Source organism: Narcine bancroftii, chromosome 3, assembly GCF_036971445.1.
Source record: "Narcine bancroftii isolate sNarBan1 chromosome 3, sNarBan1.hap1, whole genome shotgun sequence".
Classification (NCBI taxonomy): Eukaryota; Metazoa; Chordata; class Chondrichthyes; order Torpediniformes; family Narcinidae; genus Narcine; species Narcine bancroftii.
In genome coordinates, this window is record NC_091471.1 from 352,663,463 (window position 1) to 352,913,193 (window position 249,731).

Here is a 249,731-nt window from a genome sequence, read left to right on the forward strand (position 1 = left end):
TTGATGCACAGCACTGTAAATAATTGAGGTGTCCCTGATGAAAGTTCAATTCATATGACCTTAAAGGTTAAATTCAATGTGGTCATGACATTCAGCATTAAATGTTATCACAATTATAGTAAACAGTAATGCAAGTCAGCATTATTAATTACTTGTATAATAAACAGAAATGCAAGTCAGGACAAGCTAGTCAAAAAACATTTTTGAACTTCATATGGCCTTAAAGGTTAAATTCAATGTGGTCATGACATTCAGCATCAAATGTTGCCCATACTGAACCTTCTTGGACATATCTAGGGTGCTACATATTGACTTGCATGGAGAACAGACAAATAGACATACTGCACAAATATATATTAGATTAGTATATTTACAAATGAATATGCCATATGAGTACTAATATTTATGAGACCTGACTATGAGCACATTAACTGCTGGGTTCCCTATATTGTTTCATTGGTCGAAGAACATCAAAGGACGTCCTGTGATTATAAACGGTCCTGATGAAAGATTTGTTGAAACAGCAGAAGAGAGTAGCAGAGAGTGGCGGGGAACACTTGCAGTTAACAATAAATACATCAGCTGCTGAATCTTATATACTGTATTGTGATGTAACACTATTGGCAGGACATCGAGTGGGCCAATGACGTCATGGAGCAGGACTTCCCCATCCGAGTGACTTATGCATCTGGCGGGCTTGAGAGCAGCAGGTGATGCCTGTGCATGTAAATATTCACCAAGGGTATATTAAAATAAAGCAAGTTATGAATGCAACTCCAGGCTCAGGGTAGTTTTTATTACAAGCATGTTTGAACCCAGCACAACATGGTGTCAGAAGTGGAACTTTGAGCCAATAGAGAGGAGGATAGGCTGCGAAAGAGTAAAATTGACAGAGATGAGCTAAGATGGAGAATGGGCCTGAACATGTGGAGGCACCCGAATGGGAGCAGCGGCACCTTCAATGGCGATTCATGTTAAAATCTCTTGAACCCTTCAACTTCTCAAAGCCACAGGAATGGGAGAAGTGGATAAGAAGATTTGAACACTTTAAACCAGCAAGTAATTTAAATAAGTCCTCTGAAGCTAACCAGGTGAATACGCTGGTATACTGCACAGGAGACGAGGCTTAGACTTAACAGGCACACAGCAGCAGCAGTACGATGCATAACAGAGAGGGTTCGATTATTATTTTGTGCCTAAAAAGAATCTCGTTTACGAACGGGCAAGAGAGTGCAGCAGCCTGCAGAAACAATAGAAGCATTCATTGCAACCTTTTATGCATTGACAGAATTGTGAATATGGGGGTCTGCACAACAAATTTTTATGGAACAGACTAGAAGTCAGTCTAAGAGATTCATCACTGTTGGCAAGGATATAATTCGTCAAAGACTTCACCCTCATGAAAGCAGTCACGATGGCTAGACAGTCAGAGGCGATAAAGCAGCAGTAAACTGACTTGTGAGAAATGAGTCCAAGCAAATTGGCAGTAGATGCAGGCAACTTAAGAGAGGAGGACATCAGAAGTTTAGAGGCAAAGGGCAAATGCCATGACAGCATGGTAGCACCAAAAAAGGACGACACCCTTGAATGGATCAATGTGCCAAGAAAAGTTTATACTTCCTTCAGTGAATCAAACCCTAGGCATGCTCACCAGTGCACAATATTTTACTAAGTTGGACGCAAACATGGGATTTTGGCAAATTCCTTTGTCCAAAGAATCAGCTCTCTACACAATATTTATCATGTCATTTGGTCGTTACTATTTAAACTGCCTACCCTTTGGTATCTCCTCTGCCCCTGAACACTTCAAAAACAGAATGTTGACCGAGGTTTTACTGCAGGCCTGCAAGGATTTGTCTGCCACATGGACGATATCATCATCTGGGGCGACCACGAAAGACCAACACGACACGAGGGTACAGGCAGTCCTAGAACGAGCAGAAAAGGTAGGAGTCACTCTCAACATGGCGAAGTGTGAGTTTGGATGAAGGTGAAATTTCTGGAGCACATCATCTCAGTAGACAGCATGAAACTAGACTCAGACAAGTCACGAACTGTGCAGGACATAAGGAGCCAACAAATATTAGTGAGCTCACAAGTTTCCTTGGAATGGCGAACCAACTAGGGAAGTTCATACCAATCATGACTGAAAAGGACAAACCACTGAGAGACCTGTTGTCCAAGAAAAACCAATGGAGCTAGGGACATGAGCAACAGAGGATGTTTAGCAGCCTCAAGCGAGAGCTATTATCCACACCGGTACTTCAGTTGTATGATCCAAATAGGCAACTGAGAATATCAGCTGACGTTTCATCATATGAACTGGGAGCAGTATTACCAGAGAAGAATGGAGACCATTGATCACCAGTCACTTATGTTTCCAGATCGCTAGCAGAAACAGAGCAATGTTACTTGCAGCTGGAAAAAGAGGCATGGGCACTGACTTGGGCTTGAGAGAGATTCAACCATTTTATTTTGGGACTACAGTTCAAGTTGGAGATGGACCACAAACCACGTGAGTCTGCTAGTTGGGCAAGCGCTGGATTAACTGCCGCCACGAATACAAAAGTTCAGGATGAGTTTGATGAGATACTCATACGTTATCTCACAAGAACCTGACAACTGCGGATATGCTCTCTTGCTCCCCACTACAAGATGGAACTATGAGCGCTGACAAAGACCTCATGGAGGACACCAATATTTACGTCAAGGCAATGGTGGAAAACCTTCCAACAAGCAATAGATACCTGATAGAGCTCCAAGAGTAACTATATGCTGACAGTGTGTGCATGCAGGTCATGAAATACTGCATTGAAGGCTGGCCAGACAGAAACCAGTTGTAAGGACTAGTCAAACACTACTAGCAAGAGAGGGCCATCCTGAGTGTACACAATGGACTACTCCTACGTGGTACAAGATCAGTTATTCCGGCTAAAATGCAGAACGAGGTACTTGAGAAAATACACGAGGGCCACCAGGGGGTTGTAAAGTGCCGGGAATGTGGTGGCCAGGTCTGAGTAATTAAATAAGGGAGATTGTCTTGAGATGCAGAGAGGGCATCCAGGAAAGGACAAATGTAAGAGAACCACTAATTCTGAGTCAATTCCCTGACAGGCCATGGCAAAAACTTGGTATGGACTTATTCCCTCTTGGTGGACTATTTCTTGAGATTTATAGAAATAGCACAACTCAGCCCAGCACGAGCTACCGATCTAATTGTTCACTTAAAATCGATGTTTGCACAGCATGGCATTCCAGAGACATTAGTAAGCGAAAACGGTCCACAATTCTCTGGACAAAACAAGAAAGCCTTCACAGTGGATTACGAGTTTGAGCATGTGACCAGTAGCCCTAAGTATCCACAAACCAATTGTGAGACAGAGCGAGCAGTACAAACAGTGAAGAACCTGCTCAAGAAGGCAAAAGACCCTTACCGTGCCAATCCTCACTTACTTGCGTTCTTGCTGTGTAGCTTTTCTTTTAGACATGGCAAGGAAATGGAGGATGATTTATACACAATCTTAAAAGATAAATAATGCAGAAATGGAGGCTGCTTCGCCATTCAGTATGACGACGAATTCTCTCGTGACTGATCAAGGCAATATTGGTGTTGTCAGCATGTAAAAGCTGGACTGAGAGATATTGATCAGGGAATTGTTGATTCAAAAATTGGCTGAAATGAAGGGATTAAAATCAGGGATAACTTGATAATGTTTCTGTTGGACTTGCAAAGAGAAGAAAATGAATCATTAATGTGACACAACAGAATTATTTGAATAATGTGGCTTGGCTGGAAAATTCTGAGCCACACCATTGAATAATGGCTCCAGCCTAGCCCAGTTGCTAATGGGACATCACCTTCACACAACTCTACTAACCCTTCCAGAGAGTTTGCAGCTGGAACTCCCAGACCTGCTACAATTCCAGAACAAGGAAAGGGAGAAGAGGTGTACGGATGTGAAGTGGTATTACAAGAGATACAGAACAGCGACCTGGAAAAACATGCATCAAGAGATGAAGTGTGGATCTCCGATCCAAGACAGCAAGGTACAGTAACTTCTGTGCACCACAGCCCATGGTCATACATGGTTAGCGGACCACAAGGGACACTGAGATGGAATTGCCAACATCTTGTGCCGATGCCAGAGTCTCAAGGTGAGAAATGACAAGAGCACTGGCCGGAAATGGACATTCCTGCAAAGGCAAGTCCAGAGACTCTGCTGACTGAAACACGGAGTTCACCTGGCAGAATAAGAATGAGATTAGGCCGAGAAGTAAAGAGGCCACAGAGAATGAATCAGTAGAGACTGTAAAACACCCAGAGTCAAGGATTTGTGTATTGTAAATGTTGTATGTGTATTTGTACCTGAATGCGTAAAGGTAACTGTAGCAGGCGAAGCCACTGGAAAGGGAGCTTCGAATGCAAAGTAAGGGGATGTGGTGTAACACTATTGGCGGGACATCGAGCAGGCTGATGATGTCATGGGCCAGGACTTCCACATCCAGGAGAGTTATGCTTCTGGTGTGCTCAGGAGCAGCAGGTGATGCCTGCGCATGTAGATATTCACCAAGGGTATGTTAAAATAAAGCAAGTTATGAAAGCAACTCTGGGTTCAAGGTAGTTTTTATTACAAGCTGTTTGAAGCCAACACAACTGATATTCCTGTTTGAAAGCAAATGTCTCTTTCATGTTTCATGTGGAATTTGCAAGAGTTCATTTTCTGATGAATGTCACCATGTTCTTTTGATGTTTTGTAAGACATTGCTGCCTTAGTTTTTTGGCCATGTATAGATGCAATTGCCATAGGATATTCCTTATGATCTTCATAAAAACAAAAATGCTGGAGAAATGGAGCAGTCAAACAGTGTTCTTTATGTAGCAAAGATAAAGATACATAACCAACTTTCTGGGCTTGAGCTCTTCATCATGTATGAACAAAACGTGGGCAAGCACCCGAACATAACATGTTTTGTATTATTACATGACAATAAATATCCCTTGAATCTTGAAATAAGCCAACAATAACAAAGTTAGCTTCAGTTGGGAAGCAAGAGACCTAGAGTCTTAAAAGCATTAAAATTCACAGCACAAGTTGGGTGTGTGCTAGCCAAAGACACTATGCTTTAATCAGCGTATTTCCACTTTACATCATGTTACATCATGTTTTGTAGGTTCAGGAGATCAAGTGCATATCCACAATGAGTGATTCTGCCAATGGCACAATGGTGCAGTTACTGCAACTACTACCTCACAACTCTATTGACCTGGGCTTGTTTCTGGCCTCTGTGTGACGTTTGTACATTCTCCTTATTACTTTGTGGTTTTCCCAATGTGCTCCAGTATCCTCTCAGGTAACAAAGACATGGGTTATTTGTAATAGGCCACTGTAAATTGTTCCTCATGTGGTATTGAGTGCTGGAATCTAGGGGGTGTTGATGGAAATGAGAGGGGAATAGAATAAGGTTAGTGTAAATGGGTTGTCATGTTCTCACTGGGCTGAAAGCCCTGTTTCCATTGCTTTAATTCCATAGTTCTGTAATAAGTTTGAGGCCCATACCACTCTCAGTATGAAGATATTTCACCTCAGTCGTCTCCAAATCTTCCACCAATTGCCTTCATTGTTAGCCCTCTGGTTATTAATCTTGTAGCTGAAGGAAATATCTCCTTATGCATTACAATTTTATTCACCTCAACTAAATGTTCTTCAAAGCTTCCTCTATTCCAAGGTAAGTCAAATCATTTATTGTTACTTGTATCAAAATGCAGTGAAAGAGGTTGTTTTGTGAGCAAAACAGTAGAGATCTCGTACATGGTTCAAGTAGACAGAGTACAAAAGTGCAGTTACAGAGAGCAATCTGTTGATATGGAGCAAAGGCAACATAATTTTACTCTTTTGAAGTTCATTCAGGAGTCTGATACAGTGGGAAAGAAACTGTCCTTAAATCTGGTCCTTGATATATTCGTGAATCTTCTTCCTGAAGGAGTCATGATTTGGATTCAACAACATTGTGCAAGAGAGTTTGGGAAATTAGTTTAAGAGGTTTGTCAATAGGTAAACAATCACAAACATTTTAAAAAATACTGCAATATTCTCAGGTATGTGCATTCTAATGAGAATAATCAACAGAAAGATTGATCCATTGGTTGTTATCTAACAAGGCTAATAACTGCATTAGTCTAAAGCACACAGGTCAAACTCAGGCCCGCGGGCCAAATTTGGCCTGTGATATAATTATATTTGGCCCGCAAGATCATATCAAATATGTATTAGAGCTGGCCCGCTGGCCGCCGCGCTAGTATAGCGCATGCACAGCTAATACTACAAATCCCAGAATGCTTTGCAAATGCGTTGGCGTCAGCCCGCTAATCGCCCCCACCTCCTCTCATTACTTTCATTAGCATCTGCGACCTGTCGCCTAACTCACATGTAATAAACCCCTTACGAAAAATGGCCAAACGAAAGACAGAAAACAGGACCTTTCAAGACAGGTGGGAGGCAAACTCTGACCCCAGAGTTTGATGAACTTGCATCTAAGAAGAGATGCCAAGTATCTGGTTTAGACCCAGGTGCATCAGAGTAAATCACGTGTAGCAAGCTAAGCTTGGATTAATATTTTCTTTGGTTAACTTTGGACTGTTCATAGTTGAAAGATTGGATTTTCATTGAAGCAAGTTGTTATTTTTTTGACTTGTTGGCTTGTGAAAATAAAATACATTTAAAAGGAGCTTAAAAGCTATAGAGAAATATTATTTATTGAATATTTTATTTCTCATTTGTTAATGCTTCTTCTGGAAAGAGTTTAACCAAAACTATTATTAAACATTTATTTTAATAAGAAAAAGTTTAACATTACATATGTGGAAAGAAGAGAAAACATGCAGATGTTGTTAAAAATTTTCAATAAATATTTAGTTTGGCCCACGACTTAGTCCAAGTTTTTAATTTTGGCCCTCTGTGAATTTGAGTTTGACACCCCTGGTCTAAAGGAAGAAGCTGTTGCCAGATAGGGTAGGAAAGTGTAAGTTTAGGAGAGTTTAAGGAAAAAACAACAAATAGCAAAAAATATAACATGATAATAAATTGGAAGGGAATATAAAGGAAAATGTTTGAGTTACTACAACATTGTAAAAAGGAAAGTAGCAAAAAAAGACATGATTCCAACGATGACCATGACTGGAGTTATAAGCAGGATTTAAGACATGACTGAGTCATGAAACAAACAGTAAACTCAAATAATCCAGAAACCAATTGTGATGAATTTCCAATGGTATAGCCTCTGGCTCACTCATTCAAACACTAAGCCTTCATTAGCTGTAGACCTACAATTTGCGGATCTGCAGATTCACAAAATGGGCTGTGTGTCTGGGTGGACATGCTGCTGGGGTTAGAGTAGGGAACATTGGGGAAGGGAAGAGTGTCAGCCCACACACAGGTTGGTTTGCAGCCAGATCCTGAGAATGGACTAAATCTGTAGCTGGCACCAAGACCCAGAGTACAGGCTGGGCTCTGGAGTGTTTGAACATGGCTTGACAAAGTAGAACTCATTTGTTTTTTTGCTTCCTGCAATCAGTTTAAATTTCTTTTAAATTTATGGGATTCGTCAGAAAAGTTATTAAAATACAGTGTAACATGTTAAAAAAAAAAAGAACACTGCAGAAACATGAATAACTTTTGATAATCCAGAAAGTCTTCTAATTTGGCACCACCAAAATCCAAAAAGCTAGATTGTTGGAGTTTTGTTCCAAATTTCATCGCAGAAGATCAAATAAATGTAAGAGAAATGGAAAGGAAAGCAGGTATATAGAGACTGAGGTACTTAAAATAAGCAAAATCATTAGCGATAAAAGTACTGGAACATTAAGGGGATTTAAAGCACTCTCGTTCCCTGGATCTTATAGCATGAACAGAGGATTGGTTAAATAAAAAAAGTAGAGAGAACAAATAAATGGTTTCAAAGGATGCCAGGAATCAATACTGGGCCCTCATCTATTCTTTTTCACAGAGATGACATCTGGATTACTTGAAATAATAATATGGACTATGGTTGTATTTCCTGCAAAGGTAGCATTCTTGGCTGGAAAATTTCCCAACAAGTAGATCTTTTTTGGCTGATATCCAAGTTTTTATTGGCCACTTCTGAGCTAGAGGCTGTCTTAAGTGCTACATCCAGTGTTACCTCGTCCATGCTTAATAATTTTTGTTTGGTATTGCGGTCAGCCAAACCCATTACTAAATAGTCTCATTATGCATTGGATAGGATTTGATCAAAATCACAGTGTTTTGTTAGTTTACATAATCCAGCCAAATTTCACTTACAGTTTCACCTTTTCTTTGTTTTCTCTCATAAAATCTCTGTCTTTCAGCCATAACCAGTAGTTTTGGACTTAGATGTGTGTGATCTATCACCAATGTACATAGTGTATATAGTTACTGTATCTAGACTGTGCTTACAGCGATTGGCTGAGAGCTAAACCACACCTATTGTCTGGGCCTTAAAGGGTTGTGTCCCAAGCCAGGTCGGATCATTCCGGACTGGTCGGCCACCTGTGAAGAGCTCCGGTCTTTTGCTAATAAAAGCCTTGGTTTGGATCAACAAGCCTTTGGTTCTTTCGACGAGTTCTACAATGTGCCCCTATAGTTGTACACAATTGTATGTACAATTTTGTTCCCGGATTCCCAGGTGACAGCAGGGACTTTAGTAAATCAAATTTTTCATTAGGCTCAAAAACAGCGATTGCTTTCAATTTATAGGCAGTGTCTCATCAATATTATGGGCTATTCAATAGTGATCGGTTCTTTCCACATAGTTGCAGTGCATTGGGATTCATTGGTAGTGTGTTGTGCTGATGGCTGGCTCCGCCTCCCTGCTCTGCCCCCATCTGCACACGTATACCTTTGGTTTCCCACCTAAACCAGCAACCCTTCTAAAGACTACTGTGAGACCCTACCCTCAGTTATAAGTTAAGAAAAGCGTATGTTCTCCCTCCAGTCGTGAGAGCTTTTATTCATGCTACAATTTTATTAGCTTATTTCCTAAATGATGGAAGCGCTACTCAAGCCTGGTTTGCTGCTGAGAGACCCTCTGTCCCCTGACGCGGATGAGGAATTCACGTACAGGCTAGACTGCTTCCAGGCCTACCTGAATGCGACCAGAGACGCCTTCCACACCGATGAACTCAGGAGGTCCGCACTTGTTTCGAAGGGAGGAATGAAAGGGTATGCAGTCATCAGGGGCTGCACTACATAGATGCTGTAATCAAGGCATTGAAGGCACGGTACCTAAAGTCACAAAACAAGGTCCTAGCAAGGCACCAACTCGCTCTATGTCACCAACCCCCTGGAGAGACCATCAGTGACTAACTGCTGGATTTGTGGACGCTTGCCAAGAAGTGCAGGTATGAAGCGGCTACGGGCCGCATTCCAGAAGAAGAGTAGATCTGGGACACTCTAGTCGTGGGGGTCAGCTTGAGGTACATGAGGCAGCGACTGCTCAAGTTGGGTAAGAAGGACCTGGCTAGTCACATTGAACTGGCTAAAACGTTGGAATAAGCCAAGATCAAGAACCACGACCTTAAAGCCAGTGAGCGAGCTCACCCAGATGACCCCTTCTAAGCACCGGCTACTCCCACTACCCTGCTGGCTCTTGCTGCTTCCTGTGCTAGGGAACGCTCCCATGCTAGAGAGTACTTTTTCTGCAGCAAGAGCCAGCATTTCGATCTTGTTGCCCGGCTAAAGACTCAGTGTGTTCCAGCTGTGGCAAGAAAGGACGTTGGGCAAGGGAAAGCCAAGGAAGTCCATGGCCTCCTGGACCTGATTCCAGCCTCAAGCTGTCTGCCCCGAATTCACTCAAACCCACTTGCTGCACTACATGCTGATGGAGGGTGGCAGTGAGGAAACGGCATCTTGCCTTGACTCAAATTCAAACTCTGTGCCATCATCGTCAGAGGAGGAAGGAGGGTGGCCATCTTCGAGTAAGGTGTATGGAGTCTCCAGGGTCCTAGCCTCAATGGTTCTAGACCAGATGGACCTCACCAGCTCAGCAACTCCATAGTGACTGTGAAGATAGACAGATATTCCTCTAGATGCCTAATCGACACAGGCTCTACTGAAAGCTTCATAGACTCACAAACTGTGCAGGAATACAACCTAAAGATCTACCCTTCCAATTATCGCATATTCCTTGCGTCTCATTCACATTCTTTGCGTATTCAACAACATTTTATAGTGTATTTGTCATTTGAAGGGGGGGAATTTTGTAAAATACACCTGTATGTGCTTGATAAATTATGTGGTCTTGTGCTGTTAGGTCTGGACTTCCTGTGTCACCTTAAAATCGTGACCTTGGAGTATAACAGTTCAGAATGGAGGACCTCTAAAATCAGAACCCACATGCAGCCTCTCCACACTTAATATTAACACCCTCACCTCTCTTACTGAGTCTGTCCCCGGACTGCAAGTCTATTGCTACCAAGAGCAGGAGGTACAGCACAGCAGACAGGGATTTCGTAAAATCTGAGACACAACGTCTGCTCGATTAAGGTATCATCGATACTAGCACCAGCCTGTGGAAAGCTCAAGTGGTAGTGGTAACAGGGGAAAACATGCCCAGGCTAGTAATTGACTATAACCAAACTATTAATTGGTATACACTCCTGGATGCATATCCCCTCCCTCAAATTTCAGACATGTGAATGATATTGCGCAGTATCTGGTCTATTCGACCATTGACCTGAAAGCTGCCAATCCATCCATATGCAGCATTTGAGGCTAATGGTCATCATCTCTATCAATTCTGGAGGGTCTCTTTTGGTATTTCTAACAGGGTTTCTATCTTCCAGAGACAGGTGGACAGAATGGTGGATGAGTACGGGTTGAAGGCTACCTTCCCCTACCTCGATAATGTGGCCATACCTTGGAAGACCATAACGCCAACCTCCAGAGCTTTCTCCACACAGCAAAAGCCCCGAACCTCACTTATAACTCTAGCAAATGCATGTTCAGGACTAAACATCTGGCTATCCTGGGCTACGTGGTGGAGAATGACATAACTGGCCCCCAACCCCAATAGGATGTGCCGCCTGTTAGAACTCCCCATTACTAGGACCACAAAGGCTTTGAGGAAATGCCTGGGGCTTTTCCTCATATTATGCCCAGTGGATCCCTCAAAACGCTGATAAGGTTCGTCCTTTCTTAAAAGCCACTACTTTTACCCTTTCGGCTGAAGCCCAAACAGCTTTTGACTACCTCCAAAATCGCATTGTGAAAGCCGCCATGCATGTAAGAATGTACCTTTCCAAGTGGAAAGTGACACTTCGGACATAGCCCTGGCCGTTACCCTCAACCAGGCGGGCAGGCAGGTTGCATGCTTCTCTCAGATATTGCAAGGCCACGAGCTCTGGAACCCCTCTGTGGAAAAGGAGGCTCAAGCCATTGTTGAAGCCATGAGGCACTGGAGACACTACTTGACTGGTAGGAAATTTACACTCCTCACTGACCAGCACTCTGTCGCATTCATGTTTAATAATGTCAAGAGGGGAAAAATCAAAAATGAAAAAAATTTCTAGGTGGAGGATCGAGCTTTCCACCTACAATTATTATATTCCCTATCGGCCAGGAATCCTTAATGACCCTCCAGATGCCTTATCCAGAGGAAGCTGTGCCTCTGCACACACCAGCTATCTGCGGTCTCTGCATAATGAGGTCTGCTATCTAGAGGTTACCCGCATGGCTCATTTTGTTAAGGCCCGCAATTTGCCCTACTCCATGGAAGATGTCAGGGAAATGACCAGGTCTTGCCGAATCTGTGTGGAGTGCAAGCCACACTTTCACTGCCCTGCAAAGGCGCACCTGATCAAGTCATCCAGGCCCTTTGATTTTAAGGGACCTTGCTCCTTCACAAACTGGAACACTTTCTTCCTCTCTAACATTGATGAGTACTCCCGCTTCCCATTGTCCATTCCATGTCCAGACACGTCCACTTCGTCAGTCATAAAGGCCCTAGATTCCATTTTCACCCTATTCAGGTATCCCAGCTATATTCATAGCGACCAGGGCTCATTCTTTATGAGTGATGAGCTACGTCACTACCTGCTGGCAAGGGGCATCGCATCCAGCAGGACTACTAGCTACAACTCCCGGGGGAAGGGGAAAATTAAAAAGAAAGGCTGTCAAACTGTCCCTGAAGTAAAAAGGCCTTCCAGACTCACGCTGGCAGGAAGTTCTTCCTATGGTGCTCCATTCCATCCGGTCACTACTATATACCATGACCAATGCTACTCCTCATGAGCTCCTATTCAATTTCAAAAGAAGGTCGACATTGGGAACTACACTCCCAACCTGGCTCACCGGTCCAGTCCTTCTCAAGAGCACATGAGAAGAAACAAGACCAACCTCCTGGTGGAAAGGGTGAAACTGCTCCATGCCAATCCCACGTATGCCTAGGTGGAGTACCCAGATGACAGAAAGGACACCACCTCCATCAGGGACCTGGAACCTGTTGGAACATAGGGTCCGTTGCTTCAAAAGCCCTGCAGGCCACGGAGCTCATTCTCATCACCCCCAGTCAGGGCCTCAGGGGATCCGGTTCAGGAGGAAAGTGCATCCCCAGGAGGAAAGTGCATCCCCCTCCACCATAGAGCTGGAGACCCAGCCCGCCTCTTCTCCCTCACAAGGGGACCAGGAGACCCAAGGAATCCAAGGTCCCCTGTTGCTAAGGCACTCCTCCAGGATCTCCAGACCTCCGGACCACTTAAATCCGTAAATTTGTAAATAACTGTATATTTTTCAACTTTTTTCTTTTCTGAATCCATGTTCTCTGTCTTCATTCACGCACCCTAAATTCTGAGGAAGGGGTGAATGCAGTGAACTGGGATTCACTAGCAGTGGGTTGTGCTGATGGCTGGCTCTGCCCCCATCTGCTCATATATAACCCTGGTTTCCCGCCGAAACCCAGAACTTTTCTGTGAGACCCTACCCTCAGTTATAAGCTAATAAAAGTATATGTTCTCCCTCCAGTCATGAGAGCTTTTATTCACACTACAATAGTTAATCCAGTTTACTTCTGACTCCATGAATTCTCCAAACTTTACCTCCGTATTTCCTGCCATTTTGTGACTTCTGACTTTTGTTCCTGGGGCTGTAGGGATCCACTGTGTTGAAAATCTGGCGTTTACCTTTTAAATTTTCCCTCCTCTGTTTGGAGGACAGGGGGGGAAAGGATGGTCAAGGGTGTCCATTTCTATTCTTGTTGACACTGTTATGTATTTGTGATTTAGCAATACATAAGTACACAAAGACGAGAAGCTTCCCTCATGGTTTAATACAAGTTAAAGATGGTTTTCTCGCGCCCCCCCCCCCCAAGTACACAGTATAGATGTGTGATGTCATCGTACTCAGCATGATGATGTCATACACGGAGGCATATATAAATAACAGGTGGTGGCGGGGAGGGGGAGGACGGATTGCAGAGAAGAAGAGGCGTGAAGGCTTTTGTGTGCTGGCTGTAAAAACATAGTCACGGTGCCTTTTTTATGTGCTCTCGCTCCCCCTAATGTCAACACCTGACTATGCCACTTGTGCTGATATCTGCCTGATGGCCTTGAGGTCAAAGGCACTAGACTGGAAAAACTTTTCCTTTTTTTTTGAATTTTTTCTTCTTCAAAAATATGCATAATAAAATATTCAATATTATAATATTTTATTACAAAAATATTACAACTTTTTCTTACAAACAACAAAAAACAAAACAGTCCCTCCCTCCCTCCTCCCTTCCATACATACGAATCTACACACTGTCAGAGCTTACATATCTTTTAAATATATATAATCAGTTGGGAAAAGTACATTTAAATGTATATAATAGTTGCATTTATAGTCATTTATCTTTATTACTGTATTTGGGCCCCTATGTGCTCCAGGTATGCTTGCCAGATCTTTACATAAATGTCATATTTATTCTTTAAATTATATGTGATTTTTACCTTGGGTATACAGCTGTTCACTTCTGCAGTCCATCGTGCTATAAGTAGAGAGGAGTTGGATTTCCAAATGATATTTTTGCCCTAGATAGTGCTATTTTTATAAATGAGATTTGATATTTATTCAATTTGTTGTTTATTTCCATAAAATTACCAAGCAGATATAGCTCCGGGTCACCCATGAAGGCCACTCCTGTTATCCTGGTTAATTTTTCTGTGATGTCTTGTCAACATGGCCTCACCTTCACTCATGACCACATTCATGTGTAGAAAAGTTCCTGTCTCAGTCCCTCATCTGAAACACATCTCTGATATATCTGTTTTTGTTCTGTGTAATTTCTGTGGGATAAGATATAATTGGTGTAAAAAATTATACTGAACCAATCCATATCTTGCATTTATAATTGATGTCATGCTGTCCTTAAACCAATCTACCAGCTATTTTCTGAAATCACCACACCCAAGTCCAACTCCCATCTTTCTCCTGACCTCTGTAAACCTGGTTTTTCACTTTTGCTCTGGAGAGAAGAGTACATTTTTGTTGTAAATTTGTGTATATTCATCATCTAGACCAGGGGTGTCAAACTCAAATTCACGGAGGGCCAAAATTAAAAACTTGGACTAAGTCGAGGGCCGAACTAAATATTTATTGAAAATTTTCAACAACATCTGCATGTTTTCTCTTCTTTCAACATATGTAATGTTAAACTTTTTCTTATTAAAATAAATGTTTAATAATAGTTTTGGATAAACTCTTTCATTGTCATTGTCATTGGCCCATTTCCTTTGGAGATCTGAAACCGTGCACATGACGAGTCAATGAGGGATGATTAAAGCAGTGGTCTTCAAACTTTTTCTTTCCACCCACAGACTACCTTAAGCAATCCCTTACTAATCACAGAGCACCAATGGCACAGGAATGCGAGTGGAAAGAAAAAGGTTGAGAACTGTTGTATTGTGGTAACTCCACATCTGATTAGGTTAATTGTTAGGCAAGTGGTCAGAGAAGGGACCCCCCCACCCCAAGAAAGGCTTAAATCACAGGAACAAAATAAGCTTCCGTCTCACTGCTCCCAATCTTACACACAGTCCTGATGTGGAATGTGGGGTTGCAGCTCCACGTTCACCCGAGTTCAGGTGCTGTCTGTGTGGAGTTTGTACGCTCTCCCCTTGTCTTGGACCAACAGGTCGGTCGCCTGACGAAGGCACCCGAACCCCCCGTTGAAGCGCCGGCGTCCGGGGCGGTGGAGGAATTGGCTGAGAAGAGCACGTTGCTCGCACCCCCCTCCCATGGTTGGAGAGGGATTAAACTGCGATCTCACGGCGCCGGGCTCATCTCCAACAAAAGGAGCGGGAGGCAGGGTCCGCCGTGCATGAAGTGAGGGGGAAGGCATCGCCAACGAGACGTTCGGTCCGGCGTCGCCGCTGAAGCGCAGACCCAGCGAGGATGGTCCCCAACTCCAGCCACGTCTGGGTGTCCGGGAGCCGTGTGGGCTGAATGCGGCGCTCCGATCCCCAGGATTCGGGACTCTGAGATCCCTCCACACCTCCGGCGTCTTCATTTTCACCTTCAGTGTGCATGCACTATACTGGCGCGGCGGCCAGCGGGCCAACTTTAATATATATTTAATATGATCTTGCGGGCCAAATATAATTATATCGAGGGCCAAATTTGGCCCACGGGCCAGAGTTTGACATGTGTGATCTAGACTGTTTGTTCCGTTTCACTAATTTCAGGTGGGGTCAATGTTGGTCCCTATCTTTCTCTTAAGAACGATCTAAGCTGGAGAAAACAGAAGAAGGTCCCATTGTCCACACCGTATTTGTATTTTAATTGTTTGAAGGACATGAGAATTCCTTCGGTAAGTAGTTAATGTTAGTGGTGAGTGGTCTGATAGAAGCCTTGCTAGGTATTCTGTTTTTATCATTCTACTTTTTAACTGGGTAGGAATTAAAAATAAATCAATCTCTTGTATGTGAATCATGCACCCTTGAGTAAAAGAAGTAGTCTCTCTATCTCTCTGTGGGATTTAATTGCCTCCATATATCGATAAGATTTAGATCCTTCATATGTGAAATTGTGATTTTGCTCCTTTCGCCCTCATAACTGTTCTTGTAGATTTATCTAATATTGAGTCCAAGCAAAAATTCTTCTCCAACCTATAGATTTTGTCTTCCCTCTGCTGTTTTTAAGAAGACATCCTTCATAAAGGCTTCATCATAATAATATGGAGCATAAATATTCATAAATGTCCATGTTTCTCCTTAAATTTTACAATGTGCAATTATATACCTTCTGGCTTGATTAATTAACACTGGTGTATTTTTATTAATTAAAATTGCTACCCCTCTTGCCTTTGAATCAATGGAAGATGATATTATTTGTCTTATCCATCCTCTTTTAATTTATCATGTTCCAATTTGGTAAGATATGTTTCCTGCAAAAAGATTATATCTGCTTTCAATTTCTTTAGGTATGCCAATATCCTTTTCCTCTTCACTGACCATTTATCCCATTAATATTAAGGCTAATAAATGTTTGTGTTTTATCTATACCATTTTTCAAACAAATATTGTATAACAATAAAATCTGTCCAATTTAAAAAAAATACTGTAACATTTCCCTTTTAAGAAACTTTTCCCTTTTAAAAAACATTTCCCTTTTCATTTCACTTGTAAGGAACATTTTAAGAAACATACACATTTCCCCTTTAAGAAACACACACACATCCCTAGCTCTCTTTTCTTTGGCTTGGCTTCGCGGACGAAGATTTATGGAGGGGGTAAAAAGTCCACGTCAGCTGCAGGCTCGTTTGTGGCTGACCAGTCCGATGCGGGACAGGCAGACACGATTGCAGCGGTTGCAAGGGAAAATTGGTTGGTTGGGGTTGGGTGTTGGGTTTTTCCTCCTTTGCCTTTTGTCAGTGAGGTGGGCTCTGCGGTCTTCTTCAAAGGAGGCTGCTGCCCGCCAAACTGTGAGGCGCCAAGATGCACGGTTTGAGGCGTTATCAGCCCACTGGCGGTGGTCAATGTGGCAGGCACCAAGAGATTTCTTTAGGCAGTCCTTGATGATACAACAGAACCTGGAAGCACAGGGCAAAGGCCCACAGAATCTTCCAAATAAGAACCCCTCTCTTTCGTGGCATCTTTTAAAAGCGCTCCTCTCCCAACACCATTTCCCCCTTAAATCGGAGTTCTCACCCTGCTACTCTTCACCATTTTCCTTTCTTTCCAGAACTCTCCATGTAAATTACAATGATTTTTATTTTTGCAGTAAAAACAAGATGGTTCAGTACTACCAAATATAAATTTAAAAAGATGCATCTTTCAATTAGTCCCGTTTTAAATGGACTTTTCAGTCTTTTCATCTGACGACTTTAATCTTTTCATAACTTTCTTAAAATTCTTCCACTTCTTTATTCTTGAAAATTCATCAAATACCTTCTGAGAAATCCACCCTCAATATCACTGGGTAAGTCATTGAATATTTAAAGTTTTTAGATCACATTTGACTCTTTACTTCATCAAATTCCTTTCTTTGTTTGATCATTAATGGGCCATTGTTATATTTTGAATATTCGTATGCTGCTTCCAAGATCGGATCCTTCACCTGGTAACTTAAAAGTCTTACCTGGACTGGTTCTGGTTGCATTTCATTGCTTCTTCTGGGTCCGAGGTCCTGGTGAGTCCTTTCAATTTTCAACTTTGCATTTAACTTGTTTTGTCCCAGCATTTGTAAGATCCATGTTTCAAAGAAGCTCACCGGGTCTTTCCCCTCGATTCCTTCTCTCAGTCCAATGACTCTTACATTGTTTACGTCTGCTGAAATTTTCCATCTTGTCCATCAATCTTTTTCTGTCTGTGTCCATGCTTTTGCTTTTCCTTCTAGAGCCTTTAGCCTGTCTTTTGTTTTGTCCAGCTCAGCATCTACTTGAGTCATTTGTTCCGTTAAATCTTCCATGATTTCCGATATGTCTCTTATTGGTGATTCAACAGTCGTGAGATGAGTGCACAAAATTTCCATCTTGTTCAGGATGTTGGCAATGTCTTGGGCCGACCCCTCAGCTCTGCTGAGCTCAGCTGGTCCCAAGACCCCTCCTGTGCCACTCCTCATCAGGCTTTCACTCGATGTTCCTGGCTGAACTGTTGCTCGTTCCAGACTTTGTTTTTTGATTGGCTTGGTAGTTTAGCTCTAGTTTTATCCATTTTTGATGATAAAATTCTGTTTTTTGATCTTTCAGACTGTATTTTTAATACTTTATATGGAGAGCTCTTTCAAAACATGTTTGCTCAGATCCTCAGCATGGCCACTTTTCCATGAATATTTGTAAGCTGCTTCCAAGCTGACTGAACTTTGCGCGGAAATGGGGCCAGGCCCATCTTTTGCAACACATGAGACAAGTAGGACCTCTGCACATAGCAGCACTGAGTGCTCTCGTACTTTGGTTCCATGCACAGTCTGATGTAGCCACACACAAAGGTGGTTGTCAGGGTGAGGGACACATTGGGTACATCCTTGCCTCCATTATCTGGTGACTTATACATTTCAACCTTTTGGACCTTTCCTTGAATCACCATATGAACTGGAAGACTGTTTTGGTGACGACCAGGGTGGAGATGCAGAGGATGGGCCACACCTGCCATCCCAAGAGTACCTCGCATCTGATGACTGTGTTCTTCCCCATTATTGAGAAGGAGCGCTGTGCCCACATCTCAATTTCTGGTGGATCTTTGTGATCTGCTTTGATCAATTCTTAATGCACACCTCGGCCCCTCCAAATCAGATCCACAACACCTTCAGGAATTCAGATCTGACTGGGAAGGGGATGATGGACCAGTCAGACCAGTTACCTAAGAGCCGTGCTGATGCCAAGTCAAAATTGCCGCAGATGCTGATCGATCTGCAGACTGATTGTGTATCTGAACAAAAGACGGCAAAATCATCCATGTATAGGGAGGCTTATCTGCCCAATGACCTCCTCACCTGCTTCCACTTATTCATTTGTCAGCTCCTCCCGGAGCCCTTATCTCTTTAAACTGGTGAACTCCCCTTTACACCCTCATTTCATGATGTCTTGACCTGATATACCAGCCATGCTTTTTCCCTCCACATTTGCTGCCTGATGGAAAGAGATATAGGTGCCTCAAGACTTGCACCACCGGGTTCAGAACCAACAACTGTGGCAGAGTATATAGAAATATTTTTGGGAGATAAATTGGGAAAGATTAGAGTAGGTTACATACAAATACTTTAAAACAGATCTTATTTGAAATACTGGAGACATCCAGTATTAGAAACTTTGAAGAATGCCTTTGGAGACTTCACAATTAGGTGTCAATTGGACTGATGTTGTGGAGTAAATGGACTATTGTCTTTTAAAGCAACAGAGGAGACTATAGGCTTCTTCAGGTGTATTCTCCGCTAAGAATGCGCCTGAAGAAGAGAAAGCGGCCCTTTGATTTGTTGTTCAGGTGGCAGTGCTAAAAGCGCAGCACTGGCCACCTGAAGGGACAGCTGCACCGGGATGCGCATCTGAGTGCACTCCAGCTCCTGTCCCTTGAGCTGTCAAGATAGGATGGTTGGCTGTCAGCTGGGACAGCCAGTGCGGGCTATCAACGCGAAGACATCCCCCGTGGAATGTCCCCACACTGATCGTTCTTCCCCCCCGGCGGGGGAGAACGAGGCTGGAGCGGCCGGCGGGTGAGTATGGCGCTCGTCGGGTACCGGCATTGTTTCGGCCAGCCCCTTCTCCCCTGCCGGCCACTCCACCCCCCGTTCTACCCCATCAGCCACTCTAGCCCCGCAGTCCCTGCACTGACAGCCCAGCCAGCTGCCTCTGCCCCGACATCCTGCGCCGGGATAAGGAGCAGCTGGGAGAAGAGCTGTCAGGTGCTCTCCAGCTGACTGTCATCCCGAATGCAGCTGATTCAGATGGCTGGGGAGGCCACAGTGCTGCGGCGATTATCTCTCTCAGAGGAGGGTTACAAAGTTCACCTTGCAAGCGCCTCCTGCACATTCACGTGGCCTCCAAACAGCCGCATATTGCCAAAATATGCGGCTTTACAAGCGGGGCAAATTGGCCACCTGAAAGTGCCTATAGTGACTTCTCACACCTTTTTGCAGGAGCTTTGAAGAGTGCTTAGTGAGGTCACTGATGGGTTCTTGTTTACCCAAAAGCAACAGTTGAAAGAGCAGACTGGTGCCCTATTGTCTACAGAAGACTTGCTGTTGTAAGAGGGTCATGTGGTTTTGCAAGTAGAGAGAGAGTCAAACAGGCTGTCTCAGTCTCAGTGTGTGTGTGTGTGTGTGTGTGTGTAAGAGAGAGAGATTGGATTTCAGCCAGCAAGAGCAGCAAGAATTGAAACAGAAGCTCCAGCATGGAAGATAGCCTAGTCAGCTCTTGTGGTTCATGCAAGAGTAGAGGACTGGCTGTCTAATGTTTCACTTGGAATAAGAATCATCTGGAGGGAGAACCCTGATGGGGCAAGTCTCTGAGGTGACTGATGGAAGTACCTCAGTTGTGGAAATCCTGGAACAACAAATCTCTCTTTGAAAACCTACAAGAATCTTCCTGAGCAGTAACCATTTACCTTTCGAGCACCAAAGCCTGGTGAACTTTATACATGTTAAATTCTGTGCACAGTACAAGAATTGCCTGCAACCAGTGAACTTGGAGGAATAAGAAGTGAGATTGGACTGTGAACCAAATAACTTTTCTGAACTTACACACACATTACATCTATGTGTGCTTAGAATTAGTAGGGGGTTAGGTTAAGTGAAGTAAGTTAATAATAGATAAGTTAAAGCTTGTTTCTATTTTTATGTTTAAAGATAATTAAAAGCAACTTTTGTTTAAGTAACCAAGTGTCTTGGTGAATATCTATTGCTGCTGGGTTTTGGTGTCCTTTGACCTTGTAACACAACAAACTCAATCAGGTATCAGGTACTCATTTAAAGACTCTTTGCACTTTATTGATTTTTTTCTCTTTGTATTGCCCGGTCATGTGTTTACATTTATTTGTTTACACATGTAAGTTGCATACAGTTTTTTGTTTGGTTACTCCAGATTCATTATCTGCAGCCCCTTGTAACTCCATTACATTACCAAGTTGATAACACTGCCAACTGATCGAGAAAAGCAATATTCATCGAGCAACTACGTGAAATAAGACAATTTGTACATCCGGAAGCATTCTGGATTGCAGGCACTGGTTAATCCTGCACCACCAGAGCATGCAACATCATCCATTAATCACCCTGGCCTGTGCCCTCGTTCGGCATCCATTGGTCACGTCTGAGAAGAAAGGCCGGGGAAAGGCTGCTGTGCGCATGCGTGGTGCCACAGCAGGAGCAGCAGGGGGAGGGGTTGCCGGTGTCAACAGGCTGTGGCTCGGGCGCCGTTGTCCAGTGAGTGCCATGAAAGTGTTCGGGTAAGGTGAGTGGTCGCCTTGCCCATTGATACCCCCTTCTCACGTTGCTCATTGCCTACCACCCACCCCCACCCCTCCTGGGGGGCGAGGCTCGCTGCCCACGTTGAGGGAGGACAGTGGGCTGAATCCCATTGGAGTCCGCAAGAGCGAGGCCCGAGCCCCGCACCACCCTTGCCCCGGGGCCGATTCCCTCTCTCGGGCCCCTCCACCCGCCGCTTCTCTCTTCCTTCCATAATTATAGTGGAGAATTCAGTATCATATTCCTGGTGCATCCACAATATTTAGTAGGAATTACTGTTACCCGCGTGCCAAAAATGTGGAAGGGTCATGTGTGTCGAAAGAACTTTAAATGGCGCAGGTTTGTAAAGCGACAGTTTTTTATTTTAAATGGAAATTATTAGAAAGCACATAGTACACATTTGGACTATGGAGCTTGTTTGCTCTGCCGTTGAATACAGCATCCCTTAGAAAATACTGTAATATTTGCTCTTGGATTGCAACATTTCAACGACTTCTGCCGACCTGTATATTCCTACCCCAAAAAAGTACTAAACACTTCCTACCCTGTAACCTCTTTCTATCAAAGAGCCTCTTGAAAGCCCCTAATGTTTCAACCTCCACCACCACATCGGCAAGACATTCCAGGCACCCACAACTCTGTTTTTTTAAAAAAAACTGCTACTGATGTCTCCCCTCAACTTGTCTCTCTTCACTTTTTAGCGATGTAAAGATTCCATTATTGTCACATAATTCTCCATTTAGAATGTAACATACATAAAATTCTTCCTCTGATGTTTGCTGTTCTAGCTCAGGTGAAACAGTTGGATGTGAATAATAAAGATTGCAGTCCAGGACTTTAGTCCATAGATTGAAGTGTTTTTTTTTTGAAGATGTTAAAGTTTGATGCTTTTGCTACACTCTTACTATTTAATCATGAGTTTTTAATGTGTTTTAAAAGTCAACTGAACTGCAGAAGAGTTGTCAGTGCAAAATAAAGGTTTGAACAATGAAGGTAGTGAGTGGTACAGATGTTTTTTGGTGGGCTGGCAGATTAGAATTTGAGTATTGGCCCTTTTTTTCTGAACTCAGTATCTATTCATTCATTTTAATATGAATCTACAAATTAGGAGCAAGTATAGGCCACTTGGTCCCTTGTGCTTATTCTTTGGTCTAAAACAAGAATGCAACACAGTGCAAAGTTCCTGGCTGCTTCAATTGTAAAGTCAAATAGCTATTCCATTTCTGAAAGTTTTATGTTACTGTCTTTTCAAGAATCTATTCACTCTGGCCTTTGAATTGCTTCCACTGCTCTTTGAGGAAGAGAATTCCAAAGACAAATGATTCTGAGTCGTGTTTTGCCACCTCCATGAGCTGAGTATCCCTGTGCTTTTTAAAATGTGGCCACTGGTTCTAGGGTCTCCTGCAAGAGGAAAAATCCTTTCATACCTTAATGAAGGGCTCAAGCCCCTATGTATCTTTGCTACATAAAGTACACTATTTGACCTGCTGAATTTTTCCAGCATTGTGTCTGCAGACTTCCAATAATCCTTTCTACATCCATGCTGTCAAGACGACAGAATCAAATATGTTTCAATAGGGCATTGTTGTTGTTCTCAACTCCATTGAATGTAAGCTAACCCTGAACAACATTTCCTTGTAAACACCTAACCATTCTAGGTATTCTTCTAGTTGACCTTCTCGGAATTGCTTCCCAAACAGTAACTTCTTAAAGTTCAACACGATACCTATTGCTCCAGTTGAGAATGGCAGGAATAACTCCTTAAATCCTTTTAGCATTACATTTGTATTCATGTTCTTTACAATAAACCTAGCTAAATTATGATAATGTGTTCATATTACATTAGCCCTTACAAATTTCTTTAAATTTGAAATGAAACGTCTTCTACTTCAATATCCAGTTTGTTAGTCCAGTTGGCCTCCTGAGCTGCTTGTTGTATTAATGAGGTACCTCCCAATGATCAGTAATAACTAGTAGAAGTCCCTGGCTTCAACCTCCATTGCTGCCATCCCCAATAAAATCTTAAAATTTGCTTCATTTTTAAAGTTGCTCACAAACTTTGAATCAACTTGCAGGCTTCTTTATAATTTGTAGCCTGCAGATTCTCCCTGTAGTAGAGACCGTGACAAGATTTGTGGTATTGGATATGTCTCACAGTTCCTTCTATCTGGGTGATCGATTTGTATCCAAATTACAGATGTTGATTTTTTTTTTTCTTTCTTCCCGCCCCTCAACCACACAGAAATGTATTTCATTGCTTTTCCTGTTTCTAGTTTTAGGTACTCTGGCTTTAATTCTATTTATTAAAAAATATAACTCCCAACATTAAACTACTATGGAAAGGGATAATAAATATAAAATATAGATAATATTTACAATTGCAGTAGCACACAAAAAAGTGGCATTTCAAAAATGCAGACAAGTGTTGAAGTTTATGATAGGGCTAGGTTCAAGAGCCTGATAGTGGGACAAAAAAGATTCTTGAACCTTGAGGTGCTGGACCTTAACTCCTTTTTCAAGGTAGCAGTGAGAAGAGGTTGTGACCAGGTTGACTGAAGTCCTTTGTGATGTTGCTGCCATTTTGAGGCACTGACTCACAAATGTCTTCGCTGGATGGGAGGTTGGAGATCATGATCCATTAGAATGGAAAAATTGGGGTAATAAAATTGCAGGTAAATGGAACAGAAACTACTGTTTGGAAAATAAGCACTGGATCATAATTATTAAACTGCTCCTTGGTTATGGCTGACTTTGTCATTGTGTTGGCAGTTTAACATTACATTATAGGTCATTATATCTGTTTTTGTATTTTCTTGGTTTTGTATCAGGAAAGTTAGCACATTTGTCCATATGTTTATGTTAACAAAGGGGATTATTTTATGTAATTTCTAGATAAATCCATTTTTAAGAATGCCTGGATATTAGAAAAATAATGTTGTGCTCTTTCAGTTAAGTGAATAACTGGGTGTTTTTTTCCTCAAATGAGGTACATATGGGAATCTTAAATATTTTAATTTATATTAATTCCATAGTGTTCAAATGAAATATTGGCATTTTGGAACTCCTGGACTCTTTGGAAGCATTATTTTAATTTAGTCATCAAGGATACAGCACTGAAACTGGCCCTTCAGTTCATTAAATCTGCACTAAATCATTAACCCATTTACACAAACCCTATGTTATTATTATATTTTGTTTCTTTCCCATTGTCCTCAATTGTTTAGATTCTGCCCTTGTGCGGAGTAAAATGATATCCTGAAGGTTTAGATGGAAAGGATCTATGACAATGAAGACATGATTTGGGGGGAAAAAAAACTTGAACATGCCTTCTTGCATGGCGATAGTGTTACCATCGGAGGAGGTTTTGTTTATTACTAAGCAGACTATTCTGAAAGCACTTCTCCATATCCATGATCCCCTCCATCAAGGAGGACAAGGGCAGCAGGTTCTCCCCCAAGTTGCATACCTTCCTGACTTGGAAATAAATTGTTGTGCGTTCCTCACCACTGACTTTAAATGCTGGAACTCCTTCCCCAGCAGCACTGGGTATGTCCTCACCAGAAGGACTTAAGTTCATGGCAGAGGTTTGCCATTTTTCCAATTAAGGATGGCTAATAAATTCCCTGGCAGCAATACCTAGATCTTTCAAAATGAATGATATATGATATCTGAATGGTATAGATTGACTGTGTCCCATCAAGCGTGGATAGTTTATAATCTGAGCATCTCATCAGCTTTCATTTGTCTTACTGTTCTTGTTTTAATTGTGGTTGAAGAGTGAAATATGATTGAGCAGATCGACTGAGGAGAATCCCTCTGCTTTTAAGAATCGTATCAAGACATCTCTTGCATTATCTGCCCTCAAATGGAATTGTGGGTTGACATTTCATCAGAAAGATTAGGCTGTCGTGTAGATACAGTAGTTAAAAAAAAATCAACTTTAATTGTTATAAAGACTTTTCAATCTCTTGAGTGTTCATCTTTTTCCACAGGTGTCTTGAATTTTATGGAGAAGCATTGAGCTCTGTTGATCGAAAGTTATTTCATATTATAATTTTCATAACTTGAAGAAAATGGCATTTGTGTTGTGATGTTTCTTAACTGTAAGGGATGTTTTTTTTCAATATGTATTTGGAAAATGTGCATGATTTATTATCACTTGTATTTATGGCATTGAATTTCTGTGACTTCCTGGGTTTGCTGAAGAAATCACAAGGTACTGTGGTTAAGTATGAAATAGGAACATAAAATTGCTCAATTTTCAGCAAACATAATTGCTTTACCAGCTCCTACTGTTCCTCTGGCAAGATCCATGACAAGATTATTCATGCCCTGAATTTTGACAATGTAACATGTATTCTTGTAAGTATATGGGGGTGGTGGTGAGAACATAATTGATTGGAGGGGATTTCAATTCTTGTCTGGATCTGGTCATGGATAAGTCAGCCAAGAAGGTGACGAGGACCAAGGCGGCTAAGTCCACCCTGGCCTTCATGAAAGATTTAAATCTCATAGGCACTTGGAGAAGGTTGAATTTGAGAGAAAGGGGTGACTCCTTTTACTCGAGGCAACATGATTCCTACACTAGAATTTTTTTTTTCTCTGGCATCAGCCCAGTTGGAATGTAGGATAGTGGAGACAGAGTACATGGTCTGGCTGCTGTCAGACCATTCATCCCTGACCTTGTCCATCATAACGCCAGATAAGCAGGCTACTGCGTATAGATGGCACCTATATCCATTGCGGTTGGGAAAACTGGAATTGTGTAGCTTTGTCAGAACTCCGATAGAACTTTTCTGCGAAATGAACTTCCTCTCTACTGATAACAATATTTTTTGATTTGGGATACGTTGAAGGCTTATTTTAAAGTTCAAATAATTGGATGCATTAAAGGAATAAAATGGGACTATATGAGGGAAATTAATAATTTGGAGCAGGACATAGTGCAATTGGAAAAAAGATGTGGGGTCAGAGGAAAAATATAGGGATTTAGTTAATAAAAAAGCTCAAATACAATATGTTGCAGACATGCAAAGCAGAGAAATTGATCTTACAATCGAGGCAGCAGTATTATGAGCTGGGGGAAAGGGCCCATAAAGTCTCATCCTGGCAGGTGACGGCGGAAGAAGTCTTGAAAACAATTAATGCAATTCAAACAGGGGAAGGCAAGAATTCATACAAGCCAAAAGAAATAAATGATGCATTTAGTAAGTTCTATAAAGAACAATATAAATTAGAATCGGGGTGGTGGGGTGGAAGGAGAATCGGGGTGGAACACTCTGCCAAAATAGATAATTTCTTGCTTTCATGGAACTACCAAATTTGGATCAGGAGGATCAAGAGAAGTTAGACACTCCTTCCTCTAGAGAGGAAATCGAATTTACTCTGAAGGCAGGCAAATTGCCAGGAGGATGGTTTTCCCTGTCAAATTTTATAGAAAATTAAGACCTTTTAATGCCCCTCATTAGGAAGGTGGTGGATAAGGCAGCGGAGACACATACCCTCCCGGAGTCATTACGGTGATTCCAAAAAAAGGCAGGGACCTATTATTGAATGTTGATTATAAAATTATAGATAAAACATTGACCAGTAGATTGGCAAAACATTTGCGGAAATTAACAAACCTGGGTCAGGCTGGATTTGTTTAAAGGAGGCAATCAGCAGATAATGTAACCAGATTGCTCAATATAATACACCTGGCACAGTCAGGGGAGGACCTGAGAATGGCTGTATACCTGAATGCGGAGGAGGCCTTTAATAGATTGGAGTGGGATTTTCTGTTTAAGACACTGGACAAATTTGGTCTGGGTCAAACATTGCATCATAAATCCCAGGCTAAAATCATCACAAACGGGCAAGTGTCTCCAGTGTTCCCGCTGAGTAGATCTAGTAGGCAGACCTGCCCATTGTCCATACATAGCTCTGTTCATACTAGCTATTGAATCACTGGCAGGTCATTTGGCAAGATCCAGACATAAAGGGGTCAAGATAGGCCAGATGGAACACAAAATCAATCTGTTTGCTTTCTATGTATTAGAGCAGTGGCTCTCAACCTTTTTCTTTCCACTCACTTACCACTTTGCCATTGATGCTCTGTGATTAATAAAGGATTGCTTAAGGTGGTATGTGAGTGGGAAGAAAAAGGTCAAGAACCATTGCACTAACACATTGTCAGCAAACAGACATGGGAAGACTGAGAATCACTGCTCTAGACCCAATTGTTACTGAGATATTTTGCTTCAGAAAAATTGTCATTGGCCCTTTTCCTTTGGAGTTATGAAACCATGCACATAACGAGTCAATTAGGTACAATTAAGAGTGGTTTTCAAACTTTTTCTTTCTACCCACATACCACTTTAAAGCAATCCCTTACTAATCACAGAGCACCTATGGCATAGGGAATACTTAAAATGGTACGTGAGTGGAAAGAAAAATGTTCAGAACCACTTCCTAATCCAAAGTGAAAGCTCAAAGCTGGGCTTCAGATGAGAGAAAGGTGTGAGTTGGACCTGATGAACAACAATGGAAAGATTTGTGTTTGAATAGCCTGATGGGAATTGTTAATGCCAGACACATGCTGGTGCAATATAATTTCTTGTACCTGCTATACCTCACACCGATTTTTAAAAATTGCACAATTCAAAACCTGAAATTTCAGAATTGTGCTTTAGGTGTGGCGTGGAGGTAGGAACCTTTGTCCACTCCACCTGACTGTATTCAAAGGTGAGATCCTTCTAGGAAGACCTGGGGATCACTGAAAAAAATTACAAAGCTGTATTTTCCACAGGATCCAAAGTTGTACATTGTAGGGGGACATTAGACAGTTTGTACAGTTTAGACTGTCCAAACACCAAATTCAGTTTGTGAAGGTTGTCTTGTCAGTAGCCAGGAAGTGTACAGCAGTTATGTGGAAGTCTGACTCCCAGCTATTGCACAATGGAATATGGAAATACAGAGTTGCATTCCCCTTAGAAAATCACCTATAATTTACAGAAGAGATAGGACACATTCATTGAAGTGTGGCAACTGTATCTGAGGCACAAATATAATTCACACCCCCTCCCTCCCTCCCTCCCTGAATAAAAGAAACAATCTGTCCCAGTAGATAAAGGATTAAGAGTATGAAATGGGGAATGTGGCACAGACAACGTGTTTTTTTGACCCTACATGTCTACTTAATATCCGAGTTCTCTAGTTTCAAGGAGGATAGCTTTCTTTGTCTGTATTTAGGTGGTTTTTGTATTTTTATATTATGGTATTTATAGTTCAAGGGATAGGGAGGGGAAGACTCTGTAAATCATGTTACGTGGATAGAAAATGTAAAATTCTGTTCATTGGAATTGCATGAGACTTTGAAAAATCAAAAATAAAATATTTAAAAAAAAAAAATTCATGACAAGATCCTGATCCGCATTCCTTGGGATCCATCTCTCATGAGTGTTCCCACTGTGTCACACAGTCTTTGCATATCTGGAAAAGTTTTCAAAGATCAAGATCTTGGCACAGAACTCATCATTATAAAGCTCCAATTGTCTCTGCTCTCTTGCATACATTATTGTAGTAGGTCGAAATTGTAATGCCTTTAGCCAAGTTATATAATCTAATGGTGTGGAAAATTGCTCAACTGTGCCCTGTTGCATTATACTTGGGAAATACAGTCTAGCTAATCATTACCTATTTGTTTATTAGCTCAAGAATTAGTTTGTCTTATTAAGACTAATTGTTTTCTGACTTCTGTGCAGTTTTAGGCCAAATATGGCCATAGGACTGAATGCCAGAGAAGTGAAGGTGAATGCATTGATACCAAGATAGCATTTCAAAGTTAAATGAGGAGGAGGCCAGGTATCTCAGTCAGAAAGAATTATTTTGCAAATTCTTCGGGGCAGTGTCCAAAGCTAGTCATTTCCAGTTGCTTTGTCAGTGGGTTTCCTTTTTTAATAAGGTTAGAAGCTGGTAGCCTGTTTATTGCACAATGTTCAACTCCATCAGCATTCATTAAGACAATGAAGCAGTCTAAATTTTAATTTGAAAAGACTTGGATTGCTCACTTATTTTTTTTCTATATTTATAGTTTAAGATGAGCACTAGATTTTGTCATTGAATTTGACAACTTACTACTAAGATAGTATTGAATCATTTTCTATTGTAAATCCTTGCCTGTTGGTCAATTTTATTTTATTATTTTAAGTTGTGGGAGTAATAATTTAAATTTCAAAATATGCATATATTATATATGTGTGTGGTTTATTTTCTCCATATTAGTCTCTTGTATGCAATTTACTTTTTTAGGTTACCATTTGGCATGGTGGTGCGTGTTGATGACCATTCAAAACGTACTGGAAGTTGTAGGGTAATTGGGCAGCATGGGCTTGTGGACCGAAAGGGCCTATTACCATGCTGTATGTCTAAGTTTAAAATTTACATTTATACCTTTATACCCTGACACATCTGATACATGTGGGAATAAGAAGGATCATTCTATTTTTAAGTTATTTAAAGAAGTATTTTAAAACTCTGCTTTGTTTTTTAAAATTTATAGGTTCTTAGCAATAATTTTTTTTGAGAAATAAATGTTCAATATATAACATTACTACAGGCAGAAACCATAGAGGCCCTGGCTTTGTAAACCAGGGGTTGCGAGTTTGTTCCTCGCTGGGGCCTCATTTCTGTGAGTGGCGCTTGACAAAGTGACGACTCTCTGTCTTACTTACGGTAGACAAAAGTAAAAGAATTTCATGTATGTTGCATTTTAAATGTATTATGTGACAATAATGGAACCTCAACCTTTTTAAGAATATAATGGAACGTGTAAAACTAAGTCCTTGATTCATAGCTGTTTAACTTTATTGTGGTTTTCTGACAAGTTGATGTGAATATATTGCCTACTATAACCATATCTAATAATAATGATAAAATGACAAGGGAATAAAGGACAATGCGTTATGTTGTCCAGTGAGGTAATGGGAGTTAGCCATATAACCATTTACAGCACAGAAACAGGCCATTTCGGCCCTACTAGTCCGTACCAAACATCTTCTCCCACCTAGTCCACTGACCCACACCTCTCCCATCCATATACCTATCCATCTTTTCCTTGAATATTAACATTGATCTCGCTTCCACCACCTGTTAGAAGTTCATTCTACACCCCCACCACCCTCTGTGTGTCAGATCTTGTTCACAATAAAAGTCACTTTACTTGACACTCTATTTTGCCTTAATTCATTATTGAAGAATAGGGAAAGGGAAAATGAGGAAAGGCTTTATTTGTGCACACACTTAATTTGTGGACTTTTTAAAGATAATACTTGAATTTCAGTTCTGTAAAACTCATAGTGTGCTATCCACTTATGTGAAAATCCCACTGGTTTGGCATCTGGCTTTGAGACCCCAGTTCCGGTGGTTCCATGGAGATGTGCAGAATGTGCGGTCTGAAAATTGCTGGAGAAACTCATCTGTAGGGTGTAAAGGGTGTTTCGAGCCTGAGCCCTTCATCAAGAATGTTGAAAGTCCAGCAGAAATTTCGGGGGTGAAGGACCTACTGTGCTGTTATGTTCCATGTTCTAAATGGGGGGGAGAGAGTAACCTGGAATTGAAGAAGAAGATGCTGTGTGGTTGGAGACTGTCAAGATTTTGCATGTTTTACTGTACTCTGTAACTCTTTGCACTTCTACTTTGTTCAGCAGTATGTTGGAGTTGGCTGCTTTCAGAAGCTTTGTGTACGAGGATGACATGACAAATTTGGGATTATAGAAAACTTTAGTTTAACTGAAGGCTCAAATTGGTTTGGCTGTGTAACTTTCAGGCAACAGAAACTTGACTCCTGTACATTGTCCTCATTATTAAAAGATCACTATTCTACTTTGTAATTATAAAGAGCTGTAATGTATCCCATTAAAAGATTATGAGCAAATGAGAATAATAAGAAACCTGAGACTTAGTTACAGTAGAGCTGTGAAGCCCTAATATTACATGCATAAATCAGGTATGAAGACTTGCTATTCCAAGCAGTACTGCAATTGATATTGTCTTGCTTAAGAACATGAGAAGCAGCAGCAAAAATGAGGTCATGTAGTTCTTCAAGACTACCTCGTAATTCAAATAACCTTTGATTTTTCTTTACCAATATTTTGTAGTTAATTGAACTTTTTTGAAGATGCGACCAAGCAGATTCATGAGAAAATGGTTGACATCTACTTGGACTTCAAGACTTTTTGATGCAGTCCCTTGTCCTTACCTATCCCAGAAACCTGGATCACATGGGGCCTGGGGTTAGCGGTTCATTTGCATTCAAAATCAGCTTTGTGAAAGGAGTTGGAAGTTGAGAGTGGAGGGATGTTTTTCAGATTGGAGGCCTGTAACCAATAGTGTGCTGCAGGGATTGCTGTTGAATCCACTATTGTTTGTTCACGATGTCACCTATTTTGAATTTATTAATCCAGGTGACAATGAAAGTTATCAAACATTGCAACTGTGGATAATGGGCCAAGGAATGGCAGATGGAATTTAACTCTGACAAGTACAAGTTGTTGCATTTTTGTGAAGTTAAATTAGGGTAGGATCTGCGTAATAAATAGCAGGCTCCAGGAAGGTATTGTAAAAAGACACAAGGATACCTACATAGTTCCTTGAAAGTGGCAATGTAAAGAAATGGGGTAGTGAAGAAAATGTTTGGCATGCTGCCCTCATCGGTGAGGTCATTGAGTACAAGAGTTGGGATATCATGCTATATGTCAACACTTGGAATATTGTGTGTAATCTCTCACCTAGCAATTGGAAGGATGGCATTAAGTTGGAAAAGATTCATGAGGGTGTTTTTGGGACAGGAGAGCTTGAATTATAAGGAGAGACTGGATAGGCTGTGACTTTTTTTTCCCTTGGTCTCCAGGAGGCTGATCTTAAAGGGATATATTAGATTATGGAGAATGTATAACAAGAGGGCATAGAGCAGGGGTGGCAAAACTTGCTTAATGTAAGAGCTACATACGATACACTTCAGATGTTTGAGAGCTGCAGGACATGAAAAAGTATTACATACATGTTTTCTATGTGCATATTTTGTTATAAAAGTTTTGAATAAATATTAAAATATATATATATACATAATATTCATATGTAATTTTTACTCTGCTAATTTGTATTCGATTCAATAATCAAAGTACCCACACAGTGTCGTCCATAATGTTTTAGGACAAAGACACTTTTTTTCCTTTATTTGCCCCTGTGTTCCACAGTTTTAAATTAGTAATCAAACAATTCACATACAATTAAAGTGCACATTCCAGAGGTTATTTAAGGTATATATCTTGGTTTGACCGTGTAGAAACTACAACACTTTTTATACATAGTTCTCTTATTTGGGAACTTGTATTGTTTGGGATATTTGGCTTCACAGGTGTTTGTGAGTACTCGGTCGTTTGTGAGAACTCAGGTATGTTTAATTGCTTCATTGATGCAGGTATAAGACATTTAGGCTTGCCTCTAAGCTTTTGATCAACTTTGGAGTATATAGTTGCCATTTTTCAACATGAGAACCAGAGTTGTGCCAATGAAAGTCAAAGAAGCCGTTTTGAGGCTGAAAAAAATAAAACCTTTGGATTATTAAAGTCAACGGTTTGGAACAACATTAACAAGAAAGAGCGTACCGGTGAACTCAGTATTTGCAAAGGGACTGGTATTCCAAGGAAGACTTCCACTGGTGATGACAGAAGAATTCTCATTATAATGAAGAAAAATCCCCAAAGATATGCTCGACAGATCAGAAACACTCTTCAGGAGGCAGGTGAGGATATGACAATAACTCCTATCCGCCGAAGAAATCATGAACAGAAATACAGAGGCTACGCTGTAAGATGCAAACCACGGCAAATGTGGTATGCTTTGTATCTTGGGCAGTTCCTTTACGCTTTCACACTTTGCTCTTGCCATCTCTCTGATACAGGTTAATCTTGGTCTCATCTTTCTACAAAACTTTACAGAATTCTTCAAGCTGTTCTTTAATGATTAAAAACAAAATGCAGGAAACTGGGGAAGTTAGGCAGGGAATCTCTGGACAGAGAGGTAGAGTTAAACTGCATCAGAACTAGGAAAAATTAAAATGCGGCCCACTTCTAATTGCAGTGAAAGGGGAAGGGTGAAGAGAATTGATGTATGTGATACATTGAAGAGCAAGTGGTTTGATTTACACAAAAGGTACTGGTGGCTGAAGATAAGATAATAGCACCAGAATTGTCTAAAGGAAATGCAGTAACAGATAAGAGGATAAAAGTGAAAATAAAAGAATGTTGTGATACAGATCATTGTAATAGTTTGAAAAAAGCTTTTTTTAAAAAAACTCTGGAAATACCCAGTAGGTAGACAATAGGCACTTTCAAGCAAGGAAAACATCAGTCTGTAAAAGTGGAAGTTCTTTGCCCTCGCACCTAAAGATGTACCTTTCTGAATGCGCAGAGCGTTGTACTCCATTGCCTGACCTGAATGTACAGCCGCTGTAAGATCGGCTCCAGAGGACACTATGAGGCGCCTCTCGATATGAATGGGATGCTGGAGCAACCTTTTAGGGCTGCTGTCTGAAAGAAGTGATTGGGAAGGTGGCCAAGATTAAAAGAAACATTCCCACATTGGTAATGCTTGTCTTATCCCCACTCCCATCAGACAGAAGATGCATATTTTTGAAGGTACATATCACCAGATATAAAGACAGTGTCTTTCTCACTGTATTAGAATCTTGAACGGACTTCTCGTAAGTAAAAGATGCTCTCTTAATCTCACAAACCTATCTCATTGTGGCCCTTTCACTGTTTATTAACTATTTTCTCTGAAGCTAGTCCTGCATTTTGTTTTTGTACTTTTGTATGTTGCTGGATAGCACACAAAACAAAGTTTTTCCACTGTATCTCAATATGTGTGCAAACAATTCAATTTAAAATTCTTACTGATTGATTTCCTGCATTATTCTTTGGTAAGTTTTAGATCCGCTATCATAGCTGACCTCCAGACGGAGGCCTGACATGAAATGGCCTAATATCTGTGAAGAGAGAAAAACTTGACCCTTAACTTTAATCTTTCATCAGAGCTGCCCTGATCTGATACAAACTGGAAAATCTAGTTATCTGAAATTGTTGAGTTCAGTGTTGAGTGTTGCGAACTGTAACGTGAGAATTTGGAAGATAAACATTTGCTCTTGAACTTGTTTTGGACTTTAGAGCAATATAAAGCAGAGAAGTTAGTAGGTGTAAATGGAGAATTAAAACGAAGGGCAACTGGGAGAACAACAAGTAAACTGAACAAAGTCATCATCCTGTAATCAATATCTCCAAGCATGAATATTAAATTGGAAATGTGAAATGCTGCTTCATCTGGTGAGGGGAGTTTGGGTTATTGAATGGTGGGAAGAGAAGCAGAAGGACTGGTTTATCCTGTGATGGTACAGGAACATGAAGTAAGTGACTATTGGTAGAGATGTATGGTATTTTTTTATACCTATCAAACCCATAAATTTCTCAATTGCACACTATTTTTAACAAGATAAGGTTTATTTTTTAAAAAAAAGCTTTTAAAATCATGACAGAATTAAAATCCTGCTTAACTCTGAAGCCTGTCTTCAATCTATTTAATTGATTCCCTTTCCAAAGCTTGTTAATGTGTAACATGAGGATATCATCTATACAATGGGCGATTGACACCTCTGGGGAAAGTTGAATGGGTGTAAATCAGGGCTGATTAACCATGGCAGATAGTGGGACTAAGGAATTTCCCAAGTAAATGCAAATTGCTCTTGTGAGTTGGAATGTAGAAAACTACACCTGCTCGCTCGGTATATATGTATGCATGCTATATGAAAACATTTTTACTCAGTGTGGATGTTATGTAAGTGAAAATATGGTAATAGTGAGTGAATGAACAGCCTATTTGGAAAGCTATGAGTGGCGTGGTGTTACATTGTAGATGGTAGAAAATGTGAATCTGTTCAGTGGAGGCTTATGGGGTATAATATGAGGACAATTGGAGTATGTTGCTCTATGAGAGAAGGGGTAAGGACAGGAATGCAGAAGTGATTGGGAAGGTGGCCAAGATTAAAAGAACCATTCCCACATTGGTATTGCTTGTCTTATCCCCACTCCCATCAGACAGAAGATGCATATTTTTGAAGGTACATATCACCAGATATAAAGACAGTGTCTTTTCCACTGTATTAGAATCTTGAACGGACTTCTCGTAAGTAAAAGATGCTCTCTTAATCTCACAAACCTATCTCATTGTGGCCCTTTCACTATTTATTAACTATTTTCTCTCTGAAGCTAGTCCTGCATTTTGTTTTTGTACTTTTGTATGTTGCTGGATAGCACACAAAACAAAGTTTTCCACTGTATCTCAATATGTGTGCAGACAATTCAATTTAAAATTCTTACTGATTGATTTCTTGCATTATTCTTTGGTAGTGAGCGAGGATGGCTGTCAGTTATGTGGCATCTGCAAATTTACTTGTCAAATTACCTACATTTTTATCTAAAGGTCCTAGCATTGACTTTTTTTTGGAAACCCCTGGTCTCCACCAATGCCTTTTAGTCTTCTATGACCAAGCCAATTTTTTAATCCAACCCATCAGCTCACGGTGGATCCCATGTGACTAAATTTTCTAAATCATATTGTCTGGAGGGACCTCATCATTTGTTTTACTTAAGTCCTTGTAGGCAAAATCTGCTGCCCACCCCTTGTTAGTCATCTTTATCACTGCCAGAAAAACTCAGTCAAATTTGTCAGACAGCCATGCTGACTCTTCCTACTGAATCCATCCCTTTCAAGTTTGTAGAAAACAAACGTAATGGAGTGTATTGGAAATTGTACAAAGACATCACCCTAGGTTGAGCTAAGTAGCGGCAGTACCTACAGTTGTACTACCATGCTACCTGTTCTTAATGAAGTCCTATGACTATAATAGTTTTGTCATGTTAAATTGAAGGAGTATACTTTCCTGTAAGATCTATTTTGTCCAATATGAAAATAGGTTAGCTCCAATTCTTTGGCTTTGCAATCCCTTTTTCTGGTAATGCACTGTACTTGTGGCTGTTGAAGAAACCATTCACAAGTAAGACCTTTTGTACAAGAAAATAGAATGTGATACTGTAGACTATGTAATACTGACTATTAACATTGTAGCTTTGTGCTTCTCAAAATTTTGCATAGTAGAATAGTTAGCATATTTGGTCTTAATATCATCACCCTCTGGAAAATAGAAGCAATTGCCTCATATATTGAATGCAGATGCAGAAAACTACCTCTAGATTCCACAAATTGAGCAATATTTGAATGTTTTAAAAAAAATTATCATTTTTAAAAATCATGGTGTCATTGATGTTGAATAAAGACAAATCCGGAATGGCAACAGCCTTGTCATGCCGAGGGCAGACACGTATCTTGCAGATCATTAGAGATAGATTGTAAAATGTAAAAGAACAAGGTTCAGAGATGGTTGGGATGGATTCGGGGGGTCTTATTACCTTTCGTGATAGAATTTAATGTATCAAGGGATGCTGTCCAGTCCATAATGCTTGTCTATGTGGAATTAATTTCTCCTTTAGTATTCTTGAATTACATTTTTAAAGTACTCATTTATTTTAGTACTGTAACAGTTTGTTTTGCTAGTCAATTGTAATAAAAGCTTTTAAAAGAAAAGCATTTAGTCCTGAGTTTCTACCTTGTTTCTGTTAGTTTTTACTGCTTATTCTTTTTATGGCTCATATAATTCAGAGTAAAAATGACTGTATAAGAATATAGATACATAAAATTATGAAAGGCATTGGTAAGATAGAGGTAGCTAAGTTGTTCCCATTGGTGGGGGAGACCAGAACTAGGGGACATAACCCCAAGATTCAGGGTAGTAGGGGTCATGGCCATGGAGGATCTGAGCAGTCATGTTCTGAAAGAACACTCCAGGAAAAGTATTAAAAAGACAGTTTGAATGTTCAAAAATCAGAATTTCATCATTAAAAATGGATAAAACTAGTATTAAATGACCAAGGCAACCAAAAAAAAACTGAAGAAACGGCAGCTCAGCCAGGAATATTGAGTGAACGCCTAATGAGGAGTGGCACAGAAGGGGCCTTGGGATCAGCTGAACCCAGCAGAGCTAAGGGGGTCAGCCCAAGATATAGCCGATAGCCGGAAGGAGGGACGGCCGATAGCCGGAAGGAGGGACGGCCGGTAGCCGGAAGGAGGGACGGCCGGTAGCCGGAAGGAGGGACGGCCGGTAGCCGGAAGGAGGGACGGCCGGTAGCCGGAAGGAGGGACGGCCGGTAGCCGGAAGGAGGGACGGCCGGTAGCCGGAAGGAGGGACGGCCGGTAGCCGGAAGGAGGGACGGCCGGTAGCCGGAAGGAGGGACGGCCGGTAGCCGGAAGGAGGGACGGCCGGTAGCCGGAAGGAGGGACGGCCGGTAGCCGGAAGGAGGGACGGCCGGTAGCCGGAAGGAGGGACGGCCGGTAGCCGGAAGGAGGGACGGCCGGTAGCCGGAAGGAGGGACGGCCGGTAGCCGGAAGGAGGGACGGCCGGTAGCCGGAAGGAGGGACGGCCGGTAGCCGGAAGGAGGGACGGCCGGTAGCCGGAAGGAGGGACGGCCGGTAGCCGGAAGGAGGGACGGCCGGTAGCCGGAAGGAGGGACGGCCGGTAGCCGGAAGGAGGGACGGCCGGTAGCCGGAAGGAGGGACGGCCGGTAGCCGGAAGGAGGGACGGCCGGTAGCCGGAAGGAGGGACGGCCGGTAGCCGGAAGGAGGGACGGCCGGTAGCCGGAAGGAGGGACGGCCGGTAGCCGGAAGGAGGGACGGCCGGTAGCCGGAAGGAGGGACGGCCGGTAGCCGGAAGGAGGGACGGCCGGTAGCCGGAAGGAGGGACGGCCGGTAGCCGGAAGGAGGGACGGCCGGTAGCCGGAAGGAGGGACGGCCGGTAGCCGGAAGGAGGGACGGCCGGTAGCCGGAAGGAGGGACGGCCGGTAGCCGGAAGGAGGGACGGCCGGTAGCCGGAAGGAGGGACGGCCGGTAGCCGGAAGGAGGGACGGCCGGTAGCCGGAAGGAGGGACGGCCGGTAGCCGGAAGGAGGGACGGCCGGTAGCCGGAAGGAGGGACGGCCGGTAGCCGGAAGGAGGGACGGCCGGTAGCCGGAAGGAGGGACGGCCGGTAGCCGGAAGGAGGGACGGCCGGTAGCCGGAAGGAGGGACGGCCGGTAGCCGGAAGGAGGGACGGCCGGTAGCCGGAAGGAGGGACGGCCGGTAGCCGGAAGGAGGGACGGCCGGTAGCCGGAAGGAGGGACGGCCGGTAGCCGGAAGGAGGGACGGCCGGTAGCCGGAAGGAGGGACGGCCGGTAGCCGGAAGGAGGGACGGCCGGTAGCCGGAAGGAGGGACGGCCGGTAGCCGGAAGGAGGGACGGCCGGTAGCCGGAAGGAGGGACGGCCGGTAGCCGGAAGGAGGGACGGCCGGTAGCCGGAAGGAGGGACGGCCGGTAGCCGGAAGGAGGGACGGCCGGTAGCCGGAAGGAGGGACGGCCGGTAGCCGGAAGGAGGGACGGCCGGTAGCCGGAAGGAGGGACGGCCGGTAGCCGGAAGGAGGGACGGCCGGTAGCCGGAAGGAGGGACGGCCGGTAGCCGGAAGGAGGGACGGCCGGTAGCCGGAAGGAGGGACGGCCGGTAGCCGGAAGGAGGGACGGCCGGTAGCCGGAAGGAGGGACGGCCGGTAGCCGGAAGGTGGGACGGCCGGTAGCCGGAAGGAGGGACGGCCGGTAGCCGGAAGGAGGGACGGCCGGTAGCCGGAAGGAGGGACGGCCGGTAGCCGGAAGGTGGGACGGCCGGTAGCCGGAAGGTGGGACGGCCGGTAGCCGGAAGGTGGGACGGCCGGTAGCCGGAAGGTGGGACGGCCGGTAGCCGGAAGGTGGGACGGCCGGTAGCCGGAAGGTGGGAAGGCCGGTAGCCGGAAGGTGGGACGGCCGGTAGCCGGAAGGTGGGACGGCCGGTAGCCGGAAGGTGGGACGGCCGGTAGCCGGAAGGTGGGACGGCCGGTAGCCGGAAGGAGGGACGGCCGGTAGCCGGAAGGAGGGACGGCCGGTAGCCGGAAGGAGGGACGGCCGGTAGCCGGAAGGAGGGACGGCCGGTAGCCGGAAGGAGGGACGGCCGGTAGCCGGAAGGAGGGACGGCCGGTAGCCGGAAGGAGGGACGGCCGGTAGCCGGAAGGAGGGACGGCCGGTAGCCGGAAGGAGGGACGGCCGGTAGCCGGAAGGAGGGACGGCCGGTAGCCGGAAGGAGGGACGGCCGGTAGCCGGAAGGAGGGACGGCCGGTAGCCGGAAGGAGGGAGAAACTTTATGCACTCGCTTTACGAGCGTTGAATCAGCGATAAGACACATATTGGTAATGATATCGGAAATTAAAGTGTGGAAGACTTAATGGAATGAATGAAGCAAGTGGAAGCTGAGCTGGAAAAAAACAAAAGACAGGCTAAAGACTCTGGAAGATCAAGCAAATACATGGGGCACAGTCAGAAAAGGAATGATGGACAAGATCGACCATATGGAAAATTTCAGCAGATGTGATAATGTAAGAATTATTGGACTGAAAAGAAATCGAGGGGAAAGACCCGGTGAGCTCTTTTTGAAACCTGTTTTGCCTCAGCATTTGTGGGAGCCAAGCTAAATGCAAAGCTCAAATTGAAAGGGCACACCTATCAGAACCATAAGTGCCGGCGATCAACAACCATGACAAGTCCTAGTAAGACTTTTAAGTCACTGGGTGAGGGATGCGATCTTGGGAGCAGCATACAAATATTTTTTAAAAATGGCCCATTAGTGGTGGACAATGAAAAAGTAATGTTTTTTCAGGACTTCACCCTTACCTTAGTCAAACAAATAAAAGAATTTGACGAGGAAAAGAGACAGCTGCGACCCAAAACTTAAAATACTCAATGACCTACCCAGTGACGCTGAGGGTCGATGTCTCAGAAGATGATCAAAAGAAATTTCAAGAATAAGGAAGAAGTGAAAGAATTTTTATGAAAGCTGTGAAAAGATTAAAGCTGCCAGATAAGAAGATTGAAAATACTGTTTTAAAATGGAACTAAGTGAAAAATGTATCTTTTTTTCATTCTTGTAGTATTGAACTGTCTAATTTTACTGCTAAAATGAAAAAAAAAATCACTAACATACATGGAGAGCTCTGGAGAGAAGGGAAAATGGCAGGGTGTGGACTCCACTCTAAGGGGGAAAATGGCACCGGGAGAGGAGCCGTTTTTAAAAAATGGCGCTAAAGGGAGGGGTTGTACTTTGGAAGATTTCATGGGCTTCTGGGTTTTATTGCTTACGTCACCGTCAGAGCTAGGGATGTGGGTGTTTTTTAAAGGGGAAATATGTATGTTTCTTTTTTAAATTTTTAAAAAATTTTTAAAATTTTTTATTTTTCACACCATAAATCACATTAGCCATGATACACACTTTTTTCTTTTCACACATATACAGTGACTTTTTCTCCCCCCTCCCTCCTCCCAACCCACCCCCCCCACACCCCCTCTCCCATCCATTTAAGGTATACAATCTAGGATACATTAAACCAGTCAGACAATGTTGTCACTCAACAAAAATACACCAGAAATTCTACTGAGTCCATTCTTTTCTTTCCTTCTCCTTCCATCAACTTAGGTAATGATTGTCCCCGGTAGGTTTTCGCTATTGTATTTAATGTAAGGCTCCCATATTTGTTCAAATATTTCAATATTATTTCTTAAACTATATGTTATTTTTTCTAATGGAATACATTTATTCATTTCTATATACCATTGTTGTATTTTCAAATTATCTTCCAATTTCCAGGTTGACATAATACATTTTTTTGCTACGGCTGCAGCTATCTTAACAAATCTTTTTAGTGCATCCTCCAAATCAATTCCAAATTCTTTGTTTTTTATGTTACTTAGGAGAAAGATCTCTGGATTCTTTGGTATATTGTTTTCTGTTATTTTATTTAATATCTGATTGAGATCTTCCCAAAATTTTTCTACTTTCTCACATGTCCAGATTGCATGAATTGTTGTTCCCATTTCTTTTTTACATCGAAAACATCTATCAGATACTGTTGGGTCCCATTTATTTAACTTTTGAGGTGTAATGTATAGTCTGTGTATCCAATTATATTGTATCATACATAGCCTCGTATTTATTGTATTTCTCATTGTTCCAGAACATAATTTCTCCCATGTTTCCTTTTTTATCTTTATATTTAAATCTTGTTCCCATTTTTGTTTAGTTTTACCATTTGTTTCCTCATTCTCCTTTTCTTGCAGTTTAATATACATATTTGTTATAAATCTTTTGATTATCATTGTATCTGTAATCACATATTCAAGGTTACTTGCCTCTGGCAAACTCAAACTGCTTCCTAATTTATCCTTCAAGTAGGATCTCAATTGGTAATATGCCAGCGCTGTATCTTGAGTTATATTGTACTTATCTTTCATTTGTTCAAAGGATAAGAATCTATTTCCTGAAAAATAATTTTCTATTCTTTTAATCCCTTTTTTTACCCATTCTCTAAAGGAAAGGTTATCTATTGTAAAAGGGAGTAACTTGTTTTGCGTCAATATTAGTTTTGGTAATTGATAATTTGTTTTATTTCTTTCTACATGAATCTTCTTCCAAATATTGAGGAAATGATGTAATACTGGAGAACTTCTATGTTGTACCAATTTTTCATCCCATTTATATAATATGTGTTCAGGTATCTTTTCCCCTATTTTATCTAATTCTAATCTCGTCCAGTCTGGTTTTTCCCTTGTTTGATAAAAATCTGATAGGTATCTTAATTGTGCGGCTCTATAATAATTTTTAAAGTTTGGCAGTTGTAAGCCTCCTTGTTTATACCATTCTGTTAATTTATCTAGTGCTATCCTCGGTTTCCCCCCTCTCCATAAAAATTTCCTTATTATTTTCTTCAACTCCTTGAAGAATTTTTCTGTCAGTTGTATTGGCAATGCCTGAAATAAGTGTAATATCCTTGGAAAAATGTTCATTTTAATGCAGTTTATCCTTCCTATTAGTGTTAGTGGCAAATCTTTCCAATGCTCTAAATCGTCCTGTAATTTTTTCATTAGTGGATAATAATTGAGTTTATATAGTTGGCCGAGATTTTTGTTTATTTGTACACCTAGGTATCTTATTGCCTGCATTTGCCATCTAAATGGAGATTCCTTCTTAAATTTTGAGAAATCCGCGTTATTCATAGGCATTGCTTCACTTTTATGTACGTTTATCTTGTAACCCGACACTTCTCCATATTCCTTCAATTTCTTATATAATTCTTTTATTGATAGTTCTGGTTCTGTTAAGTACACTATAACATCATCCGCAAATAGACTGATTTTATATTCCTTGTCTTTTATTTTTATTCCTTTTATATTATTATCTATTCTTATCAATTCTGCTAGTGGTTCTATAGCTAACGCAAACAATAAAGGTGATAGTGGGCATCCCTGCCTCGTTGACCTGCTTAAGTTAAATTGCTTTGATACATGTCCATTTACTGTCACTTTCGCTAACGGTCCCTTATATAATGCTTTAATCCAATTAATATACTTCTCCGATAAACTGAATTTTTGCAATACTTTGAACAAATAATTCCATTCTACTCTGTCAAAGGCCTTCTCTGCGTCTAAAGCAACTGCTACTGTAGGTGCTTTATTTCCTTCTACTGCATGAATTAAGTTAATAAATTTACAAATATTGTCTGTTGTGCGTCTTTTTTTGATAAATCCAGTTTGGTCTAAATTTACCATTTTCGGTACATGCTCTGCTAATCTGTTTGCTAATAGTTTAGCTATTATCTTATAATCTGTGTTTAGTAAAGATATTGGTCTATATGACGCTGGTGAGAGTGGATCTTTCCCTTGTTTTAGTATTACTGTAATTATTGCTTTTTTAAATGAATCTGGTAAGCTTTGTGTTTCATCAATCTGGTTGATTACATCCAGGAGGGGCGGAATTAATAAGTCTTTAAATGTTTTGTAGAATTCTATTGGGAATCCATCCTCTCCTGGTGTCTTATTATTTGGTAATTTTTTTATTATCTCTTGTATTTCTACTATTCCAAATGGTTCTGTTAATTTATTTTGTTCCTCTATTTGTAGTTTTGGTAATTCAATTTTAGTCAGAAATTCATCTATTTTCCCTTCTTTCCCTTCGTTTTCAGTTCGGTATAATTGTTCATAGAATTCTCTAAAGTTTTCCTTAATTTCTTTTGGATTATATGTAATTTGTTTGTCTTTTTTCCTTGATGCCAATACCATTTTCTTAGCTTGTTCTGTCTTAAGCTGCCATGCTAGGATTTTGTGCATTTTTTCACCTAGTTCATAATATTTCTGTTTTGTCTTCATTATATTCTTCTCCACCTTATATGTTTGTAGTGTTTCATATTTTATTTTTTTATCTGCCAATTCGCTTCTTTTAGTTGTATCTTCCTTCATTGCTAATTTTTTTTCTATATTTACTATTTCCCTTTCCAACTGCTCTGTTTCCTGATTATAGTCCTTCTTCATCTTGGTTACATAACTTATTATTTGCCCTCTAATGAATGCTTTCATTGCATCCCATAATATAAACTTATCTTCCACTGATTCCGTATTTATTTCAAAATACATTTTTATTTGTTTTTCAATAAATTCTCTAAAATCCTGCCTTTTAAGTAACATGGGGTTTAATCTCCATCTATACATTCTTGGAGGGATGTCCTCTAGCTTTACTGTCAATATTAAGAGTGAATGGTCCGATAGTATTCTAGCTTTATATTCTGTTTTTCTTACTCTATCTTGCATACTAGCTGATAACAAAAATAGGTCTATTCTTGAGTATGTTTTATGTCTAGCCGAGTAATATGAATATTCCTTTTCTTTTGGGTGTTGTTTCCTCCATATATCCAAAAGTTGCATTTCTTCCATTGATAATTATAAATTTGGTTACTTTGTTCTTTCTGTTAATTTTGAAAATATGTATGTTTCTTAAAAGGGAAATGCTGAGCTATTATTTAAAAAGGCGAAGATTTTTATTGTTGTACAATATTTGTTTGAAAAATGGTATGGATAAAACACTAAAGTGTTAGTCTTAATTTTAATTGATTAGGGGTGAAGAGGAAAATGGTCTTGACATACTGTGGTAAACCACAGTATGCTGTGATTGGCTACTGCTGGCTGGACATGCAGAGTTCAAGCCCTTGCATGTTCCCCATTCATTCTGCCAGGATCAGTCAATGAGGCTGGCTGCTGCTCCAGTCTATAGTCAATAAAAGCTTATTGGTTTCACAACCTCAGTTTTTTTCCAGTAATTGTCAAGAAAATCAATTTTCTTGACTATAATTTTTCGAGAAAGATGGAGCAGTACCTGAAGCCCAATTTTAAATTCAACATAGACCCTTGATGTCTGACGCTCTGAACATGGCGGTGACTGTGAATGTTGTTAACATGACGAAGACAGACTTCTCACACGTCGGACCCCTGGTCTTCCCAATGATCCACAATGCAGAATTGTATATGGAGGCCATGAATACCCTGAAGGGCCAGTACTGCAGAAGGGTGAATGAGGTCTACGAAAGGTACCTCCTAGAGATCTGGTGAGTCAGTGCCAAGTACCTGCAGGCCCTCCAGGTGCTTTGCAGGGCATACAATTGCACCCAGAGGACTTCCTCTGGGATGCCTATGTGGCTGGTATCTGCTCCGGATACATAAGGCAGAGACTCCTGGAGCAGATGGTACTTGACCTGCAAGGAAGGTTGAACTAACAGACGCTGGAGGTGGCCCTTCAAAACTCGGACAACTACTCGGCCACTCGTGGATGCTGCCATCTTGAGACTGATGATTGTCTTGCACAGCGAGCGACTAGTTGCAGGCATCCTCGCACTCCTCTAATGACCCGACCTCCGCCACTGTGGCGGATGATTGACCAAATGCTACTTCTGCGGGTAGAGCAAGCACCTGAGGCAGGGCAGCGTTTCCAAGGAGGCAGTATGCTCTAGGTGCGGGAAAAGAGGACATTATGCAAAGTCTGCCAGTCTAAACAGCCCGCGAAACCTATCAGTGCTGTGTGCAGCCAGTCACCACCCCATACAGAGCAATTGATAACACCTCTGCGGACCAATGACGCCACGGGGGCCGGCATCTTGGACTGTGCAGTCGATTTCACCTTCACAGGCATCACCAACAGGGTCTCCATTTTCCAGTGGGATATGAACCGCATGGTGGACCACTATAAACTGCAGGCTACTTTTCCATACCTTGATAATGTGACCATCTGCAGCCAAACCTAAGACTATGATGTGAACCTTCGAAAATTTCTCTGGTGCATAAAGCTCCTGAACCTTACTTATAACAAGGAGAAATGTGTGTTCCGGATAACCCGACAAGTCATTCTTGGCTGCGTGGTTGAAAATGGCATCATTAACCCTGACCCCACCCTCATGTGCCCTCTACTGGAGCTGCCCCTCCTACGCACTCTCAGAGCCTTGAAGAGATGCTTTCTCATGCTACGCTCAATGGGCCCCCAACTATGCAGACAAGGCTTGCCCATTGGTCAAAGCCACCTCTTTTTCCCTGTTGGCAGAGGCCCGCTCAACTTTCTCCTATATCAAGGATAACCTCTCCAAGGTGGCGATGCATGCTATAGATGAGTCCTCCAGTTGGAGACTGATGTGTCTGACTTTGCCCTGACTACCTCACTCAACCAAGTGGGCAGACCTGTCACCTTCAAAGGCCATGAAATCTGCCACTCCTCAGTTGAAAAGGAGGCCCAGGCCATCGTGGAGGCAGTACATCACTGGAGGCATTACCTCACTGGCAAACGATTCACCCTTCTTACAGACTAGCAGGCAATTGCCTTCATGTTCAGATGTGGGATTTAAATAGGAACTTTTCTACATGCTACGTGGTCGTGCGTAAAGGTGGGGCCATTTTGGCAAGATATCGCAGAAGAATCAACCAGGATAACAGTAGTGACCGGATCTTTATCTACTAGCTAGTTTTATTGAAATAAGCAACAAGTTGACTAAATATCAAATCTCATTTATAAAAATAGCACTGCTGGTTGCAAAAAAAAATATATTGGGATTATTTGCACAGTGGACTGTGGAAATGGACAGCTGTATACCTACAGTAAAAATCACATAATTTAAAGAATTTTTAAGTATGACATTTTTGTAAAGATCTGGCAGTCATACCTGGATCACATAAAAGCCCAAATACAATAATAGAAAGGAATACAAATGCTGATGTTATACAGACCCAAAAATGATTTCCCCAACTATAATCTATATATTTAGATGATATGTAACCTCTGATGGTGTTCTGATCTGTATGAAAAGGAGGAGGAAGGGAGGGAATGTATTGTTTTTGTTGTTGATTGTAAGAAAATTTAATATATAATTGAATATTTATTATGCATATTTTTGAAAAAAATAAAAAAATATTTAAAAAAAATTCAGGGTTGTAGATTTAGGACGATGAGGAAGAGGAACTGCTTTTCCCAGAGTGTGGTGAATCTATGGAAGCAATGGAGGCAACCTCAGTAAATAAAGATGAGGTTGGATAAATTTTTACATAGTAGGGGAATTAAGGGATGTGGGGAAAAGGCAGGTAGGTGGATATGAGCCTATTATCAAATCAACCATGATCTAATTGAATGGCGGAGCAGGCTCGACGGACAGAATGGCCGACCCCTGCTCCTTTTTTTTAATGTCACGCTCTTCAAGAACAACATAAAATTGTAACAAATCCTCCATCTTCTCTGTTCTTGTGCAAATCCTTTCTGAACTATTCTTGCCTACTGTTAAGTCAGAGGCTCTCAGTATATAGTACCTTGTGTAACAATACTGAAAGTAAAGCAGAAATGGCAGATCGGATTCATTCCATCCTGAGGAAATGGGGGAAATGCTGGAACACAAGAAAATATATCCTGATTTGACAGGGTGGGATTGTGATTTGGCAGGGAGGGAATGAAAATATTTGTAATTAATGTTAAATTCTTTATAAATATTTGAATTTAGTGCCTCTGTATACATGCTGGTAAAGTTGTGGGTTGGAATTGGTATCTGTGTGAGTTGGAGGCAAGGGAGAGTGAGAGATTGGGGTATTCATTGCTAATGTTTATCTTGAAAGTTAAAGCTAGAACAATATGCTGATAGAAGGGATGGGGAAAACAGCAGATTACTACTGGCAAATACAGCTGTTGTATTGCCTGTTTACCATCGACTTCCGAATAGTGGAGAAAATCTGCAGGGAATTCTCGGAGAAAAAAATAGCAGAGTAATGGATTAGGCTGTTTAATTTACCAATACAGACTGAAGAAAGAATGCAAGTACAGAGAAATAACCGACTGAAATGTGTGTACAGGGAACTTGATTGTTGATTTCTTGTTCAAGGAAAAAGGAATAATTTCCAGATATTATTCTCAGTAATTAGGCTGGACACATTGATTGTGTGCAGGGGTAAATTCTTGAGTAATGGTGATGACCATGTAATTAAATTTAAAATATATTTTGAAAAGAAATAAATTTGAGAATCACCTGTTGGAAGAGAATCACAGTTAGTGATTTGAGAGATCTAGAACTGGAAAAGTGGAAACCAAAACTAGTCAGGAAATTGGAAATTAGAAATTAATCTTGCAGTACTCTGCTCAAACCCATTATGTGACCATGAAGTGGGGTGGGGAGAGAGAGAAAAGAATAACTGAAGTGAATGTTGCACTTGAAGAAAGGCCTTGGATGTGGTTCATAGGAGCTTGACCATAATGAAATGAGTATTTATTAAATATTTTATTTTGATAAGTAGACTGGTAGTCAGAGGTCATGGATATAGATAATTAAAATAGAATTGAGGAGTTTTGTTGTAGAACCCATTACTCTGGGGTGGGAGAGTGGTGAAAAGGATAGGGATGATAGAATTGGAATTGAATTTCATAAGGTTTTAAGAAACAATTTATTTTACTTTGGTCATGCATTTAAAGAGACATTGCAGTCACTTTGGACTAAATGGCTCTCTTCTGGAAAATTCCAAACTGGGTCCATCTTTTTGACTCGTCGAGAAGCAGCCATTAAATAATCTTTTTGGATATAAGTGAAAGGAAGTTACCAGTGTTCAAATTAATTCAATTCTTGAGTGGTATCTTCTATATTGGCTGTGGTGGTTTATTGAAGATTTCATTGAACGTGATGGAAATCAATGTTTCCATTAATTTGTTTTGTTTCCATTTTTATCAATTGCCATTGACTTTGTTATTCTTTCCTTTTATTTGTATTTTTGCATTTATCTATGTTAACTTTAATCTGACATTGTTTTTGTCTATTTGCTTTGGAATTTCCATTAGCCTCCCTTGTTTTATTTACCCTTCTGGCAAAATAAAGGAGCTAGTTAAGTGGAAGATGGAAGCATACATTAGATTTAGGATGCAAAAAATTGGAAGGGCTAATGAGAATTATATGGTAGCCAGGAAGAACAAAGGACTTGGGAGAGCTCAAAGGGAGCATGAGAAGGCCTTGGCAAGTAGGATTAAGAAGAATCCCAAGGAGTTCCATTCATACGTGAAGAACAGGATGACGAGGCCCACTTAAGGATAAAGGAAGCAACATGTGCTTGGAGGCAGAGGAGGTTGGGAAGGTCCTAAATGAATACTTTGCATTAGTATTCATTAGAAAAAAGGACCTTGGACAAAGCGAGGTTAGAATAGAACAAGCTTGTGTGCTGCTGGACTTTGTTGAGATTGGGAAAGGGGAGGTGCTGGATCTTCTTAAATCCATCGTTCTTTAAAAGTGGATTCTCATGTAGATAGAGTGGTAAAGAAGGCTTTTGGTATACTGGCCTTTATAAATCAAAGCATAGAATATAGGTGCTGGGAGGTGATTTTGAGACTGTTCAAGGCGCTGGTGAGGGCAAATTTGGAATGCTATGTGCAGTTCTGGTCCCCAAATTATAGGAATGGTATCAGTAAGGTACCAGAGAAGATTATTAAAATGTTGCCTAGATTGCAATATCTTAGTAGACTGGGTCTTTATTCATTGGAGCGTAGAAGGTTAGGGGGGTGGGATTTGATAGAGGTATTTAAAATTATGAGGAGGTAGAGAGAGTAGATGTGAATAGGCTCTTCCCCTTGAGGGCAAGTGAAATTGGAATGAGGGGTCATGTTAAGGGTCAGGGGGCAAAAGTTTACAAGTAATATAAGAGAAAATTTCTTCACTCGGAGTGGTGGCTGTGTGGAATGACCTTCTGGAAGAGGTGTTTGCAGTAGGGTCAATTTTGTTATTTAAGAGAAGGATGGATGTGAGAGGATTGGAGGACTATGGACAGGGAGCGGGTAGGTGGGACTAGAGGAGTTCACTTAAATCGGTGCAGACTAGCGGGGCCGAGATGGCCTGTTTCCATACTGTAATTGTTATATGGTTATAAGTCCCTGGGGCCAGATGAGATGTACCTCAGGTTGCTGTGGGAAGGGAGGAAAGAGATAGCAGGGGCATTGGCAATGATCTTTGGATCCTTCTTGGCTAGGGGAGGTGCCAGAGGTTTGTAGAATGGCAAATGTGGTCCCCTTTTTAAAAAAAAATGTAATAGGAAAATCCTGGTGTGCCTTGTATGAGTGGTGCAAACTATTGGGGAGGATTCTTAAGAATAGGATTTATGAGCATTGGAGAAGTACAGTCTAGACCTGTTAAATTTCATTCTTTGCTTTCTGCCTGTTAACCAATTCTCAGCCCATGTTAATATATTATCCCAATTCCATGCGATCTATAACTTATTGATCAATTGCTGATGTGGCAGCTCAATTAAAAAAAAAATTGAAGTTGTAGCTTTGGTTTTAATGATTGCTAATTGAGGTTCAAGAAGTACCATGAGAGAACTGAAAAAAAAACTTAAAGGAAGAACGCAGGGTTTTTAAAATAATTTTTCACAAGAATCGTATGTACTGATGACCGTAAATTCAGTTGTCTGTAAAAGTGTCTTCCAATAATGGATGAAAATTTTGAGTTGGCTAGTTTAGTCACCTGTTTCATTAACTTTATTTGAGATAAAATTGTATATTGTACCACACTGTGTCCCTTTAACAGTATACATAATTCAAGAGGATATAGTAAGCAACTCATTCAGTGCAGAATGGTTAAAGATCTCCAATTTGTTTACCAAGAAATTTTCCAGTGCACAAAGTATTTACTAGGTAGCAAATTTCAGTGGCTTTGCTTCCATTGAATTATTTTTTTGAAGTGCTCTCACTATTGATGAGGTACATATCCACTGGACACCCACTGAGATCCAGTTTGGATGCTGCATATTCCTGTAGATGTTTCTTCTTTCTTTCTTTTCTTTGGCTTGGCTTCGCGGACGAAGATTTATGGAGGGGGTAAAAAGTCCACGTCAGCTGCAGGCTCGTTTGTGGCTGACCAGTCCGATGCGGGACAGGCAGACACGATTGCAGCGGTTGCAAGGGAAAATTGGTTGGTTGGGGTTGGGTGTTGGGTTTTTCCTCCTTTGCCTTTTGTCAGTGAGGTGGGCTCTGCGATCTTCTTCAAAGGAGGCTGCTGCCCGCCAAACTGTGAGGCGCCAAGATGCACGGTTTGAGGCGTTATCAGCCCACTGGCGGTGGTCAATGTGGCAGGCACCAAGAGATTTCTTTAGGCAGTCCTTGTACCTTTTCTTTGGTGCACCTCTGTCACGGTGGCCAGTGGAGAGCTCGCCATATAATATGATCTTGGGAAGGCGATGGTCCTCCATTCTGGAGACGTGACCCATCCAGCGCAGCTGGATCTTCAGCAGCGTGGACTCGATGCTGTCGACCTCTGCCATCTCGAGTACCTCGACGTTAGGGGTGTGAGCGCTCCAATGGATGTTGAGGATGGAGCGGAGACAACGCTGGTGGAAGCGTTCTAGGAGCCGTAGGTGGTGCCGGTAGAGGACCCATGATTCGGAGCCGAACAGGAGTGTGGGTATGACAACGGCTCTGTATACGCTTATCTTTGTGAGGTTTTTCAGTTGGTTGTTTTTCCAGACTCTTTTGTGTAGTCTTCCAAAGGCGCTATTTGCCTTGGCGAGTCTGTTGTCTATCTCATTGTCGATCCTTGCATCTGATGAAATGGTGCAGCCGAGATAGGTAAACTGGTTGACCGTTTTGAGTTTTGTGTGCCCGATGGAGATGTGGGGGGGCTGGTAGTCATGAACTACTCTTTGCAGATGATGCCGCTTTAGTTGCCCATTCAGAGCCAGCTCTTCAGCGCTTGACGTCCTGCTTTGCGGAAACTGCCAAAATGTTTGGCCTGGAAGTCAGCCTGAAGAAAACTGAGGTCCTCCTGTAGATGTACAATGCAATGAAACTACTTGATCTGTTTCTCAAGCTGCTGGTACAGGTATGAGAACTCTACTTTTTAGATGATCCCAGTTTCAACTGTGTTCAAAATGGTTTTTGAATCTACAAGTCTCTTTCTGTCATGTAGCTTTCCAGCTAAGGCAAAGTATCAGAATAAATACTGGTAAGTATTGTGCCAAGTAAGTAATTATCTTGTGGTAATTAGACAACTGGTAGATTTCCAGTTCCTTCAAATGGGCACAAATGTTATTTTTAAAGCTTTAAATAAGACATTTGTAAGTAAATTTAGTGTTTAAAGGAAAGTGATTTTTTTTCAACAGATACATTTAAAGAAATCTAAGTATACAGAACATAATTTACTTTTGACTATTTACAGGATGATAGTGCCCTTGATCAGACTAGTTAATTTCTGATGAGGAATCTTCTGGTGCTGTTGAGCATAGAATTTTGGAATTTAGACTTGACAGAAGTGAAGAAAGAAAATGCACTGGAATGTGGTGTCACTTTGCGAGCTACTCCTAGCGGATCTTCTCCTTTCACAACTTTTGTACTGTGTCTAACTTGTACTACATATGAGAAGTTCAAGTTTATTATCATCTGAATGTACATGTACAACCTGACAAAACAGTGTTTATCCAGATCACTGTGCACACACAATACACAGCACATTGTATCCCATATCTACCTAAAGATGTAATTTATTAAAAAAATGTATAAATGTTTTGGAATGATTAATTCGGTTACAGCATACTGTTCATCAATCTCATAGCCTGTGGGGGAAAAAGTTATTTCTCAGCCTATTAATACTGATTTTGCTGCTCCCGTAGTGGGTCAAAGATACTGTGCTGGATGGAAAGGGTTGACTATAATTCCGTAAGTCCTATTTAAGTAACACTCCTGGTAAATGTTGTCACTAGAGGGAGACCTCAGTGATCCTCTGTATTGACTTCTGGTCTGATGCTTTGCAGCTGCCATTCCACACAATGATACAGCCAGATAGGACACTCTCAATTGTCTCCTTGCAATGTAAACTCCATCACTGCATCTCAGTACAAGTAATAATAAATTTGAACAATATTGTTTCCAAGTAAGGATGGTCATTAATTCCCATTCCACCCAATTAACCTATCAACCCTGTACATTTTGGGGGAGGGGGTTAAAAAACCCAGAGAGAACGCTCATAGGTTACGGGGAGAATGTACAAACTCTTTATAGACAGTATAAAATTTGAACCTGGTCACTGGCACTGAGCTAACTGAGCCGAATGTTGTGTTATGAGCACAAAGGACCCCAAAACGCAGCAGCAATAGACATTCAACAAGATAAGTGGTTATTTAAACAAAAGTTGTTTTTAATTATCTTTAAACATGAAAACAGAATCAAACATGAACTTATCTCTATACTTAACTAACCCAAATTAGCCCCCTTCTAATCCTAAGCATACGTGTATGATGTATGTAAATTTAAGAAAAGTTCTTTGGTTCACAGTTCAATCTCACTTCTCCTTCTTCCAAATTCTCTGGTTGGAGGCAATTTTTATACTGTGCACAGAATTTAACATGTACAAAGTTCACCAGGCTTTGGTACACGAAAGGTAAAATGTTTACCGCGCAGGAAGGTTCACATAGGGTTTGCAGAGAGAAATTTGTTGTTCCAGGATTTCCACAACTGAGGTACCACCATTAGTCACCTCAATGTCTCGCTGATGAAACTTGCCCCCATCAGGGTCCTCCCGATAATATCCTCTTTCTTTCAGGCTAGCACAGAGTTCCTTTCTGTTCCCCTTATTCCGAGAGAAACATCAGACAGATAGCACTTTCAGCCATCTGCCACTCTGGAACTTTGTTTCCTACCAGCTTTTCCTGGCTTGTTTCAGCTGTGACTGTTCAGTCTCTTTCAGTGTCACTCATACACTGGCTGATAGAGCTTGTTGAACTCGTCTTCTCTTTCCCCAACTGCCAGGAAGCCCATGTGACTCTCTCACTTGCAAAAAACCCCACCTTCTTCAGAAAACAACAGGAGTTATCCTTCTGCTCCCATTTGTTGTCTTAGATAAACAAAACCCAGGAGTGACCTTTCTGTGAGCACTCTGTAGGTACTTGCAAACAGCCAATTTGTCACCTCTTCCAAACAATGGTCTATTCATTTCATGACGTCATTTCAATTAGCACCTACTTGTGAAATGTGCATAATATTCTCCATAGATCCTGAAATGCTACTGAATATGAATTCTTCAGTATTTCAAATAAGATCTGTTTTAAAATGTGTGTATGTATGTAACCCACTAGTCTTACCAAATTCTTCCCAATGTTTATCCATTACAGTTGATGGTAATGTTTTTCAATGTCACAGGAAAGTGGTTGAACAGTTTTGTTGGGGACATTCATTTTCTGGAATGCTTAATACTTACCCATGCATTAATATTGACCAGGTCTGACTGGAGATGGGCAGTGTTGCAAATGGATATCACCACCACTACTTATTTCATTGATGGTGATTGACAAAGCAGCTGTAAGCATTGCACTGTGGAGTTCCTGCAGTTCATGTGATGGGCTTCCTAACAATCAGATACCTCCCTATGTGCTAAATATTATTCTAGTAATTAGCCCTTTCATTACTTTTGATTTCAATTTTTTTGTTATTGCTCATTGATTCGGTGCTTGTTAACTTCCACTTCAAAGGCAGTCACTTTCACTCTGCAAGTGAAAACTGGCTTTTTTCTTCATGTTTGGACCAGGTAGTGTACAAACAGCATTTCTACAAAGACTATTAGTAAGTCCCAACTGATAAGAAATCTGAAGTAATAACATGAAGAGAACACATCAGTGCCTCTACTTCCTCCAGAGACTGCAGAGGTTTGGTATAACATTGGAAACCCTGGCAAATATCCACAGATGTGTGGAGGAAAATGTGCTGACCAGCTGCATCACTGTCTGGTGTTGGGAAACTAATCTCCTTGAATGTAAAGCCCTGCAAAAGCTAATGGACACAGCCTAGAACATCAAGGGCAAAACTCTCCCTTCGATTGAGAACATCTACAGCAGTGGTTCTCAACCTTTTTTCTCTCCACTCACATACCACTTTTAAGTATTCCCTATGCCATAGATGCTCTGTGATTAGTAAGGGATCACTTAAGGAGGTATGTGGGTGAAAATAAAAAGTTTGAAAACCACTGTGTTAATTATACCTAATTGACATGTGCACGGTTTCATAACTCCAAAGGAAATGGGGCAATGACAATTTTTCTCAAGCAAAATATTTCAGTAACAATTGGTCTTAGAGCAGTGGTTCTCAACCTTCCCTTCCCACTCGCATACCATCTTAAGCAATCCCTTACAAAACACACCACTGATAGCATAGGGATTGCTTAAAGTGGTATGTGAGTGGAAAGAAAAATGGTGAGAACGCTGCCATTGGAGAGCAGCAGCAGCCATCAAGGATCCAGCACTCGCTATGTTCTCACTGTAACCATTAGGAATCAGGATTTATTGTCATGAACAAGTCATGAAATTCAGTGTTTTGCTGCAGCATCTTGGTGCAAACATACATACAACTGTCTTACAACATTACTATAAAAAATAAAATATAATAATAGTGCATGAAAAGTAAGGGAGTGTCTTTAGTTCATTGATTATTCAGGAATCAGATGGCAGTGGGGAAGAAGCTGTGCTCGTCTTTAATCTCTTGTACCTTTTCCCTGATGAAGAGGGCATGGTCTGGATGGTGGAGGTCTTTGAGGATGGAGGCTGCTTTTTTTTAAGACATTGCCTCATGTAAATGTCCTCGATGGAGTGAAGTCTGGTGCCTGTGATGTTGCAGGCCAAGGTAACAACTCTGGAGTTTATTTTTGTCCTGATAGTTGGTGCCTCCATACCAGGCAGTAATGCAACCAGCCATAATGCTCTCCATGATACACCTGTAGAAGTTTTGAGAGTCTTCAGTGACACACCGAATCTCCTCAAACACCTCACAAAGTATAGCTGCTGGCGAGCCTTCTTTGTGAGTGCATCAACGTGGAGGCTCCAGGACAGATTTTTGGAGATGTTGACAGCCAGGAATTTGAAGTTCTTGACTCTCTCCACTAGTAGCCTTCAATGAAGACTGGGTCATGTTCTCCTGACTTCCTCCTGAAGTCCACACTCATCTCTGGTTTTGCTGATGTTGAGCGCAAGTTTGTTGTCAATACACCATTCAATGAGCTGATATATCTCCCTCCTGTACGCTTCCTCATTGCCGTTTGTGATTCTTATGATAACTGTGGTGTCATCGGCAAACTTGTAGATAGCATCAGAATTGTGGTAGATAGCATCGGAATTATGCCTGGCCACACAATTGTAGGTGCATAGCAAGTAGAGCAGTGGGCTAAGCAGTCATCCTTGGGGTGCGCCTGTGTTCCAATTCATACTGATGGTGGTCTTCCAATGAGTAAATCAAGGATCCATTTGCAGAGGCCTAGAGTTTGTGGCTTCTTGACTAGCACTGAGGGAATAATGGTATTGAAGGCTATGAGGAGCAGCCGTATGTATGAATTGCTGTTTTCAAGGTGATCTAGAGCTGAGTGGAGAAGCTGCCTGTCAAGCGAATGTGATGATAGGTGAATTGCAAGGGGTCCAGATCTTAGGTACATGTTAATTCTGGCCATGACCAGCCTCTCAAAGCATATCATCTCAGTAGAAGTTGGTGGCTACTGGGAGGTAATCTTTGAGGCAGCCCACACTACTCTTCTTGGGTACTGGGATGATTGATGCCTTTTTGAATCTGGTGAGAACGTCGATATAGGTACCACTAGACTTGTACCACTAGGTTCTGGAACAGCTGCTACCCCTTAACCATCAGACTCCTCAACAACAAACTCAATTAGGGACTCATTTAAGGACTCTTACTTTTGCACTTCATTGATCTTTTCTCTCTGTATTGCACAGGTTATTTACATGTGAATGTTAAGTGCAGTATTTTTGTTGCACTACCAATAAGTGGTAATTCTAACTCACCCATAGGAAAAATAATCTCAGGATTGTATGTGATGTCATGTAAATCTGAAATCTAAAAGTAGATTTGATAAAAATAGTTGATTTTAGTGTGGAGCTAAATTTTGCATCTAGCAGCAAGCAAATTGGAATTGCCAATTCAAAATTTAAGATTCCAAAATTTTTGAATTGCATCATGCAGATTGCCTTTAATCTTTAAATTGATAATTGTTCCAAAATTGTTTGCAACATTTGGCAACTCTGATAATGGGCATTCATTTTGAAAGTAATTTCTTGGGAAAACTTAAGATATCAATTCTGCAAACTAGCTTGGTTTTTCAATAAGTAATTTGCATTATCGATTCTCAAAAATGTATTTTATTCATGTGTTTCTTTATTTTTTTAGGTTGTGATAATTAATGCAAGACTGCAATGACAAATCAGAGCAGTAGCCATGCAGAAAGAGCAATTTCTATGTCATCAACGCCAAAAGTGCAGGTTCAGCGCTCTGTTTCCAAAGAGACCATCACCATACACTTCTCTGCCTTTGGTAGGGAAGAGGAGGAGGAAGAGGAAGAAGAATTTGAAGATTCCTCAACAATACTTCCCGGAGAGGTGAAAGACGAAGGTTTTGTGCCAGAAACTGTAGAAAAAGAGAGTGGATGTAAACATGGTGGCCAACTTTTATCAGAGCCTGCTACCTCATCAAATTTATCAGCTCTATCACCTACAGTTACGTTTACCATTCCATCTTCAACGTCGACAGTTACTTCAGAATCATTAGAAACATTGGCGTCTGCATCAATTACTGCTACTGTGTTGCCATTGTCCTCATTATTGGACCAATCATTGGATTCTGGTTTGTCTTCAGAGGTGAGGACTGCAATTTCGGCCTCAGCAGCTGATTCCCCATCTAAGTCCGTTGTGTTATCTCCTCTCCCTACATCTTCCACGACAAGCACAAAACCATTTGTAAACTTGGCAAAATCTCTTTCAACCGAAGTTGAGCCAAAAGAATCCATTACACCTTTAAGGACAAGGGACTTGATGAAAACACTAGTTAAATCTCTGTCAACGGACACATCAAAGCAAGAGTCTGAATCTGTTCCCATTAAGACCTCAGATTCTCGGATAAACTTGCATCTATTCAAACAGTTTACTCAACCTCGAGTCACTGGAGGAGATTCCAAGACTGCGCCTTCTTCTCCAATCACCTCTCCATCAGAAGGTAGGTCATTTTTTAAAGTAACTGAAGTGGAGGCAAAAATTGAAGACACTAAAAGACGTCTTTCAGAGGTTATTTATGAACCTTTACAACTTTTAAGCAAGATAATTGGTGATGAGAGTAGTAGTTTTAGACACAAGGCCTTGTCATCCAGCGCAACAGAACTTTCCACTCTCGCCAGTTTAAATGGACATTATGAAAGCAACAACAACTACAGCATTAAAGAGGAAGAATGTGATTCTGATGAGGATTACTCAACAAAATATTCAATTCCAAATAAGAGTAGTTCCAAACTCGTGGATGAGCCATTAAAGGAAGGGGACGTGAAAAGCTCATCACTGGGGTGCACAAAGGAAATATTTTTGAAGGGATCTCCCCTAAGCTTCGATAAGTGCTCTCTATCTGTACTCGCTAGTAAAGAAGAAAATGACTACTGTGACTTGTATCTTGAAGAATTTGAAATAGAAACTGAAGAAGAGGTTGTGGATAAACCTGTTGAACCTTTAACTGGCGAAGAAGAAAGCGAGATATTAGTGCAAGATGAAAAATATTCTGAAGTTCCGTCAGCTGAAGTTCCATTTAAAACTTTATTATTTTTTGCCTTTCTTGTATATTCCTATTTAGTATTGCCTCTTCCGAGTTATTTAAATGGATTATTTCTAGGTATTGCCTTTGGATTCATGTTAGCAATTGGCATTGTTTGGTTGTTAGTACCAAGAATGTCAAGGGACTATCTACTGTCATCAAGAAGGATATATTTTGAACATTTAACTGCAGAACCCTTGGATATAAAGGAGCCAGAAATATTTAAGGTGAGATTACATTAATGTTTTGAATTATTGGTTTGTATGTAAATATTTTGGATTGTGTGACTAGTTCAAAACCTTCAAGGTGTTTTTTTTTGTTTCATTTATTTTGTTAAATAGATACTTGTTCATGTTGGGTAAACTGCAGTGTTAAAGCTGTTCTTGAAAGAGCATGCCACCTGAAGATCGGAAGAACAAAACATAATATTCCATCTGAGCATTCTCCAATTAGATGGCATTAATGTCAATTTCTCTGGTTCATGCTAGACCTGCCCACGTTCTACCTCTCTTACCTATCCCTCTGTCTCCTTTCCTCCAGCTCTCGACTCCATTCCCTCTCCATTCACAGAGCTATCCCCCCCCTCCCCGTTTTCTATTGTGCCCTCCCTCCCTTATCCTCCTGCCTGTGCTCCTCCCCGACCCCCACCACCACCATTTCAGCATCTGTGCTTACATTTTGTTTATAAATTAAAGGGCTTAAACCAGAGTAGTTGATAAAGTATCTTTATCTTTGCTACATAAAGTATGCTGTTTGATCTATTTGATTGATTACTTCAATTACTGTGTCCCTAGACTTTCGTGTTTTACTCCACTCTTTAAATATCATAGGCATAGAGTGTAGAAAAGGTCCTTTGGCCTCTACCATAGAAGATCCTCCCATCACATTATTAGCCATCCTAATGTTATCTGCAAAATTACTAATTATTCCTTCTACCCTCACATCATAATCATGAATGTAAGGTTCCAGCATTGGTCCGGTGGGTGCCACAGGGTCTCGAGTATGTCCTGAACAGTGGTAACTGTTACAATTTGAACCTATAAATAGCGTGTAGCAAGTACTATTCTATTCCAATCACTGATTACAGTTTTAAAAAAAAATTGGTGGTGCTTCCCGAGCTGCTGTAATGGTAGCACTGCCGCTGGTGTGGATCTGCAGGGAGTGGAGACACAGTGCTCCTCCGCAGGTTCCAACTACCAAGTCCGACTTCTGTCGGCTCCATACGTGCTTTAAATGGCCTGTTAAAGGAGCTGACAGTGCTTTATTTTAAAATCGTGATCACTGGTCTGAGCCCAAGATGGCCGCACCTATGTACGGCAGGAGCCACGAGAGGTTCAGACTCTGGGGAAGCAGAGGACTAGCACAGGGAACCAAAAAACTTGGATAGATTAAAATTGGCAAAGAGGTAGCAGATGAAAATGTATAGTCATACACTTGATCAGAAGAAATGGAGGGGCTGAATATTATTTAGATGGGGAGAACATTCAAAATTTGGAGGTGTAAAAGGACTTGAATCATTGTGCAGGATTCCCTAAAGGTTAACCTCCAGGTTGGGTCAGTGGTGAAGAAGGCGAATGCAATGTTGACATTCATATCTAGAAGAACAGGGATGTATAATCGAGACTATAGGGCATTGGTGAGACCTCACATGGAATATGTTTATGGTTTTGGGTGCCTTATTTGAGAAAAGATGCTGGCGTTGGAGAGGGTTCAGAGAAGATTTATTAGAAAGATACTTGGAGTAAAAAAGTATGAGGGTGGTGGGGTGGGGGGGAATTGTCAGAGACATTTTGAATGCTAAAAGGTCTGGATAGAGTCAATGTGGCATGGTTGTTTCCCATGGTGGGGGAGTCTAGGACTAAGAGGGCACAACTTCAGTATAAAAGGGCTTCAATGTAAAATGGAGATGCAGAAACATTTCTTGTCAGAAGGTCATGAGTCTGTGGAATTTTTTTTGTCACAGGTGGCTGTGTGGTCATTGGGTGCATTTGATTAGTCAGGGCATCAAGGATTATGGGGAGAAAGCCAGGGAGTGGAACTGAATGGGGAGATGATGATAGAATGGCAAAGCAACTCAATGGGGGTACTTCTGCTCATATGTCTGGCGATCTTGTAAAAACGAGGAAACCACCCCCTTTTGAGAAGAAACAGAGGAGACGACCAACGAGATGGTGAACCAGCGAGGAACCCTCTCAAGCTTCGGGCTGCTGGCAACTGCGGTCAAGTGACTCACCATGCTGTGGACTGCTGGAGACTGACTCAAGGGGTTCTGAAATGCAAGAGGGTTTTGAGGGCTTCCTGACGATGTTGGAGGTTTGGATCTGGTGCTTGGGTTGCTGATGGTTTGGATTGAAGGCTGTGTGGCTGCAGGAGGCGAATCCATGGACATTCAATGACTCGGGGTGGTGGGAGAATTCTGCTTCTCTTCTTGGCTTAGGGTCGACAGGAAATTTCTGCTGAAGGCAAATCTTCATCTGCTTAGCAGTAGACTAAATGAAATTTTGTGTAATACATTTTCTGTTTTACTACATGATAAAAAGAATTTTGAATAAACCGTCTTTGATAATGGTGGGGTGGGTGGGGGGGGGGGGGGCAAAAGTTCCAGCACTGATCTCAGTTGTACATCACTGGTTAAGGTGTCCAAACAGAAAGCAGCCAACCACCCTCTGTCTTCTGTTACTAAGCCAATTTTGGATTAAATTTACTAAACTTTTGGACTAGCTGTAAATACACAAACCTACTGGAGAAACTTTGCAGGTCACACAGCATCCATAGGAAGTACAGGATAATGAATGTTTCAAGGCATTGATGAGGCCAAATTTGGAGTACTGTGTACAGTTTTACCAAATTATAGGAAAGATATAAACAAAATAGAGAGAGTGCAGAGAAGGTTCACGAGAATGTTGACAGGATTTCAGGGTCTGAGTTACAGGGAAAGGTTGTGCAGACTGGGGCTTTTTTCTCTGGAGCGTAGAAGATTGAGAGGGGACTTGATAGAGGTGTTTAAGATTTTAAAAGGGACAGACAGAGTAAATGTGGATAGGCTTTTTCAATTAAGAAAGGGGGAGATTCAAACTAGAGGACATGGTTTAAGATTGAAGGGGGAAAATTATAAGGGGAACATGAGGGGAAATTTCTTTACGCAGAGGGTGGTGGGGATGTGGAATGAGCTTCCGGCAGACGTGGTCGAGGCGGGATCATTGGTTATATTTAAGGAAAGACTGGATCGTTACATGGATAGGAGGGGACTAGAGGGGTATGGACTGGGTGCTGGTCAGTGGGACTAGGAGGGTGGGGATTTGCTACGGCATGGACTAGTAGGGCCAAACTGGCCTGTTCTGTGCTGTAAGTGGTTATATGGTTAGGTAATGTTGGTTACCTTTTACTTCCTGTGGACACTGCATGACCTGCTGAATTTCCCCAGCATGTTTGTGTATTGTACCCGACCCAGTATCTGCAGACTCATTTAACTTTTGGACTAGTTGGTTTTGTATTGAATTTTAAATTTTAACTCCTATGTGCACTGAAGCTGCTTTAAAATTTTTATTTTATCTAACAACATCTTGACAAAACATTTCTCGGACTAGTTGACCTTGTATTGAATGTGCCCAGAAGTATTGAACTGCACGTTTCACAAACATTTCTACAACTGATTCCACCTGCATTGAATTCGCCCATCGTTATTGAATGAAGATCTACCGGGACCAATGCCTGAAGAGGGCGCACAAAATCAGTGAACCGGTGCGGACTCGAAAGGCCAACATGGCCTGTTTCTGCTCCATAAATGGTTATATGGTTATAAGAGGCCATTTTGTATATTTAGTAATCCATCAAGTACTTTTGAATTGTAGGCCCTGTCATAATATAGCTCAGGAGTTTGCATTAGCATTATTTGTTGCTATTGACACTTAATTAACTTAGCTGTTAACTAAATTTCCCTTCCACCATAGTTGCTGATAATTGGTAGAAAAATGTATTCATTTTTAACTGTCAAGTGAAGGTATTACCTTTTTGTATTACTTTATTTTGTCAATCTTTTCAAATAAAACTGTTTGTTCCAGTCCAATAACAGCTGATTCTATGCACCCCCCCCCCCCCCCACTCCTTGAAAATAACTTGATGAAGATGAATCCTAATGGAAAACTGACTAAGCATTGGGGCATAATCATGTATCCAAATTAAATTTCTAAAATTTTTATCTTTAAATGGCACTATATCAATTTATAAATATCCAATCAAGTTAGAATTTTAAAAAATGTAGCAAGGTTAAGATCAAACTATTTCTTCCTCCGAACTAGTTTTCAGTTCATGGCAAGCTTTAGTTTATTCACAATTCACCATGCCCAACAAAATCGAGATTTCTAATCATTCTTGTCCTTCCCTATTGTACAGGCTCCTTCAATATTTTAAATGTTCTAATCAAATATTCCATTTAATGAAAATAATTACCTTTTCACCTTTGATATCTGGCACCTATGAGGATTGGTAGATGGTGTGCAAGTGTATTTTCCAGTCACTTGAGACTCACTCTTACAATGCCTAACTAATACACCTGCATTAAGAATAAACTGTTTCAAAGACAAAATACTGTACTTACGCTGAATATATCACTTACATGAATATATAAACCTTGGAGCATTTTACTTTATTTTCAGTCACATTCTTTGAAAACATTTAACTGTCACTGAATCTGCAGGTTCCTCCCCCTCCATAGAGCTGCCTGAGAGATGAACAATAACATTAAAGATAATTAAACTCCCTCCCCCAGATAAAGTCTCTGACCGGGGTGACTCTTACTAAGCAGGGATAAGGAGACATTTTAAGAGAGTCACCCCAACGGCGAGCAACATCAACCAGCTCTTCATCCTGGGCGTGGCCATTGCTATTTCATACAACTTTATTCAAACAGCTGCTACGAGCAAAGCACAACCAAGGCACTCTGCTGGCTGAATATTTGTTCCATCTTCACCAAAGGTTTGTGTTAAATTTAAATTAAATTTAAACGTATAGCATGGTAATTGGCCATTTCGGCCCACAAGTCCAATTTACATTCAATTAACCTACACTCCCTGATACGTTTTGAACAGTGGGAGGAAGCTGGAGCCCCGGGGAAAATCCATACAGACACGGGAGAATGTACAAACTCGTTATAGACAGTGCGGGATTGAAACCCTGGTCCCGATTGCTTGGCGCTGTAAAGGCGTTGCACTAACCGCGCCACCGTAACTTCAGGGAGCATTTACTTTTACAATTTTAAACTTGCATATTTTTTACCTGTTATTTTATTCTTATTTTAATTTTTTAAATTTAATTTCTTCTGCTTGAATTCCAGATACCAGGGGTTTACAGAACTTGAATAATTTTGAACTAACTAATGAGGTGCTTTTGTAACTTATAGTTGAAAATCTAGCAATAATTAACTTGCTCTGCGCAATGCTATTAATCTCATTCATTGGATGTCAATTGTAGGAATGAAAATTTTGCTTTATCAAATCAGGTGTGTTCATGTGAATGAAAGTAAAGCTTTGTATTTCATTGAAATAATGGAATTTTTTTCAGCAATTCCATTTAATTAGTAAACAGTGGCATAATTTAATTTATGACATTTGAGATTTAACGTTCATTTTATTAAAACCCTTAAGACATCAGTAATTAAAAAATTTTAAATATTTTGTAAAGCAAGTTTATTTTCTGGCATTGTTCATCATTTTGTTCACACAGCTTCCAGTTGCAAAACAGGTATGTGAATTTCTACAGTTGGTGTTCTATGACATCTGAAAAGCTTCACAGTTAATGAACTGGAATCGTAGACATGTACAGCACAGGAACAGATCCACCTTGTCCATGCTTATCTGTGCTAATCCCATTTAACTGCATTAGTCCCATATTTTAACTTTTAAGTTAATTTGTACTGTACCTTGTACAGTGAGGAGGGTTCCCCTCTAAACAATGTGCAAATGCCTTTTAAATGTTATGGTTTCTGCCCCACTACCTCCTCTAGCAATTCATTTCAAAGGAAATTTGATTCTTGCCCTGAGCAAATCAATTCTCACATTTTGTACCAAACAGATGATATGTTCACGTGTTCCAATGTATCTATGGGACCTTGTTTAAACTGGGTCACATTTTCCTGCATTCCAAAATAAATTACTGAGAACATGACAGCACAGAAAACAGGCCATTTGGCACTTCTAGTCTGTCCCAAAGCATCATTCTACTAGTCTCACTGACCTGCACCCATTCCATAACCTTCCAGACCTCTCCCACTCATGTATCTACCCAATTTATTCTTAAAACATAAGAGTGAACCCACATTTACTACGTAATATAGCAGCTCGTTCCACACTCCCACAAACTCTGGATAAAAGTTTCCCCTAAACCTTTCCCTGTTAACCCTAAAGCCATGTCCTCTCATTTTTAGGTCTCCTAATCTTAAGTGGAAAGAGCCTACTCACATTTACTCTGTCTATACTCCTCATAATTTTGTAAACCTCTTATCAAATCACCCTTCATTCTTTTACGTTCCAAGGAATAAAGCCCTAATCTGTTCAGTGTTTCCCTATTACTCAACTCCTGAAGACCTGGCAGCATCCTAGTAAATCTGCACTCTTTCAATCTTACTGATATCCTTTCTGTAGTTTGGCGACCAGAACAGCACAAAATACTCCAAATTTAGCCTCACCGATGTCTTGTACAACCTCACCATAACATCCCAACTCTTGTACTTAGTATTTTGATTTATGATGGCCAAGATGCCAAAAGCTTTCTTTACAACCTTGTCGACCTGTGATGCCACTTTCAGGGAATTATGTATCTATATTTCCAGATCCCTTTGTTCTTCTGCACTCCTCCATGCCCTACCATTTACTATGTATGTCGGACCTTAGATTGTCCTTCCAAAATGCAACACCTCATATTTGTTTGCATTAAATTCCACTTGCCATTTTCTGTCCCATTTTTCCAGATGGTCCAGATCCCTCTGCAAACTTTGAAAGCCTTCCTTGATATCCATAATGCCTCCAATCTTAGTGTCATCAGCAAATTTGCTGATCCAATTTTCCACTTTATTATCCAGATCATCGATATAGACAATAAACAACAATGGTCCCAATACTGATCCTTGAGGCATACTACTAATCACAGGCCTCCAGTGTGAGAAGCAATCATCCACTACCACTCTCTGTCTTCTCACATTCAGCCAATTTTGAATCCAGTTTACAACCTTTCCATGGATACCTAGTGTCTGAACCTTCTGAACTAACCTCCCATGTGGGACATTGAGGTAGCAAAAGGTATTTTGAAGTCATAAAGAGCTCTGTTCATTTTCTTCGGCATATGGATGCAGAGCGGACAATTTCTGTTTCAAGGGCCACATTCATTGAAATGACCAAGTATTTTGGTGATAGTTGAGAAACAGATTTTACAGAACTGCACTGGGGATCCACGGGGAAGATTTTTTTTAATATAGTAATACAACTTGAAACTTTCTCATTTTCACTGGTAATGTTTGAACAAGCTCTAATGTTGGATTTTAAAAATTTCTATAAATCAAAGACATGGTAATGAGTTAGAAGTAAATCATAAAGATAATTTTAATTTCACCAATATTTTAATTCTGGTCTGGACAGATGCCACCCAGCTCAACCTCACATTTATCCACATTGTTCTGACAGCCTGTACAAATCAGCTGGAGAAGTACTCGCTGACTTTAATATTTCCCTGCTGCAAGCTGAAGTTCCCACCTGCATTAGGTAGTCTACCATTAGCCTAGTATCCAAAAAATGTGCCTCTGATTATCACCCTATGGCTACAGCATCCATCATTATGAAGTGCTTTAAGAGGGCCTGTCCCTGCTGTGCTTTCTAAGGCACATTAGCCACCCACCAGTCTTCCTGCTTATGAGGAAACACATCTCTGACAGGGATTCAGCAATTACTTCCCTGGCTTGCAACATCATCCCAACATATTCTTGGTCAGTTCTCCATTTTTGTGCTTAAAAACACAATGTTAGAGAAACTCAGCAGGTCAAGCAGCCTATTTTATAAAGCAACATTTCAGGACCAAGCTGTTCATCAGGTTGCAAACAAAATGTAGGTAGTCACCTGAATAAAGTGGTTAGGGGAGGGGGAAGGGGAGGAGAATAGACCCACAGGCAAGAGGTCATAGGTGGATGAGGGAGAAGGGAACAGCAGCAAACAGGGGGGGGGGGAATGGCTCTGTGAATGGAGAGGGAAGGAGATCGAGACCTGGAGGAAAAGAGACAGATGGATGGGGAAGAGGGGGAGAATGGGGAGTGGCCTAGCAGAAACAGAGAAGTCGATGTTAATACCATCCAGTTGGACAATACCCAGACTCCCTCTCCAGTTTCAGGCAATCTTTTTTTTTAAATTTTTTTTCACACTGTAAACCATACTGACCAAAATACATAGACATTTTTCTCTTGAATATATAGTGTCATTTTCTCCCCGTTTCCCCCCTCCCTTCACTCCCTCCCTCTCCCCCCTTCCCATTTATTCAAAGTTCAATCTATAAGATAAATTAAACCTGTTAAACAATGTCGTCACTTAATAAAAGTAAATAAGAAATTTTTGTCTTTTACTTTTATATACTGAGTAGAGCCTGTACCAAGTTGTGATGTATCCAGATAGGTTATTTTCTGTGATGCATCCATAAAAGTTGGAAAGAGATCTTGGGACATACTGAATTTCCTCAAAGTCCTGAGGAAGTAGAGACTCTGATGTGCATTCTTGGTTTAACATCTTGGTGATAGGTACTCCTAAGAACTTGAAGCTCTCCTCCTCAGCACTGTTGATATATACTGGGATATGCACTCTTTTCCATTTCCTGAAATCAATGACTAGCTCCTTTGTTTTGTTGACGTTGATTGTTATCCTGACATCATGCCAGACTATCTCCATTCCATAATCCATCATGGTTTGAGATCTGGTCTACCACAGTGGCGTTACCTGCAAACTTGAAGACAGTGTTTAGCCACACAGTCAGGAATGTATAAGGAGTAAGGGGTTGGGAAGGAGGCATTGTCACTAATCCTCATGAGAAAAATGAGATGCAGTTGTCTAGGTCTCGGAGTTTTGCAATGAGTTTGTTTGGGACAATGGTGTTAAAGGCAGAGTTGTAATCAATAAATAGGAGACATTTCCCAGATGTTCCAGGATAGAGTGGAGGGTCAGAGACATGGCAAATTGCAATGGTTGGAAAATTATAGTGGGTTGAGGCTGGTGATAATGTGGTCCTCAATCAACCTCTTAAAGCACTTCATAATGATGGATGCCGTAGCCACAGGGTGATAATCACAGGCACATTTTTTTGGATACTAGGCTAATGGTAGACTACCTAATGCAGGTGGGAACTTCAGAAAGATACTGGAGAGGATTGAAAGACGGAATCTTCCTGTTCATGAAAAGTCAAGGATAGATTGGGGATAGTCAGTATAGCATTATTTCTGGGAAATTGTCTCATGAATTGATTTTTTTTTTTGAAGAAGGGACCAAGAACTTTGAGGGGGAGCAATAAATGTCTATGTGGACTCAGCAAGGCCTATGACAAGGTCCTGTAAGGTTGGCTGGTCCAAAAGATTATATGTGGGATCCAAGGTGATCTGGCTGGCTAATTACAAAAATGCTTGGTGGTAGGAGTCAGAGTGAGAGGGAAAGGTGGTTTTTTCCAGTTTGGAGGCCTGTGTCCAGAGGTGTGCAGCAGGGATCGATGCTGTTTTTCTGACATTTTTTTTTAAGATATGGATGAGATTGGTGGTGCGGCTAGTAAATTTGTGGGTAATACAAAAATGGATAGTAATGTATACAAGAAAGAAAATAATCTCAGATTACAACAGGATTCAGTTTAACTGGGAAAGAGGGACAAGATGGAATTTAAATCAGACATTGATGACTTTACAAAGTGAAACCAGGATAGAATTTGCAAAGTAAATGGCAGGGTCTGGGAAAGGACTGTAGAAAAATCTTGGGATAGAGGTTCATAACTCTGAAAGAGTGACATGGATAGACTCGGTGGTAAAGGTGGTGTTTTGGCATCCTTTCCTTTATTGATTAAGGCATAGAGTACAAAAGTTGGAATGTCATGTTGTAGCTGTACATGATGTGGGTGAGACAGCACTTGAAGCATTGTGTAAAGTTCTGGTCATCTAGTGATAAGTATGTGATCAAGAAGGAATGTCTGCAGAAAAGATTCAAAGGAATGCTACCAAGGTGGAAAGGATCGAGTTGTGTAAAAAGACTGGAAGTTTGAAGTGTACGAGGCTGAGTTGTGACCCCAGAGGTGAAGAAAATCATGAGGGGCATAGATAATATGAATGGTTACAGTCATTTTCCCAGGGTATAATGCCTAAAACTTGAAGAAATAAATTTAAGGTAAGAGGGGAACGATTTAAAGGGGTTCCAAGGAGTAGCTATTTCTCATGGGATTGTGGATGTATGAGATGAGCGGCTGTAGGATGTAATAGGGTGGGCACAATTATAATGACAGGGAAGTTTTAGAAGGATTTGGGCTAAATACAGGAAAATGTGATAGCTTTTAGTTGTCCCTTGATCGCCATGAATGAGTTGGGTTGAAGGACCTGTTTCTGCACTGTGTAACTCTATGGTTGAAGGGGCCTGTTTCTGTACTGTATAACTCTATATGGAAACACTCAACTAATGAGACAGCACTTGTGGAAAGAGAAGCAATTAATGTTTTAGATCCAAGGTCCTTCAGAATGGAGAGGGAGGAGGATTTAATTTAATATAAGCTTGATCTTGTGAGTCTGTTGGATTGGTTGTGATGTGACAGAACTTTTTTTACATAACTAGTTTGTAATATTCCAGGTTTTTATTGGAGTGTGAGGCAAGGCAAAAACGATTTACAGTTGTGTTATATAATAGGTTTGAAGAGACTGGCTTTATTTTTATTTAAATATTTTTTCTAAATAAATGGTGCATATTACTTGAATCCTATTATTATACAACTTCCTATATTTTTCTTTGTGGCAGGGATGGATGAATGAAATCTACAATTATGATCCTGAAACATATCACGCAACACTGACCCATTCTATCTTCATTCGCCTTGAAGGAACTGTACTGAGACTTTCAAAACCAAATAAAAATATATCTCGAAGAGCTTCTTTCAATGAGGCTAAAACTGAAGTCACATATATCAGTCAGAAGATTTATGATTTATCAGACAGCAAGGTGAGTGGGCATGGAAATTCTGGAGCTTACTTTTTAAAGGAAGCATTTTGAAATCTTTTGTTTTATTTCATGAAAGGTATGCAAAAACAGTTATTTGTAAACCTATAGATGGAGTGTATTGCTTCAACTCGCACACCATATTCCTAACACTAGTAACTTTTAGACAATTTTGATCTGCAAAATAAATGGACTTCACACTTAAATTGTTGAGTTTCATTGAAAGATTGAAGTCGGGATTTAAAAAAAAATTCTAATCAACATTTCTTTCATGAGTGGTTATGTAGAATGTGTTTCAGAAGTTCTGCAGCTAAAGCATCTTTAATGAGAGAATGCGATTGATCACTTGCTATTTCAAATGTGATGCTGTTCTTACAGAATTGTACTTGAAATGTAAATTTTGATAAGAAGAAACCCCAGCTGGTTATGGTTCAACATATAAAAAAAACTTCAATAAAATTGCATATATGGTCGACCTTCAATATTTTCCCTGATTACTGCCAGCTTCCCATATTTAAAAAAAAGTTCTACGGCACCGGTCTAGGCAAAGATGAGGAACAATAAAGAAAAGAAGAAAATTATAAAAACTGACGAATAATAATTTTAGATCCTCAAGTGCATTTAAAAATTTCTTCATTTCCTTTGGCCGGCACCCTATTTGAAAAAGAATATAAAGCTAGATGCAGCAGGAAACTATTGTTGGAAGACAGTGGCCATGTTGATGGGTTAGAAAGACTACATTGTGAGAATTGGCAAAATGTTGAAGGGTGCCTCTGTTGCAAGGTTCAGGAACCTTGAGACGAGCACCCAGCGGCACAAGGACAGCTTCTTCCCCTCTGCCATCAAATTTCTGAATGGGCAATGAACCACAGACACCACCTCACTTTCTCCTATTTTATTGCACTAATTATTTATTTTTGAAATGTAATTATAGCAATATTTGGACTGCAATGCTTTCGCAAAGCAATGAATTTCATGACATGTACATGACAATAAATTCTGTTTCTGAACTTTGTTAAATGACGTGGAACTGAGTATTTTTTATTTTCCCTTTCAGAGTAATATTTTATCTACTCTCTCATATCTTCTTTTTCTGAATGTCTATTGCTTAATTCCTCCAGCCAGGCTCATTCTTTCTTGAAACATAAAACTGCAGAAGCTGAAAAACAAAAACAAAAACAAAAGCCAAAAGTCATCAGTAGGTTTGGCAGTATCTATGGAGAGAAAAAGAAAGTCATTGTTTCAGTCATTGAGTCATTCAGCCTTCAACAGAAAACAAGTGTATTATAAATTGTGGAGGGAACAGGGAATCTCTCCAACATGGAATGATTATTCCACATGAATATGAGTGAAAAAAACACTGAATTAGAAATTTACTGCTCAAAATGTGCTCACTTACATTAGGAGGAAGTGGGCCAAATTAGATGACCGCTTTGGGAAAAAAAAATTTCTATTTGATCTGAAAATTGAGGCCTGAGTTTCCAATTGCCTGTCAGTTTAATTCTACAACCTACTTCCATTCTTGCCTGTCTGTCTTTGACTTACTACACTGTTCCAGTAAGGCCAAACTTGGGCTCAAGAACAGCACCTAGTCTTCCATTTAGGCAAATTGCAGCCCTCAAGATTTAATCATAAATTCAACAGATTTAGGTAACTAGACTCCTTTTCATCCCTATTTCATTTCTTCATCCATGTTATAGTGCTTCATGTTTTGAGTTATACCTATACATTCAATATTCTCACTGTCCGGGGAAGAAGCTGTTCCTCACCCTGGTGGTGCTGGCTCTGATGCTCCTGTATCTCTTTCCCAACAGGAGTAGCTGAAAGATGCTCTGTGCAGGGTGGAAGTGGTCCTCAGTAATTTTGTATGCCCTCTTCAGATAATGATCCTGGTAGATCACGCCGATGGGGTGGCGGAAGGATCCCGTGATCTCTCTGCCGCTCTTATGGTCCTGTGGATTGACCTCTGATCCATTCCTCTGCAGCAATTGTACCACACTAATGCAGGCAACCAGGATGCTCTCGATAGAGCTCCTATAGAAGGCTGATATAATAGTGTCTGATAGCCTTGTCCACTTCAGTATTTTCAGGAAGTGCAGTCGCTGTTGTGCCTTTTTGACAAGTGAGGAGATGTTGAGTGTCCACGATAGGACACTAGTTAAATGAACTCCAATGAACTTGGTGCTTTCCACTCTCTCAACAGAGTTATTGATGTGTGGTTGTTCCTGGTTCTCCTGAAGTTCACAATCATCTCCTTCATCTTGTTCATGTTGAGACTCGGGTTGCTTCTCTCGCACCACTTCACAAGATTGTCCACCTCTTCTCAGTAATTTGAGTCATTGTTGTTGCTGAAGAGGCCAACTACTGTTGTGTCATCTGCAAATTTGGAGCCAGATCTGGTGATGCAGTTGTAGGTCAGTAGAATGAACCATAGTGGACTGAGGACACAGCCATGAGTTCAAGTCAAGTTTATCGTCACCTGATTGTACAAGTACAACCTAATGAAACTGTGTTCTCTGGTCCTCAGTGTAAAAACATAACACTCATATAGACAAACAATACATATGCAGGACAAGTATTTTATCAGTGCAAATAAAAAAAATATTGTTTTGTGCAAATGAGAGCCTCGCATGGTTAGTCTGAGCAGGAGTTGCCCCAGTAACGTTCCACTGCTGACCCAGACAGACTGTGGTCTTTCTATTAGGTCCAGGATCCAGTTACAGAGAGGGGTGTTGAGTCCCAACAGAATAGTTTCTTGATGATGGGAAGAAAGTAAAATATCAAAGGAATTAGTGTTGGAGACATAGATTATGCAAGGTCATTCAAAAGATTTGATTGTTGGTGACTGAAGAAAAATAATTAAAAAGAATCTTGGAAAAAGGGAATGGAGTTGGATAAATAACAAAGTAGTTGGTAATTGTATTGGAGAACAACAGAGGAAAAAATCTAGAAAACGAGGGTTCACATTTTGATCATGAACAGCATCACAGGGACTTGCAAAGAGAAACAAAGCACAAGACCTAACTTTTCTAAAAGGGAGAGTGATGGAATACAGCGTGTTGTGATCATGTACTTTGGGTATTCTGAATTCCAGTGTTTCCACGTATTATGGCTTGTATAACTAAGATTTTGAAGAAATCAGTTCAGGTCTAATTTCAACATTTATGCTAAAGGCTTATTAACCTATAACCAGATAAGCCAGCAATTGGTGTACTTCATCCATAGATGAGCAGTCTAACCACCCTCTCACCACTAGCAATCACCCTCTCCTACCATAGTTGGCATCTTTTTTTAATATGACCAGAAAATTTTTAAATTTTTTATCGGGCATTGTAACCAATAGTATAACCAAAACTTAGTGAAGATAGAAAATAATTTTTCAGAAGCACGAATGGGAGATTGTAATGTAAAAGTCTGATCTTTGTTTTGACAGGTGAACTTAGTTCCAAAGGATCTAGCCAGAAAAAGAATATGGAATAAAAAATATCCAATTTGCATTGAACTTGCCCAACAAGATGATTTTATGTCAAAGGCCCATACAGAAAGAGAAAATACAGGAGAAAAATTATCTGCTGATAAAGTTGAAACTGTACTTGATGAAGCAAAGAAATCTTCTGGTTTACAAGATTCTGTGAAGTCGATTTACCCAAAAGACCAAGTTCTGTACCTCTTTGGGAGGACTGGAAGAGAAAAAGAGGAATGGTTCAGGAGATTCATTTTGGCCTCAAAATCAAAAATTGATACTAAACGACCAGCCAATCCAGGAGCAAGCAGCATGCAAGGTGAAATGTTTCTAAGTTACTGAAAGGATATTTTCTTAGAATATATATCTATATGATGTTGATGGATTTTATTGCAGGCAGCTTATTAGATGAACAATCTCTTCCCTTAGAATTATGGAAGTATAAAGACTGATGGCAACTATTTGTTTCATCGTGCCTGTGCTGTCATTGCAATCTATTCTTATCAGAATTGAGTACTTGGGGTGGCACTGGGAAATTTCTATGCCTTTACTAATGGCCTGCATTCACAGTGGAAAGAGCATATGACCTCAAGTTATTGTTGCATTTTTCCTTCAGACACCTGTATCAAAAAGACATGCAAGGATGATCTTTGTAACTACTGGCCTGTTAATCAAACATTAGTGGTGTAGTAGGAAGCAGCTGGAGAGGATTCTGAAAGCAAAAGATTCTATGCACATTTGGATGGCGAGGGGAAATTTGAGGAGAGGCAGCATGGATTTGTGTCAGAATCATGAGTCATGAACCTGTTAGAACTTTTTGAAGAGGTGACAAAAAGGGTAGTTGAGGGTAAGGCAGTTGTTGCTCTATTTGTATTGATTTTGATGAAATGTTAGATAAAGTCTCCCATGGTAGATTAGGGCACTTAGGATAGGAGACCAGGTAGTCAATTGGATTTTTAAAAAATGGCTTAGTGATGAGTCAGTGGTTGGAGAGAGTAGTTTTCAGACTGGAGAACCATAACTAGTGGAGTGCCTCAGTGATGCATGCAGTTCAAATTAAAAAAAAACACTTATTAACAGGGTCATAAAGAGTATTGTATGAAGCAGAGGGGCCTAGGGATGCAGGTGCATAGCTCTTTACAATATGGCAACATAGGTAGAGTAGTGAAGAGAGTGTTTAGGATTCTTGCCTTCACCTTTTGGGGCATTGAATACAAGAATAGGGATGTCAAGTTGAAGTTAGACAAGATGTTGTATAGGCCACACTTGAAATATTGTGAACTTTTAGCCATAGGAAGGATATTAAAGTTGGAAGGTGTACAGAAGACATTTACAAAGTTGTTGCCAATTGTTGAAATTATCAATAACTTTAATAATAAAGGAAGATGAGTTATTGTGAAGACTGGGGTAAAAAAACAGCCCGTTTTCCTTGGTGTTGAAGATTAAGAGAGGATCTTATTGAGGCCAAAAAATGATGATAGGAATAAACAAGATGAATAGTGACAGCTGCTTCCTAGAAGAGGAGAATCTATGACCATCTTCATTCAGAATTTGTTTGTCTTGCCCACATCTGCTCCCAGGAGTGGGCTTTACCTTCCAGGACATCAGTGATGTCCTCCTTCAGCAAAAGAGACGATCTGCTGCACCCCATATTTCCCCCACCCCAACCTTTTCCTAGTCTTTCCCATTCCTGATGAAAGGCACAAGCCAACTTGTTAACTGCCTATTACTTTCCATGAATTCTGCATGACCTGCTGAGTTGTTCCACTTCACAGGGTGCTACAAGGGTTAGTGCTAGGCCCACTATATACATTAACGAGCTGGAAGAGGAGACAGAGTATAGTGTATCTGTTTGCTGATGACACGAAATTGAGTGAAAAACAGCTTTGCAGAGGATATGTAGAGTCTGCAGGGAGATTGTAGATAGGTTAAGTGAGTGGGCAAGGGACTGGCAGATGGAGTATAATGTTGGTAAATGTGAGGCTATCCACTTTGGAAAGAAAAATGGAAGATCAGATTATTACTTAAATGGAAAGCATGGTGCTGTGCAGAAGGACTTGGGAATGCTTCTCCATGAATTACAAAAGGTTGGTTTGTTGGTGCAAGAGGCCATCAAGAAGGCAAATGGAGTGTTGGCCTTCATTGCCAGAGAGATTGAATTTAAGAGCAGGGAGGTTGACTGCTGTTGTATTCCTTACAAGGGCTTATTACGTCATTGGACAAGTTCCATTTTGAGAGGCAGGAATAAACACAACTTGTGCATACTCTTGAGTACCCCCTCTCTGTGGCTGGAAAAAAGGGACAAATATATGACATTAAAAAACATTATATCATGTGAAACCTTTATTTTAATATCAATGTTCCAAAGTCCTTAAAGCATGATCAATAATAGATGTGGGGTTATGGATCCCTAATGTCTCGTATTTGTGTGCAAACCAAGTTTTCTTCTTTTCTACGTGTTCAATAAGAATGATTTCCTATTCCTCCTTCTGAAATCACAATGCGCTGTTGCATTCAGAGTAAAAACCTTGTTTTCTTTTCACCTTGCATAACATTTTTTAATTAGTTGGTAGGAGAGAAGTTTGAAAGAAACCAACTAAACTTGACTGCTTCACGGGGAAGGGGGCCTACAAACTTTGAGCAGAGTCCTAATGGGGCCTTAACAAAAAAAAGGTTGAGAATGGTTGTATTAGATAATTAAAAGCTTGATTTTATTTTTTTTTTTTTAAATGCTCTTCAGTAACTATTAGAATGGGGAGAGGTGATTTAGGGAGGTAAATCCAGATGATGGGCCTTGTCACCAGTAGGGTAATGTAAGAAAGGGAGTCGATGGCCAATTTGTCATTTCTATATTGTAAGTGGATTTATTCAATTGATATTCTCCACATTAATCTCCACAATACTGCACTTCATTATGTTACCTGTTCATTTCATTAAATCAACAGAAATTTTAATTTAAACTGAGCAATCCCATTTCAAGTAATTGACAACTGATAATGGAAACGTAATCATGCTCGGGTTTGCTTTAGTTTTCCCTTCTGCTTCAGAAACCAGAGACATGTTGAACATTTTTAAGATTACATGTTAAACGTGAGGGGTATAGAATAATTTAGTTGTTCCCTTGATTGATCACTTATGCTTCATTTTAGGTTTTGTACCATCACACGGCAGAAACAATAGCCAATCTGGAATTTTGACACACAGTCGGGACAGCAGTAAAGGAAGTGTTGAAGAAATTATGTTACATTCCAAACAGAAAGATCTCCTAGCCAGTGTGCGTCAGAAAATGCTTCTAGACTATGCTGTATATATGGCAAAATATGTTCCTGAAGAAATCTCCAGTCCCAGCTGTAGCCCTATCCATAATGGTGATGGTAGTCCCACTCCTCAGGTAAGAAAAAGAATTGCCATTTATTATAAATTTATTTCCTTTTATTGCAGCAATTTTGATCCAATGTTGTAAAAAAAAATTGGACATATCATCTTGGTGTATTTATAACAATGCATGCGGATTAACATTTTGAATCATTTAATACTCCCTGTACATATAGTTACCAACCAGTCAGAATGAGGACAAAGAACAGCGAGTGGCTTGGGTCAATGCATTACTTGGGCGAATCTTCTGGGACTTCTTGGGTGAAAAATACTGGTCTAACTTGGTATCTCGGAAGATCCAGATGAAACTCAGCAAAATTAGGGTATGTGCTAATCATGTTACAGTTTACCTGTATCAAAGTTTATTTGTAACTTTATTCAAAGGCAGTGATGCAGATTTTGAGATGGATTTTTGTTTATTCTGCATATTGAAATGGAAACATTTGCACTTTTTAAAATCAGTTTGTTTCTCATCATTGGGACCTTCTGGCTGTTAACACTCTGCAAGTTTGCGCAGCTCAAGTTATTCAGTAATGCAGGCATTTTTAGTCTACTTTGTGTGGATGCAAAGTTGCAACGAACATTTGAGTTATGAAATATAGTGGCAATCACATTGAAAGAAGAACTTCAAAAGGTAATACACTTTAGTATGCCTGAAAAGTAATAATTGTGTTAATTGAGTACATGTCTTGGAGCCAAACTTCAAGATTGTGTGCTAGATTCTGTTAAGCTTCAGCAGCTTTCATATTTTCACCTCAACAAGGTTGTTTCTGAATATTTTTTAATACTTGGAAGGACCACAAACAAATGCAGATGCTGGAATCTTGAGCAAACGAAGAGAAGCTTGAGGGACTCAGCAGGTCAGACAGCATCCATGGAGGGGAATGGACAGTCAATGTTTTGGTTGGGATCCTTTATCAAAACTAAGGTGGAAAGGAGAGATAGCAACATAAAAAGGACAGTGGGAGTACTGGGGAGTGACTAAGATGTAAAAGGATACTGAAATGAAAGTGGAAAGATAGAGTAAAGCGATTGTATGAGAAGACTTTGGGTGGAGGTGAATACTAAAAGACAGGAATGGATAAAGAACAGATGAAATAGTGGAACTAGATAACGGTGGAGGTAAATTAGAAAATTCAATGTTTATGCAATTGAGTTACAGGCAATCTAGGTGCAATATAATGTGCTGCTCCTCAACTTGTGTGGGGCCACACAATTTTTTTTCAGAGAGAATTTAAACCAATAGATTGATAACTAGTCATTTTTGGGGACCGTGAACTCAGATGGCCATTGCAACTGATGCTATGCCCATGCTGCCTGGATAATGTATATTGTAATTTATTTTACTTATTCTTTTCATTCCAAAACTTTTCAAACCATATCAGATATATTTTCAGTGTTGTAATGTATGTATCTGTAATGGAAGATTTAAACCGTGTTTCTTACTTTTGCAGCCTTTGCTTCTGCAAGGCTGAGAACCTGCTTGTTGCATATGAATTAGTAGACATTATCTAAATTTACACTATGGGGCCCAGGGATGCATATGAATCGTAGACATTATCCAACTTCCACCATGAGGCCCAGAGATGCAGTTGTCTTTTGTTGGTCGCAGACTGTCAGGAGACCTTGAAGATAATTAAATCATTTGTTCAAAGAGATAAGATCTGAAGTAAACAACTTTTGGGTAATATAAGCCATGGTCTCACTGCTCAAGTTTGAGACTCTCCAAGAGGTGGCAACATCTCTCAGCAAGAAGAACTTCAAGATTCCAACCAACGTCCGGGGAGGTGGAGAAGCTGCTACCGGCACCCAGACAACCTACTACAAGTGTGCAGTCGTCGCCTCGCTTTGGCAGTGGGACCAGTCCAGGTATTGATAAGTATAATTGGGAAGGGCTTGCATATTGTAGTGTGAATTCAGCTAGCTATTTAGTAATAAAGACTTGTATAAACTGAACTGCTCTCGGTGTGTGGGTGTGTGTGGGTGTGTGTGTGTGTGTGTGTGTGTGTGTGTGTGTGTGTGTGTATTTTCTTTCGGTAGCTCAAACACTGTGACCAATCTAAAACGAACAAAATGAGAGGTATAAGTTTACCCAAGACAATTGGCGCTGTGAGCAGGATTGGTCTCAAGATGTTTCGCCAAAAGAAAGAGGTGAGCCCTGAACAGTTCTTGATTCTGGGATGGACTCCCAAAGACGATGGGTTTGGCATGTTGGCCAATACCCTGTCTTTGTTGGGACCACCCATTAGCTGGGATGAGAAGTTAGACCCATCAAGTGCACCTCTGGGAGAGCGGGTTGCCACTCTCCTTCGAGAAAGTAAATTTCCTGGTAAAAAGGAGACGCTGACGGATGGTTTTTAGCTGCTGGCCACAGCCTTACGCCACTCTGTTCAACGTGAAACAATCAGTTCAGTGAGAAGTAGAATCTCAGCGTAAGAGAGAGCAACTAGAGGAGGAGGTAGAAGCCCTGTGACAACGCTGTTCCATGATGAGTGAGATTGTTTGCACCAGTCAGGACCAAGTCAAAGAATGGGAGGATAAGCATGTCCAAACGATCTGCCGTAATATTAAACTCCGGCAGCAGCTCTGTGCAGATAAAGATAGGCATGGAATAGAACCCGATCCACATCGTATTCATGCCATGATGAGGAATGGTGATGATCCTGATGTAATTGATGAATGGGATGGGAATATCTGGAATGATGACCATGGTAATAATGCAGGTACTCCTCAGCATGTGCCTAACATACTGCCTGCTCCACCTGCTGTTCACGCCCGCCCAATAAGGCAGCAGACTTCCCAAACAGACGGAAGGGGGGATGATGCAAGGGTAGAGATTGAAGGGATAGATAGCCAGATCTCCCAAGCGGACCCAGGGGAAAATACCCGAACCCCTGCTTATACTCTATGGGATGGCCTAGGCCTCGTCCCGTCCACTGGGCAAAGGACCCTGTGGGCCAAAGTGGGAGCAGGGGTCAAGAGCCGTCAATGATCCGTGACTTCTCTATAAAAGAGCTGGCTGCCATTGGAGATCGATTTAGGCAAAAGGTGGGAGAAACTCTGGCAGCCTGGCTCCTGCATGTTTGGGAGCAAGGAGGGGGTAATGTATATTTAACCCCTGAGGAATTGTTGGGATTAGGAACATTGACTACTGATATCCTGGTCACTGCTGAGCTGCGGGGTAGAGGAAGAGAGGTGGATTACTTACTTGCCACTCTAAGGGATGCCCTGCTACGAGTATACCCATCACCAGTAGATTGGGATTTACATTTGCAGAACAATTGGGGCACCCCAGAGGAGGGCATAGCAGTAATTTGTCAGCAGGCCCTGGCCTCTGCCTTGTATGCAGGGCGTTTGAGGCTGTGGGTACATGGGGGGAGCCCTGATGAAGAGATATTCACGGCCGGAATGCATACCAGATTGGTTCGTTCCGCCCAACCCACTGTGCGGGGACTGGTTCCGTCCGTAACTAGTCCGCTAATTGGGCACCCTGTGTCTGAGGCGGTGCATGCCTTATCTGGGCTTAGAGAATTAGAGTTGGGAGGTAAAATCCACTCACGTACAGCCCAGGTTAAATCAGACAAGCAGGATGAAAGAGAGGGTCTGCTGCTAATAACGGACTGACAAGAAAGGACTTTTTTCTAACCTTGTTAAAGTTAGGCGTACCTAAAAGTGATATTGATGGGAAACCTACTACGGTCCTTTATGCCCTTTATAAGAGGAAGGCAGGGGAACATCGTCCCCAGCGGTTGAGTCTTCCTGGCCCAACTGTGCCTTCTGCTCCCACTGCTGCTCCTATCAAGCTAGCTTCTCTTGCTCCAGTTATCCGTGATGAGATACAACAAATGGTTAAAAAGACTATTATGGATAATAGGGGCATGTGGGCCTGGAAGCCCCCGAACCCTACTAAAGCATGAGGGTGTGGGCAGGGCCCCCGTGTCTACTCCATTGAGATATGGTGGATACATGGGGACCCACGGCCCTACATACCGTTAACAGTCCATTGGGGTGGGGGTAATGACCGCCAATATTTGGCCTTGGTCGATACCGGTGCGGAGCACTCGGTGATTCCGGGTAACCAACATTTTGAATAGAGGGGATGGGAAGAGCGATCACCCTGGCGAAGGAAATAAAAGTCCGTGCCATGGTGGGTGATGGCACTTCCCCTATATGGTTACATGCCCTGGTGACTGCCACTGACGAGTGTATCCTGGGTATTAATATGTTGGCCGGTACGGCCCTTAATACTAGCCAAGGGGCATTTGCATTTGGAATTCGGACTATTACTAAAAGATTAATGGTGGGTCGGGCTAAGTGGGATCCTGTGATGGTGCCCCCCCCCCCCCCAAACCAGTGTGCATTCCACAATATTGCCTCCCTGGGGGGCAGGAAGAGATTACTGCCACCTTCGATGCTCTGCAAGAAGGGGTAGTGAGGCCCGCAACGTCGCCCTTTAATAGCCCTGTTTGCCCAGTCCCGAAGCCGGATGGCTCCTGGAGAATGACAATTGACTATCGTTTTTTGAACAAACATGCCCCACCACTTGCTTCGGCAGTTCCGGACATTGTTACCCTTATTGAAAACATTGCTACTGGGAACTCAGGAACATGGTATGCTGTCATTGATCTCGCTAATGCCTTCTTCAGTATTCTTACAGGATCAGTTCGCCTTTACCTGGAAGGGGTGCCAGCATACCTTCACCCTCCTCCCTCAGGGCTATGTACACTCTCCCACTATTTGCCACAGCCTAATTGCCCGTGATTTGGAGACGGTGCCAGTATCGCCTTCCCTCTCAATTCACCATTATATTGATGATGCGATGATCCAAGGGGCCACGGAAGAGATGGTACAGAAACCAGAACAAGAGGACGCCTGGTTTACTGTTGGGCAAGGAAAGCAGAAGTGGAAGGCAGTGGCTTACCATCCCAGGTCAGGAACTCACTTATTGGAGGAGGAGGATGGTGGCTCCGGTCATGCTGAGTTGAAGGCGGTCACTTTACCACTAGACCCCCATGATCACCCCCATGTTTACTGACTCCTGGGCTGTGGCAAATGGACTAATGGTATGGATGCCTGATTAGCAAAAGAATGACTGGCTGGTATATGACTGCACAGTATGGGGCAAACAGTTGTGGCAGCTGTTGTGGGATGCTTCCCATCATTGTGAGATAACCGTATATCACGTTGACGCCCATACCAATGCGATGACGAACATGGCACAACATAATGCAGTAGCAGATCAGCTTGCCACTATCAGCCGCGCCGATACTGTCCCCCTGGCTCGATGGGCACATGAACAGAGTGGCCATTTGGGGGAGAAAGAATCAGCTACGTGGGCCCGTACACATGCCTTACCCATCCATCAGAACAATGTCTGCATGGTCGTGTGGACACGCCCACTATGCCAGCTTGTGAAGTCCTGGCCGAATAAGATGGGGTGCTTGCTCAGCTTCAGTCTGGCAAATTGATTACATAGGCTCTATGCCAGACTGTATGGGTAAACGTTACGTCCTAGTAATGGCTAACACCTTTTCGGGCCTGGTTTTTGCTTTTCCCACCAAGACAGCTGATCAAGCTAGCACTATCCAAGGACTAAACCATTTAATTTCTCGTTATGATGTACCAGAGAAAATTCATTTTGATAATGGCTCGCACTTCTCCGGGAAGGCAATCTGTGATTGGGCAACTGACAACAGTATCTTATGGGTCCACCATATTCCTTATTACCCGCAGGCTGCCAGGTTAGTTGAACGAATGAATGGCTTACTGAAGGAACAAATTCGTTTGTTAACATCATTGGGGACCTTGAAGGGGTGGTGCCATGTGCTGCAGCAGGCAGTCGACAATTTGAATCATCGCCCTTTGAAGGGAGGTACACCTTTCCACCGACTTCTTCATGCTTTTGAACTACAGCCTATTCCAGAGGAAAAACAGTAATTTCCCCCCATTCCCGAGCTAGAGAATGTCGGACAAAAGGTATAGGTGGCACCAACAGGTAGTGGCCCTCCTGTAAAAGGGGAAATAGTGACACCTGCCCAGGGTAATACTCGGTGGGTAGCTATTGAGGGTCAGGATGGTTTAGTTTGTTTAAATACTGAAAGCTTACGGCATCGTGAGTGACATATGTCAGGCTTCTTTGTTCCAGGTCCTCTATCTTGTGCTCTTGGTGATCTGGCTTAACCGCTGCTTTGATGCCAGCAATTGGATTTGTAATGTTGAGGGAGTTGCCCGTGGGGGACACGGCCCGATGTATCCATTAATATATCTGATATTGTTAAGCATGTTTCAAAATCTGTTCGTGAGCTTCAGTGTCTAGGTATTGTGGCCCACAAGGATAGTCTGAGCCTTGATTGGAATCCTTTTTCATGGTAAATGGTACATTTGGGGGATTGGGCCACAATATTCTCCGTTGGTTGCTCGCATTATCGCTTATTTTTGTGTTTATTATAGTTTTAGTTTCTCTTTTTCACTCCTTCTGTACTCAAATGCTTGTAAGGTCTCATAAGTGACAGGCTGCGACCAAGGGGTGGAATGTAATGGAAGATTTAAACCGTGTTTCTTACTTTTGCAGCCTTTGCTTCTGCAAGGCTGAGAACCTGCTTGTTGCATATGAATTAGTAGACATTATCTAAATTTACACTATGGGGCCCAGGGATGCATATGAATCAGTAGACATTATCCAACTTCCACCATGAGGCCCAGAGATGCAGTTATCTTTTGTTGGTAAGTAAACAACTTTTGGGTAATATAAGCCATGGTCCTACTGCTGAAGTTTGAGACTCTCCGAGAGGTGGCAACATCTCTCAGCAAGAAGAAGAACTTCAAGATTCCAACCAACGTCCCGGTCCGGGGAGGTGGAGAAGCTGCTACCGACGCCCAGACAACCTACTACAAGTGTGCAGTCGTCGCCTCGCTTTGGCAGTGGGACCAGTCCAGGCATTGATAAGTATAATTGGGAAGGGCTTGCATATTGTAGTGTGAATTCAGCTAGCTATTTAGTAATAAAGACTTGTATAAACTGAACTGGTCTCGGTGTGTGTGTGTGTGTCTATTTTCTTTCGGTAGCTCAAACACTGTGACCAATCTAAAATGAACAAAATGAGAGGTATAAGTTTACCCAAGACCGTAGCCAACTGCTGTCTTTGTGGTTTTGAAATTCATAGTTTTTAATGATTCAGATTATTAAATAAATGCAAATTTTAAAAAAATTATTGCATTTTATTCATTCAGAAGCAGTTAATTGCCACAACTATTTTGTTTTTTGGAATTTTCTACAAATAAAATGAGGTGTAAACAATTTTTGAAGCTCTTTGCACTATTGCAAAGTTCAGAATTTTGGTTATTAATTGCAATCTATTGTGAATATTGCCAATGAAGTGTCTTCAATGCCATTTTATTTTTGTTTGCCAACTGTAAGCATGCAAGAAGAGTACCGAGCATTTATTTTTCCAAAAGCTGGAAAATGGTGTCCTTTTTAATCTATTGCCTGACCCCTCTGTTCCATTTAGTTATATCATTTGGCATCTAACTTTGCATGTCTGTGTAATGATCTTTGAGCCTGATTTTTTTAATAGATCCACAGTAGCTTGCCTTTTCCCATATACCTTAAGCCCTCTGTAGAGGTTGTTGTGTTGGTTTAGATTTCTAATCGCCAAAGTTTCCTCCATTGAACCCATATAGTGTAATTGATGACCAGCGCTATTTGCTCATCATTGACTCAAAATGGAGTCCATTTCCAATTACTTGATTGTTTTCAAGTCCAGATATGTTCAAAGTTGCTTTGTAGAACTAATTAGATTCAAATTTGTTTTTAAAATGAGTGAACAGAAATGGCTAATTTAAAATATAGGCATGACAATCATTTTGCAAAGCAAGCAGTACATTGGCCTTTTTTGGAAAAGTATGCAAGTACAAAGGTGCCTTTCTAAAATTGTGCAAAAACCCTGGTGAACCCTTACCTGGAATATTGTGTGTGGGGCTGAATCTCCCTGCCTAAGAAAGGTTTGTGATTGAAGCAGGGCCATTGAGGTTCACCAGATAGCTTCCTAGGATGAAGAATTGTCCTCTGAGTAGAGAAGAGATTAAGCAGAATGGGTCTGTACCTTCCAGAGTTGAAAAGAATGGGGGGTGATCTCCTTGAAACATACTAAATTATTCTGGCAAGATGGGGATGATGTTTCCATTGGTTCAATATCAAGAACAAAGGTTCACAGACTCCAAGTAAAGAATTACACTCTAATGCAGAGATGAGAAATGTCTTCACCTAGAGGATATCAAATCATTGGGATACATTACCTTGGAGACCTCTATAGGATCAGTCTTTGATATGTTCTAGTCAGAGAAAGATGTGTAATTAGAACAGAAAGTGATGCTAAAAAGTGAAAGATCAGTCATAATCTTAATGAAAGGCAGAACAGGTACAAGGGGCCGAATGTTTTTCAATTTGTTTCTTGGGTATTAAATGGGGAAAGACAACGATTTATGATGGATTTTTTTTTCCATGTGGTGTTGCATTTCAGCAACTGGCTGGTATTCCAGTGTGCATTTTCCTTGAATATTTGTTATCTTTAGCTTGGAAGAAAAAGTTGTGTCTCTGGATATGTTACAAATGTCTATATGGATGGTGAAGATATGCTGGGATTATAGAACTTCTGAAAATCTGTCTGTATTTGTATGTTACATTTTACAGCTGCCATATTTTATGAATGAGCTGACTTTGACTGAACTTGATATGGGAGTTTCTATGCCAAGAATATGTCAAGCTTCAAAACCTTGTGTCAATTACCAGGGTAAGTGCAGATAATGGGTTTCATGAGTGGTCTTTGGCATTTATTCTACATTCATAATTGTACTGACCTATGCATTGACGCAAATGGAGAAGTCAGTTACAGTAAATTGTTTTGGCATCAGATGTTTTTCTGCCTTGGCTTTTGTAATAATCTGAGAGTCTTTCACGGGCCTTGTCAGTCACATCAGAATCCACAGAGTTGGCATAGAAGCAAAGAACCCTTGATCATATTTCAAAATTAAAGATGGTTAATTACATAATGACTATTGACCTGCAGGAATACAATTTAACCATTAAGAGTTTTAATTTTTTTTCCCCTAATTAACAGAAACAAATTTAAGATTGGCTCAAAATTACAGGCTTTGATCAACATTTGTTCCTGTTGCTATTCCCGTTGTCAACCTTTGTGGAGATCATTTCAATATATCGCATTCTTAATTATTATACAGGTAGTTCTCAACTTACAACCTATGGGAGTTGCGTCCACCCACACATACGATCAACATTAAAAAAAAATACTCTACCTTTGCTGAGATTTTTCATGAAAAGTTCATTTGATGAAATTTTTTTTGAAAAATTGCTTTAATAATTCGTTAAGACTTGCGAATTCGACTTATGACCAATCCTTCGGTCCTAATTATAGTCGTAAGTTGAGGACTACCTGTACTTGTCTGAAGAAATAATTGTTTTAAGTTTGTCACATTATACCTAGTACAGTGAGAAGTTTTTCTGTAAACTGTCTGCCATGTTCTAGTTTTTATACAGCTGTTTAAAGTAGAAGAGGGCAATTTAGAGCAACCATTCTCACTGGGGGCCCACAACACATTTAAATAAAAGCCTTGTTTTCTATTTACCTCATGTAACATAAATATACATTTTTTATGTAGTCAGTGGGAGAGAAGTACAGAAGAAACCAAAACCTCACTGCTTCAGGGGGATGGGGGCCCATAAACTTTGAGCATAGTCTCAGGGGACGATAGCTGAAAAAAAGTTATGACTATTTTAGAGTTGCAATGGGGGAAAAATCAATTAGTACCAGGCAAAGACAGCATGGATTCAGTCAGGAGACTAATGACTGCAGGGAAGAAGTTGTCTTTAAGCATGTTGATGCATGCTTTCACACTTGTGTGATGTGTTCTTCAGTATATTGGCTGCCTTTCCTAGGCTGTGGGATGAGTTGATGGCATTCATGGAGGGGAAGTTTGAGTGTTGTTCTGAGTCGCATTTGCTACTTTCTGCAGCTGCTTCTAATCTTGAGCTCTCATTCCACTTTTTAGTGCATCCAGAAGTTTGCCTTTGGTGGTGCTCCAGTACACGTTGTTGAGGGACAAGGAAGACATATAGAATTTATATAGTCTTCTAAGAAAGTAGAGGTATTGGTGTGCTTTCTTGACTGTCATATCAATGTGATTGGTCCAGGTCAGGATCTTCATTCATCCCGGAATGCCTGAGAAATTAGGATTTTTTTTTGAGCAGTGTTAGTTGAGAGGTGATTTGATTTGTTAAAAATCTTAGAGTGGAGGCAGTGAATTTGCAAACTTCATGCAACAGAGGAGGCAGGTTTAAGACAATAGGCAAAAAACCCAAAGGACAAACTGCTTCATGCTCAGCTATGGTGGCCTGACTTGCTGTATATTTTCAGTGTTTTTTTATTTTTAATTTGGTTATGATCTCAAATGCACCACTTGAATGGCAGTGAGAAATGGATTCAGTTGTGGTTCTCAAAAGAAAAATTGAGAACCACAACTGAATGGGGGAAAAAAATCCAAAGGAAGTCTCCAAGGAAAGAAGAAAAGGAGCACGAAAAAACCAATTTATTAACATTTTTCTCTGACTCAATGGCTCAGATATGTATCCTCTGTGCTGAAATGATCTTGAGAGTTTTATTTCTGTTAACTTGTTATCTAATTCCAAGTTGTAGGTTTTACATATAATGTTTTCTTTATTTTTCTGTATTGCAGTTTGTTTACATTTGTTATCTGTTTGCAGTTCTTTATTTGTTTACATGTATACACTGTGTACAGTTTTTTTTATTGCACTACCAATAATGGTAATTCTGCCTTACTGCAGAAAAAAGAATCTCAGGGTTGTATGTGATGTCACTCTGACAATAAATCTGAAACCTGAGGTTTGCATTTCGCTGGAGAGTTAACAGAGTTAACTGTTTATTTTCTACAGGATTGTGGATTGATCTGGAGATTTCCTACAATGGTTCATTTTTAATGACCCTGGAAACTAAAATGAATCTGACTAAATTGGGAAAGGAATCTTTGGGAGAAGGATATAAAGTAGGCGATATTGGCAAAGAAGGGTAAGTTTTATTTTTGTATAAAATGTGATTTTTATTACTACATAACCATTGACGAAGTCTTTCGTGCGACAAGCAGTACATTAGTTTCTTATTACATGACAATATAAAGGTACTTGATGTGGTAAGATACGGAATTACCTATCTCTACGCTGAATAGGGGTACGTATTTTTAACTTTATTCCCAAGTGCTGTCAGCAAGGGCAAATATTGGCTCAAGTTTTTATGATCAGTGCTGAGTTTGTTTCCAACCTTAATTTGAATATCACTTGTACTATAACATTCACTCAGTTGTGTGTGGAGGAAACGTGGCCTCCCTGCCTTTCTGGAATGTGTGTATTGTGGGCAGTCACGTGCCCTCCCTGTCTGAAACTTAATTCAGAAGTTACATCACCCGTCAATCAAGGTTGGAGACCAGCCGCCTATCAGTGCACACCTTGCTGTTGGCTAATTTAAATCACCTAGGGACTTTATTGGCTAGAAGCACAGATTAGCACTGTATAAAACATCGATGCATAGCACATTTCTTTCTCTGACTTGTGGTCCAAGCCCCAGACATTGTTCCACATCAGGTCACACTGGAAGCATTGTTTCCATTACACTGAAGCTGAGCCGTAGTACTGTAATAGACCAGTTTCTGCAGAGTGTTGCACCCCTGATGGTACAGGGAACTGGGTGGGGGGGGGGGGGGCGGGTTATGTGTGTGGGTGGGTGGAGTAGGGTGTGTGTAGGGGAGGAAGGGGGTGTGTGTGTGTGAAAGTCCCAGTCTGTAGAGTGTGTACTCAAGTGTGTGAGTGTGTCGAGGATAGGTTAACTATTGTCTGAGTCCAACCTAGGTCTGAGGTGGATGTCTATATCATTGCTTAAGTGAAATAGTAATCGAGTACTTTTTCACGTTCTCCCATTGGTCTCCTGTGTGCTAATTAAAGATATGAATGAATGTGTCTGGACTTGTTGCTCTGTGAACCCACTGAATCTGATGCTCTTCCCACCATGACAATTGGTGTACAGGAAAAGAGAGGGAAAAAAAAGTATTAAAACAAAATGAGCCAATCAAGTGGATCAGGATATACGCAAGTGCCTTCTGTATGCTGGACAAGGCACATAATCAAATTTAATGAAAGGCCTCACCATCTCCCCCCCGCCCCCCCCCCCCCCCCCCCCCCAACCTCTGACCAAACAGGGTTGCTGGAGGAGAGTGCTGTGGGAGATGCTCCTCAGTGTGAGAGGAGAGGGTAGAAAAAGTAATTTGTCTGGTCACCGACTCGCATGCCTGGTTTCTTCAGCTTGGCTGGCACCTTTACCACCAACGTCTGGGAGCAGACAGTGTAAGGTCATCCATCAGGTGCCAGAGCCCTCTCTTGGCTTGCTCATCCTGCGCCTTTGTCTCACGCTTGGGCACTCCCTAAGCACAGTGCACAGAAGGCCATCACCGTACTATCTCATGGTAAGTTATATATCCAGGATGTACCTGATGTGTCCTGTTCTGTCGTCTGACACCAGGATGCCATTCCTGCTCACGTTCTCTTTAAACTAGTGCCACAGGTGCCCGTGTTGGATCCCTGTAATGATAGCCAGGAGTCAGGACCGAAAGTTAGCCAATTTGTGATTTTAAATAAAAGCTCCTGAAGCACCTAGCCCATGAAGTATTTGGAGGGAGGGCTGGGGCAATGCTGTCATTGTCAAGCGAAACAAAATATATACAAAGTTACTTTCTAGTGTTTGATCAGTTTCCAATTTCTTGAATGTGCTAAAGACATTAATAACTGAGAGGAGTCACGTGATGGAGTAGTGGCCGGACGGTGAACTCCAGCCCTCTCCAAAAAAGTCGGGAAAAACAAGAGAAAATACAAAGGCACAGAAATACAAGTTAAAGAAAAGTGAGTATAAAGGTGGAAAGAAGATGGAGACAAAAGGAGAAAAATCAAAATCAATGGAAAGAAGAGAGGAAGAGAAGACAACGGAGGAAAAAGGTGAAGGCCTTACCTGTCCGAAGAGGCCCGCTGTGGAGAGAGGAGCCCGCTACCTCAGGTCGGTAGAAAAAGAACTACAACAATGGCTCACAGAGCCGAGTAAAAGTGCGCAACCGCGCATGAAAAAAAAACACACCGACGGGAGGGGGGACCAGCTGGGGAGTCGATCTCCACAGCCGGCAACGACAGCTGCAGAACACCTGAAGCAAGAAGAGACCACAGAAGACAATGGAAACAAGAAAGAAGAGGAGGAAAGGGCATCAAAGAAACAACAGATGGCCAACCCAGAGGAAGAAGAAGAGGAAGAATACAGTGAAATAGATAAAGGGAAAGGCAAGGTAAAGGATATACTTGCTCTTGTTAGAGGATACATGGAGTCATTTAAAGAATGGCAAACACAGGAATTCAATGATTTAAGAAGAAGAATAAACAACACAGAAAAGAAAATAAATAAAATGGATATGACCTTAACAGAAATGGGGAAAAAAATGGACAAGATGGAAGAACGGGCAATAGCAGCAGAAATGGAGGTAGAAGACTTAAAAAAGAAATTGGAGGAATCTAATAAAAAAACTAAAGAGACACAAGAATTACTAGCCCAAAAAATAGATATAATGGAAAATTATAACAGAAGAAATAACATAAAGATAGTGGGCCTTAAGGAAGATGAAGAAGGCAAGAATATGAGGGAGTTTATAAAAGAATGAATCCCTAAGGCCCTAGGATGTCCAGAACTACAGCAAGAAATGGAAATAGAAAGGGCACATAGAGCATTGGCCCCTAAACCACAACCACAACAAAAACCAAGATCTATTGTAGTAAAATTCCTAAGATATACTACAAGAGAAAAAGTACTGGAGAAGACAATGGAAAAAGTAAGAGAGGGCAACAAACCACTGGAGTATAAAGGGCAAAAAATCTTCATTTATCCAGATATAAGCTTTGAACTCCTAAAGAAGAGAAAAGAGTTCAATACAGCAAAAGCGATTTTATGGAAGAAAGGATATAAATTTACACTGAAGCATCCTGCGGTATTGAAAATATTTATTCCAGGACAACAAAACAGACTGTTCTCGGATCCAGAAGAAGCACGAAAATTTGCAGAACAATTACAAAAATAGACTGAGGGATGAAGACGGGTAATGAGAGTAAAAATGATCACGATTGATATGTATGTGGGTAAAGACAAAAATAGACTGAGGGATGAAGACGGGTAATGAGGGTAAAAATGACCACGATTGATATGTATGCGGGTAAAGAGGTATAAGAGTGAATAGAGACAATGGGCATACGTGAAAGTATCTGTAATTAGAGGAAAACATAGATAGTATAGACAAGAATTAATAAGGGAAGGTAATGGAATAGAGAGAATAAGGAGGGAATTAAAAGAGTGACCTTTGTGACATATGAAAAGTGAAATCTTTTCTGGGGGGGGCTGGGTGGGGGAAAAGAGCGGTCACTGCGAAATCAGTTGACGCTTGCGAGTGGATTCGCAAATCTAAATGGAGAGGGGAGATGTGGTTGTCCGACAAGGGATAAAGGACAACTCAGGAGGGGAAGGGGAGATTGGGGATAAAGAAGATAGAAATAGGAGAATAAGGAAAATGTTGGATGTTGTAGGAATGTTGTCTGGTAAAGAGTTGAAAATAAGAAAACAGAAATGGAAAAGGAGGAAAGGTAATGATGGAAAAATGGAAAGAGAAGATAAACAAAATATAAAATGGCTACGCTGAACAATATGACTCTAAATATTAATGGAATACATAACCAAATTAAAAGGAAGAAACTACTAAATTTACTGAAAAAGGAAAAAAATAGATATAGCATTTGTCCAAGAAACACACTTAACTGAATTGGAGCACAAGAAATTAAAGAGAGATTGGGTAGGACATGTAACAGCAGCATCGTATAATTCAAAAGCAAGAGGAGTGGCTATATTAATTAGCAAAAATGTGCCATTTAAAATAGAAGAGGAAATAATAGATCCAGCAGGGAGATATGTTATGATAAAATGTCAGATATATTCGGAGCTTTGGAATCTACTTAACATATATTCACCTAATGAAGAAGATCAAAAGTTTATGCAAGATATCTTTTTGAAGGTAGCTAATACGCAAGGGAACATACTAATAGGAGGGGATTTCAATCTGAATTTGGATCCAAATATGGATAAAACGGGGAAAAAAATTAACAGGAAGAACAAAGTAACCAAATTTATAATTAAATCAATGCAAGAAATGAAACTTGTGGACATATGGAGGAAACAAAACCCAAAAGAAAAGGAATACTCATACTACTCGACTAGACATAAAACATACTCAAGAATAGACCTATTTTTGTTATCAGCTAGTATGCAAGATAGAGTAAGAAAAACAGAATATAAAGCGAGAATGCTATCGGACCATTCACCCTTAATACTGACAGTAAAGCTAGAGGACATCCCTCCAAGAATGTATAGATGGAGATTAAACCACATGCTACTTAAAAGACAGGATTTTAGAGAATTTATTGAAAAACAATTAAAAATGTACTTTGAAGTAAATACGGAATCAGTGGAAGATAAGTTTATACTATGGGACGCAATGAAAGCATTCATTAGAGGACAAATAATAAGTTATGCAACCAAGATGAAGAAGGACTATAATCAGGAAACAGAGCAGTTGGAAAGGGAAATAATAAACATAGAAAAAAAATTAGCAATAAAGGAAGATACAACCAAAAGAAGAGAATTGGCGGATAAAAAAATAAAATATGAAACATTACAAACATATAAGGTGGAGAAGAATATAATGAAGACAAAACAGAAATATTATGAACTAGGTGAAAAAACACACAAAATCTTAGCATGGCAGCTTAAGACAGAGCAAACTAAGAAAATGGTATTGGCAACAAGGAAAAAAGACAAACAAATTACATATAATCCAAAAGAAATTAAGGAAAACTTCAGAGAATTCTATGAACAATTATACCGAACTGAAAACGAAGGGAAAGAAGGGAAAATAGATGAATTTTTGACTAAAATTGAACTACCAAAACTACAAATAGAGGAACAAAATAAATTAACAGAACCATTTGGAACAGTAGAAATACAAGAGATAATAAAAAATTTACCAAATAATAAGACACCAGGAGAGGATGGACTCCCAATAGAATTCTATAAAACATTTAAAGATCTAATAATACCGCCCCTCCTGGATGTAATCAACCAGATTGATGAGACACAAAACTTACCAGATTCATGTAAAACAGCAATAATTACAATGATACTAAAACAAGGGAAAGATCCACTCTCACCAGCGTCATATAGACCAATATCTCTGCTAAACACAGATTATAAGATAATAGCTAAACTATTAGCAAACAGATTAGCAGAACAGGTACCGAAAATGGTAAATTTAGACCAAACTGGATTTATCAAAAAAAGACGCACAACAGACAATATTTGTAAATTTATTAACTTAATTCATGCAGTAGAAGGAAATAAAGCACCGGCAGTAGCAGTTGCTTTAGACGCAGAGAAGGCCTTCGACAGAGTAGAATGGAATTACTTGTTCAAAGTATTGCAAAAATTCAGTTTACCGGAGAAGTATATTAATTGGATTAAAGCATTATATAAGGGACCGTTAGCGAAAGTGACAGCAAATGGACATGTATCAAAGCAATTTAACTTAAGCAGGTCAACGCGGCAGGGATGCCCACTATCACCATTATTGTTTGCGCTAGCTATAGAACCACTAGCAGAATCGATAAGAAGAGATAATAATATAAAAGGAATAAAAATAAAAGACAGGGAATATAAAATCAGTCTATTTGCGGATGATGTGATAGTGTACTTAACAGAACCAGAACAATCAATAAAAGAACTATATAAGAAATTGAAGGAATATGGAGAAGTGTCGGGATACAAGATAAACGTAAATAAAAGTGAAGCAATGCCTATGAATAACGCGGATTTCTCAAAATTTAAGGAGGAATCCCCATTCAGATGGAAAATGCAGGCAATAAGATACCTAGGTGTGCAAATAAACAAAAATCTAGGCCAATTATATAAACTCAATTACAATCCACTAATGAAAAAATTACAGGACGATTTAGAGCATTGGAAAGAGCTACCACTAACACTGATAGGAAGGATAAACTGTATTAAAATGAACATTTTTCCAAGGATACTATACTTATTTCAGGCATTGCCAATACAACTGACAGAAAAATTCTTCAAAGAGTTAAAGAAAATAATAAGGAGATTTTTATGGAGAGGGGGGAAACCGAGGATAGCACTAGATAAATTAACAGAATGGTATAAACAAGGAGGCTTACAATTGCCAAACTTCAAAAATTATTATAGAGCCGCACAATTAAGGTACCTATCAGATTTTTATCAAACAAGGGAAAAACCAGACTGGACGAGACTAGAATTAGATAAAATAGGGGAAAAGATACCTGAACACATATTATATAAATGGGACGAAAAATTGGTACAACATAGAACTTCTCCAGTATTACACCATCTCCTCAATATATGGAAGAAGATTCATGTAGAAAGAAATAAAACAAATTATCAAATACCAAAACTAATATTGACGCAAAATAAGCTACTCCCTTTTACAATAGACAACCTTTCCTTTAGAAAATGGGAAAAAAAAGGGATTAAAAGAATAGAAAATTGTTTTTCAGGAAGTAGATTCTTATCCTTTGAACAAATGAGAGATAAGTACAATATAACTGGAGATACAGCGCTGGCATATTACCAACTGAGATCCTACTTGAAAGATAAATTAGGAAGAAATTTGAGTTTACCAGAGGGAAGTAACCTTGAATATGTGATTACAGATACAATGTTAATCAAAAGATTTATAACAAATATGTATATTAAACTGCAAGAAAAGGAGAATGAGGAAACAAATGGTAAAACTAAACAAAAATGGGAACAAGATTTAAATATAAAGATAAAAAAGGAAACATGGGAGAAATTATGTTCTGGAACAATGAGAAATACAATAAATACGAGGCTGCGTATGATACAATATAATTGGTTACACAGACTATACATTACACCGCAAAAGTTAAATAAATGGGACCCAACAGTATCTGATAGATGTTTTCGATGTAAAAAAAGAAAGGGGAACAACAATTCATGCAATCTGGACATGTGAGAGAGTAGAAAAATTTTGGGATGATCTCAATCAGATATTAAATAAAATAACAGAAAACAATATACCAAAGAATCCAGAGATCTTTCTCCTAAGTAACATAAAAAATAAAGAATTTGGAATTGACTTGGAAGATGCACAAAAAAGATTTATTAAGATAGCCCTAGCCGTAGCAGAAAAATGTATTATGTCAACCTGGAAATTGGAAGATAATTTGAAAATACAACAATGGTATATAGAAATGAATAAATGTATTCCATTAGAAAAAATAACATATAGTTTAAGAAATAATATTGAAATATTCGAACAAGTATGGGAGCCTTACATTAAATACAATAGCGAAAACCTACCGGGAACAAACATTACCTAAGTTGATGGAAGGAGAAGAAAAGAAAAGAATGGACTCAGTAGAATTTCTGGTGTATTTTTGTTGAATGACAACATTGTCTGACTGAATTAATGCAACCTAGATTGTATACCTAAAATGGATGAGAGGGGGGGTGGTGGGGGGGTGGCTTGGGAGGAGGGAGGGGGGGGAGAAAAAGTCACTGTAAATGTGTGAAAAAGAAAAAGTGTATATCATGGCTATTGTGATTTATGGTGTGAAAAATAAAAAATTAAAAAAAAAGACATTAATAACTACAGCTCAGGGTGATTTAAAAAAAACAAGAAAAACAAAAGGTCCATTACAAAATCTGTACCTGGAATGCGCATAACAAAAGATGTGATCGAATGTCCAATGTTGAGGTTTAGATCTTGCCAGTCTTGCTGAGAGTTCTTTGCTTAATAAGCAACAAATATTTCTTACTGGTTGCTGGTGTAGTGACTGAAATCAGTGATGAGATCGCAGTAATTTGTTTTGATGAGCATTTTGTAGAACCTCACTTTGAGAAGAGGAATAGCTTAAAGGGTAGTCTTTTCAGAGGAAGGGGGGGGGGGGGTGTTGGGAGAGTTCCAAAGATGGTGCTATGCTATGGAAAAAAATCTCAGACGCAGAGGAATGCCTCTTGTAGAAAGCCTTTATTTTAAAACGCGATACCACAGAGAGAGTCTGTCTTATAAAAGCGCACAACAGCCCCACCTCCCAACTGGCAGCAATAGCCTCACATTTTATCCCAGTCAGCCTGAGGCTACGACTACCTGAGCTGACACATCCCTCAGCTATTTAAGAAAAGATTGTGAACACATCCTGTAACCATCCTTCCAGGAAAAATGTTTTAAATATCAGCAATCTATGCTGGAAGATATGGAAGGCATGATTTTTCCTCCACAAATGGGTTAGTCAGGGGCCACCTCTGGTGGGGGGGGATCCAGAGGGAAAGCTGGTCCAGTTGGAGTAGGTGGCGTACACAGGCAACTGCCCCCCCTGTAATGCTCTCTTCAGAGAGCATGCATGTCTCTGTGAATCACTGGCAGGGTGTCCTCGCCGAGCTTATCCTCAGCCCTGCTAACTTGAGCAGGGTTTCCCTACTCTGATCCCTCCAAGAGGTTAACGGCTTCCCAGACTGTTTTCCCGGTTGCCACTCCCATGAGGGGAAAATCCAGCCCTCTAAGGTTGGGGTGTGTGGTGGTGACTAAATAGCCTACCAAACCTCCAGTCCCCTGGGAAGTGGAACTTTGGGCACCCCTGTAGATGCTCACAATCAGTGACCACTCCCTAACAACCCGTGTCCCTACACCAATGGAGTGCCTCTGTGGCTGCTCGTATAGGCTCTACTCTGAGAGCAGATAACCTGTCCCAGACCACAGTCACCACCAGCTCCCACAGGGTCATGCCATCATTGACCCCTTCTAGCAGCGCCTACAAGGCATGGTCAATCGTCTGTTGTTCAGACACATTGCCGAGGGTGCTCACTTCCTGATGAGAGAGACAGACTTTGGGGTCCACCTCATCCCATAGCTGTGGCAACAGCATTGGTAGGTGTTTGCCTGGCTACTGGTAGTATGGGTCTCCTCGCCCGGTTAGCTCCTTGGTGAAGAGGTCCCAGAACTCTGTCATTTCACAGTGACTCCATTCAGTTATTTTTTTAATACTTTATTTCTGATTTTTTTTCAAAAATCTACATAAAAACTTCCAATAACACAATATATTACACTGTGCTTACAAACATCAAAACATTCCCTCCCTCTCTCCCCCCCCCCCCCCCCCCTTCTATTAGTACAGATAAGCACACCGTCAGAGCTTACATATCTTTTAAATCCATCTTCCACCTGGTGATTTAATAGTCTGTAGGATACCCAGGGCTTTCTTCTCTTGTGAAGGTGGTGTCTAGTTCAATCTTTTTTCTCTCTCTTAGTTTTGGAAGTTCAGCATTTGACCAAAATTCTTCTATTTCATTCTTGTCTCCTAGTAATTCTGATTTGCATAATTTTGTGTAATATTGTCTAAAGATATCATTAATTTCCTTTTGTTTATGTTAAAGTATCTGCCTCTGTTTTTATAGCATTTATGCCAAGATAAGACTTCATGTGCCCGTTCCCCTAACTCATAATAGAGACCTGGCGTGAAGCAATAGCCAAGGCTTGGACAAGGCAGAGAGAAAGAAATGTGCTATGCATCAATGTTTTACACAGTGCTAATCTGTGTTTCTAGCCAGTAGTGAACCTAGATGATTTAAATTAGCCAACAGTAAGGTATGCACCTTGATTGACAGGTGCTGTGACTTCCAAATAAGTTTCAGATAGGGAGGACACGTGACCACCTGTATGTAATACACACATTCCAACCAGGCAGGGAGGCCATATTTCCTCCACATTCAACAAACTCACCCCTCCTTGCCTCCCCAGCAAGAATGGAAATGAAATGTTGCAAGATTCTTCCACAGCATCCATGTTGCTCTTGTGTAGTCCTATAAGCAATAATACACAGGGTAATCAAAACTGGATACCCTGTAAAATAAAAAATTAAAAGGAGGAATTCATCTGAATTGCTAAGGCAAAGAGAAGCAATATTTAAATATTCTCAATATTTTAGAATAATTTAGAGGCTTGGCAAGGTTAAAATAAAGATAAGTAAGAACTTGATAACATAAACATTTGAACAATTCTGAAAAAACTACCTAACATTTACTCAAATCTTCTGAAATTTTTGTTTTGTTTGGGGAAAAATACTCTTGCAAAATCTCAAACCTTTTTAAGCAAATGACTATATTGATTTCTGTGTCAGACATGAGTATAGCATATGGAAACACTGAATCACTCATGCCAGCTTGCTAAAACACAAGTGTGGAGATCCCAAAGCTACCATTCATTTCACAGAACAATGATATCAATTGGGTAGTTTCATTGTCATTCCAACTACAAGGCTATGCCTTTTATTTTTGTTTACTCATCTGTAAAAAATCTTCATTGGTCCAAACATTTAACTTGGAAGGAATAATGGCTAGAAATTTTCATTGACTTTTGTGGTCAATTTCTAGCTTGCTCTTACTTTCATATTCAATTTCTGACCCTTCTCTTTCCTGACATTTTATTACCCAGACTGATTACAAACCCATGGGTTCTCTTGGTTATTTTGACAACATGGTGTCCTGTCCATTTTCCTCCTCTGTACCAACTATGCCAGTTGCCATACAAATACTTCAAATTATGTCTTCCTTTTACACCATCTTTGTTCTTTTACCTAGTGCCTGGATGGGGTGCTCCTTTTCTTTATATCCAGTTTCATAGAATTACATCTCAAAGGAGGCCATTCAACCCATATCAATGCCAGATTTCTACCAGAGCAATTCTTAATTCGTCCCCTTTCTATGTGGCCTTGAAAGATTTTCCTCACTATGTATTTGACTGATTCCCTTTTTGTGGCACTTGCCTCCACTGCATTTGCTGGTAGTAGGTTCCAGATTTCAATCGAATGTTGCATATAAAATTTTATTCGTCTTTTCTGCCACTCATAATTCTCCCCTTTTGTCTGTGGATAATGTGATTCTATAAAATCACCCCTCCTCCTTCTCTTCAAAGAAATCAACCTCTCTAAACTATCGTTCTAACTATTATTCTTTCATACCAGGAGCCATTCTTATAGTTTTTTTAGACCCTCTCTAATGCTTTCATGTAATTCCTATAATAGAACACAGTACTTCTGTTGTGGCTAGACCGATGTGTTATGAAGATTTAGCCTGACATCCCTGCATTAATACTCTAAGCTCCCCATAAATAAAGTTTACCACTTCTTCAACCTGCTCTATCACTTTTACAATCATACCCCTTTATTCCTTCAGTCATTTCAGAACAATATCTTTTTCCTATTTTATCCCTCATTCATGCTACCAAAATGCTGCATCTCACAGTTCTCTCTATTAGGCTTCACATGCCATTCTATTTAGCTTCTCTGTACCTGATATAATTTATCACTATCATCTTTGCAGTTCACGAAGCTGCCAGGCATTAGCATCTGCAAATTGAGAAATCATAATTTGCTCTCCTACATACAGTATATTAATATAATTTTTTAAAAAATCAACACCAATCCGTAGTGAAACCCACAATTTGCTTTCTACCATTCTGATAAAACACTGTTGTACCTGTGAAATCATGTCTATATCATGTGCTTCATGATAGAAACTTGATATGTGACATCTTATCAAAATCCATTGTATCTTATCTGACACTCCTTGTAAAACACAGCAATGTACTCTATTTGCTCTCTTGTCATAAAATCTTGTCAAATTGATCAAACTCAATTTGCCCTGTGCTGGCTTTCCTTCATCCCATTTTCCTCCAGGTGACTCTTAATCCTTTAAGTCTAAAAAGGTTCCCATAAATGAGGGTAAATTGGCTGGCCAGTAGCTGCCGGGCTTGGTCCTTATTTATTTAATTTTCAATCAACATGAAGTTACAAAACAAAATCAAAGAAACATTACAGAGATATATAATAAAATACCAAAACTGAACTACATGTTGATATACAAGAAGGAAGAATCGACACATGTATCACAATTATTAAATTCTGCACTTTCTTTAAATAAATACAATATTACACATCATGCCAATCCTTAAAAGAAGGAAATGGAAAATAGAAAAAAGAGAAGACCCCTCCCCAAAAGGAAAAGGGAGGAGGAGGCAATTCTCCCATATAATGTGATGAAATCATCTGTTTTCCAAAGCAATAATTACATACAGATGAAATATGATGTGATTCATCCAGAGCTTACTTCCTCCCTTAAGAGATAAATGACTTGATATAGACGTCATCAGGGATAGTGGTACTGGAGACCAGAGGGCGGAATCTCCTGGAACAAATTGACACCATTCGATACCCTCAGGTGGCAGAATTGTTTTTATTGTGGAAATTAGCAGATATAAGACCTAAAATGAGGCTGTCAAAATAGAAATTGAAATATGTGGCCAGGAAAAGCATAGCTATTACTTTTGGGGCTTATTCTTCCTCTTATTTGACCAGAAGACTAATATTTACCTTTTTTCAATTCTCTGGCACAATTCCTCTGTCAAACAAGCATTGAAAGGTTATGGTCAGAACCACTACAATTTCCTCCCATAATTCCCTTGGAATCTTAAAATGTGTCCCATCTCATTTTTAAGAATTGCATACATTCGTGTATCAAATGTCTCAACAGTCTCCACTTTCACTATTTTGCAAGCACTCTCTCGCTTTGAATTCCTTCTCTGTCAATACCCACGTCTTCCATCTCTCCCGACTACAATCTGAAGTTCTCAATCACTTCAAAAAGACCACTGCTTTGGTGAAACCAGACAGTTTAGGTAACTGATGTGAAGAAAATCTTCATTCATTCAGCAAAGATCCTGAAACTTACAGTTGTCTTTTGCTTTAATTTATCGAACTCCAACTCTAGACTTTTTTCTGGCATTAAATTTTTTTCAAACTAAATTTAGACATTCAACAAGTAACAGGCCCTTTCATCACACGAGCCTGTGCTGCTCAATTACATCCAGTTGACCTACAACTTTCCAAGTTAAGTGCTTGCTTTGAATGGTGGGAGGTAACCAGAGCCCTTTGGGGAAAACCCACGCAGACACGGGGAGAACGTACAAATTCCTTGCAGACAGTGCGGGATTCGAATCCCAATTGCTTGACCTGTAACAACATTGTGCAAACCACTATACTAACTGTGACGCCCCTCCAATGCAACTCACTGTAAACCAGAGAACAGTTACCACATTTTCCATCTGCGCATGTGGCAGACTTTTAGATGCAATATTGATTTCAGTCAATTTGAATTGAATTAACCTTGTCTTGTAATTTCATTTAATTTTTCTTCATCGTGTAACTTCAGATTGTATTTATCATTTATTTATATATATCCCACACAGTGCCCTCCATAATGTTTGGGACAAAGACACGTTTTTCCTTTATTTTCCCCTGTGCTCCACAGTTTTAAATTTGTAATCAAACAATTCACATTTAATTAAAGTGCACATTCCAGATTTCATTCAAGGTTATTTGTATATATTTTGGTTTGACCATGTAGAAATTATAGCACTTTTTGTACTTAGTCTCATAATTTCAGGACACCATAATGTTTGGGACATTTGGCTTCACAGGTGTTTGTTAGTACTCAGGTATGTTTAATTGCTTAATTTGTGCAGGTATAAGAGAGTTAGACTTTCTTCTAAGCCTTTGATCACCTTTGGAATCTAGTTGCCATTTTTCAACATTAGGACCAGAGTTGTGCCAGTGAAAATCAAAGAAGCCATTATGAGGCAAAGAAACAAGAATAAAACACAAGACACATCGCCCAAACCTTAAAATTACTGAAATCAACATTTTGGAACATCATTAAGAGGAAAGAGCATTCTGGTAAGCTCAGTAATTGCAAATGGTCTAGTATACCAAGGAAGACCTCCAGTACTGATAACAGAAGAATTCAGATATATTGTCAGTGTACATGTATGACATCACATACAACCCTGAGATTCCTTTTCCCTGCGGTGCTGCAGAATTACCATTAATTGGTAGTGCAAAAAATAAACAATGTAAAACATTTAAACAAAGAACTATAAACAAACTGTGCAATACAGAGAGAACAAAAAGAAAATCAATAAAGTTCACAAGTAAGAGTCCTTAAATGAGTCTCTGACTGAATTTGTAGTTGAGGATTCTGATGGTCGAGGGGTAGCAGCTGGTCCTGAACATGATGGCGTGAGACTTGTGGCACCTATACCTCTTTCCTCATGGCAGCAGCGAGAACAGAAGTGTGATGGGTGGTGAGAGTCTGATGATTGATACTGCTCTCTGATGGCAGTGCTCCCTGTAGATGTGCTCAATAGTAGGGAGGGTTTGGTCTGTGATGTCCTGGGGTTTGTAAACTAATTTTAGAGGGCTTTATGCTCAAGGTTATTGGTGTTTCGATATGCAGCCGGTCAGCACACTTTCTACCACACCTCTAGATATTTGCCAGGGTTTCTGATGTCATACCAAACTTCTGCAAACTCCTGAGGAAGTAGAGGCGCTGGCGTGTTTTCAACACTATGCCATTGGTGTATTGGGACCAGGAAAGATCCTCTGAGATAGTGACTGTTATGAGCCCAGAGGACCCCAAAACTCAGCAGGAATAGATATTCACCAAGACAAATGGTTACTTAACCAAAAGTTGCTTTTAATTATCTTAAACATGAAAACAGGATCACACTTTTTAACATATCACTATTAACTAAGCTAACTTAGTTACCTTCTAATTCTAAGCTCACATGTATGTAAGTTCAGAAAAGATCTTTGATTCACAGTCCAATCTCACTTCTCATTCCTCCAAGTACACTGGTTGCAGGCAATTCTTATACTGTGCACAGAATTTAACATTTATGAAGTTCACCAGGCTTTGGTGCTTGAAAGGTAAATGATTATCGCTCAGGAAGGTTCTTGTTGGTGTTCAGAGAGAGATTTGTTGTTCCTGGACACAAACTGATCCCTTTTAATCAGCCACGTCAGTGTCTTGCTGAAGAAACTTGCCCCATCAGGGTTTACCAGATAATAACCTCTTCCTTTTTGTTTCTCTTCTTATTTCAAGTGAAACATTAGGCAGCCAGTCCTCTCCTCTTGTATGAACCACAAGGGCTTTGACTAGGCTGAACTAAACACTCATAACCCATCTTCCAAATGGGATTTTTCTACAAGCTTGCCAGCTTGTTCCAATCCCACTTGCTGCTGCTGAACTGATATATCTCTCTCTCTCTCACACACAACAAACAGCTGTTCAACTCTCTGCTTGCAAAAACCACATGGCTCTCTTAGAACAGCAAGCTGCACTCCAAGACAGCCTGCGGCTCTGAACAGCAGCGCATTAGTGAAGTCTCTTGGGCCCTCTCCAAAGCCTTTGCAAAGGCTCTTGGAGCCGGACTGTCTAGCTTGAGTAGAGCTCCAGTATTGTAAATGAGGTCTGTTTTGAAGTGTATGTGACCTACACTAAAAAAAAACCAGCCCCAATTTATCTCCCAAAAACATATCTATATGCAATGCAAACACAACATAATCTATCACAGTGACTCGCAAGAACTTAAATTTGTTCACCCTCTCTACCTCTGATTCCCCAAAGATCACTGGATTATATACCCCTGGCTTTCCTTTCCTGAAGTCCACAATCAGCGCCTTAGTTTTGGTAACATTGAGTGCAGGGTTATTGTTGTTGCTGCACCATCCAGCCATGTTTTTCATCTCCATCCTGTATACTGACTCATTCCCTTCCTTTATACAACCCAATACCAAAGTATTGTCAGCAAATTTGTAGATGGTGTTATTGTCATACAGAGCCAGGGGGCTAAGAACACAGCCCTGTTGTGCTCCAGTACTGATTGAGATTATGGAGAAATTCTTACCAATCTTCACTGATTGTGGTCTGGAGGTGAGGAAATCTATAATGTATGCTTGACAGATCAGAAACACTCTTCAGAAGGCAGGTGTGGATGTGTCTATAGAAAACTTTATGAAAAGAAATACAGAGGCTACACTGCAAGATGCAAAAGGTGTTGTGCTTTGGATCTTGGGCGGTTCCTTTATGCCTCCATACTTTGCTCTTGCCATCTCTCTGATGCAGGTTAATCTTGGTCTCATCTGTCCACAAGACCCTTTTCCAGAATTCTGCAGGATCTTTTAAATACTTCTTGGCAAACAGTAACCTGGCTGTCCTTTCTGTGGCTAACTGGTGATTTGCATCTTGCAGAGTAGCCTCTGTTTTTCGGTATTTCTTTTTACATAGTCTTCTGCAGACAGTAGTCATTGCACATCCATACCTGCCTCCTGAAGAGTGTTTCTGAACTGTCGAGCATAAGTTTGGGGATTTTTCTTCATTATGCTGAGAATTTTCTGTCATCAGCAATAAAGGTCTTCTGATTACTGAGTTCACCACCAACATGCTCTTTCTTTTTTTTTTAAAAATTTTTTTATTTTTCACACCATAAATCACAATAGCCATGATATACACTTTTTCTTTTCCACACATTTACAGTGACTTTTTCTCCCACCCCCCTCCCTCCTCCCAAGCCACCCCCCCATCCCCCCCCCTCTCATCCATTTTAGTTATACAATCTAGGTTGCATTAATTCAGTTAGACAATGTTGTCATTCAACAAAAATACACCAGAAATTCTACTGAGTCCATTCTTTTCTTTTCTTCTCCTTCCATCAACTTAGGTAATGTTTGTTCCCGGTAGGTTTTCGCTATTGTATTTAATGTAAGGCTCCCATACTTGTTCGAATATTTCAATATTATTTCTTAAACTATATGTTATTTTTTCTAATGGAATACATTTATTCATTTCTATATACCATTGTTGTATTTTCAAATTATCTTCCAATTTCCAGGTTGACATAATACATTTTTTTGCTACAGCTAGGGCTATCTTAACAAATCTTTTTTGTGCATCCTCCAAGTCAATTCCAAATTCTTTATTTTTTATGTTACTTAGGAGAAAGATCTCTGGATTCTTTGGTATATTGTTTTCTGTTATTTTATTTAATATCTGATTGAGATCATCCCAAAATTTTTCTACTCTCTCACATGTCCAGATTGCATGAATTGTTGTTCCCCTTTCTTTTTTACATCGAAAACATCTATCAGATACTGTTGGGTCCCATTTATTTAACTTTTGCGGTGTAATGTATAGTCTGTGTAACCAATTATATTGTATCATACGCAGCCTCGTATTTATTGTATTTCTCATCGTTCCAGAGCATAACTTCTCCCATGTTTCCTTTTTTATCTTTATATTTAAATCTTGTTCCCATTTTTGTTTAGTTTTACCATTTGTTTCCTCATTTTCCTTTTCTTGCAGTTTAATATACATATTTTTTATAAATCTTTTGATTAACATTGTATCTGTAATCACATATTCAAGGTTACTTCCCTCTGGTAAACTCAAGTTGCTTCCTAATTTATCTTTCAAGTAGGATCTCAGTTGGTAATATGCCAGCGCTGTATCTCCCGTTATATTGTACTTATCTCTCATTTGTTCAAAGGATAAGAATCTACTTCCTGAAAAACAATTTTCTATTCTTTTAATCCCTTTTTTTTCCCATTTTCTAAAGGCAAGGTTGTCTATTGTAAAAGGGAGTAGCTTATTTTGCGTCAATATTAGTTTTGGTATTTGGTAATTTATTTTATTTCTTTCTACATGAATCTTCTTCCATATATTGAGGAGATGGTGTAATACTGGAGAAGTTCTATGTTGTACCAATTTTTCGTCCCATTTATATAATATGTGTTCAGGTATCTTTTCCCCTATTTTATCTAATTCTAGTCTAGTCCAGTCTGGTTTTTCCCTTGTTTGATAAAAATCTGATCGGTATCTTAATTGTGCGGCTCTATAATAATTTTTGAAGTTTGGCAATTGTAAGCCTCCTTGTTTATACCATTCTGTTAATTTGTCTACTGCTATCCTCGGTTTCCCCCCTCTCCATAAAAATCTCCTTATTATTTTCTTTAACTCTTTGAAGAATTTTTCTGTCAGTTGTATTGGCAATGCCTGAAATAAGTATAGTATCCTTGGAAAAATGTTCATTTTAATACAGTTTATCCTTCCTATCAGTGTTAGTGGTAGCTCTTTCCAATGCTCTAAATCGTCCTGTAATTTTTTCATTAGTGGATTGTAATTGAGTTTATATAACTGGCCTAGATTTTTGTTTATTTGCACACCTAGGTATCTTATTGCCTGCGTTTGCCATCTGAATGGGGATTCCTCCTTAAATTTTGAGAAATCCGCGTTATTCATAGGCATTGCTTCACTTTTATTTACGTTTATCTTGTATCCCGACACTTCTCCATATTCCTTCAATTTCTTATATAGTTCTTTTATTGATAGTTCTGGTTCTGTTAAGTACACTATCACATCATCCGCAAACAGACTGATTTTATATTCCCTGTCTTTTATTTTTATTCCTTTTATATTATTATCTCTTCTTATCGATTCTGCTAGTGGTTCTATAGCTAGCGCAAACAATAATGGTGATAGTGGGCATCCCTGCCGCGTTGACCTGCTTAAGTTAAATTGCTTTGATACATGTCCATTTACTGTCACTTTCGCTAACGGTCCCTTATATAATGCTTTAATCCAATTAATATACTTCTCCGGTAAACTGAATTTTTGCAATACTTTGAACAAGTAATTCCATTCTACTCTGTCGAAGGCCTTCTCTGCGTCTAAAGCAACTGCTACTGCCGGTGCTTTATTTCCTTCTACTGCATGAATTAAGTTAATAAATTTACAAATATTGTCTGTTGTGCGTCTTTTTTTGATAAATCCAGTTTGGTCTAAATTTACCATTTTCGGTACCTGTTCTGCTAATCTGTTCGCTAATAGTTTAGCTATTATCTTATAATCTGTGTTTAGCAGAGATATTGGTCTATATGACGCTGGTGAGAGTGGATCTTTCCCTTGTTTTAGTATCACTGTAATTATTGCTGTTTTACATGAATCTGGTAAGTTTTGTGTCTCATCAATCTGGTTGATTACATCCAGGAGGGGCGGTATTATTAGGTCTTTAAATGTTTTGTAGAATTCTATTGGGAGTCCATCCTCTCCTGGTGTCTTATTATTTGGTAAATTTTTTATTATCTCTTGTATTTCTACTGTTCCAAATGGTTCTGTTAATTTATTTTGTTCCTCTATTTGTAGTTTTGGTAGTTCAATTTTAGTCAAAAATTCATCTATTTTCCCTTCTTTCCCTTCGTTTTCGGTTCGGTATAATTGTTCATAGAATTCTCTGAAGTTTTCCTTAATTTCTTTTGGATTATATGTAATTTGTTTGTCTTTTTTCCTTGTTGCCAATACCATTTTCTTAGTTTGCTCTGTCTTAAGCTGCCATGCTAGGATTTTGTGTGTTTTTTCCCCTAGTTCATAATATTTCTGTTTTGTCTTCATTATATTCTTCTCCACCTTATATGTTTGTAATGTTTCATATTTTATTTTTTTATCCGCCAATTCTCTTCTTTTGGTTGTATCTTCCTTTATTGCTAATTTTTTTTCTATGTTTATTATTTCCCTTTCCAACTGCTCTGTTTCCTGATTATAGTCCTTCTTCATCTTGGTTGCATAACTTATTATTTGCCCTCTAATGAATGCTTTCATTGCGTCCCATAGTATAAACTTATCTTCCACTGATTCCGTATTTACTTCAAAGTACATTTTTAATTGTTTTTCAATAAATTCTCTAAAATCCTGTCTTTTAAGTAGCATGGGGTTTAATCTCCATCTATACATTCTTGGAGGGATGTCTTCTAGCTCTATTGCCAATAACAGGGGTGAGTGGTCCGATAATAGTCTAGCTTTATATTCCGTTTTCCTAACTCTCCCTTGTATGTGGGCTGATAACAGGAATAGGTCTATCCTTGAGTTGTTTTATGTCTAGTCGAGTAGTATGAGTATTCCTTTTCTTTTGGGTTTTGTTTCCTCCATATGTCCACAAGTTTCATTTCTTGCATTGATTTAATTATAAATTTGGTTACTTTGTTCTTCCTGTTAATTTTTTTCCCCGTTTTATCCATATTTGGATCCAAATTCAGATTGAAATCCCCTCCTATTAGTATGTTCCCTTGCGTATTAGCTACCTTCAAAAAGATATCTTGCATAAACTTTTGATCTTCTTCGTTAGGTGAATATATATTAAGTAGATTCCAAAGCTCTGAATATATCTGACATTTTATCATAACATATCTCCCTGCTGGATCTATTATTTCCTCTTCTATTTTAAATGGCACATTTTTGCTAATTAATATAGCCACTCCTCTTGCTTTTGAATTATACGATGCTGCTGTTACATGTCCTACCCAATCTCTCTTTAATTTCTTGTGCTCCAATTCAGTTAAATGTGTTTCTTGGACAAATGCTATATCTATTTTTTCCTTTTACAGTAAATTTAGTAGTTTCTTCCTTTTAATTTGGTTATGTATTCCATTAATATTTAGAGTCATATAGTTCAGCGTAGCCATTTTATATTTTGTTTATCTTCTCTTTCCGTTTTTCCATCATTACCTTTCCTCCTTTTCCATTTCTGTTTTCTTATTTTCAACTCTTTACCAGACAACATTCCTACAACATCCAACATTTTCCTTATTCTCCTATTTCTATCTTCTTTATCCCCAATCTCCCCTTCCCCTCCTGAGTTGCCCTTTATCCCTTGTCGGACAACCACATCTCCCCTCTCCATTTGGATTTGCGAATCCACTCGCAAGCGTCAACTGATTTTGCAGTGACCGCTCTTTTCCCCCCACCCAGCCCCCCCCAGAAAAGATTTCGTTTTTTATACGTCACAAAGGTCACTCTTTTAGTTCCCTCCTTATTCTCTCTATTCCATTACCTTCCCTTATTAATTCTTGTCTATACTCTCTATGTTTTCCTCTAATTACAGATACTTTCACATATGCCCATTGTCTCTATTCACTCTTATACCTCTTTACCCGCATACATATCAATCGTGGTCATTTTTACACTCCTTACCCGTCTTCATCCCTCAGTCTATTTTTGTCTTTACCCACATACATATCAATCGTGATAATTTTTGCTCTCATTACCCGTCTTCATCCCTCAGTCTATTTTTGTAATTGTTCTGCAAATTTTCGTGCTTCTTCTGGATCCGAGAATAGTCTGTTTTGTTGTCCTGGAATAAATATTTTCAATACCGCAGGATGCTTCAGTGTAAATTTATATCCTTTCTTCCATAAAATCGCTTTTGCTGCATTGAACTCTTTTCTCTTCTTTAGGAGTTCAAAGCTTATATCTGGATAAATGAAGATTTTTTGCCCTTTATACTCCAGTGGTTTGTTGCCCTCTCTTACTTTTTCCATTGTCTTCTCCAGTACCTTTTCTCTTGTAGTATATCTTAGGAATTTTACTACAATAGATCTTGGTTTTTGTTGTGGTTGTGGTTTAGGGGCCAATGCTCTATGTGCCCTTTCTATTTCCATTTCTTGCTGTAGTTCTGGACATCCTAGGGCCTTAGGGATCCATTCTTTTATAAACTCCCTCATATTCTTGCCTTCTACATCTTCCTTAAGGCCCACTATCTTTATGTTATTTCTTCTGTTATAATTTTCCATTATATCTATTTTTTGGGCTAGTAATTCTTGTGTCTCTTTAGTTTTTTTATTAGATTCCTCCAATTTCTTTTTTAAGTCTTCTACCTCCATTTCTGCTGCTATTGCCCGTTCTTCCATCTTGTCCATTTTTTTCCCCATTTCTGTTAAGGTCATATCCATTTTATTTATTTTCTTTTCTGTGTTGTTTATTCTTCTTCTTAAATCATTGAATTCCTGTGTTTGCCATTCTTTAAATGACTCCATGTATCCTCTAACAAGAGCAAGTACCTCCTTTACCTTGCCTTTCTTTTCTTCTTCTATTTCCCTGTACTCTTCCTCTTCCTCTTCTTCTTCCTCTAGGTTGACCATCTGTTGTTTCTTTGCTGCCCTTTCCTCCTCTTCTTTCTTGTTTCCATTGTCTTCTGTGGTCTCTTCTTGCTGCAGGTGTTCTGCAGCTGTCGTTGCCGGCTGTGGAGATCGACTCCCCAGCTGGTCCCCCCTCCCGTCGGTGTGTTTTTTTTCATGCGCGGTTGCGCACTTTTACTCGGCTCTGTGAGCCATTGTTGTAGTTCTCTTTCTACCGACCTGAGGTAGTGGGGTCTTCTCTCCACAGCGGGCCTCTTCGGACAGGTAAGGCCTTCACCTTTTTCCTCCGTTGTCTTCTCTTCCTCTCTTCTTTCCGTTGATTTTGATTTTTCTCCTTTTGTCTCCATCTTCTTTCCACCTTTATATTCACTTTTCTTTAACTTGTATTTCTGTGCCTTTGTATTTTCTCTTGTTTTTCCCAACTTTTCTGGAGAGGGCTGGAGTTCACCGTCCGGCCACTACTCCATCACGTGACTCCTCCCATGCTCTTTCTTCTTAATGATGTTCTCAACTGTTGATTTTGGTAATCTTAAAGTTTGGGTGATGTTGCTTACTGTTTTATTCCTGTTTTTCAGCCTCATAATGGCTTCTTTGATTTTCACTGGCACAACTCTGGTCCTAATGTTGAAAAATGGAACTACAGACTCCAAAGGTGATCAAAAGCTTAGAAGAAAGTCTAACTCTCTTATACCTGCACCAATTAAGCAATTAAACATACCTGAGTACTAACAGACACCTGTGAATCAAATGTCCCCAACATTATGGTGCCCGGAAATGAGGGGTCTATGCATAAAAGGTGCTGCAATTTCTTCATAGTCAAACCAAAATATAAACAAATAACATTGAATAAAATCTGGATTGTGCATGTGAATTGTTTGATTACAAATTTGAAACTTTGGAGCACATGGGCAAAGAAAGGGGAAAAAAATTGTATTTGTCCAAGATATTATAGAGGGCACTGTAGCTTTGGCTGCTCACAAGCCTTTAACAGTTTCTCTTGATTCGTACTCACTGTCCCTTGCCAATTTCTCTGCAATTTAAACTAGTCATTTCTACCCTCTTAAAACTGAAAGGTCATCAACCTGAAATATTGACTTTCTTTTCATATAGATCATAGAGTAGAACTTTTCAATATTTACAGCATTTTCTATTTTTATTTCAGATTCCAGCATCTGTACTCTTTATGTAGAATAAGCACCTTGAGGCAGTATCCTGAATTTGTTTACTTGTTTCAAAGGAGCATGAGCCAACAATCCACCCTCTCTCCAAGTTAAATAAACCTCACACCTTTTCTCATGATTTCAGCCATGTCGGGGATAGTTGTGTTTCATCTGTTTTTTTTTCTTATCATGATTAATAATCTGGAATCTGCAATGTAGTTTGGAAACTTTTTGCTGGCGAAGTGTCATTTCACTCTCTTACCACAGGATGTGTTAGTGAAAAATAATCTCTCAAGAAGAAAATTGGAGGTACATTTACATGTCATATCTAGTCAACTCAATACTATCTTTTCAAATGTTTAATCTCTTCTAAAATAATTTTCCATTCTTTGGTATGAATGTTTTTTGGAACATTAACACTCTGTAGGAAATCTGTATGCTAAATTCATTTATTTCCTTTTGAGGTTGAATGCAGTTTTTACAGCATGGGAACAACCCTTCAGTACTATCCTTTTTCTCTTGCAACATCTAGACTTACTGACTTGAATAGTATGACAATTCATTGTTCCTTAGGAAATGACGCAAACCATAGCGTTAACATTCCTATAGTGAAGGAAATTTCCCCATTGTGTACATTCCCATGTTACATAATATGATTTGTGAGAAAGTAATGTCTGGATAAACAGTTGGAGAAGTCTGGTATCAGAATGTTCATTTGAACGAGCTGGCCAACTTTATACCAAACTTGCTTTAATAATGTTACGCTGGTTAACCTGCAAGCCGCTTGTTAAGCGGGTAGACCAGTTCAAAATATATAGATTGCTATGTCTGTATTTTGGGTTGGTTGAAAGAAGCAATTAGCGCATTTCCACTAATGGACCCTTCATGGATTTTCTATTTTCAATGGCAGTGGCCAATCTACAAAGCGAGTATAATCTTCTACATTGCACCTCAAAAAAAAAAAGTATCCCTTGTGAATTTGGACACTTTTGCTAATTGATGGGATTTTTGCATATGCAGAGGAACTTGGTTATAAAAGAGCCCCATTGTATAGGTTGTGATCCACCCAGAGGCAAAAGGGTCACTTTTATTGTTTAGGATTATAGGACAAAATACTAACAGCAATTCTTTTCCATTTCCCAAAACGTGCTGTACCTAACTTTTGTATAAATGTACACTTTCTTGAATATTATGTAACTTGGGAGGTTGGATTGTGTTCTGCTGGAAATATCTCCCCATTCTTAGTTTTGCTCGATGTATTAATAGGTAATATCTGCCTTCATAGGGGCAGAAAGATGATAGTATCATTCTGGTTTTAAGCCTGGGTTAATGTGCTTACAGTAATGTTATCATGTCTGTGTTACAAGATGAGTTTATTAAAACATTTGCTTAAAGCTAAAGTATTAGACCGTTGCACAATTGTGCATATTTCATTGGAAAAATAGTCTTTATTCACTAACTTCTGTTTATACTTTTTTTTTCTTCATTTCTCCATTTATAATGTGTTTGATCGGAATCATCTGTGGATTTGTGTGATTCTGGTGAGTGGTAATTGTAATATACGATCCATGTGCCGTTTGTATCCTGTGGGAATGTAGATATATCAACATTCCATTCAGGAAATATTGTTCCTTTACCAAAAGGAAAACCAGTGTGGCTTCATCCTTGCTTGTGCATGGAAATTGTCTATAATGCAGTGTCTATAAAGGGGCATCATCATTACAAATTACTTGACAAGATTTCCCAAATATGCATTTATATAATTTTCATTGAAAAGAGTTGTCTTTTGTGATATACTGGTTGCTTGTAATGTGGATTTATCTGGTTCTCTCCCCCCCCCCACCTCCCCGCCCACCAACTATGACGATTCCCCTTTACATTCTTGCATTTTGGTAAGCATGCAGTTTTTTTCTAATGCTTGTACTAATTTTTCCTAAGGGAGTTTACTGTATTTTCATCCGTAAGCAGTTGACTATGACTAAACGGGTAGATTTCTCTATTAGCAATCAAGGTATCTGGCATGGATTAGTATTATTAAAATCTTTTCCATTTGAACTGTCCTTAATGTGCCACTGACAGTAAATTAAATAATAAAGAAGTTTGTAGATAGTTTGTGGTTTTTAAAAAATTTTCACACTATGAACTATATTAATCAAAATACATACAAACATTTCACTCTTGAATATACACAGTGTCATTTTCTCCCCTTTTTCCTCCTCCCACCCCCCTCCAAACCCATTAAACGTTCAACATATACAATGCGATTAAACCCATTAAACAATGTCATCACACAATGAAAATAAACAAGAAAATTGTGTCATCTACTTTTACACACTGAATCAGTTCATTTTGTTATCTTCTCATTCTATCATTTTAGGGGGGGTCAGTATGGTTGAGAGCGAGAAGGAGAGATTGGTACAACAGGATAGAGATGACAGATATTGTCAGTTAGACAAAAATTTGATGTCAATGTGTGACCTGCATTTGGGAAAGTGCAAAAAGGCAAGGAATGTATAATAAATGAGAAGATGGTGGGATATGAAAGAATAAGGGTATCTCAGGGTGTGTCTATAAATAAATTGTTAAATGTATAAACCACTCTAGTGGTGCAAGTGCAAAGCTCCTTTAAAGGGATAATGCAGGTAGGATATTGAGTATGAAAGTCAGGTAGTCATGTGCAGCTGTAGAAAACATAGGTCACATTTGGAGAACTGTGTGTAGTTCCAGTCACAGCTTTACAGGAAGGATGTGGAGGATTTTCTCTGGAGCAAGAACACACTGAAATGCTGGAGGAGCTCAACCAGTCTTTTCAGGATCTGAAAAGACCAACTGAGTTCCTCCAGCATTTTGATGTGCTTTTACTGCAACCACAGCATCTGTCGACTTTTGCGTTTCATTCTTGTTTTCTCTGGATCATTTGAGGCTGAGAGGCGAACTGATAGAAGTTTATAAAATTATAGTATATGTAATTGTACTCTGTATAATTATGATGTTCTATTTCTAAACAGGAGAAATTGTACTGAGGAACAAGGAGGTAGGGGAAAATTTAACTGATATTTTCTTTTGTCTTCCCAGAAGACATGGAAAATTTCCCCAGAGTTGAAGGGTTGCTGGTCTTGAGTATATGAGAACTGAAAAGAGAATATTTAAATTTAATTTAGACATACAGCATGGTTACAGCCTTCCAACATTTATTTTGACTACCTGTTTTCTGTCCATTACCCGATCCACAAAATATGTCAGCAAATATCCTCCAATTTTTTTTAAGGCATACAGCACAGTAACAGGCCATTTCAGCCCACGAGTCCATGCCACCCAATTTACACCCCATTAATCTACATCCCCAGTACGGTGGGAGGAAACTGGAGCCCCTGGAGAAAACCTATACAGACACAGGGAGAACGTACAAACTCCTTACAGACAGAGCGGGATACGAACCCTGGTCCAGTTCCAATCACTAGTGCTGTAAAGGTGTTGCAGTAACTGTTTAATACCTGTTTAAATAATAATGATATTGGATTAAACAGCAGTATAGAAAAGTGGTGTATTTCCAGAGTCTAATAACTTCAAATGATTTGAAGATGGTGTGCAGATAAGGGAGTGGACGGATTATTATTTTCCAGAAATCCACTGATTGAAAGGTAGTAAATATAACCCATTGTTGGATAGAAAAGAGATAGAGAGAATGCAGGGAACTATCGACAGGTAGCCTGACATCAGTAGTCGGGAAAATACTACAATCTGTTATAAAGGAAGTGATAGCAGCTCATTTGGGCACAGTCAACATAGATTCATGAAAGTCAAGTCTTATTTGGCAAGTTTATTGAAATATTTTTGAAGTCTTGACTAATGATAGATAAGAGAAAACTAGTTGATCTTTTAAAGTGGGTCTTGAGAGGTTATTAAACACATTACATTAAGGATTGATTATTGGATAGAAAACACAGTAGTAAACTTTGAGGTCAGATGGTGGCTACCAGAGGGATTAGATCTGAATGTGGAGACCATGTTTTTCCATGTTTTATGTTGATGCAAAGCTAGGAGGCAGTGTGGGTAGGCTGTAAGGAGGATGCTGGGGTGCTTCACCATAATAATAGATATTTGGAGGATGCTGGGGTGCTTCACCATAATAATAGATATTCCATGTGAGTGGACAAAGGCGTGGAGATGCAATATAACGTGAAAAAAATTGAGAGCATCTATGAGAATATAGAATGGCACAATAAATGGATTCTCACAGTGGATCCTGGAAAGTAGGTGTCACAATAGATGGACACCACATGGCCAATTCTTGCCACTGATTAAACTTGCATTACCATGGTATTTTAAAAAGCAGCCCTAATTATACTTGGAATTTTACTCTGACACCTACTGGCTTTGGTGAATGACTGGGCTTAAGTGGGGAAGGGATTGGTAAGACACAACAGTTGTGTATTTCCACTTTTTTTTTGCTATTCCCATTCACTGAAGTAAAGGTACGGATGAACCTGTAGTTGGATGTGCTTAAAGAGGAGTAAAATTCCAAGTATAATTAGGGCTGCTTTTTAAAGTACCATGGTAATGCAAGTTTAATCAGTGGCAAGAAATGGCCCTGTGGTGACAATCTATTGTGGTTTGTGGGAGAACAGTGTCCATGGCAACTGTGTTGCAGGAAGAGCATCCTAATTGATCTTTTTATGCAACTGAAGTTGAGGATGAACTCTCTATGGGGCATCCACAATGCTGAGGACCTCACTAATCACATGATAGGTGAACTCGTTATCCCAAAATTATTGGCTGCAGAGGCAAAAAAGTGATGGGTGGCTACTAGGCAGAGCAGTGGGGACCGGCAGGTAGTCCAGGTGTCCCCTGTAGCCTTCTCTTTTTGTCCATTTACCATACTGTTAGGGGATGGCCAAGTTTGTGCAATCTCTGGTTGGTGGGGAGATTAAGACAGCTACAATGATGGGAAATTTAATATAGAAAGTGCAGATGAGTTGTAGGTTCAAACTAAATTCTTGAATGGAATATTTCCTCCCTGGTCTTGAGGCAGTTCCAGAACATTCTAAAACTGCCAAAGATTGTGGTTTACATTCGTATTAACAAAAAAGGTAAAAGAGATTACATACTGCAACATACTGAGAGATACAAGTCATAGATTAAAGATTAGGATATTAATCTCTGGATTACTTTGGGTCCCACGTGCTAGTAAATGTAGGATCAAGGATACACCAGATGAATGCATGTCTGAAGGGATGGTACAGGAGAGAGAGTACAGGAGTGATTCTTGTTAATTTTGAAATTTTTGGACCATTTCCTTGTAAAGTGGGATTGTAAAAGCAAATCAAATTGCCACTAAACCAGAGCAGGACCACTATCGATGCAGGAGGATTCATTTTATCAGGGGAAATGAGACTTCAAAGTGTGTGTGGCATTTGTGTGATAATATAAAAATAAAGATCAAGTCCAGTACACACAGCAGACATGGACATGTAAAGGCACGGAGAAGCATTGGAGCTTAAAATGCATCTATATCAATGAAAGGATCAATTTAATGCAGATAAGAGACCATTGGTCAGCATAGAAATATGGTATTCTTGTAATTGGAAGGATATGGTTAGGGGCAGGACTGGCAATATTTCAGGGTATGCAAGCTTCATTCATGAACAGGGAGGAAATAAGAGGACCATCAAATGCATTGTTGGTTAAGGAGACCATCACTGCCATAATGAAGGAGGTTGTCCTAGATCAATGGTTCTCAACCTTTTTCTTTCCACTCACATTCCACTTTATCAACCTTTTTCTTTCCACTCACATTCCACTTTAAGTAATCCCTGTGCCATCAGTGCTCTGTGATTAGTAAGGGATTACTTGAAGTTGTATATGAGTGGGAAGGGAAGGTTGAGAACCACTGCTCTAGACCCAATTGTTACTGAAATATTTTGCTTGAGAAATATTGTCATTGGCCCATTGCCTTTGTACATAACAAGTCAATTAAAACAGGTACAATTCAAACAGCAATCCCTCAGAACACCTATGGCATAGGGAATACTTAAAGTGGTATGTGAGTGGAAAGAAAAGGTTGAGAAACACTGTCCTAGGTAGAAGATGTGTTACATTTTAGAAATATTAAGAAGCAACCACTTTGAAGTATATACAGTTCTTCAGTCAGAGGGGATAGAGAAGCAGGTATGTAGGCAAATCACAGAGATGCAAGAGAAATAGGATTATTGAGGTAGGGGACTTCAACTTCTCCAGCGTTACCAAGAATAATTTTGGTGTGAAAAGCCTAGAAGGTGTGGAATTTTTAAAGTGCAACCACTGTTGTAGCCATTTAGCCACTACAGTATGAAGATAGTTTGTAGGAGGAACGCTGGACAAGATCCTGAGGAATGAAGCCAGGCAAGTCTATGAATTGTTTGTGAGTGAGAATTTGGGGATGGAAGGTAGTTATGAAAAATGAAAGATGGTCCGGAAATGATGTGGGAATTGGAGAAGGCTGGCAAAAGTAGAATTTTTCACAACCGTTTGTGGGAAATCTCACTAAACTGAAATGTAGCCGCGATAAATGACAATAAAATAGTTCCTAATCCAGTAGCCTCTTTGAAAAATGAGAAGAGGCCTTACTGAAATTTTTTTAAAAAAATGCTTAATGGATTTGATTGGATAGATGTAGATGTAGTAATTCTCTAACTACAGGGATCAGCCTCAAAATAGGAGGTTGGCTTTTCAGGACAGGTGAAAAGATTTTTTTCACCCCGATAAGTGAATCTTTAGAACTCTACCTGAGAGATGGGAACAGATAAATTTTTATCAAGGGTAGTGGATTTGTGCAATTTAGCTGATCATCCATGATCTCTATTGACGGCATTTTGAAGGGGTCTTTTCCCTGCTCTTATGAAAGATTTGTAGATGATCTGAGTAGAATAATGTGCACTAACCATAATTTCTTGTAATTTGTGAGGTGAAATTAATATTTGTATTAACCTTTAAGATGAAATGTAGATAAAACAAAATACAGAACTATAAGAATGTTGATAAAGTTAGTCTACAAAAATGAACTCAAATGCCCTTCATGAAATAGATTGCCAATTTGAGTATACCTGGGAATGATTCAAAGGTTGAAATATTAAGATACAAAACTAAATTTTCAAACTTTTTAAGCAATTTGAATCTATCTATTAAGCTGCTACTTTGTTATCAATCTTGGACATTATCCAGTGGCACAACTTGAAATTTCAAGTCTCACTTCAGCAGCTGGAGAAATTAAAGGAATTTAACGCAACTGGAATAAAATGGTAGAGCAGTTCATGGCCATGGAATCACTAGATGGTTGTAAAATCCTCACAGATACCCTTATGTAAGGAATTTTTTTGACTGGGTGTGTGACTCCAGCTGTTAACAATGAGGTTGACTTGTAACTATCACTTTTACTCAACCATTTGGTTAATAAATTTACTATGAAATTTCTTGAATGACTACAAAATATCATTCCAAAGAGATATTGGGCTTAATTCCGGAAATGTATATGTGAATGCTAATTCAGTAGAATTAAGCTCAACTCGGATGCATCCTGACGTTTATAGAACATTACAGGAAAGAAGCAGGCTCCTTTGGCCCTTCTAGTCTGTGCTGAACTATTTTTTTGCCTATTCCCACTGACCTGCACCCAGTCCATAACCTCTCCCATCCATGTATGTCCAAATTCTTAAATGTTTAACATTTACCACTCTTTGAAGTTCCCCCTAAACTTTTCACCCTTAACCCCAAGTCCTCTGGTTTGTATCTCACCTACCCTCAGTGGAAAAAGCCTACCATATTTACTCTATCCCCCTCATAATTTTAAATACCTCACTGGTTTCATTAAGAGTGCCATTTTGATAACTTGCTGAAACAATGCTGCTCATGTAATTGGCTGTGCTGTACTAACAAGGACGATTATGGTAATGAGAAAAAGTTGGAGACAGGAGGAGGAGGAGCAGAAATCTTGAAAGCCTGCCTTTCTTTCCTGAATTATTTAGATTTTGAAAGGGTAGTATACAGGAAGCTTTATCTGATTCTGTCAACTTCTGTAAATTTTCACCTGCTCTTGCAGATGATTTAATTTGCAGGTGCATTTTGGGTTGAAAATAATGTTCTGGTTTGGAAGGAATACATCTTAAACTGCATAATACTAATACTAATGATTTGTATTTTAATAAAAATATACGGTTCAAGCTGATTGTTAGGTTTGTTTTCCTTTCTCCAATGCCCTTGAAAAAGGAGCAGACCAAAAGCCTACTGCCTCGCTGACAGTGATGAGGAATCCTCAAGTGCTGGATCATCAGATGAAGAAGATGCGCAAGATATGATAGGAGGGGATAAAGTGCTTCCAGCCGCAGTAGAAGGGTAGGAATATGACCTGCAACATTTGGAATCCGTATATTTTTAACTTGATTTAACTCTGTTTCAATTGGTCTTTGATTAGTGTTAGCACATGATTTTGAGCATTCTGGATTTGAGCTTTTATAGTAATTGCCACATCTCATTTACTTCCCAACATTTGTTCTTCACCTATATATTATTCCTAACTGAGGAATAGTTAGGCAGCCTGATCTGCACACAGTGCTATTTATCTAGCTAACGGTTAATTCACTGCACTCCTCCTTTCCCTCCCACCTTGTGCATAGCTGGATGGAGAAGAGCTTCACACCTGAAAAGCTGTTGAGGTGGGGGAGTATTTGCAATTTTATCTTCACTGTTTGCAGGAATTTACTGCAGTTTGCAATAGAATAGGATCCTTGGGTTTCTGATTACAATTATCCCTGTATAATTAAGTTTTTAATGTCACCAAAAAGCTCTAAAAACTACACCTGCCTTTGTAACAACACAAATTATTTCTTGTAATGGTTTCCACTTTGAATAACAAACAGACTTGTATTTGCAGATCAAGTTCAATTTTGTTATCTGATTGTACAAGTACAATCTGATGAAAGTGTTCTCCCATGCCTGGTGCTAAAACATGCAAACACGCATTCTGACAAATGCAGTACATATATTCATATATAAAAATAAATATTGTCTAACGCTTGGAGGGTTTGTATGAGCAGTTCATATAAACCAATGTTGACTTGGGCACACGTGAATCTGGCTGTACTTTGTGTAGCAAAGTAATGATGTACAGTTGAGCACTCCAATTTGAAGACGCCTAGGAGCATTGGCAGTTGGATGTATCCACAATTTCTACACTTGGTGACTGCATTTGCCCTCCAAACATGTACTACTGTCACTGAGGGTGAGGTATTGAATGAATGTAAAGTTTTTTTTAGCATAAACTAATAATTCAGTAAAATGGAAGACCTGCTGCTTGGAAATATTTGTTGCCATTGGAAGTAAACAAAATGTTCATATGTAAAATGTTCAGTGACAAAAAATTAAAATAATTTTCCACATGTGCAGATACATGGGGGGACATCGACCAAGCAAAATTATGAGACTTGTGGATAAAATTACAAAGTCAAAATATTTTCAGAAAGCCACTGAAACAGAATTTATTAAGAAGAAAATTGAAGAGGTCTCAAATACTCCATTACTGTTAACAGTAGAAGTTCAAGAGTGCAAAGGAACACTAGCTGTGAATATTCCACCACCACCGACTGACAGAATATGGTATGGGAAAATGTTATTCCAACTTTAATGAAGCTGATTGATTCTGCAGGGTTTTGTTATCATACAGTTAAGAGCCAAGAATGACATAATTTTATCATGAAAAGTATTGATGATCCATCAAAATTTATAACATATGGGCTAAATTTTTGTTTTGTTCACAAATCTTGATGGGAATTTGATTGTCACAAAATCTAATGCTATTTTTGTGAGACAGACCAATTCTACATTGGCTGAAGATTTGGATGTTATACATGCATTACTGGTACTTAATGCGAGGAGAAAAGGAATGAGACTATCAAGGACATTTGTGGTGGAAAGCTATAACGTCACTTTTATCCATGGCAGAGATCATTATAAGCATCATTAGTTATGGTTTAGGTAATAGAAGACTGCTTTTATTCAAGAAAGGTGACAAGGAGAAGCCAGGGAACAAGCTAGTCAGCCTTGCATCTATGGTGGGAATGTCACTGGAGGAGATTCAAAGCGATAGGATCTGCCTTCATTTGCAAAGGAGAGGAACTAATTATGGACATTTAGCATAGTTTGCAGTACCTCATGAGCTTTTCTTTTGTTGAAGCAGCGGAATCAGGATTAGCCCGCCGTTAAGATAGCATGTTGCTGGAAGTATTGTGTGAAGTTCTGGATGTTATCTATAGGAAGAATGTCATTAACCTAGGAGTATGGAGGAGGTTTATAGAAATATTGTGAGAACTATAGGGCTTGACTTATAAGGAGAGACGAGAGAGGTTGTATTTTTCCCTCTGGAGTGGAAGGGATGGCCAGTTTCCAAGATCATGAGAAGCAGAGATGACATGAGTGATGTGTATTTTTCTCTGGGTAAGGAAATCTAAACCTAAAGGCCACAGATTTAAAGTGTGAAAGAAAAAGATTTACAGGGGACTGGAGAGTGAACATTTTCCACAGATGTAGTGAATATTTGGAACAAGCTGACAGAGGAAATTGTAGAGGTGGGTACAATTATAACATTGAAAGACATTTGTACAGGTACATGGATAGGAAAGCTTTATCGATTATGGGTAGACAAGTGGGAGGTATGTAATGGCCAGCATGTATGAGTTGGTCTGAATATCCTTATTTTTTGTGCTGTACAGCTCTAATTCTTTATTGAGGCTAAGACAAAACTATGCTAGTTTTGAATCTAAAAAAGCAAGCCACAAAAGAGCAATATACAGATATTTATGGATGTGGTTCTTATACTAGGTGTAGAAAATTTGCTGATAATTGAAGATAGCCATTAGTGCTCGACTGTGTGATAAAAGCATGGTTTCCTGCCATACACTTCCCCTATAAATTACAGCATGGCTGTTATCATAAATATTACAGGACTCTGCAAACTCTTGCTTCCTTTTGCTAGTTCTTCCTGCCCTTGGGCAAGAATCAAGAATTGTTATAGAACTGCCATCCATTTGCCTGCTTTTAGAAGATCAATTTCATAACAAATTTTCCTTCCATCTTTCCCCATACATTAAATATTCCTAATTATAAATCCTGTTTACTTTTGAACGTACTGATTGTTTCTCCCACTCTTGCAGACAATAATTCCAGATCCAAAATTATAAATGTCTTCCAAGTATTGTGTGCAATACAATTATTTGTATTTTACAATTTAGTTATGAATTGTTTATAATGTTGTTGACCATCCTGCTTGAATCCAGCATTAATATTTTGGATGAAGTTCATTGGATTTTAAAATAATAAATTGATGAACACCAACTGATTTGTAATTTTGTTTCAAAGTTGTAGTAGTTGCTTAATATTTATGTTTGTTTAAAGGTATGGCTTCCGAATGCCTCCACACTTAGAGTTAAAAGCGCGTCCCAAGTTGGGTGAACGTGAAGTTACTATAGCGCATGTGACGGACTGGATTGAGAAGAAACTTGAACAAGAATTCCAGGTGAAAAAATTGCTGAGTGCAATAATGGTTTGGTTGCAAATCACACATTTCTTTTTCTGTTCTTTCCCTTTTATAACTGTTAACAGTTTAAATAAACATCATTATTAGTAAATATACACAATGTAAATCACCTAATAAACAATTCTATTGTTTTTAACATGATACATTTAAAGTTCATTATAGACAATGGGCAAAGCACTGGAAAGAATTGTGCAAAATGGGAGGAGAAAATGAATACCTTAAATTTGTAAACGGTTTTCATAAATCTAAATTACTTTGTTTTAATTTATTAAAATTACCCCATATTTTTTCCCTTTGTCTATATGGGAAATAATGATCTCAAACCTTTCAAATCTAATCAGCATATTCTTAGCTGAGAACTCATTGATTTTAGTAACTGAGTTGCTCTGTCGACTTCCATAGTTGACCATTCAAAGGTTAGGCATTAGAATTGATTTTTTGGGGTTTTTTTGTAGCATTTTTGACAGATTATAATGTTCATTTTCTAAAAATTATTCCTCAAATGAGAGCTCAGTTCAAGACCAATTTTTCTTGTATTTCACAACTTCATGCAGTCTTTAAATGCCTCATTTAAATATAAAAAATCTTTTTGCTGGATTTGCAGCTCCCCACAGGGTTGTTTGAACAGAATCTAAAACTGCCAGCTCTGTACATTTCAAACAAGCTAAATGACCAAAGTTTTATGCATTTAATTTTTTGTTTCATTTTACAGAAAATTTTTGTTATGCCAAATATGGATGATGTATATGTTCCAATAATGCATTCAGCTATGGATCCACGTTCATCCACAGTGTGGCCTTCAAGGGAGTCACAGACAGAATTTGCTGAGCGACTGTAATGTATGGAAGTTTTATGTTTACAGTATTATGAAGTTTCTGTTCATGTGCTTTCAGCTGTGCTGTCTGTCTTTTGGAACCCTTTGTGCCACCATAATTTCAGGAATTTCTTGCGATTCTTTTGTACTCAGTATGTGCAGTTTGCTAAGTGTGCAAAATTTTCGATGTGGTCAACAGCTAATATTGTTTATTTCTTGGCCATTCCAAGAAAATAAAAGCCTTGACATGTGTATATATAGAGAGACTATATGTAACTGTACTTGTAAATGACTTTTTGGCATGAAATGCTTCAGTTTACTGAGATTCTCAGAGACCTGAGAGATTTCCAGACATGTGATTGTATGGTTGCCTGAGGTAACCTTGAAGCAACTGCAGAAATGATGCATGATTTGAGATTGAGTATTTATTAAGTACGGTTTCATGCATTCACTAAAATGACAAAGCCAATCTGTAATTGCTAATTTTATGTGATTTTTTGATGCTTTGTGGTGATTTATCATTAGAATTGTATTTGCAAATGCATCCCCTATTATTGAAAGAATCTGCAGTCTCTGTATACCACTGTGAGAATGATCAATATATTCCCCATTTTATCGGGATGTCAGTTTATCGATTGTTGGGAAATTCCTTCAAAATGTTTAAATGCTAATCAGATGCAGATTTTGAATTGATTACCCCGATTACCCAATTCAGCACAACTTTTTCAATTCTTGATCTCCGTTTGGTCATGTAGTCAAGAATTGGTGACCGGCTTCTGAAATATTTCACTTTGGTGTGCAAATCTGTGGGGAAAATACTGTGTGAAAGGCACTGTGATAAAAGTTTATTTTTTAAGTTTTAAATTTATGAATTAAAAAAAAAACAAGTTCTTAGAATATCATGATTCTCAAAGCAGAAATAATCTTTGTAACCCTGTAGTGATTTTGCAAATATAATCCTTAAGTGATGTAGTAAGTGAACTGTATATTAATAGTTGGTGGATGCACAAGAAGTGATGGGTTTTTTGAGAATTTTATTCCTGACAAATATTCAAGTGCATGGCAGATAATTCTTCGATCAGAGTCCAGCCACTCCCAAATATAAATTGGTGATTAACAAATCTACCAAGTGTGAATTTTTAATTTTTTTAATAGACAAGAAAAACTTCAGTCATTTTCTTAGCATTATATTGGCAGAAAGAGGTTAAGGTGCACATGCTTGGACATTGGCCACTTATAGTTGCACCACTATTTATTGTTAGAGAAGTGGTGTTGTTTGTCAAATGGGCAAATGATTAAAAAAAAAAGCTCCTGTTGCCTTTGTACTGATTGAAAGAAAAGGCTTTCAATTTAAATCTTCCAACATTTTTCCCAGGAAACTACAAGATGTTTAAAGAGAGAAATGCAATTAAGATGCCAATCAATTTTAAAACCAGTTTTTATAACACCCATGTGAACAAATATTTTCTCATTGTTTTACATGAGCCTCTGGTTACATTTCTGCACAAGGCCTTCCAAAATTTCAATATTAATTGTACTTCAGTGCCATTATACCAATGATTATCATTTTACATGATACCACATTGTTGCTTTATGAATTTTTGAGCTGTCTGTTGTCCCAATAGCAGATGTTCAATGTGTGCAAAGTGCTATTCAATACATGAAGTGCAAATGGATAATGAAGAATCCACCACATAGAGCATTTGACAAATCGTCTTTCAAGATGTAGTTACTTTGAGAAACTTGACTATTTGCAGAATGTTTAATTAAAACCAAGTAATATATTTTAAGATGTGTATAAAATTGTATTTTTAATTTTGTATATTTTTAATTTAGGCCTGTGGGTAAAATATTGCTTTGTTTCTAATACAGGGGATAGAATAACTACACACTTTACTGTATTTGTCTTAACCTACATTTTTCCTTTACCGTTTGTAGGCAATATTTGCCTGCCAAAAGAAAATTTCTGCATGTCTTGTAGTTGGGCCATTTGTATGGTCTGAATTCAGTGTGCAATAATGAATTAAGAGTCTATGGACTAAATGCACTATGCATAATCAAAATTAAATAAAGATTCTTAAAATGTCATTGTACTTCACATAATCAAATTAACATTGTGAAGGAACTGCTTGCTATGTTTTATTTAATAAATTCTTCATTCTAGCAAACTGATTTGTTTCTGCTGCAACCCAATCGCATTACATTGGAATAACTTGATCAAAAAACTCTATAATACTCTTCCAATTATTCATCCCAAATTATACACGAGTTCATTTTATATACAATACTTGTCAGTGTTGATGCTTTTTAAACATGTCAAATATAAACATAATAGCAATTTAGCTACATTTTTGAAGTTTGCTATTTTGCATAACAAAGAGGCCAAGTCAGAACATTTCAAGTTTAAACAGCCCTTTTCCCCCCAGCCTTTGTTCATCAGGTAGAACTCCCCCTTGTGATGTTCAAAGTGGAAGTCTTCTAGAGATTTTGGGCAATCATCCAACATATGGAATAACAGTTCAGAATCAGGATTTATTGTCATGAACAAGACATGAAATTCAGTGTTACGCAGCAGCGTCCTCGTCCAAACATACAAATTAGAACCATCTTAAGACATTACTCATAAAAAAATAAAATAGTAAGTGGCACAAAAGTAAGGCCGTCTCTTTGGTTCATTGATCATTCAGGAATCTGATGGCAGTGGGGGGAAAAAAGCTGTCCTTGTGCTCTTGATTACTATAGACTCTTTAGACTCCTGTACCCTTTCCCCAATGGTAGCAGAGAGGAGGGAATGTGGGAGCCTTTGAGGAGAGAGGCTGCTTTTTTTTTAAGACACCTCTTCATGTAGATGTTCTTGAAGTCTGGTGCCTGTGATATCGCAGGATAGGTTAACAACTCTCCATAGCTTGTCCTGAGAGTTGGCATCTCTATACCAGGCAGCAATGCAACCAGCCAGAATGCTCTCCACCTGTAGAAGTTTACAAGAGTCTTCAGTGGCACACCAAATCTCCTCAGATACCTCACAAAATATAGCCACTGGTGAGTCTTTGTGATTGCATCAATGTGGAGGCTCCAGGAGATGTTGACACCCAGGAATTTGAAGTTCTTTACCATCTCCACAACTGAGCCGTTTATGAGAACTGGATCGTGTTCCCCTGACTTCCTCCTGAAATCAACCATCATCTTGTTTTGCTGACGGTGAGCGCAAGGTTACCATTTCACAAGCTGATACAAATGAGTTGTACAGATGATAGCCTAGTTTGAAGATGATTATCAATTATTGAGACATGTTTGCCAGTGAAATGAGTCACTTGCTGGTTTCTTGTTGATGCACTACAAACTGACTTTTTTGGGTTCTGGATAACTGAATAGCAAGAAGCTTAGAAATGCTAGGAAGGAACAGGATTTCAGTGGGAGTTCAGTTGTTGGGAAAGGAGAACTGTGTTGTACTTTTCGTTTCATGTTTGGGGCAGAAAGAATATTAGTGTGTTGAGGGTAAAGCTGGTTTTCACTTCTCTAAACCTACCCTTTTCAGATGATTGACATGAAGACTTTGGTGTTCTTGAGCAGTGTCCTGATTTGGAATGGGAGGGTGTATCAGACAACTCCCAACCTCAAGAGAATGCAGCTGAGAAGCAGCATCCAAAGTTTCCCTGCCACAGCAATCCTGCTATCATGTGTAAGAGCCATTCAAGGACTCTCCTACACACCAATGACCGTTCCACAGAAGCCCAACTTACCAAACTTAGGTCTATTGATATGCAGCAAGGTGGATCTGCAAAATTAGTGAGTCAGATGATCTGGCCTATCTGTGCATTAATCAACAGTACTTCGAAATTATTGTCCAACCAGAACACTGGAATTTCCTATAAAATGCAAGGAATTAAAATCTAAAACTTGCATGCTCAAAAATTTCAAAGTTGACCTTGTGCTCGAGAACCACAGTACTACCCATGATGTTCCTTAGTGGAGCTCGATCTTTCATTCAGCAGAATTTAAATTGAGTGATGAGTAACCGGTCAACCACTTCTGGTTCTAATGGAGATTGTTTCATTAGAGAGGGCACGTTCCCTTTTCATCGCTTTTCATGTTTGCTTTGAAAGAATTTACTTAATTCTTCACCTAGTAAACCTCTACAGATGAGTGTTAAATTTTTTGGGAAGATGGTGCTGAACTTGAGCTACTGAAATTTGACATACTTAACTTCCTTCAGCTTGGGAGTTATCATAAATAAATTTGTAGGCAGCGAGCCCAAGCCAGTAGAACTGCCCAGACCACACTGAAATATGTAAAAGTTGTTTGTCGTTGGCCCCTTGGCTGTTTCATGGTTCACACACATTGTGAAAGTTCACGAATTGGCATTCTTCAAATTCTCAAAACAATCAGAAATCCCATGTCTGAAAGCACCTGGATACACAGGAACAATTATATATTCCGAATGCCAATTAGTTGGGCAAGTTTTCATTTGCTATTATTTTACCCATATCCTTGAATCCCTCTACTATCCATTCCAATTACACAACAGCTGCTCTTAACTGAAGACCACTCCAAGTCTTCAATTGTAACTAAACTCCACTATTCTAATAGTGTGCAAAAACTTTAAAATTAGGGCAGATGGCAAAAACAATATTTGAAAATCTTCAAATGGAAGAGTTAGGACTCGCATTCTTAATCTTTCTCTAATTACATCAGATTTAGAAATATTACTAATTAAGTTAAATACGATGAACATTCATCATAACTATTATAACAGGTAAAAATTATTAATAACTGTCAAACAGGGTAAATCTAACCAGTCAATAATCTCATGCTAAGGAAATTTAGACCAAAGAACTGGACATCTAAAATCAGCTTTATTCATAGTATTTACAGCTGAAGTTGCATGGGTTCACAAATCCAACAACATTACAAGAAAAATTAAATTGTTCGAAGTTGCAGACAGGATAATTGAAAATCAAGTCATTTTTGTATAGGCTGGCAACTTCAGCGTAATTGCTGCCACAATTCATTGTTGCTCCTATAAAATTCAAGAAAAAAAAAATGGGTACAAAACAGTAACACTTAATAGTAACACTATTAATCATAAAACAATGGAATAAGCCCCTGGCCTTGTGCTTAATGTCATAAAGTGGCACATCTGCATGACCCTAATATGCCAATTGAAAGTAGGAATTTCTTCTGTGGTGAAAGCATATACAGTAAAATCTCCAGTATCAGGAATTCAAACTGGCAAAATAAATTTAAATAAATGTTTAAAATTGTAAATGTTCTCCAAAGCACCACACAACCCCTTGATGAAGATGAGAGCAAACATTCAGCCAGCGGTGTGCCCTGGTTATTCAGCAGTTATTTAAATAAAGTTGCATTTGAATAAAATGGCAGCGCCCAGGATGAAGAGCCAGTTGATGCTGCTGGTGCTACCATCTCAAAGTGTCTCCCTATCCCTGCGTAATAAGAGTCCTTACCTTTATTAGCATGAAGATATTAGCAAGGCTTTATCTGCAGCAAGGTTAGCATAGCGGCTAGTGCAACACTTACAGATTTTGTAAGTTACAGAAATTATCTGATTAAAGTAAAATTTACATAATTAAGGACTACAATGCTTCCCCCCCCCACCCATTACTTTAATTTTGCACTGTCCTTTGTCTTTTAAACTGTTTATTCTTCATGCAGGTGTATTAGTTAGGCACTGAGAGTATATCTCAGCAGATCTTGGCATCTGCAATCCCCATAGGTGCTGGATAGAGGGGATTTTACTATATTTCAATTGCTGTCTATGAAATTTTAATGCAGTTTGACGAGTTAAAGGAGCCGATGATGTTTGTAAGTAAAATCCTGCAACCTCAAGGTCTGTGCCCAAGATGGCAGTGCATGTACTTGGTAGTGGCAGCAGGCTGGTGCAGGGCACCAGAAACAGGGAGAACACCCCCTCCCCATTAAGAAGCAGAGGAGTCGAACATTCAGGACGGTGACCACAGCAACAAATTTTGCTTCTCTTGCTCATACTATAAGGAATGCCGGGCCATATTAATGATGATTCTTTGTCTGCCTTATGATAATTTTAGAGACTTGAAGAACTTCCATATCATCCAACCTTGAGAAATGTGAACATTTAAATTTACCTGCAGTCAGTTTCCATTCTTTTCCCCCAAATCTAGAAGGAAAGTTAAAATTTATCAGTAGGAATGTTCATCTAAATTGAAAGACTCGTGATGCAGGTTTAGACTGGAATCAGATAATATTCTCTTCATCTGCATCAGAAGTCTAACACGTAAAAAAAAATCATTATTCCAATGATCATGGGTAATCCACAAAGGGATGTTTGTACATAGATTATAGCACAGTACAGACCCATCAGCCCACAATGTTGTGCTGACCTACTCCACAACCATCTAATCCATCCCTACCTCCCACCCATAACCTTCTATTTTTCATACATCCATGTGCCCAAGAATCCTTTGAATGTCCCTATTGTACCTGCCTGCACCACCATTCCAGATATCTACCATTCAGTAAACCTACTTCTGACATCTTCCCTACACTTTCCTCCATTCACCTTAAATTGATGTCCTCTGGTATTTGCTATTGTCACCCCAGGAAAAAGGTGCTGGTTGTCCACCCCCAATGCCCTCTTATATACATTCCATTGTAAATGTAAAGCTTTAGCTGGAGCTTGCAGCCTCAGTCGAAATAAACAAGACACCTTGGAAAAAGCCCGTCTTAATGAAAAGCCTGTTGTCAAGGTAATCCTTTCAATTGAAATGCAAGCTGACTCATCTATTGCTACTTGAGATGTTAAAAAGAGGCCCAGAAACCAGTGCAATTTGTACATCTTAAGAGTGAATATGAAAGTTTGGTGCAAGATTGATGATGCTGACCAGAGGTTCAACGCTAGATTCTGGTTTACCAGTTTGACACTGGCGCAAGTAGTCAATAGTCATTTTTTTTTGACACTCCATTTCTGGATCCAGAAAAGATCTTAAAAAATGATTCACAGGATGAGGGTCAACTGTTACAAATACAGATCAGGGTGAGACAGTTTTTATTAGAGATGGCCAAGGGGAGATTTAATAGTTCATAAACTAATTAGGGCTCAGGACATAGTTGTTCCTTCAGGCAGTTAGAAGACAAAAGGTAACTGGTACAAGAGGGGAAGAGAATTAACAACATAAGGTGTGGTTGGCTTCTGGATGGACTGCCTATAGGTTCCAATGCAATTTAAGTTTGCATGGAAGTAGCAAGCTTTTCCTGATAGAAAAACACAATGGACTGATTGACCTTGGTATAACTATTCTACATTGTTAAGAATACCTGTATATGCCATCATAGAGGACAATCCAGAACTTAAAAATGTCTCAAAATTGGGGCCGCCACACACCAGGTCTAAGCAAAGTTTCAACACCACAGCAAGTGTCCCAGTCAGACCCTAAATGCCTGACAACCCAGCTCACCTCCACGCAAATGGTGACAACGAAAAGAATGCATAAACATTGAGGGGCATTGCTAGTTCAGTGGGGCAAACCTGCATGTGTCCATCAAAGTCTCAGTGCTTCCCCACAGGGTTCATTCACCCAGTCTGACAGCTGTCGGCTAATACAAGCTTTAAACTGCCTGTTACAGGAACCAATGATGGTTTATTTTAAAATACACTAATTAAATTTTTTTACAGGGTAATTTGGTATTTAACATATTGTTACAGCGTCACTGGTTAAATGCCAGACTTTTGGGTCGTCCTATATAAAGGCCACATTGCTCAAAAGGTGGAAAATCTAAGATGGCGTATACAGTACTTCTAACAGTGCTATTTTGTAAAACAACATCAGCCACAATTGCAGAATTTGGCTTTTGGGGAAATAGAAAATGAAACCACCTCTGACCCATCAAATGTTTTTCTTAATACCTTCTGTCCAATCTACTGGAATTTACAATATTACCAGTGCTTTGCATTTGTTATCATGGTTTCTCTTTCAGCTGGTAATTCTGAGGGTGCAACAATAGGCCTCAATGAAAATTAAACTCCTGCTCTTCACATCACCTTACCACTAAAATAACTCATGGACCATTTCCACCTCTGTCCAATGGTTTGAGACACAGCAAGGTTGGTAATGGGTGGCACAATTGGTGTAGCAGTTAGCACAATGCCTTTACAGAACCAGCAATTGGGCCTGGACTGGGTTAAAATCCCACACTGTCTGTAAAGAGTTTGTATGTTTTCCCCACGTCTGCGAGGGTTTTCTCCAGGGGCTGTTTTCCTCCATGGGTATAGGTTACTTGGGGGTTAAATTTGGCAGCACGGACTCGTGGGCTGAAATGGCCTGTTATCATGCTGTATAAAATTTAAAAATAAAAAAATACAAATAATTTACCTATTTTAAAGTTTTTTCTCTTCCCACAGTTGCAGCAACAAGCTTCAAAGGATTTAAATCCATAACCTGAAGAGAATTTAAAAATTAGCACATATAAAGAGATCAATAATACAAAGAATGACTACAGGTTCCCTGACTGGAATCAGACCTCAGTATCTTCATGTGCATCAGAAGTCTAACACGTAAAGAATCATCACGTCCAGTCAATGAATGGAGACAGATCAGAAAACAATCTACAAGTGTCCCAAAACCTGATCACATTTACCAGACACCCATGGGTCTCAGAAGTCATGCTGGGAGGGAGCCTTTTCTCTTTCCTGTAAGGAAAGCAGGTCCAATGTGGCCCAAATTTCACTGGGCAATGATGTTCTCTGCCCTACCAGCTATTTTTAATAATATTTTGTTTTGTATCAGGGTCTCTTTTGGAAAAACGAGTTCAGACCCAAATCTCAAACTCAAGAAGAAAATAAACATACTTTCTGCTCCAACAGCTTACTCACCATTGGGAAGCAATTTTTAATCTCACCCAGACTTTATATATAGAGCAGTCACTGAATATTCTAATGTACCTGGTTTCTTCTCCTCCCGCAGTTTTCGTAATCGCTGTCAGATTCACAGATGATCTGGAAGAAAGTTAATACGTTGAACACTGGGAGATATAATAGTGAATACCAGCGTGGGTTGACTAACTGGGATCAGACGTTGTCTGTCTTCAGCGGCATCAGAAGTCTAACACGTGTTAAGAATCATCACCCCCAGTCAACGACAATAAATGAGGACAGAGCAAATGGAACCAAATCCAAGTGCAGGTTGTTCCTCAAAATTCACCCCTCTTCAGTCACTCACCGGCAGGAGTCGATGCTCAGCCTGGGGACAGGGCCCCTGCTTCTCCCTGCAGGCGCATCACCAGCCCGTGCTCAGGCCTAGGCCTCGGCCACCCACTCTGCAAATCCAAGCCACAAACACACTTCAATATCATCAACAAAACACGAGCAGAATTACTTCTTCCGTTACAGTTTCTACAATGAGGTATTAGAGCCCAAAGAGGGGTTAAAAAATCAGTAACTTACGAAGCCGATGCAAGCGGATTCATTTCATTCACCCACCCCGCAGCCTCACCCGTTCCTCAGACTAGGACGCGTTCTCAATGACGTACTTCCGCTCCCAGCTGGCAGTCAAACCGGATGTAGAAGCGCCGGAGGAACTCAGCCAGTCTCGCAGAGTCCTGAGCCCTTCTTCAAAGAAGGCAACAAAGAAAGACCGGGGAATCTCAGAATTCAGACAGCGGGAGGACTCCAGACCTACAAAAATGTTAATTGGATATGATAAGGAGAGGGATCAGACAGAATTGGGGGAAGGCGATGGAGGAAGATGGAAAATGAGGTGGTGTTCCTCCAGTTTGCGGGTGGACTCAGTCTAGCAGTGCATTAGACCATGGACGCTCATGTCAGCAAGGGAATTGAAATGGGTTGCCACTAGGAATTGCATACTATTCCAGCCGACAGAGCTGAGGTGGTCAGCAAAGCGAGCTCCCAATCTGCGCCCAGTCTCTCCAAAGTAGAGGAGACTACAAATGGAACACCTGCAGGTCACAAAGTGAAATGTTGCTTCACTTGGGAGGAGGTGTGAACACGTGGAGCATTAGTAGATTCTCGCAGGGATTGTTTGAGCCGTTTATCAGTCATTCACCATTCTCGCTGCCCGTGGGAAGAAGCTGCTCCTCAGCCTGGTGGTGCTGACTCTGATCCTCCTGTATCTCTTCCCTGACGGGAGAAGCTGAGTGATGCTATGTGCCGGGTGGAAGGGGTCCTCAGTGATTTTGTGTGCTCTCTTCAGTTTGCGATCTCAGTAGATCACATTGATGGAGACTCCAGAGATCCTCTCTGCTACTCTTATGGTCTTATGGATGGACCTCCGATCCATTGCTTTGCAGCTACCGTACCTCACTGTGATGCAACCAGCCAGGACTTTCTTGATAAAGCCCCTGTCAAAAGTTGGCAGAATGATGGCTGGTAGCCTTTCCCGCTTCCCTCAGTCTTCTCAGGAAGTGCAATCGATGTTGCACCTTCCTGACAAGTGAGGAGATATATGTCCATGATAGGTCACTAGTTAAGTGAACTCAGGCAACTTGATGCTCTCTTCCCTCTCAACCACTGTGTGAAATACAAAAGTCTGCAGATGCTCTGATTGTAGTAAAAGCACACTGAAATGCTGGAGGAACAGCTGGTTTTACTGTGTCCACAAGTGACCAATATATATTGCCAAAATGTCAACAATATCTTTATCTCCTATGGATGTTGCAAGACTGGCTGTGTTCCTCCACTGTTTTGATGTGTTTTTTCTCTGCACTATTGAGTTATTATTTCCAATTAACATCTTTTGTTTGTTGGTCTGGGCCTGTCTTTATTCAGATGCCTGCTGGCTTTTTGCTTATACCTGGAAGAAGGGCTGATGCCCGAAACGTCGGTGATATATCTTTTCCTCCTGTGGACGCTGCAAGACTGGCTGAGTTCCTACCGTGTTTTTACTACAATCACAGTGTCTGCAGACTTTCGAGTTTCACCTGCTCAACTGGACGAACTCCAAATTCCTGCGAGACCACATCAGACAACTGTCTCCTACGCCACCCTGGCAGGGTGCCAGTGCCACTGCCACCATGCCTTGATGAAGGGCTCAAGCCCGAAATGTTGGTTACGTATTTTTATCTTTGTTATAGTTTGGGCGCCTGCCACATTTTGCTCACCATGATAAAAGACTCAAGCCCGAAACGTTGGTTCTGTATCTTTATCTTTGCTCTATAATGTTTGACCTGCTGAGTTTCTCCAGCAGAGTGTTTTTACTTCAGCCACTCTGTCTACAGATTTTTGTGGTTTACTCCAGTCAACACTGGCAGGGCCCACCCTCTCCTCTGATTGGTTTTGTTGCTCCAAGTGACGTATAGCTCCTCCCTCTTCTCACGTCCATCAATCTCTCTGATCGACGAGCGCGAATCCCACCCGCGCTCCGTGATGGACGTGCGCCTCATCCAATGGCGGCCGGCCGGTGGTGATGATTGATGGTAGAGCGCCCGAAATCCCACCCCCACCATTGCCGGCCGCTGAGTGACGGGAGGTGGCGGTGGAGAGGGTCTGTGTTCCATTGAGGAGAAGCGGCGCGGCCATGTCCGGGTGGCGGGTGCCCGCGGACTCGCTGCTGGCCGTTGGGCTCCTGTTGATGGTGGGGCTTTGCGGCTCGCCGGGGAAGGTGAGTGTGAGCAGGGGCCGAGGCAGGTACCGCGGGGTCAGAGGGTAAGGCTTTCGCTGGGCCCAGTACCTGCAGCCGACCGGGGCAGGAGGCTGGGCCGGGTCCCCGGTCTGTGGTGCAATCAGCGAGGGGCCAGAGCCTGTCTTATTATTTAAATACACGTAGCCTCCATCAGGAAAGTAACCGACAACGTTTGCGTAAAAGGCTTCTGTCAGTCTGATCAGGCGTGATAAACCGCGTCCGCACTTGGAGTGAGGTTAACTTATCGTTTCTTTAGCATAAAACAACATTTTGGCACCTGGTTTTGCAATTTCAAGCTAATCTTTGTAATGCTGGTGGCAGAAGCATTTCTTCCCACCGCTGGGTGGCTGGGCTATCTTGGACTACAACAGGATTTTGCAAGTCGTTGTTAAGATCAGATCTTCAACATGCTGATCCGGTAATGGGTTGGTGTTTCAGTGATACCTTAGTGCTTGCAGGGGACTGTATTGCTGGAACAATATTGGTTGGTTGCTAATGCATGTAAACTACCTGCACATTGGAGACCCAACACCTTGGCTCTGTCCACTGCAATAGCATGGATCTCCCAATGGCCAGCCATTTCAATTCCCCGTCCCATTCCCTTGCTGACATATCAGTCCGTACATTGCCAATCTGAGACCACTTGCAAATTGGAGGAACAACACCTTGTATTCCACCTGATAGCATTAACATCAGCCTCTCCAATTTCCATTTAAACCCCCGCTTTCTTCCCCTTGTCACCTTTGGTTTGTCACCTTCACACTCTCTCTCTCTTCCCCCCCCCCCCCTTTCCCCTCTGTCTCCTTTCACAGAGCTAAAATCAATTCTCACCTTTCCCCTCATCCTGTGGTCTGGACCCCTCCTCCCATTCTTCAGTCTTCACTCTGACACCATCCTGTTTTTTGCTTATACCTTGAAGGGGTTAGGCATGAAATGTCGGTAATACATATTTATCTCCTATGGTCGCTGCGAGATTGGCTGAGTTCTTCCATCATTTCTGTGTGTTTGTAAATCACCTAATGCAGAGTTCATGGTATGAGAATTTGTTGTCTATGGCAACAAATTCGACAGATTTGTTACCCTCTTTGCAGGTTAGACAGCATCGATGGAGAGTCAATGGTTTGGATCAAAACCTTTATTTTTGAGAGTGTTGGCATGTGTTTTGAAAGGACCAGAAATTGAAAGCAAAAATGTAATACCGAGGATCTATAAGGTGTTGATTAGACCATATTTGGAGTATTGTAAGCAGTTTTCAGCCCCATGTCTAACCCTAATATTGCTGCTGGAGAGCATCCAGAGGAGATTTATGAGAATGATCCCATGGATGAGTGGGAGAAGCACTTGATGGCTCAGTGCTTGTTTAGAAAGATGAGAGGGGGCCTCATTGACACCTACTGAGTATTGAAAGGGCTGGATAGAGTGGATGTGGAGACGATGTTTCCAGTAGTGGGGGAGTTTTGGACTGTGGTGGTACACAGTGTAAAGGGACAGGACAACACCTGGCTGGCTGTCAATCAGTCGGCCTGATGGGATCAAGCCCCACCTGGTCAGGTGTCAATCACCCTCCGGGATATAAGCCTGCGCCCGAAGCTCACTCAGAGTTACTGCAGCTAAGGCCATCCTGGCCCTGTGGAAGTCTTTGTGGATTAAAGCGTGTTGTACAGTCTTTATATTGTGTGTGTCTGATTCTGGCTAACAAGCGCACTACATGGATTAGAGGGCATAACCTCAGAATAAAAGGACATTTCCATAGGAAGAAATGAGGAGAAATTTGTTCAGCCAGAATTTGTTGCCACATATAGCTGTGGAGGCCAAGTCATTGGATATATTTAAAGCTGGATTGATAGATTTCTGATTAGTAAGGTTATGGGGAGAAGGCAGGAGAATGAGGTTGAGAGGAAAAATGCATCAGCAGTGGTTTGAATTTCAGAATAGTCTTTGGGCTGTATGGCTGTATTTTGCTCCTATGTCTTAAGGAATTGTTTCTCCAATTAAATCTTGAAGCTCTAGGTGATACAAAGCTGGTTGGAAAGTATGAACCATGAAACCATGATCGTATTTGGGATGTGCGCAAGGAGAAATTTGGGTCAATTAGGGCTTGAAATTTGGAAGAATGAGGAGGGACACCATTGAAAATTGTACCAGTACATGGTACTAGACCGATGTGAAGCAGGATGATCCGCATTGTGAAGGCATTCAGGACCAAGTAGTCACAGTTAAAGGATAAGGGTTAAGGTTCAAGATTCCCTTAGTATCATGTACATAAATACGCAAAATTAGTTTACTTTGCCCTTACGGGTACACCAGTACAGTTCCACCACATTACAAGAAGGAAAAGATAGTCCCTTCAGAGATATCGAATTTCCTTGGATCCTGCTACCTCCTCCATGCAACTACCTCTGCGCTCCAATGATCTATGTAACTGCATGGTCTCGTGTCTGTTCCAGTGGTGAATCTGAGCCTCAGGCATCCTGAGTCACCCTCCTCCTCGGCCACTGAATTCCCAATACCCAAGCTGCATTGAGAAGAAAGTTATTCAACCAGAGAGTGGTGGAATTCTCTATCCCACAATGCAGTTGAAACCAAATCATTACTTGTACTGAAGGAGTTGAATACAGTTCTTTGGCTAAAGAGATTAAGGATATAATTAAAGAAGAAAGTAGGAACAGCATACTGAATTTGGTTCGTGCATGCCTTGATGAAGGGCAAAAGGCTAAAATGTTGGTTTTTCGATATAAAGTTCATTGTTTGATCTGAGTTTCTCCATTCTTTTACTGCCATGATTATATTGTTTGGTGGAGAAGGCTAGAAGGGCTGAATAGTCATCTTCTGCACCTGTTTGCAATGTTTAATAGAAACATGAATGTAATTGACTGCAGGATTTTGAATATTTAGAGTTATTTATGAAATTGCCAACAAAGTAATATAGTAAGTTTAATATATTTACTTCAATTTGTTCCAATGATTGACTAGCAATTCTATTAGTGTCTTTGAGATTTGTTGTTTTTTCCTGCTTGAACTTGTTTCCTCCAGTCTTGGGCAGATTAGTTCCGCACCACTTGGTCATGCATCCTCAACTATAACAAGTTTTTACACTTGCTTGAACCAAAAAGAGACTGCATAAATTGTAGCCTATTTTGCTGTTTACATCTCATTTTGTTGATCCAAGGATCAATTACTCATTTAGGCCTTTTTTAAAATCATGACTGTTTGTTAAATAGATATCGGCCTGATGGATGATCAGGATACAAAATTGGGTTCTTTGGACAAGAAAACTCCAGGGTCAACTCTAATCTAACTTTGTTTGGTGCTCCTAGCTGGAATGATATTGGTGATAATCTGAATGAGTTTCCCTTGCAGAAGGAAAAACAAACTATCCTGTGAATCCTTCTGGGAATATGAGCAGCAAAATAGAGTTGAATACCTTTTGCTATTTATTATACCACATATGATGAATGGTCTCTTAATGTGTTAATGACACTAATTGGTCAATCCTACTATCCACCAAAGAAAGAGCAGAGAAAGTTAGTAGAAAGGGGAAAATTATTTCAAGAGTGACTTGTGATTTTGTTCCCTAGCAAACATCTACACCTGTGAACATTGCATTTCTCATGGTGGAAGGGATCTGTTTGATTCCATCAATATCTTTTGAGAAGGCAGCAGGTCTGCTGTGCATATGAATGGCGAGAAGTGAGCAAGATTTGTATTCGGTAACTGAGTGCTCAGTTTGTTCCCCTTATCAGTGGGAAGAGCTTTGGTCCACTTCCTGATCAAACAACCAAAACTTACCTGCACTGGCTGTTGGTTTTTGGTGTGAGAAGTGATGTATTTTGCATTAGAGTCCGAACTATTAAAGATGCTGAGTTCAAGTTTTCACATGTACCAAAGTATAGTGAAAGTGAGAGCAGACTAGCTAGTCAACCCATATGTTGTACAACAATATCAACAGTGTAGAATGCAGAGTTACAGATGGAGAACAGTTAGTACAGAACTCATTAATAATATTTCATTAGTGTATCATTATTTTGTGAACTCAGAAGTCTGATATCGGGAGGAAAGAAGCTGTCCTTGAATCTGGTGGGCTTGATCTTGCATGTGAATCTTCTCAATCAGAGAAAGATGAAGGGAGTGGCTTTTGGGATGGGATAAGTCTTTTTTTTTTGAAGACTTTATTTAAAATTTTATAACATGAATACAATAGAGAATTACATTTAAACAAAAATTTAAAAAAATTAAAATGGTATGATTACAATATTACATCAGAAAACTACACAAAATAACCCCCCCCCCCCGTTAATTGTAACACAATATTAGTAATCTAACTTAAAATTAGTCCAACCCTTCCCCCCCCCCAAAATAAAGAGTGAAGAGTTAATAAAATTAACAATATTATATATGGAAAAAAAAATACCCACTTACAAAAAAAGAGATAAAACTTAACCTAAAAAAAATTCTAACAAAAATTTTTTTTTATCAATACTAAAATATCACGCTTAAACATATATTTAAATCAAACTTAAATGCATATAATTAGCAAACGGAGTCCACTTTAACTTATAAAAAGACATCTTATCCTGAATTGAAAAAGATATCCTTTCCATAGTCAAACAAAATTTCATCTCCAAATACCACTTATCTAAAGTTAGTATATTTTTATCTTTCCAAGTAAGTGCTATACATTTCTTAGCCACAACTAAAGCTAAATAGATAAAGGAAATCTGATAATCCTCTAAACCTAAATCAATTAATGATTGCATGTTCCCTAATAAAAATATATCAGGGATGGGATAAGTCTTTAATGTATTGGCACCTTTCCTGAGGCACGGGGAATTGTAGCTTGAGTCAATAAGATATGTCCGGTGGCCTGAGCTATGTTTTCATCTCTCTCCTGTTTCCTCCAGTCTTGGGCAGATTAGTTCCGCACCACTTGGTCATGCATCCTCAACTATAACAAGTTGGTGAGGGATGCAGGTGACATACCAAATTTCCTCAGGCTGCAGAAAGTAAGAATTTTGCTGCAATGTACTTCATAGTTATGTATATGACAGTAAATACTCCTATCAAGATTGGGTTGAGGAAGAATTCCTTGTTTCTATAGGATTATGAAGTAATTGAATTCTCTACCACAAATAACTGTGGAGGCTCTCAGCAAATGTATTCAAGACTGAGGGTCAAGAATTTTGGGCAGGAAGGTGAAGGCAGGGCCATGATTATTAGTCATGATTTTAATGACGACCATGTGCCCTACCTCTCCAATTATTTTTCTTCCATGTTCATTTATCTTGTCAAATCTAACATCAACTGCAAAGTGAAAAATTGATTGAAGGCCCAGTTTATTCAGAAGTAAATTTTGCCTTTTGCTGGTAACTTTACATCAGTCGAATACTTTAAAGGAAGTCTGTAGTCTGACTTCTGTTGTAAAATGGGCACACAGTCCTGCTAATGGCAGAAAAGGCACAGTATGCTGATTATGTGCTAAAGTCAATGCATTCCTGACCAGGCATAACACTCTCCAGAAGAGAGCTCCAGAAGTGAAGTTAGATTCTTTGGCCTAGTACTGCAATTTGATACAAAATCTTGGCCTAACCATAAAGTAATGATCTTTTTAAATTTATACTATTATTAATTATCCATCACCATGTCATCAAAGTCTATTGATCTTGTCTTTTTTCTTTGGCTTGGCTTCGCGGACGAAGATTTATGGAGATCCAAATATAGCATTTCTTGGAAAATTAGAACATTTTGTTGGGATTGAATTTGAGAAACATTTCAAAATATGGTGCTTACGTAGATTCCTGCATCTTGAACAAATTTGCAGGTTTTGAAGCTAAACTGAAATGAGGAACAAAACTCATAATGGAGATTTTGAGTTTAATCAACATACATATGCACATCCTTTCTATAAAGGAAGATTTATTTTCTTCTAATATTCTCCTTGTTTTTGCAGTGTTGTTTCCATTAGCATTCTGACCTTTCTGCAAAAAGTTCTTGATTGAAATTGGAACTACAGTAAAATCCCCACTATCTGACACCTCTGGGGATTGTGGGTGCTGGATATGCGAATTTTCCAGTTGTCTGACATGTAAAGTTTACTTTAATCAGGTAATTCCCGCAACTTACAAAATTTAAATTTGAACCCAATCACTGGGGCTGTGATAGCATTCCTCTAACCACTACGCCAACCATTCCACCATCATAATGAATCCCCCATCCTATAAAGATAAAGACTCTTACTAGGGCAGAGATAGCAAGCGGCATCAGCTGGTTCTTCATCCTGGGTGGTGCCATTTTATTCAAACACAACTTTATTGAAACTTTATTCGAACAGCTGCTATGGATGGGGCACGACCGGGATGCTCCGCTGGCTGAATGTTTGCTCCCATCTTCACCAAGGGGTTGTGTGTTCCTTCAGAGAACATGTACTTTTACAGTTTTAAACTTTTATTTGCATTTTCATTTATTCTTATTTATTTTCATTTTTAGTTTTGTTTATTTCCTCTTTTTTTTTGCTGGTTGTTTGAATTCCAGATACTGGGAATTTTACTATGGTATGTTCCGAGGTCAGATCATGATCGCGCCACCTGGCCGAGGTATTCTGAATGTGTTCCAATATGCTATGTGTGTTGCCTAACCAATTTTGCATTGCAGTACTTCATGACCAGGCTCTTCTGCACTTAATAGTGCAGTTTGTGGCAGAGGCGCATGGATTATAGACACAGAAATTTTGAAACACAGCAGGTCATTTGTGTCTATGTTACTTGAAAAAGATGTCTGAGCACAATTTCCAGCATTTGATCTGTGTCCTGCAGGCTTCCCTTCATACATTATGGGATACTGAGGCTAGTCGTAAAGACACCCCAGCTGACATATTAACTTTTACAAGACAGGGATCTAGTCAGTAATCTGTAATGTTCAGCGTCACACCTGGTTACATATTTTTCCAGATATCCCTCTCTCTTAGACAGTACTGCAAAAGATTGACCCTGTATAAAATTCACCTGAGCCTACATAAACAGATTGCTCACAGCCATTTGGATGTCATCTGTATTACATAGATTTGGGAAATTACCCTATATTTCAGAGTATAAGTTGAGTCTGGAAATCCAAAAAATGGGGGTCGATTTGTACACCGTATATACTTTTTAGACCTTAAAATCCAATCTGTGCTGATCCGGCATACAAGTCGATGCTTGAAAAACCAATTCGGCATACGTTGACACTTGAAAAGCGAAACAAAACCCAACTGTGACAGACTTTTATTGAAAACAACAACACATTTAGAACCCTTCAAAATCAGTCTCATTATCATTGTCTGAAGCAAAGATGGCGGCCAGCGCAAGTATACTTTCACTGTTTAAAGTCATCATAGGGGTCCCCGTCTGTATCTGATGAGGTGGTTTCAGCTTCGTCATCAATGTCCCACAATAAATCATCTTCCGTGCCATCAATTGTACAAGAGATACCACACTTTTTAAATGATTTTATCACAGTCTCTAACTTTGCCCATGCCTTGAGCACGAAGTTATACTGCACATCAAGTGATGCAGAACTCATTGCCCCGTCTTTTTAAACGACTTTTCTGCACTCCACATCCATCTATTCCATTCCTTGAGCACATGGTCTTTCAATGGCTTGTCAAGCAGACTTCGAGAGGTTGAAATATAGACATCAAGCCACCGGGATAACCGTGTATGTAGTGCTAATCTACTTTTAGTGTTCTCCATTAAGTAGCTATGAAACATTTCCCAGAGCAGCAATCTTCGTTCTTTGCATAAACTACCTGGCTGCCTGTTCCACACGTTATATATTCATAGTTTTATATCATTTTCATCCATCCATCCTTTTTCATGAAAATGTACAAAAATACCTGCAGGAAATTTTATTTTATGTTTTATTTTGCGTTTGAAGATTACCGTGTGTCTTAACTTTGTCCTGTCAGCTATGCACAATTCTTTTCTTTCTCTTTCTTTGGCTTGGCTTCGCGGACGAAGATTTATGGAGGGGGTAAAAAGTCTACGTCAGCTGCAGGCTCGTTTGTGGCTGACAAGTCCGATGCGGGACAGGCAGACACAGGCAATAACACCACAGTAAACCTGGTCCTTTCGTCACCTGTACTTCTAGTTCGCACAGTTTTAACACTTTTCCATTCCACTGTTCTATAGCCTATCATGTCAAAATTCATGGGAGTTTCATCCATGTTTTTGATATTTGCCAATGCAAACTGATGTTTCTTCTGGTTCCGTACAATAAACTGGTGAAAACGTACAACTTTAAGATTAAGATCTTTGGTAGTTTCTGTGCAATTTTTGTTTTTTGGTGTAATACCAGATTTTTCCTGTTCATGAAACAATTGCACCAGTCTTGATTTTGTGCAATCTCTGAGTCAAACAAGGATGCCACCATTTGAGTTAACGCAAGAAGTAAGTGTTTCAGTCCTTTGGGTCATCCAGGGCTCTTTATGGTTTTATGCATAGAAATGTGTTTTGAATAAATGCTGCAAATAAGCCTCAATATCAATCCAAGTAGAGAATTCCTAAGATTCACTACCATATGAAGAAATTTCTCAGTCAGAGGAATGTTCCTCCTTGCATCTAGCTTGACTTTTAAAGAATTTTCAAAACTCATTATCCTAAAGGCCAAATTATGCAATTGTGGTCTATTTAACCTCTCCTTGTTTGGCAAACCTGCCATCCCAGCGTCTGATCTAGTGAATCTCTTCTGCACTTTCTCTATGGCATGTGAATTCTTTCTTGTGTTAGGAGCCACCAACTGTAAACAGCATTATCATAGAGGGCTTGCACAATTGCAATAAGACTTCCTTAATCCTATAATGAAGCCTTGAATAATAGAATAATAATCAGTGCTGGTGAATGGTTCTGGCCAGCGAAATCGGTTATTGTTGATGCTGCTCAGCCTGTTGAGTTCCTCCACCACACGGTGTGTTGCTTCAGATTCCAGCAGCTGCAGTTTCTCGCACATCTTGCAAAATAAATGTGACATTACCATTTTCCCTCCTAATTGAATGAATTCAATGAATTGTGCACACGTACGCTTAATCTTTCAAAATGTAACATACTTTGCTTTTCAGATATGAACAGTTCCCTCTGCCAACCTGAGAACGATCAGCACAGTGATGTAGCAAGAAGAGCTATCGCCTCTTGGCTCCAGCGACCCACATGCAATCCTTGCTTCCCAATGCTGTCTGTGTAGAATTTGCAGCTTCTCCCTGTGATTGGTTTTCCCCCAGGTCCAATGGCTTTTCCCCCCCTACATCATAAAGATGCCAAGTTGTCTGGTTAATTGGCTGCTGGAAATTGTCCCTTGTAATAGCAGAATCTTGTGGGGGGGAAATATGATGGGAATCTGTTGATATCACTAGACCAGCCATTCTCAATGGAGCAACACAGCCCCCTTCGGGGGCTATAGCACATGGGGGGCCATGGACTGAAATCATAAAATATTTTTTGTATTTTATGTAGTCGGTAGGAGAGAAGTACAGAAGTAACCAAGCTTGACTGTTTCATAGGGAAGGAGGCCCATAGACAAAAAAAAAATTGAGAATGGCTGCACTAGACAATATCTTGGCCTCCTATGCTTTAAGGAAATACAAGTGTGATGCCTATTCCTATTTGTTTTCTGTGCAATAACCATTTCTAATCCTTGTCATGACTTGCCCCTGTGCACTAAACATGTTAACCAACCTGTGGAGGACCTTGTCATTTGTCTTGCGGGAATCCAAATGTCCATTGGTTCCTCTTTATTCTACTGCTCACATCCTAAAAGAAACCCTAGCAGGTTGTCAAACATGATTTTCCCTTCATAGCTTTGTGCTGACTGTTTGATCCTAATATCCTTTTCAAGATATTATGTTATAGATTTCTCTAATTTCCCAACTGGCAGGGAACAGGACCATAGTTCCCCACTTCCTCCTCTTCCTCGTTTGTTAAATACAGGATTACATTGGCCATCCTGCAATCTGATGGATTGATTTCAGAATCTACAAAAATCTTGGAAGATTATAGCCACACCTACCTCTAAAGCCACCTCTTCAAAACTCTGGGGTGTTGATCATCAAATCTTTGAGATTTATAGCTTTTTTGATTCACTGGTTCTTTCTCTCTTCATTCTCTCATATATTTAGCAGATTTTGTATGTTATCTGAGAAGACAATTCCCCTGTTATTATTATAAATTCTGTCTTTAATTCCTGTGATTATGAAAGACAATGATCCTGTTTTGAATTTGAAATAACCTTAAAAGGATATGGTTTGCCTTTGATAATGACTTTATCCTGTAACTCAATTTATGGAGATGCAAATGGATTTTGAATGGGAGGGACAAGCTCATTTCCAGCTATCCTGGTTTGCATAGACTTTGATCACTTTTAGCAGGTGAGGTTTCATGATAATGCCCTTCACTTAAAAAATAAATGAAATTGCTTGGGTTTATTCTGCTACTTGCCTTGCTGTGCAACCTTTTGGACTTCTAGAATTCAGTATCTTGCCCAATATTTATATATCTGGTTATTATCGCACTGCTGTTTGTGGAACCTTGTTGCACCTCTGAATTTCCTTCTTTAGATTTCAGATTTATTATCAGGGTGCATACATGACATCACATATAACCCTGAGATTCTTTTTGCTGCGGGCGCAGCAGAACCACCACCAATTGGTAGTGCAAAAAAAATTCATACACAGTATACACATGTAAACAAATAGAGAACAGATAATTAATGTAAACAAACTCCAATACAGAAAGAAAATCAATAAAGTGCACAAATAAGAGTCCCTTAATGAGTCTCTGATTGAGTTTGTTATTGAAGAGTCTGATGATGGAGGGGTTAGCAGCTGTTCCTGAACCTGGTGATACGAGTCTTGTAGCACCTATTCTCTTTCCTGATGGCAATAGTGAGAACAGAGCATGTGCTGGATCATGCTTGTTTGATGATTGCTGTACTCCGAGAGCAGGATTCCTTTTTTTTTACAAGACTTGCTACTTAAAAAGTGCTTCATTGGCTGTATAAAAAAACCTTGGATGAACCTTAGTTGGTGAAAGGCTCTTTAGAAATGCAGGTTTGTAATTTCTGTAAGGATAATTTCCTTGCATGGAGTGTACAGCTAGTTATGCTGAGGGATCTACCACCATCTCATTTTCATCTACGTATTTTGATGTAGATCAATTTTATACATCATAGAAGTAAACTCACAATGCTGAAGAAATCCATCTCCAGTGATACACTCCCTTTCTTAATCTCTCTGTCCCTATCCTGAAAGCCAAATTTTGTACAGACATTTTTTTTTTTACAAACCTATCAATTCCCACAACTGCCTCGACTACATTTCTTCACACCCAGTCTCCTTTTCTCTCAGTTTCTCCACCTCTGTCACATCTGTTCTTCCAGGTTTTCCAGTCCAGATCATCCAAGATGTTCTCCTTCAAAAAAATGTAGCTTCGCCTCTACCACCATCGACAGAGGCTTTGCCAGCATTTCCTCCATTTCCCGCACATATGCCCTGGTCCCTTCTGCTCTGAGAGGCAACAAAAACTGGATTTCCCTTGTCCTTGCCTACCACCTAACCTGCTTCCACATCTATCATATTATCATCCACAATTTCTGCCACCTACAACGTGATCCCACCACCAGACACGTCTTCCCTTCTCCTCTCCATCTTCCATGGGAACCACAGGAAGTGCCACTCTTGCACCCACATCTCCTCCCTCACCACCATTTGAGGCCCCTATACAATCCTTCCAAGTGGTGCAACTGCAGCAGTCATTGACTGCATCCGGAGCTCCTAGTGTGGCCTTCTCTACATCGGAGGGACTGGAATCAGACTGGAGATCGCTTTGCTGAGCACCTTCGCTCTGTCTGCATCAATGACAGAGATCTCCCAGTGGCCAACCATTTAATTCTGCCCTCTACTCCTGTGCGGGCATGTCTGTCCGTGGCCTTGTGTACTTCCAAACAAAGGCCATTTGTAAAGTGGAGGAGCAATACCTAATATTCTGTCTGGGCACCCTCCTACTGGATGGCATTAACATCAATTTTTGCTCTCATCCCTATCACTCTGTCTTCTTTCCTCCAGCTCTCCACCCCCTTCCCTCTGCACTCACAGAGCCATCCTCCCTCCCCCTGTTTGCTGGCGTGCCCTCCCTTATCCTCTTGACTGTGGTGGGTCTGTGCTCCTTCCTCTGCCCCTCACCTCCCCCACCATTTTATTGAGGCACCTGCCTACATTTTTCCATACCTTGATGAGGGGCTCAAGCCCGAAACATTGGTTGTGCATCTTTATCTTTGCAACATAAAATACACTGTTTGACCTGCTGAGTTTATTCAGCATTGTGTTTTTACTTCAACCACGCTGCATGCAAGCTTTTGTGTTCTACTCTCTCTCCTTTCTTGATGCATCATTGAGCCAGAGTAAGATTTTGAACATGGTGGTTGTGTCAGGAATTTGCTTGTTTTACCAAAATCATAGTTAGTTAACTGAAAATCTACCTCTTTGATCAAGCTTTTGTTTCACAATCCAGCAACCCCAGAGAAGGCATCTGTCAAATTTTGATATTGCTCGGGTGAAGAACCTAGGGATATTTTTAGTCAAAGCTTGTGTTAAGAAACTGCACTTATTGCTAACAGTTTCAGTGGTTTGACTGGTTTAGGCTATTAATGAGATTTTATTGTAAATATGAATACCATATGTGTTATATTTACTTTTGGGTCAGCACACATCATACTGATTTATACTGACTGAACTTGTAAAGTTGTTTGATTTTTTTTAAATTCTGATGTGAAGGCAACATTTTGGCATTAGTGGGAATTAGACCATAGACAATGAAGCAGAAATGTTATTCATCCCATCAAGTCTGCCCTGCCATTCAGTCATGAGATGATCCGTTTTCTCACAGCCCCACTGCCCGGCCTTCTCTCCATGACCTTGATCCCCCAGTTAATCAAGAGCTTATCAATCTCTGTCTTAAACTGTATCTAGTGACTAGTTGTTTCAAATACAAGACACAAAAGGAAGTTTTAAATGCATTGTTTGCACTGATGTCCATCCTTTTTGAAATGAGCAGAATAATTTAGATGGTTCAAGTTAAATTTCCCAAGGATAATTTTGTTTCACCTGCACTGTGCAATTCTGTGAGTAAGTTACATCAGTGTCTCAGTCAACAGGTCTGACTGCAGCTCTCCAGGATGCCTCTGGGCTGAGTTGTCCTTCTTCTGTTCCCCCTTCCCTGCCAAGATGGTTGAGATTTCACTGCATACGGATTGTGAACACAAGATGTATATTCTGCAGATGTCCTTGCTGTTTGAGAGACTGAGCTGCTTTATTGCCTTAGGTTTATTGAAGATGTGAAAGGTGCCAGTTGTGACCAGGGACTGGACTTGCACAAGGATTGCAACATATTTGTTGTTGGTTCCTTCAGAAACTGCTGGCAAGTCCCCCTTGCAGAGCAGCTTGTCACAGATGTCCAACTGTTAAGTGCAGATGTCCAAGAGTAGGGGAAGAGGATAAACACCCAAGCTATGGGACTGGGTGACCATGGCAGGTGTATATAACACAATCCAATTCATTTCACTTGGTTCACTGAAGAAGCTTTTATTTTCATTATATGTAATCTTTTATTAATTTTGAGCACCTTTGAGTATTTTCTGTTTATTATTTTTGATGTTAAATTATTTGAGCAAGCTATAAATGTCATTGTTAGGCTTTTTTTTAAAAAAAGTTGTTCAAATGTCTGACTGGATTCAGTCAACCCACCAGGTCCATGTGACAGCTGTGCCTATCTACACGAAACCGTCTCTCCCTTTGACTCTTTTATACTTAACCTGTTCAAGTACCTGTCCACATGTCTCTTAAATGTTGTGTCAGTATGTGCCTCCACCATCTCCTCTGGCAGTGCATTCTGAATATTATCCACTCTGTGTGAGGATGAACCTCCCCCCCTCAGATCCCTTTAAATTTACTTCACCCTTGACTTGAGCTCTCTTGTTTATGATGCTTCTACCATGGGGATAAAAGGATTTTGGCTACCTTATCTCTGCATCTCATTCTAAATGTTCACCTCACTTCTTAGCCACCTTGGCTCCAAGGAAAATAATGCCAGCCTAACCAATCCCTTTGGAACAAAGTCCTTCAAACCAAGTAACGTCCTGGTCAATCACTTCTGCTCTCTCACCAGCACAATAACATTCTTCCTATCGTTTGTTGACCAGAGCTGCACACAATAACCTATACAGCTTTTAAAAAAAATTTGCAACATGACCTTCCGATTATTGTATGATGTGCCCGGGTGAATTTAGATTTTTTTGCATTTTAAATTGAGACAATCAGCATAGTTAATGGGCCCTTTCGGTCTACGAGCCCGTGCTGCCCAATAACACCCAATTGATTTAAACGCCCAGTACATTTTGAATGGTGGGAGGAAACTGGAGCACCTAGAGGAAACCCACACAGACATGGGGAGAACGTACAAACTCATTACAGACAGCGCTGGATTCAAACCTCAGTCACTGATGTTGTAACAGCGTTGTGCTAATCACTACGTTAACCATCACCCTAATGGAGACAAGCATTCCATATCCTTTCTTTATCTATCTATCATTTATATTTAATTTCAGTCTATTCTGAGTAAATTTAATATATACATTTTTTAAAACAATGACATGTTTGGCTGCAACAAGTAAAAATTTTGTTGAATGTGTTCTTCAATTGGGTGGGATGGAAATACTGCAAAACATATGTGCTCTTAAGAGGCACTTTAGGAAAAAAAATGATTGCATGAATGCCTCAAATTTCACCTCTACTTGTATGTCTAATTCTGTTACACAGGTTAAGATGTATTATTACTATTGCTTTAGTGAGATTATCCTCATGCTGCCATGGTAGGTATGTTTTCTTGGTGTTCCACCTTAATTGAATTTACATTAATAAAAGTGCCTGCTTAGAAAATGTGCCTTTAATCGCCAGTCCCATTGATTACATTTTTAAAACATTTCATTAGCTGTAAACAACAATATTCAAGAAAGGGGCAATGCAGTACTGTCATTGCCGACTGAGAGTTTGTCTTCCCTTCTTTGAGGTGATGTCACTGAGCTGCTATCTTGACTTGATTACATTGGGTCTTCGAGGATGTGAAAGGTGCTAGTTGTGACCAGAAATTTGACTTGCGCAAGGACTGTAACATTTTTGCCATTGATTCCTTTGAAAACTACTGGTAAGCTTCCTCCATGCAGAGCAGCTTGTCATAGATTACCAGTGTAACTCTATCTCGTGTCTCTGTGGACACGGGTTTGATCCCACCTGTGTGGTGTTTGCACATTCTGTAGCATGCTCTGATTTCTATCCACATCCCAAAATTGTGATAGTAAGTGAATTGATATTTTAAGTTGCCCCTTAGCACAATCAACAGAATCGAAAGGAAGTTGATGGTCTCAGGAGAATGATTTGCATTCCTGCAGTGAAATAAGAAGAGTGCATAGAAGTGATGAAATTGCTCTGAGCGCCAGCATGGGCCTGATAGGCAAAATGGCCGCTTTCTATTACTGTAATAAATAAGTTACAGAGTGGAATATACAATTGTGTCCTACCCTTTGGGCCAAATCTTCATTCAACCTGGCATCCAATCTTTCAGAATTTCTTTGAGATGTGTTAGAGGCATCAGAAAAGTATTGTTAATGTGTATTGAAGTATTTTTTTAAAATACAGTAAAGCCCCTGGTATTGAGCACCAATGGGGATTGGTAGATGCCAGATAAGTGTATTTTCTGGTTGCTTGAGATTTACTCTTACAATGCCTAACTAAAACAACTGCATTAAGAGCAATTTAAAAGACAAAAATACTATACTGTACTTATACTGAACAAACTTCACTTGCATGTGTAAACCTTAAAGCATTTTACTTTCATTTGTATATTCTTTGAAATTTTTAGTCCCATTCTTTGAAAACCTGCATCTGCAGGTTCCTCCCCTGAATCGAGCCGCCCGAAAGATGAACAATAACATTATAGATAATTAACCCCCCCCCCCCAAAGTTTACAGATAAAACCTCTGACCGTGGCAACTCTTACTATTGCAGAGATAAGGAGACACTTTAAGAGAGCCACGCCAACAGTGAGCAGGCATCTGACAGCTCTTCAACCTGGACGACACCATTGTTATTTCACACAATTCTATTCAAACAGCTGCTACCAGCAAAGCACGACCAAGGCACTCTACTGACTGAATATTTGCTCCCATCTTCATCAAAAGTTGGTGTTACTTCAGAGTACATTTATTTTTACAATTTTAAATTTGCGTATCTTTTAACCTTTTATTTTATTTTTATATATTTTAATTTTTAAAAAATTTCCTGAATTTTTTTGCTGGTTGCTTGGGGCTGCCAGTTGCTTGAATTTCAGAACCCTTGGGTTTCACTGTATATTCACTATTGTGGTACTGGAGATATGGTGGCCAGTTTATACGTGCCAAGGTCAAAGGCTTAGTTTATGAATGAGCTTTATCTACACCTGACAGGCTTGTGTCCAACAGGATGAACATTCGTGTCATGTAAGTGAATAAAAAAAAAGGAACAGGCCATTTAACTTTTATATTTCCTATTTACATTATATTGGAGGGTGGGAGTAGTTCTGATGGAGTGGAAATTGTTAGAGACCAATTAGAATGGATGGGATAATGAATTCCAGAAACCAGGTGGTGATGATTGAAAGAGATTATATTCAGAAAAATAGTGTAGGAGGTTGTTAATCATTTGCACAATACTTGCTGGGTGTATGGTCTGGAAGTATTTGTATTTCAATGTTTGGTTTTGCATTGCAACACAGTGTGGTTCGCCTACCTACTGATGAATATCAGGAGGTCTTGCTTACTGAAATATTAATGCCCTACATACTGTTAACACCATTATCACATGCAGCCAACTTTCACCTTGGGCAGTCCTTAAGGGTGAATCAATTCATCACCAGATGTGTGGTTTCTGAGACGGCTGATTAGACAGATGTAGCAACGCTTGCTGTGGAAATGGGTCAGATGACTCAGTGTAAGCTAGAACGTGCTCCCAACTAAGAGCTTCATGCTTCACGCTGACATCGTCTATGCTTCTTCTCCTATATATTTTATCATAAGCTAGCAATTGAGAATATTAACCTTTCTTCAAAGATCAAAATTCAAAGTTCATATTTATTTTCACAAAAGAGTCTGGAAAAACAACCAACTGAAAAACCTCACAAAGATTAACGTATACAGAGCAGTTGTCATACCCACACTCCTGTTCAGCTCCGAATCATGGGTCCTCTACCGGCATCACCTACGGCTCCTAGAACGCTTCCACCAGCGTTGTCTCCGCTCCATCCTCAACATTCATTGGAGCTACTTCATCTCCAACATCGAAGTACTCGAGATGGCAGAGGCCGACAGCATCGAATCCACGCTGCTGAAGATCCAACTGCGCTGGGTAGGTCACATCTCCAGAATGGTGGACCATCGCCTTCCCAAGATCGTGTTATATGGCGAGCTCTCCACTGGCCACCGAGACAGAGGTGCACCAAAGAAGAGGTACAAGGACTGCCTAAAGAAATTGCTTGGTGCCTGCCACATTGACCACCGCCAGTGGGTTGATCTCGCCTCAAACCGTGCATCTTGATGCCTCACAGTTTGGCGGGCAGCATCCTCCTTTGAAGAAGACCGCAGAGCCCACCTCACTGACAAAAGACAAAGGAGGAAAAACCCAACCCCAACCAACCAATTTTCCCTTGCAACCGTGTCTGCCTGTCCCGCACCGGACTTGTCAGCCACAAACGAGCCTGCAGTTGACGTGGACATTACCCCTCCATAAATCTTCGTCCGCGAAGCCAAGCCAAAGAGGACATATATGACATCATATACAACCCTGAGATTCTTTTTTTTCTGCTGGCCAGACAATTGCTACTTATCAGTACTTGTAGATTGTACTCAAGAAAAGATACCTATACAGAAAAATTGTGAACAAACTGTGCAAATGCAGAAATATACATATTCAATAATAAATAATATGCAATATAAGAGTTCTTAATGAGTCTGTCTGTTTTGTAAGAGTCTGATGGTGCAGGAATAGCAACTGTTCCTGAATCTGGTGGTGTGAGTTTTGTGGCATCTATGCCTCTTTCTTGATGGCAGCAGTGAAAAAAGAGCATGTCCTGGATGGAGTGGATCCTTGATGATTGTTGCTGCTTTCTGAAGGCAGGGTTCCCTATAGATTTTCTCGATGTGATGTTTGTGACGTAGTGGACTGTGTCAACTGTCTTTTGCAGGGCTTTCTGCTCAGAGGTATTGGGTGCTCTCATATCAAGCCATGATGCAGCTGGTCAGCACACTTTCCAGTATAAATCTATAGAATTTCTTTTGAGGAAGTTTTGAGAGCATGTTAACCTCCTGAAAATGACAGTTTTGGGTGCTTCCTGTCAGGTTTCTGAACATTGGATCTGGGTGAGCGTTAGGTAAGTGTGCAAACAAATGTTCTATGTTCTCTCATCCTCCCACTGGATCTGAAAGACATTGTGGAGACAGTGTTGTGATACCTCTTCAGAGTTTGAAAGTCCTCCTGTTTGTACCCCGTGCCTCTGAGAGATTCAGGAGAATCCCTGTATTTGGTGCTGCTTGATGTCTTTGAGAACACTTTTCCTCATTTGGACAAAAGTGCATGTGCACTGGAGACAATGGTGAATTTCCTTATCAATATCAACTTTGCTGGCAGATAGTTTCCAAGATTATGGATAGTGAACTCTATTTTCAGAATCTTGTTATGGATCCTTGTAGTTGAGGGGAGGGGCGTGTGCAATGTGTTCAAATGAGGGCAAGTCTATTCTCTTGTGGACTTCAGTGGATGAGGAACAGTGACTTGGAGCATTATCTTCAGGTGTGCATGTACAATGTGCTGCAACTGAGATGCAGTGGAGTGACACTTGTAGGAGGCTGAGGGAGCTGAATAATCTCACATTCACCGTAGCTTTGTTCCAAAAAGCAGCCTTTTGGCAGCAGGATGCAAAATTGCACAAGAATGATTATTATTCTGCTCAGAACTCCAGTTCTGGCGGAGAGGGGGTGGTGTGTGCTTTTTTAGTTAATACTGCATGGATATTGGGTCATGTTGACTTCCTGTTCCATTGCCTTAGAGCAAAATTCGATTAAATACAGACCCTTTATCTACCCCGAGTTATCAGTGATTCTCATCAGAGTTTATATCTCTCCCAGCAACAATTACAAACAGGCACTTGTGGAGCTGTATAATGTGGTCAGGAAACAAGAGAGGGTCCACCCCAATATACTGCAAACCTTAGTTGGTGACTTTAATCAGATCAATCTCAAGAAAACCCTGACAATTATCACCAGCACATAACCTGCTGTACTAGAGGTCCTAGCGCACTTGATCACTGCTTCACCAGGATAAGGAATTATCCCTGAGGCCGCATTTTGTAAATCAGATTACCTAGTTATGCTCCTTCTGCCTTTATAGAGACAGACCCTAAAAAGAGATCCAGACAGCCAGACGATGGTGGCAGGAGGCTGAAGAATGGTTACAGGACTGCATCGACTTAATTGGTTAGGATCTGAATGATGACACGAGTGTCTTGCAGACTTTAGACGAGTGTGTCCAAATTGTTTATGGTTTTTCCCAACCAGAAGCCCTGGATGAACAATGAAATCCAGAACCCAGTGAGAGCCAGATCACAGACATTTAAGTCACAGAAAACTACACAAGAAGCAGGTACAACCTACAAAAAGCCATCTTCCAGGTGCAGTGGAGATACTGGATTAGAAAACAAACAACAAAGGATACCCAACAGCTTTGGCAGAGTCTAAATGACATAACCTGCTACAAAACCAAATCTGGTGCAGTAGAAGACAGCAAGGCCTCACTCCCAGATGAACTCAATAACTTCTATGCCCGATTTGACCAACAGAATAATGAAGAGCTACTGTGTGCCCCCATGCCCCCTGATGATCCTCTACTGTCAGTATCCAAGGATGACGTGCAGGCTGCCTTCAGGAGAAGGAATCGAAGAGAAAGCATCGAGTCCGCTCATTCTTGGCTAAGCACTGAAAATCTGTTCTGACCATCTTACCAACATATTTATGACTATCTTCAACATCTTGTTCTGGTAGGGCATGGTACCCATCTATTTCAAACAGGTTTCAATTGTACTGGTGCCCAAGAAGAGCATGGCAACCTGGCTAAATGACTCAACCAGTGGCTCTCACATTCACGGTGATGAAGTGTTTTGAGAGGCTAGTGTTGAAGCACATCAACACCTGTCTGAGTGGTGACATGGATCCATTCTAATTTGCCTACCTCAGCAACAAGTCGACAGCAGATGCCATTTCACTGGCTCTACACAAAGCCCTGGAACATCTGGACAGCACCAATGCATACATCAAGATGCTCTTTATTGACACAGTTCGGTATTCAACACCATCATCCTCTCAAAACTGATCAGCGAACTCCAAAATCTGGGTGTCAATACACCAGTGTGTAGTTGGATCCTGGATTTCCTCCCCTCCAGATTACCATCAATGAAGATTTGTTACAAACATCCCCTCTACAATCTCTATTAGTACTGGAGTACCACAGGGTTCCATCCTTAGTCTCCTGCTCTACTCACTTTACACTAATGAAAGCGTGGCTCAGTACAACAATAGTACCATCTAAAAATTTGCATGGATCAGTGAGCAGATGGGTGATTCTTGATGTGACTTACTAAATCATATTCCATCAACATCTGTAGGACTGGATGAAACATATGTGATGTAGTATGTGGTCAGATCCTAGATGAACCCAAGTTTACCAAGTGGATGATCTGGGCTGGGGAAGGGGGAGGCTGAAGAATTCCATTCAAGATCAACTAAGGCAAATTTGGAGATAAGTGGGCTGTATAAAAAGGGGTGATAAATCAGCATACTGGAGGGAGATTGAAAACTTGGCTGAATGGTGGTGCACTCAATGTCACCGAAACCAAGGAGCTGATTCTGGATATTGGAAGGCAAAAACCAGAGGTGCACAATCCAGTGATCAATGGGGGTGGGGAATCAGAGTTGGAGAGGATGAACAAATTTAAATTCCTGGAAATCACTATTTCGGAGGACCTTTCCGGAACTCAACACACAAATGTCATCACAATGAAAATACATCAGCACCTCTACTTTCTCAGGAGTTTATGGAGGTTTGACATGACACTGAAAACTTTTCCACCCTTTCTTTCCTCTCCCTTTAATTAAGAGATGTCTATCTTCACTTGCCCATGAAGGAAGGGCTCAGGCCTGATCCATCGGTAATGTATCTTTACCTCCTATAGACGCTGCAAAAGTGGCCGAGTTCTTCCAGCATTTCTGTACAAACAAAGTAAGACAGCCTTGCCATCCTGCAAAATGCTTTATCTGTGTTTTTTATGTGAAGAAATTCTCATCGGCTGTGCAATTATACCATACAATTAGTGGTGTTCAGTGAATTTTATTTTGAAGATTTTCCCATTTTTCTGGGTTTTTTTTAATTAATAAAATTGCTATTAATGATGGGGAAGGTAGGCTGGAACATTGATGTAGGTTCGAGAGTTGCTGGCTCATGATTTGTGTAAACCTTGTGCACGTAGGGGTGTTTCTTTTTCTTGTTAGCGGCTAATTTGTGGTGTGAACAGGCTGGTGTTTCATTTGTAGAAAGCATGATTACCATTGAGGAAATGAAGTGCTTGGCTTTGTATAGTGAGTGGTAAGTTCCAAGTGCACTAAATATAAGCTGAGAAATCTATTTTAGTTTAGTTGGAGGGAACAGCTGCAGAGATCTTGCTTATCTTGAGCTGTTTTTTTCTGAACTGTACTATCTACCTTTTATTCACAGTAACAGAAAACAGTAGTTTTGGATGTTTTCAGCATATTTTACATCAGACAATTGTAGTTTGCTTAGTTATTGCAACTCATTGGAGGTAATGTATTTTAAAAGACTTTTTTTTAGGTATTTAGGATAAAAGTGCTAAAGCACATAATATATTTGGTCAAATTGACTACACTCCTCAGTAGTTAAGACTGCTGGTATATTTCCAACAGCATTAACTAGTTAGAATGAGTGTTACTCTTAGATGGCTCCTCAATAGGTCCTTTCAAACTGCAATGTAAAATGGGGTTAACTAGGCAATAAGCACAGTTCGTGACCCTGTTATATGGTGATTTGAAAGGGTCCTACCTCAGAGGTAGTCAGGAAACCCAGTAAAACTTACCCGGGCATCCTGGTCTGATGGTTTGAAAGGGGAAATGGCCGACCCCATTACTCTTGCATCACAGGGGAACCCCCCTGGCTGAGGTGCCGCTGCTGCGATCAGAGGGGAGAGTGGGGGCTGCAATCAGGGGGGAGAGGGGGGGATGGCGATCAGGGGGAAAGGGGAGAGTGGAAACCATGATTGGGGGGTAAGTGGGGGGGGGGACACCCGCGATGTGCCACTGTTGCAAATGCCAGAGCGGTTCCAGCAGTGTAGGGGATCATGGGTAAGGAAGATGGCCATTATTCCCAGACTCCTGCATTGAGCTGTAACTACGAACTGGAGCGGCACGTTGAACCACCTCCCCCTCCGTTCGCAGCAGCGGCACATCGCCAAAGGCAGGGTGTGGGTGGCAGCAATTGATGATGAGGGTAGTTACTGACGGCCAGTGGGGGGGGGGGGGGGGGGGGGGAAGACTGACGGCTGATAGTTCCCATGAGTGTGTAGCATGTCACTTACCATGTCATCGCAGGGGCGATTTAACAGGCAAGTTCATCTTCAATTTGAAAGGTGCATCCTGCATCCATGATCCAGTAATCGCACCTGGGTCCCAGGAGAGTTACCCAGGTGTTGCAGTTTGAAAGGGCCTAGATTTCTGCTTTTGACGTAAGTACATCATATAGCAAAGATAAAGATACATAACCAATGTTTTGGGCTTGAGCCCTGATGAATCACAGCATCTGCAGGCTTTCATGCTTTACTCCTCTTGCCTGTTTCTATTTGAGATTGTAATCCTCCATTTCATTTTGCTTTTGAGTTTCAAAATTTGATTTTAATATTTTGACTTGATCAGTCTAGATGGTTCCCAAGGAAGGCAGCAACTGTGTGGGATTGATCCACCTTTATTTACTGCTGAACTGATGGCAATATTACCCAATCATTGACTGTTAAAATGACTGGGGGCATTTATTTCTCACAGTGCCAAACACGAGCATGCAGTAAAGTGCTGGTCAAATGTAGCTTGCAGAGAAGTGGGATAGGGTTATGAGATCATGGATCCAGCTTCCTTTAACTTACTGACTGTTCGCAGAACTGAACTGAAGTCTTCAGATGTGTGTGCATTGTCAAGCAGAAGCAAATGGTGAAGTTTTGTGTGCCTGAATTTTGAACCAGGTAGTTAGCTATGGAAACTCCTATGATCCTAAAGGAAGCAAAATTGCTGGTCCCAATTCAAAAGCACAAAATTGATAATAGAAGAGCTGTGTGTAGGTACTGTACTTTGAACAACAATTTACAAAATCTTCAGGGAGTGCCTTTAGTTTTCTGATGTGATATATGTACTCAGATAATAAATCTGAACTTTGAACTAAAAACATTTTCTATTTGCTTATCAAAGAATGGGCAGACTGGCATTTAGATGGCATAATACATCCCAAAATGCTTCTCTTCCATGAAATCTATGAAAATCTGCTAATCAGTATTGTATGGATTAAAATCCCACAGTTAAATTGAATGAGATTGATCAGATAATCAGATTTTGGCATTACTGTCTGAATAAACCAAATAGAGCGTTACAGCACAGTACCGGCCCTTCAGCCCTTGATGTTGTGCCGACATTCCTACCAAAAAAAAACTAAACCCTTCCTTCCTTAAAACCCTCTATTTCAGGCATCCACAACTTGTGTATTTTTATATTAAAAAAAACTTACCCCTGATATCTCCTCTAAACTTTCCTTCCTTCACTTTGTACAGATGTCTTCTTTTGTTTGCTGTTCCTGCCTTGGAAAAATGTGTTGGCTGTCTACCTGATCTACGCCTCTCAGAATCTTATAGACCTTTATTAAGTAATCTCTCATCCTTCTTTGCTCCAGAGAGAAAAGTCCCAGTCTGCTAACCTTGCCTCATAAGACTTATTTTCCAGTCCAGGCAAACATCCTGGTAAATCTTCTCTGTACCCTCTCCATAGCTTCCATGTCCTTCCTATAATGAAGCTACTAAAACTGAACACAATATTCCAATTACTATCTTCATATTGGAAAAGGCTGACTAATGTGGGGAGGATATTTCAGATGTTGCTTCAAGAACGGAGGTAAATATATAATTTGAACATAATGCAGAAAAAGGCATTGCAAGATTCTTTGCATATAATACTCTGAATTTAAATGTTTAATTAAAGAAGCTATATAATGAAATGGAATTCACTGAAACAAGTGGACACTAAACTGGGGTGATTCTATGACTGGTTTCAGTAAAGAAAGACATGGACTCAATATATCAACACATTTGTCTGCCTTTTATGGCATTTTGCTCTTCAGTGAGAATCTGTTGAGCTAAATTACAGTATTAAGTGTTGGTAGTCTTAAACTTTGTATTGGGTAACTTAGTTGTGACTAGAAATCAAAGTAAGAATAGATGGATTCTGTTTAAGACTACTTTGAAGCATTTCCTGAGGTTATTGCTGAATAGATCTCTCACCCTGATGGCTGGATTTGGCACCTTTCCCAAATTTCAGTCAACATTGTTAATTAACAATTTTTTTGGAGGAAGAATGGTATATCAGAGGTTTATAAAAGAACTACATGTGCTTATAGTCTACTACTAATTGGAACTCATCCCTGAGGATCCATTTACAATTGAAACTGAGTTGTAGATTTCATAAATATTGGATTAAATCCAAGTTGTGCGATGGCTTTCATGTTTGAAACTATATTCCCAGATCCAATCTCCTCATGCCAAACAGCTTTTAAAATACTTTAGTAAATGACATCTTTCGTGCTATGCATCTCATTTGAAGATGGGACTGCAGTACTTGAATAACAATCACTACATATAGTGCAGGTACACAATTCAGCAAGTGGGGAGAGAGACAGGCAGCGCGAGTCGGGTGGGTGGTGGGGGGGGGAGGTGAGACGGCAGCGCGACTGAAAGGGGGTGGGGGTGGATATGGCAGCACAATTCGGGTCGGCTTAAATCTGGCTTTCCGAAATCCAGAAAAATTCAGAACACACTGTCCCCCAAGGGTTCTGGAAAAAGGATCGTGTACCTGTAGTGTAATTGTCAATCCTGTGTCATAGTTAACCCCCGTTTTTTTAATTTTTTGGCCCAAAAATTGGGTTTATATGAACCATGTGATAGTCTACCCCACCCTCCTCCGTATTTTTGGCCCCGGCCGCCTGCCCATCCGAGCTTCCGATGCCTCGACAACGGATCCTAGCCCCAGCTGCCCAGTCATCGGAGCTCCCGATGCCCCAATCATGGACTATCGTCCTGGCTGCCCGCTCATTCATTTTCCTGATACCCTGACTGCAGATCCTTACCCTGGCCACCTACCCAGCTGGCTCCCGACACCCCATCAGTGGACCCTTGCCCTGGCCGCCCACCCACCAAAGCTCCCCAAGCCCTTGTCTCAGCTGCCCACTCACCAGAACTCCTAACACCAGGAGAGCGGACCCTCGCCCTGATCGCCCGCTTATCCAAGCTCCCAGGCGCAGATCCTCTTCCTGGCCATCCAAGCTCCAGACACCTTAAATGATACACTTACCACTGTCAAAAGGATGACCCATGTAAAAGTCAACCCACCCCCCCCCCCCTTACTTTATTTGGTCTGAAAAAGTAGTCCAAAAAATTTGATTATAATATATAGTAATATTCATGTGAGGAAGTCATCCCATTTTGGTTCAGTTATGGCTCTAAAAGCACCAGAAGCAAATGTCTACTGATCCTTTGGGTTTTCCAGTGAGTGGAATTGCAGCGGATACTATGCTCTACAGCCACTTTGGGAATTATTCTTATTTTTATGCTTGTATCTTGCAGTGCTATGGAAGTTCAGGTACAGTGCTGCCCGAGACACTACTATTTATCTCTACCCTGGATGGAAGTCTACACGCTGTCAGCAAACAAACAGGTTCAATCAAGTGGACCCTGAAAGAAGGCAAGTATCGCATTCATCCTTTCAATGTACAATAAAAACCCCCGTTATCCGATACCTATGGGGTTGGTAGATGCCAGGTAAGTGAATTTTCTGGTTGCTTGAGATTGCATGTTACGTAGATTGGCGAACTGATGGGTGTGACTATAAATTGGGAGGACCTAGACTTCCAAACTTTAAGACATACTATTTATCAGCTTGAGCAAGATTTTTATCATTCTTTTTTGAAGAAGACATTCCCCGTTCTTGGATCTGAATGGGATTGAATTCAGTAGAAGAAACAGTGAAGGACTTTATTTATAAGTGGAATGTTAAGTTAATAACAAAAGACAGATAACCCTATATTAATACATATGATTAGAATATGGCAATAAATAAATAAAGTGTATTGGGGGAGAAAAAAGCAGGTATATCATTAAGAATACCATTATGTAAAAATGTATGGCTGCCTATGAATCTGGGTAACAAAATATTGAATTCAAGGCATGATAACAGAATAGGATATATTAATGATTGTTATATGGAGGGATCTCTTGTGTCTCTTGAATAATTAAGAAATAAATATGGAGTAGCTAATGGGACTTTTTATTTTTTCCAGTTAAGCTTGTTCCTAAGAGAAAGATGTGTGCCAAGTTTGGCCCTGCTTGAAATTAGTGAAATGGAACAAACGATTTGGCTGGGGAATACACCGAATTTTATAACTAAGGTGTACTATGCTCTCCAGAATGAAAGTGCGAAACCAGGTTTACAGAGATCAAGAGAGAGATGGAAGTCAGATCTAGGTGTTGCAATAATGGAAAGATGTTGGTGTGATTGGTGTTTGGATAGAATGACATTAATTATAAATGCAAGATATGGATTAGTGCAATAGAATTTTCTGCACAATTAATATTTCATACCATGGAAGTTGCATAAATCAAAATCTGAAATATCAGAAATGAGTTTTAGGTGTGGGATAGAAATAGGAATATTTTTGCATTCTGTGTGATCTTGTGTGAAGGTGAGACCTTTCTGGCAGGATATTACTGAAATATTAACAAAGATAACAGGGGTGGCCTTCACGAGTGACCTGGAACTTTATCTTTTAGGCAACTTCATTGAATTAAGTAATAAACTAACTAAATTCCAAATTTCATTTGTTAAAATAGTCTTAGCAGGGGCTAAGAAATGTTCTGCAATTACTTGAAAATCTGATTCCCCTCTATACATAGTACGATGGACTGCTGAGATAAATAGTTGATTACCTTTGGAAAAAAAATTACATATAAAAAAGAATAAATATGAGATTCATTAATATATGGAAAACATGTTTGGATGATATAGGGGCCCAATTATAATTATAAATGCTGCTATAGTATAATTGCAAGTGACTTCCCCATATAGAATTTTTGATGGTCATCGTAAATATGAGTCCTGATGGTGTGTGGATTTATACGGTGAAAAAGAGGAGGGAGGGAGGGGTTGTTTATTTGTAATGTAAAAATATTAGAGAGTTTTTCTATATGTATTTATTAGGGAAAAAAAACAAAAATAAAATCTTTTTAAAAAGTATGGAAGTTGACCTGTATGTGACTTTCAAGTTGGAGTGATGAGTATATTCAATGGGCAACCTTATTTGAGAGTAACTATTCAGAAAGCAGGCATCACATTGTGGTTAAGTTCTGAATTTGTTTCTGCTGTGAGTGGCTGTGGGGGTGGGGGTGGGGGGGGCGCCACGCTGGGGTGTGGCTGAGATGAGGATAGTGGGATACAAATACTGGAGTTCAAATCTCACCATAGCAGGTGTGGAATTTAAATTCAGTTAACAATCTGCTATTTGGGGAAAATAGAGGCAACTACTTTTAGCAAAGATTGCCACATCCGGTTCATGAATGATCCTCAAGGAGGAAATCTCCCATAGTCACTTTTACCCAGACTGCCCCATGTGTAACTCGGGCCCTTCCACTCCTCCCATATTCCACCACTTGCAAGGTGTTGACCGTTAAAATATTCCCGAAAATGGCCCAGCAAGACGCTTTATTGTAGCTGCCTTCTCAAGAGGCAGGTGGGGTGGGCAATTACAGCAAGCCTTGCTAGTGATGCCTAGATTCCAAAAAAATGTCTAGTTTAAAAAAAAAACACTTGAGAAGCAGAATTGAAACTGAAATGGCAGAAGAATTTAGCTTAGTCGAGCAGATCTGCAGAAAGAGAATGTTATTGATAATGACCTTCCTAGTTCCCTGCTCCATCAAGCTTTTTCTCTTTCCTCAGCTTCTGCTCAACTAGCTGAGAGTCCAGCATCTGTAATTTTGTTTGTTTCCACCAGAGGAGCAGAAGTTGGGATGCAGTTATGGGCAAGTTGTAATGCTGGTTTCATGTTCCAAGCTGCTGTCAGTGAACCACAGTTACCCTGCTTGGGTATGGTGCAGAAGGGATTTATTGGTATTGCAGTTTATTTCCTTAGTGCTTTTGGAATGGGTAAGGTTTGGGAGATGAAACTATTATTTGTTACTTTGATTAAAAATATCTATTATCTTCTTCACATATGACAGTCTGGTAGTAAAATGTACAATTTTAAGACTTTGCAAAATGATGCCAGAATAAAGTGAAAGTGTGTCAGACAGTGAGTGTATATAGGTGCTCGAGTACAAGCTGACTGAGTAATCAGGACAGCCATCGGTAACCATAGAATGACGCTTGTTTGTTATCCAATCGTAAATGTTGGAACAGTGCCAATGTACATTTCATGTGTTTGAGCAGGTTTTTTTTCATCTGATACGTATGAACTTCATGGAACAAGGTATTCTGGAAAATGGAAGTCACAAGTTCATTTCACTTAAAATTGCGTTTATCAAAACAAATTTGACCTTCAACTGCCCACAGCCAACATCTATTTAAAGCTGCCAGTTTAAACATTGAATTGTTTCTTGACATTCATTGCATTTAATCTTCAACTGTTTGTTGAAACTTTTGACTGTTTTCCCTTGTCCATTGCTAAAATCATCGATTGTTACAATTACATTCTGTGGGTACTAGCTGTTCCCATTTCTGTGGTTTGTATTTATATCATCAGTAGACCATTGGAAATGGAAAGGAGCACAGTTGTTACAGACTTGGTGCACCATGCCTCATGGCTCTACAGTTAAATAATTATGTTGTCTTTGTATTTCCTTGGAGCCAATCTTCCCACCAGCATTGCTAGTAAAACAAGAGTGAACTGAAGATGTTGGAATCTGAGGAACTCAACGGATCGAGCAGCATTGGAGGGAGATGTCTTGAATTGGAACTCTTCAAGACTGAAAGTGCAAAAGGAAATGGCTAGTACAATGAGGACAAGAGTGAGAGGGGTCTGACAAGGGCTTGTAGAAGAGCGGTGAACCAGGGAGGAGTGAGAATGATGGACAGATAGGGTGAGGGGGGGGAGTTGGGAAAGGCAGTTGATTGGTATGTGTTAGAAATAGGGAGTGAACTGAAATTAAAGAGATCGAGGTAGATACAATTACAACATTTAAGACATTGTACAGGTACATGGATGGAAAGGCCAACTACAGGTAAATTAAATTAATGTAGATGGGGAAACTTGGTTGACATGCATGAATTAAGCAGAACCAGATTTCCATGCAGTATAACTCTATGAATCCAAGAATTGTGTCCCTGCATTCAGAAGGGTAATGCTGGCATTTCCACAGAGCCAAACTCCAGAGTGGGTTTTTTACAACAAACCAAAATATGAATTGCCTATCCCTTTAATTGTATCAACTGCATGTACACTATACCATGCATTACAGTACTGAGGGAGATTTCAGTTTGAAGCAAAGGTTTGAATTAAAACCTTAGATCTGAAAGATACAGTAATATTTGAGCTTTGGATTCAGAAATGCTTATGAAGGTTGATTTGGAAAATAAAATAATGGATCATAATTATCCCTTTTTGATGGATTCATTTGGTGGTGAAAAATAATGACTGGCTTTTCCCTCCTCCTTGATCCTTTAACAAGTACCTTAAAACTATGTCTCTGCTTGTGTTTTGATTGATATTGGCTATATTTAAGCCTGAATCAATGCTATTTCAATTTTCAAAACATTTAACAATCCTAGTGCAAATAAAAACAACTCTAGTGTGTTAAATTGATCACTCTGACCATTTATACACCTGTCTGATGGCTGCTGTATATTGATAGAGCCCCATCCACTCACTAAATCACAGCCCACATTTCCCTTCAGATCCAGCTGCTAAGTGGTCCACCCAATAGTGCCAAGTCTGTATGCTGCCAACGGCCTTCTGTTGATGTTAGTGTTCTTCATCCAATCTAGTACATAGTATAAATCTAGTACAGTGTATATCATATTGTTCCAATAGGTATGATTATATCTTGGTTATTACTGCACAGCTTCTGATTTCTAATAAAACTGAATTTATTCATTAATTATTGATTTAAAACAAATTTGTCTCTTCACCGTTGTCTACTTTGAATTGTTTCACGTGCTTCTATTTCCTTACCTGGTTCTGTTTCCTTACCTGCTTCTCTATCCACACCAGACTTTATCCTAGCTCTGAGCAGCAGTTATAATAATACTTGTGTTTACAAAGCATCTATTATGGAAGCATGTCTATATCTGAACAAAATGTCCAAAGGAAGTATGGACAGCAGATAATCCTGACTTGACCAGAGAAAAATCATGGATGTGTAATTGACAATAATAGCAAGATGAATGAATAAGTAGTCTGCCCTGAGTAAGGGGGAGGATTTTGGTTGGAATGATAGTGGAATTTTATAATGGGATCCTTGGCTTTTGTCTGAATTACATGACTTGAACGTGTACCCTTCTTCTCTGGTATTGCAACCATTCTGGCATAGAATTGGAGCAGGATTTGAACCTAAAAATTGTCCTGCATGCAAAGATGCAAGGAAAATGAACTAAACAAACTTGTGGCCTACATCCTACTGAGTAATTAGTTACCACGTTGAATGATTTTTGTTCAGTAATTATTTTCACTAAATGGGTACCTGTTTGCTGGCTTGTACTCCATTCTGATTGAGATCTTGGTTTGGAGAGGGGGTCTATGGCTTTGTAACTTCTATGAATTTTTTTTAAAAAAAAGGACCTGCTTCAACATCAGGAATGTTATGGATTTTCCTTTGAATCTGTTTTTTTATGGGGTGTGATTTTTAAACTTGCTCCCTTTTCTCCTTGTCCTTTGCAGATCCTGTGCTTCAAGTGCCGATGCACTTAACCGAGTAAGTTGTGTGTTATCTGTTCATATCTAATATGCAAGGTATTGACTGATATATGTGTTCAAGATTCAGGGCTATACTTCTGAACCATTGCTCTTCCATATCTTGGTGCAAACTGTCATGCTTCACGTTTGTGTAAAATTTTGGATTGTGCTTTGATTTGTTGATGTATTTCTACCACCCAGAAACAGTCTCTTCAGTCTTCATTGTCCATGCTACCCATTACGTACTTACCTGTACTCATCTTATTTGCTAGCACTTGATCTGTAGTCTGCTATTCTTTGGTGTTTCAAGTGCTTCTTCAATTACCTCTTCAATTACTTCCAAAATGTTGAAATATGCAGCTGGTCTCACAGCACCAAGGACCCAGTTCAGTCTTGAATCTAGTGCTGCCTAGGTGGAGTCTGCAGATTCTCTCTGTGACCAGGTGGCTTTCCTCGGGGTACTCCAGTTTTCTCTTAGATTGCAAAGACAGCTGGTGGGTTAATTGGCCACTGTAAATGGCCTCTCGTGTAGGTGAATGTTAGAATATACATGGTTGTTGATGAATATGTTTGGAGAATAAAATGTGGTGGACAGTTAGTATAATGAAAACATTAATTGAGTGGGTCAAAGGGCCTCTTTTTCAGGCCATTGACTCTGAATAGAACCTTTCTCCACCACCACTTCAATGTTCCAAATTGCAAACACTCTGGGTGACAAAACATCTTTCTCTGATCCCCTCTAAACTTCTCACTTTTTAACGTATGGTTTTGGACACATCTGTCATGGTAAAAGTTTTATTTTATCATCTGTGCTATAGATGGATCATCATTTTGTGTATCTCTATTGGGTCTCTCTTTGGCTCCAAGTGAGCCAACCCAGCCTATCCAGTTTCACCTCATAACTGAAACTTTCTATCCCAGACAACATCCTGGTGACTGTTTCTAAATCCGCTCCAGTGCAAGTATTGTCTTTCATATATTGTGACGACCAGAATGGCACACTTTATTCCAGCTGTTGGTCTTTACAACTTATTGTAAAGCACAACACCTTACACATATACTCAATGTCCTCACTAATGAGGGCTAAGATCCCACAAGCTTTCTTCACCTCCCTTTCAACCTGAATGTCCATTCCCTGTCCTACCTTCTAATGCACTCCAAAATACTTCTCCTCATTCTTGTCCATCTGGAGGAGTCACGTGATGGAGTAGTGGCCGGTCGGGAAAACCAGCCCTCTCCAGGAAAATAGGAAAAAAGTTACAAAAAAGCAAAGCATAACAAAAATAAAATATAAGAAACAGAAGATAAAGATACAGAGAAGAGAAAGAAGATGGCTTCCAAGAAGGAGAAAGTAAAAGCAACTGGAAAAAAAGTAGAAAAGTCACCGGAGAAGATAGAAGAAGGCCTTACCTGCACGAAGGAACAGGATGCTGTGGAGACAAGGAGCGCCCGACCCTCAAGGTCAATACCTGCCCTGCGGAGTCACGACCCACCAGCAGGTGCACTACAAAAATTTACTCTCGGAGTCAAACAAAAGTGCACAACTGCGCATGTATGAGGAGTCGCGCATGAGCAGTGCGCAATCAAAGGAGAAAGAGGAAACCGGTGGGAGGGGAGCTCAGCAGAGGAGTGGGCTGTCACAGAGCAAACAGCTGAGGGACGCCCGACACCAGGGCGCTCAGCTGGAGGACGAGGAAGCCAGCAGAAGAGGGAGCGATGAAATAGACAAGGGAGACAGACGGAAGGATGACCGACAAGAAGATCAACGTCAGGAAGCACAACAGACGAGCAGCCCAGGAGGGGAGGACCAGCAGCAAGAGACCCAGCAAGAAGAGGCCTGACAAAGAGATACAAGCAGCTCATCAGGAAAAACAGAAGAGACGCAGACACAAAAATGAGGGCTCAAAAAAAGAGAAGAAGAAGACATGAACACAGATACAGACACAGAAGAAGAGGAAGAAGAAGACCCAGATCTTCACAGAGAAGAGAAATAAAAGGTAAAACTGATGAACAGAATATAGATAAAGTATTTTTTGAAGAACAAATGAGATCACTAAAAGAATGGTTGTCATTAGAGTTTAATGCAATTAAAATGAAAATGAAAAGAACAGAAGATAAAATGCAAAGGTTAGAACTGGTAATGACAGAAATAGGGAAAAGAGTAGAGTGTGGAAGAGCGGGAAACGGCTGTAGAAATGGAAGTGAATGACTTAGAAAAATTGGAAGAAAGTGACAAAAAAATTAAACAGACACAAGAGTTGTTATCTCAAAAAATTGATATGTTGGAAAATTATAGTAGGCGAAACAACATAAAAATAGTGGGCCTGAAGGAGGTTGAAGAAGGCGCAGGCATGAAGGAATTTATAAAAGGATGGGTCCCGAAGGTCCTGGAAATGACAGAAATGCAGGAAGAAATGGAAATAGAAAGGGCACACAGAGCATTAGCTCCAAAACCACAGGCACATCAAAAACCAAGATCCATCTTAGAAAAATTTTTGAGCTACACAACAAGAGAAAATATACTGGAACGGGCAAGGAATAAAGTTAGAGAAGATAATAAACCATTGGAATACAAGGGTCATAAAATATTTTTTTACCCAGACATAAGTTTTAAACTCATAAAGAGGAGGAAGGAGTTTAATGCAGCGAAATCGACTTTACGGAAAAAAGGTTACAAATTCATATTAAAACATCCAGCCGTGATTAAAATATTTATATCCGGGGAGCAAAACAGACTGTTCTCGGATCCAGAGAAAGCGCAAGAATTCGCAGAACATTTGCAGGACACGAGAAGAGATGAAGAGATGTAACAAGATTGAAGAATGGCAATAAAGTATATATAAAGATGTAAAAATAATGTATTTGTAAAGAACTAAAGAGGGAAAAGAGAAGGGAAGGAAGGGAGTAAGGGGGGGGAGAGAGAGAGAGCTTTGTTATATGTGTTTTTAAAAAAAAAAGACTTTCTGGCAAGGGCTGGGTAGAGGGGGAATAACCGTCACTAAAAAATCAGTTGATGCTGTGAACATGTTTGCAATCCAAATGAAAAGGGGAGTTGTGGTTGCCCTGCAAGGGATATGGAGCAACTCAGAGAGGGGGGGAACTTTTGGGGTTAAGGTATTAGTGGATGTGGAAACTGCAGGGATACTTTGTTTTAAATACATTAAGTGTAATAAGAGAAAACTAAGAGATGAAAATGGGAAAAAGGGGGATGGAAAAAGAGGTGTACGCAAGATATAAGATGGCCATGTTGAACTATATGACTATAAACATTAATGGAATACATAACCAAATTAAAAGGAAGAGGCTATTAAATTTATTGAAGAAGGAAAAATAGATATAGCATTTGTGCAGGAAATGCAGCTAACTGAAGCGGAACATAAAAAATTAAAGAGAGACTGGGTAGGACACGTAACGGCAGCATCCTATAATTCAAAAGCTAGAGGTGTAGCCATACTAGTTAACAAAAATGTACCAATCAAATTATAGGAGGAAATAATAGATCCGGCAGGGAGGTATGCAATGATAAAGTGTCAGATATACTCAGAATTTTGGAATTTGCTCAATATATATGCTCCTAATGAGGAGGATCAAAAGTTTATGCAGGATATTTTTTTGAAGATTGCAGACACACAAGGAAATATATTGATAGGAGGGGATTTTAACCTTAATTTGGACCCAATGTTGAATAAAACTGGACAAAAGACATAAAAAGAATAAAGTAACCAACTTTATGGTTTAATCGATGCAGGAAATGAAACTTATGGATATATGGAGGAGGCGACATCCAAGAGAGAAGGAATTTTCATATTATTCGAGTAGGCACAAAACTTACTCAAGGATTGATATGGTTTTGTTGTCAGCCCATATTCAAGGGAGAGTCAGGAAAACTGAGTATAAAGCTAGACTACTATCAGATCATTCACTCCTGTTATTAGCAATAGAACTGGAGGACATCCCACCAAGAACATATAGATGGAGGTTAAACACCATGCTACTTAAAAGACAGGAATTTAGGGAGTTTATTGAACGTCAAATTAAAACATATTTTGAAATAAACGCAGGATCAGTGAAAGACAAATTTATATTATGGGACGCAATGAAATCCTTCATTAGAGGGCAGATAATAAGTTACGAGATTAAGATGAAAAAGGATTACAATCGCGAAATAGAGCAGTTGGAAAGGGAGATAGTACAGAAAAGGAATTAGTAAAAAGGGATGATGTAATGAAATTGAGAAAATTAGCAGACAAAAAAATAAAATACGAAACATTACAAACGTACAAGGTGGAGAAGAACATAATGAAAACAAAGCAAAAGTATTATGAACTGGGAGAAAAAAAACACATAAACTATTAGCCTGGCAATTTAAAACAGAACAAGCTAAAAGAACGATACTGGCATCAAGGAAAAAGAACAAACAAATTACATATAATCCAACAGAGATTTATGAAAATATTAAGGAATTTTATGAACAATTGTATCAAACTGAGAATGAGGGGAAAGTAGATAAAATGGAGGAATTTTTAGCTAAATTTGAATTGCTGAAATTGCAAGAAAGGAACAAAACAAACTAATAAAACCATTTGAAATAGAGGAAATACAGGATATATTAAAAAAGCTGCCGAACAATAAAACACCAGGAGAGGATGGATTTCCAATAGAATTCTATAAAACATTTAAAGAGTTATTAATTCCTCCTCTCCTGGAAGTAATGAACCAGATAGAAAAAACACAAAACTTGCCAGATTCACGTAAGACAGCAATAATTACAGTAATACCAAAGACAGGGAAGGATCCATTAACTCCAGCATCATATAGACCAATATCTCTACTTAACTCAGACTATAAGATAATAGCAAAATTATTAGCAAACAGATTGGCCGATTGTGTACCTAAAATAGTAAAACAAGATCAAACTGGATTTATTAAGAAAAGACGAACAGCGGACAATGTCTGCAAACTTATTAATCTAATCCACACAGTTCAAGGAAATAAGAAATCAACAGTAGTTGTTGCTTTAGATGCAGAACAAGATTTTGACAGAGTAGAGTGGAATTACTTATTTAAAGTATTACAGAAGTTCAATCTACCAGAAAAATATATAAATTGGATTAAAGCATTATATAATGGACCGTTGGTGAAGGTAACAGTAAATGGATATGTATCGAGTCACTTTAAATTAAGTAGGTAAACTAGACAGGGATGTCCACTATCCCCCTCATTGTTCGCCTTAGGAATAGAACCTTTGGCAGAACTGATAAGAATAGAACATAAAATAAAAGGGATAAAAATAAAGGAGAAGGAGTATAAAATCAGCTTATTTGCAGATGACATCATAATATACCTAACAGAACCAGAGGTATCAGTAAAAGAATTACATAAGAAATTGAAGGAATATGGAGAAATATCGGGGTACAAGATCAACACAAACAAAATTGAAGTGATGCCAATGAATAATGCGGATTATACAGAATTTTAAAAAGAATCACCATTTAAATGGCAAGAACAAGCAATCCAATACCTAGGTATCAGGTTAGATAATAACTTAAGCCACTTGTACAAACTAAATTATCAGCCACTAATAAAGAAGTTGTAGGAAGACTTAGAACATTGGAAAGAATTACCACTAACGTTGCTAGGGAGGGTAAACTGCATTAAAATGAACGTGTCCCCAAGGATACAATACTTATTTCAAACATTACCAATTCCCTTAACAGAAAAATTCTTTAAGGAACTAAAGAGAATAATAATGAAATTCTTGTGGAAAGGAAGGAATCCAAGGGTAGCGTTAGATAAATTAGCAGAGAGTTATAATCAAGGTGATTTGCAGTTGCCAAATTTTAGAAATTATTATAGAGCCGCACAATTAAGGTATTTATCAGATTTTTACCAGACAAGGGAAAAACCAGACTTGTCTAAGATATAACTAGATAAAATAGGGGAAAAGGTAACAGAACATATACTTTATAAGAGGGATGAAAAGCTGATGCAATATAAAAACTCACCAGTACTGCATCATTTACTTAATACATGGAAGAAGATCCACTTAGAAAGGAAAAAAAACGAATTATCAAATACCAAAATTACTATTGGCGCAAAATTCGCTAATCCCTTTTACAATAGACAACCTTTCCTTTAGAGAATGGGAGAGAAAAGGAATCAAAAGAATAGAAAATTGTTTTTTGGGAAATAATTTATTAACATTTGAACAGTTGAAGTACAAATATGGAATAACTCATGGTACAATGTTGGCATATCATCAACTGAAAGCTTATTTAAAGGATAAATTGGAAAACAGCTTGAAATTACCTGAAGGAAGCAGCTTTGAATACGTGATTACAGACACAATGATAATTAAAAGATTCATAACCAACATGTACATCAAGCTGCAAGATAAGGAAAATAAAATAAACTATAAACCTAAGCAGAAGTGGGAAAAGGATCTAAATATAAAGATAAAAAATGAAGTATGGGAAAAGTTATGTTCTGGAACTATGAAGAATACAGTAAACACAAGGTTACACATGATACAGTATAATTGGTTACACAGGGTATATATCACTCCTCAAAAATAAAAAAAATGGGATTCAACATTATCGGATAGATGTTTTCACTGTAAGAAGGAAATGGGAACAACACTACATGCAATTTGGGCATGTACGAAAGTAAATACATTTTGGGAAGAATTGAATCAGATACTAAATAAAATCACAAAAAAAAATACACCAAATAAACCAGAGATATTTCTTTTAAGTAACATAAGAAATAGAGAATTAGGCCTCAAATTGAATAAAGTGCAAAAAAAATTAATTGAGATAGCCTTTGCGATAGCAAATATGTATAATGTCAACTTGGTAAATGGAAGAGAGCATGAGTATACAGCAATGGTACATGGAAATGAATAAATGTATTCCATTGGAAAAAATAACATATAATTTAAAAAAATAAAGTTACAATGTTTGAACAAATTTGGGAACCACACATGGAACATATCAGAGAGAGCTTGCCTACGACCTCCATCCCCTAAAATGAGAATGAAAATGAATAGAAGACAAAACGACTAGATTTAGTTTGTAATAAATAGGTGACACATTTTTCTTGTTTATTTTCCTTTGTGTGAAGATATTGTTTTATGGTTTTATTGTATTGTAAATGTTGAATTTTTATGGGTTTTGGAGGGGGGTGGATAGAGGGGAGGGAGGGAGGGAAAGGGGAAAAAAAGGGGAGAAAAGACCACTGTGTACATATTTGTACATATTTTGGTTGATATGGATCATAGAGTGAAAATAAAAAAATATATAAAAAAAAAATACTTGTCCATCTGTAATTACTCTGCCCAGTTTATCAATATTATTCTGTAGCCTGACTACTCTTCTATCAAATGCACCATTTCATCTCATCAGCTGCAAATGTACTAATCATATATCCTACATGATGTCCAAGTCATTTATTGTTGTGTCTGCCACTTCCCCTGATCTGTTTCTCACACTGAATTACTACCTCCCCTCGTCTCGAGACAAGTAGTTCTGCCAACTGCAGCCTCCTTCTTTATCCTCTATTCTTTTCTGAAATTCATTCCAGTGCTCCTTTATTTTTGTGATGTGGCTATGACTAGGAACACTGAGAAGGTGATAACCACACTCCTGTTTTTTGCTGCAGTTTGCAGACATTCCAAATCGTTTGAGTAGTTTACAAGACTACTTAAGATAGCTGTGTATTTTTAGAGGCCACAATGATGTTTTAATTCTCTCCCTAAGGAACAGCAGTGAACCAATTAGGTTTTTGCAAAATTCCAGCAGTTTTATCTTTAAATTCTCTGGATTATAGTTAATAACATGACCACCATGCTAATACTATCTTATTAAATCGAATCCTCTGTCATTTTAAAAACCTATCCCTTTGAACTTCAGATCTTGTTTAATCCTCATTGTCTCCTGTGTTCTTTGTTGTGCAAATAATTGAACAGCATTGTTCCATTCATTGTAGTTTCTGGAAGTAACATATTAATCCATGACATGGTTCAATAAATTTCAAAGTTGCTGCCATCATATTTTAATTGAACATGGTCCCTAACAAGGGCAACAGTATGTTTACTAAATCCGATAACTGCAAATTGCACAGCCTAACAAAATGTTTTAATCTCGACCTGTGTCCTTGAAAAGTTGGGTGGTTGAATTTTTCCAGTCTGAGTACATTACTAGTGCCAGAGGATGTAGGCCTAATAAATTGGCTGAGTCAAGGTTTCAGTGGCCTCCAGTTGCATGTAGGGAGTTTAACTATCTCAAATTGAGCCTCAGATTGCTTGTGCAAATTGTGGTGTTTTGCAGATCATTATGGATTAATCTGACACAGAAATTTGCTTTAATTTCAAATAGTCATTTAACTCCCAAGTTGTCCATTTAAAAGAAAATTGCCATGTTTTACTGCTGCATGTACCATAGTTACCCCATTCCAAATTATGGAATCTTTTGACACCCGTGTTGCTGTATTGTCGCATTTTTTTTTGTGCTTAATTCCTTCAAAATTAATGGGTGGAAGTATAGGCATTCTTTAGTTGCAATAAGCCTTCCCTCAACACTACATGTTCTGTACTGTTGGCTTTATATTTACAACACTTGGATCTTGTCATGTGTCTGTGTGTGCTTTGCAGTTAAATGACCCATTTGAGGCTGGTATTTAATTATTCTTCATATTTTGAAACCCATTTGAAGTTGTTTATTTTCTTTGTGTAGACCAGCATTTCTTCCTGATCCTAATGATGGCAGCCTTTATACACTGGGAGGGAAAAACAATGAAGGACTCACCGTAAGTTAACACTTTCTTCATCCTCTGATTCTGTGTTTGTTCGAATTAAAAATGTTTCTATAGAGTGTAATTGTCTCTTTGAATCCCTGTAACAATGATATACCATGAACCCTTTATTAGCTTTTTACATAGCAAAGTGAGTGATAGAAAATTGGATACTTTTTGTTTCATGTGACCAACATTGCCTTAGCCTATTAGATATAGCTCTCATATATAGTTAATAATGTTCCGAGATTGTACTTTCTCTGAGCTGAACCAGGAAGGTGGGATGATACTTCATAAACCAGCAAAATGCATTGAACTGTGAGGTTCATGGTTGATATTCCAATTTTAGCATGAGTGTGATCTGCTGCCTGGTTTCATTGGATTTTTTTTCTATGATTTATTTCCTTTTGTTTTGACACTTTTGAACACTGCATCTTTACTGAAATTTCTCTTCCACAGAAACTCCCTTTCACAATTCCAGAATTGGTCCAGGCATCACCTTGCCGAAGTTCTGATGGTATTCTGTACATGGGTGAGTGAGCTACCAGTGGTCTGTAACATTCTATCTATCAAATGTAACTCTCCCTATCCACATTGTAATTAGTTAAAGCCTGCGGCTATCTTGAATAGAAAGAAGCATTTCCCTTGTGAAATCTTCCAACAATCTTTGTTTTGCTGGAAGAACAGTGTTTGATATTTGCTAAAGGTTTCTTAGTAACTTCAGCTGAGTTTAAATGCAATTGAATTCAGTTTGATTCCTACTGATTGAGAAAAGAACTTGATGACGACATTACTGGAGCTGCTGCAACAACAGTGCTGGTGCAAACCCAAGAGTGGAGACACAATGCTACTCTATTGGGTTCAACCGCTCGGTCCTAATGCCGGTGGCTCCATACAGGCTTTAAGTGGCCTGTTAAAGGAGCCAACAGTTTGTAAGTAAAATCTTGCAAATGTGTGGATTGTACCCAAGATGATGGCGTCTGTACTCGGCAGCAGCCACAAGGGGTTGTGGACTCCAGGCGAGCAGCAGATTGGTGCAGGGCACCAGAAACTGGGAAAACAACACCCTTTGAGAGGGAGAAACAGAGGAGGTGAACCTATAAAACGGTGATCACGGCAGTGGACCGGTGAGGGCTCAGTACCTGAAGGACCCTACAGGAGGGTGACTACGGCAGCAGACCGGCAAGGGCCTCAGAGACTGAGGGACCAGCACAGGCTGCTAAGGCACTGGCTCATTGGAAATGGGTATCGGAGCCAGGATTAGAGTGGGTGCTGAAGGTAAGAAGGGCTCCAGAGGGGCCTCATGCACTGAAGACTTCCTAATCGTGTTGGAGTTTGGATCTGCAGCTCAGATTGCTGATGAATCAAACAGGACCTCTGTGCAGCTGCAGGAGGGCTGGAGATGAATCTGTCGGGACTTTATTTTGCTTCCCTTTCTCTCGTACTGTAAGGGGCGCTTGGCAATGCTAATAATACATTTTTAATGTATTATGATGTGACAATAAAAGAAACCTTGAACCTTGCTTAATGGTGTTGCTCTTTAACGTGCATCAACACATTGTGTATTTGTCCTCTCTTAGCTGGGAAAGTTGGAGCCACACTTGTGTTTAGGAGTAGAAGAGAGGTCATTTGTGATGGGCATGAAACAGGGTCAACATCTTTGACAGCAGATTTGGGATCCATCCTGGAGATGGATGGGGCAACACTGTAGTAGAGGCTACACCAATTGTTGACACTGATGCATTGCGATGGATGACTATAAACTACCATTTGGAAGTTGGCTTTATTCTACCTGTGCAGAGAACTGACATTCGAAGAGACTGGTAGAATAGAAAAGTCAAAACCAAGAAGGGAAGATAGGTGCCACTTCATAACTGTGAGGGATAAAATACTTGCTTTATCAGTGAGTTGTATACTGCTCCAAAAATGCCCATGTATCATGTTTGCAGAAGTTAACTAGTGTTTGTTTGCCTGGTTGCCATCAATTAGTCATTGAGGTTATCGAGATATCTGGCTTTCAAACTCTTCTAGTCCAGTTGCACTGTATTTGTAGAAAGTACTTGACAAGAGATGGCTTGGATAATGACTGTTAAATAGATAAACATGTAATTAGACCAGGTACAGTAAGTTCTTTATAAACTCATTAAAGTGATTTATAGATGTTAAGATTGTGTTCAAAACCAGACTGGGAGTCGTATTTCTGCTGAACATGCAAACTGAACTAGATCTTAAATGTCGTGGTTTGCTGTCGGTGTTTTTAATGAATAAATAAGTTGGTGAGGAATACCTTTTGTACTCAGTACCATTCCATAAATAATCATTTCTGTTTTAGCAGGATTGGTTGAAAGTGCCCTCTCATCTTGTGACTTGCCTGAAATTGGAAAAATGGAAAGAGTTAGTAGAATCATGAGGTCACCATTTGTTATACCTTGTCCTTTTAGATCAGTGGTTTTCAAACTTTTTCTTTCCATTCACATACTACCTTAAGTAATCCCTATGCCATAGGTGCTCAGTAAGGGATTACTTAAGGTGGTAAGTGAGTGGGGGTGGGGGGTGGGAAAAAGAGGTTGAGAACCACTGCTCTTGACCCAATTGTTTCTGAAATATTTACTTGAGAATAATTGCCTTTGGCCCATTTCCTTTGGAGTTCTGAAACCGTGCACATAACGAGTCAATTAGGGACGATGAAAACAAGGGTTTTCAAACGTTTTCTTTCCACTCACGTAGCACTTGAAGTAATCCCTTACTAATCACAGATTACTTCAAGTGCTACGTGAGTGGAAAGAAAACGTTTGAAAATGCACGGTTTTAGATGAATCTCACTTTCCAGCACAGTTCCCAATCCTGCACATGGGTTCATTTCAAGGGCTGTGAGTTTCAGACTACTCTACTGTAATCTCTTCTACTGTAATCACTTCTGCTGTAATCTCTTCTGCTGTAATCTCTTTCTCAATTTATATCTAATTCTTCTACCAAATAATAAATCTATTCCCCTAGATATTGACCTCTCTGCTCAGGACCATAGGCCTTGAAGTTTCTCCTAACTTTATTCACTTTGTTCTAAAGAACACAAATCCAGTATGGTTTGGCTCTACATACAACTGTAATTCTCCAACACTAGCATTTAGTCTCTTTTGCAATATTTAGTCCAATCATATTCTTTAATTATATCCTCTTTGTAGTATAGTTAACAGATTTATACATGTGGCTTTGGATGTAGTCAAACTAATACAGGTCAAGTATGACCTCTCTACCAGGCCAAATGACTTCTTAACAACTTTATTTACTGCCCTGATACTTTCAGGGATTTAAGCCCAGATCAAATTTATTGTCAGAGTACATACATGACATCATCTACAACCCTGAGATTTCTTTTTACTGCAGGCGAAGCAGAATCACCACTTGTAAGTAGTGCAAAACAAAAACTGTCCTCAATTTACACATGTAAAGAAATAAAGAAATATAAATAAACTGTGCAATTCAGAGAAGAAAAGAAATCAATAAACTGCACAAGAGTCCTTAAATGAATCCCTGATTGAGCTTGTCGTTGAGGAGTCCAATGATGGGAGAGTTAGCAGCTGTTCCTGAATCTGATGATGTGAGTCTTGTGGCACCTATACCTCTTTCCTAATGGCAGCAGCGAGAAAAGAGAGTATGCTGGGTGGTGTGGATCCTTGATGATTGCTGCTGCTCTCTGGGGCTGGGACATTATCTACCATCAGATTCCTCAGCAATGAACTTAATCAGGGACTCATTTAAGGACTCTCACACTTTGGGTTTTTTTTCTTCTCTGTATTGCACTGTCAGTTTCTTTACATTTCTTTATTTGTTTACATATGTTATGTACAGTTTTAGTTTTGCTCTACCATTGAGAGGTACTTCTGCCTCGCCCACAGGAAAAAGAATCTCCGGGTTGCATGTGATGTCATGTATGTAAACTGTGGGCTGAAGGGCCTATATGGTGCCGTTATGTTCTATTATTGAAACCTTTCTGCAGCTCAGAGCTTCCTTCCTCACCACCAATCACACTTGCAGTGTGGGTATTGTCAAGCTTCAAGATGTACACCATGAAATGTGAAGACCCAAGTGCTGACCCCAGAGCCCATCATGACTGAGGAAATTTTTATTGAAACTTCTTGCTTTCCCTTGAATCCAATGGGCTTTCACTTTCTTGATCAATCTGCGATATGGAGCTTGGCCAATACTGACTTGCGTCCTCGAATACCACAGGGGGCAGTGCACACATTGCAGCTGTCTCACAGGTCAGTGGCCCAGGGCTGATTGCAACTTTCTGTGCTGAGGGTGTGTAGTTCTGTTTCTTCTGTGACCACATGTGTGTTCCTTCCACATCCCAAAAACCTGTGGGTCTTTGGGTTAATTAGATACTGTAAATCATTCCTGGTACTTGTGGATAGAAGTGAATCCAATGGGGTGTAGATTGGAAACCATGGGAGAAAATGTTACTGGGAAGCGAGTAGGTAAATGGGAATGCTCTGAAAGGTGGCATGGGCTTGAGGGGCCAAATGGCCTCATTTATTGTATGGAAAGTATAGGGAGAGTGTATAGATTTTCCACTCACACTGTCATTCAATATGACTTTTTAAAAAAAATTGTTGGTCAGGAAAAATTTCCATTAACAAATCTGTGCTGACTGTCCTTGTTTAATTATTTCCTATAAATACTGAAACAAGACATGAAAGACCTCAACAATGAAGACGCTGTTTACATCTGGTACCGCACGGATGGCAGTCTCTTCAATCTGAGGCGCCTGCAAGCTCACACCAAGACACAAGAGAAACTTGTCCGTGAACTACTCTTTGCAGACGATGCCGCTTTAGTTGCCCATTCAGAGCCAGGTCTTCAGCGCTTGACGTCCTGTTTTGCGGAAGCTGCCAAAATGTTCGGCCTGGAAGTCAGCCTGAAGAAAACTGAGGTCCTCCATCAGCCAGCTCCCCACCATGACTACCAGCCCCCCCACATCTCCATCGGGCACACAAAACTCAAAACGGTCAACCAGTTTACCTATCTCGGCTGCACCATTTCATCAGATGCAAGGATCGACAACGAAATAGACAACAGACTCGCCAAGGCAAATAGCGCCTTTGGAAGACTACACAAAAGAGTCTGGAAAAACAACCACCTGAAGAAACACACAAAGATCAGCGTGTACAGAGCCGTTATCATACCCACGCTCCTGTTCGGCTCCGAATCATGGGTTCTCTACCGGCATCACCTACGGCTCCTAGAACGCTTCCATCAGCGCTGTCCCCGCTCCATCCTCAACATTCATTGGAGTGACTTCATCACCAACATCGAAGTACTTGAGCTGGCAGAGTCCACAAGCATCGAATCCACGCTGCTGAAGACCAAACTGCGCTGGGTGGGTCACATCTCCAGAATGGAGGACCATCGCCTTCCCAAGATCGTGTTATATGGCGAGCTCTCCACTGGCCACCAAGACAGAGGTGCACCAAATAAGAGGTACAAGGACTGTTTAAAGAAATCTCTTGGTGCCTGCCACATTGACCACTGCCAGTGGGCTGATATCGCCTCCAACCGTGCATCTTGGCGCCTCACAGTTCGGTGGGCAGCAACCTCCTTTGAAGAAAACCGCGGAGCCCACCTCACTGACAAAAGACAAAGGAGGAAGAACCCAACACTCAACCCCAACCAACCAATTTTCCCTTGCAACCGCTGCAACCGTGCCTGCCTGTCCCGCATCGGACTTGTCAGTCACCAACGAGCCTGCAGCAGACGTGGACATACCCCTCCATAAATCTTCGTCCACGAAGCCAAGCCAAAGAAGAAAAAAATACTGATGCATGCAACCCTTCAAACTGGTAGATCCCTACTTACGATAGGGTTCAATTCTGCGACTCACATTGTAAAGCGAAATTATCATAAGTTGGGGTCTAGCTGTACAGGTATTTTACCTGCGCTTCTCCTGGAGGGAGCCTCCCAGCAGCAACAGGCACATCGGCCTCCCGGCATGCTATGGTGGGATTCATTCAGGAGCTTGATGGCTGTGGGGAAGAAACTGTCTTTAAGGCTTTCACACTCTTGAGCCTTCTTTCTGAAGGGGGTGGGGGGGGGCTGGAAGGGAGATGTCTAGGGTATGATGGATCCTTTAGTACATTGGCTGCCTTTCAATACGAGACAGAACTCTAGTAACATCATCTAGTCCAGATAAACTGCATTCCGGCTGACATCACCGGTCCTGCAGGGAGCCTGTGATTGTGCCTGGTAATTAGGGGCAGTGGCATCACTTCACAACCTAACTTGTGATTTGGAACGCATGCACAGATTGCCATCGTGCTCTCTCCTTCTTCAATCTCTCTCTCCCTCCCCAGCGATGGCAATCTGCGCATGTTTTCCAAATCACCTTTTTTTTTTAAAAAAGGAACACCGAAATGATGATGTTTCAGTGGGGTGGTAGTGCTGGGAAGTGATCTGCATGCGCTGATTAGACAGAAGCATTTCCTTCAGAGAAGAAAAAGCAACCACGTTGATACAGGTAGACCCCAACTTTACCTATATTCAAAACGGATTCTGATCGTCGTAATTTGGAAATATCGTAAGTCCGAGCATAGTAAGTTGGCATCTATCTGTACTGATGTTAGACTGACTACCCTGTAATTATTTGGTCTTTCTTTTTCTCCCATTTTAACCAATGGTTCCACATCAGCAACCTCCCAATTCTCCGATGCCATATCTATACCCAAAGAGTATTGAAAAATTGGTGTCGGGGCCTCCGCTGTATGCTCATTTGTGCATTTAAGAACTCAGAATGAAGTTTATCTGGACTAGATGATGTTACTCGAGTTCTCTATGGAGTTGAAAGGCAGCCAATATACTGAAGGATCCATCACACCCTAGATATCTCCCTTCTCCACCACCCCCCCACCCCCATCAGGAAGAAGGCTCAAGCATGTGAAAAGCTTAAAGACAGTTTATTCCCCATAGCCATCAAGCTCCTGAATGAACTTCACCACAGCTCTCTTATTTATACTGCCCTTGCTTGGAGCTCATTAATCTTTCTTTTCATTGAAAGAGTGTACACTGTAAACTGTGCTCTTTACAGAGTTGTATGAATGTTTGAGCTAACTTGCTCACAGAGGAACCCTCTCAATGTACTAGGTGTAATGTGACAAATAAATTTAAAACTAAACCAAAGATCCTTGCAATGACTCATGAAAAGGAGGTTGGCGATTTCCAAAGAAGCTGGAATTATTGTTTTATTTTGTGTCCTCAGGAAAGAAGCAGGATATCTGGTATGTTGTGGACCCGATGACTGGTATAAAGCAGCAGACTTTAACAGCATCTTTTGCAGAGAGCATGTGTCCGTCAACACCTCTGCTGTATCTGGGACGTACAGGTAAAATCTTGTTGGCATCTTGTTTTTCTGAATGTTTTCTGGCGACCAGTGACTGAAGGTAAATTATAAGCATGGATTCAGACGATGCTAGTCTCCTGGAGGAACTCAGCAGGCCAAACAGCATCAGCTGGAGAAAGAGAGTGGTCAATGCTTCAATCTGAAGCCCTTCATCGAATTTCAATAAATGGCATTGCCTCAAAATGTCGGCCATTCTTTTTCTCTGACTGTTGCTGCTCAACCCACTGAGTTACTCGGGCAGATTTTAGTGTAGCTTCAGTTCCAGCATCTGCAGTCTCCTGTGTGTCGCCACATAATTACAACACAGAGTGTATTCAGACCCTGAAATCATTTTCCATTGTCTGTGAGTGTTTATTTTATTACTTGCTCTTATCACTGTTGGAATAAAATGATTTGATAAGATTAAATTTGGCAAAGTTCTAACTTCTTTCCCTCAAGTGAAGCTGGGCAAGTAATGCATGTCCTGTAATTTTTGCTGTTAGCATTTTTTTCTGTAAAAACTCAATGCTGGAGAAACTCAGCAAGTTAAATTGTATACTTTATATAACAAAGATAAAGAGATACAGTACAACTCTAATTATACGAATAAATTTTAAAATTTTGGATAAATGAGGATATCCAAAACAAATCAGAAATCTTAATTTATCCAAAATTTTTTCAGAGCTGAACTGACCTCACAGGTTGGAAAGAAATTCACTCAACATGAAATTAGACTGATGATTGTCCTTGTTTCAGGTAACTCCCTCCCCTTTCTCGCTCCATTTCTTCTTTACTTTCTATTGACTTTTTTCTCCAACTTTCCCTCTCAAACTGCATGCCACTGTCTCCCAGCTGCAAGCGGTCGAAAGAATCCCCTCTCCCGGCATCATCAAGAAGAGCAGCCTCCCAGGCAGCAGTGGGACCTCAGGCTCAGTGGCGTTCCCTCCCTCCCTCCTCGGCAACTTGAACCCTCCCCTCTGCCTACTACCGCACCTGCACACCCGACTCCCAGAGGATTTGGAGTCGGAACTCCGGTGTTGGAAGCTTCATTTACCAGAGAGACAGGAGCCCACTGACTCGCCAGTGAGTGTTCCACCGGCCCGGAAAGCCTCCCTGAGGATCAGCGGCAGCACTAGGTTCGTGTCAGGGATCGGCCACGGTTGGGAGGTCTCGGTGATTGGCAGAGGACAATGTTTTTGTTTTTGGTGAGAAATAAACATTATTTTAATGCTTGAAAAGCCTTCCCTTGTTGTTTAAACATTGATACAAGTGATTTTCTGCTTCCACCGGACTGTTTTTAAAAAAGACCAGTTCTCCAAAAAAATCGTTGATTCCACATAATCCAGGTCCCGATCATTTTGGATAATCGGAGTTATACTATACATAACCAACATTTCAGGCTTGAGCCCTTCATTGAGGTATGGAAAAATATTGGTAGGTGTGCAAATAAAAGGTAAGGGGAGGTTAGGGGGAGGGGCACTGTCCCAAAGACAGGAGGCAATAAGTGGATAAGGGAGAGAGAGCCAGCAGCAAGCAGAGGGAGGAGGGATGGCCCTGTGAATGGGGAGGGAAGAGAGTGGAGAGCAAAGGTAAAGAAGAGAGAATGGAGAGTAGGTTAGCAGAAACCGGAGAAGTGATGTTAATGCTATCCAGTTGGAGAGTGCCGATGGAATATCAAGTGTACGCCTGCGGACATTTTTCAATGCTTTGATGAAGGGCTCAAGCCTGAAACTTTGGTTTTGTATCTTTGTCATAGAAAGTCCATTGTTTGACCTGCTGAGTTTCTCCAGCATTGTGTTTTTACTTCAACCGCGGTGTATGCTCGTTGTTTTCTGTTGGGTTAATCGCAAATCAGCATTAAACAAAGCACAGCCTGATCGTTGGTGCCAACAAAGCTACTTTAGATAAATCAACCGTGAGTGGCATGGTTAGTGTACCGGTTAGTGCAACGCTATTACAGCGCCAGCGACAAGGATTCAAATCCTGGTCTGTCTGTAGGTTCTCCCTGTATCTGCATGGGTTTCCTCCGTGGGTTGTAGGTTAATTGGGGTAAGAGCGCTACAGCACAATACAGGCCTTTGGCCCTCGATGTTATATATTCCGAACTATATATTCCTCCCGAAAAAAAAACTTAAGCTCTTCCTACCTTGTAATTCTCTATTTTTCTTTTATCCGTGTCTAAACCCCCCCTATTGTTTCTGCCTCCACCACAACCCTGGCAAGGCATTGTAGGCTCCCATAAGAGATCCAGGACAAGAGGCCACAATTTCAGGATAAAAGGACGTCAACTTAAAACAGAAATGCGAAGAAATTTCTTTAGCCGGAGGATCGTGAGTCTGTGGAACTTGTTGTCGCAGGCAGCAGTGGTCGTTGGGTGTATTTAAGACAGAAATTGGCTGGTATCAAAGGTTACAGGGTGAAGACCGGGGAGTGGGGCTGATCGATAAAAAATCGGCTCATGATTAAATGGCAGAGTAGACCGGATGGGCTGATTGGTCTACTTATGCTCTTGTATCTTATGAACTTTCTGTGTAATTTTAAAAAATAAACACACCCCTGATGTCTTCCTTACTTTCCTCCCTCGGTTGTGGGCCTGTTACCATGCCGTATGTCTAATTTTTGTTTAAATTAAAATTGCAGATACTAGAAATATGAGGAAAAATAAATTGATAATACAGAAGGTCAGGAAGCAGCTGTAGAGAGAGAAGCAGCTGAACCTGAAACATTAAATGTTTCCCTCTAAAGATACTGTCTGACCTGAGTGTTTCCATCATTTTCTGTTTTTATTTAAGCTACTTTAAATTCGGTTACTCTTAAATGTTTAACTACATGTGTTTGGTTAATCTTGGGAGTATCAGAGAAAATTGTTTTGGGTGAGGATTTCTCACTGATTTTTCAGCATAATGTGAACTAATCCAGGTCATAGCGCATTTACCAAGGCTGTCCTCAAGTTGCTAGTCATCTCCACAGAACGAGAAGTATTATCTTCATATTTTGTGATGCCTTACTCCCCACCCCCCCCACCCACCCTTTTTCCTTCATTGTATCAGGAGGAACAGATCCATCTGGGATAAATCGAATGTACTGTATTTAATGGCATATAAGACCCCTTTCTTCCCCCAAATTGGCTCAAAAATATCCCCCGGGTCTTGTATCCAAAGTTAAAATTTCTTTACCATGTCACGGCTCCTGTTCGCTGGCTGCAGTTTACCAGAAGACCCTGTACACAACAGGCACTGGGAGCTGAACATTGCTAGGAAGAAATGGCGGCCTGACCCAGCCTGGTTGCAGAGAGCCGGTTGCTATGCCGAGCTCTCCACTGGCCACCGTGACAGAGGTGCACCAAAGAAAAGGTACAAGGACTGCCTAAAGAAATCTCTTGGTGCCTGCCACATTGACCACCGCCAGTGGGCTGATAACGCCTCAAACCGTGCATCTTGGCGCCTCACAGTTTGGCGGGCAGCAGCCTCCTTTGAAGAAGACCGCAGAGCCCACCTCACTGACAAAAGGCAAAGGAGGAAAAACCCAACACCCAACCCCAACCAACCAATTTTCCCTTGCAACCGCTGCAATCGTGTCTGCCTGTCCCGCATCGGACTGGTCAGCCACAAACGAGCCTGCAGCTGACGTGGACTTTTTACCCCCTCCATAAATCTTCGTCCGCGAAGCCAAGCCAAAGAGAAGAACTCCCCACCCCCCCCACCCACCCTTTTTCCTTAATTGTATCAGGAGGAACAGATCCATCTGGGATAAATCGAATGTACTGTATTTAATGGCATATAAGACCCCTTTCTTCCCCCAAATTGGCTCAAAAATATCCCCCGGGTCTTGTATCCAAAGTTAAAATTTCTTTACCATGTCACGGCTCCTGTTCGCTGGCTGCAGTTTACCAGAAGACCCTGTACACAACAGGCACTGGGAGCTGAACATTGCTAGGAAGAAATGGCGGCCTGACCCAGCCTGGTTGCAGAGAGCCGGTTGCTATGCCAGGTGGTGTGCGCCAGGTCCAGCAGTGTGTATAGCGCTGCTTTGGTAGAGAGGTAAGGAGCCGTGGGTGGCCAAAGAAAGTGGTCGCTGCAAGGGTGCAGATAGAGTGTGGTGTTTGTTGCTTGGAGAGACCTCGTGGGTGAAAACTACAATTCTGATCTGTTGTGTGAAATTAAACTATTTTGAAGTGTTTTACAGTGGCTTGTGCAGGTGGGTCAAGGAATTGAGAGAGATTAACCCGTAATTACCATAAATGCACTAAAAAAAAATTCTTAATATTCCCTGTTGAAATGGGGGTGGTGGGGAGTCTTATATGCCCGTGGGTCTTGTATGCCATCAAATACGGTATGTCATAGATGACAAGTAATCCTGGCCAGAAGTAGCGGGGGATTGGGGGGGGTGACCATCTGACACCTGATGTCAAAAAGACATTAAATAGACAAATCCCAGACCACAACTTCAAGCCTGATTTTGTTGACCTGGTATCAATTTTGAGTTCAGGCAGAGGGACACTTGAAATTGCAAATTTGTATGAAAGGAGAAAATCAGAGGAAATTAGCAACTTTTATTTGTTTAGTGTTTTATATTTTCATATTTTGGGGTGTTGGATCCCTATAAAATGTCAGCATTCAATGTCCATTGGTAATTGCCCTTGAGAAGGTTGGTGTGAGCCATGACCTTAAACCATTGCAGTTCTTCTGTTGAAATTGTCACTTTACTGTTAGGGAGGGAGTTCTAGGATTTGGACCCAGTGACAACAAAAGAGCAAAAACATACTTGCAAGTCAGGATGGTGTGTCCTAGAGGTCAAGCACGAGATAGTGGAATTTCTGTGTACTTGCTGCCCTTGTTCTTTGTGGTGGTAGAGACCATGGGTTTGGAGATGTGATGGAACTGTCCAATGTATGCTGGAGGTGGAAGAATTGGGTGGCTTTGTCCAGGATGGTTATGAGTGCAGCAATCTGGGTAAAACTTGCAATCTTCTGAAGGAAAATGCATGAAACTGCAGTTGCTGTTCTGTGAAAGGAGAACACAAAAGCTGGAAGAACTGCCAGTCAGACTGTGGAAAGAGAAATTGTCTTCACTGCATTTATGGGTCTGAACTTGAGATTCCTGCAGCCAACCATTTTAACACTTCCCCACCACCCCCCACCCTCCCCCCAACAATTCCTGGAACCACAGAACACTACAGCACAGAAACAGTTCCGCCCATCTAGTCTGTGCCAAACTATGTTTCCATCCAATCCCTTCAACCTGCACCTGACCATTACTCTCCCCACTCCTCCCATCCATGTACCTATGCAAATTTCTTTTAAATGTTGACATTGAACTTGTATCTACACCTCTGCTGGCAGCTTATTCTACACTCTCACCACATTCTAAGTCCCTCTAATGTTCCCCCTAAACATTTCCTCTTTCAACCTTGACCTGTGTCATTGTTCTTGTCTCACCCACCCAAAGCCTGCTTGCGTACACCTTGTCTCTGCTCGTCATAATTTTCAATTTCCAGTTTATTATCATCAGATTCTACAAATATAACCCACCAAACATCCTATGAAACGACGTTCTCCAGTCCTCGGTGCAAAATCATGCAATCACACGTCCAGGCATGACACACACAGACAAACGCTATATATATATATATATATATATATATATAAATATATATCTTTGGCTTGGCTTCGCGGACGAAGATTTATGGAGGGGGTAAAAAGTCCACGTCAGCTGCAGGCTCGTTTGTGGCTGACAAGTCCGATGCGGGACATATATATATATATATATATACGTGTTTGTGTGTGTGTGTATATATATATAAATGAAACCATACCAAACTTTGATGCAGCCACCCAGCTGTACACCCAGGTGTACTTTGATGTGTTCTGTCATCAGGCGCTCAAAGCATTTCATAATGGTGAAGGTTGGTGGTATGGACTGGTGGTGATTGAGGCCTGTCACTGTCATCCTCTTTGATAGCAGGATGATGGTAGCTGCCTTGAAACCCGTGGGGACAATGGATTGCTGCAGTTTCAAGTTGAAGATGTCCATAAGGATTTCTGTTAGTTGGTCTGTGCAGTCTTTCAGTACCCTCTATCAAATCTACCCTCATTCTCCTATGCTCAAGGAAATAAATTCTTAACCTATTCAACCTTTCCCTATAGCTCAGCACTTTGAGTCCTAGCAACATCCTTGTAAGTTTTCTCAGCACTCTTTCAATCTTATCGATATCTTTCTTGTAAGTAGGTAACTAAAAGTGTACTCATTGCTCCAAATTTGACCTGATCAAGTTCAATAATATGTCTATCCTTAGTCTTGTCCATTGTCAGGGTGAGGCCAAACGTAAACTTGAGGAACAACACATTATATTCCTCCTGGACTCTTTGGCTTGGCTTCGCGGACGAAAATTTATGGAGGGGTAATGTCCACGTCAGCTGCAGGCTCGTTTGTGGCTGACAAGTCCGATGTGGGACAGGCAGACACGGCTGCAGCGGCCGCAAGGGAAAACCGGTTGGTTGGGGTTGGGTGCTGGGCCCCTCCTCCCCTGTCTTTTGTCAGTGAGGCAACCTTAAACCTAACAGCATGAGCATTGACTTATCTAATTTTAGTTAACTCCCCATCTGATTCTACTCTTTCCATGTCTTATTTACCTATTCCTTTATTTTTTTCTCCTCTCTCTAACTTATCTCCTGCCACCCACCCTCCTAGAGGTACTTTCCCTCTACCTGTCTCTGAGCCTCTTACACCTTCTGTGTTATGTTCTATAACTTGGAGAAGACATTTCTTCATACATGGTGAATATTTGGAGTTCTCTCCCCAAAAAAGCTAAGGAAGTTTGTTCACCCAATATATTCAAGGCAGATCAGTCGATTTCTTGGGTATAAAGGGAATCAAATGATATGGGATTTGTGCAGGAAATTGTTACTGAGATAAAAGACCAGCCATGCTGACTCACTTTTCAAATATTGCGCAAGGTTTAGAGCTTTTTTGGTCCATCTGTGTGTCAAGTGAATGACTTGCGCCCTCCAGTGGCTAACGTCTGCAACTGCAAAGTTCCATGAACAGGAATTTGCCAAGAGTCTACAGAATCTCAGACTGGGGCACTAGAGAGTGCAAGTTGGATAGTTCCACTATTTGGCTGATTCGGGGAAGAGGAAAGTAAGTAGGATTCCTATTTCTAATAAAAACAAATAGAAATGATGAAGGAACTCAGGAGGTTTCGCAGTGTCCATAGGAGGTAAAGATATATTACTGATATTTTCGAGCCTGAACCCTTCTTCAAGGTATAAGCAAAGAACAGGAAGGATTCAGAATAAAGACTGAAAATGGGAGGGGGAGGAAACCAGACCAACAAAATTGGATATGATGAGAGAAAAAGTGAGAATTGATTTTGGCTTCTTATTTCTAATGCTGCTGGGAAATAAAGCCCTGTGTGGCCAGGATGATTGCCAGCTGTGAGGTGACTAGATCACAGACCATATACCCAGAGTGGAATAAGGGATAAAACCTCATTAGATCTCCCATGGGACAGGTGCTAAAGGTAAGATGCAACTAATGGTGCTGAGGAATCAGTGTTAGTCCAGTGAGAAGGAAAATGATGTGCCTGGAAAAGAAAGATGTTGTATTTAATAGAGAATGTCATCAAGTGAGAATGCTGAGAAAATGAGATACATTGATAAACATCTTAATCTGAACATGACCCTTGTTCATTTGGATGGAGGAAGTGTTATATTTAATGGAGAATGTCATCAAGTGAGAATGCTGAGAAAATGAAATACATTGATAAACATCTTAATCTGAACATGACCCTTGTTCATTTGGATGGAGGAAGTGTATCAGTGAAGTCATCCACAACCTAGATATCGATATTTAGGCAAGTGCATGGATGGATTAAATGCAGGCAACTGGGATTAGCTTGAGTAAGTAATTTGACCGGCATGGATCGGTCTTTTCTGTGCTATACAACTCCATGAGTCTCTCGTTTAGTTTAATGTCTAACAACTGCCTGCTCTGGGTCGCACCAACCTCCTTTTTGAGGTCAGTTTTCTTTTGTTCCTGTGTAAAAGCTGTTACACACTGACACACAATTCTATTTTTCAGAATACACCATCACTATGTATGACACCAAGAACCGGGAGCTGCGATGGAATGCCACCTACTTCGATTACTCTGCCACCCTACCGGATGAAGATCCTGAATACAGTAAGAGTGGTTTCAGTTGTGTTGTTCCAGCACCTCTGAACTGTGAATCACTGGTGCTTTTGAAAGTTTTTTACAGCGGACTGTTTACTTGTGGCAATTCTGTTCTATGGTTTGACATGGTGGTGGTTTTGAGGTTTTTAGTTTGTTTGACATTGGCCAATTAACATGACCAATGCTGCATTTATTGTCCATCAATGAAGTCACTGTATGGGATTGGACTGGAAGTGCAGGTGGTGGGTCACCTTCTTTGGGGGATGTTACTCATCTTGTTGGGTTTTATGACAAGCATAAGATTTGTTATTTTTCTGATGCCAGCCAGTGATCACCAGACTTATCTTCTATTTCACACTTTACCATTCTGGGATCTGTACATTCCTGTCAGTTGCCTGTCCAGTGTTGGAACTGGAGGCAGCAACAGGTTGTGTTGCCAATTGACATCGTGGACATGCCTGAAGTTTCAGTAATTCTTACTTTGGGAAATGTCTCGCTTGATAACGCCACACAGCATCCTTCCCTCATCTGGAGAAGCAACACCTTGTATACACAAGATTTATTAGCTAGCATGTATTTACTGTCTCTTAATTTAATTAATTTAATTTTATAGTTTTTCTTTACAAGTACCTGTTTGGCTGCAGCCAGTAAGAATTTCAGTCCATATGTACACTGTACAGTGTGTACAAGAATAAACTCAGTATCATGACCATCTCCAACCAGATGGCATCAATATTGACCTCCAATTTCCAGTAGCTCTCTTCTCTACTCTTTTTCACGCACCACCCCCCCCCCCCCCCAACCCGCTCTCCCCTAGCCTTCACAGATTTTCCTTCGGCTTCTTGACTTCTCCAGTTTCTGTTAGCCTACTCTCCCTTCTCTTTCCCTTTGTCTTCTTCCTCCAGCTCTCCACCCCCTTCCTTCTCCATTCACAGAGCCATCCCTCCTCCCTCTACTTGTCAGTATTCCATCCCACCCTTATCCTGCCTTTGGAACTGTGTTCTTCCCCCTTCCCCTCCACCCCTACTATTTTGTTTGGATATCTGCCTTCATTTTTTTCATACCTTAATGCCCGAAACTTTGGTTATGTATCTTTATCTTTGCTACATAAAGTACACTGCCTGATGCCTGCAGACTTTCAAGTTTTACTACACTTTCCTCCTTTCAGCTTCCCAGCCACTAACCTTCCTTTCTCCTATCAGAAAGCAGCTCTCTCAGCCTTCTGATCCCTCCCACATGATCTCTTTGCTCCTTTCTTTTCATCTCCACCCCCTTCTTATTTGCGTTTGCCCAATCTTTGGCATTCCTGATGAACGTCGACTACCTATTTCTTTCTATGGATGTTTCGTGACCTGCTGAGTTCCTCCAGCATTTTTCTGTATTGTTCCTTCCCTCAGTATCGGCGCTGATGCAGCATTGCTCAGTACTTCCTAAAGTGGAATAGAAGGTGAAGGGTGGAGTCAGGGTTTTTGGCTGGGGCCCAGAATAGTTCAGTAACACTGCTCATCTATCAGATGCCTATCAATCTTTGGTACAAACCTGCTCACTGGCAATTTGCTCAAAATTAGCAAACCCAGCACAAAATATGAGTGAAGTTTGTGGTATATTGTGCTAGTTTGAGAAATTTGACTGCAACACCCCAGACTCCTAATCTTGTCACATAAGGTTCTGTTAATTGGCTAGTTTGGCTGTCTTGGAGAAAGTTTTGGCAATTGAGCCATATAAAAGACTCTTGAGCAGGCACGTGGATGCAAGAAAAGTAGAGGGTTAATAGGTATGGGAAGGGGAAGATTGAGTAGGTTTGTATAAGTCAGCACAACATCATATGATGAAGAGCCTGTACTGTCCTATAATGTTCTATTTTCTATGTTCTAAAATTCAGCTGGATTTCTTGCTGTTTCAAAGTACATTTTAATTTGTCTTTTGATGAATTCTCTAAAATCCTGCCTTTTAAGTAGCATGGAGTTTAATCTCCATCTATACATTCTTGGAGGGATGTCCTCTAACTTTATTGTCAATATCAGGGGTGAGTGGTCCGATAATATTCTAGCTTTATATTCTGTTTTTCTAACTCTGTCTTGCATGCGAGCTGATAACAGGAATAGGTCTATTCTTGAGTATGCTTTATGTCTACCCGAATAATATGAATATTCCTTTTCCTTTGGGTGTTATTTCCTCCATATATCCAAAAGTTGCATTTCTTGCATCGATTTAATTATAAATTTGGTTATTTTGTTCTTTCTGTTAATTCTTTTCCCAGTTTTATCCATGTTTGAATCCAAATTAAGGTTGAAATCCCCACCTATTAGTATGTTCCCTTGCGTGTCTGCTATCTTCAAAAAAAATTTTGCATAAATTTTTGATCTTCTTCGTTAGCTGAATATACATTGAGTAAATTCCAATAAAACCTGTTTGATCAGTATATATCAACTTAGGTAAGTATGTAGCAAGTCTATTAGCTAATACTTTGGCTATAATTTTATAATCTACATTTAATAAAGAAATAGGTCTATATGAAGACCTATGGAACTCTATCTTTTTTTGGAATAACAGTTATTAAAGCACCTGAACAAGATTCCAGCAACTTCTGTTCTTCAGTAACACATCTCCAAATACATTAGATAAATCATCATAAAAAAACATAAAATTCCACCGGAAATCCATCATCTCCTGAGGACTTTCCATTTGGCATTTCCTGTATAGCTTCTTTGATTTCAAAATCTGTAAATGGAGATTCCAATTCCTGAATATCTTTCTCATCTAATACCGGTAACCTTAATTTAGATAAATAAGATCCAATTGAACCATTACCCTGCTTCCCCTCAGAAGTATATATTTTATGATAGAATGAATAAAACTGATCATTAATTTCCTGAGGCTTATAGGTAATTATTGAATTCATTTTAATGGCATTAATAGTCTGAGATGCCTGTTCAGCTTTCGATTGCCAAGCAAGTACCTTGTGAGCTCTTTCACCCAACTCATAATAACGTTATTTAGTTTGATTAATTAAACACTCAAATTGATAAGTTTGTAAAGTATTATAGCGTAATTTCAATTTCACTAATGCGGCTTTTTTGTCTTCAGTCACATCCTTCTGAAAATCTTTCTCTAACTCAGCAATCTGATTTTCCAGCATTAAACTTTCTGCCATATATTGTTTCTTAACCTTCGTAGAATAACTAATAACCTGTCCCCTCAAATAAGCTTTTAATGCGTCCCATACTACAAAATGACTATCCACAGAATTAATATTCTCAGTCAAAAATAAAGAGATATGCTCTTTAACAAAAGTAACAAAGTCTGTTTTTTTCAATAACATTGCATTAAACCTCCATCTATACGATGAATGTACCACTTCTGAACTTTCACAGGAAAAAAGTAATAATGAATGGCCTGATAGAACTCTACTTTTATATTCAGCTTGCAATGTTCTACCCTGTAGCTGTGCTGATACCAAAAAAAATCAATCCTAGAAAACGAATCATGTCATGATGAATAAAAAGAGAAATCTTTCTCTATAGGATTAGCCTTTCTCCAAATATCTACCAGATTTAAATCTTTCATCAACGCATCGTCTTTGATTTCCTTATACTCTTCGGGTTTCTGTCCAATAAAGGTTCCAAAACGCAATTAAAATCTCCACCATGCAGCCTCCTAGTTGGGCTAAAATTGAGATGGCAAGTATTTCTGAATTTGAAATACATCCATTTTTGTTTAGGTGGAATATGAATTTGTTACAACAATATAATGTGCCTATACTAAAACATTTAATGAAGTTAAGGATAAAGAAAAATAAAATGATAGGTTCTAGGGGTAAATTATTGGCTTTGACTCCATTGTATAATAATCAACTTATTTATTTTTCAATACATAATCAAAGTTTATTGCCGGAGATTTAAAGGTGTGAAAAATTTGGGAGATTGTTTTAAAGAGGGTAAGTTTTTATTTTTTAATCAGATGAGGGAAGATTTTGGTATTGATAAGAATTCTTTATTTCTTTACTATCAGATTCGATCTTTGGTAAAATGTATGTTTGGTAGAGATATGATTTTACCTAAAATGACTAAATTTGAGACTTATGAAGGTACCAGAGAAGGGTTTTATTTCATTTATGTATCAAATATTACAGGATGGTATGGATAAAAAGGGTTGGGATAGATCTAAAATTAAATGGGAAGTGGATATTAGTTTAACTTTTTCTGAAGAGGATTGGTTAGATATCTGTTATGATAGTGTAACTAGATTGATAAATGCACCTTATGCAATGATTAATTACAATTTTTTACATCAATTATATTTGACACCTGAAAAATTTTTTAAAATATGGTTTGAATGAATCAGATTTGTGTTTTACAGTTGGAACTTTTTTTCATGGTGTTTGGTCATGTATACATATACAATCTTTTTGGAAGAAAATTCAATCGTTTTTAGAATATCTGTATAAGATTAAAATAGTTTTAGATCCAAAAGTATTTTTATTGGGTAGTTTGCAACCTCTGAAAGGCTTGGGATTAGATGTTTCAGCTTGCTTTTGTATATTTAGCTTTATCCGTAGCAAAAAAATATATTGCTAGTACGTGGAAAGATACAAATATGATTGATATTAATAGATGGCATAATGAGATGAAATATTGTTTAATAATGGAAAAAATTACATATGTTTTGTATGATAATTATAAATTTTTATTAATAAGTGGCTGTTATACTCAGAATATTTACATGTCAATTTATATTGATTAGATTTTAATATGTATATTTAACTTTTTTTAATATTCTTTTTTCTTTTTTTATGGCTCTCCTTAGGAGAGTTGGCTGAAGGGGGGTGGTTCTTTCCTTTTTTTCTCTTTATATATAAAAAATTTTCATGTTTAATTGCTGTATATGTCATATATTATTTGAATTTTGAATGAATAAATGAGTTAACAATAAAAAAGCTTCTGAAATAAACCGCTCATCATCTATATTAGGTGCATAAAGATTAAGCAAAGTCCAAGATTCAGCAAAAATTTTACAATTCACCCGTAAAACTCTACTGAAGATTCCAATTCAAATGGTAAATTTTTATGAATCAAAATCACCACCCCTCTTGCCTTAGAATTAAAAGAAGAAAAAAACACAAGTCTAACCCAATCTCTTTTTAATTTCAAATGTTCCTTTTCGGTCAAAAATTTTCATTTTTTTTATATAAGCCAATACCCTCTTTCGCTTAATTGGATTATTTAATCCCTGAACATTAAAAGTTGCAAAATTCAAAGTGGACATTTTTACTAACTACTAGTATATTTACACTCTATAAAATAATGCTCCCCTTTATAATTCTTAAAAAACCAAAAAAAAACCCACCCCTCAATAAACAAAATTTTTTTAAAAACCCAAAAGATAAAAAAAACACCCAAAGTTAGTAGTAGATGACAGTCAAAGCTTTCAGTGTCATCCACCGCCCCCCCCCCCCCCCAGCCAGCCAGATGCATATTCATTATGTAATTAAGAACAATCAAATATAGTAAATATATTCATCCCAATGATTCCAAGCCCAATGATTGTTCCGGATCTTCAATGTCAAGAAGACTTTGTCTCAACTCTTCTTTCCTTCCATTCTTACCATTCTTTCCATACTCATTCCCATTTCATTTCCATTTACCCTCCTCTTAGGAGACGATGATGAAGACTGCCCATTTCTTCGCAATTCTGGCAATGAATTAGCAAAAGCCAAGGCATCGTGATCGTTCTCAAAAAATTGAGATTGAAAGTTTCCGAAAAAATCTTCAAAATTGCAGGATAACAAAAAGCAAACTTATAGCCCTTTCGCCATAAGACATCTTTAGCCGAATTAATTTCCTGTCGTCTTCTAATAACCTCTTGACTCAAATCGGCATTAATAAAAACTATTATTTTGGGGATTGACTCTGCCGTGCTTTTTGTACCGCCATTCGTAAAATCATTTCTATATCCTGATATTTCAAACAACGAATCAAGACCGCCCTCGGTGTTTGTCCTGGAAGTTGTTTTTTCCTCAACGATCTATGGGCCCAATCCAGTTCCAAACCTTCAGGAAAAAGCTCTTTACCCAGTACCTCTAGGATCCAATGCTTAAAAAATTTTATTGGATCAGAACCTTCAATGTCCTCTGGAAGACCAACTATTTTCACATTATTTCTCCAGCTTTGATTTTCCAATGAATCAATCTCTTCAATAAATCCCTTCTTTGAATCCCCCAATCTATAAAAGAACTTTCCACTTTTTCCATTTTTTCTCTATTGTGTTCCATCTGATTTTGACATTCAGAAAAGGTTGTTTCAATTTTTAAAAAATTATCTTGTACAATATCAACAGATTTTATACAGCTGTTAATATCACTCTTAACTACAGTCATTTCTTACTTCATAGTTGACATTTCACCATACAAAATATTCATTTTTGTTTTTACCTCCATAAATCCTTGGGTGATTTGAATTGACATTTGTTTTGACATATTATCCATTTGAGAAGCAATCCCTTCCAAAACAGTGAACACTGAGTCCAATCCAGATTCCATAGCCACTTTTTGAGGTTTACCTTCTTTAACTGCAGGCTCCTCCTCCTGGGCAATAAGGTAAGTTCCTCTTCTTCTTCAGTCGCCATAGGTCCTTTGACTGTGCGGCTGTGGGCTTGGACACCCAATGGCGACACCCCCACAGCCCAAACTTTCTCCGAAAGGTCACGGACCCGGGATGCCCCGCGCATGCCTGGTAGAACCACCGGACACGCAGGAGCGTCCTCCGACGCTACACTGCGGGTCCCCGGGCCACCCAGCAATGTCATGGGCTCACGGACCCCTTTGTCGTTCGGGCCACCTGCATGCACGGCTTCACGTGCACGCGGATCAGCTACGACCGAATTCACCAGAGTTCTGGCACCATCTTGCGACTGCAGGATCGGCGCCGAAGTCGAGTTTGAACAGGCAGGAGTCTTCAATGACTCCGTGAATTCAGCTGTACAGATTGGCCTCAGTTCATTTACAGTTTTATATGGTAATTTCTTCTGAAGTTGAGTTTTAGATTGCTTACATTAATAGCTATGGTGAATCACCATTATTCAAAAAGCTATAAATAATATTTTTAACCACTTTTATACTTTTTAAAATCGGATATTTAATAATCTAGCTGGGGAAAGGTGAAACACACGTCTTTCTACGCCATTTGCCACCCCCCCCCCCACCTTTGTAGTAGCTTGTGTGGATGATGATTTATTACTTGCTTTCAGAAATGCTGCACTTTGTCTCAAACGGAGATGGCCTGGTCGTGACTGTAGACAGCGAATCAGGTGATGTTCTGTGGATTCAGAATTATGCCTCACCCGTGGTGGCTGTGTACATCTGGCAGCGGGAAGGACTGAGGAAGGTGATGCACACAAATGTTGGCATTGAAACCCTTCGCTACCTCACGTTCATGTCCGGGGAGGTGGGCCGTATGACAAAGTGGAAGTACCCCTTCCTGAAAGAGGCGGAAACCAAACAAAAGCTGATGTGAGTGCACGTTTTGTTTCACTGGCATGTGAGTTGCTACACATTAGAGATTGTCACATACCTTTCAATGTAACAATGTAGACTGGATGAACTGGCTGATCCAAACCACATTCAAATAGGGAAAACTCACCAGCAAAATTTGCAACTATGTCATGTCTTCAATATAGCTTTTCAACAATATAAAATGATGACCAAACAGAGAATTGCTGGAGGAACTCAGCAGGTTAGACAGCATTCATGGGTAAAATGGTCAGACAATGTTTTGAGTTGAAACTCTTCATCGAGTCTTGATGAAGGGTTCAGACCCAAAACTACTCATGGATGTTATCTGACCTGCAGAGTTCCTCCAACAATTATTTGTCTCCTAAAGATTCCAGCATCTTCAGCTCTATTGTTTTTCTAAAGTAAAATTATTTGATTATCAAAAAATATTAGCGCAGGTGACCAAGAGATTATTCAAGGAGGTAGGCTTTATAGAATGTCTCAAAAGAGAAAGGTGAGGCACAGAGATTTGGGGAGTTGAAGACTTCAAAATGGATACTAATGATAACCATTGAGTTGCCACTGGGCCGACTGAAAGCACTGCCATGGCGGATGGGCGTCAGTATACGGCTATTCGGAGGCACTTATAAAGTAGTGGAATGACACAGGATATTCCAACGTGAGTTAATCGAGGGTCATGCTCGACAGGTAGGGTACTTGTAAAGTAATGATACCACTAATTAGACATGCAAAATGCAATGGGAGTTGAGAATGGTTGCCTCGGGTCATGTTTGGCGCCCAACTCCATCTTTGATGAGCAGATGTCATCTACTAAATAAAGTGTCGGTTTTTGGAGGTTGCTGTTTTTATGGAATCCCAGATAAAATGTTAGGCGCCTGTACTAGCGGAACCTGATGGCAGCAGCGAGAACAGGGCACGTCCTGGGTGGTGTGGATCCTTGATGATTGTTGCTGTTCTCCAACGGCAGCACTCCATGTAGATTTCCACGCCGATGGTGGGGAGAGTTATGTCTGTGGGCTGCGTCCATGACCTTTTTCAGGGCTTCCTGCTCAGAGGTATTGGTACCACCATACCAAGCAGTGGTAGTGCTTTGCAGTCGGTTAGCGCACTTTTCACTACGCATCTGTAGAAGTTTGGCAAGGTTTCCAACATCTTATCAAATCTCTGCAAACTCCTGAAGAAATCAAGGTGCTGACGTGTTTTCTTCACGATAATATTAGTATGTTGAGTCCAGGAAAGGTCTTCAGAGATGATGACTTCCATGAATTTAAATTTCCTCTGCCTCTCAACCTCTAATCCAGATTACTGGATCATGCACCTCTGGTTTTCCCTTCCTAAGGTCTACAATCAGCTCCTTGGTTTTGTTTATTGTTAATACACCATTCAGCCAAGTTTTCAATCTCCCTACTGTCTGCTGGCTCTCACTGCCACTTTTTTTTTTTAACAACCAACTAAGGTGGTATCATCAATGAATTTGTAAATAGAGTTGTCATACTAGGCCACAAAGTAGTAGGTGTAAAGCAAGGGGGCTAAGTACGTAACCCTTTGGTGTTCTGATGGAGATTGTGGAGAATGTGTTCTTATCAATGCTCCAATAACACAGTCGGGTATTGAGGCCAAGATTTGCTGATCAGTTTTGAGGGGACAATGGTTTTAAATGCCGAACTGTAGTCAATAAAGAGCATCTTGATGTATGCACCTTTGCTGTCCAGGTATTCTAGGGTTTTGTGTAGACCTGTATTGGAAATCCATTGATAGTTTTGATGTTTATAGTATTATAGGAAATTGTGGAGATTGGCAAGGCAAAAAATATGAAAATGCCGCTTTCAAGGTACTCTTGCTTCCCGTAGTGATGATGATCTTGCACTGCAAATGGAACATTGATCTGGTGTCAGTGTTGGTGGTGTTCATGCTCACAGTGAGGCAAGAACAAGTACTTTAGACCTATATATATATAAAACACAGCACAGTAACAGGCCCTTTTGGTCAGCGAGCCCATGTTTCCCAATTAACCTACAGCCCGTTACATTTTGAAGGGTGGGATGAAACTGGAGCACCCGGAAGAAACCCACGCAGAAGCTGGTAGAACGTACAAAGTCCTTACAGACCGCGCAGGATTCGAACCCCTGTTGCTGGCACTGTAACAGTGTTGCGTTAATCTCTATGCTAACTGTGCCACCCTTTTGTATTTCATCTTTCGTTTATGACACTACACTGCTTCTGCGAAGCAGTTTAGGGGACCCTGCTGAGGCCTGGCCCCATTAACCAGATGGTAGCAGTTACCTCTGGGTCATGATCAGGATTAACCATGCCATAGAATCACAGAACAAAATTGATTGTCATAGAAAATGAATTTTAGTATTGTAATGAATTTCTTAATTAAATCTTAAAAGTTGGATGTGCAAGACATTTTTGAGGAGAAATTCCATGACTGAAAAAGGATGAGGTTTGACAGGGGAACAATGGTGAGCAGTAGAGTGCCTGTGGGTTGAATGATCTGTTTTTGTTGAACTGATCTCTGGATTACTGAATTCCTCAAAGCAGACTATGTGCATTCTTTATAAAACGCCTGAGAATTTGGATGGTTTGCTGAATTTTCAAATTTAAATTTCACATTTTCTTCCAACTTAGGCCGACTCTGTATGTGGGAAAATATTCCACCAGTTTGTATGCCTCATCGTCATTGGTCCATGAAGGAGTGGCTGTTGTGGTAGGAAACCAGAGTTTAATTTACCTGTGAAATGTGCATCTTAGGTTAAGACTTTCTGTAAAAAAGCCATTATTTATTAATATAGCATCATCCACCAGGTTTTTTCCTCAATGGATTCTCTTCACTGCTCTGGGTCAAATACTCTTTCTTGACTGACAGCCAGTGCGTAAGACAAAATAACTGAGACTCATCCCATATTCACCAACTGATCCTATCACTCTTTTGGAATCTGGGCTGATTTTATTTTGCCAGATTTACCAGGTGAAAAGCAACACAAGCTGACAAGTGCCAGACCACATCAGTTTACTTATCAGGTCCACATTAATTTAACTCACTGAACAGCATTTATTTCACTACTCAATACAATGTGTGAATAGGGAGACAATTTTAACATCTGCATTTGAAGTGAGACTTTATTAAATTTTTAAGATAGAGCACGGTAACAGACCCTTCCACCCTATGAACCCTTGGCGCCCAAATACCCCAGTTAACCTACAAACTCCTTATGTTTTTTGAAGGGTGGTAGAACATACAAACTCCTTTCAGACAGCGCCAGATTCAAACCAGGTCACTGGCACTGTAATAAACTAGCTGTGCGCCCGAAGAATAACCTAATTTTGGAACACCTCTTTTATCCCTCATTTACTCTCTCTTTCCCTTTTTCCCCCCAGAACAGATCCCCTGTGCTAGATCTGATCCTTTTATTATGTATTGCTCCCTCCTCAGCATTGCTGCTGCCAGAGAGACTGCTGTGAAGTAGTGCAGAGGATTGGCACATTCTGTGACCTACTGAGAATATTTTTTCTCCCCTTTGATCCTGGAATAAAAACGTATATGGTCTCACAAGCTTGGTGTGGTTGTGTGGGTGAAGTAATCCAAGCTGACACAAACTATGGTTGGGTCCCCTCATGTGCCAACACTCCTGGTTTACAAATTTGCTGATAGTAGAATGCCATAACTCATCCCAATCATTTCATCCATTAATTTCTCTTGGTAAATCTGACTCTAATAAAACTGGAGAACCCAACAACACACCAACAGTATGTCATGTCAAATTCCACTGTAGCTTTATTTTAAAAATGCAACACTGCTTGTGAATGTTGTCTACATTTTAATTCCATTTGGCCTATATTTAAATGTTTGTGCAGTTCCAATGTAGTGTGCTACCTATTGTACATTGAAAGGAGATCAGGTTGGTTCTACTGATACACAGCAGACCAACAAATACTTCCTGCATTGAGATGAACCTTTTTTCCTTGTACTTATTTTTGAAAGTTGGAATTGAGGGTGAATGTGAAGCTGAGGTCATCTTGGTTCTTAGGTGAAAGATCAAGGAACTTCCTGGGCATTGTTAGTGAAGAATTTTATTTTGAATCTTTAGGGATTTAAACGAGAATATTTTCTCACTTAGAGCATTTTAACTTAGAAAGGAGACACAGACAAAATTTGCCAAGACCCAAAAGCTTAGATGGATAAGAATATAACAAATGGGAGCAAGTGTAGGACATCCGGCCTGTCAAGTCTGCTCCACCATTCATTGAGATCCAGCTGAGAGAGGCCTGACAGCGGGGCTCCCAGCTGGAAAATAAAGAAAGCAACGGGAACGGGAGGGGTGATAAAGAAAAAAGGAAACTAGAGACACAACAGATAACCAGCCTAGGAGAAGAGGACCAACATCAAGACACCATGGGGAAAAAAAAACCAACAAACAGAGACAAGCAGCTCAACAAGAAAGTCAGAAGAGACACAGATACAAGGAAGAGAAATAAAAGACACAAACCCAAGAGCAGACACAAACCCAAGAACACCAAGCTCTGCACAGAGGAATAGGAGGTAAAATGAATGGACAGTACATAGATTTTAAAAATTTTCAAGAACAAATGAAAGCATTAAAAGAATGGCTGACACTAGAATTCAGTGAAATGAAAAGAAAAATGAAAAGTACAGAAGAAAAAGTGAGTAGAATAGAACTGGTCATAGCAGATGTAGGGAAAAGATTAGAAAATGTGGAAGAACATGTAATGGCGGTAGAAATGAAAGTGAACGACTTAAAAAGAAAATTGGAAGAAAGTGACAAAAAAGTTAAAGAAACACAGTAGTTGTTAGCTCAGAAGATGGATATAATGGAAAACTGTAGTAGGCAAAACAATATAAAGATAGTGGGCTTTAAGGAAGATGAAGAAGGCAAAGATATGAAAGAATTTATAAAAGAATAGATCCCAAAAGTCCTGGGAATGCTAGAAAAGCAGGAAGGAATGGAAATAGAAAGGGCACACAGAACATTAGCCCCCGAAACCACAGTCACAACAAAAACCAAGATCCGTTTTAGTAAAATTCCTGAGATACACAACAAGAGAAAATATATTGGAGAAGCCAATTAATAAAATGAGAGAAGACAAAAAAAACCACTGGAATACAAAGGTCAAAAAAAATTTTCTACCATTCATTGAGATCATGGCCACCTACCTGCCTTTTCCCCAGATCCCTTAATTCCCCTACTTCGTAAAGAATCTATCAAACAGTGGGATGTAGGGGGAAGTGTGGGAGGGGGGGTGAGTAGTAGGGGGAATATTATGTATTTTGTAGGGTTTACTGAGGTTGTCTCCACTGCTTCAATGGGCAGTGAATTCCATAGATTCACTTCCCTCTGGGAAACCAATTCCTCCTCATCTCTGTCCTTAATCTACTTCCCTGAATTTTGAGACTATGTCCCCTAGTTCTAGTCTCCCCACCGTGGGTACAACTTGCCTACCTTTATCTAATCTATGCCTTTCGTAATTTTATTTTTCTAACTTCCAGTAAATTGCTATGTTTTAAGGAACCTCTTAAAGATAGAAAGAAGTTTAGGGAGGAATTTCCAGAGATTGGGACTTTTCCAGCTGAAGGCATCACCACCAAGTGATGATTAGATTCCAGGTACCTCGGAGGATGAAGAGGCTGATTGCAGAGATGAGAAAAAATGAGACCCACTCTGAGAGCCATTGTAGGTTGGTGAGCACACAGGCAATGAGTGGATGAGACTTGATGTGAATTAGAACCCATCAAGTAGCTTGAGATACCAGCTAGAAAGGGAGAAATCAGCCAAGGGATCTGCCAGAGAGGTTCAGATGAGAGATAATAAAAATTTAAGTTAAAGTTTTCATTAGAAGATGAACAAAGGTAGGGAGCGGAAAGGGTCAATGTTGTTGAGGTAGAAATAGGTGCTCTATGGGGCAGTGTGGATGTATGATATGCCATTAACAATTATAGCATACTTCTGCTATCTTTAATGCTGCTTCTGTTTTCACAGCCACGAGGCAGTGCATTCCCGTTGCTTGAAGGTCCTAAAACCGAGCATGTCACCATTGCAAGTCACGGAGAATGTGATACCACCCCTAGTATTGATGTCAAGTTCACGCCAGATGTCAAAAACACAATAGATTATCTGAGGAACCAGTGGTTTCTGATAGGTAAGAATAATTGTGGTTGCAGGGCCTTCTGGTGGTCCGCATGAGACAGTACCATTATAATCGCTTGGCATTAACAGCTCCTCAGGAACATGTCAGCCTGGAGCCCCTGGGAAAGGCAGGCTCCATGCAAATTCCCCACGGGTGGCTGAAGGTTCTTAGTTATACAGCAGAGCACCAGTGCCGGGCAGCAGCGCAGCCACATAGTCAGTAGAGCTGCTGCCTTGGCGTTAAAGACCCAGGTTGAATTCTGGCCTTGGATGCTGATTGTATGGTTTACATATTCTCCCTGTGACCACTTGAGTTTTGCCAAGTTCACCAGTATCCTCCCACATCCTAAAGATGATCTGCAAGATTGACTGCTATAAATTTGTCCATGAGAGAATATGGTGGGGGGATTTGCTGAAAATATAAGGAGATTTTTTTTTAATGGAATTAATGTAGAATTAGTGTAAATGGGTAGAGGATGGCCAGCATAGATAGTGTGGGCTAAAGGGCCTGCTTCTCTGCTGTATCTTGAAGACAATCGGTTCTGAGGTGAGATCTCAATCAGCAGTCTACTCTTCTGAGGAATGAAGGACTCGGTCTCATCTTCTTCAGCCAATTCCCTTCATTTAATGCACAAGGTTGTGGGAGGTCCATCACTTCCACAGAACATACAAATCCATGGGTTTACAGGCTTCCAACACTATGTGACGTTAACCAATCTCCTGCCCTATTACAAACATTATCCTATCAGCATTAGGCCATATAATGTCCGTCTACATGTTGCATCATTCTGTGGATCGATCAGAGACGTGACCCCTTCCCCTCGGGTACTTTTACAGTTTCTGTTCCCCTAATTCTTGTCAGTCATATGATTTTGGAGAAATCGGGGCCAGTGGAATTTTATTAGCTTGGCTGTCATTGCCAGGCAACATACATCCTTGGGTATTTGCACCTGTCCCAGCATCCTAAATTAAAAAAAAAATCAAGAATAAAAGGATTTAGGGATAAGATCCAACATGGATCATTTTCCTTTTGTAACTTCTACATATGTGTACATACAGGGTTGTACCAGTTCCATGTCGGTGAGTTGTGATTGGATGGTTGCCTTCTGTTGGTTAGGCAGATACCTACCCAGAAATTTTCTGAGGCTAATTGGAGACCATTATTTCTATTTGATTCATTGGTTTCAGGAATGTCGATCCACCTAAAAGGAAATGCTTGCTCTGTAACTGTCACAATGTGTGTCAACAATTTAGATATTATGGCCAGAAGATTTTAGGAAATAGATTTTTCTCCCTCCTTTCATTTAAGAGTTGTGTGTGTCTGGTCACTTTGCAGAATTGTGTGATCTTTAAAGACATAAGTGACTTCAGATACTGCCATCTATAGCGTGAAACTAAACTGCTGGAGGAACTCAGCAGGTCAGGCAACTTCCATGGAGGGAAATAGATAGTTGAAGTTTCAGTTTCCACACTACGTGCCAGTGCCTAGCCATTCTATTGAGGTTTTCTGCAGCATTGTAGATTTGGCCAACTATGGTTACTTCAGGAATTGCACCACCCTCATCTTTACCATTTCTGAGTTGTGGTGTTCATTGTTGTTCTCTGCCCTGTCAGACAGAGTTGAACCCTGCACTAATAGCGGATGTGCTTTTCCCAGGTCACCATGAAATGCCGCTAGCAGCCCACACGAAGATCCTTAATGACTTCCCCGAAAATGTGCAGAAAATTCCAGACGACATTATCAGCACCAGCCCACAGAATGATCTGTTTGAAGATGTACGTATTGCCTTGGTGGTTTATCCCATTGGGGCCTGTTGCAAGATCCAGAATTGGATACCATTCTAAAATGAGCGTTATAGAAATAGGAAGAGGTCATTAGGGTTTTACTTGTGTGTCTTAGGTGACAACTGATTTGGTTCTATTGATCTGTTTCGATTCTAAATATCTTGATGCTCTTGCTGAACAAATTTCCGTCACACTCAACCTTTGAGTGAAAATGTGCTTCCGAGTTTTCGCTAAGGAATCTAGGTCCACCTTTAACGCGATGAGGCACCCTTGGCTAAACTCCCCATAGGTGGAAGTAGTTGCTGAATCTATGCTGTTAATGCCCACTTAGATCTCACACTCTTCTAAACTTTGTTTGCTTTCTCAATATTACTCAGCCATCCATCAGAGTTCAACTCTGCAAGTCAGAACATGATTTACCCAAATCTATGCTTCAATCTCTCCAAACCAGTTCTGCTACCTGTGGTTTAGTTCCCAAAACTGGGTGCATCTGTTGAATTAAAAGCATGTAGATCATTCACAAGGGATAGATCCATTGAACCATGGAGCAGCACAGTACAGAAAAGGACTGTTTGGCCCATCTAATCCATGCTAAACTATTATCCACCTTGTCCCATTAACCTGCACCCAGACCATAGGCCTCCCATCCATGTACCTATACAAATTTTGCTTAAATGCTGTAACTTAACCACATTCTCACTACCCTCCGAGTGAAATACCCTCTAATATTCCCCTTAAACATTTCATCTTTCACCCCAAACCCATGTTCTCTCGTTCCCATCCTACCCAACTTTAGTGACAAAAGCCCTCATAATTTTGGTTATTTCTGTCAAATCTCCCCTCATTCTCTGAGCTCTAGGGCATAAAGTCCTATTCCCTATTACCCTGTTCCTGAAATCTTGGCAATATCCTTGTAAATTTTCTCTGCCCTCTTTCAATCTTGTTGATACCTTTCTCGTAGGTAGGTGACCAAAACTACACACTTTACTCCATATTTGTCAGGATGTTACTATCACTGCCTGGCTGACCATCTGTGGTACAAAATTCACCTTTGTGGCAATAATGTAGAAACTGCATTAGAGCTGTGAGCTTTATATTAAATATAAAATCAAATCTAGAGAAGCTCAGCTTTTAAGGGAGTGTGTACGGAAAGAGAAACAGTTAATATTTCAGGTCAATGTCAGTATGGGTTCTGTTTTCCACATACTAGGCAGCAGACAAGGTTATATTGTTTCTGTGGATTTCCTCCATGTCAGCAGACTAACTGTCTGTAGAAAACCAGGTCTCAAATCCTTTTCAGGGAGTGAGGAGTGATTAGGAGAGAAGTGGCAAGCAGAATCTTAGAAAAACTTCCAAGAAGAGGGATTCAGGCCAATTTTTTTTTTTTAATTTTTGGAGAGATTTTCCACTCCTAACCCTAAATTTCCATTGTTTCCTGATTGAAAGATTCTGATAGTGTCCACTGTGCAGTCCCAAATTAGAACAGCATTAACTGAATCAAACCTGCATCCTCGCTGATGAGAGTTCATGTCCCAGTTTATTGACTTTGGAGAAAAGGTTGTAACAGTAATTTCAGGTATCGCGTGTATTTGTCTATTTCTGTACAACTGACTTTTTTTGTAAAATGTTTTTTTGTAATTTTATTTCAGCATTTTCCAAGCATTGATGAAGTTGCTGAGGACTTTGACATTCTTAACGACCTCAAAGAAAAATATAGCAAATCGCAACCTAAGCATGAAGCCCCTGTGGATTCAGTTCTCAAGGATATGGCCACGATTGTCTTCAGTACCTTTCTGCTGGCAGGATGGGTGGCCTTTGTCATCACCTATCCTAAGGTAGGGGATTCAAAGCCTCGAGTTGGGCAGTGTAGGCTAATTGGTTGGGGCAGTGTAGAGCTGAGATGTGTATGATATAGAATCAGGACATGGCTCCTAACAACGAAGATACTTAACCTAGACCTTGGACCCTTTCTTTTAAATCCACCCCCACTTCCTTCCAAAAATTAACTGATCCAATATGTTGCATTGGAATAATAAAATTCTCCAGGGTTCCTTCACAGAAGTCAAGGGATACAAAAATTGAAGCTAATGCAGATGAATACCCAACAAGGTTGAAGAATTAGACTTTGAGATGCATCCTAAAGAAAGAGAGCAGGAGATGGTGAGGTTTGGGGAGGGAATTCTGGAGTTTAATGTCTGGACATCTAAAGGTGGGCCTTTCTTGGGAACCAGTCCAATGGTTAATCGGAGGGCTTGGTAGCCTGCAGGACAGCTGTCCATCAAAATGGTGTTGTGCTCAATCCTTTGTGCATTTTGGAAACAACGATCGGGAAGAGATGCCTGACAGATTTCTGCTGCTCTTCACGTACCCTACTGTGAAGCAGGAGGAGGCCATTCAGCCCGTCAGATGTTTGCAGCAGAGCAATTCCATCAATTCCATTCGCTCTCGTCTTATTCCATCAAGTGCCCAGCCAACAGTCTTCCCACTTCTCCCCACACTAACAAAGAATTTACCCCATCCAGTTAACAGATCAGCACGTCTTTGGGATGTGGGAGGGAATTGGAACAGCTGAAGGCAACCTATGTGGTGGCAGGGAGAACGTGGAAGGTCCATGAGGTCAGAATTAAATCCAGGTCCCATTAAACTGTGAGACTAACTGCTGTGAGGCATCGCACAAGGCCAAGAGTGGAGCCTGGGTTGGCACTATGCAACGTTTTACCACCAGACAGAGGTTTTCCTTTGTAAGGTCAAACGAGTTGTGAAAACCCATCCTTCCAGAGAGTGAGTGATGCATTCATGATGATGTGAAATGAACTTTGGAGTTCTGTGTGGGCACAATGTGATTTCAGTTCCCTCCGAGGCTGATGGGAGGTGGGCTGGATAAGATACAAAAGTCGCGTCTCTCAACTTGCTCATTCATCTCATTAAACTGGTTTGCTTTTGTTGTAAAAATAAGAGGGGGATCAGAGTTTTTGATCTGCCATTTTTGGAACAAATGAAAACCCAAATATCATCGGAGTGGTCAGAATCCTTCAACTTCCAAAATATTGGAGGCCATGTGTTTAAGGTGAGGTGAGGAACATTAAAAGGATAGCTGTGGGGCACTTTTCTTTATACCCAGAGAGTCGTAAAGGTATTAATGAAAGCAGATGCAATGGCTTTTAAGAGGTCTCTAGGTAGACGTGTGGATATCCAGGGAATGGAGAGATCATGAGACAGCTTTTTCCCCCAAGCCATTAGGCTTCTGAACTCCGGGGACACAGGGTTAGCATATGTAACCTGATGTTTAATGAGTGATATGTTATTTATAAAAATTGTTTCTAAGGTAATCTATGCATGTAAATAACCAGCTCCACAGTCCGGAGAAATGCTATCTTGTTTTCACTGTACTCTGCAAGGTTTATGGTATGAACAACAAATAAGCATGACTTGACTTGAAGATCAAGCAGCAGAATTTTAATTTATTGAAGACACACAAGTGTCTGCAGATCATTTACAGTGAACATGGTTCAGTGCCAGGAGGGTTAATCCAATTACACAGCCAATGCCCAAGGCCAAGTACAGGCAGGCTGGAAAATGCAGTCCATGTAATTAACATGGTACTACAGCAAGGTCTGCCCTAATGGGTGGGGCGGAACCAAACCTGATTGGCAGCTAGTGTGTCCTCCGACTAGGTGGGGGGTGGTGCTGTCACATGACAGCCACAACCCTTCCAACTACAGTGTACCAGCAGTCTGGCTGAATCTACAAAACTCACCACCTATACAGCAGCAGTGAGCCTTGCCCTCCTGACTACCACTAGGAATTGGAGACATGCCACCAGCACTGGATTTGCAAGTTCATCCAAATCTACAGGCAAGAGAAATGAACCAACGTCAGTGTCCTTGAGGCCATCATCCCCAGAATTGAGTCCTAAGCTACACCAAGTGGGTTCTGATGGATTTGGCAGACTCGCAAACCAGGCACTCAACTTCGAGATTACCAGGTGGCATCATTCCCGATTCACTGCGCATGACCACCAAAGAGACAACATTCAGGGAGGCACACAGAGCTTTTAGCTCATTCATTGGGAACACTCAGAGGCCCAGAGTAATTACAGGAGGAGTGCACCATCTTCCAAACTACCCAGCTGCCCTCTCCTCCCTCACCTCTGGGTCCCAGGTCAACCACAGATCTGGAGTTAAAGCAGGCTGTCTTTGATCCTGAGGGACTGGCAGAAGAGAAGGTGGTAAATAAACCTGTGACATTGGCTGATAGGTACCTTTGTGTGACTTGAGCAGATCTGTTGAAATGCAATGCTAATCTAGCTGCTAGCAATTCACAAAATATAGGAGCTGGAGACCCATCGAGTGTGATCTGCCATTCTCCCACCCAGCCCCACTCCCCAGCTTTCTCCCCGTAACCCTTGATGCCCTGACTAATCAAATACCTGTCAATCTCTGCCTTAAACACACCCAATGACCTCACTTCCATAGTCACCTGTGGCAACAAGTTCCACAGACTCGCAACCCGCTGACTAAAGAATTTTTTCCGCACCTGTTTTAAATTGACGCCCTTTTATCCTAAAGTTACGTCCTCTTGTCCTAGAACCTCCTACATTAGGAAACAACTTTACCACAGCTATTTTGCCAAGGCCTTTCAGCTTTCAACATTTTCTGAAATTCTCCCTCTCCCCACCCCCCCATCCTTCTGTACTGCATTGAGTATAGAACAAGAGCCGACAAACATTCCTTATATGCTAACACTAGACCTTCAAAACTCTACATGACTATTAGAGTCTGACAGCATGGAATCAAGCCCTTCGGCCCAACCTGTCCACGCCAACCAAAATATCCCACCCACATTGCACCCACCAAGCCTGTGTTTGGCCCATATCCCACTATCCATATATCTGCCTACCACTTCCTCCGGCAGCCCGTTCCATACACCCAACGCCATCTGTGTAATACAGTGGTCCTCAACCTTTTTTCCACTCACATACCATCTTAAGTAATCCTTTACTAACCACAGAGCATCTATGCCATAGGTGTTCTATGATTAATAAGGGATTACTTAAGGTGATATATGAGTGGAAAGAAAAAGGTTGAGAACTCCTGGTGTAATAAAAAAAGAAAGCTACAGCAAGTTCATATTAAATTTCCATGCACTACCCCCCACGCCCCCCCCCCCCCCCACCATCTCAAACTTATGTCCTCTGGTTCCAGGCAGAAGACTTTGTGCCTTCACCCTGTTAGAAATTAAAGTACCTTTAAAGAAATTGCTCGAGACAAAAATTGAGAACAAAGAACATTTATTACTACAACAATGCAAAGTTGGGTGCTTCCCCTTACCCTGGGAATACACACACATACTGGGGCTCACCCAACCTTTATACAGTCAATTTCAGTATCAGAGTGCCCTCCCCCTTACATTCTTCTGCCCCCTGGATGGGTTTGGCATAGGTAATCCTTCCTGCCTACGTGCAGTTTCAGTACATTTGGAGGACCAGGGGGTATCCTGTGGGTGCCCCATCATGTTATTGTCCTTATTCACACCTTCCTGATTCTCGGGGCTACAGTCTCTTGATATGCAGAGTTGACTCATTCTATCTAGGGTTGGCTAATAAATCTGTGTATGGTTAGCTAATTAGAAATGTAGGACTTGGTACTTCTGTCCAGGGCTAGGAGACCCTTATCTGATCCAGACTACCTCAACTTCCTACATTCTATTGTACCTTACCATTCCTTATCTTAGTCTTATGGTCTTGTCACAAAGACTAGAAGATTCTTATGTTAATCGTGCTGACTCTGCTTTCCTGCATCCTAACCCCCAAGCTTATCCTGTTTGAACTGGTTACAGCCATTTACTGATGAACTTTAGTTTCTTCCATGTTCATAATTTTAGATCAATTTTCCCATCTCTCACAACCCGATCTATTTCTTTAATGATTTTGGTTCAACGCATCACCAGCTTCTAAATACTCCTTTTGTTTAGACTGTACAGCAGCAGCATTTGCAACACGAGCAGTTTCAGAAACACCTGGAGGAAAGGTTAGAACTCATGCAGAAGCGGCAGCTCATCTTCCGCCCTCCCATCTTGGGCCCAGAGACTGACTTCATGGAAGCAGCCAGATTGAGGAATGAGAGCTCAAGCACCAACACGCCGAGTCCCTCCCCGAGAGCATCCAACCATTCGGTGTACTCCAACCATTCCGTCTCAGAGTTTGGCAGCTCAGCTACAGAGCAAGAGGATGGAGGTAAAGGGTGACAGTACAGTCAGAGCCGTGGAAACCTACTGCAGTGGGATGATTGTTGGGGAGGGGGAGGGGAATGGGAGCAATGTTGACAAGAAACAAAGAAGCTAGGTTTCTGTGCTGAATTTCTTTCAGCCCACGAGCCCATGTTGCACAATTACACCCAATTGGCCTACAACCCCCGGTATGTTTTTTTGAAGGTTGGGAGGAAATAGGAGAGCCTGGAGGAAACCCACGCAGACATGGGGAGAACCTACAAACTCCTTACAGACAGCGCCAGATTCAGAACCTGGTACCATCGCTGGCACTGAAACTGCATTGCATTAACCACTATGCTATCTGTGCCACCCCATGGGAAGTAAACTCCAGTGGTAGAAGTTTATTTCCCCAGGAGAGTGATGCTCCAGGTGGAAAAAGGCAGGACACCTTTGAGGAAAAGGTGCTGCAGGTGCCTTCAACGAAAGTCCTGTCACAAGGCAACGCTGTCGCCACGGTATAATTAGAATAACACGATCTGCCCAGCTCCATGCTCCTTATCTTGTGTTGATCAGTGAATCCATACAGGTACACGATCCTTTATCTGGACATCTAAAATCCGGAAAGCTCCAAAATCCAGCAAGTGGGGAGAGAGTCGGATGGGTGGGGGGGGGTGGGGGGAGACGGCAGGGCGACTGAAAGGGGGTGGATAAATCTGGCTTTCTGAAATCTGTAAAAATCCAAAATTCAGAACACACTAACTCCCAAGGTTTCTGTATAAAGGATCCTGTACAACAAATTCCCAGTGTTCAGTGGTTTGGAGAACCAGATTGCCTCAGAATGTTTTATCTTAAAAGCAGTGAGATGGAGGGCACATGAAATGTGGGTGATAAACTTAATCTTTTTCAATTTACGTTTAGACATACAGCATGGTAACAGGCTCTATCAACCCACGAGCCGACCAATTACACCCAATTGACCTACATTTTCAGTTGGTATGTTTTGAACGGTGAGAAGAAACCCATGCAGACACAGGGAAAATATACAAACTCCTTACAGATACACCGGATTGGAACCCAGGTCACTGTAACAGCATTGCACTAACCGTGCCGACCTGATAGTACAGCACCCTCCAAAAACTTACAAGGATTTTTTAAATTCATGTTTTTGGGTGGCAGGGCCTCGTGGGCTGTAAGGGCTGGCTATCATTCTGTATATCATTATCCTGATACTACCTGTGGATCTCTTGTATGGCTCCTGGCATCAGTTCCAGGTACATGGGGGAGTGAAAGAGGGAATTTTAGTCACTGTTTTACCACTGTTTCGTGTCCAAAACAAAGCAGCAAGTTAACCTTTTGCTTTTGCTCCTCAGATGACGATTCTGATATCGTGGCTGTTGGGAAGATTGTATTTCATCCAAAGAACGTCCTGGGACATGGAGCTGAAGGAACTATCGTGTTCAAGTACGTACAATTGGCTTTCAGACTCTGGTGTGTGTGATGTACATACCATATATGCTGTGGTACAGGACTACTCTGTTTAGGGCGACCCCGGAATTACCACCTAAAATATTGGTTTTGAGCAATAGCCTTTGTATAATATGATCTCACAAATCTGCACTTACAACTGACCAGTGAATGCTGTTAAAAGCAAATCACAATATTTTAATAACAAATTATCATTTAAAGGTTTAAATTTTATTTGGATATTTTAAAATAAGCCTGTAACAGGCTGTTTAAAGTCTGTACAGAGCTGAAAGCAATCGGACCATGTGGATGGACTCCGTGGGGGAGCACTGAGACTTCGCAAATAACTAACGGGGCATGAGTGGGATTACATCAAAGCTGCAGGAAGATGCCGGCTTTGTCATCAAGGAAAGAATTTTAGACCCTTTGTATAAGACCACCTGATTTTAAGGTATAATTTTTAAGTTTCGGAAAGTTATACACAAGGGTAGCAGTTTCCTTGACAAAAAAAGATTTTCTGTCCTGGTGCTAGATGGGCCAAAAGGCCTGTTTCTGTGTTGCGATGTTCTCTGGTTCTGTGATTGCTGTTCAGCCTCAAACTGCTGTCTTCCTGTGAGAGATTGACCCAGATCAATCATTTTAGCTTCCTGCCCCTTGTTTTCTGAAGGGGCAAGTTTGACGATCGATACGTTGCCGTGAAAAGGATTTTGCCTGAATGCTTCAGCTTTGCGGACCGAGAGGTACAATTGCTGCGCGAATCAGATGAGCACCCAAACGTGATCCGCTACTTCTGCACGGAGAAAGACCGTCAGTTCCAGTACATCGCCATCGAGCTGTGCACAGCTACCCTGCAGGAGGTGAGAACAGCAACGGCCCAGGGTTGGGTAGAGGAGGGAGAGGGAAGTTTTCAGTACATCAGGCACCAGCCAGTTTAGTTAATGAAAGAAAATTTAACAAGTGTTGGTTTTTGTTAATTATTTTTGTTGTTGTACCTGTTCCTTGTGACAAATATAATGCTAATTTTCTCTTTCGTAGTACGTTGAACAAAAGGACTTTGATCGCCATGGTTTGGAGCCCATAATTCTACTTCAACAAACCACCTCTGGCCTGGCATATTTACACTCACTCAATATTGGTAAGAAACACCCACAGACCAGAGAGTTCCTCGGGTTCCCTCAAGCATGCTAATGTGCAGGAGCTCTCATTTACAGAGACACAGTGTATATCCACCTCTTGCCTGTGGGCTTGTGCTCCACCTCCCATCATTTTATTCAGGCACCTGGCTGTTGTTTGCTCATGCACTGACGAAGGGCTCGGGCCCGAAACATTGGTTACATTTCTTTTTATTCAAGCGTCTGCCTGATTTCCAGCCTGAACATAGAACAACTTGTGGCTGTCAGAGGTCTTGATGTCCAAGCCAGGGAATTTCTTCATCTTGGATTTTACCTGTGGCAGCTCAAATATAACATCAGCTAAAAACATCGTCTTGTGCTGTACAGCGATAGAGATGTGGATCCTTCATTTTATTACTTGAAACAATAGATTTCCCTCCCAAACTTGGAGGGCTCAGTCGAATATCTGAGTAAATTGGTGATTACAGGCGGTGGAATTAATTTGAGGTCACGTCCAATCTACCTTGCATAATATTTTGTTAAATGTAATCATACACAGACTATTCCATATAAAGATTTTGTTAGGCTGTATTTGTAATACTGTAGTCGCAAGAATGATGTGGGGGCTTTGGAATGGGAGCAGAAGAGGTTTCTCAGGATGTTACCTGCATTAGAGGGCATGGAGAAGATGGACAAACTCTTGAGTGCTGGAGGCTGGGCGGGAGTGTGGAGGAAGCCTGATGGGTTATTAAAACCATGATAGGCATTGATAAGGAGAACAGTCAAAATCTATTCCACCAGGTACAAGCATTATACTCTAGAGGATGTGCATTTATGATGAAGATAAGGAAGTTTAAGGCAGACGTCTGGGTCATTTCTTTTACACTGAGAGCAGAAGGTGCCTGAAATGGGCTGTGGGGTCCAGGAAAGGTCCTCCGAAATAGTGACTCCCAGGAATTTAAATTTGCTCAGCCTCTCCATCTCCAACCCCCCAATGATCACTGGATCATACACCTCTGCTATTTCCTTCCTATCAACAATTAACTCCTTGGTTTTGGCGACATTGAGTGCGAGGTTATTGTTGGTGCACCATTTAGCCAAGTTTTCCATCTCCTTCCTGTATCCTGACTTGACACCCTTTTTTTTATATATCCAACCCATTACCATGGTATTGTCAGTGAATTTGTAGATGGTGTTGTTGTACAAAGCCACACATTCATAGGTGTAAAGCGAGTAAATCAGGGAGCTAAAAACACAGCTCTTTGGTGGTCCAGAACTGATTGTGGAGGAGATGTTTTTACCAATCCTCAATGATTGTGTTCTGGAGGTGAGGAAATCCAGGATCCAATTACACAGTGGGGTGTTGAAGTCTTGGAGTTTGCTGATCTGTTTTGAGGAGACGATGGTGTTGAATTCCAAATTGTAGTCGACAAATAACATCCTGATGTATGCGTCTTTAAGCCTTGGGTCTCTGCATAAAGTTTATGGACCCCTTCCTTGTGAAGCAGTCAGGTTTTGGTTTCTTCCGTACTTCTACCGACTAGACAGAAAAAAATGAAAAATATTTATGTTATGTGAGGTGGGAAAAAAAAATGAGGCTTTTACTCAAATGTGTTGTAGGGAATTGAGAATGGCTGCACAAGGCCATACTGGGCAAAGATGGCAAGTTGCAGTCACACAGCAGAAATCAGCCCCTTTAGACCAACTTGTCAATATTGACCAAGCCAGTCTCTCTTGTCTGCATTTGCTCCATGTCCTCAGCTCTCCAACGAATCTGAAATAAAGATGCTGTAAATGCTCAGCAGGTAATGCGGTATCGGAGAGAGAAATAATTAGCTTTTGTCATAACGAGGAAAAGTTGGAAATCGACTAATTTACAGAGAGGGGGGAGGGTGACAACCAAGGAGAGTAAATAACAGGAGCCCTCTGTGAGAGGGGTGATAAAGGCTTGTTATTGTCCATTGATGTGTATGGAGGAGAAGAGAAAGTATTGTTGAAACTGAAAAACAAAACACTGCAGATGCTGGCAATCTGAAGTATAAAGGACAGCTGGAAATGATTTGGTCCGGCAGCATCTATGGAAGCTGAAAGGATAGAGTTAACGTTACAATTAGATGTCGCTGAGCAGCTCTGATGTAGATTGGAAAGTCTGAATATCTGAAATGCAGAATTCAACATGGAGCACTCAGACCTGTAATGTGACCTATCAGAAAATGAGACATGGTTCCTTGAGCGAGACCCTCGGTTCAGTCTGTTCCTGACCCAAGAATTCGTTTCTTCCTCCTCTGTTTCTTTCTCCCTTGGCCCAGTCTCTTCTCATTGCCTTCTCTGGATTCCTGATTCTGAAGAGAGGTAATTAACTGAAATATCACCTTCGATGCCCTCTCCATGGGCACTTCCTGATTTGCTTATACTATTCACAGGACCATAAGAGTAGCAGAGAGGATCAATGGAGTTTCCTTCCCCCTTCAGCGACATGATCTACCGGGATCATTGTCTGAAGAGGGCACAAAAATAACTGTGGACCTCCTTCCACCCTGCACACAGCATCTTTCAGCTGCTCACATCAGGAAAGAGTTACAGGAGGATCAGAGCCAGCACCACCAGGCTGAGGAACAGCTTCTTCCCACGGGGAGTGAGAATGCTGAACAACCAAAGGAACTGCTCTCACTGACCATCCGAGACTCTCATATTCATGAAACAAATTTTATTTATTTGTGTAGATGAATACTTGTCCTGCATATGCATTGTTTGTATGTGTGTGTTATGTCTGGATGTGTGTCTGCGTGTTTTGCACCAGACTGGAGAATGCTTTTATACTTGTACAATCGGATGACAATAAGTTTTACTATCCAGCCCGTGCCTTTTTTATTTCTGGGTTCTTTACACAAATTGCAATTCTCAGGCAGCCAGAGAGGGATTTGTGGAGGAACTCAAACCGGACTTGTAATTTTCTTTTCAGACAAGTAACTTCATTGCTTTATATTTGGGCCACTGTGGCTTTTAACGCTCATTGTTTAGATTCATATTGCCTTGTAGAAGTGTGTAATGTGCCCAGTTTTCTCTCAGTTCACAGAGACTTGAAACCACACAACATATTGATCTCCATGCCCAATGCTCATGGAAGGGTGAAAGCCATGATCTCCGACTTTGGTCTGTGCAAGAAGCTGGCAGTAGGCAGGCACAGTTTCAGCCGCAGGTCTGGGGTACCGGGCACTGAAGGGTGGATTGCTCCCGAGGTGCTAAATGAAGACTGCAAGTCAAATCCGGTGAGTTCGCCACAGCAGCAGTGCACCGTCCCATATCGATACACGTGGCTACTTAACAAGATAAGAGCCCATGTTATAACTGGAAACATACTTTTGTGGCTAGAGCATTGGCAGGAAGCAGAAAAGTTAGAATACAAGGAGTATATTTGGTGTCACGTCATGTACTGTGTCCTCCTGCCTCTTTTCTGGATAGTTACTCTGTCTAATGTTAGCTATCTGTATAAGGCGTGCAGGTGAAATGCTCACCAAGGACAGAATGTTAGGATTGGCTGCCAGTTGCTACTGGTGATCCACAAGAGTCTGTGTTGGGGCAGCTTCTTGTTATGTTTCATATTAATGATTTGGATTATGGAATGAATGACTTTGTAGCCAAGTTTACAGGTAATACAAGGATGGGTGGAGGAGAAGGTAGTGTGGAAGAAACGGGAGGCTACAGAAGGACTTTGACTGATTAGGAGAATGGAGAGAGAAGTGGCAAATGAAGTATAATGTTGGAAGGTGTATGGTCATATATTTTGGTGTAAAAAATAAACAGGCAGACTATTTTCTAAATGGGGAGAAAATGGAAAATACCCAGAGATGCCAAAAGACTTGGGAGTCCTCGTGCAGGATAGCCTGTATGTTGAGTTGGTGGTGAAGAAGGCAAATGCAATGCTGGCATTCATTTCAAGAAGGATAGAATATGAGAGCAGGATGTGACATTGAAACTTTATGAGGCACTGATGAGATCTCACTTGGAGTATTGAGAGCAGTTTTGGGCTCTTTGTTTAAGAAAAGATCTGCTGACATTGGAGAAGGTTCACTAGGATGGTTCCAGGAATGAAAGGGTTATCATATGAGGACCATTGACAGGTCTTGGCCTGTATTCATTGGAGTTTAGGAGAACCAAGGCATCAAAGGTTACGGGGAGAAGGCCGGGCAGTGAGGCTGAGCTCATGATTAAATGGCGGGGAAAACTCGATGGGCTGAATAGCCTATTTCTGCTCCTATGTCTTTTGGTCTAATGGACAGGCAACAGTGGATGACGGTAGCTCCCAGATAGTTGCCTGAAGAAGAAAGGAAAGTCTTTTAACAATTTGGAGCACAGAAACTGGTGTTAGACAAGTTGGTGTTTTATGTGGAAAACTTACAGCTTCAGAAACTAAATCCTGTGTGGCTCTGTGTGTGGGGTGTTCTGTGTCTCCTGATAATCGTACAGTACTGTGATTGTCACAGGATAAGTTATACAAGTGGTTCACTTATTTCATTCCTCCATTAGACCATCCTGCCCATTTTTTATTTTTAAAGAATGGTCCCTATGCAACTTTCTGTCACTTTTCCCATTAACTAAACTCTGTCTCCACGAGTACAAGTGGATCGGACCTAGAATGTGACTATCTGGTGAGAGCTGAGGTGACCAGTGGAAGTAGAAGGCAACAGAATGAAAGCCCAGTAGCTGAGGATTACCAAGGTAGTTCACTTCTATCTCAGCAATTCCACATCCACCCCACTGCCTGCTGACTCAGCAGGCAGGAAGAACCAGTGCTCAATGAGCTGTGATCTCCTGGTGTCATTCAGCTCCCACTGCAAATTACAGCTGAACCATCGTAATGTTTCTAGAGCAGTGACCGTTGGAGAGGTCAGTTGATGCGCTAAAACCAATGGACCCTGGTGAAAAATTAATGCATGTTTAGAATTAATCAGTTAAAGGGTAGAGAGAGGAAATAGTTGACACTGTCTTTCACCAAGAAATGGCAGGACGAATCCTTTTTTTGCTGTATCTCACAGCTTTACTAAACCTCGCAGCAGGCAGCATGGTTAGTGTAGTGGTTAGCGCAACGCTGTTACACCACCAACAATCAGTTCTGGGGTTCGAATCCCACATTGTCTAGAAGGAGTTGGTACATTCTTCCCATGTCTATTTGGGTTTCCTCCGGGTGTTCCAGTTTCCTCCAACCATTCAAAAAACATACTGGGGGTTGTAGTTCAATTAGATGTAATTGGGCAGTACGGGCTCGTGGGCCAAAAGAGCCTGTTACTGTGGTGTATGTCTAAATTTAAATTAAAAAAATTAATACTATTCCATAAATTGAGTTTGTACAACTTCTGTTTAATTCCCAATAGACAATGAGCTCACAACAGTGCTGGTACCTGCATTGACTTGTGGAAGTGTAGCATAGGTGTAGGGGTGGTGGGGGGGAGAGAAAGAGTGGAGTCCTCTCAGAGAATGGGAATAAGCAGAGAGATTTACTTAGTCACTGGCTGATCTGTCCTTCACCTGAGAATACTCTGTCCTGTTCATTGGCAAGGAAATGGGTGGGCTACATTGATGCAGTGTCATTGCTCAACTGAATATTTGCTCCCATCTTCACCAAAGATTGATGTGTTTCTTCAGAGAAGATTTACCTTGACAATTTTAAATTTGTTATCTAGTATTTTAATATTATTTATTTTAATTTAATTTCTTTTGCCTGTTGCTTGAAATCTGGATACCAGGGGTTTTTACAAGATTTCTGTTTATAAGATTTTTCACTTTATAAATGACACATTTAAAAATTCAGCTCAGTGCTCAACCATTTTCCACTAGAGTTGCAGTCTTGTCACATACAATTTTGAAACCTTGAGCCAATCTAGAAAACTTCCAAGATTCTGAATATATTGACATCCAAATTACACCACATTTTGAGTCAGGATCAGAATTTATTGTTACGACCAAGTCATGAAGTTCGGTCTGCTTGCTAATCCATGAAAAGCTTTCTTTTTTTCTGCATTGGCTGTCCTGCCCTTGTGATATTGCCATACTTAAAGTGCATTTCACTGTAAAACTTTAGTTCAGCTGCCTTAGAGTATTGTGTGAAATTGTGGTCATCCCAAACAAGAATGGTGTGGCTTTGGAAAGGGTACAGATTTACCAGAATGCTGTCTGGATTAGATGGTGTGAGCTACGGGAAGAGGTTGGACAAACTTTTGTTTCCTGTGGAGCATCAGATGCTGAGGTGAAAATTATTGAGGCACAGGTAGGGTCACAAATCAGAATCATTTTTGTCCCCTGGGATAAAAATGTCGTGAGCATTCAAAGTGAGGGGAACATTTAATGGAAATGTTTGGGGCAAGTTCTTTTTGCATAGAAAATGGTGGATGTCTGGAAAGGGTTGCCAGAGGACTGGTGGAAGTTGTTACAATACTGGTGTTTAAGAGGCTTCTGGAAAGACGTGACTATGGTAGGATTATGGCTCCTGCGCAAGCAGAGTTTTAGTTTCATTGCGGCGTCATGTTTGCATAGACACAATGGTCTGAAGGGCCCAGTCCTGTGCTGAACAGCAGACACAAGCAGATATGTTTTAAATACTTGTTTGGTTCTCCCCAGACATGTGCGGTGGACATTTTCTCTGCTGGCTGTGTGTTCTATTATGTGATCTCAGAAGGGAGTCACCCTTTTGGAAAGGCTCTGCAGCGGCAAGCCAACATCCTGCTGGGTGTTAGCAACCTTCAACATTTAAAACCTGACATACATGGTAAGTTCCCAGCAAGTCCCTTGGGCAAGAAGCTTCATCTTTGGAGAGGCAATGCCTTGATTGATTCTGTGAAAAATCCAGTATAATGATCTGAATTGGAATTGTGACGATCTGATGTTAAAGTTGCTTTGTTCCTGTCAGTCCCTATGTCACTTCGTCAATGCCAGTCACATATCTCTTGGAGTGAAAGAGCAAGTTGGACAGCAGCTATCACAAGCCAAGGCATTTAACATGTATAAGCAATTGGTGGGGCCAAATTTGGAGTATTGTGTGCAGTTTTAGTTACATAACTACAGGAAAGATATCAATAAGATAGAAAGAGTGCAGAGAAGGTTTACTGGAACTCCAGGAACTGAGTTACAGGGAAAGATTAAGCAGGTTAGGACTTTTATTCCCTGGAACGTAGCATAATAAGGGGAGATATGATAGAGGTATTTAAAATTCTGTGGGGGGGGGGAAATAGACAGATTAAATATAGGTAGGCATTTTCCACTGAGGCTAGGTGAGATACAAACCAGAGGTCACGGGTTAAGGGTGAAAAGGGAAAAGTTTAGGGGGAACCTCTTAACACAAAAGTGAAGGGCGTGTGGAAATCTATAATAGGAGCAGGTAGACCATAAACAAACAGTCCGTGGCGAGAAGAACATAGTTAATATTTCAGATCAGTGATTTGCCAACAGAAATGATTCTGAAGATGATGAATTGCTCTGGGCCATGAGCTGTTGTCCTTTATCTTCTGGTCAGCCATCTTATGTTGGAAGATAGCCACAGCAACCACAGTGTAACAGTCTGATGCCTCTGATGTGAGGAAGGCGGCAGCCAGCGATTGCTTTCTCTGGATGTTTCCCTCAGTAATTCACTGTTTCTTTTTCCAGATGACATTATTGCTCGTGACTTAATTCAAGGGATGACAAACATGGACCCTCAAAGGCGTCCCTCTGCCAAGTGCGTCCTGAAAAATCCTTTCTTTTGGAGTCTTGAGAAGCAGCTTCAATTTTTCCAGGTTTGCTAATATTTCATTTAACTCAAGCCAAATAGCTTACTCTCTGGAAGTACACATCAGTGTAGCCAGTAGAAAAATCAACCATGAATGCATGCCAGGATTAAGTTACCTTTGGCTTAATCATTTCAGGATGTCAGTGATCGAATAGAAAAAGAGCCTCTGGATGGATCAATAGTGAGAGAGCTGGAGCGAGGAGGGCGCAGTGTGGTTCAAGGTGACTGGAAAATGCACATCACTGTACCTCTGCAGACAGGTGGGCAGATCCCGTGGTATTTTACTGCAACTGATTTGTGTTAAACTGTGCTGATTCATCCAAACCATTGTTTGACAGAAAATGCTACTCATTCTCCATTCCTCAATGCTGACCTGGGGTTTGACAGGATCAGATGTTATATAAGGGGTTTTTTTTTCTTTCTGGCAATAACCGTTAAAACTTGTTCATTCTGTGTTTTATCTTAAACTGAGATAAGAAAATTGGTAGTGAAATGTTCCTGGCAGAGGGGAATGTCAGTGGTCGGGTGCGCACCAAAATGATCAAGGCAGCGATTACTTTAAAAAGAACTAGCAATTTGAGACATGCGGCACATTTAGTGCAGCGGTTAGCACAACGCTGTTTCAGTGCCAGTGACCGGGGTTGAATCTGGCATTGTCTGTAAGGAGTTGGTATGTTCTCACTGTGTGTTTTCGTGGGTTTCCTCCCGCCCTTCAAAAAACATACCAGGATTGTAGATCAATTGAGTGTCTGAAAGGCCTGTTACTGTGATATATGCCCAAATTTATGTTTAAAGAAGAAAATACAAACTGGAGCAGATGGTAGTCACCATTTTGGGTTTAATGAACGCTCCAGACTCAACTCAGACCTGCTGAGTTTCTCCAGCAATTCTTTGCTTTGTCTTCTTAAGATTCAGCATCTGCAGCTAATTGTGTTTCTCTATCAACCTCATCATCTTTACCACCCCCTCCCGCATTCTCATCCCCCTCCCTCTTTGGTTCCATCCTTTTCTACCTACCTTGCCCACTCCTGTTCCACCTGATCTCTCATTATACCAGTGTTGTTACCTCTAATGAGTTTCCAGCACCACATCCCTCCCCCCCCCCCCCCCCGTCTGACTCTTCTTCCTCCACCGGACCTCTCTCCTTTTGTCTGGTATCTGGTAGCCAACTGCTTCTTTCTGCCATTCTTCCCTGGTTCACCAGCCTCCCCCCCCATGGTACCCTGTCCAACCCTTCCCACCCTCTGCTCATTGTACTGACCATTCACCCTCTGCACTCTGCCATCCCCAAACGTTGTCAACTCTTTCTCCTACTGATGCTGTTTCACCTGCTGAGTTCCTTCAGCAGATTGTGCTGTGTTGAATGTTTCCCTGTCCTCTCCCTTCCAAGTGGAATGATACCAGCCATTGAGGTCTCTCTGAGTCTTTGATATTACCCCATGGTGGTAATTCTGAGCACTTTCTCTGAAGCTTAATATCGCACTATTTTTAACCAGCAATGTTACAAAGGAAGCATCTTCTCCACAGTCCCAATATCATGGAATGTGCACGAAAGCTGACATTGCCACCCTTGCCGCAGTTATTGAAAGCGGGTTGGCATGAGCTAGCTTTGTCTCGATTTGCTATCTGATCAGTGAAGTCCATTGCTTTATTACAGTGATAACAACGACAGTGTATCAGATCACATTTTCAATGCAAATTAACTTCTTGTAGATCTCAGAAAATTCCGTTCATACAAGGGGAGCTCTGTGCGAGATCTGCTTCGTGCAATGAGGAATAAGGTAAGAGGACCAGTTCTGCAACCTTTCATCATTGTTAGGGCAGACAGTCAGAAGCCTCCTCCCAGAGGGGGTTTAAAAAAAAAGTCACTTACTAGGGGAGTGTGGCGCAAAGAGACAGGAACAAGCTGCCAAGGTTAGTTGTGGAAGCAGATGTGATGGTAGCATTTATCAGGCTTCTTGATGCCCTCTTCTCCCTGCACATCTGAGTCTATGTATCATGTGCAAGCAGCAGTTTTGACTTAATTTGGGCACCATGATCGGCACAGACATCATGGGACAAAGCCTGTTCTGTTGAATTGTGTTTTATGTTGTAAAATAGATAACCTATTATCAGAATTAAATATTATGAATAATTAAGTTATTGCCTCTTTCAGGTGAGCTGTTAAAACTTGATTAACAACAGATAATACTACTCTGGTTGAATTCCTCTATGGGGATAACTGGCATATTTATTGGCCAAACTAATCCTGGTGAACCTCTTTTGCATCCCTTCCAACGCTTCCACATCCTTCATTTAATTGACCAGAATTATACACCATACTCCAAATGTGGCCTAGCAAAGGTTTGGTATCACTGCAACATGATGCTCCTCCTCTCCTCCTCCAGCATTTCCGTGTATTTACCACCGTCACAGCATCTGTAGACTTTCATGTTTCACTCTCTTCCTCTTCTACTCGATGCCACAAAGAAAGCAAGTCTTTATGCAGCTTCTTCACCACCCTATCTATTGTGTGTCCACTTTAAAGAGATTGCAGATCTGGACCCCCAGATCAGTGCTTTCTAAAGTTCTGCCATTAACTGTATATATCAATCACAAGATGCTTCTCCAGTAACAAACAAACAGTGACCGTTAGAATAGTGACTTGGAATGAAGTACCATACCGACTCGTGTAATAGTCGATCCCGTATAACCCCCCACCCCTTTTATTGGCCCAAAAATTGCGTGTTTCCATATGAAGCTTGTAAAAGTCAACCCCCCCACTTCCCTCCACAATTTTTGGCCTTGGCTGCCCTCCCATCTGAGCTCCTGATGCCACAGCCGTGGACCCTTTCCCTGGCTGCTGCCCCTCCCCCATCCCCCCCAAAAAGCCTGTCAGCATTGCCCATGTAACCTTGGTTTATTCCTGTTTATCAGGAGTTTAAAGGTATTACGAGCACACAGCCAAGCAACTCCAACCTTGTGTTTAGTTCATTGGGATATCCCTGAGAAGATTAGACAGAAGGTGATCCATCTTGGCACGCTCACCTCCTGGTCAGATCAGCTAGAAAATGACTTTGAAGAATAGATCTCAGACCATCCTTTGGAAGAAACTGAAGGAACAAATCAAAATATTTTAAACATTCACAGATCAGCTGAGTTTAATGAAAGGTTATTTCAGTGATCTATTGATGTGAATTTATAATTTGTTCTTCAAATGTTCCCCAGTTTCTTCCTCTCTCCCCACCCTCCTTCCCACACACACACACACACCCACCCACCCACCCACACACACACACACACACACACCCCCACCCACACACACACACACACCCACACCGTTTTGCTGTGCGTTAATTTAGTGGAATGGAAGGACTGTGTTTTGCCATTTCTAGTATAGGTGTTGAAATGTCTGTTTAAGATGGAGGAAACAAATCTGCCAGCACTGTCCTTTTAAGGGAAATATCTGGTTTGATGTGTATTGAATCTTGTTTCTTGTGTTATTTTTTGCAGAAGCACCACTACAGAGAATTGCCTGAGGACGTGCAGGAAACTCTGGGCTCAGTCCCAGATGAATTTGTTTGCTATTTCACTCTCCGTTTCCCCCACTTATTACTCCACACATATTTGGCCATGCAGATCTGCAGTCAGGAGAGACTGTTTCATCCTTACTACTTCCAGGAAGCAGCAGAACCAAGGCACTCCGTCCTGTCGGTCAATGGCAACTTGCAATAAACCAAGGGATGGAAAGCTGAAAGTGAAATTGTTCAATTGCAAAATTCATTCCAGCCACAAGGCCTTTAAGGATAAATGTGGCAAGTACAAAGAGACTGCCTTTGGCAAAATAAAGACTTTGCCAAGCTACTTCTAAGTGCCTATGAAACTGCACAATCTGCAGCATAATCTGAGGTGGATGTAGTTCTCCAGTTAATGGATCTACAGTTTGACTGCCTCTGCATTTTAATACAAGAAAATATATTCCTCACAGGAAGAAACATTTTTATATATATCTAAAGTAAGAAAAGTCATGGTGATGTGCTACCAGTTCTGGCCTGCTCTGCGTTTTATTGATTCAGGGAAAAGTTCTAACCTTTCGAAGATTACTTCAATTAAGTCGTAATCACAAAGTATAAATGGGTTTGTGGAAGGCCGCCTTGGTTACGGTTGCTGTAAGGATGAGCGCGACTCTTGCACTACTGTGGATTAGTTCACCTGAATCAATAGGGCAGATCAGCATAACATTTCTTGGTCCATTGATAGTGAAGCAATGGTAGAACAAAATGTCTTGATTAATTTCCCAGAAACAGGAAAGTTAGAAGGAGATTGGTTATCCACAAAAAAAACAATAACCCAAATGAAAGCTGTGCTTTCAGACCTCCCTGAGTCAGGTTTTGTTCTCAAGCACTGACCCTCCTTAAAAGGTCTCAAATGTATAGCATTCTGTCACCACACTGTTTCATGTCATTTGTTTTTTTTTGTCATCTTTAAGTCCAAATACTGATGACCATTTGCCAGGTTTACACTGTTGAATGGCAGCGTTTTATGCACAGTGGTTGCCTGGGAGACTGTCCATGTGCCTATTTAAGTCAGGACAAAGCAAACCACGGGCAAGATCACCTGTGCATCTCCACTCTGCCTAGTCTCGTGGTTGTTGGGAAATCCTGATGCATGGGGTTGGGGGGGGGGGGGGGGAAGGGTAAAGTAAAGGTGGAGAGTGCGTCGGCTCCTGTGGCATTTCTTGCCCAGCTTGAGTGAATGTCAACTATTGTCGACGCAGATATGATCTAATTTCTCCTCTGTCCATTTACCCACCCCCCCCCAGCTTCCTGTGCATTGATTGTAATGGCACAAACTCTAGGTCATATATTCATTAGGGCAGGATCTCAGCCTGTGATGTAAATAGTCAATCTCTGCTTATTTCCTCCATGACAGATGGGTCATGATCCCCTCATAAGGAGCGTGAATCTTATTGTGATTCCAAGGGGTAAAATCTATATTTGGCACTTAGGATGAAAAAGTGCTATTTCACAAGACAGTGCAGTCTTTGTTTTAACCATCAGTGTCATCTCTTTATATTCTGCTGGTAATTAAAAACTAACTTATTTATTTATTGGAATTGTCTTTTTATCTGGTGAGTGACAGGTTTGTCTTTTCAATGTTTAATGTATGTTTAGAGCTGATTTTAGACTATGTGTTTTCTGCTTGGTTTAAATTTGTTTGTAGTACACGGTGTTTCTGCAAAGTATTAATTCCATGTTGGTTAGTTGAAGATATTGTGAAAGTAACCAGCATTAACGTCACTGTTAGTGCATGAAATTTTGTTCCTTTTTTTTGGCAATTGCACTAAAAAGTTTAGTCTGTCATTAACTTTAATGGTTCAGATGAAGCAGTTCCAATGAAACAATGTTTAATTTTGTTATGTCTGTCATGAATTTGAATTGTTGATAACTAATGATTTCTATTTTGAAGTTAGTAGCGTGTGATTTAAGTACTTAAAGTGCACTTCAAGAATACATTTTTCAGAACACAGGGGCTTTTCCTGTGTTATTTCAAAGTGAAAAGTCCAGCCACGTTGCCATCACCACCATAGTTTCTCGTATTCAAGCACAAGCACACTGAGGCTTTGTAATTAATTATATATTTTTAAAAATATCTCACAGTTTTTGCCAGATTTCTGTCTGGTAAGTGGATTTCATAAGTAGTTAACCATGATCTAATTGGGGTGGATCAAATCTGGGAAACTAAATGGTGCCCTCTTGGGATGACAAAGGTCCATTGGCCTGTTCAAGCTTGTATCCCCCGAGGCCTCACTTGGAGTTTTGGGCTCCTCATTTAAGAAATGATGTGCTGATGTTGGAGAGGGTTCAAAGGAGGTTCACTAGGATGATTCCAGAAATGAAAGGGTCATCATATGAGGATCTTGGCCTGTACTCGTTGGAATTTAAGAGAATTGGGGGGGGGGGGGGGAATCTCTTTGAAATATTTTGAATGTTGAAATGCATGGACAGAGTAGATGTAAAAAGGTTGTTTTCCATGTTGGAAGAGTCTAAGACAAGAGGGCACAACTTCAAAATTGAAGGGCGTTCACTAAGAACAGAGATGTGTGGGAATTTCTTCAGCCAGAGGGTGGTGAATCTGTGGAATTTGTTACCACAGGCAGTTATGGAAGCCAGGTCATTGGATGTATTTAAGACAGAGATTGATAGGTTCATGATTAGCCAGGGCATCAAAGGTTATGGGGAGAAGGCCAGGCAGTGGGGCTGAGTGGATCAGCTCATGTTTAATGAGCTGAATGGCCTGTTTCTGCTCCTATTGCCAATGGTCTAAATAATCCATCTTGACATTTGCCCAAAATGTCAGATGACTGAAGTCACAACTGTACACAAGCATACTAATCCTTAACTGCAAAGCAACCATTTCACAAATTGAATAAACTCATTGTTTTAAAATCCAAGATTAACTGAAACTGCATCTTTTGCTTTACAATTTAGTCTCTAATGTGTCATTGCCTCAAATTATTTATTCATACCGTTGATTCCATACATGGTGAATTTTACCAGTGGGCAGCCAACCCTTAGTAGATATTATTGCTCCATTTGCACGAGATGGCTTTAGAACTTAAGATGCTAGATTTAATACTAGCCTGCCTTATTCTGTCCATTATCTGCTTTCTTGCTCAATATTCCAGAATCATCCTGGTTGGATGATGATGTCTTGTCCATTCTTGTTTCTCAGTGAGATAATTTAGTCTGAAGGTTACACCTCCCCTTCCCTAGCCCATAGAGCAGACTTTCTCCAAAGTGTATCTCCTGTTCCTTTCATCCAATTCTCATAAAGCTGCGTCTCTTCCTGGCCTCCACAATAGCTGATATTTGCAAAGGTTCTCTCTCCTTGTATACAGTCCTTCATAATCTGATATTGCCATCCTACTTCAAACAGTTGGCCTTGCACAAGTCTCACTTCCCAAATTCATTGCATTTTTCTGGAATTCTGTTTGAATTTTTGCAATCGGAAAATTCCTCATCCTGCTTTATTAAGCTCTAGGTGACTTGACCATTGGGACCAATCTCGCCCTTTATTCTCAAATTAGCTCCAACCATTGCATACTTGACCAAATCCTCCCCTAGTTTCCCTCCGTTTGAATTCAGCAGGGTGAGGTTGCTGTCCAGGAAATCCTCTGCTTTGTTTGCTTCTACTTGCTAGCATCCCAAAGGTCACACCTTGGACCCCTCTGTGTTCTCGATCATGTCCAAATGTCATCAGAAAGTACCCTGGCTACCAAGCTATACTCTATCACTAATGCTGTTGAGCTTCACAACCTCAAAAATGAATAGAGATCCCCTCTAATAGCACTGGACAACAATTTGTTTTCCAAAAGGTTTGCTTCCTGAAACAAAATGGGGGTTTTGATAGACATCTTCAAGCTGAACACAAAGATAATTTCAGATTTGCTGTATCACATAGGAAGTTGTTGAAATATTAATTTAAATTTAATTGAATTTATCCTGTTTAATCGCATAATGATGCTGACACATTGCGTTAGTTCAACTGACCTGAAAGTGTTTTGCCCCTGATTTTCGTTTGTACTCAGCATCTGATGCCTCTCATGTAAATGTTCAACAATAGTTGGCTGGTATTGATGGATTCTAGTTACCTTGATACCACTTTTTCATGGTCACCATGTCCTGGTGAAACCTTTCACCATGTTCATCACTGACTGCATCAAGAACAGCAGGGAAGACATCCAAGTGTGAATGCAGAAAATGGATTTTCAATAACGTGTTGCAGCTCATAGTTTTGTAGCTTGAAGTAGACTTAAAATATGACAGTAAATCACAAAAATAAGTTTTATCTTAAAAAGGTGCTATAGAAAAATATTAAGGTGATTTTTGTGATGAGCTGCCCAAAATCTATTGTTCAGGAAGCAAAATCTTTGATGTCCAGGTAATTGATGTTGTTGTCTTTGCTCTCAGCTGCAAGCTGTTTTCCAGCCACTGATTCTACCTCTTCCACCTGCCCCCTTGACTATTCTCTGAAGCTGAACCAGTGTTTGTGACCTTGAAATCACATTTCACCCAGAAATGATCATTGGAAGACCATGCCCACCTCATCAGAACTGCATAACACTGCTTCTGCCTCCTCTGTTCTGTTGGTGAAGGCATGTCTTTATTATCAATAGACTGGACTGTTTCAACTGTTCCTGCTAGCCTCCCTTTGTAAGCTTGTGTTACCAAACTGGCCTTGCCATGCCCCATTTATCCCATCATCTATGTGCTCCCGAAAATACATTGGTTTTAATATTCTCACTGCATTTTCAAATTTCTCCAGGCTCTCACTGTGCATCTGTAATCTGTAGGGGTTTGTATCCTGACGATAGAAACACACTCTTTCTATTTTGAACTCTTGGTTGTCCTCTGTTGGAATCCTTTCTGAAATCTTTATTCCTCATTCCTCTCTCAACTGGCTCAATTTTATTTTCAAGTTTTGATCATCTTGAGATTTCCTTTTGTACTGTTGTCAAATTTTGTTTGGTAATTGCTCTGTAAAGCATCTTTTTCATGATGTTTTTAGAAATCTGTAATTTGTTGGTTTTGGACATATCCTAAAATCTGTCTTGGAGATGAAGCATTCCAGTACAACTTGAGCTGCAAGCTAAAATGGAGAATTGAACGTCCTTATCCAGGATGTTAGGATCTAGTTACCCAAACTAATTGATATCTGATTTCCTTAAAATATACAGAAACATTCTACAATCATTTTTTTTTTCCCTTTTGCACAAGACAAGCTAAGTTGCTTTGATTTGATGAAGTCAGGGGTTTGAATAGGAATCAAATAAAACTGGGAGTGGTTCCATTAACGTAGCAATCCACCAGCAATAGCCATTTAGCTGGAAGCTGTTTACTGGAGATAATGCTTAGAAGTCTCAGCAGGTCAGACAGTCCAGACTGGTTAATTGATGCTTAACTTAAGCTTATCCTCAAATAATAACGAGACATGTGCCTTTATGTGGCTGCGATAAGGCCAATGGATCTGTACAGAGAAACAGCTAACGACGATCTATGTGGTCTATTGCAGCCCAAACCACAAGTTAATGAAATGCTCAATCATATTATGTGGTAACAACCAATTAAAACTTTCCAAAGTGACAGGACAGTGAAATGCACTGAGCTTACAATGTGTTGTGTAAAATTTGCCCATAAAATGCAATATTTATGACAATTATATCAATTGCTGTGAAAGGGAACATAGTAATTTATTGTGGCTACTGTGATGAGGTCATTAGATGTGATAATAAGATATATAAGCTGGACATCCTTTTCACAAATGATGTCACAGCATTCATAATAAGAAATGAAAAACGGAACTGTTTTTCACACAAAAATGCCATAGAAACTCAGCAGGTCATGCAGCATTCTTTATATAGCAAAAATAAAAATACATAACCAATGATGCAGGCCTGAGCCCTTCATCAACGGATGAGCAAATAGCAGGCAGGTGCCTGAATAAAATGGTGGGATAGGGGCAGAGATTTAAGCACAGGCCCATGGGTCATGGGTGGATAAGGGTGAGAGGGCACGAGTGAAAAGCTGAGAACTGATGAGCAGAGGGGGTAGCTCTCTGAATGGCAAGTGAAGGAGGTGGAGAGCTGGAGACAGAGAGGGAAAATGGAGAGGGGCCTAATGGAAACCAGAGAAGATGATAATGCCCAGACAGAATATTAGGTATTGCTCCTCCAATTTACGGGTGGCCTCGGTTTGGTAGTACCTGAGGCCATGGACAGACATGACGGTGTGGGAATAGAATGTGAAATTGAAATGGTTGGCCACTGGGAGATTACTGCCCTTGCGAAGGTGCTCAGCAAAGCGATCTCCCAGTGTGTGTCCAATCTCTCCGATGTAGAGGAGACCAGAACGGGAGCATCAGATGCAGTAGATGACCCCTGTTGATTCACAAGTGAAATGTTGCTTCACTTGCAAGGACTGTTTGGGGCCCCAAATGGTGGTGAGGGAAGGACGTGTCAGTGCAAGTGGAGTATCTCCTGTGGTCACAGAAGTAGGTACCAAAGGGGTGATGAGTGGATAAGGGAGCCTGCAGAAGATGGAGAGAGAAGAGAAGGGAACATGGGTCTGTTTCACTGGATTTATTAATTATTTATGAATTGTCTTAATTGAAATAATGAATCATGCTTTAAAATACTGGGGATGTAATTGTATTTTTTACCTGTTGACCTGGTTATTACAATAAAATATTGAAATAGTGTCCATTTGTGTTCTATGCATTTTGGCACCTGTTTAACTGCAATGCACTTGGGCAACTTGACAAGACAACTTTCCTTAAGCTAAACATTGTAAGGACCGATTTTTAGGTTTCCCTTACAGCTGGTGATATTCCTATGAAGTGTCCTGGAACTTTGTTTTTTACACAAGACTACATTACAATTTTTAAAATTTAGCTTTAGACATACAGCATGGTAACCCCATGAGCCCATGCTGCCCATATACCCCAAATGATCTACAACCCCCTTTAGTTTTGAAGGGCGGGAGGAAACCAGAGCACCCGGAGAAAATGCATGCAAACATGGGGAGAATGTACAAATTCCTGACAGTGTCGGATTCAAACCCAGGTCATTGGTGCTACAAAAGTGTTGCACTAACCGTGCCACCCTGTTCACAGTGTGTTCATCAGATCCCAACTCAGATGCACAATGTGAATTGGCATATACTTGTTTATGTAATTGGACACAATTGAAACACTAATTTGCAGGTAGATAGTAAAAATGTGTAAAATGTGATTTTGTTTTGTATTCCGTGGTGCTTGGCAAATATTAGGTGCCCATCAGAGTGGGAGATAGCAAAAGGAAGGTGAGAGACCCTGTAGGATTGGCAGGGTAGCTCTTGGTGCTTAAGAAAGACACTAAGAATAATCTGAGAAATTAGGGGCCGTGATGTAGAGCAGGAGACTCATGACCAGCTGAGGCTGGGTTGGCAGGTCTCGCGGACAGACTTAGCACACCAGGAACCAAACTTTGCGGGATTTGGCAAAAAATTAGAGCTTTCCCATTCTAATGAAATCAGGAACCATTTTTCAGCTCTGGTCCACTCCTCTGTGGTGACTTCTGAGCTAAGTGAGGTTTTCAAAGGCCCAGTGGTTGCTCATAAACCCTGACTGCAATAACACTGGGCAACGAATTTTTTTCAACAGGTTTGCTTTCTGGGGGGGGAAAAAAAATTGGAGATTATGATGGCCAACTTCAAGCTGAACACAAAGATAATTTCAGATTTGCCGTATCATGTATGAAGTTGGAAAAACATTAAATATGCTGAATTCAATAAAAAAATTAATTGCATAATGATGCCGATACATTGTGCTAGTTCAACTGACCTATAAAATGTTTTCCCACTGATTTTCATTTGTACTCAGCATCTGATGCCTCTCTTGTCAGTGTCCAACATAGTCAACCAGCATTGATGGATTCCAGTTGCCCTGATACTGCTTTTTCATGGTCGCAATGTTCTGGTGAAACCTTTCTTCATGTCTGTCACTAACTGCACCAAGATCAGCAGGGATTCACTCGGAAGATGGGCACAGAATGTATAGAAATGAGATTGTGGACCATGTACTGGTTACTGAGGAGGTGCTTGGTGTCTTGAGGCAAATAAAGTTGAATAAATTCCCTGGGCCTGACAAGATATTCTCTTAGACCTTGAAGGAAGCTTGTCCAGACATTGCAGGAGCCCTGGCAGATTGATTTAAAACATTCTTAGCCATGTAGGATTGGCAGGGTAGCTCTTGGTGCTTAAGAAAGACACTAAGAATAATCTGAGAAATTATGGGCTAGTGAGCCTGTCAGTAGTGGTGAAGTTGCTGGAAGGTGTTCGAAAGGACTGGATAATCAAGAACTTGGATAGATGGACTAATTTAGAACATGGCATTGTGCATACTAGGGTGCATCTTTTGTATATAAATTTGCATATGAGTGCAGGAGTTGGGATGTGATAATAACATTGTATAAGACATTGATGAGGCCAAATTTAGAGTATTGTGTGGCTTTGGTCACCTACCTACAGGTAAGATATCATCAAAATGAAAAGAGTGCAGAGAAAATTTACAAGGATGTTGCTTTGACGAGCTGAATTACAAGGAAAGATTGAATAAGTTAGAACTTTATTCCCAGGAGTTTTGGAGAATTAGGGGAGGTTTGATAGGGTATGCAAGATTATGGGAGGTATGGATAGGGCAATGCAAACAAGCTTTTTCTTGCAAGGCAAGAACTAGAGGATGCAGATTCATGGCAAAAGATGAAATATTTAAGGGGAACGTTAGAGGTGTTTCTCCGCTCAGGGGGGTGAGTGTGTGGAATGAGCTGCCAGCAGAGGTGGTATATGTAGGTTCAGCTTCAACATTTAAGACAAGATTGGATAGATACATGGATGGTAGAGGTATGATGGGCTATGGGTCCAGGTTCAGCTCGATGAGACTGGGTGGAATAGATAGTTCAGCAGAGGCTAGATGGGCCTAAGGGCCAGTTTCTGTGCTGCAGTGTTCTATGATTCTGGAAACCTGCTGTCAATGGGGTCAAATCTACATCAACCACCACTTGTACTAATCCAGCTCCTAATCCCATTCCATTATCCAACGATGACATGCGTGAAATCTGTTTTATGCAGGGTGTGATCCTGATCCAATTCTCCATGTTATCATCTAGGTAATTTATATAGATAACAAACAATAACGTTCCCAACACATCTATCAGAATTTGCCAAGGCTTCCAATGACTTGCCAAACCTCCACAAACACCTGAGGCAGTAGAGGTGCTGACCTGCTTTCTTCGTGATGGTGTGTTGGTTCCAGAAAAGATTCTCAAGGATAGTGACTCCCAAGAACGTAAATTTGTTCTCCCTCTCCACCTCTGATCCCCCAATGATCAGCGAATCATACACCTTTGGTTTTCCTTCCTAAAGTCAACAATCAGCTCCTTAGTTTTGGTCATGTATGAACTTTGACAAGCAATCTTAACTTCGAACTTTGCAAGGGCATTGTCACTTGACAGAGAGAGATCCATTCAAGGGTCTGATAACAGCAGGGTAGACACAGTCTTTAGGTCTGGTGGCACCTGCTTTCAAATGCATTTGCCTTCTGCTCAACTGGAGAGGAAAGAAGAGAGAGTTGCTGGGATGGGGAGAGTCTTTTAACATGTAGCATAAGCATAAGCATAACAATTACAGCATGGAAACAGGCCATTAGGCCCTTCTAGTCTGCACCGAACCAAACACCCCTTTCTAGTCCCACCTCCCTGCACAATGCCCATAACCCTCCATCTTCTTCTCATCCATATACCTGTCCAACCTTTTCTTAAATAATACAATTGACTCCGCCGCCACTATTTCTCCCGGAAGATCATTCCACACGGCTACCACTCTCTGAGTAAAGAAGTTCCCCCTCATGTTACCTCTAAACCTCTGCCCCTTAATTCTTAACTCATGTCCTCTTGTTTTAATCTTTCCTCCTCTTAACGGAAATAGTCTATCCACATCCACTCTGTCTATCCCTTTCATAATCTTAAATACTTCTATCAAATCCCCCTCTCAACCTTCTACGCTCCAAAGAATAAAGACCTAATCTGTCCAATCTCTCCCTATACTCTAGATGCTTAAACCCAGGTAACATTCTGGTAAACCTTCTCTGCACTCTCTCCACTCTGTTTATATCCTTCCTATAATTAGGCGACCAGAACTGCACACAGAACTCCAAATTAGGCCGCACCAACGTCTTATACAATCTCAACATCACCTCCCAACTCCTATATTCCAGGCAATGATTGATAAAGGCCAGCATACTAAAAGTCTTCTTCACCACCCTATTCACGTGAGTTTCTACCTTCAGGGAACGATGTACCGTTACTCCTAAATCTTTCTGCTCTTCTGTATTCCTCAATGCTCTCCCATTTACCACGTATGTCCTGTTCTGATTCTTCTTACCAAAATGAAGCACCTCACACTTATCAGCATTAAATTCCATCTGCCATTTTTCAGCCCACTTTTCTAAGCAGCCCAAATCCCTCTGCAATCCTTGAAAACCTTCTTCATTATTCACTATTCCACCTATCTTAGTATCGTCTGCATATTTACTAATCCAATTCACCACCCCATCATCTAGATCATTAATGTATATAACGAACAACAATGGGCCCAATACAGATCCTTGAGGCACACCACTGGTCACCGGCCTCCAACCTGACAGACAATTATCCACTACCACTCTCTGGCCTCTCCCTTTCAGCCAATGTTCAATCCATTTGACTATCTTAAAATTTATACCTAAAGACTGCACCTGCCTATCCAGGACAACAGGAAATGGAGACAGGGTTGATAGATGGGAAATGAGTTTGCATCGTGGCCTGAGCCACAACTTACAATTTCTCTCAAACTGGCAGAGTAGTCCCTGATCCAAGCTGTGTGGCATCCACAGAGGATACTTCTTACAGAGGCCTGTTTCTTGACTGCTTGATGAAACCCCCACCTATTTACTAATTTGCCTTTGGGTGAGCCGGCATCATATAAGCTTCATTTGTTGCTGATTTGAAACTGCTACTGAAGTCAGGAGCGTTGGTGAATCTCCATCACTTAAGGTACTGGCATTAGAAAGTTAAAAGTGTTATTCAGCAAATTATTACTTAAACTTTCTGGAAAATAGTGTTAAGGTTGGGTTAATCATAATAAATGGTGACAATATCTCACATTAGTCTGTTAATAATTTGTTCAAGGAACTTCGTTCCGTCTTTAGATCAATGAAATGCTCTCTCATAAAGCAAAAATCAGCAAAAATGAAGGGATTTGCAGCTTCTTCCCCTCCCCCCCACTCCCCAAAATAGTAACAGCAGCTCAGAGAGAGACGGTGGGAAATGTGCAATGAGCACTGGGCTGGATTCTAACAGAGATGAAGTTTCTTCAGCTAGAGGATGGTGAATCTGTGGAATTTGTGGCCAAGTAGAGGTTGCTAGGTTCTAGATTCGAAAGGGGACAGACAGCAAGGAATAGAGGGAGATAGAAAGAAAGAAAAGCTATTGAAATTAGTTAAATCTCAATTGATGCAACAAGGTCAGGGAAGGTTGGGAGGAGAGGGCAAAAAAACAGGGAGGCTTTGGTAGATGTCAGTAGTGGGGTTTTTGTGGATGGAATGGTGCGAATTACAAAATGCCTAGTGCAGAGAGTGGGTTCTTCTCTGAGCAGACTGGCAGGTTTGCTCTAACATTCGTGTAGCAAAGCAAGGAGCACAATTACCAAATATAGGATTGCAGAAAAGAAAGATCAATTAGCACCAGCATAAGAGCATGATTGTGGGGTTCATTCAGGAGCCTGATGGCTGAAGGAAGCAATTCACTCTTGTTGGTGCATGCTTTCACACACTTGAAATTTCTCCCTGATGGGAAGAGAGTGTCCCCAGGATGCAATGGGTCCTTCAGCCTTTTGCCTGCCTTTCCTGGGCAGCAGGAGATGTAGATGGAACCCATGTAGGGGAGGTGATGTTCCGAGCTGCGTTCACCATGTTCTTCCAAACGTGAGCTGAGCAACTCCCATCCCACGCTATGATGTCTCCAGTCAGTGTGCTCTCGATGGTGCACCTGTAGAAATCGTTGAGGGATGGGGGAGACGTGTTGAATTTCCTTTGTCTTCTGAGAAAGTAGAGGTGTTGGTGTTTTTTGACTTGTTCTGGGTCAGGTCACTGGAGATATTTATTCCTCAGAAATTGAAACGATCTAAATTTATTAAAATTGCGTCGTCAATGGCCAGGAAATGCATTATGGTAACATGGAAATCTGATTCCCTACTTCACATTGATTTTGGAATATGGAAGTGCAAAGTTGTATTCCCCTTGAGAAGATAACAAGAGTCTTAGGAATAGAAATTTGGCAACATTATTTAAATGCCCAGATTGTAAAATTTATTGGGATATTTGTCAATTACTATGCTCCTTATTAGAAATTTAATACTTTTAAAATGATGTGACTCTGAGATGTCAAACCTTGCTCCTGTTGTTTTTTCTTTTCTATTTTCTTTCTTTTTATTTCCCTCTATTCTCTGCTGTCTGTCCCCTTTTGAATCTAGAACCTAGCAACCTCTACTCTGAATAGACCAAATGACTTGGCCACAAATTCCACAGATTCACCATCCTCTGGCTAAAGAAACTTCATCTCTGTTAGAACTATAGAGCACTACAGCACAGAAACAGGCCCTTCGATCTATCTAGTCTATACTGACCTATTATTTTTGCCTGGGTCGATCCACTGACCTGCCAACCTTCCCATCCATGTTCTTGTCCAAATTTTTCCTAAATGTCAAAATTGACCTGCATTCTTCAGAAAGCAGCTTGTTCCACTCTCTCACCACTGTCTGCATGAAGTTCTCCCCAATGTTCCCTTTAAACGTCTCACCTTTCACCCTTAACTCATGTCCTCTCATTCATGTCTCACAATCTCAGTGGAAAAAACCTGCTTATCCCAAGATTAATCCCAGCTTTTTTATGCTTCCCTGCATTCCTATCAGCTCTTCCCAGATGCTACCACTTGCCTGCATGTAAGGTACAATTTACAGCAGCCAGTTAACCTATCAGCCCACACATGCTTGGAGTGTGGGAATAGACCCACAGCATCACAGTTCCTGAGGTCAGGATTGAACCTGCGTCCCTGGCACTAAGAGGCAGCAAGATTTGGGAAGGGAATTCAGGAACTTGGGAAAAGTATAGGGAAACACAAGGTTGGCAGGGTAGAGCAAACTACAGAGGATTGTAAACTCAGCCAGTGCCATTATGTACGTCAGTCTTCCCTTCATTAAGGACATCTTTAAGAGACGCTGCCTTAAGAAAACAGCTTCTATTATCAAGGACCCTCACCACCTAGGCCATGCCCTCTTCTCACTGCTACCTTCAGGAAGGAGGTACAGGAGCCGAATGACTCACACTCGGTGGTCCATAAACAGCTTCTTCCCCTCTGCCATTCAGAGATCTAATGAACCTATGGACACTTTTTTTTGCATTATTTATTGTTTAAATCTTGTATTTACAAATTTGTAATTTTTGCTCCTGTTCTGCTGCGGCAAAGCAACATATTTCATGACAAGTGTTCATGATTCAGATTCTAGAATGCAGAATGTGGGTGATACATGATATGTAAAAAGATGAGAGCAAGGCAGTAGAAGTTGTGTGGAGTAAGCTGCTTATTAGAATTAACTGCAGCCAAAAAAATGCCAGCTTTCCTGCAGAACGATAAATGTATAAAAATGTACATTTCAGATTCTTAAATCGAGGGGGAAGGGGTGGGGGGGGGGGCAGTTTAGGGAGACTCCACTAATCTTCCCTGCTCCTCTTGTGGTCCTGCGGATTGAACTCCAATCCATTTCTCTGCAGCAACTGTACCACACTGTGATGCAGCTGGCCAGGACACTCTCGACCGTGCTCCTATAGAGTCTTCTCAGGAAGAGAAGTCACTGTTGTGCCTTTCTGACAAGTGAGAAGACGTTGAGTGTCCACAAAAGGTCACTTGTTAAGTGAACTCCAAGGAACCTGCTGCTCTCTACTTTCCAAGACAGAGTTGTTGATGTGTAGTGGAGGGTGGTCATTACTGATCCTCCCAATCGCTGCCAGGTTAACAAAACTTTTCTCTTGTAAATTGTTACATCAATCATTTTATTTACCATTTAATACAGAAAATATTTTCGTTTTTAGGAACATGTCTGGAAATTGCAGAATACTTGGATGAAGGTAGAATATCATTCTCTGGCCCAGAAGCAAATCGGGCACGCTACACTCCATGTAACCATTTTTTCGATAAAGAAGGTGCCAAATTTTACTATGTAAAAGGCCACGTACTTCCAGTCAAGAAGTTAAATCTTTCCAAGGTGGTGCCCAATTAGGTGACTTTGGAAGTAAAATTTGCAAATAAATTGATAATGTTTACATCAGCCTGTATGAACTGCAGAACGAACGGGGCCATTCAGTTTGGCGTTGAAGTTGGTGAGAACTCGTACACGGTGAGGTACAGGGCATTCCAGTGCTGAAACAAGAACTTTTTTGTGAAGGCGTGAGACAAACACATTCTAAAATAAATCTTTACCCCAAACTATCACTCCCATGCAGAACATTCAATTCACCCTCCGTTATCTGGCTGGAGGGTGCCCAGACAGAAAATCAGATGTCGTTCCTCCAATTTACAGCTGGTCTTGGAGTGAAGAAAGAGAACAATTGTTTAATTGAACACAGTGAACAGCATGTAGAAGAACAAAATAAACAATTCCCCAATGAGGAAAAAGCCTACTTACACTTACTTTTCCCTCGGATCTGCAAATGGCTTTCAATGCTTTATCCACAATAGATACGTGAATCGTAGAGATGGGACGGCCTTCAGTATAATCCACAACACATTGAAGGCTAGATTGAAAGCAACAAGCTTTATAATGAAGGCCATTGCAGTGACAGAAAGATTCCTATCCACTGTCAACCCAAATGTTCAATACTACCAAGAGGAGAAAAGTTCCATTTTAGGATTTACGTTGCAGGGCTGTGTTGCCTATTATATTCAGTGTCCGAGGATGATTTTTTAGAGAGAATTCATTTGTAATCACTCGGCAGTAGTCATTAACTTGACTGCTATTATTAGATTAATTTTATACAGGTTATTATTCTGTTTTTGTCGACTGTGATGACAATACAAATATTTTTCATTTGGCATAAGATATAAGAGCAGAAATAGGCCATTCAGCCCATCGAGTCTTCCCCACCATTTAATCATGAGCTGATTCCATCTCCCACTCAGCCCCACTGCCCGGCCTTCTCCCCATAACCTTTGATCCCCTGGCTAATCAAGAACCTATCAATCTCTACCTTATATACACCCAATAGCTTGGCAACAAATTCCACAGCTTTACCTTGGCTAAAAAAATTCTCCACACGTCTGTTCTAAGTGGACATCCTTCAATCCTGAAGTTGTGCTCTCTTGTCCTAGACTCTCCCAACCTGGGAAACAACCTTTCTGCATCTACTCTGTCCATGCCTTTCAACATTCAAAGTATTTCAATGAGATTCCAAACCCCCACCACCCTGTAATTTCTCCTAAATTCCAAAGAGTACAAGCCAAGAGTTGTCAAATGCTCCTCAGATGATAATCCTTTTATTCTTGGAATCTTCTGAACCCATTTCAACATCAGCACATCCTTTCTTAAATACCCAAAATTGCTCACAATACTCCAAGCAAGTTCTCACCAGTGCCTTATAAAGCCTCAATGTCACATCCCTGCTCTTATATTCTATTCCTTTTGAAATAAATACTGGCATTTACCTTTTTCACCACTGACTCAACCTGCAAGTTTACCTTCAGGCTGTCCTGCGCCAGGACTCCCACGTCCCTTTGCATCTGGGTATTTTCACTTTTCTCCCCATTTAGAAAATAGTCTGCCTGTTTATTTTTTTCTACCAAAGTGCATGACCACACACCTTCTAACATTGTATTTAATTTGCCACTTCTCTGCCCATACTCCTGTGGGGTGCTGTTAGCTAGAATCAGACACACACAAAGATAAAGACTGTACAACAGGCTTTAATCCACAAAGACTTCCACAGAGCCAGGCTGGCTGTGGCTGCAGCAACTCTGAGTTAGGCCTCAGGAGGCCAGCACAGGCTTATATCCCGGAGGGTGATTGACACCCGACCGGGTGGGGCTTGATCCATTTGGGCCGACTGATTGACAGCCGGCCAGGTGTTGTCCTGTCCCCTTACACTCCTGCAGGTATAGAGGTTGCCCCCTGCAGTAGGCCAGTGGTGGACCACCACAACTCCTAATTTGTTTTAGTCCTTCTGTAGCCTTTCTGTTTCCTCCACACTACCTGCTCCTTCTCTATCCTTCATATCATTTGCAAAGCTGGCCACAAAGACTTTCATTCCATGATCTAAATCATGAATATAGAACATCTGAAAGAAATATTTAAATTAATGAAATAATTGTTGAATCTATGACTAAGAGGACAGATGAGGGAAATTAAATGTTGGAGAGAGAGAAAAATAAACTTGCTTAGTCAGAAAGGCTGAGAACTTCAGCCCTAGATGTGGTCATGTACAGCAGAAACTGCGTTAGGCATGGAGAAGATAGTGGCTGAAGGGACAGCAACAGGGCGGGTGAATGTGTTAACTACAGTAGGGCAGTGCTTACATTACTGGGCTATTCGTTTGAGTTCTGGATCACTAATCTATTGACACAAGTTCAAATCCCACCATGACAACTGGCAATTCAATTTCAAGTGAGTGAAGCTGAAATTACCAGAACTCCAATTGGGTTCTTTAGCTTTCCTTACCTTGACGAGGCTCTCAGTGTCTCCTGACCAATCCAAATGGTCAACTCTTCTTATGAACATGTTGTTGTTGAGGAACTTTGGGGGGCATCCGAGGTGCTCTAGTATTTGCCAAAACCCTTTCCTACTCACGGTGTCGAAGGCTTTGGAGAGGTCAACAAAGGTGATATAGAGTCCTTTGTTTTGTTCTCTGCACTTTTCTTGGAGCTGTCTGAGGGCAAAGACCATGTCAGTAGTTCCTCTGTTTGCGCGAAAGCCGCACTGTGATTCTGGGAGAACATTTTTGGTGAGACTAGGTATTATTCTATTTAGGAGAATCCTAGCGAAGATTTTGCTTGCAATGGAGAGCAGCGTGATTCTCCTGTAGTTTGAGCAGTCTGATTTCTCGCCTTTGTTTTTGTACAGGGTGATGATGATGGCATCACGAAGGTCCTGAGGCAGCTTTCCTTGGTCCCAGCAGAGCTTGAAAAACTCATGCAGTTTGGCATGCAGAGTTTTGCCGCCAGCCTTCCAGACCTCTGGGGGGGGTTCCATCCTTACCTGCTGCTTTGCCACTTTTCAGTTGTTCAATTGCCTTATATGTCTCTTCCCGGGTGAGGACCTCATCCAGCTCTAGCCTTAGGGGCTGTTGAAGGAGCTGGAGCAGGGCAGATTCTTGGACTGAGCAGTTGGCACTGAAAAGAGATTGAAGTGTTCTGACCATCGGTTGAGGATGGAGATCTTGTCGCTGAGGAGGACTTTGCTGTCTGAGCTGCGCAGCGGGCTTTGGACTTGGGGTGAGGGGCCGTACACAGCCTTTAGAGCCTCGTAAAAACCCCCGAAGTCGCCAATGTCCGCGCTGAGCTGGGTTCGTTTGGCGAGGCTAGTCCACCACTCATTTTGGATCTCCCGGAGTTTGCGCTGAAGATGGCTGCATGCGCGACGGAAGGCTCGTTTCTTCTTTGGCCAGGACGGCTTTGCAAGGTGAGCCTGGTGGGCAGCTCGCTTATTTGCCAGCAGCTCCTGGATTTCCTGGTTGTTTTCGTCGAACCAGTCCTTGTTTTTCCTGGAGGAGAAGCCCAGTACCTCTTCAGTGGATTGCAGTATGGCAGTCTTCAGCTGATCCCAGAGGGTTTCAGGGGACAAGTCCGTGAGGCGGATTGCATCCTCGAGCTTTGCTTTGAAGTTTGCCTGGAAGTTTCCTCTCACTTCGTCTGACTGCAAGTTTCCAACATTGAACCTCTTTCTGGGGGCTTTAATGTTCCTGGACTTAGGCTTGAAGAAGGTTGAGCTTGCAGCGAACCAGCCGGTGGTCAGTGTGGCATTCCGCGCTGGGCATGACCCTGGTGTGGAGCACATCTCGTTTGTCTCTTTCTCGCACCAGGACCTAGTCCAGGAGGTGCCAGTGTTTGGATCGGGGATGCATCCAGGTAGTCTTCAGGCTGTCCCTCTGCTGAAAAAGGGTGTTTGTAATGACAAGCCGCTGTTCTGCTCAGAGCTCCAACAGGAGGCGCCCGTTGTCGTTGCACTTGCCGACACCATGCTTGCCCAGGATTCCTGGCCAGGTTTCTGAGTCTTTGCTGACGCGAGGGTTGAAGTCGCCAAGGATGACAACCTTGTCGGCTGTAGGGGTGCGTTGAATGAGGTTGCGCAGATCAGTGTAGAACTTGTCCTTTTCTGCTGGTTCCGCCTGGAGGGTTGGAGCATAGATACTGATAGCCGCTCTCAGTGAAGTCCGCCTTGCAGATGTAGGCAGCCTCCAAGAACGCAGCGCGGGCTACACACTCTACTGGTCTGGCAAGCCTATGGATGAACGACACCTATCTGGTGTAGGCTTCATGGTCAAGAATTCCATTGCCTCCAAACATGAAAACCTCCCGACAGGCCACTCGGACTGGATCATGTCCATGCGACTCCCTCTTATGAACAAATAAAACAAGAAGAAATGCCATTAGTATTGTCAAGAGTTAATTCTGAAATGGACTGATTGGGTCAAATATCCTGTTTCTGCATTGTAAGGTCATGTATTCCTAAATACAATAGAGAAAACCATCAAAGATCTTTTCTTCATTGAAACAAACTATATGGAACATATAAACCAACCTCGAGTCTGACATGTCATCCACCTGGAGTTATAATCATCGATAAACCCTCTGCAGAGGGGGCTTGTGAACTGCAGGACATTAAGAACAGTACACTTCCTGTATTTTGACCTGATGAGGATTAAAAATCCAGGTCTTTTTAATTTCACTGACAAAATATGGATGGGCATTACAGATGGGCTTGGTTATAATAAACGTATGACATTAACCTCAATTGTAATGCAAAGCAGAAACACATCAACAATAACTCTTTGAATTCTGGTTCTGAAGTAAGACTGGAAGCCATAGAAGCAGAAATAGGCCATTCAGCCCATTGAGTCTGCCTTGCTATTTAATCAGGAGCTGATTCCATTCCCATTCAACCCCAATGCCCGTCTTCTCCCCATAACCTTTGATACCCTGGCTGATCAAGAAATCTATAAAAAGGAGAAAAGTGATTTTGTTAGTAGATTGTATACCAGTTTTTATAAAATGAATGTTTCTGCATGACCTGTTGTAGATCTGCTGGGGTGGGAGTTATGTCATCATGGTATTTGATGCATCTTTTGAAATAGATTTTCACATTAAATTTCCAAGGAATTAAAAGGTTGATTTTTAAAAAATTATTATGTTCCTTTAATTAATCACCAATGTATTCTAGAAACATTTAATATATCCAGGTCAAAATAAAAAATGTTTTAATGTCTTTTTATACATTTATAATTCTGGGTTTCAAAGCAACATAATCTAATTTTTAAAAATTGAATACATTTTTTAAATGTATGCCCGTGAGTTACACTGGTGTAATCTATGTGTACACTGCATCTACTTTGGCATGTTTAGACTGTGGAGAACTAGGGTTACTAAATGGTATTAGCTTAGAAATGAATGCATTTACAATTGATCATCCTATACATTTTGTGTTCATGGTTGCAATGGAATCATGAATAGAATCAGGTGATGAATAAAAGTGCACTGATTTGCAATGTCTCAGAATCCTAACTGCATTGACTAGCTGTCTAGCCCTTTATAAATCTCTCTGAGATCTCAGTCTTCAACAGGCTTTGCTTGAGATTAAAATGTAAGATGTGGATTCACTCCATAACACTCTTTCCAGCTAACTGACAGTACAAGTGTTAGTTAGGAACTATACATTTCCCCATTCTACAAGGAACCCATGGCCAGGACCCAGGATTCGAGAGGGTGATCTGTGCAAGGAGCACTCCCGAAAGGCCCTGGGCACTGAAGATTTCCTCATCATGTCAGAGTTTGGATCTGGGCTCAGGTTGCCAATAATGTGAACTGAACTTTAGGCTTGTGCGGCTGCAGAAGTTGTGAGAGCACTGGAGGCAAATCCACAGTCGTGTGTTGGGCGGGGGGTGGTGGTGTGCTCTCCGGGAGGGCCCTCTTTTGCTTCTCTTTCTCTGACTATAAGAGGCACCAGGGAATGTTAAAGGTGAATTTTTGTCTGCCTCATGGCAGACTAAAGGTAATCGTGTAATATTAAATTTCTGTTTTATTACAAGACAATAAATAGTATCTGATCTAAGAAAGTTGAACTTTATTTTGATGTAGAACTACAAAGCGTGGAAGAGAAAGTTCAAAGTCAATCTTAATAAAAACCCAGCAGGTTAAGTCAGTTATAAGATTTGATTATAAATCTAACAGTTAAGCAGTGATGTGACATTTTGGTGTTGAGATACATTTCTCTCCAAATGATGTGCAACTCCATACTGCAAAACTGTTCTCATAATTAACTGCCATATTAACACTAAAATCCATTATCCCAAGCTACATGATGTGCTACAACTCATCTGGAAAGATCAGAGGTTACCCCTGAAGCCTGGCAACTAGGCTGATGTAATTAAAAACGAACTAATGTATAACACTGGACAAATATTTTTCTCAAGATTTGCTTCCTGAGAAAAAAAAAACTGGGATTATGTTAGACAATTTCAAGATGAACACAAGATCATTTCAGATTTTTTTTGATCACGTAGGAAGTTGGAAAAACATTAAATTAGGCATGTTTAGTCACATAATAATGCTGACATATTTGCGTTAGTTCAACTCACCAAAAAATGTTTCGCCGCTGATTTTCATTTGTACTCAGCATCTGGTGCCTCTGGTGTTAGTGTCCAACAATAGTCGGCCAGCAATGATGGATTCCAGTTGCCCCGATACCACTTTTCCTGGTCGCAATGTCCTGGTGAAACCTTTTACCATGTACGTCACTGACTTCACCAAGATCAGCAGGGAAGCCGTCCAATGTAGAAAATGAATTTCAATGACATGTTGCACTGTGGTTTTGTATGCTTGAAGCAAGTTTTGAAAATATGTCCTTGTTTAGAAGGAGGGATTTGATTAATAGGGGGCTTTTTCTTTAAATTTGGAAAATGGGTTTGATTGAGAAGGGAACACACAATTCATTAGTTCAAGGTATTATTTAAGAAGTACAAATTATCTGTCTTTTCTTATATTTCACCCCATGTATTGGATTAATATGTGTGATTTTTTCATTAAACTCAATAAAGATATTTTAAAAAGAAAAATATGAGAGGAAATCACAAACATAGGTTTTATCTAAAAAAAACAGTAAGGGGTAGGAAAATCTTAATGTGATCTTCACCCCAAAATCCATAAAGTACACCCAAAAGTGTTCAGGAAGAAAGATCTTCATTGTCCAGTGTGATCTAAAATCTGGTGTGCACTTTAGCATTGACCCATAGTGCACACAATCTGAAGAGGTTTGCAGTTGTTCTGCATTTGTGTGGATTCAAAACAAGTTAACAGTTTGTATAGGGAGAAAATAATCTGTTGGAGGCAAAGAAATTATATGTCAATTGGAAAGGCAGAATGTTGATGAGAAAGATGAAACCATCAGAATTGTCGTCTACTCTAAGAGGAGGTTATAGAACAGTATGGCAATACAAAAGATATACTGTATAAACAACAGCCCTTAACCCAAAAACTGGCAATTTTGGCAGGGTAAGGATTCATTCTTATGATACTAAGTATTTTGTAGACCATTTAGACATGCAGCATGATAACAGGCCATTTTGGCCCCCAAGCCCATGCCGCCCAATTACAACCAATTAACCTACAAGCCCTGGTACATTTTGAACGGTGGGAGGAAACCAACGCCCCTGGGGAAAGCCCACGCAGACACAGGGGAACATACCAACTCTTTACAGACTGCACAGGATGCGACCCCCAGTTCCAATCGCTGGTGCTGCAATGGTGTTGCACTAACCGCTACTCCAACCTTGCTGCCATTATGAAAGGTTTTAAAAGATGAAATAAATTGGCTTTATTTTGCACACATTATTCACAGCCTCATGCATTCCACAAATTGCTAGGTTTCAGTAAATATTCTGCACTATTGCTTATGGTCATTGAAAAGTAGGAATATGGGATGGGCTAAAAGATGGGCAGAAATTTTATTAAAAATCTACAACTGTGGGTTTAACGAAGAAGCTAATACTTTTTTTAAAAAAGAAAATCCACGAGTGGATTAGGAATTTGTAAAAGAGGTACAATCAGAATCAGAATTTATCGTCCAGAACATGTGTAATGAAGTTCATTGTTTTGCAGGAGCGTGGTCATGACAGGTTTAAACATTGCTATAAATTACATTTCCATCAATTCACTACCTAAAATAAATAATTAGTGCAAAGGAAGAGAAAACGAGGGTAGAATCCATTTAGAAATCTGATGGTGGAGGGGAAGAAGCTGTTTTTGTACCACTAGGGGTTTATCTTCAGGCTCCTGTACCTCCTTCCAGATGGCAGCAGTGTGAAGAGGGCCTGGTCTGGGTAGTGAGGGCCTGGCCTGGGTGGTGAGGGTCGAGAACAAAAATGTGTATAGGGAATTAAAACTATTATTTTGCTCCATCAAAATTTAAAATTAATACACAAATGTTGGTATTAGCTATTTCTGAACTTTATTTTAGATTATATACAATTTAGGAAAGTCAAAATCCATTCTATTACCAAGCAAAATTCAAAAATATAAAAAGTAAACAGTATTCTCCTTGAAAACGGCCCCAATGATAAGAAACAGTTTCAATCAGACTTGTTTTAGAAATTACATTGCAAATGAAATCAATGAACAGAAATGATCTTCCCAACAACCAAATTACATGTTGATTAATAAACTTTGGTTATTAAGCAGTGTCCATTTGAAATGAAGGCTTTGGACAATGATGGTTACAACAGCAGATCTCAGCAAGAACATTCACCCATAGCTTTTACGTCAACAAGATAACTTCAAGTCATTTGTATAGAAACAAATTGCTAATATAGGGATTAAATCCTAAAACATTAAGTGGAAAATAATTCTCATATATTTATAGTTTGTGGATTCTAACATTCACTGGAATTGAAAATATAAACTTTGAAGCTTCATGAATGTACACTGATAACAACATCTTTGTTTCAATGTATAACGGAAAATAGTAGCACTGCCAGAGCTGCTTTGACAGTAGTCCTGCCACTGATGCGGGGAGCAAGGAACAGAGAGGCAACACTCCCACAGAGTCCAACCAGCCAGTCAACTGCCGTCAGTTCCACACAGGCTTTGAATGGCCTGTTAAAGAGCTGATGGCAGTTTTATTTAAAATCCCGTGACCGCGGGGTCTGCACCCAAAATGGTGGCACATCTGATCGGTAGCAGCCACGAGGGGTTGCAGATTCCAGGGGAGCAGAGGACTGATGTAGGGCACCAGAAAATGGGGAGACCATCCCTGTTTGAAAAGAAACAGAAGAGGAGATGTCCCACGAGACGATGACCACAGTGACGGACCAGTGAAGGGGCTCTGAGGCTGAAAGACCAATGCATGTGGAGAGCTGCAGGC

General features: G+C 40.6%; 2 protein-coding genes and 1 long non-coding RNA gene across 12 annotated transcripts; 2 read left to right on the plus strand and 1 right to left on the minus strand.

The window, feature by feature from the left end:
* The first annotated feature begins 17,610 nt into the window (after positions 1–17,610).
* tex2 (testis expressed 2) lies at positions 17,611–125,369 on the plus strand. Of its 9 annotated transcripts, none has more exons than XM_069929800.1 (12): positions 17,611–17,660; positions 57,152–58,782; positions 69,562–69,762; positions 73,193–73,541; positions 76,372–76,613; positions 76,774–76,920; positions 85,287–85,386; positions 87,564–87,696; positions 119,066–119,191; positions 120,242–120,451; positions 122,246–122,366; positions 123,100–125,369. In XM_069929800.1, the coding sequence occupies exons 2-12, from the start codon at positions 57,178–57,180 to the stop codon at positions 123,223–123,225; spliced, it is 3,360 nt and encodes a 1,119-aa protein (XP_069785901.1). In that variant the 5' UTR covers positions 17,611–17,660; positions 57,152–57,177; the 3' UTR covers positions 123,226–125,369. The 9 variants fall into 9 exon arrangements, 7 of the variants coding, with proteins under 7 accessions (XP_069785901.1, XP_069785899.1, XP_069785903.1 ...); XM_069929798.1 differs by lacking the exon at positions 17,611–17,660 and adding an exon at positions 21,327–21,414; XM_069929802.1 differs by lacking the exon at positions 17,611–17,660 and adding an exon at positions 21,327–21,414 and having other exon boundaries at positions 119,072–119,191.
* Positions 125,370–128,035: 2,666 nt separating this feature from the next.
* LOC138759428 (uncharacterized) lies at positions 128,036–132,745 on the minus strand. Its single transcript, XR_011354829.1, has 6 exons — positions 132,638–132,745; positions 132,414–132,510; positions 132,137–132,190; positions 131,568–131,633; positions 129,324–129,355; positions 128,036–128,218 (listed from the first exon to the last, which is right to left on the minus strand). It is a non-coding gene; the product is annotated as an uncharacterized lncRNA (long non-coding RNA).
* A 1,913-nt stretch (positions 132,746–134,658) lies between these two features.
* On the plus strand, positions 134,659–232,742 carry ern1 (endoplasmic reticulum to nucleus signaling 1). Of its 2 annotated transcripts, none has more exons than XM_069929808.1 (22): positions 134,659–134,810; positions 160,865–160,982; positions 166,165–166,198; positions 174,912–174,984; positions 175,429–175,501; positions 182,222–182,344; positions 190,423–190,524; positions 197,761–198,022; positions 200,657–200,735; positions 204,025–204,184; positions 205,829–205,947; positions 207,606–207,791; positions 211,930–212,191; positions 213,537–213,627; positions 214,298–214,487; positions 214,666–214,765; positions 217,812–218,011; positions 221,358–221,505; positions 222,381–222,508; positions 222,638–222,761; positions 224,215–224,282; positions 225,994–232,742. In XM_069929808.1, the coding sequence occupies exons 1-22, from the start codon at positions 134,727–134,729 to the stop codon at positions 226,213–226,215; spliced, it is 2,946 nt and encodes a 981-aa protein (XP_069785909.1). In that variant the 5' UTR covers positions 134,659–134,726; the 3' UTR covers positions 226,216–232,742. The 2 variants fall into 2 exon arrangements, with proteins under 2 accessions (XP_069785909.1, XP_069785910.1); XM_069929809.1 differs by lacking the exon at positions 134,659–134,810 and adding an exon at positions 159,042–159,140.
* Positions 232,743–249,731: the final 16,989 nt, after the last annotated feature.

Bases quoted from the DNA above. Each gene is read 5' to 3' on its own strand.
- tex2 (XM_069929800.1), top strand. From the start codon at position 57,178: ATGACAAATCAGAGCAGTAGCCATGCAGAAAGAGCAATTTCTATGTCA. The intron at 85,387-87,563 runs GTAAGTGCAGAT...TATTTTCTACAG, and splicing joins ACCTTGTGTCAATTACCAGG to GATTGTGGATTGATCTGGAG. The intron at 120,452-122,245 runs GTATGGGAAAAT...GTTTGTTTAAAG, and splicing joins CCACCGACTGACAGAATATG to GTATGGCTTCCGAATGCCTC.
- ern1 (XM_069929808.1), top strand. From the start codon at position 134,727: ATGTCCGGGTGGCGGGTGCCCGCGGACTCGCTGCTGGCCGTTGGGCTC. The intron at 174,985-175,428 runs GTAAGTTAACAC...TCTCTTCCACAG, and splicing joins AAAACAATGAAGGACTCACC to AAACTCCCTTTCACAATTCC. The intron at 175,502-182,221 runs GTGAGTGAGCTA...TTGTGTCCTCAG, and splicing joins TGATGGTATTCTGTACATGG to GAAAGAAGCAGGATATCTGG.